The sequence below is a fragment of the Falco biarmicus genome, chromosome 15, assembly GCF_023638135.1.
Source record: "Falco biarmicus isolate bFalBia1 chromosome 15, bFalBia1.pri, whole genome shotgun sequence".
NCBI classification, from domain to species: Eukaryota; Metazoa; Chordata; class Aves; order Falconiformes; family Falconidae; genus Falco; species Falco biarmicus.
Window position 1 is genome coordinate 3,629,199 of NC_079302.1, and position 277,280 is coordinate 3,906,478.

The 277,280-nt window shown below is 55.7% G+C and overlaps 6 protein-coding genes and 4 long non-coding RNA genes across 17 annotated transcripts; 6 read left to right on the plus strand and 4 right to left on the minus strand.

Annotated features, from left to right (window-relative positions):
- Window positions 1–33,726: 33,726 nt before the first annotated feature.
- On the plus strand, window positions 33,727–136,561 carry GSE1 (Gse1 coiled-coil protein). Of its 2 annotated transcripts, none has more exons than XM_056360671.1 (17): window positions 33,727–35,661; window positions 70,355–70,520; window positions 119,926–120,144; window positions 123,803–124,002; window positions 125,482–125,660; window positions 125,806–126,003; window positions 126,239–126,430; window positions 126,565–126,887; window positions 127,361–127,685; window positions 129,089–129,669; window positions 130,305–130,417; window positions 130,853–131,123; window positions 131,264–131,386; window positions 131,522–131,893; window positions 132,327–132,605; window positions 133,043–133,146; window positions 133,893–136,561. In XM_056360671.1, exons 1-17 carry the CDS (start codon window positions 33,742–33,744, stop codon window positions 134,025–134,027), a joined length of 5,700 nt encoding a protein of 1,899 aa, XP_056216646.1. In that variant the 5' UTR covers window positions 33,727–33,741; the 3' UTR covers window positions 134,028–136,561. The 2 variants fall into 2 exon arrangements, with proteins under 2 accessions (XP_056216646.1, XP_056216647.1); XM_056360672.1 differs by having other exon boundaries at window positions 131,279–131,386.
- A 470-nt stretch (window positions 136,562–137,031) lies between these two features.
- Window positions 137,032–141,842, minus strand: GINS2 (GINS complex subunit 2). The gene is made up of 5 exons (XM_056360673.1): window positions 141,667–141,842; window positions 140,447–140,561; window positions 139,452–139,551; window positions 138,259–138,385; window positions 137,032–137,874 (listed from the first exon to the last, which is right to left on the minus strand). Exons 1-5 carry the CDS (start codon window positions 141,754–141,756, stop codon window positions 137,749–137,751), a joined length of 558 nt encoding a protein of 185 aa, XP_056216648.1. The 5' UTR covers window positions 141,757–141,842; the 3' UTR covers window positions 137,032–137,748.
- Window positions 141,843–143,226: 1,384 nt separating this feature from the next.
- Window positions 143,227–162,825, minus strand: EMC8 (ER membrane protein complex subunit 8). The gene is made up of 8 exons (XM_056360791.1): window positions 162,532–162,825; window positions 157,866–157,942; window positions 156,384–156,453; window positions 155,797–155,891; window positions 154,698–155,510; window positions 150,329–151,931; window positions 145,539–145,627; window positions 143,227–144,037 (listed from the first exon to the last, which is right to left on the minus strand). The coding sequence occupies exons 1-5, from the start codon at window positions 162,739–162,741 to the stop codon at window positions 155,351–155,353; spliced, it is 612 nt and encodes a 203-aa protein (XP_056216766.1). The 5' UTR covers window positions 162,742–162,825; the 3' UTR covers window positions 143,227–144,037; window positions 145,539–145,627; window positions 150,329–151,931; window positions 154,698–155,350.
- Window positions 162,826–162,868: 43 nt separating this feature from the next.
- On the plus strand, window positions 162,869–166,913 carry LOC130159304 (cytochrome c oxidase subunit 4 isoform 1, mitochondrial). 3 transcript variants are annotated; one of them, XM_056360794.1, is made up of 5 exons: window positions 162,869–163,002; window positions 163,851–163,930; window positions 164,494–164,661; window positions 165,766–165,897; window positions 166,647–166,913. In XM_056360794.1, exons 2-5 carry the CDS (start codon window positions 163,852–163,854, stop codon window positions 166,781–166,783), a joined length of 516 nt encoding a protein of 171 aa, XP_056216769.1. In that variant the 5' UTR covers window positions 162,869–163,002; window position 163,851; the 3' UTR covers window positions 166,784–166,913. The 3 variants fall into 3 exon arrangements, with proteins under 3 accessions (XP_056216769.1, XP_056216770.1, XP_056216768.1); XM_056360795.1 differs by lacking the exon at window positions 162,869–163,002 and adding an exon at window positions 163,327–163,350; XM_056360793.1 differs by lacking the exon at window positions 162,869–163,002 and adding an exon at window positions 163,434–163,457.
- Window positions 166,914–171,715: 4,802 nt separating this feature from the next.
- LOC130159233 (dual specificity protein phosphatase 22-A-like) lies at window positions 171,716–186,123 on the plus strand. The gene is made up of 5 exons (XM_056360627.1): window positions 171,716–171,880; window positions 174,354–174,403; window positions 177,501–177,575; window positions 178,029–178,200; window positions 182,791–186,123. The coding sequence occupies exons 1-5, from the start codon at window positions 171,716–171,718 to the stop codon at window positions 182,995–182,997; spliced, it is 669 nt and encodes a 222-aa protein (XP_056216602.1). The 3' UTR covers window positions 182,998–186,123.
- On the minus strand, window positions 173,578–178,205 carry LOC130159236 (uncharacterized). Its single transcript, XR_008825674.1, has 3 exons — window positions 178,072–178,205; window positions 175,538–175,751; window positions 173,578–174,274 (listed from the first exon to the last, which is right to left on the minus strand). It is a non-coding gene; the product is annotated as an uncharacterized LOC130159236 (long non-coding RNA).
- Window positions 186,124–188,829: 2,706 nt separating the features above from the next.
- Window positions 188,830–196,070, plus strand: IRF8 (interferon regulatory factor 8). Its single transcript, XM_056360626.1, has 8 exons — window positions 188,830–189,008; window positions 190,158–190,341; window positions 191,382–191,470; window positions 191,959–192,070; window positions 192,423–192,470; window positions 192,999–193,385; window positions 193,710–193,825; window positions 194,885–196,070. The coding sequence occupies exons 1-8, from the start codon at window positions 188,835–188,837 to the stop codon at window positions 195,059–195,061; spliced, it is 1,287 nt and encodes a 428-aa protein (XP_056216601.1). The 5' UTR covers window positions 188,830–188,834; the 3' UTR covers window positions 195,062–196,070.
- A 9,162-nt stretch (window positions 196,071–205,232) lies between these two features.
- LOC130159234 (uncharacterized) lies at window positions 205,233–225,529 on the plus strand. 5 transcript variants are annotated; one of them, XR_008825670.1, is made up of 4 exons: window positions 205,233–212,177; window positions 212,546–212,645; window positions 218,931–221,726; window positions 222,666–225,529. It is a non-coding gene; the product is annotated as an uncharacterized LOC130159234 (long non-coding RNA). The 5 variants fall into 5 exon arrangements; XR_008825669.1 differs by having other exon boundaries at window positions 218,931–219,793; window positions 221,626–225,529; XR_008825672.1 differs by having other exon boundaries at window positions 205,234–212,177; window positions 218,931–219,075; window positions 219,674–223,740.
- On the minus strand, window positions 219,388–235,558 carry LOC130159237 (uncharacterized). Its single transcript, XR_008825675.1, has 3 exons — window positions 234,670–235,558; window positions 232,878–233,063; window positions 219,388–228,118 (listed from the first exon to the last, which is right to left on the minus strand). It is a non-coding gene; the product is annotated as an uncharacterized LOC130159237 (long non-coding RNA).
- A 9,998-nt stretch (window positions 235,559–245,556) lies between these two features.
- On the plus strand, window positions 245,557–258,885 carry LOC130159235 (uncharacterized). Its single transcript, XR_008825673.1, has 3 exons — window positions 245,557–245,675; window positions 249,460–249,652; window positions 251,025–258,885. It is a non-coding gene; the product is annotated as an uncharacterized LOC130159235 (long non-coding RNA).
- Window positions 258,886–277,280: the final 18,395 nt, after the last annotated feature.

Here is a 277,280-nt window from a genome sequence, read left to right on the forward strand (position 1 = left end):
CCCCACCCAAAAATAAAATCAAAAAGCCCCAACAAAACAGGAGAACAGCCCCCACCCCCCCCACCAGCCTGTAGGAAGTGTTTTCCTGGCTGTGGGACCAACCAGCGGGGCAGGAGGGTGGATTCTCTGTGCAGCCTTTTCCTTCCCCATTTTTCCCTGAGGAGATGTGGGCTGCCAAAACTCGGGTTGAGAGCCCCCGCGTTGCTGCGCTGTCCTTGGGTGCCCCTTTCCCCATCCTGCAGAAACCCCCCAGCTACTGCATCTCATTCCCATGGGATGCGAAGGGCATCAAGCTGGAGAAATCAGGCATAAGTGACCAGGTGCGTGTGCAGCATCTCGGTGAGGTGACAGCTCCAGCGGTGCAAGGGACCGGCAGCATCCCAATCCCCGTGCCTGCAGCAGGCTGGAGCAGTGGGGGTGAGATACTAGGAGTTGGGACTACGTTTCGGGACTGCCCTGGCTCTGCACACATGATGCAGCAGCGGTGGCAAGGGACCACCAGCACCCAAACCCATCAGGAGCTGGGGCAGCTCCTGGCGCAGAGCTCTCCTCACAGCCGGAGCGGGAGGATGCAGTTCGCAGCTTGTCATGGAGGGGATTTGGCAGAGGCTGCTCCCCTCTGTTTATTGATGTAAAAGCTAGGTTTACTCTCTTGGAATGACTTTTTTCCCCCCAGCTAATGGCTCCTGTCAGTTTTCCTGCGGCACTACTCAGGTTGCTCTCCAGCCTGGGGAGCAGGATAAGGTCCAGCTGTGTTTTACCTTCTATCAAGCCCTCAAGGTGCTGCCAAGGATAGATTCTCGCTGGGCGAGCAGGAAGGTGATCACAGTTGGTCAGGGATGGGCCAAAGGCACTGGGGAAAGCCTGCAAAATGAACAGCTGATTTAATTGCAGCCTGCAGCTTTACTGCCTGAGTATGAGTGGCATGTGACTTCAAAGTGGCCCTGGCTGGCTCCCTGGAAAACCTTGCACCCCTGCCAGGTTTTAATCCCACCTTTGCATAACCAGGAGCAGCACAAATGTGGTTCAGGGGCAGCCGCACCGTGGGGCAATGAGGATTTGGGCAGGGTACGATGTTGCAGGGTGCAATGCTACAGCCAGCTCCAGTCCCACAAAGCCACCACCTGCGGCAGAAGGGTCCCCAAGGAGGGATCCCTTAGGATTTTGCATGAGGTTTCTTTCTTTTCCCACAGGAGCCAAGCTTGCTGGCTGGCTGTTGTCATGCCGAGCGTGAGCATCTCCGGGTCCCTTCCTGATGGAGGAGCAGCATTTGCCCATCAATTCCCCTGCTGCAGGGCAGTGCTGAGTGGCAGGGATGTCTGAGCTGGTCCATCCTTGAATTAATAGGGGTCAGTACTGGTTGGAGGTGAAGGGACAAGGCAGGACGGGGCAGCCAGGGTCGACAGCATTTCCACAGGGGTAGCAGCTCCCTGCAGACTGCCCTGCAGGGCACGAGGTGCTGTACACAGCGAGCGGGATGCGTCGGCATGACCCTCATCTGGCCGAGGTTTCTGCAAGCGCTAGAAGCCAGCTGGGAGATGTGGAGCACTCCCAGCCCCAGTGAGCAGCTGTGCTCCCCGCGCTGGGAACGGAGCTGGGCTGAAGCTGTGCAGAGCACGTGCAACGAGGAGGCCAGGTCTCAGTGCAGTGATGGGAAAGGCTTGCTGGGGCTGGTGTTTTGCTGAGCTGGCTGTGTTCAGAGCTCTGGTTTTGCCTCTGCTGCAGGTGGATACGGTGCATTTATATGGGCAGCTCATCCCTCGGCACCCCAAAAGCGTATCTGCAGCTCCTATAGCTGCTGGCATCGAGAAGCGGACAGGATCCTGGAGGGATGGCAAACCGGAATCCTCCCCGTGAAGGCAGGAGGATGAGAGCTGGGGCTTGGACAAGCCCTTGCTGTGTTTCCCCAGTGACAGGGGCAATGAACCCACAGCCCCTCGATCCGCCTGACACAGGGAGCTGCAGAGGCGCCGGAGGCTTTTGCAGGGTGCATGCCTGCACCCCAGCCTTCACTGCAGGATCAGCCCTGCCTCGGGTCTCCCCATCCTCCTTGCCATGCCTGAACCTGCCGGCTGCGCAGCACCTCTCCAGTGAGCTGCAGCCCCCGGGGAGCCGGCGCTGACACGAGCCAGATTTCGGAGCATGGCGCAGGAGGCTGGCGAGGGCTCGCCTTGGCAAAGCAGCGAGGGGAACAGCTTGCGGCAGCCTCTCTCCCCCTCCGAGCGCCTGCTGGGGTGCGTTCCCTAACCTTTCCTGCCTCCGTTCCACTCCTGTGTTTCTCTCTCTCCCCTCTTTTTTTTTTTTTTCCTTTCCTTTCCTCTAACTGTAAATGCGCCATAAAAATGGATCAAATTGCTTAAATCACTGTCATTAAATCAGTGTGAGTCCCCCCTCCGCCCCTGTGCTCGAAGCCTGGCAGAGAACATTTGTTCCAAAGGCTGAACAGCCGTCTTATTGCTCTGAAAGCATATTTGCTGCTTGATGGAAGGAGGAGAGGGGGAGAAAAACAGCCTGCAAGGGAAGGAGGAGGGGGGCGAAACCACCGGGGGCTGCTTCTCCTTGGACACACAGGGGGAGCGGGGCCGTATCCTGCGGGCTGGGTCCTCCCTGCTCAGCTGGCTGTCACCGGCAGGTGGTGGGGTGGCAGGGCTCAGGGGACCAGGGACACCCCTGCGGGTTGGCTTTGATGCTGGAGTGAGGGGTTTCATGTTCTAGGAGTGGGGTCACAGGGGCTGCAGAGCGCAGTGCCAGCACAGACCCGATGGCCCCAGCCGACTGGGAGCAGCCTGCAATCCTGCAAACCTCCGGTGAATTTTTGTTCAATATTTTCAATTCTGACCAGATTGAAAGCCAGCAGCAAGCTGGGGCATGCTGGCTGGTGGGCTCGCTGCTGCAAAACCCCTCAGCTTTGGAGTGACTGGGGTTGGGGGGGGGAGTTTGCCCCCAGGGCTAGAGATGCCATCGTATAGCTCAGCCTGGTGCATGCATGGGAGAGAAATGTATTCCTGGTAAACAAGGCAGGTCAAGCCAGTGAACCATTCTGAGCCCCTGGGTTGATTAAGCCCTGCCAGTCCTAGCTAAAGAGCGGCTTTAGACCTGCTGGTGTTTGCACATCTGAATAAAAAGCTTTTGCAAACCCTCAGTATGGGCCCCGCTGGAGCTGGCAGCTCGGAAAAGCTGGGGAAAAGCAACTGCTCTGGAAATTCAGCTTATTTTAGGGGCCTGGTTTGGCATGGGAGAGCAAGTCAGCGATGGAGGCAGAGACAAGGCTGACTTCAGGAGCCGCTGCGTGTTCCCACGCCGGCACTGGGCCACACGAGGGAATGCAGAAATGCCTCTACCCAGGTGGTCTGGAAAATCCCTACAGAGAGAAACCCGGGCAGCAAACACCAAGGAGAGCCGGGAGCTGGAGGCGGATCAAAGGCCGGGGCTGGGGAAGGGGCTGCCACAGGTGGCAGGAGCCGCAGGGCGAGCATGTCTCAAAGGCATCATCAAGCACATCTCAAAGGCACCGTTACTCCAAGCCCTCCCGTTTTTACAGAGCTCCAGGCCAGTGTCTTGCAAAGCTGTTGCACTCACTAGCAGCTTTCTAGTCCGGTGCTTTGTCCCCAGGAAGGTCTCAGGGAAGATGCACGTTCCCTCCCCATCCGTTGTCCTCCCCTCCACTGAGCTGGGATGCCACCTCCTGCCCTGGGAACAGCCTCCGGGCTTTGCTCAAGCAATAAGGATGGGTCTGGCATTTGCCTCCAAGACCGAAATATGACCTGGAGGATGCTGCGCTATGGGGGGCTGCCCATGGACCATGGCAGGGCTGGCAGAGCGGTGTGGCTGTGGGTCACGCTCTCCTGATGCTGCACCGATCTTTGCTCAAGAGGCTTCAGGAAAGCAGAAAGATTAGATGCGCTGGCACAGAGCCCCACGCATGGAGCAGAGCCGGTGGGGACAGGCAGCCTTGCTCCTGCCCCTGCCCTGGATGCAGTAGCTAAAAGCCAGCCGAGCCTAAATGCAAAACAGCTCAGAGGGCTGGAGAGCTGCCCAAATTTCTACAGCGCCAGATTAAAAACGCACCAGCTTGCAAAGGCTGCCCAGAGGCTGGGGGGGAGCTCAGTCTTCCCGAGGCACAGCATGCTCCGGCTGCCCACCGAGGCGGCCGGCACGGGGCTCAGCTTGCCCCTCAGTGCTGCTTCTGGGGAGCCAAAGTGGTCCTTCCCATGCCCTTGAAGCGTCTGTACGTGGCAAGCAGGGAGCACCCTGCCATGAGACATGGGCTTGCTTTCAAGGGTCTGCCTTGGAAATGGGAGCGTGGAGAGGGCAACGCAGCCGTTCCCTCCTCGAGGGCTTTGCAGATTAATTATTCCCAGGGTAAGGAGCTGCTTAATGGCTCTTCCCCTCCTCCCCCCTTCCCATGGGAAACTGCAGGGACAGCTTCTTCTTGTCCCTCAGGGGTGATGCATGTCAGTGTTAATCCCTGAGCATCCTGCTGCTTGCTAGGGACACTCAAAGCTGGCCAGATCCTTCACCCTGGTGTAAATCAGGAATAACTCCCTTAAAGGCGGTGGCACACATATGCTCCATGTGGGACCATGTGGGAAAGCAGGGCTATTAGCAATAATCAGGTTTTGTTTAACTGTATTGAACTCTGGGGAGGGGGGCACCCCCACCCTCTTCCTGGCTTTTGGTCTTTGGTTTCCGAATGCCTGCGGGCAGCAGATCTGTCTCACCAGAAGCGCTAATGGAACAAAATAGATATTAATTCTGTGGAAGCGTTTTCAGACAGGGGCTTGTCTCTGTAACCACCATCAAGGTACGGGAGCCTTTTAGTGCAAAGTGGGAGCAGCAATTTTCCTTCTGGCTGCATGTTGGACCACAAGGATGCTGAGGGACATTTTGGGCCTGTGCCCTCTGTCCTGGTCTTATCCATGCTCTTCCCAGACCAGCTTTCCACCACATGGAGCTGTGTCCTGGCCAGGGCTGGGCAGAGCAGCCTCGCTGGGCTTACCTGGGTCTGTTTCAGACAGGTGCTGTAGAGCTTCAGGGGCTCAACGACCTTCACGTCCAGCGTCTGCATCTACAAGGAAAGGGGATGTTGGTCTGCCAGGTAGAAAGCAGAGCAAGCGTGAACAGGAGCAGGCCAACAGCCAGCATGGTTGGACCAGATCCAGACCTGGAGGTCTCCCAGCTGGTGATGCCAACCAGAGCATGTAAAAGCCCCCTTAGCTCCAGGTACCGCGTACCACAAGGTGGCACAGAGGAGAGGATGGCATTTCCCTCCTTTCCACCCCAAAATGATATGAAAAGCGGAGATGGGTCATCATCTCAGGCATTGTCCAACCCTTGGGTTGATTTCTCCCCAGTGGGCCGAAGGACCCAGCCAGGCATCACACGAACAGGCATTTCTGCCCACAGATGGTGAGGGCAGGAGGGAGCACAACCCTCCCCAGCAAGAGCAGTCACTACCGCACTGCTGAGTACTTGCAGCTCGCTTTATTGCAGGTGTGTGTTTATTGCTTCCTGATGGGAAGGCCCACATCTGGGACCTATTTGCTTAGGACCTTGTTAGGGGGTTGTGGTCTCGACTGCTCTTTACCTCGGCCTGCCTGTAACCCTGCACTTTGGCTAGCTCCCCGGCAAAGCCCTTCATGGCATGAGGCTCTCGGTATCGGCGTAGCCTGCAAGCTGCTTCACCGGGAGGTCCGCCTCGTCGCAGAGGTTGACCACCTTCTGCATGTAGGAAGCCAGCAGGGTGCAGAACTGGCCAAGGACCTCTCTGCGCTGGCCACCATCCTCTCCATGAGCTTCACCCAGCTGTCCTTGGTGGGGACACACATGGGGGTAGTGGCTGGAATTGCTGGCAACACTGGGCTGGGCTGGGAATTTGAGCCATGGTGTTCCTCAATGCAGGCAAGGAACCCTCTTTTCCACATCCTCGATGGCTGGGCTGCCATTTTCCTTGACCACTTGCTTCCCAAGTGGCAGTGTCCATCTGCCAGATGGACTGCTGAGGCTGCAAAGCCAAGAGTCCAGCAGATCCACACCTGGCCGAGGCTGGCAGGAGCTGTCCTCGCTCCTCCCGGCTCCCCAGTGCTCCTGCCCTTCCCCAGTGCGTGGTGCTGGTGGGCTGCAGGGTTGATGACTAGCAGGACCTTACATTTCTCAAGTTCTGGAGCTCCAGTGATCTGCTGCTCCCCCCTCCATGCTTTTAGTGACCCTCTGCCAAAAATAAAGCATTTGCAAGCCACGTTGGTGCCCTAAGAAATGTGGGGTCATGCCCATTCACCTGGATGATCTGGGGACCATTGAGAGGAGGGAACTGGGACCAATAAGGAAGAGGTGGGAAAAGCTGAAATGCAAGCAAAGGGTGAGGGAAAGCTGGGGCGGGGGGGGGGCTGAGGGCAGGTCTGGGAGATGCTCTTGTCTCCAGAAATGAAAGGTGTCCTTGCAACAGCAAGAAGATGCTGAGCGGCTTAGGTGCTGGTGGGAGGCACTGCTTGAAGCCATGATCTCTCGGGAACACCACCACATCTAGATCTAGCAGCTTTCCCCACCACAGCTACCTGTCAGGCGGGGGGGGGGGGGGGGGGGGGCGGGATGGAAAGGGCCTCTCTGCCAGGAGGAAGACCTGGGGGAGGAAGGCGGCTGCAGCCCGGCTGTAGCTGCCTGGGAACCTCTTGGGTTGCGGTGCTTTTTCCTGATGAGGCCCCACAAATCCCACAGCGAGATCTTGGCTCCAGTTGCACGGCACAACGTATGGATCCAATACAGTGCAAGCCATGCTTGTCAGAGCAGCCTCCGAGCTCCAGCAGATGCAAAGTTTCTAGGAAATTGTGGTTTCTGCATGTGTCTTTAAATGCCGAATCCAAACAGGGTCTTTCTCCTCCACCTCTCCGCTCTTGCTGGGAGGTAGCAGGACAGCAGGCTGCTTCTCTCTCTGCTTTCCTCCCTTGAAAGGGATGCAGGAGGGGCTGCGTTTCCAAACACATGGCTTTCCTCGGGAGGGTGTGCTGCCACTTATGCCGGTGGAAGAAAAGAAAAAGCTCACGTATTTGGGGAGCGAAGCTGTTGGACAGCCGGCATGACAGCCAGCTCGCAGCAGCAGCATCACGCAGGTAGCTGTGGACGGGCATGATTGCTGTGCTTATTTCCAATTAAAAGCTGATTTGCTACAGACCTCTCCTGACCTTCAGCCTGGCAGACGGCTGTTTTGCAGGGGAAAACAGCCCCGCTCCCCACCTCCCTCCCTTCAAGCTCTTGTTTCCTCCCACCGTGCCAGTGATAACACCCTGTCTTGCTCTGTCATCATGTCTTTATCTTAACCCTGCAGATTTTTTTCCTTCCCTAGTGGGCTGGATGCTTTCTTAATGCTTGTTGACAGGGTTTTGCAAGCAGGACGTAGGACTGGGTGTAGGACACATAGGAACCTGGGTGGTGGCCATCGCTCCTGTCTCAGGGAAGTCTATTTGGGGCATGTCCCTGCAGGGTTGGCCCTGGGGGGTTCCCAGAGCTCAGCACAGCCCCACGCCCAGGGGACCCATGGCAGGAGGTACCGTGCGTACAAAAAAGCCTCAGCTCACCTGAGACCCACGGGTGTGCCCATCCCCAACGCCTACAGCCGCTGCTGCATAACCAGGGTCCTGAGAGATTCCCCTTTCCTGGGGGTCCTGAGGCATCTGCCCTCCCACGGCTCCCAGAGCATCCCTCCTCCCCATGTGCTTTGGAGATTTCAAGGCCATGGCATGGCCAGGAATTGCCAGGCAGGGTCTGGCTCAGTGTCCCTGGTGTTATGCCTGGGGACACGCAGGCAGGGCAGCTTTGGCCAGGCCCTCTGCCAGTGCTGTGACTGCAACGACAGCTTTGAATTCAGCAAGCTGCGGACTTTGCCTTCTGGTCACCGGTCTCCAAGTACTTCCCATTGGTTTGTTTATGGGAGGGAAAAATATTGAGCTTGCAGCAAGGAGAGAGTTACCTGTTGGGATGGAGACCTACTGCCTGGGGAGGGGGTGGAGAGAGATGGGGGGCAAAGGCAGGGGCCCTGTGGCAGCGAAGGTAGGTTGCAATGCCATAGGGATGAAGACTTGACTTATTTCCTGGAGATTCGATTTATTTCCCATATGGGACCCATCCCCTAGCTCAGCTGAGTGTCTCTGCAGGCTCAGCCCGTAGCAGTGGCTGTAAGGAAAAGATGTAAGAAAGAGCCTTACGTGAGAAACCACACCGACCGGGGACCAGAAGGGCTCTTTTCTGGCAGGAGGGATCGAACAGCGCGCACACGAGCTTGCCGAGGCGGTGGCAGTATGGCTGAGCACGGGCACATTCAGCACACATGGGCCAGCAAGGGCCAGCAGGGTCCCCGCCAGCTGGGGTGCCATGCCCCGGCGTGGGTGCAGGGCTCTCCCCGCTCTCCCTGTCCCCGGACCAGCAGAGGGCAACAGTGACCTTTGCAACCGGCTGTCCCCAAAAAATCACCCTCCCTGCATCAGGGGTGCTTGGCCGGTGCAGCCCAGCTGCGGGGGGCAGGGGCATCCCAGGGGGGTCTCATGGCAGCGGGTAGGTGCACTGGTCCTTCCCCATGAAACGTGGGCTTTTCTCATCATCTGCTCCACAAAGTGGTGGGGTTCAGGCTTGACCTGGCATAGTAACCACATCAGTGGGCTCCAAGGTGGGATTCATCATCCCATCAATGGGCTCCAAGGTGGAAATCATCACCGCGTTGATGGGCTGCAAGGTGGGAATCATCACCCCATCAGTGGGCTCCAAGGTGGGCTCCAAAGCAGGGAGAGCTGCTCTGTACCCAAGCCTTGGCCTGAGCAGCGTGGGCTCTATCCCCAGCACTGCCTTGGAGGGTGATGGTGTTACTGGTAGCAGAGCAGCTGAGCTTCCCACACTGTGCATCCTCTGGGTGGACATGATTCCAGGTCAGGACTGCTAACGCACTCATGAAAGAAGGTCAGATACTGCCTGGGAGGTGGGATGTGGACTTGGTGGGTGGTGGAGCAGCCCTTGCAGGGGTGCTGGAGGAGGGCTGAAATGTGGGAGATGGTCACAGTAAGACCCAGCCCAGCTGTATTTTGGAGGCTGGGACAGGATGAACATTGAGGAACGTGAAACCCAGACTGGATGTGACCCAGCAACCCCAATTCTCAGCTGCCAGCCCCTCTGCAATTAGCCTCCTGAACCAGCCAGCAGGCTGAAGTCGCAATTTTCCTAAAGAAATAGCTCAGTACCTTGGCCCGCATGAAGGTCAAACCCAGAGCAGTCGTTAGCCATTGCATCGACCTCCCGTTACCGCCCCTGAGTTGCTGGCAGGGCCAGTCTGGCAGCCGCAGTCCTGCCACCCTGGCCAGCGGAGGGGTGAGCGGGGGGGGCCCTTCGATCTTCCCGCGGACGTGGGAGTCAATCCATTTGCTGAAATGAATGGGAAATGGTTGAAAGGCTAAACCTCAAATTAGGTATTGACTATCTGCCGAGCTGGGCAGCACTACCTGCTGGAAACTGAGACATGCTTCCCATCACTGTGCACACACACGTGTGTGTCTGTGAGCATGCACAGGGCGGCTGGACCCCCTAGCTGTGCCAAGGGGCCGCTGGCATCTCATCTGGTGGCTCAAAGGGATGCTGAAGCAGTTATCAGCTCGGTATCAGGTTTTTCCCTGCCTGCTGGACCCACTTGTGGGGGAACCGGAGCCTTCGGTGAAGCTGCGCGCTTCAAGGTGAGACAGTTGGGCTGAAATCCTCCTGTCACGCTTCGGTTAATATTAAACCATTAAATGTGCTCAGCTCTTAATAGAGGGGCTGGTTGGAGCCTTAACCCTGTGCTTGCCAGCATTTGCTGCTCATCTGCCTCTCCTCCCACAGGGATGGCAGTCCTGGCCCCAGTTTGCATATTCTTGCTGCCAAGGTGTGTTTGTTCTGCAGGCAATTCTCATCTCTTCTCCCCCCAGATATTCTCTTGCCTCCTTCCTCAGTCACAAATTCAAGGCCACCCCGCAAAATATGTTTTTAAAAGTCTATTCATTTGAAATCCAGTGGTACTCTGCAAAAAAATGGTGTTTGAACAAACTCTAAATTGTACTTTAAAGAAAACACAGCTGTTTAATTACAGCCTGAATGCAAAGCAGCCTCCATCATGTGAGTAGTAGGAGCTGGGTGCTGACTGTGTGTTTGGCCTCTGATCCCCTTTAATCTCTGCAGTCAAAGGATTCTGGTTTGATTTCCTTTTATTTCCCCACCCGGCTTGGAATCTGCAACCAATTTGTTGTTGTTGTTTGGGAAATAAACCCCAGGGAAAAGGTCTGGATCCGGCACAGCCGGGCTCGCACTGGCTCTGCCGTGCCGCCTCCTGGTTACCACAGCGTGCAAAAAAAAAAAAAAAAAAAAAAAAAAATCTGTTTTCCCTTTGCCCACCCTGCTCTGCTTTTTTTGGCCCGTCTCTCCCCCGCCCCGAAGGAGCCGATGACTTTCGCATCTGCTGCCGCATCTGTTTTACCCATCGGGTCCGAGCGTGCTGATAACTTCAGCTGGGAATGGGAGCCCACAGGCAAGCCAGGGCTGGGGGAAACGCTTCCTCCGGGAGGAATTAAGTGTGAAGAAACAAGGGGGTATGTGAGCGGCTGGGTGTCCCGCTGGGGGCTCGGACCCCTTCAGAGGTGATAAATCCAACCTGGGGGTTTAGGCAGCGAGGAGAGGATGGGGATGCAGGTTGCACCGAACCAGGCTCCTTCCAGAGCATCAATTTTTTTTTTTTTTTTTTTTTTTTTTTTTTGGATGGGGAGCACTTGTGGGGGCTGCCAGGCTGCTTGGCTCAGGAGGATGCTGTGATGTTATTGCAGACTGTGGCCCCAGGTTCATTCCTGCTACAAATCCATCGCTTCCAGGCTCTGCCTCTGCTGCAGCTCTTGCCTAAGGGGTATCCAATAGCAGTTAGCAAAAAGGCAAATAAACCCCTGGCCCTGGATTAAAGCATGAAGCTCCCAGGCAAATCCTGGGTTTGCATCACTGGTGGAGTGGCTGGGGGTTGTTCCTGAGCTGCAGTGGCAGGGGCTTGTGTCCTGGGGGATTTCTGGCTGTGGACTGGGACCCCCAAGGTGGCAGGATGAGCTCCGCTTGGTTCCAGCAGCCGGTTGCTCACCTCAACAAGATGTGGTCAAAGTGGGAGGACTGAGCATCCCTGTGATGTCTGGGGACACCAGCCATTGGGGGCAGCACATAATGTCCCCTCTAGCTGCTTTGGCCCCCTGGGATGACCCTTTGCTGCTGCATTAAGCCAGGGGTGATTTTGGCCAGGCTCGTCTGAAGCTCCGATGCTTCAAGCAATGTAAACCTTTCCCTGTGCCTTTCCTTGTCCTGCTGAGCTCTACCCTGTGCCTCCAGCTTGGTCGGCTCCAGGCTGGTGTTGCCGGGACCCTGCACCCCTCCATGAGCTCTGAGCTGTGCTCAGCTCCTATCGCTGCCTTTGATTTCCCCTTGGAGGCTGCACCAGCCTTTCATTTTGCTCTCCTTCACCGCGCTGTGCTGGTGTCATAAGCCTTTTCAGGCGAACATTAAAGCCTTTGTCTGGTTGGGAGCAGAGCAGACCATTTAGGAGGAATTAGTGGTTACATTGAAAGGGGAAAATAAGGGCTCCTGGGTTAAATGCACTTTAAATGTCTTAATAATTGCAATTGGCCAACTTGTTCCTCCCCAGAGCCAAAAGCCTGTAATATGGGAAGCTTTTCTCTAATCAAGAGCAGCACTGATACCTTATGTAGGAAGCCACATAGGATAGAGAGTTATTTATGAGAGCTCAGCAGGCAAAGCTGCCTGTCTGTCATCCCTCAGCCACTGGCCATCCCATCCAGGCCCACTGGTCACCGGCACCGCCAGGATGGGGCTCGGGATGGCTGCGTGCCACCCCCATCCCAGGTGATGTGTCCCCATGGGACCCCAATTAAGCTCTCTGCTCTGAGGGAGGGTCGCTCTTCCCTTCCCAGTGGGAGCCCCCCCCAGGGACCTCGGGTTGTCCCCCTGCCCAGGAAGCACCACCCAGCCCCGGCAGCCACCACGCCGCTGGCAGGCAGCCGGTTAGTGCCATCCCGGTGGCTGGCTGAACCCCTGCACAGACACATCCCGGCTCCCTGGCTCCAGCCGCCGCGCAGCCACGTCATCCATCAGCGATGACAGGCTCCTTTTGCAAGGAGCCTTTGTTGGCACCCTGTGCCGAGCCGGGGAGGGGGGGAAAAATGGGCTCACTGGCTTGCGGCAGACCTCCAAGGCGAAAGCATCAGCCCCGGCGAGGAGCAGCCCCCTCCCTGCCAGCAGCCGGGGGAGGGAGGTTAAAAGGTGCAGCTTGGAGGAGGTTAAAAGCAAAGCAGCTTTTAATTTATAATGTGGCCGAAAGAGAAATTGTAGCCAAAAAAGATAAAGATGCTGGAATAGCTGGAATTCTCCAGCCGCAGCGACTCCGAAGGGTAAAGCCGCTGGAATGTGTGTGTTGGGGTGTGTGTGCGGGTGTACTTTGTTGTCCCTGTCCCCCCCATTGGGGTCTGCCACATATCCCTTCTGCAAAAGCAGGGGGCTGCCCAGGGGAGCAGCAAGAAGCAGGAGGGAGGGAGGCAGTGATCCCAAGGGTGCATATGCACCCATGCAACTGCTTCAGCAATGGGGTGCAAGCCTGCCCTTGCCCCCCTGGCTGCTTTCCACGCTGAACTGGGACCCGCCACCATGCTGCCTGGGCGAGGGCAGGCTCAGAGGCACTCGCAGGGGAGGGATGGGGGCCAAAGTGCCTCTGTATTTGGGCTCAGAGCTTGGCCCGGGGTTTCTGTGAAGCCCAGGCAAAATTAAACAACTGTCGGAGGAGGATGGTCTGTGCTGCTCCGGCCCTGGGAAGCAGAGAGCAGGGGCTGCCGCCCACCCTGCACCCTGCCAGGCTCCTGGGGCAGCGGCACAGTGGCTGGCAAAGAAGAGGTGCAAGCCAGAGGGGAGGTCTGTTCCTTAGCAGTGGTGAGGGGCTGTAAGGGTGGGCCTGCCCTTTTGAAAGGTCTTTTGCATCTCAGGTTTCTCCGATCTGGGTAACCTTCAAGCAGGGCTGGCCTTCAGCACCTGGCCGTATCGCTCAGGGCTCAGGCCACCAGCCCGCGACGAGGATGAGCTCGCTCCCCATCTGCTCCCTTCCCTCTCCCCTATCCAGTTGCAATAGCCCATTCACAAATCCATCCCAGGTTGTGGAGAGGGGAGGAGGGAAAGAGCCAACAACCCTCCTCTAGATGGGCAAAACACCCACAAAAGGGGGTGCAAGCATTCCACCCTCTTGCTGCCACACTTGCAGCGGTGGGGCAAAATGCATCCCTGCTCAAGGGATGAAATGCCTCCGGAAGGGAGGCTTGAGACAGAGCTGGTGCCACCTCCCCGTGCCATGCCATGCCATCTGCTCAGTTCTGGGAAGGCCGGCTGGAGCCTTTGCCAGGGTTTGGGGACCGAAAGAGGACAGATGTCCCCAGCACACCATGTGTGCACTGGCATGCCCATGGCGGCACTGCTCTGAGGATGCTTGGTGCGAGCTGTTTGAGTCCCAGCTCAGTGCTGGAGTATCTGTGGGTCTCCCCAGACCTGGCAGCTTCAGCAGATGCGGGTCAGGGGGAGACAGGGGCTGCTGGAGCTGTGCAAAGTGCAGGGCCTGGGTGGGGATTTATCTCCCAGCCCCTGGCAGAACAAGGAGCCCCCGTCCGCCGCTGGCAGTGCAGAGCTGGGGCAGGTGGCTCAGCCAGAGACACCATTTGTTTTTCTGTAGGTGGCTTTGATCTGCTCTCCTGGGGGTGAGCTGGGGAGGACATCCGTGCCCTGGCTGGTGGACCAGGGTTCAGACAGGTCCAAGCCTCCTGCCCCAGCCTTGCTGGCTCTGCCTGCACGGATGGATGCTCTGACCCAGTTATTGGCTCTTTGCTCTTGGCAAACTCCAGCCAGGCATGAAAACTAGAGCTGGGGCTGCCTTGACAGAGACAGGGCAGCTTTTGGGTTTTGTTTTCCATACAGATCTGGAGCGAGGTAAACCCGGTGGCTGGAGGTAGAGCCAGTCCTCCCCAGCCTGTTCTCCTCCTGGTGGGGTACCAAGTCACCCCGGGCATCCCGGGTGGTGCTGACCTGCCCAGAGCTGGTCTGGGTCGCTGCCACTTATTTCAACTTCCTGATTTCTCCTTTTCATGGTTTATTTCCCTTCATCTGGGAGACAGGACAAGAAGCTTCCTTGATTATTCCCTGATGTAATGCCCCCTTCCCCCCCCCCCCCCCGCCCTGCCCTGCTCTGCTCTGTGTTTTTAACAGCAAATCTTGCACCTGTGGATGTTTAGTAGGAATGGTGTTAAAGCAACAGGGTTATTTGTGGCTGCACCTCCAGGCTGCCCAGCATCCCCTCCCCAGCAGGGTTGGAGGCAAAATCCAGGGTCAGCAGCCAAAGTATCCATGCTTTGTGCAATGATGGGCAGCACTCCCCAGGATGGCACAACCCCACTGTCAGGGCAAAGAAGCTCAGGACACTTTCCTTTGTCATACGGGTTTTTGCAGAAAAAAATAGCAAATATTTCCTACTTTATGCTCCGGTGTTTTGCACCCAGCCTGGATACAGGGAGCAGAACTTGGCACGTAAGGCATCCCCTTGCTCCCATGGGTGCTTAAGGAGCAGAGGTGTGGCTCAGAGCTTTTGGGTCCAGGTGGCAGCCCCCAAAAGGCACTTTTCTTCCCCACCCTCTCCAACGGCTCAGAAAGGGACCATGGCAGGCATTTGGCATCATGGTTGGGTCTGAGTGCAACTTTGCACAGCGTGGCAGAGCTCCTAGGGTGGAGGGGACGCTGCTATTGCGCTCAGGGAGGAGGGAGTGAGATTATATCCCTCTCTAGGGAGAAAAATTCTCATTTTCCAGTGACTACAGGGAAATGTGAAAGAGGGGGTCTGTATTTCTTTCCCTCCCTGCTGCACTTGCACAGACACAGCTTCCAGCACCCTCCTGGCTGGTGAGGAGCCTCTACCCCCACTTCCCCTCCAGACCCAAGGCCAGGTCTGCCCAGGCTGCGTTCATCCCAGGCCGGGTTTTAATACAGATTTAATACAGATACATTACCAGGAGCTAAAGGGGCATGTGTGCCATGACTTCCCTGCTCCATTGCTGCACCTTCCTTATTTACTTGGAGTTATTTAGAGGGAAAAAAGAAGTAAAACAAGGGCTGAGCCCTCCCCCATCGCCACTGCCGCATAATTAGTGTTACAGCAAAACCACTAATATCATTGCTGGAACAGGAACTCCTCCAGCTGCTGGCCCGGGAAACAAAAGGGATTCCCCCCCACCCCTGGCTTTATTGTTGTGGGAATACCCAGTGCCCCAGCTCAAAGCCCTGTCAGGCAGACGTCAGCCTGCCTGGGCCCTGGCTCCTGAAATCCTGTCCCTCTTGCTCCCAGGCTTCTCTAGTCTTCCCTTCCTCTCCCAACGATGGAGTTTTGCCCCTGGCTGGCAGGATGAGGATGCGGCTCCTTCCCCCGTACCCATCCCTGACGGCTGCTGGTCCTTGGTAGCCTGAATCAGAGCAGACACCTGAGGAAATCTCTGTGGATAAGCCAGGGCAGCGGTAACAGGAGAGTTGCTTTCCCTGCTAGAGGCTTGTTTTGTTGCTGAGAAAGCTGTGTTATTTTACCCAGGGTGAGTAACACCTGAGAGCTTTCCTGCAGCAAAAACTCCAGCTGCACCAAACCCAGCAGGTCCAGCCCTGGGAGGGTGCCCAGGGCCTGGCATGGGGAGTTATTTCATGATAAAATTAAAGCAACTTAGCTCTGCTCTGTTTTCACCCAGAGATGGCTCGCAGACGCTGCTGAGCTTTTCCCAGCTTTTTAAGCTCAAGTCTAAGCTTTGAAATGGCAGCGCTGTCCCTGCACTGGGACACCGGGTAAAAATAATGCTGGGGAGATGAAAGAGGATTTGCCATTTTTAGTTTAACTGCTGGAAGTTCTTCTTTTTGGCGTGTTGTCAGGGCATTGCAAAAGGGGGGGGGGGGGGGGCAGTTCCCTTTATTCCCCCCCAGTGCGGGCTGTTGGCTTCGGCACAGTGTAGGCATTGTGCATGTGGAGCTGCCTTAGCAAAAGAGAGTGTTTTTTCCAGATGGGAAACGTGTTGTTTTGCAGCCTATGTTAAATAATTTCTAATCTATAATCTGTTAACAAATAAGAGCTCTGTGGTATAGGGTAAGGTGATGCCCCGGGTGTTGTGTCAGGAGCTGCCTGGGTGCTGCTCTGCTGAGCATTGCTTGTGCATTGCAGCGTGCCCGCAGGCTGCAAAAACCTGCTCCGAGGCTCCTCTCTTCTTATCGATGGAGCAAACCTGCTGTTTTTCCAGTGGTTACGTATCAGGATGGCAGCAGGGAAAATTTACCTTCAGATCTGACTGGATTACGGTTCTACAGCCTGAGATTTCCTCTTATGTCCATGCTTTTTATCACAATAAACGTACCCACAGTTGCTCTTGCTGTCCATACAACTGCCTAATAGATATTTATTTGCTGAAAAAGGAATTGGTCCATGACTTTTATCACATGGAGCTGCTACCTTTGCTGCTGTAGAGCAGTGAGGAGTTCCTCAGGTTAGCACTGAGCTCTGTTTGGGGGACAAAAGGGAAGTAATTTTCTCTCTGCGGGCTGGCTCCCCATGCTTAATATTTCCTCTGCAGCTCTTCTGGTCCCTCTTCATTGCATCTCCCAAGTGTTTCTCCTCCTTCCCCTCCTTGCTCTTGCATTTCTGCACTCGGCTTCACTGCTGGAAGAGCAGCCGGCAACGTTGGGTGGCAAGGCTGCCTGCTCTGCCTGCTCCAGCCCCTCCTCCTCCTCCTCCTCCTCCTCCATCGCCTTCGCTTCCTTTCTGGTCGTGCTTCTCCCTGCTGGTGTGCAGCGAGCCGAGCAGTTTGCATTGATCCGTCTGCCGCCACACTTAGATCTCCTTCCCGAGGGGTTTCGGCTTGTTTCGAGCCCGGCAGCATGCAGGAATTGCTTGCTCCATCTTTCATGTGCCTTCCTCGGTGCCGAAACTCATCTGCTGCTGGCTCGCCCAAGGCCCTTCCCCAAAAGCCCCCGAACGTGCTCAGTGCTGGCTCCACGGCCCCCTCCAGCATGGTCCTGCGTGCTTGGCTGGATCAGGCCTCAATTCCTTCCCTCCAGAGCTATTTGCAGCCCTCCCGATGTTGCTGACCTCTGCGGAGGCTGCGGCAGCATCTGGCAGCACTCTGCATCCTTTCCCCCCACACCCGCCTTGCAGCCTCCCGTGCCCCCCGCCATGCACCGGCTGCGGCGTCTCCCTCCATGCACACATCCTGCTCAGCCCCTGGCAAGCACCAGTGCCAGGAGCCGTTAGTGGGAATATCTTGGCTTGGCTAACCTCCCTAATTCAAAGGTTCACATCCAACACGCCCGTGTTGGCGCCCAGCGCTACGTCTGGGCTGCTGCGTGGGTGGTGGGGAGCAGGTTCAGATAGTTTCCCTTTATGGGGGGGAGAAAAAAGGCTTTCCTGGGGATTTTTAAGCCGTAAAGCTGCTATTTCTTTGCCACAGACTCTCCAGCGTTGATGCAGCCTGGGACATCCTGCTCTGTAGAGCAGCAGTGACGGGGGAGCGGGGAGCCCAGGGCATCCCCCTTCCTGCAGCCACCCAAGCACCCGCTCCCAGCTGGTGGTGGTGGCCTGAGGTCCCTAAGTTGTGGAAGGGGAGCCTGGGCCATGTTTATCCAGGGGTTTCCAAAATGTAGAGAGTTTGCCTGTGCATCCCACCCTCTCTCCCCAGGTGTGCAGCTGCCACCTCCTCCCTCTCCGGGAGTCCTGGCCCTGGAGGGATGCTTGTGGTCCCAGCAGAGAGGGCTGGCTTCAGGTCTGGGGTCCCCTCCGCCCCCGCTGGGGTGAGGGTCTGGACTGATATTTATAGGAACTGGCTATCTCAGCACTGGTTTGAAAAACCCCAGGTAGCACCAGGCTAGATCCCTGTTCTCCAGGACTTTCCCTCCTGCATTTGTCAGTGTCAGCAGGAGTAATTTCGTAAATATGCTGGGAGCAGGGGTGGGGACTTCACCCAGACTTTACGTCAATGTAAACAGCCCTAATTGGTGCTGGAGCCTCATAATTCCAGGATTTCCCCCCCTCCTTACCCGCGTGCATCGAGGAAATTTGCAGTGCCAAGGCGAAGCGTGTTTTCATTCATAAATCCTGGGGGGTGGGGGTGGGGGAGCAGGGGCTTGCTGGCGTTTCTTGCCTGGGGGTGCTTTTTTATATCCCCTCACCCTCCCAAATCTGACTTATCACTTTCTTAGAGCTGTGGCGGAAACGCATACATGTTTAATGGTGTGAGTGCTGGGAAGAGAATATAGCCATTTACTGCTCAAAGGCCGCGCCGGGGGCTGCCTTGCGGCCCCTGGGAGCCTTCCTGCCTTCTCAGTTAGTCATTCGATGGCATAGGAGCTGGCTGTATGACTATAAACATATGGCCTTTGTTGGGAGGCAGAGTGGCCTGCCTGCGCCCAGGCTGGGTGCTGCGGGGCTGGGATTGCTGGGGGTTGGTCCCCGAGAGGGCAGAGAGCCCTGGCTGCTGGCTGGCATGCATTGCCCAGGGGCTGTTTGTATTTGCAGCTGGGAGCTTAATGCATCCTGTGCTGGGAACCAGCTGGGGTAGGGGAGAGGTTGGTGGCTGCTCTGCAAGGGGGTCACAGAGCTGGGAGCATCCAGCTCCCGCCTCTGCCCAAATCTCTGCCCTGGCGCGACGGTGAGGCCACCTGGGTTATCTGCACCCGTGCAGGGGCTTGGAAAGGCAGGTCAAGGCTCTGCACGGGTGTTTGTCTTGCAGGGCACTGGCCGGCCACGGCTGGTGCTGCATGGGAAGGTGCTGGGCTTGCCAGCAAGGGCAGAGCTGAGGGCAATGCTGCTGTCCCCTGCCAAGCATCTTGCAGCATCTTCGAGCTCCCAAGCACCAGACCGGCCAAGCTGGGCAGGTCCTGGCATAAGCTCAAGCAGACATTGACTGCCCACTCCTCCTCTGCATCTGGTGGGGCACAGGGATGTGATCTGCCTATAATTCCGGGGGCATCCAGCTTTCTCCATGTATATGGGGTTGTTTTTTACTTCCAAAGGGCTTGGAGGATCAACTGTTTGGCTGGGCAGTTTCCCCACTTGCATTTCTGTGCCTCTGCTGTGCAGGATTTGCAACCTGGCCGAGCCAGCCATGGCTGGATGGGGAGCTGAAGCACAGAAAGGGACTGGGGGCTGCCAAGGAAGAGGTTCCAGGATTCCCAGGGTTCCCAGGAGCCAGCTGCCAATCGCCCACTTGCATTAAAGGCTCTTTCCTTCCTATGAAATTAGGCTCATAAAAGAAACAAAAACAAAACCCAAAACAAAACCAAACTTGGCAGCAGGCAGGGCAGAGTTCTGCTCGGTAGCAATTGCACCCGGCGGCTGCAGCGTCCCCCTGCCCCACAGTGAGGGTCAGCAGCCTCGGGATGCGGCTTTGGTGCAATGCTGCCTGGCTGCTCCGCCATGGGTGAGCATGGGTTTTGGGGGTCCTCTGAAGGGCAGCATAGCCCCTGCTGCTTCTTTCGAGGCTGGGAGACTGACTCGGTGGTCACAGTGCAGCGTGTGGGAGGGATTGCCATCCCTTTTCTGTGCTGCTGTTTCACTTCTGGTGCCCAGAAATAGACTTAAAACCTTCCCCCCACACAAAGAGCTGAAGTGAAATCCAGAGGAAATAAGCCATGGTGGCCACATCTGTGGTCCAGCACTAGGGGCTGCTGCCAAGATCCTCCACGCCCCAAGCCTGCTCCCATCACAGCTGCCCTGCCAGCACAGAGCGAGCAACGGGGATGCAAGGAGGGATGCTGGCACAGGGGATTACACCCCAACAGGGATTTTGCTCTGGATGCACACTCAGCTTTCAGCATCTCTTAAGATGGCAGAGATGGGCTTTGCTGCTCATCCCTCCTTCATCCTGGGAGTGAAGGACCTATCTGCTCATTCAGCAGGTCCGAGTGGCAGCAGATTAGCCCCTCTGGGGTCCCTTTTGGCTTTTGCAGCCTGTACAGCCCTATGCTCATATGCACGGGGGGAGCTCTAGGTCTCTTGTAAGTCACCTTTCCCTCCGGGTGCCAAGAGAAATGCTGGCTCTGCCAAGGAGTCCCTGAATGGGACAAGGTGTTAATGCCACTGCAGAAGCTAAAGGTAACATCTCCCAGACCAGGAGTGGTCCTGGCAGGGCTGCAGGGAGATACCTGGCAGCCTAGCAGGCTGCTGCTTAGGGGGCGGTTGGGTCTAAGGCGTTCTGTTGAGGATGTGTAGGAGGGATGATGACTGCAGTCCTTCTGGGATCCAGTCAGTGGGTGTGATGGGAGCTGACTGCTGATTTAGGCAGGAGATTCCCCCGGTCCCCTGGAGCCAGACCTGTCCTTAGCTCTGCCCCCAGTGTGATGTGGCCCAGCTGAGTGCTTGCTGAGGTTATAGCTGTGCCTTGTACAAGGTGCTTGCATGCACTGTTAGCAATGGAGATGCTGTTGCATTTGCACAGCTGGCAGTCAGGCCCAAAATGCTGTCCCCAGCCTAGGGCATGGGCACCTTTGTCCTGGTGCATTGCTTCTAGGCAAGACCTACTTGAACAGCAAATATCTTTTCCATGGTGAGATTTGTTGTTTGCTCCCCAAGGCAGTGGCTGCCCTGGAGCCAGGGGTCTGTGCATCCCACAGACCCATCACTGGTGTGAAGCGGTCCCGCTTGCCTGCCACATCCCAGTCTCTGGGGACTGTGACGGACTGCGAAGCCATGCAACCAAGGTGGGGGACCCCAGCTGCCCTGGGTGGCTGCATATGGGTCAGACCCCTCCATTGGCACCACTTGTCTGGGGCCAGCGCCAGGAGGATGCGGGCACAGCTGAGACATTTCTGACCTGCTTTCAATATCTGGGATGCTGCTGTGGGTGTTGGATTTGGCTGGGGCAGGAGGGCTCAGTGGGAGCCAGGGCTGCAAGCAGGGGGCTGCTGGGGATGCTCCCACCCACACTCCAGGCTTGCCAGGGTAAATCCAGCATTAAACCAGAGCTTGGCTCCATCCTCCCTGACTAGCTCTGGTGTGAAAAGCAACCTGTTTATTTAAAGCATGGTTTAGTACCTCTCGGCTCTGCCGCTGGAGGGGAGAGCCCTGGGAAGGGCAACGGGCAAGATCTGGGCATCCTTGAGTGGGACCAGCGGCTCCTGCCTGGCTTGGCCGGCGCCGGGTGCGGGGACGTGCCGGGACTCGTGTCGCCCTGCCCTCCAGCACACATGCCTATTTACGCCTTCGTCCCTCTTGCCGACTTTGACGTATTGCAGATGTTTTCTTTTCAGGCTGGTCAGTGGAAGAGGAATGGCTTCGTATACATCGGAAGCGCTGTAAATCACTGCGATGGGTTTCTCAGAAGGGCTTCCAGCCAGGGCCATAAACATATTGCCTTCGGCCAATATGACATCCATGGAGCTCCCCGGCCGTCCACCCGGCCGGCGTGCAGCTCAGCGGCTCTCTCGCATCCAGCTAGCACTCAACAGCTGATAACTTTTTTTTTTTTTTTTTTTTTTTTACCCCTTCTTTTCTTCCAAGAGTTGAACTGTTCTTCGAACGAAAAAGCTCGAAAGGGCCTGCAGCCAACAGCTTAAAACCCAAGATGTAGGTTTTGTGAGCTGGGTGGTTTAGCGGTTACAAAACATGTGTGCTGTGTTCAGGTTGCTCTGGGACCCCCATCGCGGGCCAAGTCCTCCCGAGCAGGAGCACAGTCCCTCCCCAGCGAACAAAGGGTCTGGTAACTCTGGGAAAAGCAATTTATTTCTGCTGGCCACAACAACTCCCACTTCCTTGGGGAAAAAGGTAAAAAAAAATATATTTTATTTTTTTTAGTACAATTACATTTTTTTAAACCATAGTCATCCCCCTTTATTCTTCACAGTGTTTTCTCACCGGCAGGGTTAGGAAATCATGTTTCACATCACTTGGGCTGCTGACCCTTGCGAGAGATGTTGGATTTCAGACAAAAAAGCTGGAAGGGGTCTTCTGAGCTCACCTCAGCCCAGGGCGGGAGGAGTTGTTTCATAAAGAGGCATTGTAAGCAGCTCGGTCTAAAAGAAATGGCATGGCAAAAAATCCTGGGCGATGGATGCCCTGGTTGCATTGTGGAATATGAAGTCTTCTGCCGGGGAGAAGGTGCTTCCCTGGGAGCACTGCTGGTCTGTGTTTCGGGGCCACTGGGTCCTTCGGGACCTTCAGGGAAGGGTCACCCCTCCAAAAAGTCTGCGACGGATGTGGTCTGATGTGGGAAAGAGCAAACTCAGGGAGATTCAGGGAGAGAAGGTTCTGGGGAGTCTGTAGTGGTCTTTCAGTACTTAAATGGGGCTCATAGGAAAGACGGGGGCAGACTTTTTAGTGGGGCTATAGGACAAGGGAGAATGGTTTTAAACCAAAAGAGGGTAGATTTAGATTAGAGATGAGGAAGAAATTCTTCCCCGTGAGGGCAGCGAGGCGCTGGCCCAGGCTGCCCGGAGCAGCTGTGGGTGCCCCATCCCTGGCAGTGTCCCAGGCCAGGCTGGACGGGGCTGGGGGCAACCTGGGCTATGGCAGGTGTCCCTGCCCCTGGCAGGGGGTGGAACTGGGGGGGCTTTAAGGTCCATTCCAGCCCAAACTATCCTACGATTCTGTGATTTTAATTTAAACTTGTCAGTGTTTAATCGCTGCAAACAGTGTTTTCATCCACAGGGCGCTGCAGCCTCAGCAGGATGGCTGGCAGCACAGGGGATGTGATGGGGCTGGGACCATCGTGGGGGAGCAAGAGGGTTTTGCAGCCCCCTTTTCTGAGCATCTGTGAGCCCCGCTGGTGTTTGCAGCAGAGTCTGGCTGAGATTTTATCCAGGCTCCCCAGTGGGTCTTTCCATATGTGTGGCTGCTTGGCATCGGCCCCTGTGCTCAGCAGAGCCACCTGCCTTGGGGATGCTTGGCGAGAGCTGTAGCTTGACCCCTACACGGGGTGTTTGCTGCCTTTTAGAGGCAGGACACTGGCTTTGATGCTCTGCCCTCCTCGCCTGCAGTTTCTCTGTGTGCATTGACCCTGTGGGGTCTGGGGACCGCTTCGTGCCCGGGGACTCTGGCTGGTGGGCGCTTCATGCAGCATCCTCACCGCTGCTGCTGGCAGCCCAGACCACCGCTGGTGCAGGTGAGCTGCTGGTGGCAAAGCAAGCTGGGAGCTGCTCGCCGCTCCTGTTCTCCCTCCCTCTCTCCCTGTGGAGTGTTTGGACAAATAAAGTTCGGAAAAAATCCGAGCTGGAGCTGCTGACTCCTTGTGCAAGCGGTTTAAAATAGGCCACGTTGTTCCAGGCCGGCGGCAGCCAGCTGGCCCCGCGGCCTCCCCGCTGGAAAACAACCGGGAACAGTAACACGGGAGCCCCGCGTCGAGCCTGTCACCATGGCACAGGCAGCGCTGGGACGTGACCCGCGGCCACCCTGCCTCCCTGCGTGGCCTCCCGCCCGAACGCCGGGGCATCGCAGGGCTGGCAGGAGCAGAAGGGCTGCTTCTGGTGGTTTGGACAACGTGGGGACACTAATGAGACATTTCCCTTTGCTCTGCAGGTGGGATGTCACCAGGAGGGGTAACAGAGGCACCAGCACTGGGGACCTGGGGGATGCAGAGGAGCATCTCCAGCAGTAGCATCTCCCCCCGTTGTGCCACTGGCTGTGCCTGTGTGTCTGCCTCCAGTGGGGTCCTGGGCAATCAACCTGCTGCTCCTATTGAATTTTTGTATTTTTAATACAAAGCGGTGCTGCTGGCTGGAGGCCCAATGGGAAGGGGGCCCCAGGTGGGCTGGACAGCAAGGTGCCATGGGGTAGGACCATGTCCCCCTGGGGCCAGCCAGTGCCATCAGCCCACGGTGCCTTTTCCGTGCTCTGCAGTCCTTTGGGGACAGGAAGGGCTGCATTGTAAGATGGCCTTCCAGGATTTCCTCCAGCAGCCCTTGGAGCAGGATGCGGCCGTGCACTGGCTTCCAGGGGAACCTGCATGGATGCTGGGGTGGCCTGGGGACCCTCCACTGCTCCTTTCCAAGCCAGGGCAAGCCCCGGTGCTTGTGGTCCTGGTATTCCCAAGGGGACTCTGCAAAGCATAGGTCAGTTCCTATGGCACGAGGGAGGGCTGAGAGCTGGCAAAAAGGTGGGAACCCCAGCAGCCGTGGCCTGATCCAGCACAGCCAACAGGCTCATTTACCACCTGGCCCATAAATGTTGTGTAAAGGAGACAACAGGGTCCCTGGTGCAGGTGGTTTAGCTCATGTCTGCTCCTAAAGATGATCCTCAAGCATCCTTGGCAGTCTTATGGACCTGTGTGGCAGCAAGAGCTCGGCTGGACACAGATCAGGAGGACTGCAGTCCCTCCGGGGTAAATCCTGTCCCACAGGCACTGCGATGCAGCTTGTGAGGCTGTGAGCAGTACACCAGGGCTCCCGGGAGGCTGGGGACATCACTCCATCCCAGGCCAGCGTGCAGACACTGGGAGCACCCCATCGCTGTCCCTGGCTTGTTTCCTAGTCCCTGGCCACCACTGCTGGTACCTGCTTTGCTTCCCCTTCTTGCTGCGCTTGGATCATTTCCGTTCTTCCTTCCAGTGTGGGCTGGGAAAGTGGGAGAGCGAAAGCACCCATTCACGGGGATGCAGCAGCCAGAGCTGCCTGCGCTGGCAGCACCACTTAGCCCAGGGTCAGGGCATCAGCTGAAGCCTGAGGGGTGCAGCATCCTTCCCCTGCACTGATGCCAGCCGTGCACGGCATCCTCACTGCTGCTCGTCCTCTGCGCCCGCTCCCTCCGTACCGGCAGAACCAAGAGCAATTCCTTGTTGCGAGGATTAATGGTTGCATGCAACTCTCCTTGAAGAGCTCAGCACCTTGGCTGGGGGGAGGAGAAGGATTTGGCAGCCAGGAGCAGGGGGATTAGCAGAGATTTGTTGGATCTCAAGGAGAGAGGTGCCAAGTTTTATCTGCCAGAGTAGAAGTCCTGCTGCAGGGGACCCTGAAGGATGCTGCGTGTCCGTGTCAGCTTGCTGCAGCGCCTGGGGCCTGCCGAGGGGCACCAGGGCTTTCTGCATGGGGGAGCCCATGTGCCCGTGCCAGTGCCATAGGGAAATGCCACGGAGGTAGCTTTTGGCTTGCATCATTTTAAATAGATACCACAGGCTCCTCACCGGCACGGCTGGGGCCGTGGGGGCATCCACGTGCCTGCAGTCCCTGAGGATGCAGCTCTGTGGGGCAGTGAGATGGAGCAAATGCGACGGTCCATGGGCTGTGCAGGAGGTTAAAACCAGCTTGGGTTTAAGCTGAACCCCTGTGGTGCTGGTGCTAAAATGCCCTTGGGAGTGCAGCCCCTTTGCCGGAGGGGAGTGGGGAAGGGGGTGAGCTCATACCCCCAGCACTGTGCAGGGCGGCAGGGCGAGCCTGCAACATCTTGTGTAACAAGGAGCAAGCATCAAAGGGAAATGCTTGAGCGAAGCAATAACCCATGCTAACAACAAAAAAAAAAGCCCCTCTCCCCTTTCATTTCCCTCCCTCCCCTCTTGACCTTGAAGAATGCTGGAAGGTGTCATGTCATCAGCATTTCCCAGCCGCTGGGAGCTGGGGGGGGGGGATTTTTTTCTTCCTTCAGGGCACCCTGCCAAGAATAACAGCCGACTCCAGCAGGTCGGCACAGGAAGGGAACGGCTGGAACCTGATTTGCAGTCAGACGCTCGGAGAGCCGGAATGCGTTTTATTGAAGAGGTCTCCAAGGAGGCATAAACCTTTCCCAAAAAAAAAAAAAAAAAAAAAAAAAAAGAAAAAAGAAAAAAAAAAGCGCCTTTCCGATGAAGCTGTATTTTTTAATATGTATTTTAAAAAGCCCTTAAGATAAACTTCCTTTTAGTTTATGTTGCTGGTGTTGATTTATGGCAGGGGCAGGAGTGGGGAGGAATGGGGAGAGACTGAGGATGGGGACCTCATCCCTGGTGCACCCTGATTTGAGGCCAGGTGTGTGCGGAGCCCCTGTGGATGAAGGCACATTTGCCCGGTGGGATCAACTTCATCGCTGCTGCCTCCAGCGGAGTGAGCACATCTCTTGAGATGGATGCATTTAGCAGAAGTCAGAGGGAGACACGCAGGAGAAATTCCTCCTGGGAAGGGGATGTTGCTTGCCCGGCAAACAACCCAGGCACAGGTCAAGAGGTTCAGTGTCCCCATCACAACCAGTGCTCCTGAGTCCAGCCCTGCTGCCGGCTAAACACCTCATGGCTGGAGGCGTGGGAAGGTCCCCAGGGCAGGGACCGCTGGGCACTGAGAGCATCCACACGGCTGGAGGGGGTGAATCCTTGCTGGAAGCCCACATTTGGTTGGGAAAGTGATTAGCAGGAGACAGGGACACACTTTAACCAGACAGACTGGACAGGAGGAGGTGCCTGGCCCACATGGATGCTGCAGGAGGATGGAGGGCTTCACAGCTGCAGAGGTACGTGCCAAGCTGGGGAGGGGGCTCTGAGGGCTGGTGATGCCTCTTCACAGCCATGGGGGGAGAAGGGCTTGGTACAGGGAAGGGATAAACTGGTGGCTATGGGAATTTAGGAGGTCTGCGCTCATGTTCCTGCCGATTAGCCCCTCTGCCTCAGTTTCCCCAGGCGTGACGGCTGCGTCCTGTGTCTGAAGGGATGTGTCCACCATGGCTGATGGGATCCAGTGCCATACAGGGAAGGTGAGCCCACAGCGGCAGGGATGAGTGCCTGCTTCGCCTGCACAGCCGGCACCTTTCCCAAGCATCGGTGCTTGCCACAGCAGGGCCCAGACCCTGCATGGGCTGTGTTTGCTGCTGCATGGCCACGGGCTTCTGCCCTGTTATTGCCAACAAAAATCTTTCCAATACAGAAGCTTCTCTTTTCACCCTTTGGCTTCAGGAAGGACTATTGATTCCTGATCCACTCCAGCCTGTGTTTACCAACCTGCCTTCCAAAAAGAAAGAAAACAAACCCTGTCCATTGCTTGGCCACCCGAAGGCACAGGAGAACCTCCCAAACAAGCACTTCCACCAATTCTTAGAGTGAAGACACTGGCGGCGGCCCTTGATCTCCAGTCCCGGTGGTGAACCTGCTGAGCTCCCAGCCCTTGGTCTGCTAATCTCCTCCCACAGCTCACTAAATCCTGCAAGATGTTCCCAATAATGAGCAGAGGCTGGGCTTGGTTTGTTTGCAGAGCTTCATCCTTGGGGACATCTGGTACCCTTGGCTTGCCTGAGCTTCAGATAAGCAGCAGTTGGCGTCGGGAGAGCAGGGACCGCGGGTGTTCACGCCCCTATGAGACATCACGAGGTGCCAGCAGGGTTGGGGTGACGATGGGGCTGGGGTGATGGCCACCAGGGCTGGGGTCCCAAGGTGCCGCTGACTGGGTGCTGTGCTGATAGCTCGGTTCCTCCTGGCTGATCCACATCCCGCTACCAGGAGGCACCGGGGAGGAGCGGGGTCCTTGCTGCCGGCTCGGCCGCAGGATGCGGTGAAGAGGTACAGCTCTCCAGCTCCTTTTTAATTCCTTTCCCAGCTGCGTTGCCTCATCGCCATGACCAGGCTGTAACCGGAGCGGGTCAGCATTTTGCTGATGGAATGTTTTTCCATCGGGAAATACCAATTTCTGTGGGAACATCTCAATTTTGACCAAACTTCTTTTTTGGGGGAGGGAGAGTATGTAAAAACCAGGCCTTACAAGGAGGCTTGCCTTACTCCTAACATTGCTTTTGAGACAAGCACGGCAGAGTGGGTTGTGGAGTGTGCAGGGTGCGTGCTGATGTGGGGGTAAGATCAGGGCTAAGGAAGGTCCAAGGTGCTCTTCAAAAATAGTAAGCTAGAATATTTTTTAAAAACTTGGAGTAAACTGGTGTATTAACCTCAGAAAGAATTTCAATCTGGATTTTTCAGAAAGATTCAGCCTTTGTTTATCTATCCTTAAGCTCCTTTTGCCTTTTCCCATGCTATGCTACTTGGGCATCCCAGGCACCACCACATCCACTTGGGTTTGACATCCTGGGTACCAGATATCAGTGGGTGGGAGAAGCAGTGCCGAAGGGGATTTTTGGCTGGGCAGAAGCTGTAACCATCTGCTTCCCAGGAGGATGAGGGGGCCTAGCTCCCTTGGGCTCTTTTGGAGCTCCACCAGGTGGCTACCAGCCGCGGATCTGGCCCTGGCTCCCCTTGGCTGCCCGGTGGGGCAGATGGCATCTTCCACTGGTGAATAACGGGCTGGGAATAGAAAGCTGAAACCAGAGACCGAGTCTTCCCGTTGCATCTTCAGCGTCATGTGAGAAGCTCCTTCCCTCCCATCCCACTCAGCAGCAGCCAGGGCTTGCCTAGAAATAGCTCCTGGCACTCATGGGGCAGGACCTCGACCTGCCCCGCCGCGTGCCGGGAACCGATGCCATGCACAGCCCCGCCACGGCTCCCTGCCTCAGGGCTCGAAGGCCGAGCAGGAGCACAGCGGGCTTGGAAAATACTTGGAGCTTGGAAAACACTTTATGCTGCTCACAACAGGGGGATGCCAAGTTGCTGGGACTGGTTTGTGCCCTGGGCTGCTGGACCCTGGGGAGGACACAGGGTGCAGAGTCCCTGCATAGCACAAGCCCCTGAGGGCACTGCAGGGGCCCGATTGCTGCTCCTGAATTTTTACTGCTGTGCAAACTGTTACTGTTTGCACTGACAAACCTTTTCTTCCTTTTTTCCCCCCTCTCCCTCTCCTCTCCACCCTTTTTTAATAGCAGCCTCTAACAGCCACACTCATTCTTCTTTGTTGACACGGCCCTTTGGCATCAGCACTTGGCATTTGCAGAGCAGCTTGTTCTGGAAAGGAAAAAAAAAAAACCTCTTTAAAAAAAAAAAAAAAAAGGCAACGCGGCCCTTGTGCCTTGCAGGGGACGTGGCTCCCTCCTGCCTCGCAGGGCACGGTGCCACAGGGTGAATCAGCGCCTGGCCCCGGCGGGGGTGAGCCAGGAGGTGCGGTGTGAGGTTAACACCACTGGATGCACCCACAGGGACTGAGAGCAGGGGCTGAGGGTGCTGGGTCTTCACTTTGCTTCCACCCACATTCGTGCACTCACACAGGCATGTTCACGCTCATGTGCACCTCCAGGCTGGCCCTGGGGCTGCTGGATGGACCCAGCCACCGGCAACAGCCGCACCAGGTGCCGAACACATCCCCGCGATGGCTTTGTCCTCTGGCTGTCACAGGAGCAGCGATTTCTTTGCCGCAGCATCTCTGTGAGCGGTTGGCAGAGCAGGGTGGCTTGGGCTCAGCTGCAGCGTGTCTCCGCAGGGCTGTGGTGGCAGCCGGTGGCCCCCTCCTCTCCCCAGAGTCACCTTTCTCCATCCTGCCTCATGGGGACCATCCCAGCAGCATCCCTCCTTCCCAGGCATGGACCATCCTGCATCCTCCTGCACTGCAGACCCTGCGCTCTGGTCCATGGCTGCAGTTTCAGCACAGAGTGGCTGCCTGCTATCCCCTCCCCTCGCCCCACAGCTCCCTGTCACCTGCGTGCAGCTTTTCTTGGGTCATCTCTTTTTTTATTTCGGGTTCCAAGCCACGCAGGGGCAGATGTTCCTGCTCACACCAGCCGTGATCTTGGCTGAGAGCATCCTTGACTCACCTGCATGGCCACACGAAGGACAGGGGGAAACAGTTTACAAGCAGGAGAAAACATGGCTGGGCTTTTCCAGCAAAAGGAATAAAGAAAAAAAAAATCAATTAAGAAAGTCCAAAGGTTCAAAGAAAGGTGAAAGCAGCAAATAAAGGACATATCCTGACTATTTCCATGAACCAGCCCTATCTTCTCTGTCTGAAAAATCAGCACCAACCAAGTAGAGATCAGCCTTTTTAAAAAAAAAAAACAAAACAACAACTTGCAGAGAAAAATACAGCTGTGGAGAGCAGAGTTCAAGGTCACTAAACCCCAGGCCAGTGCCCCAGCATCCTGCAGTGGCCACACTGCCAGCTTTGCCCTAGGCAGGTGACACCATGGTGCTCAGGCTGGCCGCTCTGTGCCTCAGTTTCCCCAGGTGGCATAGCTGGGGTCACCTCCCGCGCCTGCCTGTGATGGCATTTAGATGTTCCCTTTGGGTTTTGAACATGGATGGTGGCGGGGCTGGGCTGCCTGGCATGGTGCCCTTTCCCGCCTGGGTTTGCTCTCCGGCAGGATGCCGGGACCCCACGGGCAGAGGTGGGAGCCTGGTCAGGCGCCGTGGCGAGGCAGCGGCTGTTCCACCTCCCCGGCCACGCACGGCTGGGAATTGCCTCCTTGGAGAAATATTCCCTTTTCAAACACCAGACCCTGTGGAGGATTATCCGGAGGGGGTGGCTGGGGAAACAGTCATGCTGTCTCGAAGGCACTGTGTTGTTTGAAATGCTCTTTAAGGCACTTGATGACTCACAGCAACAGCTGGAAGGAATAAGCAGTTGGTAATTTCCATATTAACCTCCCGGTCCTGGGGACAGGGGGGATCTGCAGCACGTGCCCGCTCCTCAGGGTGCAGCGGCACCTCATCGGCGTGCTGCCAAGTGGGTGCTGCTGGGCACCGTCCTGCCACGCCTGAGGGACCACAGGGATGACGGCGATGGGGACAGGACTAGGACAGACAGGGAAGGGGATGGTGGTGGTCCGGGGACAGCCCCGGCACCAGGCAGCCTGCTCGTGTATCCATCCCAAGCCCCAGCCCTATGCAAGCCGTGGGAGCACCGTGCCACGAGGCTGCTCAGGGCTGTTTGTACAGCACCTTGCACAACCAGCACCGAGTCCTGATGAGTCCTGACGCAATACGGTCACGCAGTGGCTGTCTGGCCCCTGCCTTGTAAGGGACATCTGTCCCTGGGGCTTGCCTTTGTGCAAGGGGACGATTCTGCATTGCAAGCCAGCCAGGAGGTCTGAGTGGGGTGCAGTGAGGCCGTTTGCCTCTTGACCCTGGTCTGCAGCAGTCCAGCTTGAGAGAGGAGTCATCCTGCACCGCATCCTGCTCCGTCTGCATTGCATCCCCCTATCCCCACGGCGCCGGGCTCGGAGGAGCGGACCTGGCTGTCACCATCCCCAGCCCTTGGGTTGCTTTAAAACGCTGGCTCTGGCAGGAGGGCTGCACGCCGGCGGGAGCCGAGGTGGAAAATCCTGTGCTAGGCTCGCCTCGATCCCCGCGCCCCAGGGGAGGCGTTTGCCGCCAGGGCATATGTTTTCAGTTCTTGCCGAGGCCGACTTGAGAAATTTTCTCTCCCTCCCAGCTTCTCTGTTGCAAACAGCAACCGCAGGGCCGGGGCGGCACAGGATGATAAATGAGCTGCTCTGTCCGTGCGCAGCCAAGGCCCGGGAAGCCGCTCCGAGGCAGGCTGCGTCCCAGCAGGGCGCGGGGGGAGCCGGGGGCTCACTGCGCCTCCAGAGAGGCGGGAGAGAGGCAAGGAGGGTTGGTGTTTTGGGCCAGGGTGGGGAAGGGGGGGTCTGGCCCTGCTAAGCTCTGGTCCTTGAATGCAGTGCGTTGTTTTCTCGCCCATCTGTGGAGCAGGCGGGAGAGCATCTGTCGGCCGCACTCGAAGGGTGGGCTGAGCCGGTGGCTGCGTCTCCCCAGGGAGCTCCGGCTGGGCAATCGGGAGCAGCCCGAGACTGCTCCCCCGGGAAAAACCCAGAGGCAGCAGCAGCAGCAAAGGATGCACAGACAGGGCGAAGCATTCCCTGACCCGGTGCTGCTGCCTGGGGTCAGGGACCCCATCTCACCTGGATGGCCTCTTCCCAGCCGGAAAAAGGGGTGCCACTGAGAGACCGCGTGCACCTTTTAAGGAACATCTGATTCATGTCCACCCCATGTCCATGATGTGCACAGCTCTCCCAGTACCCTCAGTGCATCGAGCAGCCGCCACATCAGGCCTGTAAATAAATAAAATACAACAAGGCCCTGCTGTCTTCTGGAAACCCTGCAAAAAACCCCGTGGAGCCAGTTCTCCCAAGGTATCGTGTTCCCCGCTTTGTGTGTTGCCTCCCACCCCCCTGCTTCTTTATTGCCGGAGCCATCTGCATGGAAACTGGATCCGGGTCCCCGAAGAGCCCTCCTGCCCCTGCCCGCGCTCCAGCTGATGTCACACAATCTGTTTGATCTCACAGCCAGTTGCTGGGGAGCGCCGGACGCCGTCACCCTGCGGTCCGGGTGGGAGATGACACGAAGGGTTGGTCAACCCAAGGGGGACGCAGCCGGGGGGTGCCCCCAGGGCGAGGACTGTGCTCACACCAGAGGTGATGAGGAGTGGGGACCGTGTGGCTTCTCCGCATCAGCTGGGTGCCCTGACACATGGCCCAGGCACTCAGCCCGCGGTCCCGCCTGTCCCTTGTCCTATTGCAATTCCCGACCTTGCCTCTCTGGGCTCGATCCTGCACAGCACCCTCCTTCAGCAGGGCAGGCTGAGGGCTTTGCAAGGACAGGACCAGGGATGTTGCAGTGACTTGCCATGAACTCAAACTCAACAGTACTGCCGGGTGCAGGCTTCCTCCTAAAAACGACTGCTTGAAAAATATCCTTACAGCCTCTAATATATATATATATCTATATTATTTTTTTTATTGGGAGATCTGTGCCGAGCTGGCGGGTATGCTGACTAGATGCTTGGGTGGTTAATAAGTCAGGTTTAATTGTGGCTGGACTTCAGTACAGTTTGCACTTCCGCGGTGCCTATTGTCCAAGGACAGCAAAGTGCTTTACAAGCATTAAATCTTATCGCAGGCTGCAAGGCAGGTAAGGATATACCGGGATTATTGCATGCGTCGCTGAAACGCGGCCAACTCCGGCTGGGAACACATCAGCTATTTACCAGTGAGTGGCAAAGCGATGCAGCATTTTAGGACCGAGCGGGAAATAGAATCTGGTATTGAACTGGAACAGCAGCAGGACTTTTGAAATGTGAAATAAATTACCGGGGCTGCTCTGTGGTCGGGACAGGGAGCTAATGGCTGGTGGGCAGCGCTGGGAAGGACAGGGATGTGGCGGCAAAGCGCAGTGGGAGCCGTCCTGCGGCGGGACCGGCCGGCGGTGCTGCCTTGGGAAGGGGGAGCTGCCCCAAAGGCCGTGCTTGGGGAGGGGGGCGGCGGGGGGATGGATGGGGAGGGAACAACGCGTGCGGGCCGCCCCGCATGGGGGGGTGGGGGGGCATGCGCGAAGCCCCGCGGGGGGGCGATTATAGACCCCCTCGGTGAGGTGGGTTTGTAAATACACACCACACACCCCCGCCCCCCCCGTGGGGTCCCTCTGCACCCCCCGCTGCGGCTGCCGCAGCCCCGAGCCGCCCCGGGCGGGGTGGGGGGTGGGGGGTGGCAGCGGCTCGTTCCTCCCCCCGGCTCCCCCCGGCGGGCAGGTCGCGGCGGGGGGGCCGGGGAGGAGCCGGGCCGGGGGCGCCGGGGCCGGGAGGCGGCGGGCAGCCGCCCTTCCTCCGCGCCGCCGGCGGGACCCAAACTTTCGCACCGAACTTTTATTCCGGTTTTGTTGTTGTTGTTGTTTGGGGGGATTTTTTGGTGGTTTCGGAGTATTATTTTTTGGGTCTTTTTTTTTTTTTTCTTCTTTTCTTTTTTCCCTTTCTCGTTGCCGTCTCCCGCGGCGGGGAGGAGGCGGGCGGCGGCGGGCGGGGGGGGAGCGCTCGGCAAACCCGCCCCCCGAGCCTGCGTGTCCGGCGGAGCCGGGGGATGAGCCGGGGGCGGCGATGAGCGCGGCGGGGCCGGGGGCGGCGGCGGCGCCGCTCTCCCGCAAGCAGCGGCTGATGGCCGCGCTGGCGGCCGGCGAAGCGGCGGTGGCGGGCGGCCCCGGGGCTCCGCAACCCCCGGCGCCTCCGCTCTGCTGCTTCATCTGCGGCGGCGGCATCAGCCGCGGCAAAGAGCTAAAGCTTCAAGTGCGGCCCCCCCGCGACCACCGACCCTTCTTCCCCTTCCTCCAGCACCAGGAGCCGGCGCCCGGCGCCCGCGCCGTCTCGGCGGAGGGCTGCGCCTTGGTCTGCGCCGTCTGTCGCTGTTTCCTGGGCGAGCAGTGGGACTCCTTCGAGCGCAGCCGCACGCCGGTGGAGAAGCGCATGTACTGGCTCAAGCGGCCCCATCAGTGCGAGGCGGCGGCGGCGGCGGCGGGGGGAGCCGGGCTGCGGCGGGGGGCCACGGGCTGGGACCCCGCCGCGCCGCCGCGCCGCCCCGCCGGCCAGGAGGAGGAGGAGGAAGAGGAGGAGGAGGAGGAGGAAGGGCCGGCGGCCGGCTCCGAGCTCTCCGAGCTCTCCGACGCCGAGCCCCTCTCGGAGCCCGAGGGGGCGGGCGACGCGGCGCGGCCCACCCCGGCGGCGGCGGCGGCGGGCAAGCGGGGGCCGCCCCGCTGCTCCTCGGAGGAGAGCGAGATCAACATCACCAGCGAGGAGGAGGAGGAGGAGGAGGAGGGCAGCGAGCGGCCCGCTTGGGCATCGGGCACCGCCTGCTACATCTGCGGCAGCCCCTTGTCGCCCACCACCCAGCACTGCGTCCACGTGCAGAAGCAGGAGAAGACCTCGCCGGCACCCTTCTTCCCCTTCCTCTGGCTGCACAGCCCCCCGCCCGGCGCCCAGCCCCTCTCGCCCACGGGCAGCACCCTGGTGTGTCCCTGCTGCTTCGCCTCCCTCATGCAGCAGTGGCAAAGCTTCGAGCTGGCCAACGTGCCCGTGCTGCAGCGGCTCTACGTGGTGCCCCTCAACGCCGGCGCCATGCCCGCCAAGGGGCGGCGAGGGCTGAAGGAGGACGGGGTGGGCGCCCCACCGGTGCCCGAGGCTTGCTACCTCTGCGGGGAGGAGTGCGGCAAGGAGGCGAGGCCGGTGGCAGCCAAGATCACCAACGGCAATGCGAAGAGCACCATGCATTTCCCCTTCCTCAGCCTCCTGCCTTGCCCGCCCAGCGCCAAGGGGTTGAACAAGCACTGGGAAGTGAGCAGCTGCCGCAAGTGCTTCGGGGTCTTGCAGGACCTGTGGGCCATGTACAGGGCCTGCCACAACGAGGAGCTCATCACCTCGGTGCAGAGCTTCCTGGGCAGGTACCACCAGGTCTTCTCCACCAGCGATCCCGGCAGCTTGGCCAGCCACCCTGCCGTCGTCAAGCCCGGTCCCACCTCCGTCTGCTACATCTGCGGGGCCGAGCTGGGAGCTGGCAGAGAGTTCCAGCTCAATGTCAACCCACCAGGGCGATTTGGGGAGAAGGAGCCCTTTTTCCCCTTCCTGACGGTCTACCCACCCGCCCCGCGGGCCAGACCGGCTGACTCGACCGGGCTGGTGGCCACCTGCATCCTCTGCTACCATGACCTGCTGGGGCAGTGGCTGCAGCACGAGGGCAGGAACTCCCACCACCCCAGCAGCGCCTGGTCCCGGCAATACAAAGTGGAGACCTTCGTCTGCTTCTTCTGCCGGCAAGAGAAGAAGCGATGCCTTGGATTAAAAGCGGTTCAAGTGGCCAGGCTCCCCGTCTTCCTCTACACCCTCCGCGTGGCCAACAGCTTGCTGGTGGATGATGGGAAGCAGTTGACCATCGGCGCTTGTGCCGAGTGCGGTGCCGTGGTCCTGGCTGGCAAGAGCGTGACCCCGCCAGAGCTGTTGGCAGTGGCACCCTCGGCGCTCCTCCCCAAGGTAAGGCGGTTGGCCCGGACCCCATCCCTCTCCTCCCAGCGTTTCCCAGCTCTGGCATTGAGGAGGAGGTGGAGCGGTGACATAGATGGATGCTCTCCGTTCGGGTCTGGTCCCTGGGGGCGAACGCTGATGGATGGGGTGCCTTTAGCAATGAACTTTTGGAGCTGTCAAGCTGCGAAGGAACAGATAAAAATCCTTCCAAGAGGTGGGGAGAGCCAAGACCTGTCCTGTTGCAGAAGCGTGTGTCTGTGTTACTGGCGCCTGCTTGCTCGCAGCCCTGCACGAGGGAGGTGGGGGCCAGCACGGAGGAAATCCTGATCCCGTACCTCTCGCTGTCAAGGGTGATCAGCGGGGCCAGAGGGGAGGGAGGGCTGCCTGGCCTGCCCTCCACGGCAGCATCCTCGGGAAGCTCGAAGGAGCGCATGGCCTTCCGCTGCCCTAGGAAACTTCCCAAGTTATCTCCGGTTGTATAAGCCGTCTTAATCAAAGGGTTTCCCCTTGGAGAAACACCGGCTCTTCCTGCAGCTGGGGGAGCTAATGTGCGGGCTCGGGGCTGGGTGCTCCCCACCTGTGCTGCTCTGGTTATCCAGCAGCGAGGGACCCCCAGGCAGCATCCCTCCAAGCCACCGTGACGGAGCCCTGCGGCTCTGAAGGGTGTCATGGGTGTCATCGCCGGGTGCTGCCAGATTTCGCGGGTTGCTCTTTTCTGTACCTCCCGCTGGGGTTACGCAGGGTGCTTTGGGGGCATCACCTAGAAAGCAGCATGGCAGGGCAAAGGTTTACTAGTCGCAAGCTTGCCTTTCTCACAGGATGGGGAAATAACTGCTTTTACCCTTGAATTTCCAGCTTGCAGGAGTGTGCTGGAGAGCCGCTGCTCTGTATCTGCAGACCAGGCCCCAGGCTGGGCTCCGTAAAATGCCAGCATCCTAAATCCCCGCGTTCATTTTCAAAGTCTTTGGGCTCCGTTCGTAGCCAGAACCCTGCAGCTCTCCGAAGCACTGGCATTTTCTTTAGAAATGTAAACCAGCCCTTCCAAGACAGCGCTCCTTTTCTCTCCGGTTGCTCTCCCTTGGCTGGTTACAAATAAAATTTTCCGTTCAGCTGTGCTGGCTCCCAAGCTGGGGTGACGCTGCTTGGAGAGCAACCGGGCTGCACACACCGGAGGTCGGTGTGCGGTGCGGAGACTGCCAGGATGGCACGGGAGGTTGGGTTGGCGCCGGCGATGGGAATACTCCAGAAGCCATTGCTTTTGAGTAGTTTCCTCCAGGCTCCATCTGAGCTGGACTGCCCCAACATCATTGCAGGTCATCCGTGGATGCTTTGTGATGATTTATTTTCAGGCTTGCCCACATGGGAGTCTGCTTCCAGCCAACACGACTCACTGTGTGCTGAGGGGTCTCAGGTGGTGGAGACTTTCCGGGTGTTGGAGTTGGTGTGGGGCTGCATGAGTTGCGCTGCCCACGTGGGCACAGCCACGCTGCCCATCTGTCCATCCCCTGCTCTGGTGGCATTTGCAAGGTGCTGGAGCCCTGGCTGGCTGGTGGCCCTGGAGGGCTCAGGAGTCAGGCGAGCATCCCACGGTGCTGACCCAGGGGAGGGTGCTGGGATGATGCTCCAGCAGAGCCCGTGCTGGTGCAGCTGATGAGGGGGGTGGCATCCACATGTCCCCCGCTGATGTTTCACGCTGCTACCTTGTTAGTGTCCCCAGGCCATGTCATGGGGACATTATGGATAGCAATTCTGTCCCAGCTCGCATTCTGGTGTTGTGTGCTCGGGAGTGCATCCCATGGGGTCCCTTAGTGACCCCCCTGGAACCCAGCATTTCTCAGGCACACCAGTTCTTGTCCCCGCTGGCCCCAGCCCCAAACTCCCACTTGGGTTCCTGCCTGCAGCCCTGTCTCTGACCCAAGCAGCTATGAAAAGCTTTTGTGTGGGGCTATGAAAGGCAGCGGAGGCGGAGGAGGAAGAGGAGGAGAACGCAGGCAGGCAGAGTGGCAGGGGGCAAGGCAGAGCTGCCTAGAGAGAGCATGGCTGGTCCGGGCACCGTTCTGCTTTGCTGGGCTCTGCCATGTCCTGGTGGTGACTCTGCCTGGCCAGAAGGTCCTCTCGCCTTTTCCCTCCCTGTCTCCACATGCTTTCCATCGGGCTGAGACCTCACAGATGTCAAGGTTATTTAAAACATGGCTTAATACTTGGGTAGGGTTCTTGGCTAATTTAACTGTACCCTTGTTCAGGCACGCTTGCTGCTGAAAGTAACCCTGGGCGAGCCTTTCACTCCTGTGTGACACCCAGGTCCCAACTCAAATGAAAGCAGACAGGAGGGAGTGAGCCTGAGGGGTTAAAACCATCTCCCCGTTCCTCCTTGCAGCTCTGCAACTTCATTTTTTTGAACGCAGGTGCTTTTTCACACACTCAGGATTGACACCCGGCTGCACTTAGAGCTGGTGGTTTACTACTGTCCTGGCTGCAGGTGGTTGATTCAGACGGCTCAAAGTTTGAGGCAATGAGTAAATGTACCAAATGTCACCAGATTCCACCCCCTCCAGCATCCCTCTCTCTTAGCAGGACAGCAAGATCAGGGTTCAGGTCATCTCTATTACAGCTTGGAGGTGCTAATGAGGGAACCCTACACCTGAGGCTCATCAAGAGGGTGGAGGCTTTGGTATTTTGGGTGGGGTGGTGCCCCTGCTGCTGGTTTGGTGTTGGGGAATGGTGGGGTGGGTGCTGCTCTGTAGAGGTGTGGTGCTGCTGGTGGTTCTACCTGCTGCAGGAGGGTCTCCCAAAGGTAAGGTCTGCCTGGCAGAGGGGCTGCTGCAGAAACCTTGTTGTTGGCTTGTGTGGGGTGGGTTGGGTTCTCCCACCAAGGAAAATGGTAATGCTGAGTTTTGGTAATAGACATCCCTGGTATGGGTGTCCTTTGGCTTGTTGCTTTTGGTCCCCTCCAAGGCATGCGGATGTGTGCTCTGAGAATGCATCTTCTTTCCAGCTGTGTCCCTTGCAAGGGGAACCTGCACAGATCTATGTACCCATTGGTGCAGGGCTCCTGGGTTTGGGGTGGCTGCTGCCACCAGGTATGATGTCTCATCTTTCTAATCCAGAGAAACCACCTGTGCATCCCACTGTCGAGCCCTGCTGCTGGCTGGGAGAAGCTGGCTCCCTGGGGCTCTGTGGGACAAGCAGCCGCTGCGAGCAGAGCAGGTGTTGAGGCTGATTGCTTTGAATAACCCATAAAACACCCAGCTTTGGCTGGTGTCCAGAGGCGATGCTGACCTGTGTCCCCGGCCGGCTGTGCCTGCTGAAGAGGCCACTGAAGCCACCCCTCGAGCCCTCCTGCCCTCTCTAAAGGGGTGAAGCCCTGTGTCACCAGTGCTCCCGGGTCAAGGGCTGTTTGTGCTCGACCTGGCTGTTGTTTTCTGTGCTTGCTCTGAACTTTTCCCTCTGCCAGCACTGGAAAAGCTTCCCCTGCCTTTCTGACTCTTCCCATCCTCGCCTGCCACTGCTCTTGCTGCAGTTACGTACCTGTAAAAGTGAGCTCTGTTGGTTTTCTTTCCTCACATGCAACTTTCTGCAAGTACATTCAGGTTTCTGGAAAGCTCATGAATCCCACCATAACTCAAGCAAAGCTGTTCAAGTTTGTTTTGGGTGCAAAATCTGCAGCTGGTGCCGTCCTGCTCCTTGGGAGCACCCAGAGCTCGCTGCCATCTCTCCAGCTCTGTCCTCAGGCTGCTTTCTGAGCATCATCTGGCATTTTCCATGTCTTGTTCCTGCTTTGCAGGGGACACCTGAGTCTTGTTGCATGGGGCTGTGCCCGAGTTCACTGCGTTTATTGCTTGGCAGCAGTGGTGTTAGCTCAGCTGGGGATTTGGCCCCTTTTTTCAGGTTACAAGCTTCAAAGGTCATGCTGTGTTTCCAAAACGCTATGTCGAGCTTACAGCTGTTGGTGGGCATTTTCTTTTTGGCTTTTGAAAAAGGGTTTGGGCAAACATCAAAGGGTTCTTGTCTTCTCAACTGAACCTTGTCCCACTGATGCTGAGCAGCAGCTGAAACTCCTGGATGCCATGAAAACAAACCCGGGGGTGGAGGGGTGACACCTGACTGCCCTCTCAACGAATTCCTGGTGAGGGTATGGATATTCGGGTGTATTGCAGCATGAGAAACAAGGAACCTGTGCAGGAAGGGTCCCAGGTCGTAGCCAGGCAGGCAGGACCTCTGGTTTCTTTGCATCTTTTATTAATTTTGAAGCAAACCAAAAGTGGTCTGGTGACTGGGGGTGTTTTGAGTGGTTGCACTTTGTCTGCCAAGCTGATGGCTCTTCAATGAGTCCCCAGCCTGGGCTTCATGTGTGGGCTCCAGAGGGGTGGCATGGGCTGCATCGGGCTTCTGCTCGTCCCTTAAATGTAAGGGAGGAGCAGAGCTGGTCTCACCACAATTTTTTGGCTTCTAGCTCGGCTTGGCTTTGGTGGTTTTATCTGTGCCAATTCTTGCCATCACTAATTCTAGCAGATACAGAGCAAAATCAGGCCAAGGTATTTTAAGCCAAAGTTACTGGGATAAACCTGTTTTGTTTGCAGCATATGTCTATGTAAAGATGTTTTTAGCAAGGGTCACGTTGCCTTTCAGCAAAGCAGCTTCCTCCGCAGTGCTTGCTGCGGCTAACACCGACTGGGTCTGGCATTTTCGGATGAGATCTCAATCCGGGCACGGAGGTGGCAATATAATCATGATATGACTTCATGTCTCGGGGCACGGCCTCCTGCGGGATCGTGTTCCCAGATGGCAAACAAAGAAACAACACGAGGAAAATGTGCCGCTTGCTTTTTCCTGCCGATGAGGTCAGGGAGGGTTTGGTATGTACCCAGCCAGGCTAGAAACCCATACCCCTCTGTCCCTCCATCCCTCTTCATCCTCGCTCACTGCTTAGATTGTTTCAGGGTCACCCCATGGGCCGGTAGCTCATCCCCCCAGTGTCTCCAGCTGGGGGTCAGCGTCCTTCAACCGTGATGGGGGGGATGACAGCAAAGGGGGCTTTTGCTTTGGTCAGGCTGACCTTGCTGTACCAGCTGTCCAAAATACCAGGGCTCCTGCGCTGCTGCCAGTCGCCGCGTCCTCCAGACCTTGTGCTGACTCCACAGCTCACCAGCTGGCTGCTATATATTTATTTTTTACCCACCCACCCCCTCCCCGCCCCTTGTCTTCTCTCTGCCTTTCCCAAAAGCAGCAGCAGAGGACTGGCAGCTCAAGCACTGCTGCTCTTCTGCAAGCACCTGCCAAAAATGCTGGCCTGAAATGTGTGCTGCCCAGGAAACCCTGCCTGCACCCCCCAAAATATCCCCCGCAGCCTCCCGGGGAGAGGGGCCGGCTCCGCTCTGGTCCCCTGCAGTGAAAATGCTTTCGCAACCGCTGGAGCATCTTGGAGCAGCCTCCCTGTCTGCGCTTTGTGCGAAGCCATGGCCAAGTCCTGAGATGGGGTAGAGGGACGGCTGGCTCTGGCTGTTGTGGACAGACAGATGTTTTGTCCAGATACTTGGCCTTTCCTGGCTGCCTGGGAAGCATGGTCACGGAGGCCAGCCCGGGATGCTCTTCAGCCGCTTCCCAGTGAGGGGGAACATCCCTGCTGTAGCAGCATGGGCGCCTGCGTTGGCAACTACGTGGGTAACGGCATGAGCTGGCTTTTCACCGTCTTGTGCCCCGCAAACACGCCAGCTAGGTCCTGTGCCAACACCTCCGCTGTCATCGTCCTCAGTGGCTGAGCTGGGGCCAAGGAGATGTCTCCATCTCCTGAGCAGGTTTTGGGGACCTCCTGGGCACAGGGCACAGCTGTTTTGCCAGGAGCCTGTTTGCACCTTGCTGGCTGCAATGGGTGCCTGCTGTGCCCTGGATCTGTTCCCATGCTGGTTTTGGGTTGTGGGGGGAGCTGTTTGCTCCCTGCCAGCACCTTTGGCACAGGGTACTCCCCAGCTTCTCAGGAAGCTCCTGCTGGTCCTGTGCTACTGGGCAGCATCTGGTCAGATGTTGCCCATCCTCCCTGCATCAAAAAGTCTGTGCCGCCTGCTGGCGTCCTGAGCTTGAAGGGGTGGCATGGAAATGTCCCTCCGGTGTGCTGGGGACGTTGCCCTCCTTAGGCACTGCCAGGCTGGGGGCTTGCAGGGGCACATGTGTGAGGGTGATGGGGCAGGAGCATCCCAGTGCTTGGGGAGCAGGGTGGGAGCTTGAGAAGGAGCCACTGGAGCTCAGCCGGTGGTGGCAGGCTCCCAGCCGTGCTGGGCTTTCCTCTGCCGTGAGCAGCTGGTGATGGGAGACCTTCCAGCAGCACAATCCTCCCAGGCCCCGGCCAAGGGTTCTGACAGCTCCAGGTCCCCCCGCCGCCAAGGCAGGCAGCAGCAGCACCTCGAGCGTGCCTTGGCTCCTTGCAGAGCCAGTGCTGTGTGTTGGCAGGTGCCAGCCCTGCTTTTGGGGATGCGGTGCTGCTCCTTACTTGCACCCTTGCTTGCAAAACGCATTGCCCCTGGCTGTCAGAGCCCAGTTCCCCTCCCTGTGCCGTGCAGAGGATGCTGCAGCCCCAGTGCCAGCCTGGGCCACCGCGGGCAGGTCGTGGTTTGCTCCCGCTGCCGGGCGAGCAGCTGCTCTGGCGCAGCACTGGCAGCCCCAGCCGCCCCAATGCACATGAGCCTTGCTGCGGCATGGCTGGATAAACAGCCTCGTGCAGCTGGCCTGGCCTCAGAGTGACTTTTTCTCCCCCTGGATCTTCAGTAGCAGGGTGAGGAGGAAGAGAATGGCTCCAGGAGGGACTTCTGGCTGGGCTGGGAGGAGGAGGACGTTACCTGGGTGCACTTTGCAGCCTGGCATGAATATGATGCTGCTTCTCCCTCTTTATTTTCCTTATTTTCCTCCCTGCTTCCCCATTAGTGCAAGTGCTGCCGGGCTTTAGTAGCTCTCGGGAGACTGAAGTCATCTGTTTACCCGTGGAGCTGGCGTGCTCGGAGCAGCAGCTGCCCTGGCTTTCCTTCTCTAACCTGCCGGCCCGCAGCGAGGTGCCTGTGCCGAGCGTGCCGCAACCCGCGCCGGGGCAGGGCGAGCACCGTGGCTGCCTGGCATCGCACACCGGTGGCATGTGCGAAATGGGGCTTGGGGGGGGGGGGCCCTGTGCTGTCGTGTTGCGGGTGTAGGAGCTCCCTCCAGCCAGGGAACTGCTGAGACACTGTGTTTCAGTGCCTGTGTACAAGCATGGGTGCTGGACGGGTCATCCCTGGTTGCAGCAGGGACCCACCGCAGGATTTACCGGGGGCTGTTCAAGCCCTTGCACACAAACTCAGGAAATCGCTGTCTGGCCCAGTGCTGCCTTTTCCCGTCGGCATCCGGCAGGGCCGGCCACAGCATCGCCTGCGCTGGTACCCGGGGAGAGCTTGGTGCTGGCACGGGTGAGCAACAGGGTGCTGGGTCTTGGGGCTGGCTTTGAATGGGGGGGGAAGCGTGGGGAGGATGCTGGCACCCCCCTGGGAGCAGGAGCAGGGCAGGAGGGTTCACAGGGACTGGTTTGCGCCCCGTGCTCTATCCCAGCTCCTCCTGGTGAATTGTTGGCTTCTAGTTTAGAGCTAAACCAAAGCTGAGAGCCAGCTGGGATGCAAGGGTCATCGGGGGAGATGGGTGGTGGTGACCCTGCATCCAGGAGCATCACCCCTTTGCTGGGGGGACAGGCAGCTGCCTGCTGTGGCCAGAGGGCAGGAGCGCAGTGGTGGTTTCCAGCCAGGGAGGAAGATGTTGGGGCTGACTTAGCACAAAGCCCAGGCTGTTCCCAGGGTGCCTGCCCGCCCCCCCCCCCCCGTGACCCCCCATCAAGGCTGTGTCCCGGTATGCTGGCACCTGGTGTGTCCCCAGCACCTGCTGCTTTTGGGGCTGGGGACTTTCATCATAGGAGCATCTCGCCTCTTCGAGCCCCAGCCAGGGCTGGGCACCTGTCCCTGCAGGACCCACTGCACCCTGTGGCACAGCCCGGGCTCTGCTGCAGCCCTGTGCAGGGTGGTTTCCCCTGTTGACCCTCCAAAATAGTTTTGATTGTGTCCCCCCCAGCTTTGCCCCCCTTGGAGCATCAGCTGACAGCTCCCGGGGGGGGCAGCAGCAGCTGCCTCCGTCCCCAAGGAGCTGGATGCAAGGATGCTGCGGTCACTGGCAGGGACCTCAGAGCTGGGAACATTTTGGTGACGGCCAAGGCGTCAACCTCTCTCGCTCGGTGGTTTGCAGCCGCGGCGGGGTGGACAGACCAAGGGAGGGAGGGATGGGTGGACAGACAGACAGCTGTGCAAGGCGTCTCGGGGGCTGTGTGCGGGGTCTGGGGCAAGCAGCAAATTGCCACCATCACCTCCCATCTGCTTGCAGCATGTTTCTGGAAGCGGGCTGACTTCAGTCGGCTGTGAAGCTTTTCATCGGGTGATGATCAAGTGCTAGTGATTTCAGTTATTACCCTGGCCAGGAATAAATATATATATATATATATATATGTATGTCTCCTGCCCTCCCTCCTTGTCTTCACTGCTAAAACAGCTGCGTTTTCTTCTTTCCATCTCTCCCCCCGTTCCTCGGAGCAGGCAGCATGAGTTATCCCAAAGTGAAAACATGGTGAAGACAAGGCCCTTCAGTTTTCCCGGGAGGTAACCATGCCAAGGTCAACCTGGCGTGGGGATGGGGCCCTGGCTGCCGCTGCCGCCCTGGCTCTCGGGTGTGGGTGGGCACCCCAGGGGGCTCGGCATGCCCCGGCCGTCCCCGGTGAGGAGGGCTCCCCGGGGAGCTGGGGGGAAGCTGCCTCTCCTGCCTGCAGACAGAGTCCAGATGCCCTGGCTGCGGCGTCTCTGGAGGGGGAGATGAATTTGCTCCTGCCGTCTTCTGTTTTCAGTCCAGAACATCTGCACAGTAACTGGGAAATCTGGGCTTTCTCCTGCTTCTCGGCCAGGTCCTGTCAGTCCTTTCCTCTTCCAAAAAGGGGTTTGGTGGTGTTTTTTTTTTTTTTTCCGCCTTTCCCTCTGTTGCTTGTGCTGTGTAACCTGCTCCCGGCTGTGTATCCTGTCAGGGCAGTGCCTGGATTTTACTCCAGGGCTGGCTTTTGGGTGACCCCCATCTCTGCCACCCTCTTGAGCAGCCAGCTGGGGATATGGACTCCCCCAGGAGCAGGTTTTCCCACAGGGCTGTTCCAGGATGGGTGACTGGTGGGATGCACTGGGGTCACACAAGCTGCTACATCACTTATTTATTCCAGCTGTTTTTCCCTTGCTGTTCCCCCCACCCAGTCCTGCGTTCAGCCTGATCCTGCATCCCCAGAGCCTGGGCACTGCTTGCAGCGTGCTTGGGACTGTCCAACCCCTTTGCTGCCCGTGGCTCCCTCCCAAGAGCTTGCACTGGGAAACACACAGGGCTGTGGCTGGGTGGGGGCCACCCTGGTCCCAGATCCCTCCCCTGGCCCCAGCTCCCCGTTATTTCCAGCAGCGAGCGGCTTGGCAGGCCTGGCCCTGGGCTGGCCAGGGTGGTTCTTGGCTTGGCAGCATCCCGCGCGGGTGAGGTTTCTTCTGCAGCCCTGCTGCTGGCTGGGGCTCCTGGCAGGGCTGCGCCTGGGTGCTGGGCACCCTGGGCACCTCCTCTTCCTTTCCCAGTGCTGCTTCTACAATGCAGCTACGGGGTCCCTCAGCAATGCATCACCCCCATATCTGCAGCCCTTGAGGAGGAATAAATCCTGCTGTGTCGCGTGTCCTTCCTCCCTATGCATGGACAACCCTTGCTTTCAGCAACCTGACCTTCCTGCACCTGGGCTACTGGTGTCTGGTGAGCCCTAACCCCGCACCATCCTTTATCATACCCCCGTGTCCTTCATACACAATGTTTTCCCCCACCTCTTTGCTTGCCTCTTTGTCCCTTCGCTGTGATCCACCCCCCCCTCACCCTGCTTGCTGCCCTGTTTCTGGCTGTACTGGCCCCGTGCCTGGCACTCTCTGCTCGGAGTGGAAGGAGGGCAAAGCCTGGGTGATGCCAGCGAAGGTTTGACCCTGGTTTGAAGAAAGGACCAACCGATCAGAGGGCATTTTGGGCCACAGATATTTTGGGTGCCGTCTCCCTTGCGGGTCCCTACGTGCAGAGCCTGTGGCTGGATTGCAGCCAGGGCAGGCCAGGGTGAGCTGGGGTCTTGCAGCACCCAAAGAGGCAGTGGAGGTTGGAGATGCCACCCCTCTTTTGGCACTTTGGGGACCCTAGGGCAGGTGCCTGAATATGCAAGTGGTGCTGCCTCCCCTTGGGTTTCCTGCTCCTGGGGAGGGGGCAACCCTCAGGACAGGGTGATTTTGGGTGGGCTCAAGGGCCACCCTGCTGGCCGGAGGAGACGGCTGGGAGCTGGGCACCCCTGGGCACCTGGTGGTGACGTGTGCCCGATGTCCCCGTCCTGGGGACAGCCGCCTGGCTTCACAGCTGCTATTTCTGGCCAGCCCATGGCCTCTGTGCCGCAGTCACCAGTGCCAGGGCAGGCAGTGTCCCGCTGCCGGCAGCTGCTGCCCTTTTCCTTTTCATTCTCTCTTGCACCCGTGGGATTGATGGGGATGGGATGAGGAATCCCCCCTGGCGTGGGCAGCAGTGGAGAAGCTTGAGACCTCTTGGGATCTCCCCCCACAGCCCTGTTTTCCTCCCGTTTAAACCCGGCATACGTCTCTGTTTGGTGGGCGGCTGTAAAAATAGCACTTGGTTTGAGTTAGGAGGGTGGTGGGGAAGGGCTGGGAGGGGGCTGGGGTGCGGGGGGGAGGTCCGGTTTCTCCCTTTCCTGGAGGAATTAGGGAGGCCACATGCTGCCAGGAGTGTTTGGCTGGTAGAGGCAAGCGGAGGCTCCGAGGAGGCGAGCAGGCGTCCGCACAGATGGAAATTTGATCACCCACGGCTCAACAGATTGTTTGATTTATTTTAAAATCAAGCAGATGGCTGCAACAGGAGTTTGTTTAAGTTCAGCTCCGAGCTGGGCCAACGGCCAGGATACTCGGGGGGTAGGCGTGCCAAAAAATGTTCAATGACTTTGGTCATCACCCACCTCTCCTCCTCCTCCTCCCCGCTCCCTCGCTCCAGCGCACACACCCCGGCTCCCCCTCTTATCACATCCTCGCCTTCATCTCTTGGCTCTAGCATCTCGCTTTGTCTCTCCCGGGTGGGTGAGCAGGCTTGCCCTCCACTTTTCCTCCCCGTCGGGAGGGTTTAACTCTTCCCCATCCATCCCCTTGCCCCAGCTCTCTTGTACTGTGGGGGTGCAGGGGGTCCCCCAATAGAAAAAGGGAGCAACTCCTTCCACGAGCTCCTTCCTTGTCTCTTCCTTCTCTGGGTCTGACTTGGGGTGCAGTGCAGTGGGTGGGGGTCCTGGCTGGGTGCCCTGACCCACATGGTCACCCCTCCGTGTTGGGGAGGTGGTGAATGGGTGCTGGTGTTGCCCCACCCTGCCCTGAATCAGCAGTGGCCTGAATGTACACGGGGTCCCAGCAGCGTGTGATGCTGCCAGACGGGGAGGACATCAAGTGCTTGGCCCGAGTCCTCTGTCTTGGGGTGTGAGGGGTGACCTGGGGATGGAGAAGAGACCCTGGTGCAGCTCTTGCTGGCTCTGGGTGTGTTTCTGGCCTCGCTGCCATATGGCCGGCAGGGAAGGGGCTGGAGGAGCTGGTGGGAAGCAGCCTGGTATGTGCTAAACCATCATAAACGGGCCAGGGGAGGCTGCGCTCAGCGCTTTAAACAGCTCTGCGCCACCGGGCTGGCTCTGTGAGGGGGTCCAGCCCCCCCCCCCCCCCAGGGCAGTATGGAGTCCCCAGCACAAGTGGCTGTGTCCCCTTGCCTTGCCAAGGGGCATCTTGGATGCTCTCTGTAGCAGGAGCAAGGACCTCTCTGCAGCTCCTGGGATGAGCAAGTGGGGTGCTCCAGGAGCACCAGGCATCCTACTCCTTGGTGGCCTCGGGATGTCCATTTGATGTTTGATCTGTGCCAGCCCCGTGCCCCTCCCAGCACATCGGCAGGTTTGGCGCAGGGCCGGTGCACCCTCTTGCTGCAGGTTTTCACGCTGGGGAATTGCCTGTCATCCCATTTCTAGAAGCAGGGCAGCTGGGCGGTGGGACCAGGCTTTTACCCAGCACCCAGCCCCTCTCCACGGCCGGGCTGGGGGGCTGCGGGTCCCGCTGGGGGGAGGGCCGGGGCTGGAAGGGGTTAAGGCAGGCGAAGGAAAACAAGAGTGCTGCAGGGCCTGGGTGGCTGACAAGCCAAACAACTGTTTTTGACTCACTGTTGCTGCCTTGCCAAGTGCAATTGCTTCCACATTCCCATCCCCTGGCTGGAGGGGCGCGGGGAGATGTTGGCTTTTCGCGGTCAGGAGGGGAAGGGGGATGCCGGGGGGAGCGGCAGCGGGAAGGGTTGGCTCCACACCGCTTTTTCTTGGCTCTTCTCTCTTTTATTCCCCTCCCTGTCAAGCGGTGGGAAGGGGCAGAGGGTGATGCTGCTGGGGGGGTGATGCTGCTAGGGTTGCTCATGCCAGCTCCTGGTGGAACATCCCTTCTGCTGGCCCTAAAGGTGGAAGAGGGAATGGGGGGGCTGAAATGCACCCCCAAGGTTGGGCTTCCCTGCCTTCTCTTGCTGTTTGACTGGGGGGGGGGGGGGACGGGGGACGACGACGACCCTGAAAGGTGGCTCCTTCCCTGCCAGGGTGTGCTGATGGGTGTTGGGGGGCAGCAGCAGCAGCCCTCTGCCCCTTCTTTAGCTCTTGTACCTCTTCTCCCGCAGCAACCGAGGACGGAGCCCCGCAGCCTTGATATCCCTATTGCAGCCCCCCAGCAGGGATGGGGAGTGACCCCTTTGCAAGAGATGTGGGGTCTCGTGTGGGGCTGGGCCCCCCGCTGTGCCTGGCTGGGAGCAGTGAACTGAGTGTGCTTCGGGGGCAAATCTGTCAGCAGGGTTTTGGAGGGGGGGGGGGTACAGACACACTAATAAAATCCCCAGGCCTCTGAGTGCTGGTGCTGTTTTGTTGCAGACAGCAAGAAATAAGCCCTTGGAGAAGAGGCTTGGTAGTTACAGTGAAGATTTGAGCTACTCGGGGTCGCTGCTTTGTGGAGTTAATTATCATCTGAGTCTGGGTTTTTGGTGGTTGGTGGTGTTTTTTTTTGTTTTTTTGGGGTTTTTTTTGTTCTTTGGGATTATTTCTTGGCAAACGAGGCGTTGTTTTAAAGGACTGAGCTCTGCTCCCTCTGAACTCCTGGCTGCTAAGTGGTATGTAGGAGATCCTGGTCTTAAAAAAAACCCAAAATACACACCCTCAGAAAAGCCTTGCTGCCTTTGCAGTGCAAATACGGGGTCTGAGGCAGCTCAGGAAGATTTTGTGTGTATTCCTGGAGCCATTTCCTTGGGGGATCTGGAGCAGTAACCTCCTGTGGGGGCCCTGGCATTGCACATCCCTCCTGGGCAGCGCTGGGTTGGAGCGTGGTACTTCCCTGGGAGCACCAAGCAGCACCTGGCTGGCCGGGAGCCACTGCGCTGCCGAGGGGCTGGTGGCAGGGGAGGATGCGGAAATCTCCTGGAAGCAGCATCCAGGGGGACACTTGGTCCTTGCAGGGCTGGGGGCTGTTTGGTCCCCCTGACAAAGTCCAGCCTGGGTTGTCGTGCCTGGAGGGAAACCCCCCCAGCCTTTGGGAAGGTGTGAGGGTGTGCTGTGAGCTGGCCCTTGGGTGAGGAGGGGGCTTTGGGGATTATCTGGCAGCAGCTTCCCCTGTTGGGATGCTGCAGGGTTGGGACATCACTCTGGCATTGCATCCCCCTTGCTCTCCAGCTGCCGGGGCTCTGCAGCCGCCTCTCCCCGCTTTGCAGAGGTCATTTCACCCCTCCTGGCTGTGGCAAGGGTCCGTGCGTGCCCTCGGAGCTGGGGCTGTGCTCCAGGGGAGCTGGCCTGGATGCTGTCAGCTGCATGGGATAAACATGGTCCCTGATGGGAGGGAAGGCAAATGCACACCTGGCTCCTGGTCTGGCCCCGGAGCTGCTCCCATGGGATGCAACACTTTGGAGTGATTCCTCTTGCCCCTGCCACTGGTACCTGTTTAATCTCAACCTTGTGCTGAAACCTGGGGGAAAGGATGCAGTGGCAATCTTCGGGTGTTGCAGAGCAGGAGCTGGCAGTGGTGGAGGTTGGGATGAAAACCCTTTTCCCTGTTAATGCTTCAGGGAGGACTCGCACAGCTTTGCCTGAAGTGTCCCCCATCCGCTGGGGATGCGGGAGAGCCGGCTCGTGCTCCAGTTGTCAGCTGTGATGTTACACCACTGGGATAAACACACCATCCATCATCCTTGCACCAGGAGGGCTGTCTGGCCAACCTCTGCCTGTCCCCTCATGTGCATCCGCGCCACCCTGCCGGGGTTCATCCCCCCTGTGCCCATCACCCTGGTGTCGTGTCACCGGAGGCAAATCCTCCAAACTCCCCGGTGGGGACAAGGGGAAGCAAAGGGCCCTCTTGGTGCTTCCCAGCCACAAGTGGCAGGGGATGCCCGTGGTCCCCCTTGTCGGACACCTTGTCGGCTCCTAATCTGGACATGAGAAGGCAATTAGGGGCCGGGATCCCCTTTCCGAGGCAGCAGATGGGGCACGGTGACGCGCCGTGGGGCTGGGGAGCAGCAGCAGCAGCGGGGCGGGCGCGCAGCGGCTCTGCCTCCTAATGTGTTTGCAAATCCTCACCAGCTGAGGGGATTAAAGCCGGCATCTGGCTCGCTTTATAATATTAAAACAAAGGGAGTTGTAGGCGCCATGATCGGGGGCAGGCGAGGGAGGGAGGGAGCGCGTGGGCAAGGGGGGAGGCTGCTGCTCTGCTCGCTGTGCTGGGAAAATCTGCAGGACCACCCCCCCACCCCCCAAGTCCTTCCCAGGAGATTTTCCCCAGGGAATAAAACAGCTCAGTGGGGGTGTCCTTACCCCACCAGCCTGCGCAGCCCATCCTGCAGCACAGTGCAGGAGGTGGCTCCCAATCCAGCTGCCCCGGGATGAAGGGCAATGCTGGGGATGCTAGAGGCGGGTGGGTTGTGGGGGTTTTTTTGGTGGTTTGGTTTTTTTTTTTTTTTGATGTGTGTGTTGTGGGGTATTTTTTTTTGGTTGGTTTTTCTTTTGTTTTGTGGGGAGGGGGGTGTTATATCTGCTTTTTCCACCCCGTTGCGCTGTTCTGGAAGCGGCAAGAATTCAGGAAGCCGGCGTGCGGCGAGTGCCAAGTCAGGCTGTACCGCAGCCAAGCCCCTGCTTGTTTTCTCGTCTTGCTGGAGCCAGTAAGTGACCTTATTAGCTTAGGGGGCAGCTGCCTTATTAACACACATCTGGCGGTGAGGAGGCCGCATAGTCCCTATATTGTCTCCCTGCCTGCTCCTAACCCGGCGGTACAGTACTGGGGGGGCTCGCCCCACAGCTTCTCCCACCCCCCAGTAGCAGGGCTGGTACCCAGACGGCCCTGCTCCCCCCATCCAGCGCATCAACCCAGGAGAGCTTTATACTGGGGAGGTGGCAGGATTAGGCAGATGGTGTTTTGGGTCTGTTGAAGATTATAATTTAAGATTATAATCTGTGCAAGGTTATAATCTGCAGCAGACTGGGTAGGGCCCCCCCTTGGTGTGGGGGCTGGGCTGCTGGCATTCCCATGGATGCTACTCCATCTTCCACAGCCCTTTCTTCTTTCCTGTGGGGTAGGCTCTGCTTTTTGGGGCACAGCATCACCCCTCAGAACAGGGGATTACTCTGAAGGGCTGGACCACCCATGCAGCATCCTCACATCCCTGCCAGCGGCCAGGGTGGGCACTGGGATTTCCCCCCGGTATGTGGCAGGGATCAGCGGTGGAGCATCCCGCAGCAAGGAGAGCCTCCAGCGCACTGGCTTCAGGGCTTTTCCAGCAGATTTGGCCCTTGAAGGGGGCAGGTTCCTGAGGGGTGCGAGCTGGGGGGCTCGCACTCTGCCGGGATGGCAGGCTGGGGGCTTTGCCATGCACCAGATCGCTCTGGTCTCTGCTCAGGGCTGTCCTGGTGAGTGCACATCCCACCCACAGCCACCCATCATCCTCACGTGGGACCTGCCCGCAGGGCCACTGCCAGCCCCACGCCTGTCGCTCGCCCTCACCTGGCACTGTCACGCTTCCTCTCCCTGGCTATAATTAGAGCCAAGCCAGAGGGGGCCCCCACACCGCATCGCCCCGGCACGGCGCATCCCAGAGGGCCACAGGCGAGCCGGGATGGAGGGGAGCCGGGGTGCTGGGTGCCTGCCCACACCTCTGCCGCGCAGGGATGCCCTTTGTCCTTCTTGGCGTGTGGGGGAACTCGGCAGCTCTTGGCTTCTCCCTCCTGTTTTGGAAATTCAAAACATTTACAGGGCGGCCCACTCGCGCCCTGCCTGGCACGGAGCGAGGCACTTGGCTGACTCCTCTGCTTTCCTTGGCTGCTTCTCCCTCATGTTCATGCTCCGGGGGGCCTTTTCTCCACCCCCTCCACCCACCCCCCCTTTTTTTTTTTGGTTAGATTTTATTATTTTCCTATGGTATAAGCTTGAAAAAACACCACCAGCCTGCAGGAAAGGCCATCGAGGGGGACAGAAGGCAGAGGCCAGGGCAAGCGTGGTGGTGCCAGTGCCGGATGGCCCCTCGTGCTGACCTTGCTCTCTGCCGGGAAGGGCGGCTGTGCCGGGCAGCCAGAGCAGGAGCAGCCCTTCGTTGCACCAGCACTAATGAGCTCTGCCTGAGCAGAAGGATTAATTAGCTGCTGGGAGGGGGAGGGCATCTTTCTGCTGTGACTCCGGTGCTGCTGGGTGCAGCGGTGGAGCCTGGCACGGCACAGCGCCTGGTGCTGCAGCACTGGCAGCGCTTTTGCTCGTGGCCGGGGGCTGCCAGGAGGATGCTCTGGAAGGAGCTGTGGTTCTTCCCGGAGCAAACGCTGTGGGCCAGGTGGGGAGAGGAAATCCCTGAATGAGCCAGTGCCATGCTGGGAAGTCGTGAGAGCCGCTGCTCACCTGGGCTCCTACCCTCTTTATTTCCCAGTTTTTTGTTTAAAAAAAAAAGCCTTGTGGATGGGGGTTTTGCTGCATGGTTGTTCTCGTGCCGTTGTCCTGTTGGGAATGGGAGCTGAGGGTGGGACCTGGATGTGGCATGAGCACTTAAATACATCCTGTGGTGTCTAACGTGACCCTAATGGGGATGAGGTGGCAGCTGGTGTGGAGCAGTGCACGGGCAGGGTCCGGCAGCATGCAGGGGCTCAGCGCTGGCCCCAGTTCTGCTGTAGCTGGGCCAAAATCTGAAGGGCTCAGGGATGCTCAGAAGCGCTGTGCTGGGGACTGTCACCCTCCCGTCCCTGGTGGGGGACATCAGACCTGGCCTGGGGGCTTTTGGCATCCCATTGAGCTGGGAGGATTGTGGGGGTGGTGGGTGGTGGGGCTGCTCCGTGTCCCATCCTCCCACCAGCCGAGGATGGAGGATGTGGTACCCATCTCCCTCAGGCACGCAAGACAGCCAGGCAGGGGGAGGGGATGACACACGGGCTGGGGGGGAGCCCGGAGAGACGAGCAGGGACATTGTGTTGAGGCCGGGAAGGTCGTGAGGACGTGGAGCTTGAACCTGAATTAGATGGTAATTGCGACGTGCCTAATTACAGGGAAAGAGCAAATCACTCTGGTGCTTCATAAAGTGTCTGACATGGAATAACGAGGATAATTAGCAATCAGACGGGAAGCTGCTACCTCCCTGCTCACACACCGTCCCCCCAAAGCCCCGTGGAGCCCCGCTCCCCTCCTGCCTCGCGGGTCCCACTCTGCAAAGCATCTGCCCCTGCGTGGGGTGGCTGCATCGCTTTTGCCCCCCCCGCCCCCGCCCTAGCATGGGGCATCTGCCCCTCTCTGGTAAGGGACATCAGCCCTGCAAAGCCACCCGTGCAGGGGCGAGGTGCAGCTGGTGGCCGTGTCCCCCCCCCCCCTGCCAAGGGGGTCCGGTGGCCGTGCCAGGCATCCCTGCACGTGTGCATGTCCAGCCGTGCTGCGCGGTGCCGGCAATGCATTAATGCTGGCTGACGCTAGAGCGCACCAGAAGCATGTCGTGGCATCCTCCCGGGGACACCGGCCGCCTGCCCACGGGCACCCCAGGGTGGCCCCAGGGGCACCCACTGCCACCTCGCCGGGGACCCCGGCTGCCCTCAGTGCCCGCAGGGGATGGCGTTAGTGCACGTGTCAGGGCTGTGATTGACGTTGCCTAATTGCACCTGGGGCTCGACCCCTCGGAGGAGCCAGGAGGGGTGGAGGAATGTGGCACCCCCAAAAAACACCCCTGTCCTCCCGGCCATCATCACCCGCAGGGGACCAGGAGGAGGGCAAGGAATATCTGGCTCCCAATCAGCTGCATCTTTTAATGATGCTGTAGTTGGCTTAGGGAGTGCGTCCCCCTCAGAGAGGCTGTGCTGTGCTGGGGGGCTCACCTCAAACGTTGTGACACCCCCCCACCCACCCCCATCCCAGAGTAGGGGGGATGGAGAAGCATCCCCTGGATAGCACTGCCCCAGGCGGGGGCTGATATCACAGCCTCCAGCCCCCTCCCCAGTGTATCCCCCACCACCCCCCATGTGAAACCTGTCCCCTCCTGCCACCCGGGGAGGACTTGCTGCCCTTGGGCAGGTGACAGGCACCCAAAGGCTGAGCAGTAACCTCCCTCCCAGGCACGGAGGGACCTTCCAGCCCCCAATATGACCCTGGTTTGGGGGTGCGATGTTGCTTTGGTGGTTTCACTCCAGCTACTCCTTTCCCTGGAGGTCCTGTGGCCACCTTGCTCCTGTTCCCCACCACCCCATGATCTGACACCCCCAGGGACCATTCCTCTACCCCCTTCCCAGCACCTCCCGGGAAGCCTGCAGTAGATCCCAGCGTGGTTTTCAGATTGGTCCCACTGCTGGGGTTGCAGAGTGGGCTGGGCATGCCGGTGGCATTGCGGGGATGGGTGCGGGTGGCCCTGGGTGCCGAGGTCATGCTTCCCAGTCTGTCCTATGTGCATGTCTCCTTGCCGTCTCTCCTGGGGCTTTTTTTGGTAGTGGTTTTATTTTTTTTTGTTTCCCCCCTCTTTGAGCAGCTGTTCTCTAATAAGCTGTTAATGATGATACAGTAAGTAGACGCAGAGAGTCCTACGGGAGCTGCCACGATTTGTGTAATTGGCCTCGGAGGAGACAAAAGTATCTAATATTTACATGCCGGTATTAGTCCCCTGGGAGTGCTGTCTGGGCTGGCACAGGGAAGGCAGCTCCCAGCCTCAACCTGTCTGCTCCCAGATGATGGATCATCAGATCTCTAATGTATGGAAATAGCTGCGTGGCGGCTGGGGGGGGGGTGGTGTCCCTGCACCATGCTGCCGGCTGGGCATGCCTCAGGGTCCCCCCCCTAGAAGCCTGAATGTGGCATAGGGAGACCCCTGAGAGCCTGTGGATGGCATGGGACAGGGGAGGACCCAGACAGCCGAGCATCACCATGGCTTGCTTGGCACCCAGATGGTTTGTGGGAGCAGCGGGGCTTGGCTGAGCTGCTTCCCAAGGGAGGATGCTCTGGCGTGGGGAGCCCTGCGCCAGTGCGGGATGGAGACAGGAGCTGGGGCTCCCCAGGGTGGGTTTCCAGGGGCTTTGGCTGGGCTCACAAGGCACAAACAGGCTCCCATGCTGGCTGGCCAGTGCCTGGAGTGAGGGGAGGGAGCTAGAGAGGGGTACTTGCAGTCTGGCCATCAAGCACCTTCTCCCCTGTGCCAGCATGTGGGGTGGGTCCGCCGGGAGCTGTGCCGGAGCTCCCGGATGGGCAGGTTGGAAAGCAGTGCTAGTGTCTTGCTCCCAGATGGCTGGGTGAGCCGTGGGGCTGGGCGGCTGCCGTAACACTGCCTGTAGCGTTCCTGCCTGCAGCCAGTAAGGCCTTTATAGCAGGGGAAACTGAGGCACAGCAGGGCTGGGGAGCAGACTGCCCTCCCAGTAGCCCTGATCCTGCTGGGGTCTTTCCCTGGGCCCCATCCTGCTCATATCATGGACAGGGGTGCTCACTGGGGCTTTGCTGCTTCCCCTGGTACCCAGACCCCCTAAATGTGGTGTGTCCCCAAGACTCTGGGGCTGTCCCCTCTTGCTGGGGATCAGACACTGGCCAGGTTTGCTTCAGTGTCACTGCCACTGACCTGAGCCATGTCAGTGTGCTGAGGCTGTGCTCGCTCTGGTGCACATGTTCCTGCACCCCCAAACCTGCCAGCGGCCCTCCAAGGAAGAGATGCCAGCAGGAGGGGGGTGGCATGGAGACGTCCATCCATGAGTAGTGGGGCCAGACTGGGGCGCAGGGGTGGGTGCATCTTTATTCCCTGCCTGGGGCAGAAGATGAGGGGGTGCCATGGTACCCCAACCCATCTCCTGTTGCACACTGTGGCTCTGGAAGGGGGACCCTGGCACCATGCTGTGCCCCCACAGCCCTGGGGGATCGCACACACGCCCCTTTTCCACCCAGATTCCTGCTTTCCCATTGCCGTGGCAACCTCTGGCATGGCAACTCAGGGCCTTTTGCAAGGGGATGTCTCACATGTGCCCTCCCCATCCCTGGGGTCCCTCCCGGGCGGAAGAGGGAGGTGAAGAGGGCTGGTGCGGGTGGCCAGGGGGGGGTTAGTTTCCAGTGTGCCAAGCTGGGCATTACTGTTTGCCCTGCGTTGCCCTGCCGCCCGCAGAATCAAAGGCGCAGTGTTTTGCAACAGCTTAAAAGGAGAGCAGGCAGGTTTGCTTTGGAGGCTGCTGGCCTCATCCTGCCCGCTGGGGCCGGGCTGGGTGCTGCCAGGACCTGCCAGTTGCAGCTGGGGTTATCTGGGGGCTCCAGCGGGGCTGTGATGGGAAACGGGTGCGAGGTGAAGGCTGCTGAGCCCTGTCAGGCTCGTGGCAGGGGTGGAGGTGCTCAGGCAGAGTCTCGTGGGTACACACCGATGTCGCAGCGATGGGAAGCTGGTGGCTTCTGGCCATCCCTCCCTCCATCCCTTTGCATGTGTCCTCTCTGCTCCCGGTCTGGGATGCTTTGGCCTCTCTGTCCCTGGCCTCCCGCCAGGCTTTTCCCACACTCGCTAATCCCGGGCTCCAGCCCCGGCTGTTGCTGCCACCTCCCAAACCCTGGGAGCAGCTGCTGAAATATCCCGGAGCTGGGGAAGCAGGACCTGGCCCCCGACCTCCCCCAGGAGCTGGTGCTTTGCTGGGGCAGTGGGTTTGGCATGGGGACAACATGCAGCCTGGGTGTCCCCAAGTCCCCTGCCTTGTCTGCAACCCCTTGTCCGGGACAAGGTTGGGTGGACTTCGTGTTTGCAAAGGGTTTAGTGCACCCTGGCTGCATCCTGCCCACTCAGCACCCTCTGCCATCGCAGGTGTGCTGTGTGGTACCCATGGGGAGTAGGGAAGCATCCCTGGGTGCTTGCAGGCTCTTCTGGCTTGGGACTGCGGGTTTATTGACCCCATGCCTCTGCTGTGTGTGTGTTTGGGGGGTTAGGATCCCCCCCGGCTCCTTCCCTCCCTCCTGCCTTAGCTGTTAAATCTGCTAAGCAGGGGAATCACGCAGTCGCCATCTGCGAGCCTGCCAATAATGGGATTAACTCTTTCCCCTGGCCAGGGCTGAGCCTGATGGTGTTTTGGGCACCCCCTTCCCAGGGTACCACCCTTTGGGAACCAGCCCGCCAGGAGATGCTGGGTCGCAGGGCTTGCTGGGGACATCCCCAGTCTGTCCGCATGCAGATCTGAGCCACCAGCGTGGCCTTGCTGCTCCCCTGCCTCAGTTTCCCCCCCCCCCCCCTCAGTTTCCCCCCCTGCCAAGCAGGGTGCTTTCGAGCACTGCAAACAGCTCTGTGCTCCTGGCAGCACAGGAGCCGCTTTGCCTGCGGGGGACACACACACACGCACGGGCAGGGGGGCAATGGCAAGCCGTGCCCCCCACCCCTAGAGGTGGTGGGAGGCAGAGGTCCCTGTCCCCCCACCCCGGGATGCTGGCTGCCCACTGGCGGGGCTGGGGCAGGGGTGGAGCGCTCGGACGGGGGGGCACGGGGGATACTCCCCCCCCCGCCCCAGCCATGCAGCTTCAGGACTGTTCCCGGGGGGGGGGGAGTGCGTGCCCCCGTTAATCCTCTTAGGCGCTGGCGGTCCGGCTGGGCTGCGCCCCGGAGCAGCTGGTGGGGCTGGATCCGGCCGCTGCCCGCCCTCCCCTCCCAACAGGTGCCCCCCCCGGCCCCCCCCCCGGGCTGCCGGAACCGTCGCTTCCCCCTCCCCGTCGGGGCTGGGCGCGGGGCGAAGGGCTCCTCGCAGCAGGCAGCCCCCTCCCCCGGAGGCCGGCCCGGGAGCGCTCATTAATTATCTAATCTTCCCTTTATGTTTAATTTACAGCCCCGCGCGGCTCTGGCCATATGCTGCTTTTGTTGTGTCTGGCTCTTTGTTGTGGCAGGCAGCGGGGGCTGGCGAGACCCCCCCCTCCCCCCCCCCCCCGCCAGCCTTTGATCCCCCCCATCCTCCCCAGCGCCACCCTCCAGCCACCCCCGCGGCACAGCGGCGAGCCCCGGGGAGGGGGTAAGTGCCTTTTTCTCGGTTATTAATTTCTCTGACCCCCCCTCCCCGCCCGGCGGTTCGGGATTTGATGGTGCGTGTGCGCGGCGCTGCCGCCTCCCGCTCGCTGCCGCCGGGTCCCCGCTCCTGCCCGCAGCCCGCAGGTAGGTGCAGGGTAGGCAGCTGCCTGTACCCACCCCAACCCCCCAGCCCGAAGGGGGGGGGGGTGGTGTGGTGTACCCGGGGGAAGGGGGTGTCCTTGCTGGGGGTGGAGGGGGGAGCAGGGTGATGAACCCCCCCGGACTTGTTGCGTGCCCCCCCAAGCTGCCAGGCTGGGGGGCCTGGGGGGCAGCCCCTGCTGTGGAGTGGGTGTGTGGGGGTGTGGCTGGGGGGTGGTGCAGCAGTGGGACCCCCTGTGGCACCCCAGCCTGCCGTGGGTACCAGGGGGGCTCGGCGCAACTTGCCGCAAAGTTTGTACGGTGCTGCCAGGCTGGCTGGCGGTTTTTTTTATATTATTTTTATTTCAGAAGCCAGTAAAATGGTCTCTCTGCACCCCAGCAAGCCTGTAGGCTGCTCTCCTGGGGGGCATCCCAACAGGGGCGCTCCCCCGGGGCTGCAGCACACGCACTCATCCTCGGGGGGGGGGTGCGGGTCTGGCAACCCCAGGGGCACAGCGGTGCTCGGCAGGGGGGTGAAGGGATTTGGGCCACATGGCCACTGCCTCCCTGGCAGTGCCTGGCTCTGTTTGTGGGTGATGGGGGGCAAAGCTGCCCCCCGCCCCGGGTGCTCAGCTGGGTGGGCTGAGGTTGGAGCCGTCTGCCTCGGAGGGATGCCCGCGGATGGGTGGCCCTGGAGCAGGCAGCATCCCCACGGGCTGCCTGCCCTTCGCCTCCTGGCCTCGCCTCCTGCCCCCAGGCTGTGCCGGTCCCACTGCGGGCAGGGCATGCCCAAACATCCGCTGTAGGGCTCCGGGCAGCATGGGCGGGGGTCTGTGCTCTTGCTGGGTGTCTGTCTGCCTGCAGCTGCTGCCCACCCCCCTACCAGCCGGCGGGGAGGAGGGGTGATGCGGTGGGGCCGCAGGCAGGCGGCGGGCACGGTGGGTGCCAAGCCGCGGGCCTGCCTTGGCGGTGGGAGCCGTGTGCCGGGCCAAGCGCTGGGCTGGCAGCAGCGCACAGGCTCTCCCTGCAGTGACACATAAGGTCACCACGACCGCCAGGGAGGTGGCCCTGCCAGGGCATGCTGGCTCCGGCGGTGGCTCCTGCGTGCCGGGAGCCACGAGGCGGTGGCAGGAGCCTGTCCCTGGGGCCAGCGAGCTGCTCGCCAGGTGAACAAACGCCCTTTCATGCTCGGTAGAGGCAGCTGGCTCGGTAACTCGTCCTGCCGCTGGGCACGCTGCCTGCCGTGGGGGTCTTTGGGGATGGATGAGGGACCCCTCATCCTTGGGGGGCTGCCAGGGGAGCCCTATCTCCTGAGGTGGGACGTGGCACCAGGGAACAGTGCCAGCTGCTGGCGCAGCCTCAGCGGGGGCGATGGCACGGGGGCAGTGCCCGCTGACCCACGCATGTGTCCTGGCAGCGAGATGACATCTCTGCTGCGTCCCTTGCATGTGGGGCTGGCTGTGCCCATGCAGCCTGTGGTGCCAACTGGGCTGGCCCTTCTCGGGGTTGTTTTCCACCGGCCGGTTGTGGAGAGCAGAGGAGGGGCTGTGCCGCCGCGGTGGCTCATGGCAGGTGGCTGCTGCCGCTGTCTCGCCGAGGCCTGTCCCCACACAAAGCCCGGCTCCCTCCCTCCCTCCCAGCCCCACGCCGCGGGGCTGCTTGCCAAGTGAGACGCCGGGGCTCTGCGCCGCGGCAGGTTTGCACTGCGTGTTGCAAGAAGCAGCCAAAATGTAGCGCTGGGCTCCCCCCGTGGCTGCCCAGCCTCTGCCTGTGCCCCTGGCATCCCTGCTGGCTCCTGGATGTTGGGGAGACTGAGGCAGCGGGGCAGGAGGTACCTTGCCCGAGGGACCCAGTGCCAGGGCTGGGGAGAGAAGACAGGATTCTTGGCACAGGCTGGCATTGCCGCGCTCTCTGCCTGCGGGTGAGGGTTGCTCTTTGCAGGGTGTTGCAGGCTGGCTCTCCCGCCGGTGCCATGGCGGGGCTCGCTGCTGTGCTTCACCCCTGCTTTTGCAGGGCTGCTCACCACAGGGAGGCCCCCTGGGGACCATGGCTCCATCCCCGCTGGTGACACCCCCAGCTCGGCGCTGGTGAAAGGGGTGATTGTCCTCTCCGGGGGTGGCCGGCGCCCAGCGTGGTGTGTGGCAGGGCTGGCACGGGCAGCGGGTTGGCCTTGGCCCCCTGCCCGCTGCTGTGCCCTTCTCCAGTGGCAGCTGCCTGTGGGCACAGCTTGGCAGCCGTCCTGCCTGCGGGCTTGGCCGGGGCAGGACCTGTGCTCCCCTGGGCCATGGCATCGCTGCTGCACAGGCTGGCAACACCCGGTGCCGGTGCCGTGGCTGTCATGAGTTTGCAGTTCTCAGCCCAGCAGTGGCTTTTTCTCCTGGATCCCAGTGCCAGCTCCGTCCCTAAAGCACAGCCTGGTGGGGGCAGGCTCAGAGGGGATGAGCAGGGAGCCAGTTCTCCCTGCGCTCCTGAAAACTCCCTCTGGAGAAGTGCCAGGTGGCTTCACCCCTGCAGAAGTGATGTCAGCTCTGAAAGCCCCTGGTTTTCCACCCTGGAGCTGTGTGCAGAAGGGGGCTGTTCTGCCCCCCTTTCCTGGCCACACTGCAGCTCTCGGGGGACCAGAGCATCTCTCCCAGGGGTTTTGTGGGCACTCTGCAGCGTGTAGGGTGGTGAGATCCCCGCTCCACACTCTGTTCCCCACACCACTACTGTGCATCCCTCCCCTCCCAGCTCGCTTGTCAGCTAATGGCGCGGCTTATTCCTATGGCTTTTTAAGTGCTTAATGGTGCGCGGGGCTAATGATGCGGCTCCCTCTGTTCGCGCTGCGTGGATAGATGGATGGTGTCAGGGCTTGGCGCTGCCCAAACCTGCAGGGATGGGGACAGGGATGAGAAGGGGCTCAGCGGAGCTGGGGGCTATGGGCGGGTGTCCCCCAGCCCACCTCTCCTCCCTCCTCTGCATGGCTGCTCTGAGCAGTAATGTCACCGTAAACGATATTTATCACGAGGTGATAAAAATCTATTTCCAGCGACCTCTTGGAAATGGCCCTCGTAAAACCAGGCAGCAGACGGAGGCAGGAGGCAGACAGCAGGGAGGGGGAACAGGCAGGGAAATGGCTGTAATCAGCCGTGGAGCAGGGGCCGGCTCTGCTGGCGAGCCAGCCCTGCCATTCCCAACCCCAGTAAATTGATGGCAGCTGCCTGGGCATGGCTGGGCGGATGCTTGGGCATCCCGGGGCTCCAGCATCCTGGGATGCAGCATCTAGGCCATGAAGGGAGGAGCAGAGCCATGTTCGTGTTTAGATGAGTGGGATGGGGGGCTTTTGCGGGCCATAGCTACATCCTGGGGCATTCCCAAAGTGACACCTCAAGAGACCAACTCAGAGGTGCTGAGCCAGAGCTGACCTCAGAGCAGCAGGTTGGGGATGGGGGATGCTGAGCCAGCTGGCTTTCCCCCAGTGCTCACAGGTGTAGGGCTGACCTCCCTGCTGGCAGACACTGCTGGGTCACCCATTGCCCCCTGTATCCCAGGGGGCTGCTCTCAGTTCCATAGCCCCCCCAGCTTGGGGCTTCACGATCCCCCCTCCTCCGGCTCCGTCCCTTTGGTGTGGATTGCTGGGTGCTGATTCAGCCATCTCCCTCCCGGCACTAATTACTCAGCCCGTCGCCAAGTCCTGGCTGTAAATCCTCCAGCAGGAGCAGGCCAGGAGGTGGAATGCCTCCTTGGCTCCTTTCCCTGCTGACCTGAGCAGGGACCTGTAATCTGGTGTAATTCGTCGGGGTGCTGAGTCGGCAGGCGGGTGCCTCATCCTCCCCCACCCACCTTTGGGGTGTGCTGTCCCCTGCCAGCATCCCTCCTCCCTGCTGAGTGGTACCCGGCATCCCTCCTGCCTCTGCGTGACATTCAGCCTAGCTCTGTCCCCACCGTAGCTAGGGACAGTCCGGGTGTCACTGCTGCAGCTTGGGTGATGCTGCTGGCCTGGGCATCCCTAGGGGCTTCGCTGAGCTGTGGGAGCAGCAGGCACCTGGGTCACCTTCGAGGGCTGGAGACGTGGGATTTGCTTCTAAAAATGGGGACAAGGCAGAGACCCCCCATGTTTTCCCCTGGGGGAGGAGGGAAGACAGCTCCTGGCTACAGGATCTAATTGCTGTCCTGATGAGGGGACCTGTAATCACTTAAAGTAATTAACCAGGTGAGGCGATGGTAGGACCTCCCCAAGTGCCTGGGTGTCCCCTGCCTGGGGGGGCTGCCCCAGAGGGGACACAGGGGTTGCTGGGGTGGGGGCTGTGGCATGGGTCCTCATGGGGCTGTGCTGGGGCGGAGGGACAGCGGGGAGGATGGGGGCATCCAATTTGGGTACCGCTCGCGTGTGTGAAGCCCTCCAAATCCCCGCTGATGGGCACGGTGCTGCTAAGGATCTTCATGCCACCGCAGGGACTTTGTGCCCACCTGCCTGGCCTGCCAGGGGCGAGCGGTGACATGGCAGAGTATGTGCCGCAGGTATTATCCTGCATTAAAGTTTCACCTTGCAGATGGTGCGCATTTAATCCGCAGCTTAACGAAGCGCCGGACCTGGTGGTTAGTCCGTCTTTAGATGGCAGGCGGGAGCTGAGAACCGGCGCACTAAGCTGCCTGGCTGGATGAAGAAGGGGGACACGGTGGGGATTGAGGCTTTAATTCCAGCGCGTCACAAGCTGATTGCCCAGCCGGCGTGTGGCCCTCGCCAGGACCCGTGCCGAGGCAGATGAGGGCTTCTGCCATGTGTGTGATTGCCGTGATGTACCCCTCCCCGAGTTGGATAGGGTCCCCCAGCCAGGTCCCCTCACCCGACACGGCGAGCCTGGCAGAGCCTTGCACCGACCTGGCTGCTTCTCCCTGCCTCAGTTTACCCCTGAGCATGCAGCGGGGCTTCGCACATGTGGGAATGCCCCGAAAACATGAGCCTCTGTGGGGCAGGTGGGATTTTCCAGAGTAAAAAGCCCCTTGGGGCAGCTGCCTCTCCCCGTGACAGGTATTTAGGGTGGGAGGGAGGGGACGCAGGTATTTAGGGTGGTGGGGACAGCAGCTGCAGACTGCCTGGCAGCTCCGGAGCTGGAGGTGGGTGAGCTGGGTGCCATGCTGGCTTGCAGGGTCATGGTGTCCCCTGAGATGCGGATGGGGAGCACACGGGATGGAGCAAGGTCTCAGCAGCAGCGTGTCCTGCGGGGTCTCTGCAGGATTTGGGTGGCCCGGGGCCCCATGGTGCTGGGGGGACAGAGGTAATGTTGGCTTGGAGCCAGGGCTGTGGCGTGGTGGCAGAGGGAGATGGGAGCTGCAGGGACAGCTGGGGCCGGGGGGTCACTGGTCTGGCCAGGTTAGTTTGTCTCATTGTAGAATAGCACTGCTTTTTTCAGCTGTTCACTCTGAAGTCTAATGATGACAGTGAGGGCTCGGTGCTGCACAGCCTTGGGGAAACGCTTGCGGATTCGAGAGGGCTGGTTGTTCCTTGCAGAGCCAGCTCTCCTTTCAGCACCAGGAGCGGAGGTGCTGCTGCCAGCCCTGCTGTCTGTGCCTGGCTGGGATGCTCACAAACTCCCCTGCCTCAGTTTCCCTGCCTTGAAAGCAGGGTGGAGGGAATGTTTCCCAGCCTGGCAGGGGCTGGCAGATGTAAGCAAGAGCCGTGTGCTCCCACAGTGGGACAGGGGCTGCTTTGGCACAGAGCAGGGCGCTGGGTCCCATCCCACCCAGCCAACCTAGGGGTGATGGGGTGGCGAGCATGGGGGGCTCTGGGTGCAGGGGCGGGGCGGGACCCAGCACTGCCTGGGCAGTGGGGTAGGGGTGCTGGAAGTCCCCAGGACCTCGTGCATGGCCACCAGCTGCGGCTTATCCCACAGCATGGGGAAACTGAGGCACGGGAGGGGATGTGGCGTGGCCAGGGCTGCCGAAGCAGCGGGCAGCCGCCGGTCCCCATGCCCAGAGCCCCAGAGGAGCTTGAGGAAAGCCGGGAGTGAGCGGCTGCGTGCCCCTCGCCTCCCCCTCCATCACCTCCCCGTTCGCTGGCGAACAAATGTCTGTTCTTGCAAAAAAAAGAAGTGACAGGGGTCGGCGCAGCGCTTTCCACATGACCTGCCCGGGAACAGAGGACGTCTTTGTTAATCCAGCGAGCTGTCAGTTCAGCCTCTTCACAAAAGGCATAAACCACTTATTGCTGCTCTCACCCCTGACCCCGGATCCGCCTGCGCGCCCTCCATTGTGCCGTCTCGAGGAAGCTGGCAAACAATTTCGGCTCTGGCTCCCCTCCCCGCCGGCGGCTGCGCGGGGGCTGCCTCTCGCCTTGCCGGCATGGGGAGCCGCCGCGGGGGCCCCCCCCACCATCACCCCCCCAGCCGCATCTGCGCCCGCCGCCTCGCCTGGCAGCTGCTGCGAGGGGACAGGGGCTGCCACAAAGGGCCGGGGGCCGGTGGCAGGACCACTTCCCTCCCTCCATCCCTCCCTCTCTCCTGGGGCTGCTGGAGCAGCTGGCCGGAGCCCACGGGCTGTGGCAAGGGGGTGCTCGGTGCTGCACCCCGCGGCCCCCTGGCTGAAACCCCTTAATGAGAGGGGACAAAAGCTGCTTAGGGTCCCTGGCTGGGACAGGCTGGGACGGCAGCTTTAGCCAAAGCTGCTTATGGCCCGGCACAAAGCTGGCGAGAACAGCCCTGCCTCTTGGGGCTGGCATGGGATGGGGTGATGCTCGTGCCCCGCCAGCCTCGGGGGGTCTGGGGGTGACACAGGCTGACAGCTGGGGTTTGTGGGGGGTGCTGAGCACGTGATGCTCACCCCGTCCCTCTGCACCCAGCGCCCGGACCCTGAGGCGGGGCTGGTGCGTGCTGGAGCAATTAGATGCAGTCACTTTGGGGCTATATATAACCCAAATTGCTGCCTGCAGCTTGTTAGCTGGCTGTCAGAGCCGCTGAGGCCACGGTGGGTGAGGTGGTGTCACCGGGGGGGGGGGGGGGGGGGGCAGGAGGATGACGTGGGGACCCACTGCTCCCCAGGGCTGGGAGTACCGGGGGGATGCAGCCGTGCTGGAGTGGGTGCAGGATCAGACCCTTGCTGGGGCTGGGCTGCTGGGGGCTGCCATGCTCCACCCCAAAAGCAGCAGCGAGCAGGGAGGTGCTGCACCCGCTTCCGCAGGGCGCTTCCTCCGCCATGCCGGTGGTGGGTGGCTGCAAACCTGCTTTGCCGGTGCGGTGCAGGGTGGGCTGCGGTGACACGGGGGTCAGGGTCAGGCCATTCCCCCTGCCCGGTGTTCCCTGGGCTCATGGCACAGCCTGGCCCCTGGGTCAGGGTGCTTGGGCATGGTGGGTGGGCCACCAGCGCATCCCTCTCTGGTGCTGGTGGTGTTTCCAGCGTTGTCTCGCCATGTGGCGTCCAGCCTGACCACAGTCTCCAGTGCCGCCTGTCCGGCCCCCTCCATCCCCGCTTGCCCCGCTGCCGGTGGCTCGCCAGCATGCCGTGGCTCTGCCGGCACACACCGGCCCCCGCGCCGGGGAGGAGCGCGGCACCTCAGGCTGTCTGGGGGCAGCTGTGAGATGAGTGTGAACATATTGTGTGGGCTCCTGCAGCAGGCGTCACGGTGTCGCTACTGGAGAGCGAGCAGGAACCACAGCCCTGCCGTGACAAACGGCTCCGGCGCAGCTGCAGCCATGCCCACGCGGGTGCCGCCGGCAAGCTGGGCCATGCCACGGCACAGCCGGCTTCACTGGTACGCCGGGACCTGGAGCGGGGATCCGGGCGGGCAGTGATGGCTGCAGGGATGGGCTGACCCCCAGCACACGGTGTCACTGCTGGCTCCCTGCCACCGCAGCGATGCATCCCTGCAGCCGTGTTCATTTTCCAGGGGGTACCACCTGGGTTGGGCACACCCCCAGCTTGGGAAGGGTTAACGGCACCGTGTGTCTCTTTCTGGAGCCTTTTGTTTCTTTCCAATTTTTTCTCCCCCCTCTTCCCCTTTTTAATGAGGGGTTAGCACAGCTGTAATTGCAGGTTCCAACTTCCCGCCAGCAAACACGGCTGAGAAACTTTAAACACGGTGGTGGCAGGGATGTGGGGATCCAGCCACCACCCCTCCTGTGGGCACCCATTGGGGTGCTGAGCCGTGCCACCGGCAGGGACCCTCGCTACACCAGGTCTCCGAGCTCAGCCTGCTTTTGGGGGAAAACCCTCTGGTTTCAGGCCTCTGGGAGGAGGAGGAGAAGGAGGAGGGAAAGCTTCTTGGAAGGAATAGCAGCTGAAACCGGCTGGGCGAACACGCGGCAGGGGCTGTGCCTGCGGTGGTGGTGCTAAAGCCCCATAAAGCCCCAATGTGAGCCGGCGGGCTTGGTGGCCTCACCAACAACGGGAGCCGGGGGGAGCCTGCTCCCTGCAGCCCTAAACACTCCAAACCCACTTTTTATTCTGAGTGCTGCCTTGCAGGCCTGGGGAGGCCTGGGGACAGCGGCAGCAGGGGTTTATCCACTCCTCCAACCTTGAAGCCGGGTGCTGGGTTATGCTGCTCCCCCTGTGCTGGGGCTCCTCCTTCTGTCACTGGCTCCCCACGTCCCCCAGGAGGTGCAGGATGTGGCTCCTCTGAGCTGAGCATCCTCCCCGCCTCAGCCTTTGCTCACTCATGGGAGTTTGCACGGAGGCTGTGCCAAAAACCATTGCTGGTGCAGCTGTGCCGGTGCTTGCCGGGCTCTGTGCCCGCCGTGGTGATGCCAGCCAAGAGGCGAAGTGCGGTGACCGCATCCACCTCCGGTGCCCTGGCTGCTGGGAGTGTGGGGGTTTTCTGGGGTGCTGCCACCCGGGAGGGCGGAGGTTGGAGCTGTGCGGGCACGATGCTGCCGGGGTGGAGGGGACGTTGCTGTGCCCGCGGCGCTCTGTGGGCGGCATCCTCATGGGCGGCATCACCGCTGCGCGCGCGCCACAGCCCGCCCCGGCAGCAGGCGAGGCGCAGGGGAGGTGGAATGGGGAAGCCGCGTTTTCGGGTATCCCGAAGGCACAGGAAGCACGCCGGCGTGGCCACCTGCATGCTAGATCCCTCGCCGGAGAGCCACCACGGCCCTTTGCTTTCCCGCTCCGTCACCACCATCCCAAAGCTGGGGCCGAGGGGAGAGCCAAGTGCTGTGGCAGGTATTTATCCCGGTGACAGAAGCAGAAGGAATGTGCCCTCGGCAGGGAGGGATGGACAGAGGGACACCATTCCCTGCCCTTGCCGCTATCGTGTTCTCTGGCTGCGAAGTTGCTGCCCTGGGCACCGAGTCGAGGGCAGGTGGGTCACCACGGTGCTGCCGTGCTGGTGTTGGGGGCATGGGTGACGTGCCTCTCTGTGCCTGTCCCTCGAGGCCACTGGCTGTGTTTTGACCTGGCTTGAGCTCTCCATGTCCTTTGTGCTGAGGACCCACTGGGGAAGATGGAGGCAGGGGGGGTCGAGGGGAGTGCCGTGCGTGGGGCCATCCATGCAAGCTTTGGTTGGAGCCTTTTCTCCCCTGGTTTTGTCACTTGTGGAGCTGCTCTGCCTGTCCCCTGCCCATCTCCCCTGGCTTGCAGCCCTCGCCTGCATGTCAGGTCAATTCTTCCTGCGTTAGTAACATCCCATAATGATGTCACGTTGATATCGCCTCACTCCACACCTAACCCTCGACCTGGATGCTGCCTGGGGCTGTGCCCTGTGGCCTTGGTCCCCGCCAGGGCCGTGCATGACCGGTGCATGCTGTGAGCTGTTGCAGGCTTGGTCTTGAGTCCTTCTGGCCACATGCAGGCTCCCTGGGTGCAATTCTGCAGCCATCCACCCATGCAATGAATGGGCTGGCCTCAGCTCAGCACTGTTGAGCAGGCACAGCTGGCTGGTCCCCTCTGTCCACCCGTGGGGATATGCATCTCCACGAATCCCGGGGCCAGGCTGAGCATTGCCATGGTGGAACTGCTGGCCCCCCCATTGAATTTCAGCGCTTGGTGGCAGAGCACCCTTCCCCTCCCAGCCTTTGCTTGAGCACCTTGGGGTGCTGCTTAGCAAATTAGCACCCAAATCAAGCCACTCACCTCTAATTGGGGGTGAGTCTTAGAGGACGTGGTGGTTGGGGAGGAAGCCTCCCACACACACACACCCCCCCACCCCCCCCCACCCCCCCCCACCCCCCCCCCCCGAGGGACTGCTGCGATGCTTTATCTGGGTGGACAGATCCCTTCTAATTGAGCAGATATTCTGTGTTCGCAAACAGATGGCTCCTTTGCATCAATTATTCCTTATCTGTGTAACCGGGGATGATTTGCTGACAGATAGTGGCGGGGTGAAGTTAAAGCAAGGAGGCGGCCAGTGCTCCATGGCAGCTCTGGCTGCTGCCTGGGGGGTCCCAGGGGCACAGACCGTGAGGGGGGACAGGTCCTGGCTGCCCCTTGGGTGGGTGGGTGGGACCCCCCATCTCCGGTGCTTTTGCAACACGGCATCCCCTGGCGGGAAAATAGAGAGTGGGGGGCTGATGGGTGGGTTGGGGTCTGGGGCTGCTGCCAGGGCTCCCTCCAGGAGCAGGGGGGTGCCGGCCTTGGCCCAGCAACCGTTGCCGAAATCCACCATCCCCACCACAACCCTGGCCCGTCTCGGCACTCCCTGACTACATCTTGCCCAATGCTGCTGTGATGCATGATGGGAGATGATTAATGCTAATTAGTGATTAGTTGCTCTGGGTATCAAAGTGCGCCCCAGCCCTTTCCTGTGCCCACAGGTAGGGGATTGCTGCTTGCTGCTGCCGGGGGCATTACCCTGAGAGGAGGAGTGGTGGCATGGCATCCCCCCGGAACCCTGGGAGAGATGTCCTTGCCACCTTCAGGGATCCCGTGGCCAAGCTTTCAGGGAGGGGGACCAACCCCTGGGCTTGTCGCCTGCCCACTGTGAAAGTCACCTTCTGTTAATCATTGGGAAAGAGAAGAGCATCCCACCATCGTCGGGGCAGCCAGTGGCGCCCTGCCAGTTGGAGCCAGTATGTGGTGGCACTCGAGGACTCGCGGGATGTGCTGAGCGTTCGCGGTTGTGCGGTACTGCCATATGGATTCCATAAATTAAACCTTTCCAGGAAGCAAACGGTAAATTTATACGTCCGCTCGCATGCGTGGCTCATTGAGTCTAAGGGCTTCCCAGCAAAAAATCTACCTGCCATCCATCTCGCTTCAGCTTTCCAGGTTTATAGGACTAACCCTGAGAAAAACAGAATCAACATAAAATTCTTGCAGCCCTGGCCCAAACATCCCAGTGTCAGCGTCCCCTGTGGATGTCACCTATGGCAGGGTGGGCACAGCATCCCAGGGACCCTCTTGGACCTGGGACCAGGTTGGCTGTGCGTCTGTCCCGGCGCGGCGTGGCGGTGCCGGGGTACATGCAGCGTAGCTGGCTGTTGTTTTATTAAAGATAAACAGAAGTGGTGACAGCCTAAGCTGTGTGCCTGGGTGCGCCTGACGCGGGAGTGTGACAGCTACAACAAACACAGGGCCACAGCAGCGCTGGGGAACGCTGGGGGTCGGGGAGTGGGACTGTCCCCAAACCGAGCAAGAAGCAGCAATGCTGTCCCCATCCCTGCCGCATGTTTCCCTTGCCTGCCTGGCAGGGAAGGCGATGGGGGGGTTGTTGATCTCGAGTAAACACTGCCCGGTTGAGTAATCGGGAGCTGCCTAACCGGCCAGCTGCCGCCAGCGAGCAAGGGGACGCCGCTTTGATTCATGTCCTCGTCCCCCCCCCCCCCCCGCCCCCGTCCAGCCTTTCTTGTCTGGCTGTGCTGGGAGCCATCGGCCGGATCCAGCTGTAGCCCCGCGGCGCGGGCTGGCGTGTGGCTCCCGCGCCGGCCACGTGCACCGGCCGGCTGGAAAACAAAAGCATCTTCTATCTGTGCGCCCCGGCCCCCCCGTGCCCCCCACCTGTGCCGGTGGTGCTCTGGCCCCACTGCGCTCAGGCCGGGGAAGGGAAAGGCGCTGAGTCTCTGTCCTGCTTCTCTTCCAGGCGTCCTCTTCATCCCTCGAGACAGCCACCACCAAGCCAGCGGCTGGCGAGCCCCGGCACCGGGTGGCCAGTGCTGGGGAGATCCCGGGGACGGGCGGTGGCACTGCCCCGGACATCGGCCAGCGGACGGCTTTGGATGCGGAGAGTGCAGACGCTGGAGCCACAAGTAGGTGATGCCGGAGGGATGCCAGGGGATGCAGGGGTGCTGTCCCCAGGGGCTGTCCCCTGCCCTGCCGTGGGGTGCTACTGCAGCTTGGGTCTCAAGGCGAAGGCTTGCGCCCAGCAGTTTGGGGTTAGAGCTCTGAAACCCACAGCCCTTGGTGGAGAGGTGACCCTGGCGGCACCTCAGTCCCTGCCTGTCGTCCCGGGGGCCATGAGTCAGGCCGTGGGCACCGGGGAGAGCCGCGGCACTGGGCTGGCTGTGCTGGGGAGCTGGGGGGGGCCCCCAGGGCTGGGTCGGGCCGCGGCTCCTGGGACTTGGCTGCCCCGTCCGTCAGGAGCAGCAGCATTTTTGGAAGAGGTATCATGCGTGCTTCCCGCCTGCCGCCTCCCTGGACTGGCTTGTTTGCCAGCCCTTCCCGGCGGGCGCGCCGTGCTGTGCTGTGCCGCACTGTGCCACGCCAGGCTGCTTTGATCTGGCAGCAACTGCCGGTGCCGGTTCCTGGTGTTGGGCTGGGGAGAGCCAGGAACCGCAAGGTGCAGCGGGCAGGGAGCCGGGGCGGGCTCTGTGGGGCGAGGGGGCTGCTTGGGCGGGGGGGGATTTGTGACCCCCCCTTGTCCCCAGGGAAGGACATTTCCCGGGGATGTGGTGGCCCGTGTCGGCCATCCATCAGCCCCACAGGGATTTGGCCCCGGTTTGGGACCCCGCAAGGCGCTGTGTCCCCTGGGGGGACCGGGATGCATTTGCAAGCTGCTCACAGCCCAGCCGGGCAGCGTCGCGGAGGCAAGCTGGGAGCCGTGGCCTGGAACGGGCCCGCCGGAGTCAGCTCGGGATTTATTACCCTGCCAGTGGCTGCCGGGCAAAGGTGACAGTGACTAATGGCTTGTTACACGCCTGCCACATCTCATCTGCGCACCGCGGCCGGCTGCTGGCGCTCCCAGCCCTCCTCATCTGCGCCTGCCCTCCCTTCTCCGGGGGTGAACCCCCCGTGCCCCTGCAGGGACCTCGGCCGGAGCGGGTGGCGGTGATGGCTGGCCGGCTTGGCACAGGAATCCATCTCCGTGCCGAGGCTGGAGGCCCACGCTGGCAGCATCCCCCGTGGTGCTTGCTGCCTGCACCGTGGCCAGGCAGAGCCAGGTGGACATCCCCGGCGGTACCACGGTATCTTGGGGCTTCCCAGCCGGTGGCACATCCCAGGGTGTCCCAGTGAGCCTCGTATGACACACAGGGCTTCCTGGCACACAAAACTCCTTTGTGGTTGCAAAACCACGAGCCGTGCTTGCCACCGTTCTGCTGGCACGGTGGCAATCCCATGACGGGGTCACCGGGCTAGGATGCGGAGGAGAGCGTGCGTGTGCGGATGAGTGCTGACGGAGCCACAAATGCATTCACTAGGAAAATTAAAAAATTAACAGGCATTGGCTTGCTCTAGATTAGTAAAGGCAGGAAGATAAAAGCGGCTCTTTATACCTTGTGAGAATTGCTGATAAGGGCATTTGTTCCTCTGTATTCTTTAAAAAGAATGCAATAAAAATTTAAAATAGAACGGGAGAAGGGAGATGGGGGGGGGGGGGAGAAAGTGCTGGTGCTGCTGGTGAGGAGGGCGGTGGGAGGCGGTGGGCAGCACCAGCGTGGCGGGGCAGCACCAGCATGGCAGGCAGTGGGGCCTGTTGGAGGAAGAGGAGGATGGAGGGGAAGCGGAGGCAAGGGTGAGCTGGGAAGGGGCTCGGGTGAGTGGGTGGGTGGGTGCACATGGTGGTGTGGCAGCTCGCTGGGGGCTGGCTGGCTGCCCCTGTGGCATCTCCTCCTGCAGGGATGTGAGTTCATGGCCAGCAGTGCTGGGCCTGGATTCCTGGCCGAAGCCTCCCTTCTGCCCGGGGAAGGTCGGGGTCCTGCCTGTCCGAGCCTGCCGAGCCTGTCCGGCACACGCAGCTGACCGGCATGGCTTGTCATGGCTGTAAATGATCGGCAACTTCCTCCGCTTGCGAGTGGGCAGAGCCCCACCCCACTCGTGTCACTGGTGGCTCTGGTGCGGGCAGGGCCCGTGGGCTGGCACAGGGGTGACCACCATGATCCCCACCCAGAGGGGACGATGCTGTCCCAGTGCCTGTGCCCGGTGCAGGGGTGCGCAGGGGGGGCCGTGGTGGGAGCACCCCATACTTCTGTGGGGGTCCTGGCTCAGGACCACCCTGGGCGCACACCGTGATGGCTCAGGGGTGTCCCAGAGCCTGTGTGGAGGTGCGGGCAGCTTTGGGGTGCGCGTCAAAGGGTGAGTGCCACCCCAGCCTCTTGCCCTCATCGGTGCCTGGCACAGGCATCCCCCCAGCTCTGCGCTGGGGAGGTGTTGCCTGTGAGTAGGAGTCAGGGCTGTGACCCCCCCCTCACCCTAATTCTTGGGGGGGTCTTGCTCCATGAGGGGGGGTTCCCCCATCCCCGGTGCACCGCGACCCCCACGGCGGGGAGGTGTGTGTCCCCCTCCTTCCCCAGCATCCCTTCTAGGGGACCTCCCCTCGGAGCCTCCCTCCCCAGGGGGAAGGTGCCAGCCGGCCGCCCCCCCCCCCCCGCCCCCGTCGGGGCCCTGCCCGGCCCGGCCCCCGGTGAGTCACGCTCCAGCCGTGCGGCTCCCGGGGCGGCGGGCGGGCGCCGAGGGAAGCAGGAAGCGGCGGGGGGAAGGCTCGGCTCGGCTCGGCTCCGCTCCGCTCCGCTCCGCTCGGCTCCGCTCCGCTCCGCTCCCTCCACCGCGCAGCCCATGGAGGAGCGCAGCCCCCGCTGGACGGCGCGGCCGCTGGGTGAGTGCCCCCCCCCGCGCCGCGGGTCCCCCCGCCTCAGCGCCGGGTGGGGGGGCTGACCCCGGCTGGGGGCTGTGGTGGGTGAGCGGCCGCGCTGGAGGGAGGGAGGGAGGGGGGCTGGTGTGCACCCGCCACCCGCAGAGCCCCCCGTCAGCCCCTTGGTCTCTGCTGCTGGGGGGGTGGGGGTGGAGGTGGCGAGGGTGGAGGTCGCCTTGGGCCTGAGGGACCCCGTGGTGGGGGGGGTGGAGGTCGCCTTGGGCCTGGGGGACCCCATGGTGGGGGGGGTGGAGGTCACCCTGGGCCTGGGGGACCCCATGGCGGGGGGGGTGGAGGTCACCCTCGGCCTGGGGGACCCCGTGGGGGTGTGTGTATGGAGGGTCACCCTGGGCCTGGGGGACCTGGGGGGCAGGGTGGTGGTGCGGAGGTCACCCTGGGGTTGAGAGACATGGTGGTGAGGAGGACGGAGGTCACTCTGGGCCTGGGGGACCCCGTGGTGGGGACGATGAAGGTCACCCTGGACTTGGGGGACCCCATTGTATGGGGCACAGAGGTCGCCCTGGGGATGGGGGACTCCATGGTGTGGGGGACTGAGGCCACCCTGGACTTGGGGGACCTCATTGCGTAGGGGACAGAGGTCACCTTGGGGTTGGGGGACCCCATGGCATAGGGAGTGGAGGTCACCCTGGGCTTGAGGGACTCCGTCGTTTGGGGGACAGAGGTCACTTTTGGCTTGGGGGACCCCATCATCAGCGGAATGGAGGTTGCCCTCAGCTTGGGGGACCCTGTCAGGTGGGGGACAGGGGTCACCCTGGGGTCGAGGGACCCCATGTTGTGGAGGACCCCATCGCGTGTGGGTTTGAGGACCCCATGGTGTGAGGGATGGAGGTTGCCCTGGAGCTGGGGTTGCAGCTGGGGGATGTTGGGGTCAGATTAGACGTGCTGGGTGCTGTGGGCTCAGGGTCCAGTGTCGGCTGAGGTGCTTGGTCCCCATGTCCCCAGAGTCCCTTTGGGTCATTCCTGTGGGCCGGCAGGGCCCAGGGGCTCACAGGTCAGTGCCAGGGGCTCAGCCAGCAGCACCGACCTTGGCACGTCTTCTCGCCTTGCTGTCTGTACATCGCCTGAGCCGAGCGCGCGGGGTGCTGCCGCAAGGGCTGTGCCTCAGTTTACCTACACACCGCTCTGCCTGAGCGGGCAGCGCCTGTCATATCTGTGTTTTGTGTCACCTGGCACCGGGGAGGGACCGTGTTGCTGACCATGTTGCTAACCGAGTCCTGCAGCCCGACGCGGGGAGCCTGGGCACCGCCATCGGGGTGATGCCACAGCCACCTGGTCTCGCCCGGCTCATTGTCTACCGCCGTGTTTATTGCTTTGCTCTGTCCTCGTTCTTCCACTCCTGCCTGCGCTGCCTGCCTTGCCCTTCGCCCTGGGGCCTGGCGGTTCCCCGCACCGTTCTCCTGGCCGCGCCACCCTTGCGCTTTACGTTGTGGTGTCCGAGTGACTGCTTTGCACGGCGGAGCTGGTGCCAGTGCCTGATTGCTGTCCCCAAACCCTGGGCAAGCACCCGCCGCCAGCCCTTGGAGCAGCAGGGTGAGTGCCCTGCTCTCCTCCTCCTCCTCCTCCTCCTCCTCCTCCTCCTCCTCCTCCAGCGCTGAGCCACGGCAGGGGGCACGGGGCTGGGGTGGGTGCTGGGGTGCCTTGTGGGTGCCCGTTGGGCCACGAGCGGGAGCCACACGGAGGGAGTTAATGGAGGGAAAAGGCAGCGGGAAGCCAGCGCCTCTTCCTGCGAGCGTGCGCCTGCGCCGGCCGTGGAGCATCGGGGTGAGCCCGTGTGGTTTGTGGGTGTGCCGCCACGCGTGGGCCAGGCAGCGTGCGCCGCTGCGTGTGCGCTTGGCAGCCCGCTTGGGTAACCTGGTGGGGAGGTGCTGGGTGTGACGACGATGGCGAGTGGCACGCAGGGCTGGCCGGCCAAGGCCAGTGGCTACCGGAGGGGTGGGAGTGTGCATGGTGGGGGGTTGTTTGTGCCCACGCGTGTGCATGACCCAAGGGTGTGCTGGTAGCTGCTGGTGCAAGCCGTGTGCGCCGAGCGTGCTCGCCTCCCTGCTTGTGGGGTGCAGGCTGGGGTGTGCGTGCGTGCACGCACACAAGCATGTGTGTGCACGCCCCTGTGTGCCTGCGCTCATGTGTCCACGCACGAGTGTGCACACCCAGGGTTTTATTCGGGGGGGGGGGGGCGTTGGGTACGAGTGTGCGTGCGTGTGTATGTGTTGGCTGCAGGGCAGGGAGCATTACAGCGGAGACAGTGGCTTTGGCGGGGGGCCAGGCTGCCGGGTTGGGGGGGGGGGGGGGGGGGGCGCGGGGGTGTGTGTGCTGCAGGAGGCAGGACCGTTTATCGCTTCCTGACGTGCCAGCACCCGGGATGGGACTGCAGGTGGGGGGGGCAGCTCGAGGTGGGGGCTGTTCTTTTTAATATCCACTCCCCTGTTCCTTCCGCCGGCCCCCCCGGCTTCTCCCCCAGGCGCTGCCTCTCACCCTGGTGTCTGGCACCAGCCCTGGGGAGGTCAGGGTGTGTGGGGGCTGTGTCCGGGGGGGGGTTCTGTCTGTGCCAGCCATGGTGCAAGGCAGTGGTGCTCCTACCCCACACCGGGGGGCATGGTGCCATGGGTCACACCCCTGTTCCCAAGCCCCAGCACTGATGCCAGCCCTGGGTGCAAGGTTTGGTGTCACAGCGTGGGCAGGGAGAAACAGCCTTAGCCTGCCTCTGCCTTCACGTCCTGGTGGGGAGACCCAACCTAGACCCCACCGTGTGCTGGCGTTGCTCTGGTGCATCACCCATCTGTGGGGTGGTGGGTGTCCTGGGGGGGCCACCGGGCAGCACTACCAAGCCCCAGCTCCCATCTGGGAAGGGGCAGCTGGGACAGAGCTTGGCACGCTGCGGCCGCCCGGGCAGGTTGCCAGGGGGATTGCCCTTGAAATAGCCCTTGCTGTGCCTCATGCCTCGGCTGCCCTGGCTAGCTGGGCTGCAAGGCCACCCCGTGTCCCCCCCACCCCGGCACCCCGCTGCCTGCCGGCGGTTGCAAGGCGGCGCGGGAGGAAGCGTGCCCCGGTGCTCCCGCGCCGATAACGGCGGCTGCCTTATCGCAGGGCCTTCTGCAAGGGCGGGCGGCATGGCTCCCTTGGCCCTTATCTGCCTCAGCCGTTGGCCCTGGCTGGGCTCACAGCCCCCCCTTTGACCCCCCCCCCCCGCACGCGGCGTAGCGCCCGCGGGGTCGACCCGTTGGGGGCGGCCGCTTGGCAGCCTGCCCCCTCTATCCTTTTTGAAGTTTAAAATCCATTTAAGTCAAGAGGAGGGAAAGTTATTGCCTCTAAAGCCCCTTGCGTTGAGCAGTAAATCCTCTTTGCTGTGCCGACGCCGCCTCTTAGCACCCGCGGGACCGGGGGTGACTCATGGGGGGGCCAGGCTGCATGTGTGTGTGTCCCCCACCTGGCCCTGGCTCCCTGCAGGAGCATGCTGCAGATGCTTTTATGGCTGGAGAGTGCAGGGAGCACCATGTGCCCCCCTAAAGCGTGGCCAACATGGGGTCAGGGTCCCTTTGAAGCCCCCCAGCCTCACTGAGCCGGCAGGAGCATCACTGCCGCTCGCTTGCCGCTTGCTTGCCACTTGTTTGCCGCTTACTCACCACTTGCTTGCCACTTGCTCGCCACGTGCTCGCCAACTCCTTGCTCACACTGATTTCCTCCAGAAAGGGGGTTCTGGTGGCACTGATGCCCCAGTGTCCCCCAGGGGTTGGCACAGCACAGGAGCCTGCCCCCCCCGTCCCCCCGTCCCCCGCCGCTGTGCAGCCGGTGCAGTTTGAGGCTGATGGAGTGGGAGCTTGATGCGCTGCCGGCACGCTGGCGTTTTTATTTGATTTTCCTTCTCCAGAGCTGGCAATATTTAAATATTAATGCCTGCCTCTAATTGCTGTGTCAGAGGAGTGGGTCAGCATGGGAGCGGGCGCAGGGGCGGCAGCGCCAGCTAATTTTGTTGTCTCGGGGAGTGTTTGCTGAGGAGAAATGTTTGTGCACACACACGTGTGTGTTTTTCCTCCCTTTGGGATTTGCTTGGCCCTGGCTATGACATGCGGGGGGTGGGGGCGGGCAGCGATGCCACCTGGGTGGGGTGGCCTTGGAGCCTGATCCCCCTCATTTTGCAGCGGGGTTTGCAGTGGGGCACCCACCTCCCGAATCTGGGGCCCCCACTCCCCCGCCTGGGGCGAGAGGGTTAATGGCAAGGAGGGGGGGGCAGTTTGTTCTTGGGGCAGCAGCGTCAGATGCTTGCATGCTCGCTTCCTGTAATAAAGCGACCGCCGGCGCGCTTGTCACCTGCTCTCTGTTGTGCTGCCAAGCGGCAGACATGCCGCTTCTTGCTGCGGGCCCTGGCGCGCTCCCCGCCGCCGCCGCACCTCCCGCTCGCCCCGGGCGCTCGCCCCATGCCAGCGCGGCATTAGCAGGTGTTTCGGGGAGGGTGCGACGGTGCCTGTTGCCGCACGCCTCGTGCGGGCGGGGGCCGTTTAACTGTTCCTCACCATGGCCGTGCCCCCTTCGCCGCCTTCCCCGCCTCCCCTGGGGTGCAGCGGTGATGCCAGGGCTTGGCACTTGGGTGCTTGCACCCAGGGCCCCGTGCTGCCCCTGTCGCCTGGGACCTGCCAGCCGGGTGCTGTGTCCTTCCCACAGCACCCGTGCTCCATGGCCCTGCTGCGCCCCACTGTTCGGGGTGTGGAGTCCCCGCTGGTGGTTGGCACAGCCTCATGGCAGAGCCAGGCCAGCTGCAGGCAGGTGTCTCTGTTTGTCCCCGTCCATGCCATGCTGTGCCGCACAGTTGGACCAGGGGGATCCATGCAACATGTGCCACACACAGGCTGGGCAGGCTGCTTGGCACTGCTGCTGCCTGCTGTGCTGTGCCGTGCCGTGCCATGCAGCCCCCTCTGACACACAGGGCACTGCCCACCATGCTGTGCCGTACCATGCAACCCCCTTGGATGCACAGGGCACTGCTGCTCCCCACCGTGCTGTGCCATGCCACCCCTTTGCATGCACAGGGCACTGCCAGCTGTGCTGTGCCATGTAAGTCCCTTGGACACAGCCCTGGTGCCAGCACCTTCCCAGGCTTTCCAGTGCTGTTGGGGGGATTTTCCCCATCGGGGGTTATCTCTGCTTGCCCTGATGCCCTCTGGGTCCCCAGCCAGTTTGCCACCCGCCCCACAGCCATTGCTCCCTGCCCGCTCCCACCAAGGCCCCGGCTATGCAATCTGCTTCCTTCTGCCCAGCACGGCACAGCGTGGCGTCCCCATTAACCCGACAGCGAGGTGCAGCGTTTGCCGGGGTCCTGCTCCCATTAACCCTGGCTGCGGGGATTTTGCACCACTGTAACCTGGCAGGGAGGCTCACTGGAAGGGGCTAACATCGGGTCTGCTCCCGAAGGACAGCTAGTGCCTCTCACCAGCTGCTCGCAGGCTGGAGCACGGGAGATGTGGGGTGCAGGGAGGGCTGGGGACAAATCACACCCGAATATCGCCTGGGGAGGAGGCACGATGGGTTTTGCTCCTTCCCACCCGCATCCTGCCCCGGCTCCCAGCACTGGCTTTGTTTCCGCTGTATAACAAGATGATGGGTTAGGGTCAAGCTGCGGGTTCATAACTTGTTGGAAGACTTTGCCAAACAATAAAGGTGTCTTGCTTTATATCTGCTCGTATTTTATCCGCGTCATGGCCTTTCCCCAGCGCCGGCCGGGATTTACGGCGGGGGATATTTGAACGTGTCGAGGCGAGCTGGGGAAGCCGAGGCCGACCCCCCTCCCCACGCCTTTGCATTCAGTGCCTGTGCGCTGAAATATTTACCTTCCAGCTCCTCTGACAGTTCAAGCCGTCTCGTGAAGCAAAGGTTATTGAACTGCGAATGTTATGACATTACATTTTTGTGTCTGCACTTTCAAGATGCGTGATGCAGCCTGAATGATAAGTGATCTCGGGGTTAAGGGTGGGGTTTTTTTTTCTTTCTCCTCCTTTCCCTCCCTTCTGCTCTGCTCCCGCCTCGGCACAGGCTGTCGGCTCTGCTGGGGCTTGATAACGCTCCCTTTTATTGCCCTGCCTTTGCATTCCTGCAGCTGGACTCCCTGCAGTTGGTGTGGGTGCTGGGGGTGTACGTGTCAGGAGGTGGGAGAGGGACATTCCCAGTGCAGAAGCTGAATGCACTGCGGTGTGCCTCAGTTGCCCTAGCCCTGGCCTCATGCATCATGCCATGGGGCACACCAGGATGGGCCACGGTGGCACACACACCAGCAGCCCCTCTTGTTGGATGATGACGATGCTAACTTGGGTACCACAACCCCTCCAGCATCCCAGCGTGGAGGGAAACGTGCATCCCATATCCCACCAGGGCCATGCTGCGGGACAGGAGGTGATGCATGGTGCTCAGCGGTGCCGATTTTGCAGCCCCCCTTAGTGGGGTTGTGGGGAGCTGGTGGGGCTGCAGGCTGGAGCGATGTTGAGATGCAGCATCTTGTGTGACCAGGTGATCCGGTGGACGAGTGGGGAGGGGGACAAGTGACAGTGGGGTCTGGCCTGTCCCGTACACACTAGAGGGCAGCAACAAACTGGATCAGTGGCTGCATTCGGTCCCCAGGGGCGCTGAGGGGTCTGAGCCCCCAGATTTGCCCCCTTACAGCGGGTTTGGGGCCAGGGAGCCGCTTGTTTTTAAGGGGTGCTTAAACCCGTTTGGTAGCCAAATGCAATTGAGCGGCAGGACGCGGGCCCTCAAACCAGTCTGACCCGTGGTGTCATGTCATCCTGGGAGCAAATTAATTAAGTCATTCCGTAAATTTGGCCGCGTTTGCTGCTGGTGAATCACATCTGCCCCCTCCCCTCCCGCCTTTTTCCCCAGGCTCCCCCTCTGTCTCGGCTCTCTGCTAGAGTCAACATCTCACCCCGCAGCGCCTGGAGATTTCTATCGGCTCGGGGCTGGCCGAGCATCCCGAGCATCCCAGGTCGGGCGGCCGCCAGCACTAACAGAAACCAGCTGTGCGGGCAGGCGGGCAGGGGGGGCCGCCGGGGAAGGGGGGAAAAAAAAAAAGAGGTCAGGGCCCGGGAAATTAAATGTTCATAAATGTAGGCCCGAGCGCTTAAAAAGTAGGGCAGTGCCATTAAATCTCATTAAAGTTTAATACCTATCAGTGCCACTTCAGGCAGCCCTTGGACATTGCTTTAATTTGATGGGTGTTAAGGGAGAATTATCAAATAATTGTGCTGGCTGGGGACTTGCTTTTATCATGTTACATGGAAAGCTCTCCCGGCTTTGTGCCACACATCAAAACAGCAGTGGATAGGTATTGTTCTGGGGAGGGGATGGAGGGGGCTGCAGGGGGGGTCCCCGCCATCCCCATCGCCCTTGGCGGTGGCAGGAGGGATGAGGGACACCGGATCAGGTTGTTACAGGGATTAGCTGCCCCAGTGATTTGGTTTTTCTGCCCAAATTCAACCCATCTGCCCTCAGGGGGGATCTGCTACCCCAGGCTGGCATCCCCAGGGGTGGTGTGGGGACAGCAAGCATCCTGCCATCGTCCCCATAGGTCCTGCTGGTGTCCCCGTGGGTCCTGCTGGTGTCCCCATGGGTCCCGCCGCTGTGCCCGTGTCCCAGTAGGGTCGTGCCACCTTTCCTGCACTCGCTGCCTCGGGATGCCAGTGTGGAGCTGTGAGTGCTGCTAATTAATACTAATTTTTGGAGAGGCTCTGGGGGCCGGAGGAACTTGCTGGTGGGAGGTGCTGAGCGCGCCAGGGATCACCATCTCCTTGTGGAGGCGAGCACATGGGCCCATGCATTTTTTATAGGGTGCACCCAGGGTTATTTTTATTTCTTTCTATTTCCTCCCTCCCCTTGCTGTAAAAGACCCAGTTGATAAAGAATTAGTGCCAGGTCGTTAGTCCTGGTTTTTATGAGATAAACCCGGGCACAAGGTGCTGTCGTGTAAACGCTGGGGCCAGGGAAGCGCAGGGATGGGGAGAGCAGAGCTGCTTCCATGAATTATTCAGCAGCGCCTGATTTCACATTATTCTCACTGATACTTTTACAACCTGTCAGTAAATAAAAAGATTCTACATTATTTATAGAAATGGACCCGAATTGGTTAGGAGAATTTACTGTTGCTATTATTAGGGGCTGCTCAGCACTGCGTTAATGAGAGCCGGGTGATGGCAAATGCTGCGTCCCGTGGGCTCGGTGTCCCCCGCACCTCCCGGGCTGCCACCTTGCTCCCCAAGGGTGGCTGCGTCCCCATGGCTGTCACCGCTGCTGACTCCCTTGGCCAGGGCCTGTTCGTGTGTCCACAGCTGCAGGCTGGATATGGAGGGATGAGGGTCTCCCTGGCTTTGGGCTGCTTGAAGGCGGGACATCTTCCTGGGGATGTCTCTTTCTGGGGATATCTTCCCAGGGACACCTCCCTGCGGATGACACCTTCCCAGGGACATCTCCCTGCTGGGGACATCTCCTTCCTTGGGATGGCATCTTCCCAGGGATGTTTCCTTCCCAGGGATATCTTTCCCAAAGACATCTGCTTCCTGGGGACATCTCCTTCCTGGAGACGTCTTCTTCTTAGGCACATCTCCTTTCTAGGGATGTCTACTTCCTGAGGACGTCTCCTTCCTGGGAACATCTTCCCAGGTGCCAGCCCTGGGACACATCTTTGCCAGAGGGGGGTGTTTCCAGGCATGGTGCAGTTAGCCTTTCTACCCACCTTCACCATAGCGTATGTAGCAGCACACCCGGTATGTGCCCTCCTGGCTCTGCATCCCAGCACGGCGCAGGAGCCAGAGGGTTCTGCTTCCAGCCTGTGCCCCCCCGCCCCCAGCAGCATTTGCCTGTCGCCTGAGCAGGAGTCGTCCCACCCACATGCCCGCCAGCCCCCCGGATCCCATCTGGGCTTCCCGCATCCCTGATGTGACAGCTCCAGGGAGATGGAAAAGCATTGTGAGGGGTTGGAAAGCCCCGGGGAGGCGGGGAGGCTCAGCTGTGGGTAAACCGAGGCATGGCAGCGATGCGCCGTGCGGACAAACGGGTGGAAAAACCAAGAGGAAGCCCAAGAGCATAATGGTTTGTCTGCGGTGTCCTAAGGTGGCTGCTCCCAGCCTGCCGGTGACAGGTTTATTGGCAGGCAGGCCGGGCTGGAAGGATTGTCGGCTATTTACAGTGCTGGGGCCGTGACTTTGCGAGCAGACAGTTAACATAAATTCACATGATGGATCAGTTATCACTTCATTGAACTTGTGGCGGATCCATTGAAGGCTGTGCAGTAACATACTGTTTCCTGGCTCTGCGCAGCGCTGGGATACATTAAATACACTTTATTTATAGCTTACCATTGCTGCACTGTGGGCAGGAGAATGCAGCTTTTGCAACTATCATCTAATTTTATGATGAGCATTAAAGCAAGGCCTATAATTTGCACCTTTTTATTCATTAGACACTGGTGCAGCCATAAGTCAAGAATGCCCAGGGATTTAGATGCAGATCCAGAAGATAAACTATTGACAAGCCAGATGTATTTTTACATTAGTGTGCCTTTACAATAGTTTATGTTGAGAGTGGAATATAAATTGCATTATTAAATACGAACCACTCTTGTAACTGCTGCTCTGCCTGTTTCTGTGCAGGCAGGGCGGGATTCGGAGCCGCAGAGCAAGGAGGCTTTGCCTAATGGCTCCAGGTTGGGTGGGGGATTTTTATTTTGGCTTTATTTTAGCCCTGGCTGTGCTGACGCAGCGGGGCAGGGGTCTGGCCCGGGGTTGGCCTCTGGAGGAGGCGGTGGCCCTGTGGGATGTCCCCATTTTGAGCAAAACCATCCCAGCCATGTGCCCCCACTGGAGACCTCCACTCGGCCGCTGCCACCCAGCCAGCAGCGAGTTAAATCCTTTTGTTTCCGAGGCAATACAGTTTATATTATGAGCATGAATAAAAGATGGTTGTGCTAGGGGTAGCTGTCAGGATCTTCGCTGCCTATAAAGGCTTCTACTGTAGCTTGACAGTAAAAGACTGTGTTTGGGGACTGATGTGGTTTCTCAAAGGAGCTAAATAAATAAGGGACGCTTATTTTTACACCAGTAAAGGCTGCTGGAAATTTAAAGCCCTGTTTATCTCACTGAAATCGTGGTGTTTATTGTTATCTCATGTAGGGGGAATTTGCATGTTCGCTAATAATTAACCAAACCCAGCGCTTCTCCCTTCTGTACGTGCAGCAGCTCCGCCGTTATCTGGGGGGAGGAAACGCTTGCAAATCAAATGCAAATATTGACCATGCCTGGGCCGGGCGTGCTGCGGTGGCGGGTGCTCCCCAGTACCCTGTCCCGTGGCTGTGGCAGGGGCAGGATGGAGGGGCCGAGTGCTTGCATGTGGCACAAGAGAGCTGATGGGAGCCATCCGCATGGCCATCCTGTCCCCATTGCCACCCCATCCTTGTTTCCACCCTGTCCCCACAGCCACCCCATGGCTACCCTGTCCCCATCGCTGCCCCTTTGTGCCCGCCGCTAACAGGCGTCCCGTCCTGGTTGCCAGTCCCCGCGCCACCAGATGCTGCTGCTCCGTGTCACACCATCATGTCGCTAGCGGAGTGTAACGGGGAGAGCAGTCGGTGCCTTTGTTTCTCCTGCTCTCCGCACAGCTGTCACTTCCAGTGATCAGTAGAAAAATCATCACCCCACCGGATCATACATATGGAACGGTGTCTGTGCGGAATATTTATTGTAACATGTGTCGGGGCCGTGCCGGTCACAAGCCCCAGGCTTGGCTTGCACCGTGCCGGCCCCAGAAGGATGCTCTGGTCCCCTGGGCTCTGCCTGCTGGGAAGGTGCGCGTGTCCCCACAGTGCTGTCCCCATCATTGTTGGGGGACTTGGGGCTAATTGTGCTCTTGGTGGCCTCAGGCTGCGCAGCATGCTCTGCCTTGTAGGGGCCCAAGAAAACCCCTTTCCCAGCCTGTCCCCAGCCTTGTTCCCAAAGGATATCCCCAGGCTGGGGGGGTGGCTGAGAGCTCCAGCTCGTGAACCTGCAGGCTCCTTGCCTGGGGAGCAGAAGCCCAGGGGCTTTCCCATGCTGGGGTCACCTATGGGGTGGCCTTTGGGGTCTCCAACGGCAGGAGAAGGCACTCAGGAGCTGTGGCCCATCAGTATCTCCGGGAGCACTCTCCCGTCTCCAGAGCTGTCAGCTCGGCACCTTTCATGTGTGATGGGTAAACAGCGCGGCGCCCGCCGGGGAAGGCTGTTGGATCCCTGCTGGTGCTAAAGCGGCGTCTGGCAGGGACGGGGAACGTGCCGTCGCCTGCGCGAGGCACGGCGGACGTGACGCCCTGCTGGGCCTCCTTGCGGCTTTCCTGATGGAGAGGGGTGACCAAGCCGCCCCGGTGCCGGGCACAGGGCAAAGCCATGCCGGATGGGGTCCCTGCTGTCCCCCGTGGGAGTGGGTGCTGGCACATCATCCCAGGCAAAACCGCTCCCATAACCTCCCATCACCGAAAACCGGTACCCGCCGTTCCCATCCCACCTGTCGGCCGCTGCTGGGGACATGGAGCCCCCCATGCCCCCTTGCCACACGTTTTCCCTTGCTGGGGCGGACAGATGCCACACGGGCAGCACGGGGTCACCGGGTCCCCCCAGCACATGGCTGGGGGAAGGTGTTGCCAGCGCCTTTTGGCACCCGCCGCCACACGAGCGCGCTCCTCTGACAGCTTTATCAAGCCTCCAGACTTCCCAATTCCATTGTTCCTGACATCTGTTTCGGTAAGTGATTAATTGCAATTAGTGAACGGTTTGAAAGCCTGTGGAAGAATATTCAGCAGAAAACTCGTCAAGATTAATGAGTGGTGGCAGTTGTCAGAAGGGCTGCTGCCTCGCCGGGATGCGGCGGCGGCAGGGAGGTGCAGGAGGCTGGGCGAGCAGGGTGCCCCCCTCCCGGTGCCTGTGCCCCCCCCCCCCCCCCGCCGTGTCCCCCCCTCCCGGAGAATAACACAAGCTGATTTTTCATCCAAATGCATGAATTATCTGCTAATGCGCTATTAATAAAGCGCTGTGGAGTTTCACTGAGATTAGGTCCTAAATCATGCAGAATGAATTTTAATCAGTCCGAAAGACACCGGTGCTAGCCACTCCCGGGGACCAAGCTGGATCCAGCTGGGATCTGCTGCCGGAGAGGCAGCGCCTGCACCTTTGCTCCCGTGCTGTGCCGTGCCACGCCGTGCCACGTGTGTGCAGCGGCAGAGCCAGGCTACCTTTGTGCGGTGCTTGCAGGGTGAGGGGTTTGCAGGGCATGGGCCCTGTGGGCTGGGAGTTGGGCGCAGCCGGCTCTCCAAATCCCACCGCCCATGCTGGTGGGGCAGCCATGCAGTGCCAGTGGGCACCCGGGGATGGCAACAGACGTGGTGGCAGCCTGCTCAGCTGGCTGCACGAGGTGGCTGTGGCTGGGATGGACCCAGGATCTTCGGTGCCACTGCCCAGTGCCCAGATTCCCAAAGGAGCCCCATCTTGGGTTGGGGGGTGTCACTCCCGCAGTGAGTTTCCCAGGTCTTTGCAACACACCTTTGTTTTCAACCTGGTTTTGCCCCCAGCTCGGTGCAAGGGTCCATTCTGAGGTGCTGAGACTGGTGGCGGTGCCGAGCCCGAGCCCAGGGGACACACAGACACACCTGCGGCCCCGGGGGGAGGGAGGGTGCGACATCTGCTCCTGCAAACTGTTTGCCATGTTGAGGTCAGGGCAGCTCGACAGCCCCAGGTCCCGCGAGCAGATGGCTCCAGCACGCTCCCCAGCCAGGCTCCGCAGTACCACACCCATGAAATTCCCCATTAACAGGCTGTGACCAGAGGGTATTGGGGGGACAATCATCCATCCCCCCCCGCCTTGCCATGTTCAGCCTGGGAGCATACACAGGCTCCATGCCTGTCCCCAAGGGCAGCAGGGACAGGTCCCCTGCGCTGGGGGTAGGGATGACCCCCCCACTTCACAAAGCCTTGCTAATCTGGGGGGGGGGGGGGGGGGGCTGCAGAGCAGCTGGGGTTCATTGCCTGAGTGCAGGGGGTGCAGCCATGTGCTGGTGGCAGAGGGAGTCCCCGTCCCCGTTCCTGCCTGCCAGCCTGTCCCCGTCCTGTCCCTGTGATTTATTACTCTTTTGGCAGAGGGGGTGGTGGAGGGCAGGGGCTGGCAGGGGTCGGCAGGGGTCAGCAGGGGTCGGGAGGTCCCACCGTCGGCCGCCCTTTGTTGGTGTCCAGCACAATGACCCGGCGCAGGCTGTTTGCTCGGCGTGGTGGGTAATTACCGTGCCGGGGAGGATGGGGAGGTCAGGGCCGATGGAGCTGCTGTGACCCGCCGCCGTCGAGGCCCTGCGTGGCAGCGGCTTGTCCTTCCCCTGTCACCATCTGCTCGGAGGCGGCCGCTGCGAGCGGCGGGGCTGCAGCTCTGGCGGCGGCGCTCAGACGGACGGACAGATGGTGGTGGGTTTGAAGAGGTAGAGTGTGTACTTTGTTCTGGAGAGCTTTGATAAAAAAAAAAAAACCCAACACATATAGAAGGAGAAAAAGACAGGGAGAGGAGAGGGGAGGGGGTGTCCTCCTGCCCCCCACAGCCCCCCCCGCCTGCCACTGTGCCGCACTTTGTAGCGGGGAGCTGGAGATTGTCACTGTGCCAGGGATGGGGCTGCGGGTGCTGGCACCTGCGGCGTGCTGGGGTGGAAATGACGGGGAGCAGGGATGGATCCTGGTGTGTGCCTCTGCGGGGTCACCGCCTGCCCTGAGCGTTCCCTGTGCCACCATCCCCGGGGCATGCCGGGGCCCTGCGGTGCCGTGCCAGGGATACCCTTATCCCCGCCACGTCTCTCCCAGGGTCTGACCTCGGCACGCTGCCTGCCCTCCCTCCGCCTGCCTGCCTGCCTGCCTGCCGGCACTGCACGTACCTGCCTGCAAGTGGTGCCAGCTGGGCCAGGGCTGATGCAAGCGGTGTTCCCGGGCAAGCCCGGCCGCTTCCCAACCGGCTGGGGCAGCCGGACCAGGGGGGAGGCGCGGGCGTGGGGTCCCTGCAGCGGTGCTGCGGACGCCGGGCGCAGGCAGGGTGACGCGGCACTCAGCGTCTCCCTCGGGCGCTCCTGACCCGCCGGACCCGCTCGGGGAGCGGCAGCGTGGGTTGGCGGTTTTGGCTTCGGTGCAAGAGGTGGGGCCGGCCACCCCCACCGCCCCGCAGACGCCTTTTCCAGCGGCGCCTGCCCTCGCCGGTGTCCTGGCATCGCCTCTTGCCACCACTCAGCGGACCTCTTTTCGACGCCCATGCAACGGTGCCTCCCCGCCGCCGGCAGCCAGGGCTGGGTGTGCCGGCATCACGCCGAAGCACCCCGGTTGGCCCCAGGCTTTGCCGGAGCGCACTGGCATCGTGCTGGTAGCGGGGGGGGGGGGTTTGCAAAAGGGTTTGCTGTGAGCAGGTGGGGCATGGAGCCGCAGCGCATGGGCCAACGTCACGGCGCGGGGATGTGACCACCCCGTCTTGGGAGCTCACCAAGGAGGGATTCCCAGGGGAGCCCGAGGTCTCCGGGCCAGTGTGTGGGTTACTCGACAGCAGCATGGGGACCCCTACTCACTGCCCGCGGCCGTTGCAATCCTGGCTTTGCCGTCTCTTAATTAACACCCGCGCCAGGCCTGGCCCCGTGTTACACTTCATTACGCGATTGCGATCAGGGCCACTCCTCCCTCCCGTCCGACTCCGGCTGGATAATTAGGTGTGTTTTCTCCCGCGTGCAGACAGACACTTAATACGGCTTTAATCACCTGCTCCGGCGGCTCCCACCCACTGCCCTGCGCCCGCGCTGCTGCGCTGCTGCTACCCACAAACCGCGTGGCTGGAGTAATTACAGGCTGCACATGCCCTGTGCAAATACCCGATGCGGATCCATGGTGTGAACACCCTGTGCAGATGCCCGGTGCAAACGCCCTGTGCAAACGCCTGGTGAACATGCATTGTGCAAATGCCCGGTGCAAACACCTTCCAGGCTGTGATTCGGCTTGTAAAGGGCGTCGTGGTGCTGGCAGGCGGCGCTGCCCGGCTCTACGGCCGGCGGAGCCGGAGCAGGCGGCCCGGCGGCTCCTCGCAGGTGTAAGCACAGACTCTGCGGCGCTTGAGCTTCTGTGCGGCGGGCGCGTGCCAGCACACTGCTGTGCCTTGCGAAGGTAGCAGCCATCTGCACTGTGATAAAAAGCCCTGAGGATGATAAATAGACAAGTAGCACTTTTATTGGATTGCCGTTTCGAAGCAGCCACTTTGGGTTTGGCACGGTGCTAACGACAGACTCGCCGCACGCTGCGCCCAGCCGCCCCAGCCGGGGGAAAGGGGCTACCCGGCGGCAAAGCGGGCGCCTGGCCGCACACCTCGGCTGCATCCTGGGGCGCTCCCGGCTGCCTCTTGCCCTCCTGTTTTTAGGGGGTGACATCTCTGCATCTGTGTGACCCAGAGCTGAAATGACTCGGGGTGCAGCGGACAGGAGAGCATCGTTGATGGCACCGTGCTGGGGGGCAGGAGGGGTGAGTGGGGCAGGCCAGCTGGCACGGCACGGGGCTGGCACACGCGGTGGTGCCCCAGCTGCCATGCTGGCCTCGCTGTCACCTGCGCGAAGCAGCTTGTTTGTCAATAATGGAGCAGAGAAAATTGCAGCCGAAATGCCTCTCGGCTCTGCTTTGTGTTGCCTTAATGCGTCCACGCCGGAGGTGCCGGCTTCGAGAGGCACAAAGGCTGCCGGGAGGGGAGGAAGGGGCGGGGGGGATTGGCGAGGCTCTGGGGGGGCTTTGCCCTGGGCAGAGCCTCGGTGCTGGGGTGAGGGGGCAGAGTCAGCCTCTGACCACCGTGGCTGGCACCACGTCGCTCCCGAAGCTTGGCCGTGCCTGGTGCTGGGGACGTCAGCCCAGTGAGATGGTTCCCAGAGGGACATGCATTTTGGGGACAGCTTTGGGTTGGATGGCATTGCCTGGTGCCTGCTGCTGTGGGACAGCACAGGTTGGGGACATCAGGGGTGCTGTGGGATGGGGCAAGTTGGGGACACCATTTCAGAGATGCTGTGGGACAGGGCAGGTCAGAGACACCATTGCAAGGAGCAGACCCCTGGCTGGAGGGTGACAAGGGGAGGCTGGGTTGGTGGTGCAGGGACTCAGGGTGCCGGGGGGGTCTGTCCCCACACCCTGCCAGCCCCCCACCTGAGGGGCAGGGGCCGCACGCAGCTGCCTGCCCGGGCGTGCATCCCAGGAATTTGGCAGCGCGGGGGGGCCGGCTGCCTCCCCTGCCCTCTGACCCGCCGGGATGATACAAGCCCTCTTCTGTTTCTTCTCAGCCCGCCGGCAGGGTCAGGACGACGGCTGGCGCTGGCTCCCTCGCCACGATGAAACAGCTCGCCTGTCACGACACAATAGATCCATCAGGCTGCTGGCACGGCTTTCGGGGGGAGCGTGCCACGGGAGGGGGGACACATGGCCCTGGGATCAGGTGGGTGCTGGGGTGCCCCTGCACCCTCAGTGTGGCCCTGCTGCAGCTTCCCAGGGTGCACACAAGCATCACGATTTTTGCAGGGTCTCAGCAGGGGGTTAGCCAGGGCCGCGGGCAGGGACAGGGACAGGGACAGGACGCAGGTGTCCTGGCTGATACCCTGCACCCACGCCTGAGCCATCCCCTGCTCTGCTGCAGGGAGATACGGCTGCGTGTCTTGGCTCCTCGCCGTGCCTGCTGCCCTCACTCTTCCTCACCATCCAAAAATGCATCGGGAGGCACCAGCACGAGGTGCCCCCCAAACCTTCGCAGCCTGGGGACACTCCAGGAAGAATCCCTCACCTCCTTCCTCCCCCTTCCCGCTTTCCTCCTGACTTCAGGGTCTTTTTATCCAGTTCTGCATCACCTTTGCAATAATTCAGGCCCACGCGTGGGAGCTTGATGTCCGGGGTGCTGACAGGTGTGGGCAGGATGCTGTGTCCCCCTGCACCAGCACCACCTGGGATGGGTGCAAATCCCCCCGCCGGACCCCCCAGCCCCGACACGGCGGCTGTTGAGAAATAAAAAGCGTCTCCAATTAGAAGCAGCGGTGCTGCAAACTGGCGGCGAGGCACTTGAACTGTCACTGTGCAGCCTTAATTAGCAGCGGCGGGGCAGGGGTCAGCAGCAACTCAGCAGTCTTGACAAGGCTGCTATCAAGTGCAAGGAGGGAGGAGGAGGGAAGGGAGGGAAAAGCAAAGCTCCCCGGACTCTGGACCAGCCCTGGGCGATGGGGAGGGGGAGGACAAGCACGCTGGGGACACACAGGCAGAGTTAAAAGGGAATAAAATGGTCGCTATCTCCCACCGGCAGCTCATCGCCGCTGCCGTGCATCCCACCGCTGGAGTGTGCGGCCGGTCCCAGGCCCCGCCAGCAGCCTGAGGGCTGGGGTGGGGAGGGGGCCACGGGACCCCCACCATGCCAGAGATGAAGAGCTGGTCGTCTTTGCTGCAGAGCTTCAGTAAGTGATGGGGGCTGCAAGGCCGTGGGGTCCCCACCGGCTGTCCCCTTCCCAGTCGCACCGTGCGAGGGGAAGCGGGTGGGTGGCATGGCTGGGGCGAGGGTCCCGTGCCCCCTGGCCCCGCGTGCCGCCCCGTCCCTTCCCCGGCAGCCCCCTCCTCGCGGTCAGCGCCCGGCCGCAGCCAGGCTTAACCTCTGCCCTTTCCCTCCTGCCCTCCAGCCCTGTTAAAAAGGGTTTAAATGCAAAGTTATTTGATAGCTAATCCTGGCCGAGGGCTGGGGGCAGCCCTGGGCTTTGGCGCTGGGAATCACCCCGAGCCAGGACCCTCCGGCGTCACCGCCGGCACGGACGTGGTTTCACCGGGGTGGAGGTCAGGCAAACGCACCGATTAAAGTCCGGCGGGTGAAAAGAGCTTAAACAAATCCCAAATCCCTCAGATGCCAGATGAGGCCATTCAAAATTTCCTCAGGAGCAGGCATGGGGAGGGGAAGAGACACCGAAAGCCCCCCCGAAGCTGTGCTGCCGTCCCTGCTGGCTGTGGTGGGGCTGCTCAACTGGGAGCACTGGGAAGGCTGGAGCTGCGTGGGTATTGGGAGGGCTTGGGGCTGGGCAGGGTGCTCGGTAGATGTTATGGGGGCCAGGTCAGTGTTCCGGGCCCTGCATGCCTTCCTGCCCTACACCCCTTTGCTGTTGGGCCAGGAGGGGCCAGCATCAGGACAACCCCCCCCCCCCCCCCCCCTTTCACCATCATCTCCCCATTTCAGCCCACATCTCTCCTCCCAACTGCCAGTTTTAGGGTGCCAAGGGGAGACACATGTGTGTCCCCACTGCTGAGCAGTCACCCCCACAAGCTGCTTGTCACCCCCAAGGGCAAAAACATTGCTGGCTCATGGGTACGTGATGGTGGGGGATGCCAGGCTGCAGCATCACCCTCAGGACCAGCCAGGTGGGGACCAAGCTGTCCCCAGGGAGCCAGACCCCGCTTTTACGGTTGCAATAGTGTTAGGGAAACTGAGGCAGGCACAGCCAGGAGGTGCTGGTATGGCAGGACCTGCAGCATGGGGTGGGATGGCCGGGATAGGACCACTGGGTGGGAGGCAGCAGGTGCTGAGGGCAGGAGGAACAGGGGGGCAATTCCTGGTGACAGCTGTGTGACTCGGGGCTGGGGTGCTCAGACAGGCTCTGTCCCCTCAGTCCTTACCAGTTCCCCTTGGTAACAAGTCCCCAAATGACTGGCCAGGCCAGCTGAACCCCAGCCCAGGGACAGCGGGGAGAGGCCGGGGTGAAGGTCACAGATGTTGCGGCTGCAAGGAGCCGCGCAGGCCCCCAGGCCTATTAGCCCCTTAATTGGGGAGGATGGATGAGCTGTGGGAAGGGCTGGGGACCTTCTGCCCTCCCCGGCCAGCAACCATGGGGTGCTCTGCTCTCCCGTGCCAGCCTCTCCCACGTGTGTGCGCACTGTTGTCATGCACGTGCCATTGTGTGCCCTCCGTCATGGTGCACACTGTTTTTATGCGTGCTCCGTCATCTTGCACGCTCCACCTTTGTGCGCGCTCCGTCATTGTGCATGCTTCCTCAGTTGCATGCTCCACCTTCGTGTGTGCTCCATCTTTGCGCGTGCTTTGCCATGCCCGCTCCATTGCTGTGCACAGTCATGCAGCACAGGCTCCAGCATTGTGCGCGCTGTCTTCATGTGTGCTCTGTCGTGTGTGCTCCATCGTCACGCGTGCTCTGGTGTTGTGCATGCTCCTTCGTCGCACCCACCTGTGGCTACTAAGGACGACCCCGAATTAGGCAACCGGTGGCAGGGTGGGCTCCATGCAGGGACCCGTGCCCATCGCTGGAGCATGGGCTCTGTCCCCCGACTACCTCCCCAGCTCTGGCACATCCCTGGCCAGCAAGGGTTAACGCTGGGGCTGGGGGGGGAGGATGCCTGTGCCAGTTCAGAAATGAATGTTGCCTTTAATATACCATCCTTCAATCCTTATCTCTCCTAATTTATTGGACATAACTGGTTGCGCTGATGGATTCGTGGCTTAGACCTTGGCTTCTAAATTTCAGCATTAATAATCTGCCCCTTCATTCTGCTCTCCAGATGTCTTTCATTTATCTGCTTATTCAGTAGGGGTGCAACCTCGCATCCTCGGTGCCAGCGCTAATGTGGCCCGGTGACAATAAATTTGGACTTGTAATAACATGGCCAGATGAATGAATTGACCTCTTGGTGACTGTCACTCCCAGCCTCCCCCCTTGTTAGGTGCCAGTGGGAATGAGCGGGCCCCTAATAACGGATGCCGGTGTCAGCCCCCTCCACCCCACCTCCTTTTTTCTCTCTTTTTCACCTTTTTTTTTTTTTTTTTTTTCCAAAGGGGAAATTTGTAGGAAAGTGTAGACAGGGGGATTGCTTAATCTTTAATCAGCTTTGGAGTGCAGAGCGAGAGCAGCCGTGCCCATCCCCAGGGAGAACTCCGGTCCTAATAACGAGGAGTCCTAATAACGACCCCGTAACCCCACCACGGGCTGGGACCTCTCGGCCAGGCTGGGATGCGGTGCCGATGCTGGGATGAGCCGCGGCGGCGACAGGGCAGGTTGCACACCTGAGAGCGTGCGGAGGAATGTGTTTGCTTAATTAATTGGCGGCGGGAGCGCGCCGGGGGTGTAAATCTAACGTGGGCCTTGGCAGCCTGCAGTGCTGCGCACGCAAGACTAGACTTTAAATAAGGGTGCAATTATTGTTTGAATAATTGACGAACAACGGGCGCGCATCGGCGCTCAGCCTAATGGGCTTTGATCGCTCGCCAGGGCCGCCCGGCGTGCCGGCACCCCGCCGGCAAAGAATGCTCGGGGTCTGGCGAGGGGCGTGGGCGGGTTGGCGGTGGAAATTGGGGTGCTGCGCCCCCCGGGTGGGTTTGGAGGGGTCGGTGGTGGAAATCGGGGTGCTGTTCTCTCCCCAGCCGACCCTGCGGCGCCATGGAGGGGCTTTGACCCTCCACGGCGCCGCGGGGTTGGCTGGGGAAGGGGAGGACCCTGCACGTAGCAATTGATTTAAATCATTTTAGAGAGGACCTATGGAAAATAAAAAGCCTTTAATCACATTTGTATCCATTTCCAGCCTCGGTAAATCAATTTGGATTGAGCTGGGTGCCACGGTTACAGCTGATTAGCGCGCGGCGGATGGGGTCAAATTAATGCTAGCTAGGTTCGCTTAATGGGGTCACCGTTGCTAGCTTCTCGCGAGCATCCCTCCTCGGGGGTGGCGTGGGTGGGCGGATGAATGTTTCGATCCTGCCCATACCGTGGAGGGTTTTTCTGGCGAGGAAGCACCAGGATTTGGGCTTGGTGCTGCTCCATGCCTCAGTTTCCCCTTGCATCAAGTGATAACCGTTGCAGCGGAGCTGATGAGCAGCACGGGGGCGGGGACATTTGGGCTGTCACACCTTCCTCACCCTGATCCCATGGGACCATGCAGGTCCTCACCAGCATCACCCGTGTGCTGGAGCTGCTCACATGTCCTCCCCGCTGCCCTGCAGAGGAGCCATAAACAGGTCCCTGCGCCCCGGTGCTGGTTAATTTGTTTTCAATAGGTTCCAATCAATTAAGCATGGTCCGGGCGAAGGGAAAAGTGCCCTAGTAATTGGTGAAAATAAATCACTCGTCGAGGCCCCGGCAGAGCCGCAGTGGTGACTGGGAGCCTGGGCTATGTCCACGTGGCACCGTGGGGACGGGGACACCAGGGATGGACCCCACTTTGCCCGGCCGCCATTCACATGGGACCAGCGTCCCATCCGCTGGGAATGGCGTGCTTGCGAGCTCCCGGCTCACTTCTTTAGTGTCTCCCTCCCTGCCCCAACCCAGCTCCTTGCATGCCATGCCTGCCTGAACCCTGAGGTGAGGGTGATGCCTCCCTGCCCATCCCCGCGGTGGGGAGCATCCCCCCGCATCCCTTCACCCAGGCACCACCACCTCCCCAGCCCTGCCCCAACCCGGGCTGTAATTACCGCATGCGGCGCTTTGATTGCTCCATTGCAATTAATTAAACCCGGCAGTGACCCAAATTATGATCCCTTGTCTTGTCGAGTGCCGTATTTTTAACCTTAACCGGCTGGGCTGTGTTTAGATTTCCAATCCGGGCAGAAATGTCACCCGGGGAGAGTGACTGGCGTTGAACCCAGCCTTCCCGTGACGAACCCCATAATTAGAAACCCTCGTGTCCCCGAGACGGGTCTTTAAAGCTGTCAGAAGCCAAGATCCAGCCATTTGATACAAGACTATCATTAGCTGCGCCCAACCTATTAGCTGCAGGTAAATAACAGGCTGTACCGGAGCCGGGGAACAGGCGGGTTGGGGAATTGGTTGGTTCTTAATTAGGAGAAGCGGCGCGAGGGATGCTTTCCCCTCTAATTGCCTTCGTTAGAAGCCTGGGTATGTGTCCCTTTGCCTGTATCCCCTTTCCCGGCACGATGACGGCTCCCTGCGCCCCGTCTTCTGACCGCGGTGCCCATCCCACTGGCTGCCATGGCAATGCCGGGACAGCGGGTGGGATGGGCACAGCAGTGGGAAGACGGGGATGTTAAACCATTTACCAGGAATGGATAGGGATTGATGGTCTCTGGTCCAAGTGGAGGATAAATCTGGGCTTGCTGCAGCTTTCCGAGGGCTTGTCTGGGTGACATATTCGGTTGGTTCGAATGTCTGGATGGAAAATCAATCACCAGGGCTGTTTCCGTCCCCCCTTTCGCGCTATGTTTTAATTTGCCAGGCTGTGGGGTTCGTACATTGAGGATCCATCTATATTTGTGTCAGGAGCCGGTGTCTTTGTCTCCCTGGCGCAGCATCGTCCTTCCCAGCCTGGCATGCTCTGCTCTGGGCACGGTGTTGGGGTGCAGATGGGCACTGGGGGTGTCTCCGTCCCTCCTGGGGCTTTTTCTCGGTGTGGAGCTGCCGTCCTTCCCCAGGGGAGGTGGCAGGGGGGGCACGGGATGCCCTGTGTGGGGAAACTGAGGCATAGCGTGGTGCAATGCAGTCTGCTCCGGGCTCTGCTTTCCCCGACAGCTGGGTAGGAATCCCGCCCTGCTGTGCCCCCCGTGCCCACCGGTTGGGGCTGGCCAGCGCCATGGGGGGCCAGGAGAGACCCGGCAGCGCTGCGGCAGTGGTGCCGACCGCCTGGCCCTTGCCGGCCTGCCCCCGCCTGATCCCTCTCCTGCAGACGCTCTCCCTGACACCGGCTGACAAGAGCCATTTCCAAGATGGATTGATTCAATTTAGCACCGATTTTTTGCTGGGGCCGGTGACGTACGGCTCCCCAGCCGGCGCTGGGCGGCACGTGACTCCCCAGCGCCCGCCGTCATTAGAGCAGCTCAGCACCGGCTGCTGCAGCCCGCCACCCCTAATCAGCCCCACGCGTGCCGCCGGCGCGGGAGGGGTCCGCATCCTGCCCTGGCATGGCTCCACGAGGCTGCCCGCTCCCAGCACCCCCAGCAGGATCCGTCCCCGAGGGCATTGGGGCAGTGGTGGTACCCAGGGGTGGTACCTAGGGATACTGGCAGCGGTACCTAGGGATGCTGGTGGCAGTACCCAGGGATGGTGGCAGTGGTACCCAGGGATGCTGGCGGTGGTACCCAGTGGTGCTGGCAGTGCCAGAGCCTCTGGGGAGGCTGCACAGGGGGGAATTTTGTTTTGTTCCCTCGCTTTCTGGGTTTTTCTCTGGGCTTGATGAGTATGTCTGGTTCTCTCTCGCTGTCTGTCTTCTCCTCTCTCCTTCCTTTCGAGGCAAATGGCTGACTGATTGCTTTTCATCTCCCGCTCTGAGGAGCTGTAAGAGCTACTTTATACAAACATCAATTACAGGCACGTAATAAATTAAGGCTCCCTTACACCGAACCCATTAGAGTCCACTCTCATATCAAAGCGCTCCCATCACACGCGGATTGGGGTGGAGTGGGGGGGAGGAGGGAGAGGGAGGAAAATGTCTTATTAGCCGGCAGATTGTTAGCAGAACACTGATTTAATTGTATCCCTGCGCCCAAGCGCGGGAGGAGGACGGGGGGGTGGGGGGGGGGGGGTGGGTGCAGAGGGGGGGCATCCAGGGCCTGCCAAAAAAGAAATGCCCGAGGATTGTTCCCTTCCCCGAGGTGCTGGGGGGCAGCCTCCCTCCCGGTTTTGTCCCAGTGCCAGCGCCGGCTGCCAGCGCTTCTCCTGGTAACGGCCGAGGGGGCTGCATTTTGGAGATGCCCCCCCACCCCGGCTGGCACAGTTCTGAGCAGCAAAACCCAGGGCTGGGTGCCCGCCCTCCTCCTGCCCCCAGCCACCTTTGGGGTGCCCCCTCCAGACCCTTGGCCCAGTGATGCGTGATGCTGGGGGGGTGCCAGGGATGGGGGGAGCATGGCAGCTGTCTGGCATCCCCACCTGCTGGGGTCTTGCAGACAAGTCCTGCAGTGGTATGGTGGGCATCAGGGCTGGGACTCCCCCAGTGCCTCCCTGGGTTCAGACGGTGCATCAGGGCACAGAGGTGGAAAGAGGGGCCTGGGGTGAGATGGGGGGCAGCCGGGGAGGCAGGGAGCAAACTTCCCTGTAGGACAAAGGCGCCTGCATCCGCCAGCAGCTCCCGCTGCCTCTGCCTGCGAATAAATAGCCTCCAGGCTGTCAGTCTGGCACTACCCCCGGGGCTGGAGGCTCTCGGAGAGGAACGGAGCCCGGGAACAGCAGGCATGGCTGGAGCGCTGCCCGACGGGGCTTTGCAGGCGCTGGCACGCCGCGCCGGCGTGCTTCGCCCAGGCAGGGCTGCCTCCCAAACCAGCAGCACCCAGCCGTGGCCCATGGCCTCGCCACGCGTCCCCTGCGACAGGCATGGCCCCTGGCCGGCGGGCAGGGAGCGAGGGTGGGGGCTGCGGTGGTGTCCCTGTGCGGCGAGGGCTGGTGGGTGTGCATGGGTGTGCATGGGTGTGCATGCACTCCTTGTTGCAGGGGTAGTGCATGGATGTGTGCGGATACATGTCAGTCTGCTGAGGCTGGCTGTCCTGCAGAGGTGCTGGTGATGCATGCATGCATCCTGCTCTACAGAGGGTGTGTATTGTGCGCTTGAGTGTATGCGTGTGCACACACACATGCACCCCCCTCTGCAGAGGGTATGTGCACTGCACAGGTGTGCACGTGCACGCATCTGCCTCCACAGAGCGTGTATGTTGTGCACTTGCATGTGTGCACACACACACACATGCATCCCGCCCTGCGGAGGGTGTATGTTGTGCACACGTGTGTACCCACATAGGCATCCTCCTCCGCAGAGACCATGTGCACGCCCTGCTTCCCACTGCAGCAGCTCTGTCCCAGGTGAGCATGTCTGTGCACACCTGCCTCCCCCCACTCCTGCACACCCACGGGTGCGAGGTGGGGGTCCTGTTCACCACCCTTCCTTTCAGGGCAGGTTTTATCTCCCCTGCATGGCTCCCGCAGCCCGCCGTTCCCTTGCTGCCCTCCCGAGCCTGACATTTACATATTAATATTTTCCAAGGGAGGCAATGCGTTGCGGTGCAAGTGTCTGCATTGTGGTTGCACATAATGTAAAGTGAGATAAAGCGCCCGGCTCCGCTATGAATAACTGCAAATGAAAACCCATGTGGCCATAAAAGCCTTCACATTTGCCCTGTCAGCATGTGGTACATCGGCTAAACAACTGATTTAGCTTTTCTTTTTTTTCAAGGTTTATCGCCACTTACAGAGGACATGCTCTTTGTGTACAGCCTGTCGCTTTCTGCTCAGCTTCCTTGTCACTTCCCCTCGGCGTCCTCCCAGCCGGGCCCCGAAACGATGCTCTGCTCCTCTAAACTGCCCTGACAGCCCCTATTAGCTTCTGGCCGAGTACAGCTTGGCGCTGCTGGGGCTATTTATCTCGCCGGTGCAGAGGGCTGTTATCTATCACCCTCGCTCCTTACAGCCCTGCTCTTCGCTTCTGCTGATGGTGGGGATTTGGGATGGGGTCCTGGTGGGGTCGGGGGGGGGGAGAGAGGACCCAGTAGCGCTTACCCTCCTCCCAAAGGGGCCAGATCCCGTCTTCAGGTTTTGCTTTTGGCCATTGGTACCTCATCCCAGTGCTGCCGGGCTCTGACCCCTCTGTGCTGGGGGGATGTGGGCAGAGCCACTCGGGATAACCCTTGTGCCATGGGGAAGGATTTGTTCGCGCTCCCACTCGGCGTGGCCAGTGCCATCCCCATGGCGGTGGCCCCAGGCAGGGGTGATGTCCCTGTGGGACCGCTGGCTCCCAAAGGCGCCGGCTTGGGTGCCAGACCTGAAATACTGGGTGGGGAGCCTGGCGGAGGGGTGACGCTGGGGAGCGGGATGAGCAGCTCTGTGCCGTGCCTGCGGGAAGGGGGGAGGACGGGGGTCCCTGCTCGGTGCCCGCCGAGCCACCTGGCCCTCAGCCAAGGGCCCTGGCACCCAGCCGGCCCCCGGCACTGCCGGTAACCAGAGCTGCCTCCCCTCGCTGTTATTTCAGCAGGCGGGGGCAGATCGGTTTTCGGGGCCAGGCAGATGCCTATCGGTCCCCTCCCGCCACATCGTCCCCATGCCACCGCCACATTGCTGCCACCACGGCCCCGGTAATGGGCTGGACATCACCAGTGACGGTGATTGCCACCGGTGCCCAGGTCTCCTCTCCTGGGCACGCTGCCCTGTGGGGTGCACCCGTCCCCGCTGCCGGCTCGTGCTGGCAAAGGGACTGCAGTGTCACCCAGCGTGGCGGGCTTTGCTCCCAGCCACCCTGTGCTGCCATTGGGCACCGCACTGGCTTGTCCCCTTGAGTCACGCCAGCAGCCGGGGCAGCGTGGCAGGCGCCGGCGAGGTGTTGTCCCACGGGGCTGGCTGGGGCTGGTGCAAGCTCTGTGTCTCCCTACACGCTGCCTGGGGTCCCCGCGTCCCCAGGGGCTGGGGGGCCCCGTCCCCGTGCCGGGGGTTGCGTCAGAGCAGGGGGGATGTTTCACAAGTGCTTTCCTGTCTCAACCTGTCCCTGGCCGGTGCCTGGAGGGGGGCCATCGGGGGCTGTGGGTGGGAAGCGGGGGGCCGGGGGGGTTGTTTACAGCCGGGGAACTTGTTTCCTTCCACCTGCCTCGGGGGAGGCAGTTAGCGATTTGTTAGTCAAACCAGATGAGCCTTCCTGGAGCAGCTTCCTGCCAGGCTCAACATCGCCAGGCCACCCTGCCGGCGGGGTCCCCCCGCATCCCCCATCTCTGCCGTGCCCCCGGCCGCAGCCAGCACATCCTGCATGGGTGGGATGTGGGGAGCCTCGGCGTGGCTTCCCACCACGGCTTCCAGGCATTGCCGGTTGGCACGGGCACCCTGTGAGCCAGCTGGGTGGGAGCACCGGAGCCATGCTTGAAAAACCAGGACCCCATGAGCTGGCTGGGTGGGAGCACAGGAGCCGTGCCTGAAAAAGCAGGGTGATGCTTGCTTCTGGGACCTCTCCCCAGATACCTACAGGGAGGGTGTGCTGGGTACAGCAGAGCTCACGATGGCTTAGCAGGACAGCGGGGCTGGAGGCGTGCACTCCTGGGGTGCTGGGTGATGGCTGTTTGCTTGGCTGATAGTTGGGTGCTGCCAAGCTTGTCCTGCCACGCTGCTGGGTGCCGTGGGAACATGATGCACTGAGCACCATGCATCATGCTTTGAGCACCGTGCATCACACACCATGTGCCAAGCCCCATGCACCGCGCATCCTTCATCATGCGCCAGGCACCATGCACCGAGCACCATGCATCACATGCATCATGCACTGAGCACCATGCGTCCTGCACGCATCCAGCACCGTTGCCTGAGGAGCGGGAGCACCACCCCTGCAGAAACGGGGCCCACGCATGGACAAGGAAGTGCCAGCCTGCGCCCCCTCGCTAATCGAGTGGCGCCGGGTGATAAATAAGGAAGTTAACACCCAACCCGGGCTGCTAATTAGCTTTTAACCTGTACTAGCAGTTAACTACAAAAGGCAGTCATTTGTTCCGGGGAGCTGGTAGCGTAGAAAGAACGAAACATGGCCAATTTTGTTCAGGATGAATTAAGACTTGCAAATGTAAAATGAGTTCATCTATTTAATTAAGTAGCGGCAATATGGATGTTAAATTAAGTTAATGGCAGGCATGCCAAAACAAGGTTATAAAAATCTTGTCCTGGCGGGGTGGGTTCCATATCCGGCCCTTAGATGGTGGGACGAGGGCTCTGCCCTGCCCGCGGGTGGCCCTGGGTGGGCTGGGGGCTGGGGATCCTGGGGACACCCCTCTGGCCCCTGCACGGCTGGAGGGAGAGGGAGAAGGAGATGGGGAGGAAAAAAAAAAAAAAAGGCAGGAGGAGGGGAAAAGCGTGTCTCACCCAGCGCCGCAATCTTATCAGGGCTGAACTTTACTCTCCTGCTAAAGATATAGGATACTTTAGGGACATCGGAAAGAAATAATAACCCTCTGATTTGTAGCTCTCGGGCTCTGGCAGCCGAGGGGGAAGGAAGACTGTCTTCTGCCATTACCATTTTTTGTATGAACTATTCCCCAAAGAAATCAAACCCTTGTACAAGCCCTCCCGCGCAGCAGCCCCTGCTCCAGCGCTGACCCAAGCCGTGCGGATTATCACCGCGCATCGCAGCCGGAGACAGGAACATTCATTAAAATTTGAAACACAAATGGAAAATTGCTACTTGAAGCCTCCTTGCCGGAGAGCCAGCCGCTTGATCAGAGACCTCATTAATGTATCTAATGTGTAAGGAACAATTAGACTTTTCAAAGACATCCTTTTCCCAGCCAGGGAGAAAAAAAACCCAGAAGCAGCTTGAACCCGCCCCCCCTCCAAACCCAAACCTGCCTCAAGGGATAGGGGTGCACAACCCTGGCGGGAGCCTACAAGCCACCGGAGAGTCTTGGATCCATCCCGGCACCCGAAATGCCCGTTTCTCCTTAAGTTAGATGGGGAGGAAAGTGGGCTGATTAAAAAGCTGATTTCTTTTCCCAGCGACCTGCAGGGTTTTGCCATCCTCCCGTAATTAGCCGGTTACACGGCTGTATGTTTTATTTATGAGCCGAGGGCGGAGGGAAGGGGAAGCGGAGGAACGACCGTGCCCTATATATCTGCAAATAAAACACTTCATTTCCCTCCTGGGGAATGTCACCTCGAGAAACCATCGCTTTCCTGCTCACTGCCCCGTCCAAATCGCAGGCTGTAAATGGCTTTGTGGGCCTGGCTGGCGCTCAGATGGGTTTAAAATATGGATTTATGTCTTTATTCTGCATAGTCAAAGGTCAACAAGAGCAGGAAATCATCGCTGAGCCGCTTATTTACGGTGAGAGGCGGCTGCTTGCTCCTCTCCTTGCTCGTGCATCCCCGCCGGCAAATGCTTTCAGGGTGCTGGGTCGCAGGGAGTGCGGTGGAGCCCGGTGCCAGCTGGCAGGGGCCGGCCATGCCTCAGTTTCCCTAGGGTGAGCTGCCTGGGGGGGTGGGCATCCCGCTGGGGACCGCGGCCTGGATGTCCCCAGCACGGCTGCATCCCTTTCCGGGGGGACACCTGTGGGGGAGGCCGAGCATCCCGGTGGCGAGGGTACCGAGCGAGCCGGGCAGTGCCCCGTCGCCGGCCGGCATCGCGGCGGCTGGCTGGGCGGCATGGGCAGGGCTGGCGGCGCGCTTGCCCGGCCGGCCCCGCGAGCTGCGCTCTCATGCTTTGCTAATCCCGCCTGGCACCTGCCCCAGCTCCCGGCGGCTTCGCGTGAGCAAGGAACCAATTAATCCTCCCAGCGCTCGGGGAAGTGGGTCAGGCTCGTCAAGCTCTCCCGCTAACGAGGGGTGAGGCGAGGCGTGGCAGAGCCGGCTGCTGGGTGGCCGGGCGGGTGGCTCACACCGGTGCCCTGCGTCCCGTCTCCCGTGGGGTGGTAAGTGGGTAAACTGAGGCAGGGCGATGCTCGCCACCGGTTTGTGCCTGCAATCACCCGCAGAGCGGGGACAGCCGAGGAGGAGGGTGGCGGGTAATTCGGTTGGGCCGATGTCGCAAAGGGCTGGGCTGGTTTCCCAACGGGGCTGCCCAGCCGCTGAGCCTCGGTTTCCCCATCCCAGCAAAGCAACGGGGGCTCCCGGCTTGGGGTGCTGGGTGCTGGCGGGGTAAGGGCTGTCTTGGCAGGGTGGGGAGCGCAGGCAGCGCAGGCAGGGTGCCCCTTTGAAGTGTAGCCCAACTTCCAGGAGTGAAGCAATTCTCGTTTGCATAATGAACAAAGGGAGCAGGGGGGGCGAAACCCCACAGCCCGAGCTGGCAAGCAGGCCTGCCCTCCCTGCCTGCCCTCCCTGCCTGCCTGCCCGCTCCCCCAGCCGCCTGTAATTACAGGTTTATTGCCTGTACAGCTATTGTGTAATGACATGTTTGCAAATTAATTTTTACAGCTCATGCCATGGGGGGGGGCGGGGGGGGGGGGAGCAGAGGAGGGGTCCCCCAGTGCTTGCGTGAGCTTGTCAGATTCAACCCCTCCAAAAGCATAGGGGGGCTGCGAGCGGGCCAGTGACGGGTGGGGGGCGGTGAGGGAATTTGGGGTGACACAGTGACCCCACAGGCTTTCCAACCCAGGGTGGGCGTTTCCCCTTGCCCCCCTACTATCAAGGTGTTGGGCTTGGGGCAGCCAGAGTCGTGTCGCCCCATAAGTGACAGTTCCTAATGCTGCAGCGAGATGGCTGGGGGGGCTGGGGGGGGTTGGCCGGGGAGGGGGGATGCGGCAGAGGAGCAGCAGCACCCAGCACCCCGTGGCTAGGAGCATGGCAGCACAGGGGAGCTGCCTCGGAGGGAGTGGGACGTGAGCGATGACTCAGGGGACAGGCCAGAAATACTCCCAGCGCCGATCTTGACAGATGTAGGTTAGGAAGGAAGAAAAGACATAATAATAATCCCCCGACCTGGAATTAGAAAAGCAATATTTAACGTGGGGAGCAGGAGGAGAAGGAGGTGGGTGCAGTTTTTCACTGGCTCCGTCTTTGCCAAATGGGTTCCTGGGGAACTCAGCTGCAAGGGTGCGTGTGTGTGTGTGTGTGTGCACACGTAGGTGCATGCAAGTGCATGCGTGTGAGCGTGCATGCACACGTGTGAGCGTGCGTGCATGAGCATGGACACGTGTGCATTTGCAGCCAAGAGGACCTTTTGCAATGGCCCTCCCGTGAGCACCATGTGCAACCTCCCCACCGTGGGGCCAGGTGGGCTTGGGGTAATGCTGGGACCCCCTGGCCCCCCCCCCCCCCCTCCATCCCCACGATGAGGAACAGGCAGGGGCAGCCAGTGGGGGCGGGGGGGGCATGGGAATGGCCCTGTATCTTTAAGCTGTTTGAAGGGCTGGTCATTATCATACAGGATGTGGCTTCTCTTGCAGGGGCGAGATATCACACGTCGCCTTCGTGAACTTTGGTGGTAAAAGCAGCCGGCAGTTTGGGAAGAGAGGGCTGGAGTTTGGGGGGGGTGGAGGGAGGGGGGCAGCGCAGAGGCACGCTGGCATGCAGGCTGCCATGCAAGCGTGCGCCCATGCAAGTGTGCACCCATGCAAGCGCGCCCATGCGTGCCTGGAGCGAGCAACGCTCCCCACCCCCCCCCCCCTTCCCTACCCCGCCTTGGCTGATCGTTTGCTTAAAGCAAATTAAGCCGGGCCCTCGTTACTATGGTGCAGCCAGGATCTCCAGCCTCCCTCGCTCTCCCCGTAATAGCATTTATTAGCCCTATTTGCCTGCAAGCATGTCTTCCCGGATCTGCTAATGCATCAGCGGAGAGGGAATGGGGGAGATCCTATCGTGCGGCTCATTCCAGCCCCCGCCGGGCGAGCGGGGCCGGGCAGGGGGGATTTGGGGGTGCCGAGGCGGGGGGCTCACCCCCAGCCCCCCACCCAGCGGCTGGGGCGGGCAGCCTTCCTGCCCCCGTCTTTTGTGAAGCAGCGGGCAGCTCCCAGCAGGCAGGAAAGTTGGGTTATATTTATTGTTTTATTTCTTAATCTTCCTCCTTAAGCGACTGGGGGAGGGGGTGGGGGGGCTTGATTTTGATTTTCTATTTTTATTTTACACCCCCTTCCATCGGCAGCTGTTTGGAAACAGCATCCTGGAAAAGACCAAAAAAAAAAAAAAAAAAAAAAAATTGTTCTGTCTGTAGGCGAGGAGGAGGAGCGGGTTTGAGGGGGAAGGAGGCTTCTCCTGCCCTCCCGGCCCCGGCTGGCGGGGTGCCCCGGGGCTCGGCGCCCCGAAACCGCCGGGGCTGGAGGTGGGAGCCCGGGGGTAGCGGGGCGGCGGGGCTGGGGCGAGCAGCTGCCCGCCGCTCTCCTGCCCGCGCCCCTTCATTAGGGGAGACAAATCTGCTGTCAAGTAGCCAGATTTCCAATTTACCGATAATGATTCTTGCATGAAAATTGATCGAGGAGCAAGCCTGCCGCCTCCCGCCTGGGCGCAGCCCGGGGGCCTGGGGGGGGCCTGCCGCCCCGCGCAGCCCGGCTGGCAGCCCCCCGGGGGTCGCCCACCCGCCGCCGCCAGCACCCTTCGCCAGCGGGGGGGGGCAGAGGGGGGCGCCCCACCGCACCGGCCAGCTCAGGGGGTGCGTCGCCCCCACGCCGAGGGTCCCACCGCCTCTTCCTCTTCCTCCTCCTCGCTGCTTTTTGTGTGCCCGCGTTCCCCGCTCGGGGCTGAAGCGGCAGGGAAAGCCCCGGGAAGGCGACACGCCATGGCAGCCGGGCTGCTGCCCTGGCCCCGCCGGTGACAGCCGCCACCGCCACCCCTCCGCCGGCGCCCTGCGCTCGCCGCTATTGCAATTTTTATTTTTCCTCCTCCCCCCACGCACTTGATTCCCCCCGCTCCTCCTCCTCCTCCTCCTCCTCCTCCTCCCCGCTCCACCGTATTTTTTCGCCTCTGGTTTATTTTTCCAACCCCCTCCGTGTGGCTTGGTGCTCATTTTTTGGGGGGTTTTGGTGTGTTTTTTTTCCTTTTTCTTCTTGCTTCCTGATACATCCTCTTCACCTTGGGTCTTTTATTTTATTTTTTTTCCTGGCCGCAATGGAACTGTAACATAAATCATGTTTGGGTTGAAACCACCTCTCTATTACTTACCAGGTAAGGCACCGAGCGATGCTGCTGCCGGCCCTCCCCGGTCCCTCTACCCCCCCGCGGGGTCTTCCTGCGGGGTCCCCCCCAACTTGGGGACACCCCTTTTGTCCTGCCCAGCCAGCGGCAGCCGAGGGGGATTTGGGGGTGAAGTTACTTTCTCTCAGCGCCTAACAGGGGTTTTGGGGTCTGGCGAGCTTTAGCGGGGGGAGCAGGCAGCCCCCGGCATGGCACTGCAAGGCTCTGCAGCAGGGTTTTGGGGTGCTTGCGTCCCCCCTCTTCTCCTGCTGCTGCTCCTTCACTGGGGGGTTTCTCCCCTCCCCGAGGAGCCGGGGATGGGGGGGACCGCTCTGGCTGAGGAGGGATGGGGAGAAATGCTGGCATGCTGTGTTTTGGGGTGAGGGTCCTGCTTGCAGCCCTGCTGCTGCCTGGGCGCAGGGACTTGGGGCACCAAAGTTTGCTGAGCCGCCCCAGCCGGCAGCACTGGCCCCCGCGGCAGCCGGCGAGGCAGGGGGACCTCCCCTCGGGGGGGGTCGGGGTGCTGTGGGAGCATCAGTGGTGAGGGGGGCTGGGGGGCGAGCTTGAGCACGCGCTGGCTTGGGGGGCGCGCTCTGGGTGCGTGCTCGGGGTGCGTGTTTGTGGTGCACGCTCGAGGGGCATGCTTGGGATGTGCGCTCAGGATAGGGGCTTGGGGTGTGAACTCGGGGGGTCTCGAGGTGCTCTTGGGGTGCAGGCTCAGGGTGCACCTTTGGGTGCATGCTTGGGGCATACACCCAGCATACTCGGGCCGCAGGCTGGGCATGTGGGCTCGAGGTGCTCTTGCGGTGCACACTTGGGGTGTACCCTGCTGATGCAGCCTTGGGCTGCCGGCTCGGGCTGGGAGCTCGAGGTGCTCTTGGGGTGCAGTCTCGGGGCATGCTCGGGGTGTGCGCTGGGGGTGCACGCTCAGGCTGCGAGCTTGAGGGGCTCGTGGGGTGCAGGCTTGGGGTGCACGCTCAGGCTGTGAGCTCGAGGTGCTCGTGGGGTGCAGGCTTGGGGTGCACGCTCAGGCTGTGAGCTCACAGCACTCTGGGGATGCCTCTCAGGGCGCACACTCAGGCTGCGAGCTTGGGGTGTGCTCCAAGAGGTGGGGGGGTGGCGGCGGGCCCCCCCTCCTGGGGGGCCGTGCTCCGGTGTGGTGGTTTCCCCACGGATGGTTGTTTGTTTCAGGAAATGGCTTTTGCATGTGGCAGTTGTTACAGGAACGAGCAGCTCTGCCCGAGCGCGCCTGCGCCGGAGCGCACGAAGGCGAGCCGGGAAGGGCGGCGGAGGGGCAGCAAGGTTCAACTTGGGGACCCCCCCCACCCTGGGAGGGATTGTGGTGTGACATCACCCCCCACCCCAGGGCCGTGCCACTGCAGGGACACGGGTGACCTGCTTGCCCATAGCACCCTGCTCAATCCTAGCACGCTCCGAGCTTGTGCCCTCGTTGCTGCTGGTTGTGGGGGTCCCGCTCCCTGTCCCCCCGTTGCTACACCATCCCCTTGCCTGCTCCTTGCTGGTTCTCAGCTGCCTGCAGCTGCCGTTGGGCAGTGCCTGCCCAGCCTTGGGGCCGTCCCCCACGGTGGGGACTCCTCCAGAGGCTGCAGGTGCAGGGAGATGGGTTGGGGGTTGATTCCCCGCCCCCCCCCCCCCCCTTAAATTCCTTATTTAGCACGCTCTGGTCGAGTGGGGGTTCCTGCCAGCAGCTCCTGTTGCATGAAACTTCTGGCTTTGTCGTTGTTGCTAATGTGCTAATTCCTGTGCCCTGGAAAACCCTGCTACAGCCGGCTCTTTGCTTTCCAGGCACCTCGGAGGGGAAGTAAAAAAATCGGAGGAGAAAAGCAAGACAGAGAGGAGCATGGAAGTGTCAGGCTGTGAGATTTAAAGCAATTAAGGGAAATTACGCTCGAGGCGCTGGCAAGCAGAGAAATCGCCAGCGGCAGCTGCCAGGGCGTTGGGAGATGCTGGTGGGCCAGGTCTGGTGGGAGCAGATGGAGACGTGAACCTTCCCCCCGCCTTGGGCTCGCAGGGTTTCATGAGCACTGGGCTGGTGGCGGTGACTCAGCGGTGTGAGTCCTGCTGGGGACTGTCACCGCCTCAGGGACTGCCTGGCCATGGCCCCTGTCACACGCTTGCTGGGCTGGCATGGGAGCCGGCTGGCTCCTCGGTGTCCCCTACATCCCTCTGGTCACCCATGCGCCTGTCCCCTGCATCCCTCTGGTTGCTGAGGCTCCTGTCCCTTCATTCTCTGGTCACCGATGCTCCTGTCCCCAGCATCCCTCTTGTCACCGATGCTTCTGTCTCCTGCATCCCTCCGGTCATGGGGCTGGAGATGCGCAGCAGGGCTCAGCTGGCTGCAAGGGGACACTGGGCATGGTGGGGACCCGGCATCAAGCATAGCTGCGAACAGGGGGCCAGGGAGGGGACCCCATTCCCTGCCTGTACATATGGGAGCTGTGCTCAGGCTGGTTTCCCTTGAGATACGTGGGTGCAGTTGTCACCCTATGGCTGGGGACAAGCATCTCCAGGGACAGCGGCATCCTTTGGGGACAGTGGCACCCCTTGGGGACACAGAGCATCCCCAGAGGGCCTGGCTGGCTGCTCCAGCAGGTACGAGGGTGGCACCCAAATGCATGCAGCCTTTTGGGGTCCCCTCCCTCTCCGTATGGATGGCCCCAAATCACTGGTACTCACTGGGTACCAGAGGGACCCTGGGGCTCCCTAGCAGGGCAGGATGGGGCCCCGGGTGCCTTGGTGTGCTGGGGAGGATGGCTGTGGGTGCCGGTGGTGGATGCTGCTGACTCAGGACCTTCCCGAATGGTTCCTATTTTTACGCTGGGGCCGGTAATATTTAGCCCCTGGATCAAAGCAGATGGAAGGAGCTGGGTGATGCTGCGTAAACACCCGCTCGGCGGGTGCCGAGGTGTGAGTCACTGGCTGCTTTCAGCACTGCCGGGGGGGGGATGGCCACCCCCGGGCTGGGTTTAGGGTGCTCGGGGCTGAGCCCCCTCTCTTGGCAGCCTCTGGCTGGGTGCTGGGGTTGGGGTGGCCCTTCCTCATCCTCAGTGGGTTTGTGGTTGCAGGGTGCTCGAGGGTGATGCCGGTGGGGTGCCGAGGGGGGGCCGGGGGATGCCGCGGGGGGGGGCAGGCTGTGTTGGGGTGCTGGGAAGCCCTCCCACCTTCCTCCTTTGCCCACCTCGCCATCCTCCTCCTCCTCCTCCTCCTCTTGCCAGTCCTAAATTCGGTCGCCATGGCAACCATGTCAACCACTTTCCAGCTTCCCTGTGATGGTTTGAGGAGGGGAGGGGAAGAGGGGAGCCGGGGGAAGGGGGGGTGGTGAGCGAGAGCTACACCGGCAGGGGGGGACTGAGGGCATCACTCAGGGTTGCGGGTGACGCTTCGCAGATGGTTTTTCCCTGCTGGGTCCCGTCTGGCGAGTGGGGGCCAGTGCCAGCCTGGTGCATGCCAAGGGGTCAGGGCTGGGGGTCCTGCTCTGAGGAGGGGGCTGGATCACAGCCCCCCCAGCTCCAAGCGGGTAGGTGAGCACCCCCAAAATCTGATGCCTGTCTGCAGCCATCCTGCTTGTGCCAGGGAACCACTGGTACCCAGGACATCAGCAGCCACATGGCTTTGAGGGGGTGAATTATTCCCAGACACCCCCTTTTTCTTCTGCTTTTCTTCCGGCCCCCCCCTCCCCCCCCCCTTTCTCTGTAATCTTTTTATTCCTGGGCTAAACCTGGTTCCCGATGGTTTTAAAGGCAGATTTGCCTGTAGATATATAGGACAGGGTGTAAAGCTGGGTGGCTGCACGGGTGGGTGCGTAATACCAGTGCCAGCATCACCCCATGGCAGGTGGGCACCCGGCTGCCCCCCGGGGCTGGCTGCACCGGTGCGGAGCGGCGGTGCTGCTGGGGGAGAGCAGGCAAGGTGTAATTACCCCAGCGGGAGTTTGGCCTGTGATGAAAGCGGGGTACCGCTGCCTCCTCCCCGCCGTCAGCAGGCATCCCCCCCCCTCACGGCACTGCCGGACCCCCAGTGCCTCGGGGTCCCCGGGGTGCTGCGGCCATCACTCACCTCCACACCCACGTCGGGGTGTTGGGGGGAGCAGGTGCTTCTTTTCTCTACGGGGTGTGTGTGTGTCCCCTTCCCTTTCCTTGGCACCGGCTGGCAGCACCTGCCAGGGACGCTCCTCCTTGGCACGGCACCGTGGCACGTGCGCGGGCACCGCCGGCGGCAGCCGCGCTCGAGGCGCTGCCGGCAGCCGGGGGGAGCGGGGCCAGCCCTGCCCCGAGCCTGGCAGCGGGGTGCCTGTCCTCCCCCCCCTCCACTTTTATTATTAATTTTTAACTTTATTTCCTGAACGCTGCACTTAATTAAACACAGCCGCCTCTTGCCGCGAGCCGACGCGGGGTATTTATTACACCAAACGCCGACGGGAAGGATGCTCCCCTGACACAGCACCCCTCCGATGGTTTATTTCACTGGCATTAAAAAGGGGTGGGTGACACCCCAACCCACCACCCCAGAAGGGGCTTGGGGGGGGGAAGGCGGCTGCGTTTCTGCATCACCAAGCTTGAGCTTTCTCCTTCCCCCCTTCTTTTAATAATAACGCTTTAAAGATGTTTGACATCTGTAACAAACAGCTGGCATCCTGTTATGGAAGAATGTCCTTTTATTTCCGAGCAGGTTGAACTGTCATTAATAGTATAATTAGGTGATTATCGGCGTACAGCAGAAAACTGCTTAATTGCATAGCCAGCTTTGCGAGGATCCCCGGCTCCTTTATTGCTGGATTTGTTTTAGCCGCCTGAATTTTTTCGCGCTGTGTTGTTGTTTTTTTCCACGTTGATTATTATTTTTTAATGCGTGTGGCAGCTGGGGGAGTGTGGCAGCACTGGCGGCGCCGAGGGGGGGGGGCACACACACACCAGCACTGGCACTGGTCCCCGTGTGTGTCCCCCAAGTCCCCAGGGGATTTATTTTTAACCCCGTGCATGCTGACGTTGGTGAAAGGGGGTCTCGGATGTGGGGTTGCTGGGGTTTTGCTGTGTGCAGCACCCACGGGTGGGAGCACCCATGGGTGGGAGCTGACTGGGTGCAAAGTTATTTGAGGGAATAAAGGAGATGTCTTTGTTAGCGGCGCTGTGCCATCAGCTGCCAGCGAGGAGCAGAGCCACGGCACTGCTCGGCACGGGGTAGGAGGGCACCCAGCACGCCGGGGAGCCTTCACCCACCCTTGCCCAGCCCTGCAGGCTCGGACCCTCCTCTTGGAGCATTGTGCCCCTCTCCATCCCCGCACGCGTGGGGCACGCACATGGCTTGCTGCAGCGCTCGGGCGGCTGCGATGGAGTCGGTCCATCCCCATCCCTGTCCCCGGGATGCGGCGTTTTCGGGGCAGAGCAGATTTTTTGGCGCCTGCCAGACAATAGCGCTTTGTATGTCCCCCCTCCCGGTGCCGCCAAACACACTTGTTAGCGCCGCAGCTTTGTGCTGTAAATTTCCATGGAGTAATTATGTCTTAATTTATGATAATCCTGGGCGGGCGGTGGAGGGGGGCAAGCGCCAGTCAAGTTTGGAAGTTGCCTGCCGGGCCCCGGGGTCCCCCGTGGCTCATGCCGACCGTGAACTTCTCCATCGCGGTGCAAAGCCAGTGGATGGGGAGAGTGTCCCCGAGTGGCAACCGGGGCTGTCCCCGGGGGAACGGAGAGCGAGCCCACATGGGATTTGGGTATCGGTCCCAGTTTGCAGAGCAGGAGTGTCCCCAGCATGGTGGCCAGTGATGCTGCCCGTACCAGCACCCATCCAGGAGCTCAGGACCTCACACCTGGGTCATCCCAGGATGATGCTGGGATGCCATGCGTGTCCTGGTGCCAGCTCCCCCAGGCAGGAGGGAATTTCTCCCTACCCGCACGCCCCCAGCACTGCTCCAGCACGGGGCTGGACCCTTCCCCCTTCCCAGTGCTGAATGGCTCATCCTGCCTTTGTCTGGAGGGCTTATTACTGGCAAAATAGAGGCTCTTTTCCCTCGGCATTCCCGGCGGGCAAATTAGACGCTTTGGCAATTTTCAAGGAGGATGACGGGGAGGGGAGGAAGGCTCTCGTTGCCTGGCAGAGGACCCCATCACTAGGCAGGGTGCTGGCACTCTCTGGCAGTGCTGTGGGTTGGGAAGTGGAGGGGGCTCCCCATGTCCCTTCCAAAGCTATTGAGGCACTGCTGGGAGCTGATGTGAGAATCCCTTGGGATTTGGGGAGTGTTTAATGCACACCCTGTGGAGGAAGGCAGGTGTCAGGGATGCATGCCTGGTGCCACGGAGCATCTCCCGAAGAGCTGGGAGGGTGCTGGCACCCATGCATCCCACCACCCATTGCCGACAGGGGCTGTGGCTGCCACAGGCACCCTGTCCCACACCCCAGGGTGGGTTTTGTCCCCAGAGAGGAGTAAAAGCCCGGGGCTGCGCCCGCTGCACCTGCAGCCGGGTTCCCGTTGGGAGGCAGCGTGCACCCACTGACATTTGCCAAGCGTAAAAATTCAATTAATTCCAGCAGGCAGATTAAATATAAGTGAATTTTAATAATTTGCTCGAAAGGCTGAGGATTACTGTAGGCGAAAAGGGAAGATACTATGCGTGCGGGGGCACCGGCACGTGGGATCGCCGGTGCTAATCACCCTAAATCCTGGCGTGGGAAGAGGGGTCTGCTCCCCCTGGCACTGGACCCTCAGACCTGGGTTTTTGATTGATTTTGCCCCATGATGAAGAACGTGCTGGATCTGTCCCACCAGTGCTGGCAGCGTGTTGTGCCCATCCCCAGCAGAGTCTGGCTCCATGGGCATCACTGCTGCTTCAAACCCTCCTTGCTGGTGCCCCTTTCTTGGGGGGGCTTCATGAAAGGGGTGAGACACCCACCAAGGTGGTGGTGAGACCCTGGGCTGTCCCTTGGGGACGCCATGGGACACTGCAAGGGGATCCAGGGCTGCCAGGTGAGGAGCGAGCCAAGGTCTCGCCCAGACCTCCACAGCATCTTATAACTAAAAGGCCGGTGGTGCGGGGCACTGATTGCTAGCAGATGGTGTCAATGTTAGGAAACTGAAAATACACGCAGTAAATTTGCTGTTTGCCAGTGTTAATTTCTTATCCCATGGTAAAACCTTCCCTCTGGTCTGTGCTGGGCTATCCGCAGGGTTATAAACAGTGGTGCTGCCATGCATGTAGGGGGGACCCCCCATCCTGCCCGGACCCCCGGCTTTGCCAGCGGAGCAGTGGGATTGATGGAGATTGCCCGTGACCTTTGCTAGGACACGAGGTATTACCATTAATACTTCTGTATTTCCGGAGTTCGCACCATGCATAAATCTCATATCAAGCCAGGCGGGCAGAGTAATCTGCCAGGCAGCGTTATTAATACTTGTTATTAATACCGGTTATTAATACCCGTTGCCCCTGGAGCCCTTCATTAGCTGCCCACAGATGGGGCGAGGGATGGGGTCTGCGCTGTAGAATCCCCCCTCCACTTTTTTTGGGGTGCAGCTGAGGTGCTGGGAAATCCCCGGTGCCGGCTGAGTCACCGGCTGCTTTCTGCCAGTGGTGAGGGGTCCCCTGGGGCCACCCACCCCCATGATGGGGGGCAGCTTTTGGCTGTGGACCCCCTTGGCTTTGCCGGAGGGGGGCTGCAGCACCTCAAAGGCAGCAGGGTGGCAGGAGGCATCCCCTCGCCTTGCCCTGGCACCTCTGAACTCTGCCCCATAGCCTCTGGCTTGGCTGGGTCCTGGCCCCCCCGCCCCTGCCAGCAGCCCCCCTGCCCTGCCCCTGACTCCCCCTGCCCCACCAGGACCTGCCCCGTGCAAGATCCAGCCTGCGTGAAACTCTAATCTCCAATTTTATTCGCTCGGCTCCAGCCGATTTGCATAATCCACATAATCACCCCGGTTTTAATTGCCTACAACTCTGCAGAAAGATCATGTGGTTAAGTGGTAAATCATAATTAGATAAATAATTGGCTTGGCCGCAGCAAGCTGCTTTGTTATACCTGCCATCTGCTGGGCAAGGGCTTCTCGCGCTGAGAACAATGCGCTGCTGACGGCAAAGCCTGCGCTGCCCGCCGCAGGGCTGTGGCGAGCTGCTGGCGTGGGGATGGGGTCGGAGCTGGGGCCGGGAGACACGGGTGGGAGGGCAACCTGGCATCACCAGGCATCGCCCGCTCCCGGCCCGTGCGGTGCCCGGCAGCGCTGTGCCAGGTTTGGCAGCACCGTGCAGTGCCTGGCTTTGACCCGCACGGTGCCCAGCGGCGCGGTGCAATGCGCAGCGGCGCTCTGCGATGCCCTGCGGCGCTGTGGGATGCCCAACGGCACCGTGCAGTGCCTGGCAGCACCGTGCAGTGCCTAGCCCTGTTCCACACCGTGCCCAGTGCCGCCGTGGAATGCCTGGAAGCACCATATAATGCCTGGCAGCACCGTGCAGTGCCCAGCAGCCCCATGCAGTGCACAGCAGTACCATGCGTGCCTGGCAGCCCCCTGAAATGCCCAGCAGCCCCCTGCAGTGCCCAGCAGCCGCCCACAATGCCCAGCAGCCGCCCACAATGCCCAGCAGCCCCATGCAGTGCCCAGCAGCCCCCTGCAATGCCCAGCAGCCCCCTGCAATGCCCAGCAGCCCCATGCAATGCCTAGCTCTTTCCCACACAGTGTGTAGCAGCCCCATGCAATGCCTGGCTCCTCCACGCAGTGCCTGGCAGCCCCCCACAATGCCCAGCAGCCCCCTGCAATGCCCAGCAGCCGCCCACAATGCCCAGCAGCCCCCTGCAATGCCCAGCTCTCTCCCACACAATGCCTGGCAGCCCCATGCAGTGCCCAGCAGTGTTGTGTGATGCCCAACACCCACCCACGCACCCCATGTAGCCATTCAGCCCCCCAGCAGCAGCTAATGCAAAGAGGAGGAGTGGGGGCTGTACCCCACTTCTGCCAAAGCAGGGGGGTGGCCTTGAGGGACAGCTGGCACCTGGGTCTGGGCATCAGGAGCTGAGAGGAGCTGCCGTGCCAATCTGGGTGCCGCAGAGAGGGGTTTGGGTGCCAGCAGCATCCTTTGGGCACAGGCACTTTATTTTCGAAGCCCCCAGCTTGCTCTGCCAGGGCAGAAATGGGGAATAAAGTTGCTTTGAAGCAAATGTTTTACTAGCTCAATTTCCTACGGGTTTAAAAAGCACCCAAGGCTGCTTGGGCTGGGCACAGGGAGGCAAGGGAGAAAAATAATCCCACATCACGCCGGCCCCAGCCCCTCCCTGGCGCTGCGCCCTCCAAACGAGCTCTTATTAGTTTTGCTTGTTGTCGTTTGCCAGATCAGTGGTCCATGGAGGAGTGATCGATGGAGATGCAGCCGGCTAATAGCGCCATGCGCTTGGACTCTCGGTGCCGTGCCAGGCTCCCCAGGGAGCCCCGAATCCCATCCCTGGCCAGCAAGGTGGCCTTCACTCCAGGGGACCTACCTGGACCCCTCCAAGGGTGCTGAGGAGCCAGCTAAGGTGGGATGCTCCTGGGCTGGGTCATGGGCTCTGCCCCAAAGACCCTAAAAATAGGCAGGGGCTACGCCTGCATCTCTCCATCCCTGGGAACACCTGGGGACACCAAGCCCAGCCACCTCCCTTCGTTTCGGCTGTGTGCCAGGCAGTGGGGAGTGAGGGCAGGAGTGCGGGCTCCGATCGATCAATTAATTAATTAATGGGGCATGTTGTAGGTGCGGCAGCAGAGCTGTTTTAATGAGGGGTGGAAAATGTGTGGCAGCTTGGTAGGAGATGAGGTGGTCCCCGCTGCCTGTCCCCTGCCTGTTGGCTCTCGGGGCGACGGGGCACATGGTGGGGGGACGATGGGCACGTGCTGGCCCTGGCTGCCTGCCCTCCTTCCTGCCCACACAGGCAGCCGGCCGGGGCCCTGCCTGCTGCATTCAGGCATCGGGGAGGGGGGGTCTTAACAATGCGAGGCCATTAGCATTGAAAATCCATGCAAAGCAGCTGTTCCCGCTTGGAGCGTGCAGCTGGATGCGACTCTGGAGCGGGAACTGAGGTGCTGAGAGAGGGGGGGAAAGGCAGTGGGACCTTGCACAGTGGAGCATCACCCCAAATTCCTTGGGGACCCGTCCAGAGGGAGTGTGGAGGAGCTTTGCACGGGGCTTGGCCAAGCGGGCTCCATCCGAGCCGAGGTCCTGCGCGGTGGGTGCAGATCCGTCCCGGGGAGGATGGAGGATGCTCAGCTCTCCCTGCTCCCTCGGCCTCCCGCTGCGCTGGGGTTTTTTTCCGCTCCATTTGCCGGGGGCTGGAGCTGCTGCCTGATCGTATTTGGTAATAAATTATTAGTTCCAGCGCTTGGGAGCCCGGGAGCTCAAAATAGCTGCTTTTAAAGCGGGCGGCTGGTGCAGGTTGAGTTCAATGGCAATCTGCTCTGAAGGGCACTTCATGCTCATTAGGGGCCTTTCAAGGTGCTGGGGGGCGGCGGGGGGAGCAGAAACCAAGGTGCTAAACCTGCCTGCGCCGCATTTCCCGGCAGCTGCCTGCAGTGGGGATGGGGAGGCAGGGTACCCTGTGCCCCCTGCCCACGGGAGAAGGATCCCCGGGGTCTCAGGGTGCTGGGAGCCCAGTCCTGCCTGCCCGCGGCGGCAGCCGGCGTGGTTTATTTGTCTCCAGCCCCACCAGGCAGCCAGACTGGTTCTGCTCTCGCTGCCGGAGGAGGCTCCCGCTGCCAAAAAACCCGCCAGCGTCATCAGGAGCAGATGGAGAGATGATGGCACGCTCCCAGCTCCCTGCTCCCAGCCCTGCACCAGGGCTGCGGGGGGCCGGGGGCAGGGACACCCCCGCCCCCAGGAGCCAGGGGCTTGGGGTCCTGCACCATCAGGGATGCCAAACCCTGGCTGGTGCCGTGCGTGGCACTGCGGGAAGGGGTGCCAGGACACGGTGGTGGCACAGGGAAGGGTGAGGGGGACGCGGCGATGGCCCCTGCCATCCCCTTCTCCTCCTGCTGCCGGGCAGGGACCTGCCTGCTCCCACGGGCAGGCAGCCAGCAGGCACTGGGAATGCCAGACACTCCCTGCACTGCCGTGCCCGGGCACATGCCGTGGGAGGGACAGGGACGTCGCCTGGTCCCCGGTCCCCAGCCTCCTCCGTGGCTTCAGCAGCGGAAGCAGGCGTCCTGCAGCCCCCGCACCCCCAGCCTGCCGTGGCCTGGCAGGGGGGCGTACAGGCAGCAGCTGCCTGCCTGGGGGGGGCGAAGGCAGCGAGTGGTGCCCGAGGGCAGGTACGTTGGGGGTGCCAGCCCCTCTCCCTGTGGGGCGGGGGGCAGCCTGTCCCGTTTCAGGGTTTGGCTCCCTGCCTCGGTGAGGCAACCGCTGTCATGACCCCGGGCTGCTGCCAGGCTCCGAACTTGACCTGTTTTTCCGCACGGATCTGCCTGCTGGGAAAAGCAGCCGGGGAGGGGCAGGAGGAGGGCGAGAGCTGGGGGGAGGCCCCACCTCGCTGTGAGGCGGCATGGTGTCCCCAGCCACCGTGGGGATGGTGGCACCCACAGAAGTGAGCAGCACCCGTGCCGCACTGGTGATGGGATGCTGGAGGGATGGAGCGCAGTCCTGCATCCCCATCCCCACACGGATGCTCGTGCCCGACCGACTCCCCCGCCCCAGCGTGCCTCAGTTTCCCCAGCTGGCAGTTGTCCCGCAGAGCAGCCCAGGGACGCCCGGACAGACGGACGCCACCTGCGTCGGGGCAAGGCGGGTGAGCGGTGCTGCTCGGGCCCCAGCCGGGGCGGAGGCGCCGATTTTATCACCGGCCAGGAGTGGCAAAACTGGTTTGGAGCCCGGCTGGGGCAGCGGCGCAGCTTGCGTTAGCCCAGGGTGGGGGGGAACCCAGCTCCCCACATGCTTCACGGCAAGCTGCTGGCTCGGAGCTGCCCCACGCTTGCCCGGCAAATCCCAGCGGGATCATGAGTTTGTTGGGAGGCGTTTGGGGCCACGGGGATCAGCTGAGCATCACACGGGTGATGCTCTGCCGCCAGCCCCCGTGCCCCGGCGAGCGTGCGTGAGCGTGCTAATCCCCAGCGGCTGGTTAGCGAGGCACGTCCAACCTTGCACTGGGGCTGGGGGTCATGCTGGGGTTAGTAGCTGGGGAAAACGGGGCGGGGGGGCACAGGGCGGTGCCTGGGGGGCTGCAGGCCTGTGCTTGGGGGGTGCTGGGCTGTGCCAGGGGGGTGCCGGGGGGGTGCCAAGGGGATGTGGGGCAGTGCCTGGGGGGTGCGGGGCAATGCCAAGGGGATGGCAGGCAGTGTCCAGGGGATGCGGGGCTCTGCCAAGGGGATGCAAACTTGTGCCCAGGGGATGTGGGATTGTACCCAGGGGATGTGGGGCAGTGCCCGCAGGGTGCAGGGCTGCACCCAGGGGATAGCAGGGAGTGCCTGGGTAATGCAGGGCTGTGCCTGGAGGATGCAGCTTGGTGCCCAGGGGATGCCAGGCTGGGCCTGGGGTGCTGCAGCCCACTGGGATGGTGCATGGCGCTGCAGGCAGAACCCAGTTCCCTGCTCTCTGGGGAGGCACCCAGGTACTCATCCAGGGGACCAAGGGCCGGTGCAAAGCCTGGGGGTGCCTGGGCCAGGCCGGCAGGTTGGCTTCCCAGCTGTTCTGGTAATGAATTTACATGAGGCGAGCGTGTCGACAAGGCGGCAGTCAATGGCTGAGAGCACCGGAGTTAATAAATGCTTGTATAATGAGGGCAGAGGGGAGCGCACGCCGCCGCGCTGGCCGCCTCTCCTGGGGCCGGGGGGCAAAGATTAATCAACGCTGAGTGGCACTCACGGCCCCCCCGCCCTGGCGCCTGCCACTCTGCCCGGCCACCCTCTGCCATGGGATGCTCTGGGGTCTCCGGCATTGCCAGTGCCTTAAGCTGCCTCCGGCCCCACTGGGAGCTGGAGGGCTGCCCCTCAGCCCCCCCCCGCCCACCTGCCCACCTGGGAGCAGGGCTAATTTTAGGCAGGTGTTAATGAAGCTGCTCGTATGGAAGTCTATTTTAAGGGCCCTGACATCAGCAGTTGCTATTTTGGGAGGTGGAGAGCCCTGGAGTGGCTGCTGGAGGGGACGCAGGGAGGGCTGCACCCTCCCACTCAGTAGCACCCAAACCCCCACCTTCAGGGGCCACTGTGCCCTGTAGCACCCCTGGGCTTTGGGGTGCAACGATGTGGACTCAGGGGTGCCGTGGTGAGGATTTGAAGGTGAAACGGTGGGGAGCTGGGGGTGCTGTGTAGGGATTTGGGGGTGCTGTGGTGGGGATTTGGGGCTGCGGTGGTGAGGATTTGGAGATGTGATGGTGGGGACTGGGGGATGAAGTGGGGGGAACTAGGGGTGCGATATGGAGGATTTGAAGGTGCCACAGCAGGGACTGAAGGTGCAATGGTAGGGATTTGGGGGTGCAATGCTGGCAGCCCAGGGATGCAATATTGGGGATCTGAGGGTGCAGTGGTGGGGATTTGGGGGTGTGGTGGTGGTAATTACGTGTACAGCGGTGTTGCTTTGGGTTTTAGCAGCACCACTGGAGTCAGGGAGCTGCCCCCCTCTCCACCACCTCCATCAGGATGGTGAAGTCCCCATGTCCCCTTGAAACACCTTCTCCATTCCCACGGGGCTCTGCTGAGCCCCCCATGCCCTTCCCTGGGAGCAGCCCAGCCCGGGGGGGATTGGTGGGGCTGCGGGACACAGGCAGCAGCTGCTGGCCCCCGCGTCACCTTGTCTCCCATGGGTGAGCAACCTTGGCGTGCTCACTTTGCGAGAGAAGCTGCTGCCCCGTAAGCATGCAGGGCTTGCACCTGCCTGCTCGCTCCCCCCATTGCATGAACCTGGGCTGCGTTTTGGGGTGGGGTGGTGAACCAGAGGGAAGGCCTTGCTTGTCCTGTGGGTTGTTCCTGCTCCTGGGGGGGTGGGTGGATCTGGGGACCCGCTCTCCCCATTCCCATCCCTGTACCCCTGTCTGACGTGGGCTGCTCTTGTTTGCAGGCATGAGCCATGAGCCGAAGTCGCCGTCCCTAGGAATGCTCTCCACCGCCACCCGCACCACTGCCACCGTCAGCCCCCTCACCCCCTCGCCACTGAACGGCTCCATCGTCCCCAATGGCAGCCCGGCAGCCAGCAGCACTTTGTCCGTCCAGGCAGCACCTTCCTCCAGCTTCGCCGCCGCTCTCCGCAAGCTCGCCAAGCAAGCCGAGGAACCCAGAGGTAGGGGACGATGATGGGGACAGGGACCGGGGGTGGGGGGAATGCCGAGTATCAGTGCCTTTCCCTGCTGCTGCCACCCGGGAGTTGGCTGTCGGCATTTTCTCGCCATTTCCCAAGCTAATGTCTTTCTCCGGCGTCTTGTCTCGAGGGGGCAGTTTAGAAATTCAATTCAGCCGGAGTAATCCAAATGCCATATCACTCGCCATACCCTGGGAGAAAGCCTGGGAGAGTGCGGCGCGGGGGGACCTGTTCCTCCCTGCCCCCCCCAACCCACTCCTTCCCACCACGCTTCACTGAAATACTGTCTTTTCCGGAGGCTCCTCAATTCTGTTCCTTCCCCAGCCGAGTTGCCTGGCTAAACAGCAAATTTGGGTGCCCCCAGGAGGTCCCTGTCACCCTACAGTGGCGTGGCTGCTGCATCCTTCATCGCACCCCCTGTCTCTGCTCGGGTGTGGGGTGCAACTCATGATGGGGGGGTATGAGCTGCTGCTGCTGCAGCGCCAGGGCACCCTGAGGTCCCCGCTGCCATGAGGAGCGTGTCCTGAGGGAATCGCCAGGGCTGTCCCACATGTGCAGGGTAAGCAACCTGTCCCCAAGCTATGAAGCATTTCACCAGGAGGCTGCTGGCATCATTAATTTGCAATGAAATAGTATTTATCCCTGGTACTTCTGTTGGTGGGTGCTCCCCGCTGGGTCATTGCCCACTGCCTGGGCACTTTGGTTCCTGGGGAGGACACCTGACCCTTTGCAACATGTTTTTTGGAAGGCTCCTTTTGGAAGATCCCTTCTGCAAGACTCCTTTTGGAACATTGTTTTTTCAAGGCTCTGTTTTGGAAGACCCGTTTTGCAAGTGCCATCTGCAGGACCCTCCTTGCAGCCCCTCACCAGCCACGAAAGACCCTGGCAGGGCCGTGACCCGAAGCCTCTGGCATCAGCTGCTCCCGTGGAAGCACGTGGGGACACCGGGTCCCCGTGATGCTGAGGGAACCAGGTCTTGATGATGCTTCAGCCTCGCTGGGAGCTCCTGGTTCTCCCCCGCTGTCTCCTCCAAAGCCCATCCGCTTCCTTCGGGGCGGTTGGTTGGGTTTGGGGGATTATTTTGCCTTTTCTTCCCCCCCAACGCTCCATGGCTTGTGTCCCCACCATGCTGCTCAGCCCATCCAAAGGGACGTCAGCAGGTTTTGGCATGGATTTCATGGTGCTGGAGAGAAGCAGCCGTGTTCTCTTTGGATTTCCCCTTAATGACTGCATAGTCAGTTTGCAAAAAAAACCTGTCCTCGCCCATCTGTGTGCCCGAAGTGGCTCATCCCGGAGGTTTTTAATAGGCGTGGGTTTGGGTGCCTGTCAGGAAGGGGGTTTCTCTCAACACTGTGGTTGTTAGCCCCAGGGAAATTAATTGCTTTGCCCCCAGGTCCTCACCCTGCTTCCTTTCCCACAATGGGAGGTGCTTTGCCATGGCAGATGCAGCTGATGGGGTGATGCCGACTGGGGTCCACCCAGGATCACCAGCTTTTTTACTGGCTTTGTGGACTGGCAGTTGTACTGGGGCGTCTGTAGGGATGTCCCGCTTTCTCACAGCATCCCCAGCTGCAGGGGCTCATCCCGGCCAACTCCATCCCAGCAAAGCCCCAAGAAGCCCCCGAAGCCATCTCCTGGCTGGGGGCTCCTGCCTCGAGTCCTGCCCTGGGCTGTCTGCAGGGTGGGTTTTATTTCCCCGCCTCCCTTCCTTTCTTTTTGCCCCCCCTCCTCCTTCAGGGTCTCAGCTGTTAATTACATTTGCCTGTCAGCCTGGGCTGCTAATCTGCTATCGCCGAGCGGAAAGCGGGAGGTCAGAAAACAAAGGTGACACCATCACACTGTGCCTCTTGTCATCTCCAATCCAGATTAGTTTCATTGACTAACTCCTGGCTGAATACCACCAGTTAATTATAACGATCACAAACCCTCCCGTTTAAAGCCACACAGCGAGAATTAAGGTTCTGAAGTAAGACTTTAGCTTCATTAATTGCCGGGCTCATTGTGATGGTATTGATTGTTAACGCTATCGCGTGGTGAGTAATGGCTTCCCAGCTCAGAGGGGATTAGGCTGCTAATTGTTGTTGGCCTTGCGCTGACAAGATAGACTTCAGTGGGTGTCAAATCCGTATCGGCGGCCTCCTTTGTCGCGGGCAGCCTTTCTCTTTCCCCCAGTCTTGCTGCTCTTGAAATGAAAGCAATTCGGAGCGACTCGGGAATAATTAATAAGGCAGGGCGGCCGGCAGTGGGCTGCTCCGCTTGGCCTCTCTGCTCCGCTGAGCATCCTTCCCGCTGCCTGGGGATGCCTGGGGATGCTCGCGCTTCCCTGCGGCATTCCTGGCCCCGCCGGCTCCTGGCTCCCTCCCGGTGTTACCCTGGTGCTGGGGGCGAGTGTGGTGAGGAGTACGTGGGACTTCTGGAGGGGGATGGAGATGAGTTGCTTGCAGGGTGAGAAGCTGCCTTGCACTCTCAGGGGAGCCAGCTTGTGTGCTGACAGGGCACGGAGCCAGCCTGCGCGCTCAAGGGAGCCGGCTTGCACACACGAAGGGCGAGGAGACACCTTGTACACTCAGGGGAGCTGGCTTGCATGCTTGCAGGGCAAGGGCTGGCTTGCACACGCAGAGGAGCCAAACTGCGTGTTTGCAGGGCAAGGAACCAGCTTGCACGCTCAGGGGAGCTGGCTTGCACACTCGGGGGAGACAAAGCCCCTCTGGGTGCCAGGCTCAGTACCAGAATGGGGAGCATCGCCACCTCTTGGCTAGCATCCTGCCGTCACCGTGGGCCACTCCTTGGTGACCTGTAGCTGGTCCTTGCCAGCATGTCAGAAGCCTTCTCTTGGCCCAGACTCCGGGCTGTTGGGAGCAGGGTTGTGGGGGGTAGAAGCCCCCCAAACTGCCTGGCTGGGGTTTAGGAGCAGTCAGTGTGCTGCAGAGCAGATGCCGGCGCCGTGTGCCCTAGTTAACGTTGAATTTGTATTTCTGCTCCAGCTCTGCTTTTCTACCCACATCGCACTCTCCGCTTTAATTCCATTTTTATTTTTCCCTTGGATACATCGCCAGCATCCCCAGAGTGGGTATAATTTAAAATACAGATGTATTATGCAAATAAAGCCAAAGCCTTGCCCAGGGGTTACAGGGAGACTCCTTTGTCCCAGTGTCTCCCGAGTGCCCCAGCTCATGCACGGCGACTTTGGCAGCTGGATTAAGGAGCCTGTGGGCTCGGCTTTGAGAAGTGGCCACCTGGGGCTGGCATCGCATCGGTGTCACTCACGCCAAGGCTGGCAGCGGGCAGGGCTCACCTGTGAAGGGCTTTACGGGAGGGGGGGGTGGGCAGCAGGCAGTCCCTCTTAGATGGGAGCAAGAGGGTGCCTGTCATACCATGTGGGGCAAAGCCTTTTAGCACTGGAGGGAACCTCCTTTGGGACAGGGCTCCCTGGGACCTCCCGGGATGGGAGGATGGGGGTCCAGCCTCGGGGGCTGGAGGGATGCAGATGGCCCTGCCTGCATCCCCGTGCCCCATCGCTGGTCCCTGCAGCGGGGTGTCCCACTGGGGATGGCATGGGATGGCTTCAGCTTGTTCAGAGGGTGGTTTCAGCTGGGTAACAGCTGCCTTTTTCCCCACTTATTTTAATTTTTAATTTCAGGGTCCTCGATAAGCAGTGAGTCATCCCCGGTCTCCTCGCCAGCCACCAACCACAGCTCCCCTGCCAGCACGCCCAAGCGTGGCCCCATGGGCCCCATCATCGTGCCCCCAGGGGGGCACAGCGTGCCCAGCACACCACCCGTTGTCACCATTGCCCCCACGAAGACGGTCAACGGGGTCTGGAGGAGCGAGGGCAGACAGGTATGGCTGTGTCTGTGGGGTGCCCGGCCCCCCCCCTAGGATGGGGGGTGTGGGGTGCCACGTGTGGCACTGATTGTGCCAACCGTGGTCCGAGGTTGCACTGCTCCCGAGGGAGTGGGAGCTGCCCCCTGTTTTGTCCCCTCTCCCCGCCATGTCCCTGGGTTGCTATCGTTGTCCCTGGGCTGCCATCCAGAGGGGAGCCAACGAAGAAGGGGAGGGGGAGCGGCTAATTAAGAAGCATCGTTAGTGGTTCTCTCCTGCACACGCTACAAGCAGATTCCCGGGGGGATTATGCCACTTGGAAAGACTAATTAAACCACAAAGCGGAGAGGCGATGGGAGGGGATGAGAAACACCGAGGGCGGGAGAGAAAAATAAATTGAACCATGATCCCCGAGTGCTCGGAGGGGTGCGTGGGGTGTCCGGGTGCTCCCCACCCCCACATCACCTCCTCCCCGGTGACCCCCGCAGCATGGGGGTTAACCGAGCGTGGGTTATTGTCTGGCAGAGCCGTGCTCGCAGCGTGACGCCCCGAGATGGGGAGGTAATTAGAGCAGAGGCTGGCACGCACAATAAGCCTTAATGCAGGCGGCAGAGGTGGCGGGGGGGATGCCCTTTGTGCCGGCCGTGGTGACCTTGGGACCATCCCCAATGGCTGGGGACCTGTGACCTACCCTGGAGGTTCTGGGGACTGGGAGGGGATGGGGAGGGGATGCAGGGTTGTGGGGAAGGGCTGCCACCATCCTCCTCCTATAGCTGCTAAATGGAGAAGATGCAATGAAAAATAATCATTTTTAAACCCAACCTTGCCTTGCCGGAGGTCCCCCCACTAACTGCTGGACCTCGTGTCACCGTGAGAGGTCCCCCCCTTGCCAGGGGATCCCTCCCCAGCCGGCGTGGGTGCCAGGAGGGAGCGATCTTCATCCCGGCACCGGGGATGAGGAGCTGATGGAAGGACAGCTGAGGCCCTGTGGTGGGGTGGGGGTGCTGATGCTGGCCTGGCTGCGGGGCGGGGGGGGATGCTGGGCTGCCCCCTGGTTTATGGCCGTTATCAAAGGCCTGCTGGATTTCCCCTGGCCACGTCTGTATCCTCCCCAGATGATTAATAGCTCTGGAGAACAAAGCGGCCCGTAAATCTCCAGGCAGGTAATGTGTGTCCTGCTGTCAGCACTGCCCTGGCTTCAGCACCCCCTCTCCAGCTGGTGCCCCCTCCGCTGGTGCCCCCCCGCACCCCCCACCCCACCCCCCCGGCCCCTCACACCCCTCCAGCCCTCATTGGACAGCTGGAATATGGGAGGATGCTCCAGCAGATGCATCCTCCCCTGGGTACTGGTGCCAGTCAGGGACCCTGTGGGCACACTGGGGACCCACTGGGTCACTCACTAGGACACTTGGGGTGGGGATGTAGCAGGGACCCCCCCCACATCCCTGCCCCCCTGCCTGACGCCCAGCTTGGCATTTCTGCCTCTTTGCCTTCCAGCAAGAAGCAGGGTCGCGAGGCAGCAGCAGCGGTGGCCGCGAGCGCCTCATCTCAGAGCCCCCCCTTGCACAGGAGAAAGCAGGGGGGCCTGCCGTCCCTTCCCACCTCCTGGGGACACCCTACTCCTTTGGGCTGCCCCCCAGCTCCGTGGTCCAGGACTCCCGCTTCCCACCTCTCAAGTGAGTCTGTCAGCAATGGATGGTGGGGGGGTTGCAGGATGCAGGTGTCCCCTGCGGAGTCTGGTCCCACCAGGCATCTCTGTGGGGGAGTGACATCTCCCCAGGGGGACAGGGTGGGATGGTGACCATCTCCCTGCTCCCCCAGCCTGCAGCGGCCGGTCCACCACGTGGTGCCTCCCAGCGCTGTCACTGAGGATTACCTGCGCAGCTTCCGTCCCTACCACACCGCCGAGGACCTCCGCATGTCCTCCCTGCCACCCCTCGGCCTGGATCCGGCTGCCGCCGCCGCTTACTACCACCCCAGCTACCTGACGCATCACCCCTTCCCGCACCCTGCCTTCAGGTGGGCATCGGCCAGTGGCCTGGGTGTCCTCGGGGAATGCTGGAGGATGAGCCCGGGGGCTGGGGAGGTGGGAGCCTGCTGTGGTGCTGCACTGAGGGATTTTTGGGCTCTCCAAACCCCTTTCCCAGTAGAAGGCAGCCCCCATCCAGCCTGGGGTCACTCCCAGTGGGGAGGAATTGAGGGTTTCTTTCTCCCTCCGAGTGGTGCATCCTGCTGAGCATCCCTGTCTTCCCAGGATGGACGAGTCATACTGCCTGTCGGCGCTGCGGTCCCCCTTCTACCCGCTGCCGGCACCGGGCTCGCTGCCGCCCCTGCACCCCTCGGCCATGCACCTGCACCTCTCGGGGGTGCGGTACCCCCCCGAGCTCTCGCACTCCTCCCTCTCTGCCCTGCAGTCCGAGCGCATCTCCAGCCTCGCCGCTGAGAGGTACAGCGGGGATGATGGCCGGGGTGGGCAGCGGACAGGACTTTCCAGGGGATGCTAACAAACATCTGGGGGTTGTTTGGGGGTTGGTGGTTTGGTTTTTTTTTTGTTTTTTTTTTGGGGGGTTTTCTTTGCAGGCTGCAAATGGATGAGGAGCTGCGGCAGAGGGAGCGGGAGCGCGAGCGGGAGCGGGAGAAGGAGCGGGAGCGAGAAGCCGACCGGGAGCGGGAGAAGGAGCGTGAACGGGAGCGGGAACGCGAGAAGGAGCTGGAGCGAGAGCGGGAGAAGGAGCGGGAACGGGAGCTGGAGCGGCAGCGGGAGCGTGCCCGGGAGAAGGAGCTGAGCATGGTGAAAGCCATGGAAGGGCCCTTCCTCCCCGTGGCCGAGCTGCACGGGCTGCGGGGGCACCCAGCCGAGGAGCGGGGCAAGCCGGCAGAGCCGCTGGTGCCCAGCAGACCAGGTAACGTCCCCAGGCGTGACAGGTGGGGGGCTACCACCCTCAGCACAGCTAGCCGTGGTCCCCTTTCCCCTCCAGATGGCAAAGCCGAGGGGGTTGGTGGCCCCGGGAGGTGGCCTGGGATGGAGCTGGGCTCGCCTGGCTGCCAGCTCGCTTTGCCAAAAGCCCAGCTGCCGTGGCTGTCGGAGAGGCGGCGCGGTGCCTGTGCCATCTGACTGGGTCCGGGGCGGCACTGTGCCCAGTGCCACGGCATGCCTGGCAGCTGGGCTGGCGGTGAGCGGGCAGCCCCCCCGTGCCACGTGGGCAGGGGACCTCCAGGCTCAGGCTGGTGGCTGCCCCACGGCTCTGGGTGCCTCCCGCCCACAGCGATGCTTGAGGGGGGGCACACACCCCAGAACACCCCGATAGCGAACAGCTGGCTGTGAGTGGCCCCCCCCTTTCTGTGCCCTGACTCCGGCACCCCCTTTCCAACCCAGAGAAACTCAAGGACTCGGTGCTTCCGACGCCAAAGCCCATCCAGCACCCACTGCACCAGCCACCAGCCTCCCACCACCCCGTGCCCAGCCTCATCCCCAACCACAACGTGTTCCCGCTGCCGGGGAGCAGCGCAGCCACGGCGCTGCTCATCCACCGCACCAACGAGGAGGAGAAGTGGCTGGCCCGGCAGCGCCGGCTGCGCCAGGAGAAGGAAGATCGGCAATCTCAAGTCTCGGAGTTCCGGCAACAAGTGCTGGAGCAGCACCTGGACATGGGGCGTGCCCCGAGCCAGCCCGAGCCCGAGCATCGGCCCGAGCACCCCAGGTAGGGATGTTGCCTGCCCCACTCCAGGGATGGAGCTTCCCCCTGAAACCAAGTTGTGTTTTCCCATGTTGCAGCCATCCCTGCTGTAATATCTATAGGGTTTTCCACTGTCTCCCTGTGGCTGTGCCTGCCCCATTAGCCGGCTCTGGCCCCCGCACTAGGTAGCCAGCATGCTGTAGCTGTGCCCCTCGCTCGTTGCACATCCCCGTGAGCAGAAGCCGCTGTGCTTGGCCGGCACCAGCAGGTCCCCATCACGCGGTGCCAGCCAGGCCGGCTGCGTTGGCAATGCCAGGCGTTGCCGGTGCCCGACATCTGCGCATCGGCAGGCGACGAGCCCAGGAGGTGGCTGGGGGCCAGCGGCGAGCAGCCAGGTGCTGCCCAGGCACCCGGCACTGCTAATTGCAGCTCCCCCCTGTGCAGCGGACCCAGGCGGTGGGATGCCCTGTGTTGGGGGGGAAGCATCTGCCCCAAACCCAGGCACTTTTTGTGGGGAGCAGGGGAGCGTGCCTGCACCCCCTGATTGACAGGGCCTTGCTCGTCCCCGTTGCTGAGTGCTTAAGCAGTGCAGGCTCATCCAGCCAGCTCTGCTGCTGGCTCCCTTTGTTATTTTTGGGTATCCAGGGGATTAGCACAGCTCATCAAGGATAATAAGCAGCGGATTGTGGGGTGGCACAAAGGCGAGTGTCTGCCGCAGTCTCCCTTCCCCATCCGTTCGTTCCTCCCACCCCAAACCAGAGAGGAGAGAGCAAGGTCACCCGGAACACCTGCAGCTGGGGGATACCCATCCTCATCCTCACCCCCACCCCGGGGCTGCCCACATGCAGTGGGGAGAGGGACCGATCCCCAGCAAGGCAGGCGGTGCTTCCCACCGGTGGGGACGCGGTGCCGGGGTGGTGATGGCAACACAGGGCTGAACTTGCTGCTCTGTGCACAGAGGTCTGGGGCACCGGAGCGGAAAAGCGTTAAATGCACAGCTTGGGCGCATGAAATATTTATCCCACTAACGGGCTGGCGCTGTCCCCGGCTGTTGGAGGAGGATTGCACCGGGGCACTGCCCTTGCTGCTGGGGGAGCAGGGTTGTGCCAGGGCTGGTGGTTCTCTTGTCCCCATGACGGGCAGCTGGGGGGGGGGTGGGGGTTGAGCCTGGAGTCCCCTGCCTGGTGCCACAGGGATGCAGCCACATCCCTGCTCAGCCTACCCGGGAGCAGGCTTAACTCTGTCCGCTGTCCTTCAGGGCAGTGGCACAGGAGGGGATGGCTGTGGCAGCCCCACATACGCAAACCCCGCCAGGTGGCCCTAACCCCTGCATTTCTCCCTCAAAAGCAGCTCAGTGCCAGGGTGCAGCCGGCTCTCTGGCATCAGTGCTGGCCCCTCACCTCTCCGGTCCTCTCCTTTCCCCTCAGGTCAGGATCGAACCGCCACGAGCCGAGTGTCCGGGAACCGGGTCAGCACTTCGGCGGCCCCCCACCACTCATCTCCCCCAAGCCCCAGCACCACCCTGTCGCCACATCCCTCTGGAACCCTGTCTCGCTGATGGAGAGCACCCCCGAGCCCCCCCGGCGCCTCCCTGAGCCCCACGCCCTCCATGGCCACCCAGCCCCCTTCGAGCCCAGCCGTCAGGGCATCCCACTGGTGAAGGTGGAGAGGGTATTCTGCCCTGAGAAGCTGGAGGAGGGACCGAGGAAGAGGGATGCTCTGGAGAAATACCCACCAGGACGGGAGCCCGGTGCCCCAGAGCATGGGGGCTTCACCCACACCCCCTTCCTAACTGAGCTGGAGAAGTCCACGCAGAGCATCCTGAGCCAGCAAAGACCCCCAGCCGCCCCCTTCACCGAGGCCACCAAGCCCAGCTCCCCATACCGACCCCCCCCACCCCGTGCGCAGGACCCCATGTACATCTACGACGAGTTCGTGCAGCAGCACCGCAGGCTGGTCAGCAAACTCGACCTGGAGGAGCGCCGGCGGCGGGAGGCCCGTGAGAAAGGTGAGGTGCTGGGTTTGCACCGTGCTGGGGACCCCCCCTGCCCCGGCACTGGGACCTGGTGGTGGGTGGGGGCAGCCGGTGAGTCTCCTGGGGATGCCGGCAGCCTGCAATGCAAATGCTCCCGCAAGCTGAGCGGCTCGGTAAATCCTCTGCTTTAGACATGCCCAATTAATAAATGATGAACTGAGGCTAATAAGCGGCCTTTAAATATTAATGGGACTCTGCGAGCATGGATAAGAACAGCAGTGAGGAGACGGAGCGCTTTGGGGGGGGGGGGGGGGGGGGCGGGGCAGGCATTGCCATACCCCCTCCAGCAGGGCTGGGGGCTCAGCCGCAGCCTCCCCAGAGCCATGCCCCATTAACCCGCCTGCCGAGCCCCTGCCACCTGGCCCAGAGCAATGCTGAGCGGGGACCCGGGGGTGGGCGATGCCCTCCAGGGTCCCACAGCTGGTGGAGGGGGGCCGGGCTCTGTTGGGTTACACCCCCTGCCCTGCTGGGACCCACACTGGACCCCCACTGCTCCTCCCGCAGTATCCTGCCTCGTTGCACTGGCACCCTGCTGCATCTGTCCCCAGCGGGGTCCCAGCAGGTCCCCATGGTCTCCCCAGTCTCACACCAGCTCTCCCCATCCCCAGGTTACTACTACGACCTGGACGACTCCTGCGACGACAGCGATGAGGAGGAGGTGCGGGCCCATCTGCGCTGCGTGGCCGAGCAGCCCCCGCTGAAGCTGGACACATCCTCTGAGGTACTGCTGTCCCTTGCTGTCCCCTGTCCCCTCTGTCCCCCAGGGGAACAGCCCCTCCTCAGGCACCAGGTCCCTGCGCTGCGGTGCAACCACAATCCCCAGCTGGCTGCAGAGGCACCAGGGGTTTAGGGATGGGGGTGGGAATGGAGATGGGGACAGGAATGGGGTTTGGGATGGGGGTAAGGGTGGCGATTGGGAGGAGGATGGGGACAGGGATGGAGATGGGGATTGGGCTGAGGATGGGGGTGGAGATCAGGATGAAGATGAGGATGGGGATGGAGATACAGGGATAGGGATGGAGACCAGGATGGGGATGGGGATGAGGATGGAGATGTGGAGAAGGGGGATGGGGTGGGGTTTGGGATGAGGATGGAGATGGGGATGGAAACTAGGTCCAGGGGTCACCCTGCTCTGCTCTCCCCCTCGGTGCCCCAGAAGCTGGAGTTCCTGCAGCTCTTCGGCCTCACCACGCAGCAGCAGAAGGAGGAATTGCTGAGCCAGAAACGGCGCAAACGCCGGCGGATGCTGCGGGAGAGGAGCCCCTCGCCACCAACGGTGCAGAGCAAGCGCCGCACGCCCTCCCCACGCCTCCCACTCTCCACCCGGTACAGCCCTGACGAGATGAACAACAGTCCCAACTTCGAGGAGAAGAAGCGCTTCCTCACCATCTTCAACCTCACACACATCAGTGCTGAGAAGAGGAAAGGTAACAGCCATGCCCCGCGCACGCTTTGGCCCGGCCCTGGCTTAGGGGGTCCCCACTGCCTGGTTTGGGGGGTGCCACGGAGGGGTGCTGTCTGGGGCCGTGAGCTTGCTCTGCTGAGCAGAGGCTACACTAAACCTCAGCTTCCCATGCTGCAGACAAGGAGAAGCTGGTGGAGATGCTCCAGGCCATGAAGCAGAAGACCACGCCGGCCGCCGTGGTGGTGAAGAGCTCCCCGCGGGACAGCCCCAGTGGCCACACCACTGGTAAGCATGCCTCATCCTTCCCTGGCTCTCGGCTGGCCGGGAGCATCCCCTGCCCGGCGGGATGGGGGGCTCAGCTTTGCCTTGCGGGGGGCACGCAGCCCCGACTGCAGCTGACTGCTCCTCCTGTGCCCAAAGAGCCGCCGGTGCCGCCACTCCTGCTGGATCCAGATAAACCCGTGGGCATCGCTGTCTCCGTGCCAGAGGTGCAGAAGACGGTGGAACCCGGCAGGTTAGACCAGCTGAGACCCCAGGAGCTGCCGAGGGCTAAAGAATTGGCCACCATGCCGGCAGAGAAGCCCCGGCTGAGCGATGGGCACCCTGGGAAGAAGGCACTGAGCATCCTCAGCTACGTCAGGGGTCCCCTCCCCAAGGACATCCCAGTGCCACTGTCTCACAGCATGAATGGCAAGAGCAAGCCCTGGGAGCCCTTCATTGCCGAGGAATTCGCCCACCAGTTCCACGAGTCGGTGCTGCAGTCCACCCAGAAGGCGTTGCAGAAGCACAAAGGTAACGGCAGGGATGCGGGAAGCAGGCTGGGTACCACTGGGCTAGCATCCCTGTGGGATAGGAGACCCCTTTGTCCCCCAGCTGGGGTCTGGCACCGCTGAGGGTGCAAAATTCACTGGCAACCTTGTTGCTGGAGCATCCCAGCTTATCGGTAAAGCTAAAAGTAAGGTGCTGGGATAATACAGCTCTGTTCCCCCCAGCTCATTTCAGTGAGTGAGGAAAATAAAGTTACTCCAGTGGGCAGGGGATGAAGAAAACCCACAGAAGATGCTGCAGCCCCCCAAAAAGGGCCCAGAGGTGGGAGGAGATTAATACCTTGAGGGGAGCATCTTTCTTGATGCAGTCTCGGGGAGGGTAGCATTAGGGTGGGGTATGCAGGGAGCAGGCGGGGGGCACGGGGAGTGGGCAGGGGGCTGATGCTTGGTGCCTGCAGGGGGGACGACGGCGTTGACGGCAGAGCAGAACCACAAGCTTGATGCCTCCATCCACTACAACATCCCTGAGCTGCAGGCGACCAGCCGCCTGGCCGCCCCCCCGCACAACGGCACAGCTGAGGGGCCACTGCCCCACCGGGCGCTGCCCCCACTGCCCCACGACTCGGCCTCTGAGGAAGAGGAAGAGGAGGAGGAGGAGGAAGAAGAGGAAGAGTACCCCAGGCCCAAGTGGCAAGGGATTGAGGCAATTTTTGAAGCTTACCAGGAACATATAGAAGGTAGGGGGTGGTGTGGTGGTGGGTGTGTAGGGCAGGGGCAGGGAGGGTAAACCCCCACTTCGTGCCTCAGTTTCCCCGGGTGAAACCACTCCGTTCCCTAGCCAGGCATCTCCAGCTCCTGCTGGGACAGGCTGGGGAAGCACCGGTGGCTCCCCAGAACTGCAGGAGCAGCACAAAAGCAACAGGCACTGGTGAAAATGGATATATAAGTGAAAAATTCATGTATTCACAGCTGCCCAAAGCCCTCCCAGCGGGAGGAACCTCGCAGGTTCCTCGCGGGCAGCGCAGGGGATATGCAGGGATGCTGGAGGTGATGGCTGCTGGCTGGGCAGAGCCTTGTGCCGGGCTGGCATCCTCCGCAGTGACATGCCGGTGCTCGGGGCACGGTCCTGCGCCGGAGGAGCCGGTGCTCAGCCCCTCTCCTCTGGGCCTTACAGAACAAAACCTGGAGCGCCAAGTGCTGCAGACCCAGTGCCGGCGGCTGGAGGCCCAGCACTACAGCCTGAGCCTGACGGCAGAGCAGCTTTCGCACAGCATGGCGGTGAGTACCGGGCACCCTGTCCGCCTCTAGCGCACCTGTCCCTTGCAGTGCCCCGGCCCTCTGCAATACCTGTGCTGTGTCCCATCCTCCTGCAGTACCGGTCCCTTGCAGTGTCCCCTCCCCCTCCCTTGCAGTGCCCCGTTCTCCTGCAATATCCAGCCCTTACAGTGTCCCATCTTCCTGCAGTACCAGTCCCTTGCAGCGCCCCGTTCTCCTGCACTGTCCATCCCTTGCAGTGTCCCCTCCCCCTCCCTTGCAGCACCCTGTTCTCCTGCACTGTCCATCCCTTGCAGTGTCCCCTCCCCCTCCCTTGCAGCACCCTGTTCTCCTGCACTGTCCATCCCTTGCAGTGTCCCCTCCCCCTCCCTTGCAGTGCCCCGTTCTCCTGCAATATCCAGCCCTTAGAGTGTCCCATCTTCCTGCAGTACCAGTCCCTTGCAGCGCCCCGTTCTCCTGCACTGTCCATCCCTTGCAGTGTCCCCTCCCCCTCCCTTGCAGCGCCCCGTTCTCCTGCACTGTCCATCCCTTGCAGTGTCCCATCCTCCTGCAGTACCAGTCCCTTGCAGTGTCCCCTCCCTGTCCCTTCCAGTGCCCCCCACCCTATGCCACCGCACAGGCACCCCACATCCCCCGTGGGCCACCCAGGCGAGCCCAGCACCCCAGGAGGGATCCCACCCCTGCACCCCTGGCCTGGTGGCTGCCCCGCTGCCTGCCCTGACTGTCTTCTCCCCCTCGGCTGCCTGCAGGAATTAAGGACCCAGAAGCAGAAGATGGTCTCGGAGCGCGAGCGCCTGCAAGCCGAGCTGGATCACCTGCGGAAGTGCCTTGCCTTGCCTGCAATGCAGTGGTCTAGGGGTTATTTCAAGGGGTATCCCAGGTGACGCTCCTTGGGCTAGGCCGAACATATAGTCTAGAAATAATAATCTATTTTATTACCTTGAATATTTAATATTTTTCACTGGGAGGTTTGAAGCTAAAAAAATAAAATTTAAAAAAAAAAAAAAAAACAACAAACAACAACAAAAACGGAGAATGTGCCATGCATGAAGCAAAGGAGCACGGGAGCCGGGAGGGGAGCCCACCTGACCGGCGAGCAGCCCCCATCCCATCCCCTCCCACCCCCCACTGGCTGCTGGCCCTCTGCAAGCAACCGCCAGCCCGGCTCAGGCTCTCCTCCCGGGGGCAGGGTGCTGCGGCCCCCCTCCACCCACCCACACTTTATAATGCTCATTTTTTGTTGGGTTTATTTTTTTTATTATTTTTTGGGGGGGGGGTTGGTTTTTTTTTTTTGTTTTGTTTTTTTTTGGTTTTTTTAATTACAATTAAAGACTCCACCAACACTAAAGCCGGAGGAGCCCTGTGGGGCTGGGTGCAGGATGGCTGGCCAGCAGCGGCCGAGCCCCCCTGCCATGGCACTGGGAGCCTTCCCTCCACCCCCCGGGGCTTTCCACTGGAAATGCACTTCGCTATAAAACAATAAAGTCAATAAACTGGTTGAAGGTACCTTTTTGTTCCTGTTTGGGGGTAAGGGGCAGAGACGCGCTGGTGGTGGGCCCCAGCGGGGGTACCTTGTCAGAGCCATTCACCCTGGTTTTGCAATTTAAAAGTAAAAAAAAAAAAAGGTGCTTCAGCCTTGTATTGTGTATATATATTAAAAAAAGGAAAAGTTTTGTATGTTTTTATTACTTTAATTATTGTTATAAAAAGCTTGCCTTTTTTTTAATATGTTTCTGCTTTTTTTTTTGCTTTTTTTTTTCCCCTTCCCCCCCCCCCCCCCCCCCTTCTGCCTCCCTCTTATTTTCTTTTTTTTGGCAAAAGGATTAAGTTGCTTTTAGTGTTTGTACTGCTGCTGGTCAGGACAGAAAAGATATTGTTTTAGAAGAATTTTAAAACAGGGAAAATAAATCCCCTTTTCCAGTGGGGCAGGTGCTGTCCTACCACCAGCCCCTTGGGAACCTGGAGCTGAGCCCTTCCACCACCCTCCTCCTCCTGGGGTTTGGGTTTGGTTTGGTTTTTTTTTTTACCCTTTTTGGTTTTTTTGTTTCTGGATCTTTTTCTGGCCCATCTGGGCAGCTGTGGGTGTCACAGTGCCGGGTGGTTTCTCAGCCTTGTGTGGGCTCCCATCTGCCAAATTAAAAATACAACGCAATTGCGCCGAGAGGGCTGGAGGGTTTGGGGATGGGTGGCGCTGGGGGGTCCTTGTCATGTCCCCCCCAAAACACCAAGACAATCAGAGTGGTGCTAAGGCAGTTGGGGCAGGGGTAGCCGGGCTTTGCCCGTGGGGTTGGGGTTGGTGGCACCACAGGGCCAAGCCAGGTCAAGCTCTCCCTGCCCATCCCGGTGCCCGCCGGCGGGCAGGGGCTGCCTGAGGCTTGCTGCCGGCAGTGCCGCAGTGAAGCACGATGGCAGCGCCGGGCCAGGGTGGCAGGTTCAGGCTTGGTGCCACAAGGTGCCATTTTTAGCCACTTTGTAATCATTGTGTGCCCCAACTCCCCAGGGAGGTTTTGTATTTTTTTGTTATTATTATTTTTACAATTATTTATTATTTTTTTTTAATTCACCACAAGACAAGCTCACGTCTATGGGAAAAGGTGACCTCTGCTTTCTGCTTTAAATTCCCTTGTTGCACTCTCAAAGAAAGCATTAACCGCCCCCCCCCCGCCAGCTCCCCAGTCTCCCATTGGCTTCACCAAAAAAAAAGCTGTGCAAGATTAAAAAGCAAAATGCCCTTGTGACAGAAATTAGTTTAATCTTTTTTAAATCCCCAATTGCATCGCCAGCCTCTGGCCTAGCCGCTGCCAACTCCAGGCTTCACAATGAATTTTAACACGGCAAAATATGCTTGCTGCTCGTCTCGCTTTTTCCCTTCCCGTGTGCTGGGGTTGGGGGCGGGGGGGGGAAGAAGCCAGGGCTAGAAAATCAGCGGCAATTTATCCCTTGCCGCCACCGTGCCGTGATGAGGCTGCGGGTAGGAGCCTGGCTGGGATGTAGCCTTGCTTCGTAGCAGCTCCTGTGCTGAGACTTTCCCCCCTCACCAGCCCATAATCATGTTTTTTGGACCAATTTCTCAGCATTATTCCCCCCGAGGCCATGGCAAGCAGTTGTGTCTGTACGTACCCCATGCAGAATTGCTGGAGCAGCTGCGCCAGAGCCTGGGAGGGCTGCGAGGAGGGGAAGGAAGGCAGAGCCTGCTGGGGGCAGTTTAGATGCTGTGAAAGAAAACAAAACAAAACAAAAAACCCAAAAAGGAGAAAAAAAAAAAACAAAACCCAAACCCTAAACATGTTCTAAGTGTACTTGTTTGAATTAATTGTAATGTAATATATTATTTGTTGAATGTAGTAATTAGGTATTTATGAATATATTGCTGTAATTTCTGAAAACATCCAAAAAAAATAAACTCTTCCACAATGACGGCAAAGGATTCTTTCTCCCCCACTGGCGATGGGAAGTCAGCCCTGCTCCAAGCATCCCCCAGCCTCACCGCGAGCAGCTCCTGCCACTGCCACCTTGTCAGAGCCCTTTGGTCGCAGCCCTGGCCGCTGCAGGCAGTGCTGAGGGAAGCAGCGAGGCAGGCAGGGCACAGATGGCAGGCAGGAGCTGCACGGAGGCTGGCCCAGATGCTCGGGGAAGGGCACCGCTCGCGGCTTGCCGCCGTTGGGTTTGAGCCGGCATTTCCCCCTCGCCCGTAATAATTACGTCTGCCATCAACGCAGCCCGACGCCGGCGAGGATCCTGCCCTTGCCTGTCGGTCTGCCGCAGGAGAACGGGGCTGGAGCCAAAGGAGGAGAGCTGCGGCTTTTTCCAAGCATTGTTTAACCCACGTATGCTTGATGCACAGCGTGCGACAGAACAGGGTGACTAATTTGATGCCATTCACTCAGCTGCAATTTTAAAAAAACTACTTTATTTTTTATACACACAGTTTCAGATTTAAATATTTAAAAAAAAAAAAAAAAAGTCAGACATATGATATTACAAGACAGCCTGGCTTTGGAGAGGGAAAATAATTTCCTTTTGTCCTTCTCCAAAGAGCAGATGGATCTGCTTCCCAGCTGATCTCCCCAGCAGAGTAGCAGACACCTCTCATTGCCAGCACATCTTCCCCCTTTTCAAGGCTCTGAGAAAATTCATGGCGAAGCACCGCCTAGAAATTTATTGCTTTCAAGCCAGTGTGTGGCCTGTGCTGCCCTCAGAAGTTCCCTCTATGAAGTACACCCACACTCTCCAGGGTGGAGAGATTTGCCTGACATCATTAGACAGCAGCCTAGTGCTGGCAAGCCACCACCTGCAGCAAGCAGATCTCCGAATCCAAGAGAGAGGCCCACCTCTGCAAAGAGGGAGCACATAGGAGCTGCCGTACAGGGATGCTCCTGGGCCACTGGCAGCTCTGGAGCGGTTCCCAGCTGCCTGCTCCCTCCCCTGCCTGCACACACACCGAAAGGGAACCACAGCCCGTGTGCCGAGGAGGGGCTGCAGGCTTGGGTGGCTTCAGGAGATCTGCGCAGGGAGGTGGAAGCTGGCCAGATGGAGGTGAGGAGGGAGCCTGCTCCTTTCCACTGCCCTCTCCTCAGAGGTTTGGGGGCCGGCCTGGCTAGTACCTCAGAAATCCTGGGACTGAGCACTCTCACCAGGCTGAAGGTTAGTCCGGAGCTTGTACATGTGATCTAAGGCTTGAGTAAGGAAAGTCCCGGTTGTGTTGATCTCCATCAAGGTTAAGTTATCTAGCTAAAAGAGAAAATAACAGAATGTGGGGAAACAGCCCTGTTGCAGTGGAGGACAAGGAACTCTGAAAGCAGCTCTGCAGCCCGCACTTTTCCTTCGGTGACACCCCAAGGGACTGGCCCAGCTGCCACCCCCAGTCAAGAGAAGCACACGAGCAACAAGAGCGCTATTTCCATAAGGCACGGGGAGCTGCAACCAGCCCATAAAGCAAGGTTTCAGCATATGGCTTTAGATCCCAACTGACATACCCACAACCCAGGAAAAACATGCCCCAACCAGCATTTTCACGAGCAGCTCTCATCAGTCACAAGCCCACACAATCGCACGGCATCTGGAATCCTCCCAGCACGGAGCTGGCAAACCTCGCCCCGCGCGTCCCCGCCGCACCTTGGCGTGAGCTTCCTGCTGCCTGACGAAGCTGTCCGCAGACAGCCGCAGCTTGGCCACCCGGGTGTCCCAGGTATCCTTCACCAGTGTTCGAATCTCATCGGCTTTGGGGATGTTGTCTGAGGCACTGGAGGAGGAGAGGATCAGAACAGGCTGTGAGGGACTCGTACGTTATGTCACCGGTGTAAGTAATGTTGGCAGTTCTTCAGCCCTCCGAGGCATAAGCAGAACAGTTTGCTATAGAGAAAAAAACCTGCAACTCAACATTAAAATCCAGCCTGGTACTTCTGCTGCTGGGATTTCTGGGATAGTTTATTTACCCAGGAATGCTCAGCTCTGATGCAGCATCTGGTTCTCACTAGAATCCTTCTGCTCTTTAATTGCCCAGCTGGTACGAGGTACACGGAGGGCCAATAACCCGGCCAAACTCACAGGCAGCCAGGGAATTGAAAGGACTCGGCTGCGATTAGAGCCCCGGCTCTGTGCTCTCGTGGCTCTATCAGAGTATTAAGTTGAAAGGACTGTACGAGCTGTGCCACATCCTCCCATTAAGGCAATTCAGCGCTGCCATAAGGACCTCGAGAGATCAGATCAATTCACATGGACAGAGCTGTCAGGGTTATTCTAGCGTGAGGGAAGGAGCCGCACGCCAAGAGCGTCATCTCCAGAGGAAAAGCCAGTGCTTAAATGACCACCCCGCCGTAATAGAGGGCTTAAAGTCAGAAGAGCCTGCGCTAGGAAAAATACCAGCCAGCACATTTTACAAGTGAAATGCCTCAGCAGGCAGGAGTTCAGAGTCGGAATATCCCCGGTCTCCTGCTTCTCAGGCCGAGGAAAGAGGAGCTTTCCTCCTGAAGGAGAGCCAAGGAAGAAGCCTGGAGGGTTCAGGCTGCTGAACAGATTGCAGGCATGGAACGTGTTGCCGATCCTCAAGGCCTCTACGCTTAGCTGCCGCTCAATAAAGCGGCACAGCCCCAATTATCAGGCCACAGAACAAGCAATCCCCAAGTTACTGAAATGCAAAGTTACCATGAGAAAACTGCTGCAATGAGATCTTGGCACGCTGTGAAATAAACCTCCATTAACTCTCACTTTCCCACCGCCCTCTGGGTTTGCTGCCAACGAAAGCTTGAAAAATTGTCTATGCCAGTATGTACTCGGGCGGAAACTGTTACAATACATTTCCTACTTACTAGTTTAACAGCAGCTTTGTGAGTTCCATATAATAAGGACTGGGCATCGGAGTGAAGGTGTCCTCTTTACGTTCCTGGTCCCGGATTTCCTCCAGTTTTTCTAAAATACAACCAGGAATGGTCAGACATTGCCAGACTTTGAATGCCCTAGGCACATTTTTAGCCCCCAGGAAAACCCACGTGCTGTTTCTGTAGGACCGACTCTGTGTTCAAGCTGGAACCAACATGCAGACAGTAAAAGGCTTCTGTAACAAAGCACACAAGGATGCTAACAGGGACATTGAAGCCACACAGCACACCATGCTGGGAGGCTGGATCCACACCAGTTTGACCCCCAAACTCATCACCTGTTGGGAGATGTTCCATTCACCAACAAAGCACTTGCTCTAATCAGTGTTTGTGCCCTTGAATGAATAAAGCAGGACTGCTTGGTGCACCTTCCCTCTTACTGCAGCTCCACCGTTTACCTTCTCTTTCCCAGCTTCCCTCGAGATGACAAAAGGGAGGGTGCCACGATTCTCACTTTTTAGAGAGTGAGACGACTTCCCATTTCCAATGCCCTCGAGGAAAATTATTTCATGGAGTGAATGAACTGGTGATTAACATACATATATGCTCTCCAAGGTTTCCCTCCTCACAGAGTGTCATCCAAGGTCCCCAGAGCTCTTTCTGAGCAAGTCTTGCGAGAGATGCAAGTGCTGCTCAGAAAACCAGTGACTACTGCTGGAGATGAGCGTCAGGGCTGGGGATTCAATCTAACCCTTGTTCTTCCTCCTCATCAGAGGAACAGAAGTTAAATACCTGACTTAACTGGAAAGATTACATCTCCTGTAAATATAAAGCACTCCAGTGGTGGAACATTAGATCCTTCTCTCAGAGTTACCTTGTGTTTGTCGAATTAAGCTTCCTGCTAATGCTGAAAACCAGAGATTTTTTGTTAACTTCATGTTTCTGCTGCACCAACTGAAGCCCAGGGCTGAAGCCACCATCCTTACCAACATCCATCCATTCTGGAGGAATGAGCCGACACTTCTGCCTCTGCTTCAGATTAATGGCCAACCAGACAGGCACTTCCACCGGCAAGCCAGGATTGAAAGGACCCAGATCTCCCTGGAAGATGAATTGAAGATGAAAGTAAGGCAGCAGTGAGGGCTTGGACACTGCAGAATTTGTCTGCTAATTTGGCCTTGGCCATCTCTAGAGAGCATAGGTTTCCAGAGGATTCTGAAAGCCCGAGTCAAATAGCTTCTGAATTTGCTCCTCTCGCTTCCCATAATTCTTGCTCTCAGACTTTTCCTCCTCTCCCTTGAGAAGTAATAACTAACGTTTCCAGTGCATTTTCTATTTCAAAGCATTTCACAGAAGTTATAGTCAGAAATTACATCTGTCTTGGAAATGCAACCCCCTGGGCTCAGACTGAGGTGTTTTCAGAGGCGGGTGGCAGTGGAGCACAGCATGCACCACCAGCACATTTCATGTGGACACCAACACCAACACCAGATCCTGACCCCCCTCGGCTGGTGGCTCAGCACTCAGGGCAGCCGGTCACCCCTGCCAGCCCCCAGCCAAGGCCCAGGTGCCAGGGGCTGCGCCACCCACTGCAAAAGCACCGGAGATGTGGGGGACAGCACTGCCCCCTCCCAAACCACCGGGGGGCTGCCCTGCCTCCTGTCCCAACCTGCTTCCCCCCTCCGCCCCATCGCTGCCCCTGTCCCCCTTTAATCCCTCCATCCCCATCACACCTGACCCCCAATCCCTCCAGCTCCTTCCCCATGCCCCACATCCCCTATTACCTGCCCCCAATCCCCACAGCCCCTGTCCCCTGATGACCCCAGCTCCGGTCCCTCAATCCCAATCCCCTCGGCCCAATCCCCCACACCTAATCCCTCCTGCCCCCAAGACCTGTCCATAAACCCCCACAGACCCTGATCTCAATCTCCCTGAGCTCTATCCCCCAAGTCCCCGTCCCCAGCCCCCGCCCCGGCCCTGCCCTCCAGGCCCTGTCCCCCAAGTCCCTACCCCCAGTCCCAGCCGGGCCCTGTCCCCAAGCCCCCCCACGCCCTGTCCCCAGGCCACCAGGTCTGTCCCCAAGCCCCCCCACGCCCTGTCCCCAGGCCCCTGTCCCCAGGCCCTGAGGTCTGCCCCCATGCTCCCCCTAAGCCTCTGTCCCCGGGATCCTCCCCCAGGCCTGTCCCCACCCCCCGGCCCCGCCGACCCCGATGAGATGGATCCGGTCGAGGCTGAAGTTGGGCACGATCGTCACCAGCTCCTTCTCGGCCAGGAACTCCACCTCGGCCGGCTCCATGGCGGCCGCGACAGGGGAGCCTGGGTCGGCCCCGAACCGGCCCCAAACGAGCCCGGCGCCGCCGTGCGCCCGCCCTCGCGATTGGCTGGGCCGCGAAGAGGACCCGCCCACAGCGGCCCGCCTCCCGCCGTTTTGGCGGTCTCCGCGTGGGGCGGGGCCTGGAGCAGCTCGGAGTACGCTGATTGGTTTTTCGCGAACGACGCTGGTCGGCCATTGGTCATCATTGCGCACCCCTTTCTGATTGGCTGTTCTACTCGCGCTGCGCTCCGTCTCCGGCCCCGCGGCCGGGCCCTGCTGGGGGAGGTCTGGGTCAGCCGCAGAGGGACCAATCCCAGTGCGCCCCGGGGGGCTCTCGGCCAATCAGCGCTCCGCACTTGTTGCCGGGGCGCCGCGGGGGCAAAAGCGCCCCCTCCCATCCCTTCACCCTCTGCGCATGTGCGCCGCACCCGCCGCTGGCGCCCCCTGGCGGCCGGGAGCGGCAGCGCCCCGCGGGGACTCGCGTGGGGCTCCCTCCACCGTGGGTGCGTGTCCCCGGGGCCCGGGGTGCCCCCCCCGCCCTGCCTGAGCATCCTCACGCCTGCGCACATGTCCCTGGGCAGCCAGCCAAGTTCAGGGGCCTGCCATCACCCACCGTCCTTTCCCTCCACTCATCAGCCCACCCACTCATCCACTCGTCCATCCCTCACCCATGCCCTTACCCACCCACCAATGCCTCCATCCCTCCACTCACCGATCTAGTCACCCACCCACCCATCTAGGCCTCCACTCATTCTCCATCCGCTCATCCATGCTTTAGAGCAGCAATCAGCCCTCCTCTTACTGTTTGTCCATGTGCCACATCCTCCCTCCCTCCCTCCATCATTTAATTTCATACCTACCTCCCTCCATCCATCCCCCCATCCATCCCTCCTTCCCTTCATCTCTCTCTCCCTCCCTCTTTCCCTCCATCCCTTCCTCTCTCTATCCCTCCCTCAGTCCCTCCATCCCTCCCTCTATCCCTTCATCCCTCCCTCCCTCTCTCCCTCCATCACTTCATTCTTCCCTCCCTCTCTCCACCTGCTCACATCCAGCCCAGCCAAGCGGCTGAAGCCACCAGCACCAGCTGCCCCGGGTGATTCAGGGGGGCTGCAGCCTGCCTTGCAGGTCACCATGGAAACAGACCCCCCCCCAGGTGATGCCAGCTCTCCCCAGCACCCCCACCCCCACCCCCCCCCCCGCCAGCCACCTTGGGCTCAGCCCCAGGGCACCCATGGGAGTTACCCCCATCCTTGGGGTGAGGATTGTCCTAGGGCTGTCCCTGGACCTGAGTAGGGGGGCCAAGCCTCGGGGACCCTCTGACCACCTCCCATGGGGTCTGCAGGAGGAGGGTACCCTGTCCCCCCATCCGTTAGCCACACAGCCCCCGTGGTGCCGCCAGCACGTGCCGCAGCTCTGCCGGGCGCTCTATAAATGGTTCCACCACACTGCGACTCCACTTGCGTGTCTTTTGCCATCTGCTGCTGTCATTAAAAAATTAAATTTCCATCTGCTTTCACACTCCCGCCTCTCCCGCCGGCTCCTGGTGCCGCCGTTCCCCGGGAAGCATCGCCTCCGGCTCCCTCCCCGGGATGCGGCCGATCCGGCGGGGCCATGAGGCCGGCTTGCTGGCGACGGCGACACCAAGTTCATTTTTCTGGTGCTGTTTGCAACTGGTTCCTTCTATCTGGGTGGCCAGGTGGGGCTGGCGGGCTGCACCCCGCTTTTGGCCACCCGTCAGCACGAGGGCAGCTTCAGCGTGGTGGTGATGGGGGGGACTGAGGGGGACACCCACCCACCACTCTGTTGGCACAGCCCGAGGGAGGCGGCGGGTGCCAAATCAAAGGGTGCAGAGCCCCAGGGGGGTTTATTCACTGGGGAGGAGCCGCTGGGTGCTGCCCCCTCCCCAGTCATTTGAGCAAAAAAGAGAAAAAGCAGTCACTGGTGTCCAAACCCACCCGTATGGTGGGTGCCCAGCCAGCCCTGTGTTGCTGGATCTGCCCAATTCGCATCCTGGCAGCTGTGGCTCCATCCCAGCGAAGCAGGGACAAATCCTGCCCGGCTGGCATCCCCCACAGCCCGGTGGGTGCTCAGCACTGGCTGCAGGGCGGTGGTCCCCCCGCCTGCCGGGCCTCGCGGGACAGCATGGTCCCCGTGGGCGTGGGTGGTGTGACAATGATGGAGGGCACATGCAGATGCTTCTCGCCCGGGGATGCCGCTGGGCTCCTGTCACTGCCGTTCCCGCTGCTCACGCATGTCTTCAAGCCTGCAGAAAGAGGGGGCACCAAGGGGAGAGGGGGTGGAGGAGAAGATCAGGTGTGGGGCTGCAGCATCGCCTACCTCCCTGCCCTCCTCCATGTCCGGCTCAACCCCTTACAAGCCGCTAGAGAATCTACAGACAGACAGACACACACACACAGACACAGACACACACACCCAGCAGCCAGGTGCAGCCTCGCACCTCCTCTCCACCCTGGATTTTGGGGTGTCCAATAGAGGTGGATACCGCAGCCCCCCACCCCCCAACCGCCTGCCCGTCCCCCCGGGGAGCAGATCGCTTTAATCTGCTTTTTTAATCAGAAGAAAAGCCCCGCGTGGCGCAGGCGGCAGCCAGGGAGGTTTCAGCTCTTCCCAAGCAGGAAAATGCCCGGAGGGGACAGACACTGATATTTTTAATCTCTTTTTAATTAAGGATAAAGCCCTGCCTTATGTAAGGGAGCTGGAAAAGGGGGGGGCACCTTTTATTCTATTGGAGACTCCAAGCTCGTCAGAGGGGTCTGGAGGCAGGGGGGTGGGGGATTCTGGGGCTCTGTTCTGGATTTGGGGATTTGGGGCAGGACAGGGACACCCTGGCTGCCTCAGTTTCCCCTCTTCAGTCACACCATGTTGGGCTGGGGGGTTCTGTGGGACCCCCAGATCCCCCAGACCCCACACCACCAGCCCCACCCACAGCATCACTGACACAGGGAGGGGGCACAGATCTCTTTTTTGATGACGCATCCAAAGCCATTCCCAGCCAGCACCTCACTTAGGGTTTGGGCTTGGGAAAAGCCAGGGAGGAGGCAGCTCTGCATCTCAGAGAGGGATGCTCATTAGCTGCCATCCTTAATGATCCCAAGGATGATTAATACGAGCTGCTCAGGGGTCAGCGCTGGGACGCAGAGCTAATGGGAGATGCGATATCCAGCCTTTGCCCTGCTCACCCAGCGCAGCGAGGCCAGGAGCATTAAAAGCTCCCGCTTTCCTCTCTCTGCAGACATCACTGCCGCCATCCCCAGCCTAACCCCATTAAGAAAATTAAAGTTGGGGGGAAAGCAGCAGGGTAGAAAGTGCCTGGGTTGGAATATCCCTGGGGAGAGTGGAGCAATGAAGGATGTTTGGGCCAGCCCAGAGGCCAGGAGCTGGGGTACCCCACCCCAAGCATCCCATCCATATCCTGAGCATCACATCCATGCTGTCTCTTTTCCACCTCTGAGGAAACCCCACCTGATTCCTTAAGGGATGCTATCAGCCCAAGGATTCTCCAGAGCAAAGGATGCAGGATAGGACCCTTATGTTTTTATGGGGCCGGGGTAGGGGACGGAGAAATGAGCTTTGGGGTGATGCATGAGCAATAGGTCACCTGTAGGACTTGTTTAAAAGCCACCAGGATACCAAACCACATCAGTCCTGCCCATGGCAGAAACACCTAAAGCTCCTCCATGTACAACCACTCCCCAGATGCCTCCATGAAACAGGAGAGACCCCCGACACCCACCCAAACCTACCTTTCAGGCAGGATAACTTGAGCCCCATATTTTCATCCTCTTAGCAGGACCCAGCTCTCCAGCCTCACCGCTGGTCCTCGCTGCTGGCACTACAAAAGAGAGGCAAGGGTTGAGGGAAGCGACGCTGGGAGGAAGGAGAGCGAACTTGATCGCTGGCTAAAAGCACACACCTATGCACGCATGTATATATATATGTCTCTCTATGGGCGTCTGGGCATAACAGGAAGCAGAGCTGCTCGGTAGCAAAAACCGCCAGTGATGTCATGTCTTTTTAGTGACTCAATCTCAGCCGCCAAGTTTTGGGAGGAACTTTTTCGGAGGGCAGAGAAGGAACCTGGTCAGCTGCAGGGTCCCATCCTGCCTTCTCTGCTGCTTCGGTCAGTGCTGCAAATACTTGCAGGAGATAAGGTCATGAGCAGGATGAATCAGGCTGTTATTTTTGAAGGCAACCGGTGCTTGCAGAGAAATCCCCAAGCCCACACGCAGGAAATCGAGGGATGCTCGGCTGCAGCATTGCACCCGGGGCTGCATCCCTCGGGGCTCAGCCGGAGCAGCTGGTGGCAGTTGGGGATGCGCTGCTGGGAAACAAGCCGTCCTACTCCGTTTGGGCATCACTGATGCCCCGAGAGCTTTTGGGTGGATGACTCCCATTGTGGGACACCACTTTTTTTATGATGCTCAAAATTATCCTGGGCAAAAACCCCTTTACTGGGAAATCTGCACCCCTCCTGTCCACAGCTGCTGGGAAAAGCTTATTGGGATGGAGGGCAGCGACTCATTTTGGCTCTTCCATGCTCCAGGGCCTGCAGAGAGCCAAGTCCTCCGCTCCCTCTGCCTGACCTCCACCACGGCTTTACTTCGTCTTTCCAAGCAGCTCTGAGGTGGGCCGGCAGCAGCCAGCAAGGGGAAGTGGGGACTTGCACTACTGGTTTTAATTCTGCTTTTTTTTATCAGCTCCCCACATGCATCCTGAGCCATGACACCCCCACGGCTGGAGAGCCGTTCCAGGGCTGGGAGCAGAGCCCCCCCCCCCCCCTCCCCGGGACTCCCCCTTTGCAGCTATTGTGGCAGCCACCCAAATATTAAGAAACCTGTTCTGAGGCAAATTCTCTCTGGGTTTTGCCACCTGCTGTGGCTCACACCACCAGCCACCCCAGGCACTCGGGGCTGGAGGAGGGTTGTGCTGGGGACACTCAGCCCCGTGGCACAGGACGGGGTCTCCTCTGGGACCAGACCCCTGTGGCCAAGCCCTCGCAGGGCACAGCAGACCCCTCCCCACCGCTGCTGGTTCTTAGCCCTGTGGCCAGACACCAGCACTGCTTGCTGGCAGTGCTGGGGGAGATGCCTGGGTAGAGAAATCCCCTGGCTGCTGGTGTTTCAGCAGGATTCCTTTTGGCTGCTGCTGAGGCTTCAATTGCCCCCCTGCCAGCACCAGGCCAAGAAGTATTTGCATTCCTGAGGAGTTCATGCTCCAAAACCCCCCAGACACTCATGGCAAGCGTCACTAGAGCAGCATCTGTGCTGCGGCGGAGGGGGGATGCTCAGCCGGCGTGCGGGGCTGGGGGTGCACTGGGGAGGGAGAGTGGGGCCAAAGCTGGCCGCGGTGCTCCGAGGGGGTGACACTTACCCAGTCCCGGGAGCCGGAGGCACGATGCCGGCCGTTGCATCCCACCTCCCCACCACGCCTGGCTGCTCTTGGATGCAGGAGGGGAGTGGGGCCGTGAGGCTGGGTGGGGGGCTCCCACTCAGGACCAGCCGTGCCCTGGGAGGGTGGGAGGAGGTTGCAGCGAGACGGCTTGGAATTTTGCAAGGTTCATTTCTAACCTGGTTAATCAGGTTAGCTGAGTCCCGGCTCCTCCCCTCCAGCCCCCCCCTCCAGCCCCATCCAAGCCCAGCAAAGCCCTTGGGTGATGAGGAAGTGCTGCTTTACTCTCACCCTGCTGCACAACCCAGCCCGGTGCTGAGAGAGAGGAGCAGCAGTGCCCCTCGCCTGCAGCCGAAGCCCTGGACCACCAAGCATCCCTACAAGCAATTGGAGGGGCTACCAAATGCGTAGAAAGGCAAGTATCAGTTTGCTGTGACGCCCCTACACCCAGCTCTGACAGAACCCATCGGCATCCCTGAGGCTGTAATGTCTAGAGAGCGTGATGCTTCCAGCCTCTGGGAGCATCTTCATCATCTCCAGCTTCCAGGAAGGGTCTTTCCTCCTTCCCGTCTGACCTGCCAGCCCAAAAAGCAGCCCAGCAGTGGGAACAGCACCAGGCAGAGCGTTTCCCACCGTCCCCAGGGTGAGAGCTCCTGGTTGGGTACCACCCTGCTGTGAGGATTCCCCGGGCAAAGGCTCTACCTCTGGAGCAGCCGCCTTTGCCTGCGTTAAAAGCAGCCAGAGGCTTTTTCATGTTCACCTCCTCCACAATTAAGAGGCGAGGCCCTGAGACGGCTCCTTTTCAGACAGAGCTGAAAAGCAGTGGTTCACATCCAGGGCACCAGCGTGCAGGGAATGCCAGTTGCACATTAAACACCCCACGGCTGCCGGCAGGAACGAAGGGAAAGCTTTGAACTTCACCCGGAGATCGGAGCGAACGGATCCCAGGAGCTTGGGAGGTCTCTGACAAGATCAGAGCCCCACGCACGAGACCAAACTCTGCTGGGACGGGCATAAAGAGGAGCAGGGAGGGGAAAAGGGTGGTTTTGCTCCAGTTTCTGCTGGCCTGGTCCTGCCACATTTAGCGAAAAATCACAAATGTGGAACGGGCTGATTTCCTTCCTGATCTGACGACTCCAATTCATCAAATCACTGGGTTATTGCAAAGCTTCAAGCTCGAGGGTTGGGCAGACAGCACGAGGGGCAGGCTCCAGCCCCAGCTGCAGCCCCAGCCCTGGGCAGAGGCAAGGGCAGAGATGTTTGCCACCCATGGCTCCAGCTTTGCACCAGAAAAACAAAGTAACTGGTTCGTGTGGGTTTTTTGCCCGTTCAGCTGCAAAGTCCCAAGAGGACTAGGGACAAAGTTCAACCCAGAGCCTAGTCTCTTCAGATCCTATCCCAGCTTCAGCGCACGCAGCACCCCATGGGGCCAGGAACCCCACACCAGCAGCCCTGACGCTGCAGCACAAATCCAGTCTGAGCAGCAGAAATTCCCCCCTCCACATTACCTATTTTGATAGCTCCCTCCAGAACTACCTGTTTGCTGCTGCTGGGGGAGAACAAACGGCCCCAAACCCAGGAGGGATGGAATTAGCCTGGCCCGGAGCAGCAGTTATTGCAAAACCTGCGTGTGACCGAAAGTGATGGCTTGCTGCAGCAGGGGAGGTAAACATAAACATCAGCCTGCTAAAATAACTGTGGTTAGCTCTGCGGGCTGCAGCACTGCTCCAGCTGGTGCGGTGACACCGGATAGGCACAAACACAGCATCGCATACCCCTTCCCGCCCTCCCCATGGGCTGGGAAGCAAAGACACTCTTGGGCAGGCTCATAGGGTGGGGGTTGGCCACCTCAAGGTGGCTGGGTACGGCCCTGAGCCCCTCCGGCACGGAGCCCCGCTCGCTACCAGGTGACCAGCATTAGGCAGATCCCAGTCCCAAGTGCAGAAGCAGCCCAATGGGCCAGACACCCCCTCTCCAGGGGCACTGTGAGACCCCCACGCAGCTTCACCTCTGATCTGCATCCCTCCCAGCAGCTCCCAATGCCCATCACAGGGCTGGGGCTGTGAATCGCCAAGCATCACATCAGGACAACTGGCCAAACGCCAAGAGCCAGCTGGCCAGGGGGAGGAAGAGGATGGGCTCACAAAGCTTCCTCGGTGGGTCAGTATGGAGCCACCTCCACTCTTTGGGGACAGGCTTGTCCCCAGTCCAAGCACCCACGCTGGGCGGTCCTCTGATGTGGTTGGTGACCGGTTTCCAGTTCTGGCTGTGGCCCTTAGGCAGTGGGGCTGCTCCTGCCCCCAGGCTCAGTGCTCCCCAACCCACCGGCCCCATCCTGCCCTGGTGCAGAGGAGGGTGGGTGGGACTGCAGCACCGAGGAGGGGGTGAGGATGGGGGGCAGCCTCCTAACTGCCCTGGAAGGAGGAGGGCAGGGTGAGCTCATGGCTTCCCAGACACCAGAGGAACTGCAGGGAGAGGGATGTGTTTTGCAAACTGACCACAAGAAAAGCTTTTGCTGGAGGGCCGGGCAGACCAGAGCCCAGGGAGCTCACCGCGGGGCTGCTCCTGCTGACACCACCTGGGTTTGTTTCAGAAAGGAGGGAGGGGAAGCAGCTTTCTGGGTCACGGAGTCCCAGGGTTTGCTAACGCAGGCGACACATCACCCTGGCTCCGTGCTGCTGGAGCAACGAGGCCACCTGCTCCCCTCTTCTGTCCCAGGTCTCTTCTGGCCCGAGCAGGGGAAAGGGCTGGTCCCAGCCTGGCTCTAGAAGGGGGCTGCAGGGCCAGTGCATGGGACTTGCTGAAGCTGGAGGTGGCAACAAGGCAGTAGGTGCTGCGAGGGGAAAAGGAAGTCCCTGCCAGAGCCCTGCAGCCACCTAGGGCCGGCGAGCGATACCCAGAGGGGATGCCAGGTGTGGGGAGGGAAGAGGATGTCACGAGGAAGCAGCTGAAGATGCAGGCTCTGGGGAAACTGGAGCAGCTCCAGCATTCCCCAGGCACAGGCTCTTGGCAGGACCAGCAGACCGAACAACCAGCAGGAACCGTGCAGGCAGAAAACACCCCGAAGAACACCCAGCACACCCAACAGCGAGCCCGGAGCCGCTGTGGCAGGGGGTAGAGAGCAAAGCAGAAAGCGAGCACATACCTGAAGCACAAAACCAGAGCGTGCTGGGCTCTCCTGCCAGACCTGCATCCAGAGCAAACCACCTCCCTGCCGGGCATGGATTCAGCGGGCGGCTGGGAGGCCGTGGCTGGGAATTGGCTTAGGGACCTGGCCGCGGCTGCCGCACTTCTCAGCTTGCTGAGCTCCAGGTTAATCTCGGCTCAGCTTTCCCTTTTATCCCCTGGTACAGCCTTGATACATTTTTTCAATTAGGTCCATCTTTTAAGCTCCAGAGCGCATTTCTAGGAAGGGCTGCATTGTTTCTCTTGGCCTTCACGGGCTGATGCTGCGCAGACCGGGACATGCCTGGCACCGATCCTGCCCGCATCCAGCTAAAGTGCTGCCACGCTGCAGCCGGTGCGGCGCTGCCTGGAAGCACTCAAGGAGTTGCCCGTTACCCCCAGCCCACCTACCGGCTATCTTTTAAGAGCAGCGTTCCCTGCCTCCCTCATCGCAGCTCCAGCCAGATTGCAAAGCACCAAGCTCAGCGCACAGCCACGCAGGAGCGGGGACCGCTGTCACCTTTCATGTGGCCCCGTTACTGGAAACCCCCACCAGTGACCTGCCTCCGTCCTCTCCGAACCTGCGTCTGCCGCCTTTCACAGGGCGACGGCTGAAAACCAAAGGAAAATACGCAGCTAGGGTGCACTTTTGGATGAGAAGGCTGGGTGAAAATGTGGTCTAAAAGCGACAGTAAAAAAAATAAAAATAAAAATAAATCGATAAAGTCCTCAGCGGATACTTCGGCACAGTGAAATCGCTGCCTGCTGCGGGAGGGCTAGCTGCAGGGCGATGGGTAAAGCAGAAGAGGGGTTCGCAGCGCAGGAGTATGATGCATTGAGATGTTTAATTTGAGTTGGGAGTAACAGAGCCTGGGCAGGATGGGAAAGGAGCAGCTTGCCCAGCCTGGTCCGCCCGATCCAGACCAGCTCGCTACAGCTCCTACCCTCAACGGTGGGCGACTGAGCCCCATTCCAGGAGCTGAATTAAAACACAAACTAGAAGCAGAGCTCACAAATGCACACTGAGCACTTTTCCCCTTGAGGCCATTTTCCAAGCTGCAGTCAACCGCAAGTCCACCCCGCTAACAGCCTCCTCCATTAGCACTCACGTGCTCTGTCCCTCCGACCCTCGCCCCAGCATCTTGAGACGTTTTACAAATAGCAGCAGCGTGACGCGATTAGGCCTCCAGCCAGGGAGCAGAGAGACTGGAGTTTGCTTCCTGCATCCGTCACTGTCACCTCTCCTCGGCGTGCATCTCTGCCACTTAGATAAGAAATTCTTGGGGGCAGGCAGCCAGCCACCTCTCACGGTCCATCTCCGCAGCGCCATGCCGAGCACGGCTGGGCTCCGCACATCTGTCTGCCCCTGGCTCCAGCTGGGCTGGGTGAAGAGGTTGCAGATCCTCCGTCCTGCCAGCTGAACTGCTCATCTGCTTCCTGCACCCACGTCAGATTTAATGAGCTGAAACAGGTTACGTGGTAGGTCTTTGCTCATTTTCACGCTGACAGAGGCCAGGGAACATCCCATGAGCAGCTCAGCTGGCAGATGGGAGGGGAACTCCAGCAGCAGACTGCTTCACTTGCTGAAAGGAAAAACAACATCCCAGAGCTCTCATATACACACGCAGCAATGAGCTCAGAGGGAAAACAGCATCAGTGCACTCCTGGGAAACAGGTACCTCACTTGTGAGCCCCCCCCCCCCCTCCCCGAGAACAGCTGACTGGGCACCCCTTGGCTCCTGCCAGGATCTGCTCTTCCTGCTCATGATGCTGCCCAAGCCACAAGGAGCAGAGACCACTTCCACCATGCACCCCGCCCCAGCCAGCTGCCGGTTCTCCAAGCAATTTTAGGGTGGTCTCACTTCTTGGTGAAAATAACACCTACAGGCCCCCCAAACTCTGCACCCTTCCCAGTTCCTCAAACTGGATCTGCACATGGAGTTCCTGACTGCAGCTGGAAGTGTCCTGGGCCATCAGCTAGCGGCACACCTGGGGACACGGCTCCTGGCAGCTGGGTTTCAGGTCACTCTGATCTTTTATTTCAAGCCAAATGGGCACTTCAAGCAACACATGTTCAAGGCTCTTCGTTCTCCCCCTTGCAACCAAAGCATCTGAAGCAAGCATCCAGCAGAGTAGCGTACGTCCTGCCACACAGGTACCCGAGCACTTTGTACTGGTATTTTCAGATACCTGCGGGCTCTGTGTATCACCGTTTCCAAATATTAGGGTTGAGAGCAGAGGGGAAAAGAAAAAAAGAATCCCACATGGGAATAAATGATTTTGTACTTCCAAGTGCTTGAGGCACTGTCCTGGGAATTGAATGTATGGGCAGAGAAATGCCAAATATGCAAATCTTGGTGAGCAAGGAAAAAATAATAATTAATCAATGCTACATATCATTAATTGCTAACAAAATTAAAAGGATCAAAAAGGAAAGGGGGGGGGGGGGGGGGGAAGAAGAGGACACCTGTTCCTAGTGCTGTCTTCCCCACTATAGTGAGGGCTCCAGCAACAGACACACAGATGTCTTCTCCAAGATTTCTCCCCCCATGAAGTTTTAAAAGGAGTTAACTGGAATTCTTCTGATGAATCCAATGGATCGGTTGGCCAGGAAACCAGCATTTGCTCCTGCAGGTAGGTTGGGTACATCAGCAGGAGAGGGGAACACAGCCTTTGCTGAGCCCGGCAGCTTCCTCACTCTTTCACAAGAGCCACCACGGCTGCAGGCTGCCTGGCTTTATGAAATTGCTGCCTTTTGTCCAGCCTTCAATGCAAATAGGACAGGTGAGATAAGACCTGAGCACCGCAGTGCTAGTCCTTTTTGCTTAAAGCCAGCCTGAGCTTCTACCAGTGGCAAAACACTCGAAGGACCTCATTTACAAGCAAACAGAAGATAAAAAGGGAAAGACAAAGCATCAAAAGCTGCTCCCCTTCCAGAAATATGTCTCAACAGTTAGTCACAGGGAGCGTTTCTATCAGGTTACAGACTGGTAATATACATTTTGCTTTGTCTTACGCGGGTGAGGTGGGGGAGTACTGCAAGATTACACTGTATTAGCATATATATGATCAAAGCTTGATTAATGACATCTAGTTACAAAGAATAAGAAATACATTTCCTGTGGCTCAGGAGACATACCAGCTTACACAGCAGCATTGGCTGACAATCTCACATACTAAGGCAACACATCTTGCTAAGATAACATCTGCCTCTAGAACAATAGGTGAGATTTCACGAGGTGTTTGTACCAAGCAAGACAACAGCCTTCTTCCTGCAGTGTGGGATTTGCAGGGTCTACTCTGAACACACATTGCCAGAGCACTGCCGTTTCCAGGATATCTTCTCATACAGCCATGGATGTGTAATAAAACAGCCACTGGAATGTGTTTATCTTGCTGTTTGTGAGCTAGACACATGTTTTCATTCAACAAGTGAAAACATTTTCCTTTCCCGGAAGCCTACCTGACTCATGCTTAGGAAAAGCTACCAAGTGCCAATCTCTTCTGTAATGCCTGTCACACCTTACTACTGCATAGCAGGGAGACAAACTCAACTGTCCAAACCTTCATCTCCTCCTCAGACAGGGAGCTGAACCTCAGACCTCACCTCGTGGCTTTGTGGAATCTGAACTGCAGGGAACTCCACAGCAGGACCCAAACAGAGGCATCCTGATTCTACTCACTGCTTCATAAAGGGATTTCAGCCTTACTCCATCTCTTGGCAAGACCAAGAGTAAAACTTGTGCTTATAGAAATAGAAGCAGAGGTAGGCCAAGACGATTTGACAATCTCATCCTGTGTTTTAAAATTAGAAAACTGAGCAAAAAGCAGGAACTTGGAGAGAGGCAGATTGTTTGGTGGACAAGTGAATCTTCCTTGTAAAAACATTTCTGGGTAGGAAGAAAAGGAAATCTAGAAAAACTGTTGCAGGTTGAGGCTATGTTTAACTACAGTTTGACAAACAACCTGGAGGAGTAAGGCAACAAGACTTCCAAAGAACTGTACTACTCTGATATCAAGCTTCATTGTCCAGTAAACTTAAGTTAAGAATAACTTAAATTTTAATTAGAAAGCTAGAAAGGAGCTGAACTAGACTATATCTAGGCTCCTTCACTCAACATACTCAGATCGCTTGCCTTCAACTTGGAGAGATGCATTTCAGACCTACTTAAATGGACACCGTATGAACCAGCTGAAAATGAGATCGGTTTATAAAACCCCAAAAGGCTGCATAAAATTAATAAGGTATTTCCCTCTTCTTTTGTAGACCCAAACTGCTCTAGAACTGACATTCAGACTCATCACTATACTTCCAGTTCTTTTTACAAATCATTAGTATTTGTTTTTACCTTGGGTTTAACATATTCCAGCAATAACTGTGGCTGTATGCCTATGGAGAGCAGGAATCACCGTAGCGTTTGGGAATACTGCTTTAACACATTCTCTATAGCTGTGTCATGCCAAACCACTGCAAAACAGGTGACACGTGAGTACGGTACATTGTCCTCAGCAGTTTGCATTTTACTGTGCCAACAGATATACATTTCCAGGCCATAAGAAACTGTTAACCTTACATTTTATGTATTTGACCTTAAAATTTCTCATCTGAGGACACGACTGAGGTTTTTTTTAAAGTTATTTCCAGAAATCATTAAAAAGTAACCTCTCTAAAGATTAGAAAAGCTTAGTCAAAACTTTGTGATACCAGCAGTAGGGACAAGCAGAAGTAGTTCTGGTTTCGAAGGAAGAGCAACATTCACTACAACTGGGAGGGCGTCCATGTGGACAGCTGTAACTGACAGTTTGCAGTTCTTCCAATGAATCTCACAAAAAAGATTCAATGGCTTATGGACACATCACTCTGCAATGTGACATGCCACTCCTTTTTAATCAGTCAGATTTCCACACAAGGTACTGAATATTCTGTTTACATTCAAAAATAGCACTTTTCTCTCTTCAGTACATAGTGGGAATGCCCATAAATTAGTCAGTAGAAACCTCTCTAACACAGGTGGAGGACAGCTTTGTTGATCTCTGGGTTTGTCCAGTCATTCCGGATATCATCCAGGTGATTATCAAAATCTACAAGCGACTCGTATGACTTGCTGTCCAAGAGAGATGCAGCGATTCTCTGGGCTTCGGTCCAATCTTCACAAAAATCACTAGGACATAAAATAACCAGGAATAAATAGTAATCACAAAGAAAATATTCACCACCTCCTCCTCTCTGGAAATTAAGCCACACTCTGCAGTGTGGTCATACCACTGCCTGGCTGCAGAAGCCAGCTCTTCTCTCCCACTACAGCAAAAAACAGCTTTAAAAACACTGTCAGCTACACCCACTGCCCGTACAGTGTCACTCAGCTACAATCGAAGTTTTGCCCTTAACCCCGCAACCTGTTTTTCCTTACTACTCCAACACAAGTAAACTCTGTGAAGTTTACTCACATGTGTGGGTCCTTGCACCTCCACTTGTTCTCGTGAAGCTCATACACATGAATGGCAGGCTCTACACACTCCATCGTAAACTTGGTGTTATCAACCTGTGCAACAGAAAAACAGCAGCTTAGTCTCCTCAAGATCCAAAGTAAAGAGATGAAATAAAAAACAAAGTCAGTTTTTACCGACAGGGCACCTTACACTAACTTGTCCACTATTCTACCTTCAAGTGAGCCAAACTTTTCACATTTGAATTGCCAACACCTTTTGTCACTGCAGTAAGGAGGCAAAGCACCATTTGAGTCATAAAAGACAAGAGTTTAAGTCACAGAGGGGGTCTAAAGTCTCGAATAAGCTCAGGCCTCCACTTCCTTTGAGATGACAGAGAGCTAACTGCAGTCTCTCTGCAGACTTACTAAGAACTTCACTGGCTACACGTCATTGCATCTCTTCCCCTGAGCATTTGGAAGGAAAGAGCAAATTAGTTACTTCACTATTATAGGATCCAGAGAATAGCAGTTAAATGGCTAGTCCAACACCACGGTCATAACATTAACAGTTCAGAAAGAGAGGTGGGGGAAAATGAAGTAATTTACCATGATGAGCGCTGTATCGTTAAAGCCCTCTGCAATTCTGGAGGCCACCTTTTCCGCAACCTGGTTTGGACTGCAGCAGAAGGTAAAAGTAACTGTGTTATGCGAACCATGACATTTCAGCTGAAACCAGCAGGAAATATGTTTAAAGAGATGTGAGAATTACACTGCATGCTTACAAACAGGAAAAAGACATCAAGCTGATGCTACATTTGATTGAAGTCAGAAGGCCAAGAAAACCCCAGCTCCTCTCTTCAGCACACGATCTGGATCTCAGCTACGCTTAGGCAATGGGTTTTTGAACAGCAAAACGCTCACTGCAGATTTTATGTGGAATCAACCTTCTCCTACCTTCTTCCACCAGACCAAAGACCACAGCCACCTTTGCCCTGGCAGGCATTTAAAAAAGAAACTGAGTCTCCATTTGAACCCGCTCACTGCCCAGCTTCTCTACCAAAACCAGATAATCTTTTAGAGGAAAACCTTTACCGTGCTTCAAAGATTACAATCTCTATGTGGTGCCAGCTATATTCAGAAATGAAATTGGGAGTTTAAAAAAAAAAAAAAAAAAAAAAAAAAGACTGTGATATTCTTTCAAACCTCAAATAGAACAGACAAACTGTATCTTCTCCTTAAAAATGTCTCCAGCAGACTTATTTCCCTTAAAAGGAAAGGGCAAATAATGCCCTTATCCCTGCTAGATACCTTAGCAGTCACAGGTTTTACTTAAAAAACATACTTGAGACCAAAGGATATAGATTAACAAGGTAACTGGAACACAGCATAATACTTTAAACAAGCTGTTCATACTTGGTTTAGATGCAAGTAGGATGTACCCTCATTAGTCCTGATACTGGATTTGTCTAATAGATCCAGGGGAAAATATTTGATACACATATCTAAAATTGCCTTGTGGCTCCACAGGAAGGTCCCCTTATTGCTTATTGAGTAATCTGAGTTAGCTAGCAGGGGAAAAGAAAATGACTAATCTTGGGAAAATTAAGTGAAAAGAGATATTGCTGCTTGACTGACATCGTCTTCCATTTCAAGAGCATCCCTTTACCACGTAAGAAAACGCTTCGGTAAAACTCAGGAGACAATTAAGTAGTTTAGTAAGAATTAGGTCACTTCTGAAAGACTTTCCGAAAGATACTCAGAGTCATTTGAGTTTACAAGATATATGCTGCACAAGCAAAGCTGCCTGTGAATTTTTGGCCATTTCCCTGACAACTGTAATTAAACTGGCTGGCAGTCATTCAAAGACTGGCCTTTTATAGTATCCACTAAAGAAGAGTGATTCTGGAAAGACTGGGGTTTCTGCACCTGAACAAAGGCCACATCCACCAGCACCACAAAGACAATGTGAAACCAGATGACAGTTGTCAAAGTTAATCAACACGCATGATTTATGTCGATGATTTTTGTTGGCAGAGTACAAAGTACAACATAAAAGAGCAAACAGAAGGAAATATTGCACCAACACACCTGGCATCTTTCACGCGTTCATTTGCTTGGTAATATCCAGCTATCACGTAGCTATTCTCTTTGCACCAAGAGTCAATCTGAAAAAGCAATTGGAACAATTAAGCCCAGGGAAAAAAAGAAGAAACCCCACAGAACTAAGGAAATCTCATGCCTGCCCTGCAAGTAAAACTGCAATCGAAACATTACAAATTTTTGCCAAGTGCTTCTTTAAATATATATTTATATATATTTATGCCCGCACTCATACACAGCGTTTGGCTAATTTAACTAGAACAGAGAAACCAAATTGAACATTCAGAGAACGGTGGAAAACATTAACCAAATAGAGCAAAAGAGCAAGAAGTTACCTTAGACAAAACCTGGCCTAAACTCAAATGACAGGACTGGGAGAGAGCTTCAGCAGCACTGCCTGGGAGAGGAGCCTAGGCCTTACCTATTGCTGTTTGGCTGCTTTCTGTTAGTGTTCATCTGACAGACTTCAGAAAGTGTTCACCATGTGGATGTGTGACTGTACTGTCATTTCAAAAAAAGCTTGTTGATTTTACTTCTAATGTAACATTGCCAGGTTAAAATGTAAGCATTTTTAACCTTAATTAGAAAATAAAGCTTGAGGTAAAAGGTAAACGTGAGGCAGCAAAAGGCTGTCTCATTTACCGTTTTTTTCAACCCACTCTGTCACAAAAGGATTTTGCAATAAAATTGTTTTTCTTTGAGGGTTCCTCCTTATTTAATATGCTTAAAAGTATGGATTTCTTTGCATATAATCTACACAATGTTTGATTTACACAAGTATAAAACTTTATGTAGCTTTGTTGTTTTTTTGGATATTTTTTTAGTGCAGTTTCAGCATGTGCACACTGCTGTTCTTTCAGCTTTACGCTGGATCTGAATTCCTCCTGCTGAGTCTGTCTTGCTTTGAAAATACATATATATATATATGATGTTTCCCCTTATAATTGAGGATATCAAGTCAGCATAATACAGAGCCCTGTAAGACAGAAATGGAGAAAGCAGCTAGAATTTTCCTTTGCAGTCCCTAGAGAGCATGTATCAAAAAAACCTCAACAGCTATATTAAAATGGAGTCCAAAAATATATTTGATGCTGACCTGTCGCATCCTCTAAATCAAATCAATCTCTGTTTTTTAGCTGTAATTAAAGTATTAGACTGCATAAACGAACAATCAAGCCATGTGAATAATCCCTCTTCTACAAGGGATGACATGGATTTACGTGATATATATATATAACAAAAATAAAAAAAAAAAGCTGGGTAGCCCTGCTATAGCTGAGGGTCAACTGCTGTTTCAATTACAAACCCATTTTGAGGGCTTAGGACTATGGTTTTAATTTTTAGTGGCTTGAAAGCTTAGCATTAAAGCCAGAAGCCCAGATACTAAAAGTAATAATAATGAAAAAAAAGCCCACCAATTTAAAAATTAAAAACCTTAGATCTAAATCAATTTTTGTTGCGTATCGAAAAAGGTCCTAAAAAAAAGAGTATGATTTTTAAGTTCTCAGTTCCCTAAGTAGTAATTAAAAACTGCTTCCATTAAAAAAAATAAAAAGGGTGGGGGGGAAATCTTTTTGGAATTAAAGCTGTATCCACCTGCAATTTCCAAACACTCTCTAGCTGTGGCACTATCACTACAGGTAGCCTTAGCATCAATTAGCCCCTGGTATTTTTAGTCATGCCCAGCCCTGACAAGGGCAAGCCAACAGGGGACAAATTGTATTTTGCTTCCACACAGCGTGTGTCATCCCTGAAAAATCAGAAGTGGCCTGCCCTCTGATGCACTGGAGCCACCAAAGGTGGGCGGCAAGGGGGTTTGGAAGAGTCCTGGGAGGGGCAAGGCTGTCCCCTACTGCCTCTGACCACGGTCCCAGGTGGTGGGGAGCCAGCCATGCGAACAAGGGGGAAGTGCTGCTTGGTTTGGCTTTTTTTTTTTTTTTTTTTTTTAGAAGATGTGGTTGCAAAACCACATCAATTACCTGAGAAATTCAAAGGCACAAAAGAACCCTATGTGAAACTTAATTCACTTTTTCTTTAATGACTCTGTTTTGGAAATGGATTTCAAACTGACAAGCCAAAGTGCAAATTAAATGCACACACTTCTGCTCTGTCCTACAGAGCTACAAACCCTCAAGCACTGTTGCATGTTTAATAAAATCTAATTTTGTTGTTTTCTTGTACCTAGGCTGATGCTAAAGCACTGCTCACAATTTTTAGAAGTTAGCACATGAACAAGCCTGTTTGAAAGTATCCCCTCTATTTTCAAATTAAATCTGGAGCCTATTGCCCCCATTTGACTGGGATATCTGGGATAACTCAGGTCAGAGAACAAGAGGTGAAACTTGTGGGGGTGGTTCTAGAAAACCCTCACACGTACAACCAGGCCACTGCTTGACCAAGAATCAGCAGGAATTGAACTCGAAGTGAAACAGATCCCATCAAAACCTGCCAAAGCTTTGAAATCCTTTAGAAACAGAGGCGCTTCGCTACAAACACTGAGTTCCAACTGTGCTAATTCCACTGATTTATTCAGTAATCACACGTTATGTTGCATGGAATAGGCAAGAGCGCCCTCCTGTTAAACCATAAACCAATAAAATCCAATTTTCATAGCTGCAGTGCCACTATTTATTGACACCTTTGCCTTTGTTTAAACAATGAACAGGAGCAAAAGGCCTCGGGCTCTTGTCAAGTGCTGTGTTTTAAAGCTGCCAAGTATCACAGGAATCACCAAATGTGACCGCAAACCACAATATGTCTTAGCAGGTCCTAATTAATGTGGGAAATGCCAGGGGTTTCTGATCTTTAACTTAACTTTTTGTATCAAAAACCAAGAGCAAAGACGTAAGACTGCCATTTCTTTGGTTCCATAATGATTTGCTTACTGTAGATGTGGCAAGACTATTTCAGATGTTGCAAGAAACAGGATTAACTTCCTAATAATCTGATCCCGTAGCAAGATCTACACTACAAAACTACACTGAAGGCCTGAAGTTCAGGAAAATTCACTGTCAACAACCCTGTAGAAAGACATCTAACCCTGATTTGAAGTCAAACCCTACGTATACTTTCAATATACTATTATACATATTATTCTCCACTCCACTATCAACTTCCGGGTACTCATTCCCAGAGGAAAACCAAATTACCATCATTCAAAAAGGTACAGTCAAGCCTTGTCTACATTAAAGCAATTATAAACAGTATTATTAAATTTTCCCAAGCAGTTACATGAGAAAAATCCTAAGCAGAAACAGATTACACTAGCAGCATACATTTCTGTGTTACTCCTGGTGTTGTTACAGCAGCGTAAATATACTTAAGACTGACAAATTTTGTGTGCTCCGCAGCAGTATGGCAAACTTAAATGGCCAGGACTCAGGCTCAGCTGCCATTCCTATGCCTCTGGCTGTATTTCATCATATCCAGGCTTCAGAAAGATCCCAACATTCCCATCACATTATCTCAACTGGAGAAAACCGGAATTTATTTACAAATCAATATTTTTTGATAAAGTGATCTATTAAACTGAGAGGAACATTTAGGCCAAGTAGTCTAGAAGAATCAGAAATTAGTTATTTTTACGGATACCAATAAGAGATGGATTTTCATCTACTAATGACGACAAATCTTAAAATGGATAGTAAAGTCCAGAGCTCACATAACACCTGGATCCCACTTTAGTGGTGGCTACACCTACAGTGAAGGTGCCAAAGTACTACTTTGCCTCTAGATTTGCAGCAGCCCACCCCAACTCCCTGTAACAATAAAATCCAAGCACGTTTCACTCTGTCCACCTAATGATTTTGACAAAGGGACTCTCACCAAATGCCAGGTGGGACGGAGCCGTGGCCCAAAGAATTATGGCTCCCAGTCCTCATGACCAGGGGGACTGAGATTGGAAAGCACTGGCCCTACAGTCCAGAGATCATCCTCATCCTGCCTATGTGACAACAGGGGGAAATGGATTATCCCACAATGACTTACTGCAAGGCTCTTCCACAGTGGTGGGCGAGGTATGGCGAGGTATAAGGTATCGTAACAAGGAGTGCCTGGCTGCCCCTGGTTATCCCATGGTTACCTAACCAACAGCAAGCGTGCAAGATCCCAACTGAGATTTCAAACCCAAGCCAGCCCTGCAGTATGAATACACTCCATTTTTCCTTCCTATGTAGGCTAACGGCTTCCATAAATGGGGATAGTACATGAAATACACACTTAATGCACACCTATACACTCTTGGAGACAAGCATGCCCTTTTCCAATTAGCTAATATTGCTTTGAAGTATCTTAAAGGTAGGCTGGGAAAAGCTCTTTCTGCTGTAGAATAAGGACATTCCTTCTGGGAGTGATCTGGGGATAATGATACCAATATAAATAGCAGTTTCGCTGCACTGGAAAAGAAATTAGACAAAACTACAAGGCTCTGTAGCAGAAAGTTGTACAGTGGACAAGTCTCGGGTTTTTGTCCACTCTGGACACACTCCACTCACCCCACAGACCTGCCTGCCGCTAGCACAGGCTGGCAGCGCTACCCCAGCGTCCCCAGCTCCCTCTGCACCAGCCCCTCCTCGCCCCAGCCGCAACCCCCAAGCTCAGCCAGGACCCGGAGCCGACCCCCACCAGCCCACCGCTCCCAGGCCGAGAGCCTTACCAGGGTGAGAGCCACCTCCAGCATGGGCGCCAGGGCCAGGGTGCCGTGGAAAAGCGGGATGCAGTCGACGAAGAGTGAGGGGGGCCCGGCCTGGTCACGGCGCGGGGCACCCGACGGCCGCTCGGCCACCAGCAGCCCGTTCACGGCGCAGTGCGGGTACTTAGCACCGTGCAGCACCATTTTGCAGTAAGCTTGAGTGGTCAATTTCATCCTGCCACGGCAGACAGCCCCACGGCCACCGCGCCCCGGCCCCGCCGCCTCCCCTCAGGCCGCCAATTGCCGCCAAGCGCCGCCAAGCGCCGCCGGCGCGGTCGTAAAAGTCGAGGGAAACGGTCCGCCCGCATCCCGTCAGCCTGTTGGGCGGGGGCCGCTCCTTTGCGGCTTCTCTCTCGCCCGCGCCTCCCGGCGTGCACCGCGCTTCCGCTCGGCAGCTCCTTCCGGTCGCAGCCCGGCGTAGAGGACGGTCGCCAGGTCGTAGGGCCGCGGCGGGCAGCGGGGCTGGGAGGGGGGTACGGGGGCTGCCCTCTCCCCGCCGCTTACAGGGCGAGCCCTCCCCGTCCCCTCCACCCGCCCCGGGGGGCGGCGGGCGGCCAGGGCAGCCCGGGCCGGGGGGGGTGATGAGGGGGGAGAGCTGCGGCCTTCCCCTCCCCTTGAAGGGGCCTCAGCGCTGTGCCGTGTCGCAGCGGCGTCATATCGGCGGTGTTACGTCGTGTCGGACGGGTGGGAGGCGTCACCGCCGTGGGTGACACCGTGGGGGAAGCGCCTCCCTGCGCCAAGGTCAGGCGTGGGCCGTGGGCTCCGCGCTCACCTCGCGTGGAGGTTCGTGGCCGGGATTAGGGGACCATGAGAAACCCGGATCCTGGAGCGGGGGCGCTGCTTCCGGCGAGCCTTGCATGGGCACCCGAGTCTGTGGGAGAAACCGTTAGGTGTCTGCCCTGCCCTCGGAGATGGCAGTGTTGTTTGCTGCTGAGATGTTTCCTTATTGGATGTGAGACGTGTTTGGACTCGGCTTGCTTGGGGCTCCCGGCTTGCACCTGACTTGGACTGACTTGAACAAGGGAATGCCTTTGAGCTCAAACGTAGGAGGCTGTGGGAGAAAGCAGGGAGAGAAAGGCTGATCCAGGTCACTGTAATGGGGGAATGTCCTAGAAAAGCCCAGAGCGGTTTGGTGTGATGTGCTGCCCTTCGAAGAAGGGACCGGAAACCTCTAGACTGGTTTTTCTTTTTTACTGATTAGTGGAAAATAGTATTATTTCACCTTTGTGTGTTTGATGTCTTCACCTGACACTGACTTACCTGCTGCTGTTTTGTGCCGACAGGATGTTGGCTGCCAGGGCATTCAGCCTCATTGGGAAGAGAGCCATTTCCACCTCCATCTGCGTGAGAGCGCATGGACATGGTAGGTGGCAACTGCTTTGGTGTTTTAGTAAGGGTGATAAAAATACCCACTTTAACAGAAGAACACAAAAAGCTGCTGCTGGGGCTTGGGTAAGGAAAGAAATGGGATAGATGGGGGCTGGTGAGGCTGGTGCTTTGCCTGGTGACAGGAGATCTGAGCAGGGCTGTGCCAGCAGATGGCATTGCAGAGATGCAGGCTGGGCTGACTGCTGCTGGGGAGGTAGCAGGAGCCGAGGGCCAGGCAGAAACTAGAGTGGAAAAACAGGGCTTTTCAATATTTGGTAGGGGAGGTGATCAGTGTGACAGCTGGAAACGGAGATGACTGAGACATTAATGAAGTAGTTTTGGATATTACCTTTTATGGCAATCCCCTTTCTGCTTTATTATGCTTTTAAAATAGCACCCATTTTAAATGCTTCATCTGCAAGCCTTTTCCCTCCTGTATTCCTTAACTGTCATTGCTGTTTTGACTGAGCTGTTTTATTTTTTGTATTGTAACCAGTGAGACATGTTTGCGCAGGACTCAGAAGCTTGACTGGGTGTCTCTTCTGTTCCCATGTGCAGCTGGTGTTGTCAAAGCAGAGGATTTCAGTCTCCCAGCCTATGTCGACCGTCGTGACGTTCCCCTCCCTGAAGTGGCCTTTGTAAGGGATCTCTCCGCTCAGCAGAAGGCGCTGAAAGAGAAGGAAAAGGCATCTTGGACTGCTCTGTCCGTCGATGAGAAAGTTGAATGTAGGTACCCAGGGCTTTAAGTAACCTTACAGCTAGCAACAACGTGTTCTGATCTGTTGCATGTTCATTATTGACACCTTTTACTAGAGAGACCACCACAGACAGTGCCTGCTAGGGCAGCTGTTAAACCCTGCTCTTTCCAATGGCTCTGCAAGCAGAGCCATGAGCCATGAAGGAGCTTTGTTAATTACGATGGAGCTTCCTGTGCAGAGATCAGTGGTTTGTGTTACTGGGATCCTTGGTGGGGTTTCAAAAAGTTTGAAGTGCCTGCTGTGGTGTCTGTTATGTACCTGAAGTCAAGTTTGGTAATTTTTCCCTCTTCCAGAAATCAGATAATTATATTTATTTCTTGATTCCCTTCTGCTTTCAACAAGCCAGAAAATAATCTTTATTACAACAATATGCAGTTGTTAGTCTAGCTGAGTAAAATGAACCTTGTGTATTTGAATGTTAATGACTGCTGACCTTATCATTACCAAATTTCAGCTAATTAAAGTGCCAAGCAGGCGTTCTGACTTGCAAATAAAACTGCATCATCTTTTCTAGCTGCCGTTATGGTATGTAAGTGAGAACCTGATATGTGAGCAGTGCTGTGTCCACCTGTGTCAAAGTGAGAAGGTTTAAAAATCTTCTGGGGACTGCTCAAACGTTCATAAGCACGAAATTCAAAAGCTTGTGGACCTTAGTGGCAAAGCTGAGAGAAACCCTTTGAGATGCAGGTGTTCCTGTTGAAATTACTTGTGGTAGGAAGCTTTGTGGTCAATAACTGTACTGGGAATTGGAGGGAGGGAAGTAGAGCTCAGTTTTCACCTTCTGTCAGGCCTCTAAGGCAACTCTTGCACAACTTCACAATAATCTATGAAATGGAGACTAACGCTGACCTGGTGGGGGGTGAAATACATGTGGGGATGGTGAAACACAGCTCATTTACTTTGGCACAAGTGCCTTGGTCTTGGCATGGGAGAGGCCACCTAATTCAGAAGCTCTTCTAACACCCTTTCCCCTTTGATCAGCTTTAGGCTTCGGTCATGTCCCTCTGGAGAGAGGTGTGTTGCCTGCAAGTCGCAGGAAAAGTCAAAGAAATTATTTGATGCTTTTTTGCAGTGTATCGTATCAAATTTAACGAGAGCTACGCAGAAATGAACAGAGGAACAAACGAGTGGAAGACCGTCCTCGGTGGAGTACTGTTCTTTCTTGGTGTAACTGGGCTCATCCTCCTTTGGCAGAAACATTTTAGTAAGTAAACGCCGTACAATGCTAACTCTCAAATGGAGAGCAAGATAATTGATACCTGATTGGAAAGGAGAGAATTCTCTGTAAACTGCTCTGTGGGGTCAGTGGTGTATCAAACAGCCATTCCAGTGGCCTTCTGGCAGTTGCTGTTTGTTAGTCTCTGAAAACTCAGTTCTGGAGTTGTAACTTAACGGCAGTCAGCAGGTATATAATGTAAATATTCAGGAAGCTGAGTCATAGAGAGGTGAAGGTGGTGGAGAGAGCTTTGGTGGGAGGAGAGGAAAAGGAGGGGGAAGAGTGGTGATACTACTGATCCCAGAGCCTCCCATTTCTGTGAAACCTGCTGTCGTAAAAGCTTGGTAGTAAACAGTTGGGTTTCTGCCATGTTTGGCTTCCTTCCCAGCTAACGATCCTACCTCGAGGGAGCCCTCCAGCTGCTGTAAGGCAGAGCGTGCAGCTAAATGAGCTGCTCTCCGTCGGGAGGCTTCGTCTACTTGTGGCAAAAGCAGGCAAAGGCTGTTGTTTTGGTATGAGCCTTTGCCGATAAACGAAAGGGCTAGCGGGAACCTGGTGTGAGCTGAACGCTTCAGAAATTGGGTGTAGGGAGCGTAGGCTGGAGCAGATGATGGCATGCACATGATCGGCGCTGGTGGCTTTGGGAGGAAAAGCTTTTCATTGGTGAAACTTGCGCCTCAGTTCCCAAGTTGCTTGTTTTGTATCACGATGTAATTCCGCCTGCTTTTGAATTGCAGTGTATGGCCCTATTCCGCACACCTTTTCTGATGAGTGGCTGTCAGCGCAGACGAAGAGAATGTTGGACATGCGGGTCAATCCTGTGGAGGGCATCAGTTCCCAGTGGGATTTTGAGAAGAATGAATGGAAGAAATGAAGCAACTCAGTGGAACCTGCCCTGCTTGAATATGAAATGATTCCATCACCTGTGTGTGACCTCGTTGCTTATGTACTGGAACAACCTCTCCACCTACATAGATGCTAATAAATGTCTGGTTAACTTGAAAGTTTCCTTTTGTTGGTCTTGGAATGCATTTGTTGTGATGGTAAACTGTATTGCAGGTTGAGGAGCAGGGCTTTCCTTAGATAGTCTTGTCCTGGTTGGTCCATAAGCCATTGGAGGGAGTGTTTCTGGGGCACAGCCAGGAGTCCCACGGTGTAGAGGTCTGAGCTACATGTAACATAAGCAGATCCCAGCTCCTGCAGAGGCTCAGTGGCCTGTAACCACTCCAAAAATAGCATGTCGTGCTCCAAAAGGCAGCGGTGCGAGTCAAACTGAGCAGGTTGTGTGGTGGAAATCCACGCTGCTCGGTCTGTCTGCCCTCATAAAGAGAACATGTTCTCAACCGTGTGGGTGAGCTGCAGACCTCGCTCCAGCATCCTGTGCAGACTGGAGCGAGGAACAGAGAATTACTAGATCTAGTTCAGCCCACAATAGGTTTAGCTGAAACCCCAAAGCTCGTTTCATGCCTTGCCTCTTGGGTGAGGTGATGGTGTCCAGAGGAGATTACTGCAGCTGAGAGAGGGAAAGAAATGCTACATTTAGTGGGAGCATCTCAGAGCTTTTATTAAATGCAGTGGTCTGAGCAAGTTCTGGTTCATGGCTTCATGTTTTCAGGGCTTGAGCTGAGAAAGCTGGTGCCTTTGCTTTGCTTTGCCTGCAGCTGCTGAATTTCTCCCTTCGGCTAATCTGGTATGTGTCCCCTAGGCTTTCTGTAGGCAAACTTCTGTCCGAGGTTTAAAAATGCCCCTCTGAAGATGAAAGCAAGCTTCAACTTCCATTTGCTCTTTTTCCTGGTTACAGGACTGTCGTGGTTTTAAATCCATGCAAGTGTTTAGCAGTGATGGAAAGACTGGAGGCGGGGGGTGGGGTGGGTGCAGGGGTGCATCTTGGCCACTTGTGGCCTGCTGTGCTGGGGCTGGCCAGCCTTTGCCTTCCAGCCAGAGAAATTGGGGGAAGGTTTTTAAGGTGGGAGTTAAGCGATGTCTTGCTCTTCTGGCATCTGAAAGGTCCCTTGGGTAAAGTATTTGTCTCTGAGGTGCTGAGAGGGATCACAGAACAGTTCGGGTTGGAAGGGACCCTAAAGCCCCCCCAGTTCCACCCCCCCGCCAGGGGCAGGGACACCTGCCATAGCCCAGGTTGCCCCCAGCCCCGTCCAGCCTGGCCTGGGACACTGCCAGGGATGGGGCACCCACAGCTGCTCCGGGCAGCCTGGGCCAGCGCCTCGCTGCCCTCACGGGGAAGAATTTCTTCCTCATCTCTAATCTAAATCTACCCTCTTCCAGCTCAAAGCCACCCCCCTTGTCCTGTCACCACAGGCCCTTGTACAAAGCCCCTCCCCAGGTTTCCTGGCGGCCCCTGTAGGTGCTGGAAGCTGCTCTAAGGTCTCCCCGGAGCCTCCTCTTCCCCGGGCTGAACCAGCCCAGCTCTCCCAGCCCGTCTCCAGGGGAGCGGTGCTCCAGCCCTCGGATCATCTTCGTGGCCTCCCCTGGGCTCGCTCCAACAGCTCCATGTCCTTCTGATGTTGGGGGCCCCAGAGCTCGATGCAGCACTGTGTGTGTGGGGGGGTGTCAGCAGAGCAGAGGGGGACAATCCCCTCCCTCGACCCGCTGGCCCTGCTGCTTGGGATGCAGCCCAGGGCACAGCTGGTTTTCTAGGCTGCAAACACCCATTGCCAGGTCGTGTTGAGCTTCTCACCCCCCACCACCCCCCAGCCTTTCTCCTCAGGGCTGCTCTCAGTCCAAGGATGAGCAGAAGCCATTCTCAATCTCAAGGACGTTACAAGGCTGACAGAATTGCAGGCTGGTGATGGCTGCATGGTCTTCCCTGTGCTCAGAGTTTGCTTTTCTCTGCCCTTCGCATAGGTCGTGCCTCTGGCAGGCTGATGGTGCTGATCTGGGAGGGGGCTGGCGAGCCGCTAGGTGTATCTGCTCTGAAAAATGGTGTTTTGAAGTACGTGTTGGAGCTGCAGGACTGCTTTACAGCTCCTCTTATTTCCCTTCCTGGATGGGGGAAGAGATGGGCTTATCCTCAGTGCTCCTTTAGCTGCACAACACTCGTGCCACGCTCTGGTTTTTGAGGTAAAGTGCCTTATTCTGAATTCTGCTCTCATTCCCGTGACTGGGAGGAATTAGCATAAGCGGGAGAGAAATCCTGCTGAGTGCAGGGCTTGTACCAGCCTGTAGCATCCCAGAATGAAGCCCAGTGAATGTCGCTGGGATGAAGGAGTTATTCCTCCCAGGGAAGTGCTCCCTTTCACCCTCCCCAAAAGGCTGGGAAAGCCCCAGGGAGCCCAGGAGAGAAACCTGAGCCTTGCCACAGCCCTGGATCCTTATTTCATCCTCCCCTGCCCAGCACCAGCCACTCTCCTCTATCCCCTTCACCTGTCAGCACAGCAGCAGAGACCTGCTGGAGCAACCTGCAGCCGGTAAGTGAGCTGAGTTTGCCAGGGCTCTGCACGCTCCCCTCTTGGCATGTGTCCCCCTTCCTCCGGCTCTTGGCAGAGGGATGCACTGTTGGGAGGGGGGAAGATCTCACCATCCTGTCTGGGATTTTCGGGTGTTTTTTTGCAGATAGCCTTGGATACCAAGAAGCCACTGGAATCCTGATCCTGGGGAGAGAAAAACCATGGGGAGTGGAATGAGCAAGGTACTGGGGGGCCAGGGGACGCTGGCCAGCACGTCCCCCTTGGGCAGGACCTTTCTGCTGCAGCCCAGGGGATTGCTTGCTCCCAGGCCACCACAATGCCCCACATATTTGTATCTTCTCTTTCTCATTCCCCTTTGAAACTTCAAGCACTCAATAAAGGGAATCAAGAAAGCGAAGAGTGACCACCGGGTTTATATCTGAGGTGATGAGCCAAGTGCCTGCGGGTGTTAGAAAAGTGACAGCTGGCTTTAGATGCTCCCCCCTTGGGTGGTAAAGCTGTGGCAGCAGCAACCTCAGGGCTGCTGGGGGTCCCTGCAGGGAGGTGGCTGTGCCTGGAAGCCATGTGCTGCCAAGGGGGAAGTGGGGTTTTACTGCTGCTTCTTGCTCAGCTGAACTCCGGGGCTGGCAGGAGGGATTGATTTCTGTTGGTACCCTTAAATAACTGCTTGGTATGTGAGTTATCCAGTTTAAAATTAGACTCTGGGACAACAACAGAGAGACCAGATCAGGGCAAACTCTCTCTGCGTGGCTCTGTTGTGATTTAACACTGGGGTTTCATCCCCGCCAGACGCAGCCTGACCTGCAAAGAAGCTTTTACAGCCTTCCTGGTGCCTCCAAACCCCCGTGGGGGCCTGGGCTGCCTTTGCCAGGGGCTGGGCTGATGCAGACACATCTGTGGTGCAGGATCCAGCTTTGACTTGATGAGACACAGGGCACAGACATTTGCTGAATCCAGGTGTTTGCACCTCACTGCTGTGAGCTGGGGTTCAGCCAAATGGTAGAAGTGGGCTGGGTGAGACGCAGGGCTGTTGAAAACCCTTCCTACAGCCTCTCAAACCAGGTATCTTCTGCCAGATGGGTGCAAACACGTCCAGCTGGTAATCAGCTTTTCCTTTCTGTGCCCCTGGAAACCGCTCCAGTGGGCTCTTATGCCTCATAAATACACTGAGCTGTCCCTTTTCTCCTTCATAACCCCGCAGCAGCAAGCTGGAGACCAAATTTGCATACTTGATGGCACTTACTGCAACACCATGGCCAGAAAAGTACTATAAATAGCCTGTGCCTTTGCCTGTCTATCCCCAGCTGGCAGAGGCAACCTTTGAAACTATTTGCAAGAGGTGGTTGCTATAGAATAGCAAAACAAAACGGAGCTGCAGTGGGGCTGGCTTGCCTCCAGGAGATGGAGAGGTGGCAGGGGGTGTGTGGGGTGGGTGTCCATCTTGCTGGAGCCCTGTCTTGAAGGAGGCGGCTGTGGTGGGCTGAACTTTTTGGGGAATCCAGCCCCCAGCACTGCCTTTCCGATAGCAACAGGACCACATGCAAGCCCCCTTCCATTTATGTGCTAAGTTTTCCTGAGCTCTGCACTCCTGGAGGTGCTTGGGCTGGTTGTTTGAGTGGGCTCAGCCTTTGCTGTTCGTTAATGAAGATAGTTCACTGATTAAGAGCTTGGCATATCATTGCCTGGGGAGTTTGGTGCCAGACGCCCTGGTCCTGCTGGTACCGTGCATGCAGCTTGGTGCTCTGGCCATGTCAGATGCACACGGTGCCCGGCACTGTCTGAAATCTCTCTCCTTTTTGTCACCCCTCAGATTGTCAAAGGCCTCTATCTTGGGAACATCCACGGTGAGTGCCTTTCCCTGCTCCACCTCTGTGTTGCTGTGGGATCCCTGGGCAGCCGGCAGAGCTGGAGGAGTCCTTCTCCTTGGGGGCTCTCTGTGCCTGCTCCCAGCTGCGGACCTCAGCATCTTCCACAGATCCAAAGCCCCCCAAAAGCCACATCCCAGATGCAAGTGACCCTGCGCAGGATCACCAGCCATGCCGGATGGGAACCCCTGGCATGACTGAGAACCTCTCCTGTGTTTGCTGAGACAATATTTACAGTGGGCCAACGCCTGGCTTTCTGGCTGGGACCTCTGGCCCCATGGGGAGCGAAGCTTGGTTCATCTCCCAACAACAAGGACACGCCAGCCTTTTCCAAGCTGGCACTATCATTTCTGACCATGGGGATGGCTTTAGGAGCCTGGTGAATACCCAGTGCACCCGAGGGGGATTTTGCTTTGAGGCAGGTGCATCGCCATGCCCGGTCTCCTACCCTGTGTCATGCATGGGGAGAGGCAGTGGGAAGGGCTGGCATGGGGGTCAAGGCGCCGGCGGGGGGGGATGGATGTGGGTTGCTGGTGGGTGCTTGGTCCAGCAGCTCTCCCAGGAGGGCAGGTGACTGATGTGCCGCTCCTGCTTCCAGACTCTGAGGACCGTGAAAGCCTCCTGAGGAACGGGGTGACGCACATCCTCTCTGTCCACAGCAGTGCCAGGCCAGTGCTGGAGGTGAGTGGCGCGGTGGGGGGCCTGGGGGACCACCCGGGGGGAGCAGGGGCTGCGGAGGTGCAGACGGGACACACGCAGTCTTCCCCTGGCATGGGGCAGAGAGGGGGGAAGCGATGCTGGGGTCGCACTGATCTGCTGGGTGCAATGCTGCGTTGCGCCCAAAGGGGCTGAGCGCTGGCTTGCGGGGAGGGGGGGAGCGGCGTGCTTCGGGGGGCACGGGCACCCACTGGGTGCTTTCCGGGGGGCAGCGCTGCAGCCGCAGCGCGGGGGGTGCCCGATGCTGCCGCGGGGAGAACCGCGAGAGGGCGGCGGCGGCCCGCGGATGGCAGCACTGGGGCTGCATCCAGCCCCGACCGGCACCGGGGGCACAGGGGGTCCGCAGCACCCCTCCCGCTCCCGGACGGGGGGCCCGGGACACCCTGGCTTTGCCCACCCGGTGCCCCCAGACCCCGGAGCGCTGCGGACCCCTCCCCTGTGGATGGGGAAACTGAGGCAGGAGGGAGCTGCCCAACGGGTTGATGTCAGAGGTACCAGCCAAGGCTTTCGTGCACTAATCCTGCCTGCACCGGGAGCAGGGCCAGAGCCTGCAGCAGGAGGAGCAGCTCCATGCAGGGTCCGTGTGCGGGGACGCTCGGGTCATGCTGCCCATCTCATGGCCACGTGCAACTTGTCATCCCCGTGTCAGACCTGCTGCCAGCTCTCCCATCCTGGGATGCTGCAGAAGGTGAAGGGGCCTGCTGGGACCCCTCATCCTCTGGGGCCACAGTGGGGAAGGAGCCCCAGCGACCCACCAGCTCAAGCCTTTTCCCCGCTAAGGGGTTGGGTAATGTGGAGGGGGGAGAGAGAGAAGGAAGGAGGCCGCATAAAATTGGTGCGGAGAAACGGCTGGTGGCTGGCAAAGGGGCAGCAGCTGGGGCTGGCGGGGCTCGGGGCACGGCCAGACGGGTAGCAAACCACACGGTGAGCTTACAACACGGAGCAAGCCACGGAGCTGGCGAAAAAGGGAACCGGAAAGGCATGGTGGGTTGAGCAATGTGTCAATCACGGCTCTGGGTCAGGAACCGCAAACCCCAGCACAGTTCCCATGCATGGCCCAGCTCCCTGAGGTGGGATGGGGGCATCCAGTCCCGTGGGGAGGGGGAAGCCACTGGGAGCCTGGCTGTTAATGCGGGACTGACATGCGACTCGGCATTTGGGGAGGACGGGGGTCACTTCAGCTGCTCCACTGGTTGGCACGGTGGCTTTGCCAGCACGGTGGCTCTCCTTGCTGCGGGGAGGTTGGGTTGGCACCAGGCATGGTGTGGTGCAGCCAGGTTTTAGGAAGCCGCAGCCCATCACAGCTCATCCCACTGCCAGTGTTTGCTTGCTGGTCCCTGTGCCCCCGCCTGGTGCGTGGTCCCCTTCTACCCACCGAGCTCCCACCTGCACCCTCCATCCCCTGCGTGCCGGGGAGCTGTGGTTTGGCTGGTCATGTGGATGAGGAACCCGCTGGCTCCGTTTCCACCCGTGCACCCTGGCCTCTCTGGCAGCTTTTCTGGGCGGGGGGCAGCTGCCTGGGACATCATGGAGAGCCAGCAAGTGGCACATTGCTGCAACACCTTGTCCCCATCCTGCAAGAGGCTGTGGGTGGCAGGGGCGAGTGTGGGAGACAGGGCTGGGGAGGATGGATGGGATGAAGAGGTGATGCACGGGAAAGCCTGCCCGTGCTCATCCTTGCAACACAGGTCTTTCCAGTGCAGAAATATCCCTGTGCCCATCTTGCTCTGTCCCTTCTCTCCTTAAATAGTCAGCTTTTTCCAGCCTCCCGATTTGCCCCAGGCTGGAGGGAAGCAAGGTTGGCCTGTGAGGCTGGGTTGCCCAGGGAGGACCTTTGGGCACCGATGCCACAGGGAGCTGATGGAGATGGAGCAATCCCTGGTGCTTCAATGTTTCAGCTCTGGCTGGCAGGATTTCCACCCATTTTTCTAAGAAAGAAAAAAAACCCAAAAAACTCAGATGAAAAGGATCTAATTTTAACTCAGAACAGGGAGGATCGAGGAAGCGGCGTTTTAAAGGAATCTGACCCACGCCAACATGTGGCAGGATGATTTATTGTGTATTAAAAGGACTGGGAGGAAATAAGTCATTAATGAGAGTGACTTCATCAGTGCATGTTCATACATGTCTTCCTGATGGGGCTCGCTGGCTGGGGCCCTGGGAAAGGGGTGGCTCAGTTTTGGGGGGGCTTCTGAGCATCATAGCTGTTTCTCACAGTCTGGCCTCTCCTCCGGGCTGAAATGAGGGCAATAGCCCAGGATGGGATGGATGCAATGCAGCATGGTTCTCCCTACCCACAGGGAATGGGGTGATGGTACCCGAAAGTGGATTGTGCCTTTCCCCTCACCTACGGGTCAGCTGGGCAGAGGGAAAAGAGAAAAACGGATTTTGTGTTTTTCGGAGGTATCTTGTTACTGCAACCATCTTTATATTGCAGGACATGACCTATCTCTGTATCTCGGCCTCAGATTCATCCAGTCAAAACCTGTAAGTTGTTTGCCATCCCTTTGCCTTCCAGCATCGCGTGTTGGTAGTTATCGGTCAATAAAAGCTCAGATTCTGCAGCATGAAAGGTCCATTTGTGCTGCAAAAACTTCGTGTCATTGCTGAGCTTGGCAGAAGCTGATGTTCATTCTCTGACTGCAAATAGCATTTGTAGAGCTTAAAATCTGTTTCTGTGTGTGTTTGCAGTCAGTAAATTTAATTTTCCATCAAATTTCAGAATTATTTTGTTCAGCAGGGTTGAAAACTGGAGCATTAGGAAGACAGTGATTTGCGTTGGTCTTTCAGATATTTTCCTTGGAAAGCGAAATAATGTATTTATTTAAATCAGTATTTTTTTCTCCCATACAAAGCATGGATACTCATAAGTCTTAATGATGCTCTCAGGATGGAGCTGGTGAGAGGTGCTGCAAGGGAGTCCCAGGCTTTCATGGCACTTGGTGTTAGGGGGTGCTGGGTGCAGGTGTTACTGGCACCGGGGGGTGACATCACCCTGCTACTGCTTTGGGTGATGGACACCCATAAACCATCCATTGCAACCAGAAAGTGGGCGACTGCAAGGGATTTTTCTCCAGTCAGATCTTAAAAAGGATCAAAGCTTAATGCAAAGTGACTGGACTGAGCCCCATTGGTGAAGGCGCTGGTTTTCCAGCATCCTTGGGAGCAGCCATGCCCAGCGGTGTGATTCTGCTTGCTCATGCTCCGACTGAGCGGAAAGAGAAGCTTTACAAGAAAACCTTGCTTCAGCAAGAACTGGGTTTATTGGCTGTTATTTTTTCTCTTCTCATTTCTTTGCATTTGTGGCATGCCAACCAAAAGGAAAAAAAAAAAGGAAAAAAAAAAAAGACGACTGGCTGTCAGAAGGAAGACTTATTCAAGGAACTACTTTCTGCTTGTCAATTTATGCCTTGAATTTCACAATCCTGGTGGATTTAGTGTCCTGCAAAGGAGGTGCTTGTGACTCAGGAACTCAGTGGCTATCAGCATTACCAGGCTCCATGTCCCAGCCCCCTGCTTCGAGGCTGGAAATGCGTGGGGAGAGCTTTCCTCTGACTGGCTGCCTGGGGTAAAAACGTCCGTGGAGTGGGTGAGGATGGATGGGGTGGCTGAAATACTCACCTCTGTCCCTCTGGGATGGGTTGGGAGAGTGATGCTGCACAGACAGGGAGGGCTGGAGGCTGGCACCAAGTGTGTCAAGGGAGCTGGAGGCAACAGCATCAGGTCCCTGCAAGCAAGGTGATGTATCCCTGCCGGTCCTAGCCAAGGGGCTGAAGTAGAGGACTGGGATCTGGGGAGCTTGGACCTGTGCAGGCTCTGGGGGATGCTGCCTGCTCTGTAAAGATAAGTAGGTTGAGGTGAAATGCCCGGAGACAAGCCGTAGGTAGGGGAAGCCCACCCCCCCGCCCCCAGCAATGCTCTGTTTGCTACAGTGGTCAGAGGAGGCATATGTGCAGCCCACGAGGAGTGATGGACTGACATCTCCTTTCAGGGCTGAGAAGCTCAATATTTTTAGTATGACCACAGCTTCAGAGACTCCCCCATCCCTCCTCCTCTTCTTGGGCAGCAGAACTCCCTGCTATTTTTGAATAAGCCCTCGGCTGGTTTCTTAGAAGGCTTCTGAGCCCAGCCTTGCGGGGCAGGGTGAAGAGCATCCCCTGTGATGGGCTAGCAGGGAGGGAAGAGGTTTTGGGGGGGTTCTGCCTTACCCCTGCAGGGAAGCCAGCTCTGAGCCCCACTGGGAGTGAGGAACGGGGGGAATAACTCTGTGGTAGCTCATGCCTTGGCTTCTGAGAAATCAGGAAGGCTGTGTGGGCGCTTGCCCACCCCGTCACGTGGAGGCAGAGGAAGTCCAGCACTGACACCAGAGGCACCGATGGCTCCAGCACCGAAGGGACCCTCTTCTCCACCCAAAAAATCTGGGGCTGTGTGCTGGACAGTCAGGGCAGGGAGTCCACCAGCAGCCCAAGTTACCCAGAATCAGGTTTTCTGCCTCAAAACTGTCCCAGGGCTCAGTGTGGCTGCAGGGGGGAGCAGGGGTGTGCAGCGTTTATTGCAAACGTGTGTGGACACGCCAAATACCTGGCCTGGCATGGGCTCTTGGAGATGCCTGCTGTCTTCAGGAGGGATCAGCAGCAGCTCCCAGCATCCCATGCCGTGATAAGCAAGAGGGATGTGTCTCACCGGAGCCTGCATAACCCTCCCACAAACACCCACCTCTCTTCCACCAGTACATATGGAGTAATTTATCCTGTTTTCTACATCTCCATGCCTTCAAAAAGATGGGTGCTGCTCACATTGCTGAGCATCCAGGTCAGAAGCAGAGAAGCACCGTAGCGTGTTGCAGCTGAGCAGCCAGAAAGTCCTGGCTCCCTGACCTGCCCCATTTTGCTGCAGAACTCGCAGGTTTGGGTTAATGTGCTCCCTCCACCTTGCTGGCAGTTGCTGGTTATGCTTTCAGGAATGCAGGCAGCTATCAGGGGACAAGCCTGTGCTGTTGCTGGCATCTCTATCTCTGGGGCATCGCCACCTCTCTTTGCCCTCCCTTGGTGGGAAGGGCCCGCAGGAGCTGCTTGGGGTTAAGAAGGGAAGGAATTTGCACCGTTTTGGGACCTGCAGGCAAAACAGTCACCTTCTTCCTGACTTCTTCCCCACTGGCATCTTTCCCTTGGAGGGAACCGGGTGTTTTTAGCATTGTTTGGGAATTAGAGGTGAGCCAATGGCTCAGGACAGCCTCTGATGTGGGTCCATGCACGTCCTTTGAGTGTGAGGTGACACCTTTCCCTGGAGGCTGCCTCCCTGGGGTCCTCCTTGAGCTGGTTTGGCTGATGGTTTCACCCTGTTCCTGATTCCTTGGGAAGCAAAAAATCCCCTGGAAAGCCTCCCAGGTCATTTCCTTCCTGACAGATCGGTCCCTCTGCCTTTGCCTGGCAGAGGAAGGATCTCTGCTCCCACCCCATGCTGGTGGTCCCAGGGTGGTGGGAAGTCCTTGTGGGGGGACACGACTACTGCTGCCAGGGTGGCCTGGAGCCTTGCAGGGGTGGGCATCCCTTCCATCCTCACCTCCCTGCCTCTCTCCTTGCAGGCTGCAGCATTTTAAGGAGTGCATCAAGTTCATCCATGAATGCCGGCTCAGTGGGGGAGGCTGCCTCGTCCACTGGTGAGAGCTGCCATAACTGCCTCCGCCCCTGGTTTGCACTGGTGCTCTGGGAGGTGGGGATGGGCTTCCCAAAGAGTGGCCTCGATGTCAAACGTCACTTGTGGTGGGAAGGAAGATAAGGAGACAAGCAGGAGGGTGACAGGGGAGGGTCTCCACTGCCAAAACCTATGGGGATGGGTGGTCCATGCATTGGAAACCTGAGCATCCCAAGAGGTGGGACAGGCTACAGGAGGGAACAGGGGTAAGCCACCTGCCCAGAGCCACTAGCAGTGGCTCCCTGTCCATGTGGCTCCTTACCTGCTCCAACACATGGCTGGGGAACCCTGCTAGCACCCCAGCAAGAGGGGGTGCCCATGGGAAGATGCATCCCATGGGTGTCCCTTGCTGTGGGGCTGCACCAGCCTCCATGGAGAGGATACCTCTCCCTGACGCTGCTCCCTCGTGCTATGCCAGCCTGGCTGGGGTCTCCCGCAGCACCACCATCCTGGTGGCTTACCTCATGACAGTGACTGAGCTCGGCTGGGAGGGCTGCCTGGCTGCCACCAAGGCTGTACGGTCCTACGTCAGCCCCAACTTTGGCTTCCAGCAGCAGCTGCAGGAGTATGAGGTGACCTTGCTGCAGGAGGTATGTCCCTTGCAGACGTCCCCTTATATATGTGTTTGCAAGCAGGCACGGCTCTTTTGCATGCAGCTATCTGCAGGGGCCAGCTGCTTGCTCGAGTTGGCCTTTGTGCATGCTATTTATTACCTGGGGATTTTAGGTTTTGCATACAAAAAAATGAAAATTGAAAAAAAAAAAAAAAAAGAAGTGCCTAGACATTATGCTAGTGCACTTAAAAAAGCTCTTTAAAATCCCAGTGCTTCTCTTGAGAGTTCAGTTAGAACACAGGGGGAGGGATGGGTGACCAGCAAGTCTCCTGGGAGTCCCAGGAAGGTGGCTGTGATGGTTCCTGGGAATGCAGCGCAGTGGGAGCTGGAGGTAGAAAGAGGGAGAGGAGAGGGAGGAAGGCTCTTGCAACCGGCTTCAGGATGTCTGGGTATGCTTGGATCTGGCAGGGCTTCCTCTGACAGCAAGTCCTCTGCTTTAAGAGGCAGATGAGAAACAGGAGCAAGTGTTGAAGGAGTAATTCTCCTCTTTCCTCCCCAAAATGATATGAAGTAGCAGGTTTTAGGAGGGCAGAAGCCCTGGCTGGGTGGGTTCTGTCCCGTGCAAGGCAGGGATGATGTTGGAGCTGAGCTGAGCTGGGTGCTGGCAGCTGGGAGTGACAATGGCATGTTTAATCAGGAGAACATTAGCTGCAGAGATCAGAGCTGCACTTTTGACCCGGAAAGCCTTCGAAAGCAAAGGGAAAAGCCTTTAAAAGCACAGCTCCCGCCCAGTTCCCTGGCTGCCCTCCAGCCTCTCACACAGGACCCTGCTCCTCCTGCTCCACAACAAAGGACTGTGGTCCAAAACTGCCCCAGCAGGGCACACGGGCCACAGGTGGACCTCTGCAAGGAAAGAGTAACCCAAAGCTTGACGTGTACAAGGCATCTCACAGCCCATGTCACCCCTAAACTTCATCCCATCCCTGGAGGCGAAGACCCCCATCCGCTGCAGCCATGAGCATCATGCAGCGGCCCCACAGCATACAGCAGTGGAGACCCCGTGGTCCCTCTGGTCACACAGTGGTTCAAGGGGATTTCTCCCCTCCCAGGAGAGAGACAGGGACAGCATGTGACATTGGTCCAAATGTCAGCCTCTTCCCTGCCACTGAGTTCCCTTCCCTGGGTGCTGGTGGGAGTGAGCAGGCGCTGTCACGTGAGGGGTGAGGGATGCAGCCCTGCCCTATTATCACTGACTTGCAAAAACACCCGCAGAGGAGCGCAGAAAATGGTTCAGGGGATTACAAAACACCCATGGTGCTGGAGATTCCCTGCGGGGCTTCCCCTGGCCCAGCCAGCTCTCCCCAGTCCTTCCCACGCTCTGGGTGCATCTCAGCACAGACCATGGTGTGGGGTTTGCTGTGCCTCCCCGCTCCATCCAAGCTATTCCTCCTGCTTCCCCATATCCAGGCTGGGCTCAGCAGATGCTAGTCTTCCCTCACTTTCCTTTAGATGCAGCTTTTTCATCACCTCGAAGTCTTGCTGGCAGCTTTGCAAGCATTTCCCCGAAAATACCAAAGGCAGAGCCAAGGGCAGAGGTGTTTGCATGTTTTTCTGAGCTGCGGGATTTAGCAAGAGCTGTGCTTTACTTGAAACACCCTGCATTCCCTGCAATCGCAGCATCAGGGAGGGAAGCTGCGGATGGCCCTCGTGGGCGGACTGCTGCTAGCACAGCGCTGGGGATGAAGGCTGGGTGCTGGAGCAGGGAGCACTCTGTCATTACTCACCCGCAGCTGCATTTGAAGACGGGGAAGAGCCGGGATGGATGCTCCAACCCAGATGTCAACACGCTGCTCCCAGCTCACCCCTGCACCCTCTACCTTTGCAAGAAGGAGAGGCAGCATGGGCAGCACAGGCAGGTCAGGCAGGCAGATGGCGGGGGGTCCCATGGGGCAGTGGGTGCTGTAGGCATTCACCTGCATGGCCGGGAGCCCATGGGACCTGATGCCGCATGGGTCCTGTGCCTTGCATGCAGCAGTTAGCTTGCTTACCTTGGCTGCGGGAGGTCACACCGTTTGTGGCTTTGGGGTGGTTTTCTATGTGTGTAGGTACAATGCAGGAGCAAGGGTATCATGACCGGAGCTTCAGCTCTTGCTGAGGGCAGAAAAGAGGTTAAATTTCCCCATTAACCCAGCTGTCATCCCAGCAGGCAGCAATCTGGAAATGCAGTGCTTGGGAACAGACATGGATAAGGGCTGGGCAGGCTGCTCAGGAGGAAAAGCCTCTTTTCTTGTTGGTTAAAACCTGCGAGGAGCAGGTCAGTCCTTCTGGGGACTTCCTGGGGACCTCCTGCCTAGGGCTTCGGGCAAGCATCCCTCAGTGCCTCAATTTCCTCGATCCAGAGCAGGGACCTTAGACAGGACCCTGGGAGGTAGAAATGGGGAAGATGCTCTCTGGGACGGGCCAGCCTGCCACTTGCTGCAGGAAGGACGCCTGGAGTGTGCAGCTGTGGTTTTGAGCTGGTAAATGGTGCTTATCGGGGCTAGATGGATAAAGAAGGAAGGAAGGGAACAAAAGCAGCAGCAGGATGATGGGTAAGGTTAGAAAAGGAAGTAAGTGAGCACAGACAAGACAGCGTAGATGTGAGAGAGGACACAGATGGGCATTTGGGTGATGGAGCCACCCCCACCTCCCCAGGGTCCCCCATGATGCTGACACGCTGCGGCCAGGCTCCCTTTCCCCCATCTGATGCTGTCCCAGGTGGGATGGATGCTCGTGGCCCCAGGAGAGAGGAGGAGGGCAGTGGGTTAGTGGTCAGTGCTGGAGGAAATGAGCTGTAACCACTTCTTGCTCTGGCTTTAAAAGGAAACGCCTGGCAGCAGCAGCAGGGTGCTTCCCCCAGCCTCCTGACGGCTCCTTCTCTCCTTCACTGGCTGGTGGGAGCCAGCTCAGAGGTTGGGTGGTGGGTGCTGAGCCTCCGTGCCCAGACTGCTGTCCCCATGGAGCTTCATCCCTCTGGATTGTTTGCATGGGAGGGATGCTCCCCCCGTGAGCAGCTGGCACGGATGCTTAACCCAGATCCTGTCCCAAATCCTTTAGGATTCACTTCCCAGGGGTTGTTTTCTAGCAGGGAGACCAGGTGTGGCTCTTGGAGTCCATCCTGAAAAAGTGGTCTTCATGCCTGCAGGCCACAAGTGTGTAGCAGCCCTGGTGAGTCCCACTGTCTGAGAGGGCGGAATTGGGAAATCCAGACATTCCCAGTGGAAATCCCCTCTCTTCCAGCTGACCTTCCGTGGCTGCAGATGTCAGGGATGCTACCAGGGCTAGTCTCAGGCTTTTCTCCTCTTGTGGCTCATGGTCCCTGCACTGACCCTGGCAGGACAGGGCTGAGCTGGCCATCCAGCATCCCGCATCCTGCACCTTTGCCATGAACTTGGTGACTCCTGGCCGCAGGGTGCTGCTGCAGCACCCCTGCAGAAGCACTGCAGGAGCATCTTGTCCTGGGGTGCTGAGGCTGGGCAGCTCGTGGGGGCTGCTGCCCTCTCTCTCTGGTTCTCTGGGTGCCCTCCGTGCCTGTCCCAGGGCTACTCTGTGCCAGGGCTCTGAAGCTCGGTCACTCTCTGGACTCTTTGCCCCCACAGATTTCACATTCCCAATTCCATGCCTTCCATCCTTTTTGTAAGGTGTTTGGTATTGCTGGGCATGCTCCTACCTCTCATCCCAGTAAGTCCTGCTTGCCGGAGCAGCTGGTTCCCAGCTACTTAGGAAGACGGCAAAGCCCTGCCTGCTCCCCGCCAGCAGCTGGCAGCTGGCACAGGAGGTCCTGGCAGAGCTGCCCATCCCTGCCCACGCTCTCAGGCACCGCAGGCTGAGCCTGTCTGGCTGTTTCTCATCCCAGCAGTAGCGGGAAGCATTTCTATGGACCGTATCTTGCTTCCAAGCCACCTCCAGACCACAGCCTGCTGCCAGCTGGCCCCCGGCCACTGCCACACTCCTGCTGCCAGAGCAGCCTTTGCAGCTGGCTGTAGCAATGGAGGGGGGAGACAAGAGGCACCCCCTAACTGCCCAGCAGCGAGCAAAACGCTCTGCAAACAAACCTGCCTCAGCATGCAAGAGCTGACTTGGCCGTGCAGCTTGTGGCAGCAAGTCCAGCCAGTCCCTGCAGTGCCACGGTGGGGGGCAAGCGTGGGGAAGCTTTTCTTCCAGGAATTTGGGCATACAAGGAACAGCAGCAGCTTCTTGGCAATGAAAAGTAAATAAAGCTGCCCGTGCTGGCTGCAGCTGGCGTGAGAAGCTGAGGATGCTGCCAGCTCTCTGGGTCCGTCTGTGCCAGGCTGGGGATGCAGGGAGCACGTGGCCAGGGGGCAACCAGCGCATCTCTGGTACGATGCGGTTGTGTTGCGTGGCATGTGAGTTCCTGCAAAACTGGGACCTTTCTGCTTGCTGGGCTGGGCTTGCTTGTGGCTGGGGATCCCCCAGCCTCGTCTGAGGCTGCGGCTGGGAGGCGGCGGGTATTGCCCCTGCTCGGCTCATTGCTTTCCACCAGAGCTGTTGCAAGCCCCCGCTTTCAAGCTGGGGGTGTCTCAGCCCCCACTGACCCTGACAACCTCTTTTGGCTTTGTCCTGGCAGTACCGTGCCTGGATCCACCACGACTATGGCAGGAACCCGTTCAAGGACCAGGAAGAGCTGCAGCACTTGTTGGCTGGGCAGGAGCAGGGGCAGAAGGAGCAGCAGCTGGGGAGCAGGGATCGCTCCTGGCTCCAGTCTCCAGCTCCCACCTACCTGCTCCCCTACCATGCAGGTGGCACTGGCAGAAGCAGACGGATGAACAGATAAGCAGCTGGCTGCTCGCAGGCAGACATTGGCCCTGGGGCTTGGAAAACTCAGTCTTCCCTTTGCCAAGTGCCTGCGGGGGTTCATGTCTAGGGCAGAAAGCAGCCAGCATCGGCCTCGGCCGTAGGCTTGAGTGTTGGAGTGGAGGAGATCAGGACTTGCAGACCCTTCCCTTGACTGCTGGCTCCGTGTATGCCTCTGGGCAAGGCAGTTAATTGATGCCAGACTCTTGTTCTGTCCTGTTCCCTCATTCCCCAGTGGATGGGACCCACTTTTCTATCACTCAGAGCAGCAGCAAGCCCTGTCCCTCTCCCACAGCACAGTACCCAGGCGCTCCTCCCACAGGGCATGGGGATGCCAGTGCAGACCTTGGAAAGCCGGGGCGGGATGAGATGGGGAGAGGCCACATTGTCTTCTGCTTTGCAGTGAAGCCCGGGGCTGATGCAGCCTGCCCCGAGGAGGGAAGGATGGGTTCCAGGGCATGGATGTCATGATGCTCGGTTCCTCTCTGGATGCTTTGCACCCGCAGGTTTCACATTCCTGATTCCATGCCTTCCATCCTTTTTGTAAGGTGTTTGGTATTGCTGGGCATGCTCCTACCACTCATCCCAGTAAGTCCTGCTTGCTGGAGCCCCAGCTGTCACCCTGCAGGATGGGGAGAGGGGCTGCAGATGCCCCTTGCCGTGCTTGGACTTTCCTGGTCCTGTCTGTCCTCGGCAGATATCTGTCTGGCATTTTTCTTAATGCACCCCCACCAGGGAGGGGGGAAATCCAGCGGTGCCGGAGGCTGCCTGTCCCCACCACCTCCATCCCCGGAGCTGTTTTGGGTTTCCCCTGCTGCCCAGTCTGAATGTCCCTGATTGCAAAAGAAGCCAATTGCTTGATTGGACTTGGTTGACCCACAGACCAATTTAATGCTGTCCCTCTCCAACAGCCTTTTTAATATCGAAAGACCATGACTGTGCTGCTTTTTTCATCCCAAATTGACATATGTGTTGCCAAAGCATGGGCTTACTTTGCCAGGACTCCCCACATCTGCCCTGCAAGGAGGTCCCCAACACATTGTCACAGCCCTGCTACATTTAAACCTTCACCTCTTCCACGCCAGCTTGGCCTTTTAGTATAAATACCTTGCTTGGCTTCTCAAAAATATCTGTTCTGCAACCTGTTCTAAGAAAAAAAAAAAAAAGAAGGCATTTAAAATGTTTCTAGGAATTCTCTTAATGGAAATTTCTGGGTGCTCCAAGTGTGACAGCGCTGAGGGTGACTCACCCAGCTCCTAATAAAGGGGCAGTGATTAAAACCATGAGGATGGCTGGTCCTGATTTGCTGTGTTCCTGGTGGGAACGGAGGGATGGACTGACATGACCACTTCGCTGCTGTGTCTGTTTCCTATTTTCTTGATGAGAACTACCAGCAAAATTAAGTTTTAAAGACTCGATGTTTAGCCATAATGGATAGGATTCTGGGAAAAAAATTAGGGGGGCTTTTCCCTGTCTTTTTAGGTGAGAAAAGGGTCCCTTTGGCTGTTATTCTACTTGGAGGCATGCCGCGGTTTGTGCCTGCAGCACACTCTGCGTGAGAAAGCACCCTGAGCAATTAATGGTATTGAGGACCACAAATGCTGTTGATGGAGATGACTGGAGGGAAGTAGAGCAGACTGGGTCGATATTGAAATTAATGCCTCTGTTATCATTTTAGGAAGCAGAAAAATGGAACTTGCGCACAGGAAAAAAGAGAAGAAAGTTGGCTTCTGGTGTTAATAGGAAGTCATCAGAGATATGTGATAAGCAGAGATTAGATTGACAGTAGGTGTGATAACCTCCGCGGAGCGCTGCCATACCGTCCCATGCGCCAGCCTGGATGGCCATGCCCCTTCCCATCCTACGGCTGGCCATCCTGGAATTCTAATGTTCCCCAAGGAACTGCAGCACCAGAGCAGTTGTTACCCCTGGAAAAATCCCCCTGATTTTGGGAGTCACAAGGGATGGTCCTCATAGGCTGCAGCACCACTCACACCTGGCATCACAGCAGCAATTGTTGCCCTAATATCATCTCCTAAGCCCAATTTCCTCTGAATTTATAGGGTGTCCCAGGTGAATATATATATTTTTCTGCTCTGGGATACATCAGTGGGACCTGTAGTGGCTTTAGGACTTCTGGGCACTGGAAGGCAAGCCCTGCAGCGGGTAAAACCGGGCTGATTTCCACTTCTTTCCGCACGGTGAAGAGCACTGCATGCTTCGCTGCTCAGCTCTCCTGCACTGCATCAGCCCTCCCCAAAAGCCCGGTGTGCCTCCAGCGTGGGGAAGCTCGCTCTGCCCAAGTGTGAGTGAGCTTCCCAGGGTGTTGCTTGCACACAGAGAAATAGTTTACAAGAAATTCCCATCCCTGCTGCCTGCCCCAGGGAGTGTTTTGCATTCTCCCTTGCCAGCCGCTGGCAGGGCTGCAGGGTATCTCTCTCCCAGCCCACCGTGGCCGGCACCATGAGTGGCCGCAAATACCATTTTACGGGGATTATTATTTTATCCTCCTCCCACTGGGATGCCCCTCACCCCAGGGAATTGAGATTTTGCCTTTCCAGGCTGCCCATGAAGTCGCAGAGTCAAAACAAAGCCGGAGGTGAGGTACTAACCCCACTGGCAGCAAGGTCACAATTAATCTCCAGCTCATTGAGCTATAGAGGGGATGGAGAGGCATGATTATATGAAGCCCCTTTAAAATATCCTGAATTTGCCAGAACTTTAAAAAAAGAAACAAATTTTTAAGGGGGGGGGGGGGGGTGTCTCTATCCAGTGTGGGGAGGCAGGACTGGTGTCACAGGGGATGGAAATGCGAACTCCCCCTGCAAGGCTTAACTTGTTTCTTGGCAAAAAACCAGAAATAACCTTCCTGACCATATCTGATTGCAAAAGATGTTTCTGGCTCTCCCCAGATCTCACAGCGGGGGATCTGGTTAGGATCAGTTGGGTGTTTAAAAGCAAGGGTTATTACAGCAGTTATTAGAAATTACAGTAGAGGTTGTGTACCTTAGATCATTATTTTTATTATACCATCTGTGCGGGTCTATACATTTCCCATTTCTCTGTATTACCCACATGGGAGTAATTATGGTTTTCTTCCAAGAAATGTGTGTGTAATCTGGTAATCCCAAAAAAATCCTCTGAAATTGGGCTGCTGATGGTCCTTCACACTTTGCTATGGCCAGCGGCCCTGGCTGGTTATGTCTGGGCTGGGTTGCACTGGCTGGGCACGGCCAGGGCACTGGTCCCAGCTGGGGGGCGGTGGGCTCTGCTGGGGGCAGCAGGCAAGGGACTGATCTGGGACCTGTGGCTGGTCTGGGAGGGAACTGGGAGCTGCATGGGGATGGACTGGTCTAGGACTGGGGAAACTGGTCTGGGACTGGGGATGGGCTGGTCTGGGGGGATGTGGGATGAACTGATCTGGGATGTGAGATGAACCTATCTGGGACGGGGGAGATTGGTCTGGGACAGGCGATGGACTGATCTGGGACCGGGGAGGGACCGATCTCCAACTGGGGATGAACTGATCAGGGAATGGAAAGACTGGTGTTGGACTGGGGAGACTGGTCTGGGACTGGGCATGGATCGATATGGGACTGGGGAGACTCATCTGGGGATGGCCCGATCATGGGGAGGCTGAGCTCAGCCCGGGGATGGCCCGAGAGGGCACCTGGGGCTGCAGACGGACGGGACAGAGGGACACGAGAGCCGGGACACGGGAACAGAGGGACATGGGGCATCACCCGGTGCGCTGGAACAGGGCAGACACGCCCCACGCCCCGCCCCACGCCCCACGCCCCGCCCCCCGTCCCGCCCCACGCCCCGCCCCACGCTCCGCCCCACGCTCCGCTTACTCCGCACCAGCTGATTTCCCGGAAAGGCTCGAGCTTCAGAGAAAGCGCTGCTGGGCGCGCGCGCCCCACTGGGCGACTCTCCATTGGGCAGCCAGAGATTAAGACGGCTCCCCATTGGGCGCGACGGGTATGGGGGAGGAGGACAGTAGAGGACCCGCCCCCGGGCCCTCTATAAAGGGCGGAGCGCGGAGGGCGGCGCGAGTGGCGGCGCGGAGGGCAGGTAGGGGATGTGCTGTCTCTGGCGGTGCGTGACCTGGGGGACGTGGGAGCGGGACGAGCTCACCCCGGGACCCACGGCCCCGTGCGTTGCGGGGGCGAGAGGGCTGAGCCCGCTTCATGCTGAGCGGGGCTGGCGTCGCGGGGGCTGCTGCGCGCCTTGCCGCGGGCCGTAGCCCGGGGTGGGCTCGGCTCGGCTCGGTGGCGGCTCGGAGCTGGGGTGGGGAGGGTACGGCACGGCCTGTATGGTGATGGGGCGGTGCTGCCTCGGCCGGCCCGGGGCTCTGCCCTCTTGTCCTTCCTGGTGCAGGGTCAGGGCGTAGCTGGCTGTGTGGCGAGGGCTCCTTGGCCCTGTGCTGCATCGTGCTGTCAGCTGGAGGGGCTGCTTAGCCCTGCCTGGAGGTGGGACGGAGCCCTGGCCTCTGGCAGCGGTGGGGAGGGGACAAGCCTTCTAGAAAATGGGCTGGGTTAGGAGGGAGGCCCATTTCAGCGAGCCTCTCTGAGGTTCTTCATCTTGGTGTGACTGGTGCAAGCCAGCAGAGGCTGGGTGTGCCCTGTCCCTCCGGGGGTGGGCTGTGGCATCCTGCTCTGGAGGGGCAACTGGGATGTGCAGCTGTGCCCTTGGCATCGCTTTGGCTGGCGGTGGTGGCTACCGCCGTCCGAAGGCCGGAGGCTGTGCTGCGGGTGGCCGGGGAGTCAGTGTGCCCTACTGCACAGCAACAGAGAAGGGACAGAAGTTGGTGGCACTGAGCTGGTGTGAGCCTGTGACAGCAAGGACTGCCAGGTCTCTGGCTGTGTTGGGAGCATCCTTGTTTTCTTCCCCAGGCATGGCCTAAAGCCAGAGGTCTGGGGACAGTAAATAAAAAAGCAGAATGAGGGAGAGGCAGTCCTGTAAAATTTGGAGGAGAGCCATGAGCCCAAAAGGCCCGGAGGGCTGATCCTGGGGCTGCTGCTCACTTCTGCCAGGCCACCAACTCCTGAAGTCCCTGGGAGTGGAGCTGCCGGGGGATGCTGCAAGGGTTGAGCCTGGCATCTGGCCTCCAGGAGGCCGAAGCTCTCTCATGGGTCCTCCATGAAATCACCTTGTAGTTCTGGCTAAACATGACCTGCTGTCCCCAGGAAGGGTGGCTAGACTTTACCTTGCTCTGTCCTGACATCTGTTCAGGAGGGCTGGTTGTGCGGCCCTATCCTGCGGGGATGCTGGGTGCTGCCCTGAACTGACACCTGCTCCCTGGGCTAGGCAGTGCCTGGTGAGAGGGGCTGCTGTCTCCTCCGGGGCTGAGCCTTGGGCCAAAACCAGCTGGGGCATCTGGCTCCCACGGATCCTAATGGGTGTCTGGTCAGGGATGACCTGTCTGGTGTCACTTGCTCAGGTGACAGCACAACCAGGAGCTTTATTTCCTGTCTCTCTGCTTCCGATGTGACTTATCCTGCAGCAAAAAAGGGAGTAAGCAGCACACCAAGTCAGCCTGTTTCTATGAGCAGAGCTTTGATAGAGCTGGGGGAAGAACTTGCAGTAGTTCAGATGAAATTGCCTGATTTTTTTTCATTCTAAAAGAAGCAGGGGGTTATTTTAACATACAGATGTTGGCACATTTGCAGAGCTGCCAAAACTTGTCTCTGCAGGTGGTGCCACTGCTGGCTGTGTGCGTGGCAAACCAGGGCACAGCACAATCCATTGTACCCCAGTTGTGCTGGGATGGTGCTGGGGGAGCTAATGGGACTTGGACCTCTTGCTCCATCCAGGATGTGTGACCGCAACGGCGGGCGGCGGCTCCGGCAGTGGCTGATTGAGCAGATTGACAGTGAGCTGTACCCTGGGCTCATCTGGGAGAATGAGGAGAAAACAATGTTCCGCATCCCATGGAAACATGCTGGGAAGCAGGATTACAACCAGGAGGTGGATGCTTCTATTTTCAAGGTAGGGACAGATACTAATGTCTTTTCTTGATGGTTCCTGGGCTCTGTGATGCTGTGTTTTACCATGCTGACAGTCCTGCTGGCGGGAGATGTCTGTGCTGTCTGTGGGCTTTGCATCTCCAACTCTGCACACTGAAGCATCTCCTGCAAATCGGCCTCTCGGGCTCTTCTGAGGGTATTTTTTCCTTTATGCCAAATGTTGGTACCGGTTTTAGGTTAGTTTTCAGCGTATTTGAATCCTGGTCTGACATGAGAAGGAGCTGGATGTGTTCCTTTTGAGCTGCTCTCAACTTCTTATCAGACTGTTCTTGATAAGAGGCTGGATTTAGCAAAGAACCAAAAAGACTTTGCAGGAGGGAAGGAAGTTTTGGATTTCACTGAAGGGGGTGGGGGGATTTCCAGTTTTGGGGAAAAAGTGGAAAATTCCATCCTGAACCAGAAAGGTCAGGCTCTTCCCCAGGAATTCCCTTCCCTCTGCCCCCACTTCCAAATATTTGTCCTGGTGAGTGAGTTTGCTTTCAGGGCAGTGACAACTGGTTAGCAGCTGGCTCAGGAGCACTGATATGTGAGGATGGCACTAAATTCAGCCATCTGAAAATATATGAATATCTATAAAATAGTGTCTCCATTCAGTGGTAAAATGTATTCTCCCACCAAAAGCACAAATGAGGTTCTGATCTTAAAAAGAAACCAGCTTTCCTTTATTAGTCAGGAGCTGAAAAATAGGTTTATTTTCATTTTTTTGAGTCGTTGCCAGGTCATTGGTAACACCGTTGCTTCAGTAGTGATTCCTCCCATCACCAGCAGCTCTTAACCTGTTGGTGCAGGAGTGAAGCCATGTATTATAATCTTGACTTCTGCTTTTTAAAACCTAGGTGCTGCAGCCCTTCCTGCACCTGGGTGCATCGCCGGGGCAGGTGCTGCTGCTACACCCAAATCCCTGTCCCTGTGTGCGGTGGCTGTGCATGTGTCTGCAGTCTAGGAGCAAAACAGCACATACACAGGGGATGGTTGACAGGGTGCAGAGGGCAGAGAGGTGGGGGGAGCAAGATGCCAAATGTTCTCTGCAGCCCCAGCTCCTTTGCCCCTGGGGCTGAGAGGGTTTGCAGAGCTCATGTGGAGGTGATTTTTTTTTTAAATTTTGTTCTAGGCCTGGGCTGTTTTCAAAGGCAAGTTCAAAGAGGGTGACAAAGCGGAGCCGGCCACGTGGAAGACACGGCTGCGCTGTGCTTTGAACAAGAGTCCTGATTTTGAGGAGGTGACAGACAGGTCCCAGCTGGACATCTCTGAGCCCTACAAGGTCTACAGGATTGTGCCAGAGGAGGAACAGAAATGTAAGTGCCCTGATAGCAGGCTGACCCCTGGTGTGGGTCAGTCCCTTGGGTAACCATAGACTTGCGCTGCTGACCTACATCTGAGCGGAGCTTCCTGGCCAGTCTTGTGCTGTGAGGCTTTGCTTGTCCAGCTTTGCAAATGATGTCCCCAGTGTCCCTGTGCTGGCAGGGAGGGGAGGAGGAAGGACAGGCTTTTTTTCTGCCCTCTTAACAGTTGCTTAGTAAATAGGGGATAACTCTGGCATTGTGTAAGCATCCATCCTGTAAGGATGTTGTAGGGGCATATCCAAAATTCTTCCCCCCCTTGTGGGTGTGTGTGTTTGCTTGAGCCCCAGCCCCTTGTCTTCCTAATGCCTGCCCTGGGTGTGTGGCAGGGAGCTGCAATAAATCCCTTCTTTCTTGCCAGTAGTGATTAGAGTGGCAGCAATTTCACAGAGAGCAGTTGCTGCTGTGATGTCCGGTGTGGTGCAGGTTGTGCTAAGTATATCTCTATTTGTGGTTAGGAGTATGTGTGCTTTTTCCTTTTTAAAAAAGTAAAAAACTTGTGAAAAAAATAATCTTACTGTCAGGAAATCTGCCTTTAGCATCTTGGTCTCCTCCAGCCACATTCACACGGAGGGGCTTGCTGCTATGCAAATGGCACTGCAGGTTCCCACCGACAGCATGACTGTGCTTGGGGTGGCTGGTGGAAAAAAGAGAAGCAGCAGCAGCCCTGGTCTCTGGGGTGCTCAGAAAAAACCCCAACTCTATCCTCTGCTCTAGCTCTGTCTCTGCTACCAGCCAGATATTTGATCAGCCTTGTTGCTGGTCACCATGCACTGGGCCAATGGGTTGTAAACTGGTTTTGGTCCCAAAAAGCAGCTCTGGGTGGAGCTGGAGGGGGCTGTGAGCCTCCCGGAGGTGCTGTTATGTGGCTCTGCTGTGCTGGGGTTCTCAGTTTCATAACTGTCATGGGGTGAAGGCTTTCCTAAACCCAGTGGTGAGGTGAGCTGTGGCTGGGGTGTGTGTGTTCCTCACTGCATCCCAACCTCTCTTTCCAGGCAAAGCCGGCGTTGCCAATGGGAACAGCCTGAATGAAGTCACGGAGATGGACTGCAGTTCCTCTGCCATAGATGACCTCATTAAAGAGGTAAGCCCTCACTGTGGCTGCAGGTCACCTTGGCCGGAGGTGGACTGATGGCATCAAGTTGCCTGATAAAGTTTTGCCTTCCTAAAATTCAATCTGCAAAGCTCTGGGGATCAGCCTGGTGAGCAGTGCTGAGTTTTGCCGCTCATTTATGTGAGCCAGTGCTGGGAGGTGGCTGGGATGAATGGCTAATGCACTCAATTTGCATCTGGGTGGGTGAGACTTTTGCTGGGAGACAGAAGCTGTTTCACAGCCCTGTTCCCGTTCTCGGCTATGTTCCATCGGGCTGCTTCTGCTTAGTTATTTGGTATTATTTGAGTGTATGGCCTGGGGAATGCCAAATTTGATCTTTCTAACAATAGAAAAAAACCCACCTGTCATCCTGCTGGCAATCTGTTTGGACCCTCTGAGTGCTGCAGGTGTCTTGGTGCAGGACAGCGGCTGCCCAAGGCATCAAACCTGTTCTGATCTCAGTGTCTGGTCTCGCACAGCCTCCCTGTGTAGATGAATACCTGGGCATCATCAAGAGAAGCCCCTCGCCCCCCCAGGAGACTTGCAGAAACCCCCCAATACCTGACTGGTGGGTGCAGCAGCCCAGCCCAGGTAAGTAGCTGACTGTGGTGTTTGATGGGACTAAGACTTCTGTCTGAGGCAGAAAAACTTCTTGTGCCATGATGATGGTTGGACTTGATCTTAAAGGTCTTTTCCAACCTAAATGATTCTATGATGCATAATGGAAAACAGTTGTGTTCTGTCTTCCTAATTAAGGGTGCTTAAAGTATTAATTATGAACACTGAGCTTGGTACTAGGCACCCAACAGTGTACCTTGCACAAGATTAGATCCCAGCCTGATGTGCCTGGGACAGAGAACCAGGGGGTAGTGAAGTGGGGGGTGGGGATTGGGATTTGGGAGCTGGGCACATAGGCTCAGCTCTGCTTTCTTTCCACTCACAGCATTGCCCCTGATGAACGGATACTCCAGCTATGAGCAGCATCGTTCGGGTAAGGCAGCTTCCCTGCTTGGCTGTGGGCTGGGGCCATCAAATGCCTCTCTGGGGTGTGACCTTGTGTGTGCAGTGGCAGAAGGTGGCTGTGATGCTGCTCCCTGCCTTGGTAGGAGGCTTTGTTCTGCATTTGGGTGGTGCTGCATCCCCCTGAGTATCCACAGGGTTTGCATGCTGAGCAGGGATGCATCCTGCCTGGAGTCCTGTGGCCATGGCCCTGGCATGGGGGGCTGCCCTGGGATGCTGGAGTCAGCTGTGCCTTTGGTGTAGGGAGATCTGCTCCACCTCTGTGGAGCAAAGGTGGGAGGAAGGGGTTCAGTATTGGGAGCTCTCGCTTGCTGATCAGCGCTGCTACCAGGCTGGCTGAGTGCTGGAGGAGATGTCCTCTAGCAAGCAGGGCTCCTTCGTCAAGTGAAACTTGCTCCCAGGAAATTTTGCTGCTCTCATGGGGTTTGGGCACTGCAGTGAAGAGCAGGCAGGATTTGTCCCCTCCTGATGGGTGATGTATATGCCCATCATCTCCCAGGTTACTCCCAGATGGTGATCAGCTTCTACTACGGCGGGAGGCTGGTGGGCCACATCACCACCTCGTGCACCGAGGGCTGCCGCATCTCGCTCAGCCAGCCCTCCAGCCACGGAGAGAAGCTCTACGCCCCAGATGCCTTGGAGCATGTACGGTTCCCCTCAGCTGATGCCATTCAGAATGACCGCCAGAAGCAGATCACCAAGAAGCTCTTTGGGCACCTGGAGAGGGGTGTCCTGCTGCACAGCAGCAAGGAGGGCATCTTCATCAAGAGGCTGTGCCAGGGCAGGGTCTTCTGGAGTGGGAACACCATGATCTACAAGGACAGGCCCAACAAACTGGACCGGGATGAGGTGGTGAAGATATTTGACACAGACTTATTCTTCAAAGGTTTGTAGAAGCATTCCTGTCTTTCTCCTCATCCACTTGGTGAGACTGAAAGGGTAGAGCCCTCTTTGGAGTCATCACTGCCCGTCCCTGCTGGGTTACTCAAGTGCTCTGGATGAGTAGCTGATCCTACCAGATGTAGGAAGGAGTAACCTGATGTTATGTGTCACTTAGCAAATGCCTCCCAGTTGGAGGCTCTGCACAGCAAAGCTGGCTTCTCCTGAGCCCAGAGCTTTCTTCCATGGCAGGGTGCTTCATCCCAAAGCTGTGTAGCAAAGGCTGGCAGCTGGTGGCATGCACCTTCCAACTGTTCCCCTCTCCTTGTAGAGCTGCAGCAGTACTACAACAACCAGGGCCGCTTCCCAGACAGCAGAGTCATACTGTGCTTCGGAGAGGAGTTCCCGGATGCAGTGCCGCTGCGGTGTAAGCTCATCCTTGTCCAGGTACGGAGGGCTGCCCTTTGGAGCTCTGCTGCTGAATTTCCCACCTTCTCTGGACCATATTGCCTTCCCTGCCCCCCCCCCAACCTTTACAAGTAGACCTCTAGCTTCAAGCCCCAGAGCTGCAGGTCATTTGGGGGCCTGACCTGGTGGGGTGGCAGGTGTGGCATGAGTACTGGCTTATCTGCAGCCTCCAAGGGGTGCTTGGGCTATCGCTTGTCAGACTCCTTGATCTGGGTGGATCGTGCTTGTGAACAAAGCTCCCAAATGGCAAAAGTTTTTCTAAATTGGTGGGAAATCTGTTCTCTTCCCGTTCTGCCTCTTGGCACTGGGACCTCTGCCCTCCCCTGGGAGAAATGGGGGAATAAATCCCTGAGATAGTTAAGGGACAGCCTCAAGCTGAACAGCCAACAAATGTGGTGAAAAACCGTGGTGGACAGCAGTGGGGTTGGGGAAACCTTCAGGACTGTGAAGGAGGGCATGGGATGAGAGGGGCAGTCCCCATGGCTCTGGCCAGAAACTTTTCCCCGGAGAAGCCAAAGGAATTCTGGAGTCTCAGAGCCTTGGGGGAGTGCATAAGGTGTTCCTGGAGCCTGCACCTCGTGGACCTCCGTGGGCCAGCAAGGCAGCAGGGGCATGGCATGGAGAGCACAGGGAGTGTGTTGCAGAGACCCACCAAGTCTGTGAGGTCCTGGAGGGGATTTTACAAGTTCTGTGCCTCCCTGCACAACTCTGACCTGGTCACCTCTTCTTGCCTTGGCGATCACTCTGCGTGTGCTGGGATGTCCCCCAGCCTGACCTCACCTCCCTGTAGCTCTGCTGGGAGAAGGAGAAAAGAAGCAGTCACAAGAGCTCCTAGAGTTGCTTGTGGCAAGGTGGCATGTGGATTTGGACCTGTTGGGCTGGCTGGACCTGGCCACCTGGGTCTGGACCCAGCTGCTCTGCTATGTCTCCCACCCCATGCCCTGATGCCTGGGCTGGTGGGTGTGGATGGCAGCAGTGGGAGATTCCCAAGGAGATTCCTGTTCATTCAGTGTCTTCATGACTTCTCTTTTCATGTAGGTGGAGCAGCTGTGTGTCAGGCAGGTGGTGGAGGAGGCTGGCAAGACCTGCAGCAGCAGCCCCATGCTCCCCATAGCTGATGAGACACAGCATGACCAGGTGTACAGGATCTTCCAGGAGATCTGTGCAACGCATCAGCGGCCGCTCTTCAGAGAAAACCAACAGATTGCTGTCTGAGCCTCCCTCTGTGCAGACATAGTGTGGTGGTTTGGGTTGATCTAGACCCAGTTTGGTCCCGTTAGTGCCTAAATGCCCCTTTTGGAAAGATGGGTTTTGTTCTTTGCTGTTTGTGGTCCAGAGTATGTGTAAATACAGCAGTAAAAATTGTGAATAGAAAGTAGGTTGGATGCTCAGCATCCACAGTGCAAACACTTCACTGATAAAAATGACATTTTGTACCAAGCAGGGTGGTCCCAGTACTGTTGTCTGTTGCTAATGGCAGGGGGAGGAGGGAGCATCTGAGCTGTGTGGGAAGGTCAGGGCTGGCTTTGCTTTGTGTTGTCTGTGTTAATGGCCAGTCAAGCAGAATCAAAAATAAATAGCTGTAATGACCTGCCTCAGCAGCCTGCAACTTGGACCTTGCTGAGAATAGCAATTTGGTAGGAGGTGACTCTTGGAAAAGCCTTAAAATGTTCAAATGTAGGAAATTCTTTCCAAAAATTGACTTTCCTGCCAGAGTCCTGCTGCTGGAAGATAAAGTTCTCCTTGGAAGGCATACTCTCTCAAATTCCTCTTTATTTTTGCTAGGAGGTTTATGTGTTTATCTGTAATAAAGTATTTTGAGATTTGGAAACCAATGCAGAGATGATATGTATAAATATTGACTATAAGGATGTAGGAATCTTAATTTTTCCTAACCAGAGACAGAGTTTATATAAATATATCTTTAAAATTAAAGATTGTAGCACAGTGAATAGTTTGGCTTCACCCTTCTAAACGCATGTGTTGATCTTGCCCAAGCGTGACCAGGCAGTGGCATCCATGTGTAAATCCTCATTAATATGCTTTGTGTGTGCACGCAGCACTGGGGTGCTGCTTGGGCATGGGGTTTATGCCTTGCAGCTGATGCAAACCAGGACCACAAATCTCTGTGTGCTACTAAGCTGCCTATTTATTTTATGCCTGAGGTTTATTAATTTTTTTGGTAATTTTTTATCTTCCTGCAATTAAAATGCTATATTTTGTATTTCTCTTGCAATGTGGGTTTTGGTTGCAGTGAGCTGGGGAGAGCCAGGCATCTCTGAATTGCTCCTGCCCTGATCTTCCTTGTGGTGGGTGGTTCTGTGTTAAGCCTCTGCTGTCACCTCTCTCCTGCTCTGTTAACTGCCTGGCTTCATCTCTGAGGCAGGGCAGGAGTGAGCCAAAATGCTGTAATGCAATGGAGGGAGGAAAAGGGCATCACTTGTAGAGCCTTCATTCCAGGGAGCCCTGCTCATCTGCCACAGCGCTGACCTGGTGCCTTTAGCTCTCTGACCTGGGCTGTGATGCTCCAAGGTCATGGGATGGGGGGCAGTTATTTAAGGCCCTGCTCAAAGGCATACTCTTGTCCTTCTCCCATTATTGCCTGGTGGAGCATTTCCCCACTGGCTTTGCTATCCAGCTTTCTCGTGGGGGTGGGTGGTGTTGGGGAGAACCAGGACGAAAAAAGGAGCATCTGTCTTGGTCAAATGAGGTCAATATTGCAGCAGGGGAGGCTGAGCATCTGCGCCCTCACCTGCCTTCACTTTGAGTTTGTGTTTGGGACAGCACCTCAGAGGCTGTGGAAGTGTGTGAGGGCCGTGATTGATTTGTTCACCTTGCCCCCTGTGAAGGGTGAACATTAACTCCCATCTTCTTCCCTGCAGCAGGCTGTGCTCTGGCTCAGCCTTGCCAAGGGGTGCAGGCAGGGAGGCACCAGTCTTCATGGGGTGTCTGTGGTACCCAAAGTACCAGAGGATGTAGGTACTTATGAAGGGGATGCCTGGAGATCCAGGCAGCTGAAGGCTGAGTCTCCCTAGGAGGTGGATGCAAAGCTGTCCTCCCTGCAGGGGTATCCAAGCAGATCAACTTTTTTTTTTTTTTTTGTGGCTCTGCCTTTTTCTGGTAATGATGAGACCTTCCCAAGCATGAGTGCAGTCAGGGCACAGTTAAGATGTGAGGCCCTGAGCTGGGGTGAGTTGACGGCAGCTCCCTTCTGCCAGGAGGTTGTTCTGTCTGCAGGATTACTAGCTGTTTTGGTGTGAGCAACTCTGCCTTTCCAAGGAAGCTTCCCTAAAGAAATTAAGTGTCCAGCTCTTGTGGGACTTGGAGCTGCCCCCCGCGTCCCTCCAGGGTAAGCAGTTACAGCCTTTGTCCCAAAGAGCAGTAGGTGCACAGCAAACATGCAACTTCCAGCACCCAAAAGGTGCTCAGAGGTGGGAGACCCAGCTGAAACTTTGTGGTTATATGTTGGGATTAAGGGAGGCCCTGCATTCCGAGCTGTTTAAGCTGTGAGCGTCCACTCTATGGCTGTGCTCTGTGCCCCAACCGTGTTGGCGGGATGCTTGTCCTGCCTGCGCCCTTCTGCATGTCCTTTGCAGGCATCAAAGCACGTGGCTGTGGTTTGAGCAGAGGTGGCTGTAGACTGAGGTTTTTGAGGTTGCATCAGGATCCTAAGTGCAATGAAGTCCCCAACTCCTGTAAGCTCTTCACGGATGCTTGGTCACATGGAGGTAGGGATGGCGCCTTGTGGGTGCATCACCAGCGTTCACCCCCAGCCTTTGCCTGCTTCTGCTGAGGACCATCATGGTGTCCCCCATAGGGTTTAATCCTGTTCCAGTCATTGGTGCTCCCTTGGAGCATGAGGAAGACTCACTCCCTGTGGGTGAGGTGCCTGGTGGGGGGGAGGTGGGTGTAAGGCACCCACTGCGGTCTGTGCTGGAATAACACGTGCCCACTTGTGAAACATAAGATGGGCTGTAGGCTGGGACACCGTAAACACCACTTGCGGTTTCCCCAGATGTGCTGGTGCAAGTCCTTCCTCAGAAACCATCATCTTGTGCTCGCCTGGAGCCACCTGTTACGTATTCAGGGCTCTTTCAATTTCCACCTCAAGACCGCGGAAGAGCGGTGGGGAGCAGTGGTACCTTTTGTTGGACCCAGCTGCACTGTACACTTCTAGTGCTACCATTGTGTCTTGGAGCCCAGAGCTTGGTTTGGGACTGTACTATGCCTTGCTCCGCAAGTCCAGCAGCATGGCTCCCATCCCAAACAGCTTCTAAGCCATGTCCAAGAAGAGACAATTGGTGGGTGGGCGTGGAGGGACTGGGAAGGAAACTGGGTGGCAGCATCATGTAGCAGAGGTGGGATGCAAGAAGGATAACGTGCTGGGGTGCATGACTGCGGGCAGGGGTCCCCTGCTTTTGCTCCGGGCTCAGGTAGGACTTGCAGTAGTGTTGGGCTTGCGCTCGATGCCTGGCCCAAGCCAATTTCCCCATCGCAAAATCCAACACGAGGGAAGCCTCTGAGGCTGATGCTCGCTCACGAAGGGCTAGATGCTCTGGCAGACCAGAGCAGGTTTTGAGGTAACTGTGCCAGATTGCACAAAGGGATGCTCTGGCCAAGACTCATGGTGGCCTTTGTAAAAGTCGGGAGGAATTTCTGCACAGCTTGTACTTCTCTTGCAAGCCTCTTGGCCAGGCAGGCATGGCACTGCTGCCCCCATCATCCTGGCTGGGGAGCTGGTGCCGGTGGTGTCCCAGAGCATCCTGGCGCAGAGGCAGTGCCTGTATCCCGGGACACCCATCCCTGCACCTTGCCTGACCCCGGCAGCTCTGGTGAGCTCCTTGGTGCAGCTGTGCCGAGTCTTAGTGGTTTGGGGCAACCAGGGACTCAAATACTTTCATTGGTTTCTGTTCACTTGGGTTCTTCTCTATCGCCTCACTGAAGTGAAACCTCAGTGCCTGGTGTTGGCTCTTCTTCATCAATGGCTTCTCTGTTGGCAAGTCCGAACAGTGACTTGTGTCTTCAGCTGAGGGTCCCACCCCCAAATCCTGGGGGCACGGTACCCACTGCATACAGCGTCTGTGGCACAAGCTGCATCCTCTCCACTGAACGATCCTCGCTAGTGTAGCAGGATTGTGGGTAGCATGGATGAGGAGCCCAAAGGCTGTCCTCCCCAAAATGCTTGCTGCTTGTCCAAATGTGGTTTCCTACACTTTGAGCATGTGTTTGAGTTGGAGCAGCGACACCATCAAACTCCTGCCTGACGTGGAGATACTGCCTTGCTTCCTGGGAAGGCCAACCCAGGTCCAGGTCCTGCTGCTCCCTCTGGAGAGGGCTGCAATCCCTGTGGACACAGGAAGGTACTTTCTGGGAGATGCCCATGCTAAACTGCCTTCAGGAGCAGAAGGGCAGAGCAAAAGTTTCACAAGGGAAGGAGAGAGGAGCTTGATTTCCACAGGGAAAACTGACTGTTACTTGCAGGAGATACACAGTTCTCCTCAAGCATGTTTGGGAAGGGGAAATGTGCTCATCCAGTCCTCCTATCAGCCAGCAGAGAAGGGTGGACCAGGGCAGGCAATGTTGGGTAATTTTCTATCAACCCCTTCTCTAAGGTCTTCCAACACAAAGACCTCTACTTCATGGTGTACACTTTGATTTCTGGGTGCTGCAGAGGACTTGATATAGACTGCAGCCTGCACCTGGTGTTCTGCTCACTGACTTGGGGTGTTATTTGGGTTCAAAGCCAACCTTACTTCTGAGATTTGTCATGGCTGGAAGGCAGCTGTGCTGCTGGGAAGCATTTGCTTTGGGAGAAAATGACCCTGGTTATATCCTGTGGCGTTATCAGTCTTGTTCATAATGTGTTTCAGTAGTTTCCCATGACATGCCCTTCAACAAATGCAAAAAGGAGCACTGCATGAGGCTTCAGGAGCAGAATTCAGTGTCTATGTGGACAACCATCCCTTCTACATGCTTAAAATACAGTGTGAGGAGTTACCTGGTGACAAATCTCCTGCATGGAGAACAGGCTTGCTGGACTGGGGAGAAGGTGAGGTCTGCTCCAGCTAAAACTCCTGAGATTTAGCCCATCTCAACCTGGAGGAAGAGCATAAGCTCTGCAGGCATCTCCATCCAGCTCTGGAGGCCAAGTGCTCTGCGCAGAGACAACCACAATTCAATTGCAGGTCTCAGCTCACAGTTGAACTGCTCAGGAATACAACATAAACCAGCTACAGCTGCTTCCTCCAACCTGCTGCTGCTTGGCCTGGGCCCCCGCTGGCCCCTATAGGCGTTAGAAAACAAACAGTCACTTTTTATTTCTAGACACCAGGATTTCCAACTGGTTTGATTGCTCAATGCCCCATTTCAGCACAGCAGCCTGTCCACGACGAGCATCTCTGGGCTCTTCCCGCGAGCGTGTTGTAATATGGGAAGCACCCTCCTTTGCATGGTCACCAGCAGCTGGACATCTCCTCCCTGCCCTCAGAAAGGCCACTCATACCTCCCTCTCCAAGGGGTTTGTACCTCCTTGGATGGTCTTATCACCAAGGACACCTCAGTGATGCCTTGTGAAGGAAGACAGGCAGGACACCCCAACATCAAACAACAAACCACTACCTTTTGTGTTTCTGTTGTCTTTGGAGAACCTCAAAGGACTTGCACTGCTGTGGGACTGCTCAGTGCCCTAACTGGCATTATGTGGCACTTCATGTTGCTTTGGATGGTCACCCAGCGTGGCTGGTGGGACTTGACTCATGTCAAACCACAGCTCTCATGAAGTCAGACCTGTGCAGGTGATGGGAGGGGAGAGATGGTCTGAAGGCACCTCATCAGCTCCAGGCATCTCAGCTCCGTCAGGGCTGGCCAAGGAGATGGGAGAAGAGGCAGTGGGAAGAGCTGAGGGTGTGCAGACTGAAGTTGCAGGATCTGAGCCTGGAGAGGCAGTCAGCCTGCCGATTTCCTCCGGCTAGACTTGGCTGCAGAAAGGTCTCACGCAGAGGAAAAGAGATCCCAAACTCGAGCAAGCATGACAGCCACTTATTCTTCTGAATGCATTTTTGACAGATGACCTCTTCCTCCTGCAAGCCTTTGTCGTAACACCCAGATACAAGGTCAGGAAAACAGGCTCCACCCAAGTCACAGCTGCAAAAATACACAGGGACGAGAAGAAATGCAGTGATACTTATTTTCTCAGACATTTGGGTTTATTATGAGCCGAAATCTGTGAAGCTGAGGTCCAGGCTGAAATCCCCTCCCTTCCCCCGGAGTTTGCATGTGCCTAGATGTTGTGTCCTGCTCTGAGCCTATTTTCAGTGCATGCGATTTGCTTGAAATAACGCAAACACCCTGATGCACTGAAGTGGCTGGAACCACGAGATGCAGTCAGATTGCTTTTTGTGCAGGTCACAACCCACCCAGACACCAGGTAACCTGGGCCTCTGCTGTTCTTCGGAAGAGTAAGGTGGAAGAACTTTGATGCCACCATAAAATGCTCATGAAAATGAGAAGAAGCAAAAGGGCATCTCAGGCTGTTGCACAAAGAGGTGTTTGTAATGTGGCAATTGAAAAAATACTCCAAGCTGGAGAAACATTCCTTTTACTTCTTCCCCGCCCCCCCCCCCCCCCCCCCCCCCTTCCAAATGTGTGACAGGATCTGGGTGTTCAGGAGAGTTGCTCCAGCTCTCCCTGCGAGTATAATTCACATGGCTTATGTAAAGCTTCCTTACTTGTGCTGGATATTTAACAGAACCACAATGATAACATCATTTTGAATTTTGGAGCAAGCAGGCTGCAGATTTCAATAATATCAGTCCCCAGCGTGCTGCGGTTCCTGGTTCTTCTTCTGATGAGATTCAAAGGGAGTTTTGCCCCAATTCATCTCCTGTATCTCCACTGCGGTAAGCCAAGAAAAGAAGTTCTGGAGATGGTGCATGGGTGTGGGAGCTGCTGCCGTGAATCCTGCACTGCTTTCCCAGATCCACTGTGTTCTGCTGCAAGAGTGGGTGTTGCTGAGCCAAACCGTGAGCTCAGCTGCCTTAAATAAAATGCCGTAGCCTGTATCTTGTAAGTCGAGGCTGAAGGAGAGCAGATGGCAGTGACCGTCTCCATCGCACTGGAGAGCAAAGCGTGTGGATGGGACCTTTCCTGTTTGCACTCACCTGCAAGCTGAGCGCTGTGACAGGCAGCTGTGCCCTGCAGACACCTGCAGGGCTGCTGTGTTTGGACAGGGAGAGGTGTGCCGAGCACACCTGGAGGGTTGGGTCAGCCATGTCCCATAAACAGCAGTCACCAGGAAGCCTCCAGCTGATCTGAACGTGGTGCTTGGAGCTGGCTGTGATCAAGGATTGCATCTACCTCTTAGCTTGGTGCTGAGCTTCAGCTCAGAAACTGGAGTTGTAATTGAGTAACAACCTGTTTGCCCACCGAGGCCATAAAGGAAACACACATTTCCTTCACATCATATGCCTTGGTGCACCAGCGCTAGGTCCTCATCCACGCCACACTGCAGAGGTCATGTCCAGAGGCCACCAAACATCACCTTGGTCTCTCCATGCCAGCACCTCCACTGGTTAATCCAAGGATGCCTTCCTCCAACCCTGGTCTCCTCCCACATCCAGCAGCCCCATTCCCTGCCTAGCCTTGTAGCTTAGGAAAACACCATGCAAATCCACCCTGGAACCCGAAACTTCTTGAGGCTCCCAGCAAGGTTCCTATCAAAATCAGCGTTTCCCCATTTTTTGCACAGTGATGGCAGAGCAGCTCCCCATCAGCTGGGTGCTGCAGCCCCCAGGGGGAGGCGGGGGGGGAGGGGGGGGGGGGAGCTGAGGTATGTGGAAGCAGCACGGTGGTTCGAAACAAGTGATTCCCTTGTCTGGATCTTTCTGTTCTGTATTTCTCTTGAGAAGTAACCACTTCTCCCCAGAGATAAATCTGGCTCATGGACACATCCGCAGGGCACAAAAGGCAAAAGGCATCTGCAGGTTGGTCTTTCCAGTGAACACAGCTAGAAAATAGCAAGAGGGATCAACCTGGGGAATATTTTTACACCTCTGCCCCAGAAAAGCTACTCTGGTTTTATTTTGGAGGAGTTTCTGGACACCTTTTTTGTAAAAATCCCAAATATTTAGTATTTGCCAGTTTGCTTTGCTGCTTCTACCCAAGTTCTTGGTCTGGGATTTTCTCTGTTTGCTCCTATTCAGGAGCTCACCACCCCTGCAACCTCCTGTCCTTCCCTGGGGTGCCACTGAGGTCTGGAGGAGACCTGCTCCACGAAGAGATGGGCAAAGCCTTGCAGCTCTGTCTCCTAGGGCAGCGTGCTTTCAGGTGGAGAAGGGAAGGGACCGCTTGATTGTACTTAAGGCAACGCAGAAGAAAGCAGTGGGAAATGTTTCCTTGTGGTGTCACCATCATTGAGGGCAAGGAGAGCCTGGAGGAAGAAGTCTCGTGGTTGGGAAGATGGGGAAGGTGGGCTGTGGTGTTCACCACCAAGCAGGAGATTGAAAAAGTGGAGGAAAGTGAGAGATGAGGATGGATGGAGGGAAAGGTTCATTACTGATGCAGTGAAGAATCAGTTCACCAGTGAACCTGGTGGAAGAATGTCAACAGGGAAGGGTGAAAATCTGCCATACCAAGGCTTGTCAAATGTCCATCCCAAGCCCAGGTCCTACACCCAACATCAGGCAATAGATTGCTGGGAGAGGAAGGAACAAGCCTGGCAGATGAATCTTGCTTTGATGAACCTGAAAATCAGTGGCTGAGGGACAGCCTGGACAGCAGGATGAGCCTGCAACGTGGTGGGTTGTAGCTCCCACCATGGGCGCCTTTAATGCCCTCAACCTGCTCATGGCTGTGGTGGCCATCCCCTATGAAGGGATGGCCAAGAGGAGGACTGTTCAGAAAGGGGAAGGGAGAGGAGAGGGGGGTTATCCCCGTCGGGCAGGATACAGCACCCCATCACTCGTGGAAAAGGGGGAATCTCTTGGGTTCCTCCTGATGAGCCTACGAGCATCTCCATCGCACGGCACTGCCTCAGTTCCTCTTTCCTGGCCACAAGCAAACGACGGTGCTGAGTCTCCTTTCATGGGGCTGAGACTAGGCAGGAGGGCAGCGTCAGGCCAAGCATGGTGGGGAAAGCGAACCTGTTGTGCCCAGCCTGTATGGCTCTGCCCTTGGGGTGGATGTGGGAAACTCTCGGTCTTTACAAGAGACTGGAAATTCTGGTATAATTATAGCCCCGCCGTGGGTTGTGAGAAACCAAGGGGCTTTACAGGTTGCTGCGCCAGGCAGTCAAAGTCACGGTATGCAACTCCCCCAGGAGAAACACGGAGCCCCAGCTGAGCCATGGCGTGGAGCAGGGCAGGATCAGTGCAAGCCCTCTGGGACTGCTATTAGCCACCCCCTGGAAACCCCTTCCTCTGGCTCTGCAGCCCTTCTGCCTGGGAGCTGTGTGTGTTCTCTGATGAAATGTAGAGTACCGATGGCTCCGGGGAAATCGGTTTTCAAGGAGGGCAATGGTTTGGGGTGTTACAAAAAGCACTGGAACGTGTGCTCCGGGGTGGCTGTGAATGGAGGAGACCATCTTCTTAATTTTTCCTCTATCAGCCTTTCTGGGTGAAGCTTCTTCTTACCCCAAGGATGAGCCACAGAGCTGAGAGATGTCATTGCAGGAGGGTTTTGAGCAGCAGGCAGGCAAGCAGGTGTCTGTCCGGGCTGGTTTGCTAGCACCCGTCTTAGCTTGGAGCTTTTATTGCTGTGAGTCTAAAACTGCCTTCCAATGCAGAGGTCTAAGGCGGCAGGTTTGCAGCCCTTGGTGTGAAAGCAGGAGCGTGAAAGCAAAACCTTGCCTCAGTTTTGCCACATTCAGAAATTCTTTTGTATTTCTAGTAAAGTGACAACATCAGTTAGAGCTGCTGGAGGAAAAGGGGGTGCTGTACTTGTCGCTGCATGGGCTGCTGTGTCTTTTCTGGTCCTCCCTCCCAGCTCTGGCTCTCGAGTAGTTTAAACACGTAAGCACGATGTGGGAAAACTGAGGATTTCACCCTAACTTTTATGAAACTAATATAGTTCATAGCAGCCTCTTTGTAAAGTAAGAAATGACAGAAATGCTAGAAATGATGACTGAAGCCTATGGAGCATTTTTTTGCACAACAGCTTCAACCCCTAGTGCAAGGCCAACAAAGACCTTGCCTGTGCGTGAAGGTTTATTTGCTGAAGGCTGAATTATCTGGGGCTGCTCACATCTGTTACTGCCTTGCACCACGATGATTTCACTCATCTCTGAACAACCAGGAGTTATTCAGCGGGGCCTGATGCGTCACAACCCGGTCCGTGAGATATCACATGCCTCACCATCCCCAGATGACGATCAGTGCAGGTAAGGTTGGATATGAGCCCAGAGAATTTTAATAATTCACTTTCACTTTGTGTGGCCATCACTGATGAACGCTGAGGGCTTACCAGAGTGGTGACCTGATGTTCAGGGCAGGACCAGATCTTAAAATAGGAAGACGGGAATGAATCGTAATGTTTGTTTTCCCTTTTATTGCCATATTGTAAATGTTCACATCCAGCCTGAGCCATCAGCTAGGTGTGACATGGTAATCCTGGCTTTCCGGGAATCGTGCCCTTGGTGACCCACAGACCCATCGCTCTACCCATGACCCCAGTCTGAGCTGACTTTAGCACACCTCTGTTTTGTCTTGAGATGAGAAATATTTTTGAGTCCATCATACCCCTCCTATTCCTTATGTTTCTGCAATTTTAGCCATTTTATTGGTTTTTTGGCCAGAAGAGGAGGCTGGCAGAGTCAGAGCTATTTTCAGCTGGCCCTGCTGCCTTGCACACTCAATCAGTTTTTCTCCAGGTGGATTTGGGACAGACCCAATTCTCCCCAAAACCAGCATCTTTCCATCACCCACTTCAGCTTCTGAGGCTGTAGGTGCCACTATTTCAGCTGGCTCTGAAATAGTCCAGCTGCCTTCAAAAGATGAGTGCTTAAGCTTTGAAAATCCACAAACCTGAAAAAAAAAAAAATCCCCAGCCCCTTCCCCCTGATGCTAAGAGCTACTCTCAGTTTTATATGCAGGCAAAACCTGGAGTTTCACTGAAACAAGCTGTGAGAAAACCTCCCTGTCCTGCAACCCTTGCCCTTTTTGCAGCTATTTATTGTGTGCTTTTGTTACAGCCTCCTCCTGTATTTAGACCTGAAGAAGGATCCTGGCTTAAGACCAAACTTTGAAAAGCAAATAGATAAAAATTAAACAAATGAGCTCCGGTGCACAAAAACCCACATGCACAGAAAAGCAAAATTCACAAAATAAATATTTATTTTGCTTGTCTGAAGCTCCCTAAAGAGGCAGGGAGGACTTTTCCTGCTGGGATGAGCCACATTCCTGGGATGAGAGCCATTTGACGACAAAATGGGCCTTGGGTCTGAATGTGGACTTTGGCCTCTGCCAGGAATTAATTAATCTGCATCGTGCTGCTCTTACCGAGATTGCAGCTCTTTGGTTTCCCACTTCAGGATGCTGAGCCTGGGGGTGTCCCTGCTTCAAAAATTTCCTCCCAGAAATTCTGGCACAAAAAGTGACTCGGTGAGACCTGGTGACTGATGTGACGGGGTTGGCGCGGGGCTGGGTGACGGGGCTCATTTACATCTCGTCGAGAGAGAAGCTGGGTGTGAGCTGCTTTCCTGTCAGTGCTCTGCTCGACCCAAACCCACCCCCCCCCGTTTGCTTTGTCTTTCTCAGGGATGGCAGCGAGACCTCGGAGGTCAAAAAGCCCTGCGAGCTTGTCAAACCTCTTTTCCTCATGTGTGGATTCACTGGTGTCTAGTCTTGGGGTTGAGCATGTGCTTTGGCCTCTCCTTTGTCACTGCTATTGTTACATTTGCTATTTCAAAGAGGTTTGCAGGAATTTTTGAGGCTGCTGAAATCAGGTAGAGCTGAGGCGCAGAGGCAGAGGCACAGATGCCATCACCTGCATCCCATGCCTTAGCAAACAGAGCTGCAAACCCCCAGGGCTCGCTGTGCAGACATCTCTCCTCCTCCTTTCCCCAGGCTGTCACCCAGCCTGATGCCGTTGCTATGCTCCATGCTGATGCTATGCTTGCAACTCGTACCTGCCCTGCTGTTATTTCTGGCCCCTGAGCTCCCGTGGGCTTCGAGGGGCTCCCGGTGAGGAAGCACCTGCAAGCTCTTTGCTCAGAAAGCCAAGAGCATCCTGTGGCCTCGGTGTGTGCTGGGCTCCCGCATGTGCTGCCCCCTCCCCGAGGCTGTATGGACCCCAAAGGGACCCTCGTCTTGCTTGTTCAGCCCTGCATGCTGCCTGGAGATCTCCATTCTCCTGGGAGGCTGCCTGGCTTTGGGGCACTTCCAGCAGCAGCTCACCCTCTCCCCGGTGGTAACCTCAAAAGAATTTAGCAGCGATCAAGTATTCAATGACTATTTCCAATGGTAAGGGCACCCCCGGCACCCCCAGGGGCTCTGGGGACCTCACCATGACCAGCTGGCTAAATTGTCCCTGCTCAGTTGGGTTGGTGCAACACGTCAGCTGGGCCAAGCTGCACCTGTGGCAGTGTCCCACTGCCAGTCCCTCTGCTCCCAGGGAACTTAGAGAAGCTCGGAGAAGAGAGGTCAGCCTGGGCTTTGGAATTGCAATGCATCGGCTTGCTGCAGAACTCCTTAGCAGGTGGCTCCGGGGGTCCCCAGTTTGGAGGGAGCGCTGAAGCTCGCCCTGTGCCATTGCATACAGCAGGGACACCTGCAAAATAATTGCACAGCACCCCAAGCAGGCTGGGGTCTCCACCCCAAGACTGGTCACGCAGAGCTGCCCGGGCAGAGCCCTGGTGTTTGCCCTGTCTCTGCCAGCCATTATGGCATGGACATCACTCCATGCTGTATCACACAGCCTCCCACCTGCCCTGACCTCACCCCGCACACCGGAGCTGGGTTTCATACCGCGCCGCACCGCCTGCTCTTCCCCTTGCCCCCTTCTGTACACTTCCTAGCCCCACAAGAGCGTGTGCTTGTCTTCAAAGTGCAAGGCTCACGATTTATAAATAAAAGAAATAAATAAGGTCTTTTTATGTTCAAAATTAGCCCCAGGCAGACAATGTGTACGCGCAGTGAAAGACTCGGTTTCCTGTCTGTTTGTCGAGGCTCCTAACAAGCTTCCTCTGTATAACAAACCCGGCCGGAGGGCGGAAAGGGTAAGGACCGAACTGAAACGTGTGCAGTGGGATTGCACAACATCCCTGGCCACTGGCGGTCTCTGGGGTTCGTAATCCGGGGGGATCTGGGGGCCTGGGGGTGCAACATCCCTCCTGCACCCACCTACCCCAGGGTAGTGTAAGATCCCCAGCAAGCCCTCGGCTGCAAACATCGGCATGGGACCACACCGGGGAGGCGCATGCTCTGTCCTGAAATAGTTCTTCGGATCCACAAATGAGTCATTTGATGTCTTGACCAAAAATATCTTTCTTCTTGATGCACGGGTCTTCAAGGAAGAGCCGGACGCCGTCTGCGCTGGGTGCTGTTCAGCAGTGCTACCCTGGGAGCTGCAGCCAGCGCCAGTGGAACCATAGCCCGGAGGATGTTTGGGAGGATAATCCCTGCCAGGAGTGTGGGAAGAGCAAAGCCAGCGCTGAGAATGATGATGCAGCGTTGTTCTTGCGGTATTTCTGGCCCAGCCAGAAGTGGGAAGTATCAGAAATCTCATGAGACACAGCTTGGCCTTGTGAGATTTCCAGCTATTTTGCAAACCCCCTGAGGCATGGATTCATCTCTGACCTGGTTTTCTCCCTCCTTTATAATGTTTATCTCTGTAAAATGCCCTTTTGCCCTAAGGGGTTACCCGGCTCTGCCTCACTACCCCGCTGCAGGTACAAGGATGAGGCAGGAGCACAAGGGTTAATGCACCATCCCACCCTGCAGCCTCCTGTACCAAAAAATAGTGAGGGGGAAAAAATGGATGAGAAGTCTAATGGTGTTAATAACAGCAGTCAAAAGGAAATACATCTCTCGTCCACTGGCGTACTCAGTATGGCAGAAAAATCCCTTCTCCCCAGCCCTGCAGCTTGTCTGGCACAGTATTTATGGAATAAGCAAAGTGTGGAATGCAAGGGGAGCTCCTTCATTAATGACTAACTCTATTAAACATGTCCCTCTGCACATGGATGGGTCCTGCTGTCCCCAAGCTTGTCTCCCGCACCTGTGCCCAGCAAGCTGGGGCTGCAGGTACATGGGACACGGCCACCTGCAGCATCCCAGGGTCAGGCTGAGGGAACCCACACTCCCAGCAGGCAGCATCACAGCTGGAATGCCAGCTCCCTTCCATCAAAGCACTTTTATCTCCTTCAGGCCCAAAGAGTTTGGGAAAACTGCCTTTTTGAGTTTTGTTGGGGACGGGCAGAGTTTGAAACTTGCAGAATTGAAGAGAAATCAAATCAAAGTTGCCTTTACTTTTCATGCTGAATTTCAAAAGGACAAAGGTACACGAACACTTTGATCATTCTTAGCATGCATCTGATGAGAGCGTACGTCCTGGAGCTGATACCCAGTTTCCCTTTTTAATATCTCCTCTGCCTCCCATCTCACTCATGCAAACAGGGGTGCTATGCACGCAGGCGGACGGAGGAGGCTGCAAACACTCGATTTCCTCTCCAGCTATATTTTTGCCACTAGTGAGCAATCCAGCCCTTGGTGGGAGAGAGGCAATGACAAAAATGCAGCCCTAATCCCCACAGTGTTAAGCAACCAGCTTAACATGGTTAACCAGGTGAAGCAACCAGCTTAACCAGGTTAAGCATGCACCAAGGACCTCATGGGCATCGCTGGGTCAATGATGGTGAAGGTAATGCCAGGCTGCAACCCACATCACCCAGCTGGGGCTAAAGTCCCGAGCAGCTCCATGTCCCCCTGGAGGTTTGGGTGATGATGGGGAAGCGGCGTCGCGAGGTCAGGTGGCTACTGCTCAGGTCCACACCTGGAGGCATCACTGCTGGCCTTGGCCACCACCCCTGGCGAAGTGCTTCAGGTCCCTGCCAGCATCAGAGGAGGGTGAAGGCTGCCTTGCACCCACCCCACGGGCTCCCAGCCCCCACTGGCCCCCAGGGACTCTGGTAAGGCCTTCAGGGAAATCAGAGACTCCTCTGGAGATGTTTTTTTTTATTTTCCATGTACTGGTGGGTATTTCCAAGGCAAGGTAGTGTGATACAGGCAGGCAGATATTAGTCACCGCTGCAGACTTTAAAAAGTGAAAACATGAAGTTGAAAGCTACCAAACCTACTTCCCAAATCCTACCTGAAAAGTAGTAAAACTCACTTAAAAAGGCACAAAAAAAGTAAAAGTTCCAGCTTTGCTTCCTTGGGTCTGTTTTTTGTTGTTGGCGGTGGTGTTTTTGGAGAAACATCATGCTTTATTCTGAGAAAGAGGAAGCGCTGGGGCCATTGGCTCTGCGGGGCTGTGCATCTCCCATGGGTGCCCCTTGGGAGAGCAAAGATAGGGGGTGAGCCCCAGCACCCCTGGTGGCATTGGGCAATGCAACAGTGATGCTGAGGTTTCTGTGGCAGGGCCAGGACGTGCAGGAGGAGACACATGGGTGATACAGGAGAGGAGAAGCCTCCCCTTATCCTCACCCTCCGCCCTGTTAGGGCTTTGCACGGATGGGTTTGGGCACAGGGCTGATCCCCACTTCTGCACAGCCACATCCCGCCGGTGAGCTTGGTCTCAGCTGCACCCAAAAAGACACACCGGCCATAGCGGCTCTTTTCTTTATTTAACCCTCCCCGACCCCAGGATGGAGGAGCCACTTCCACATTTTCTGCCGGCCATGGCCAAAAAGCACTGGAGCCGTTTCTGCTCTCCCTGCCCAGCCGGTCTCACTTGCAGATGCTCAAACCACACGCACCTTTGCCCAGCCCGGCCCAACACAGATGGACACGGCTAAAAATACCTACAAACACCGCCTGGCCCCAGGCGTCTTGCGAGGGTCTCACAGCCAGAGCAGCTGGGACCGAGAGGACAGGCTAAAAATAGGGGTGCGGTGTGCGTTTCAGAAGATCCCGAAACATAAGGTGAAACTCGGTCCGGGTTAGCGGAAGAGCTGAGTGTGTCGAAGGGCTTATTTCTGCTCAGAAGGGCTCAGCAGGAGAAACGTGGGAGCCTGGTAGATCTTGTGCATGGACTTAGTGGGCTATCACCATCACCTCCGTGCATCACCCGTGCTTGCTGTCTGGAGTCACCACCCATGCAAGGGGCTGCCTTCTTGGGGACCAGAGGTGCTAAACCTTTGTCGTACACACAAATTTTCTTTGGGGGATGAAAAACTGGAGGTTTGGCTCCCTTGCTTCGTCCAGCTGGTGTAGGCTTGCATGCAGCCCAGAATCCCCCTGTAGCTGCACGCATGCCTGACAGAGTCTGTGCAAATCAGCTGAGCCCCATCCTGCCCCAGAGGATGCTCAAGCCCTTCACCCTTTTATAAGGACGGCAGCTGGAGCAGGGGCAAATCTTTCTCTGATGTTTCCAGCCATGGGCCACGAGTGGCATTCCTGAAGGTGTGTGGTCCTGTCCAGGTCCCCTCAACCCACCACCGAGCTCAGGGGAGACCATCGCAGCCCTGTCCCCACCAGCCTTGCACAAACCGCTGGTCCTTCTCCTTCCTTGCACTGGGTGAAATCAGAGCTGTTATTTCAAAGAGCAGCTTGTGATTTATCACTGTAATCTCAACCACAAGTTGAGCTGGAGTAGTTAGGGGAGCCACGAGGAATGAGAGAGAAGGGTTAGCTATTAATTTCTGCATCCTCTATGCTCTTGAGGTTTTTATTTCTTCTGTGCAAGAGCAAGGAAATATGGGTTTCTGCTGAGTAAAGAGGAGAAAATGAAAAGGAAAAAAAATTGCCCAGGATTTGTGCTGAAGTAGCTCATGTTGGGCCGTTTCTTTGCATAATATTAAAAAAACACCCAGCTTTCTGAACTTTGAAAGCTGAGGTCATTGCAGAAACCGGAGGCACCAGTCCTTTCTCAGCAAGGGTAACAACCTGGGAAGGGGAGCGGGGTTGTGCTGGTGGGTCCATGGGCAGAGCTGGGTGCGGTTTCTTCTCTCTTTCTGCCTTTCCCCCTTGTCCATAAGTCACTTTTACAGCTCTCAGCAGTCAGGCTGGAAAGCGCAGCTTTGCGCCGATGTTAATGAGTCTTTAAATCAAAGGGGCAGCGCAAGGGTTGTGTTGGCCAAATGAAGCCTTGCATCTCTTTGCAGAAAGGGCCAGGCTGGGGATGCACAGCTCGGGGTGTCAGAGGTACAGAAAACTCCCAAACACTGACTGGCTGTGAGGTAACAGCTTTTTCATCTTTATTTGTTTTGTTCTTATTTTGATCTTTATTTATATATTATTCTACAGTTTATTTAAGGTCGTAAATTCTATTTTCCCCTGCTTTGCTTTGCTGTGAGGGGACCTGGAAGCATATTTTTTAACTAAATATCAGTGAGATACACATGTAGTTTCAGACTCTGGAGATTTTTAACTAAATATCAGTGAGATACACATGTAATTTCAGACTCTGGAGATCTAATAAAGACCCCAAATTTACAAAATTTCCCAACACTGGAGCCTGGTAGAGCCCTTTGCATGCAGTGGTCTGAGCTCCTGATATGCTCAGAAGAAACTCATCAGTTTTTTACTTCTTTTCCTTGTCTTACAGAAGAAAAGGCTGTTTTCCAGGCTTGCTGCAGACTGCGGAGGAGTCAGACAGCATTTTAACTCGGTCTGAGGAAATGACAAAGCATTAACTCCCCTGGAAGGTACTGGAATAGTTTTCATTAAATACAATCTTTGCGAGAATCCCACAGTTATTTTCCAAAGAAAAAAAAAAAAAAAAAAAGTTGTTCTTTCTTGGCCTTTCTGGTTTGCTAATCTACTTTGACATTTATTAGCAATTATTTATTTCCTTCCCTGTTGGCTGTTTATGGTGCAATTTTTCAACAAAATAGGCATTACTCAATAATAACCTCTGCAAAAAGGCAATTAGGAAATGTGAAGTATGTCGCAGGGATGGCTTACAGAGATTGTGGGCCTTTTCCCATGTACAAAATCTCATTTTCTGGCCCAGAGGACGCTCAAAGATGCTGCTCTGGGCAGCAGACCCTGGAGCATCACAGCCTTTACCACATCTTTTCTGCAAAGGACCCAGGGGCTTGTCCTTGCTGCTTACAGCCTGTGCAAGGAGCAGCAAGCTGAGAACCTTGTGTTTAGGAAGACCTGCTTTTACTGTCTCCTGGGTAATAATTTTCTTGCTTCCCTTTGGGTTTGGGTGATGAGGAAGATCTGTAAGAAAACAGGATTCTTGTTCCTTAATGAAAATGCTCCGCACTAAAATACTCCCATGAGTTCCCATAAAATCCACAAGGTAGTGCGAAACCAAAAAAAACCCCCAATAATAATAATAATAAAAAAATTAAAAACAGCTCAACCTTTCAGTGCAGCATCTCAGGAGCATTTCCCCATTCCCTGCCTCTGCAGGGAGAGCCTTGTGCTGGCTGCCTGCTCTGCAAAATCCCCCCAGAGCCACAGCTTTCCCAAGAAAGGGCTTCACCATGGCTTCTTGCACGCGAGATGCCACAGCGGGGGAAAGAAAGAGCTTTCCATTGAAATAATGGAGCTTGTACAGAAGTAAAGCCCTTTTCTAGCTACGCTTGCATGCAACACCTTGTACTGATCTGCTGCATCCTTCCTAGTGGACCCTGATGGGGAGCTGGGGCATGACGTGGGGTGCTGGCATGGGGTTTGGGCACAACGTTGGCCCCTCTCTCATCTCACCCAGCTGGGGATTAATTGCAAAATCCATCCCAGAAATCACCGGGGCTGGGTGATGGCAGGAAACACGCTAGAGAAGGGTGAGAGAACAGCGGGTGCTGCTCAAAGGCGGGGGACAGCCCAGTCCTGGTTCTGCTTGGCTGGAGCTATCACCTAAAATAATCAGCCTCACCGCAGTATTTTTGTTGGTTAGGGAAACTTATTTTTCATTTTCCGACCGGTTTCCCGGCCAGGACAAAGGCGAGGGCTGCTCACGGCAGTGGTGCTGGTTCAGCGGGCAGGCGGTGGGGTAATTTGGCACCACGTGCCGCTGAGCTGCGGTTCCAGGTTTGCTTTGCTGTGTCTTTTCGCCTCACCCATGGCACTGGGGAGGGCTGCATGTGGGCACAGCAGAGGGGAGATGCAGCCAGAGGAGCACGGGGAGCTGTGCTGCTCCCTGACGTGGGATGCAGGGCTGGGATAGAATGCAAATCCCATGGATGGTGTGGGGTCCCTGCCAGGGTGTCTGTTTGTCTGCACAGAGCAGCTCTCCGCACTGGTCCCAGCAAAGCCAGCCTGGGGCTGAAGCTGGACGCTCTTGTGTCATCCCTGCCCGTGGCTCTGGCAGACCCATAAAGATCAGAGATGGAACATCGCCCTGTGCGCTTGGCGATGGTCATTTGGCACCATCACAATCTGTCTGCTGGTCTTGCCGTGGGACCCGCACCGTGGGGCCATACATCCAGCTATAGCACAGTATCAATTCTATAACAACCCCCCTCTAGGTTATGATAAGCTTGTTAAATCACCCGTGCTCTAATAAGCAATATACATAAACCTTCTGTAGACACCAAACACTCCTTGAGACAAGATTAAGCTCACCAATAACAAAGCCAGTGAAGTTTCATCTATTTATATGAACCATTAAGGCATATGGACAATCCAGCATGGATTTCTTTATGTTTGCCATGAACTGTGCATTCCCTAGTGCTGTGCACTTACCCAGCCAAACCGCTCCCTCTGCTTATATTCAATATTTCCTCTGTACTTCAAGGGGCTGAAAACATTTCTCTTTGTGGATTTTTTGAAATTCCACCCCCAAAACAACTCTCTGGATCATTTAAAGTGTGATTGTTTGTACCAAGAATCCTATAGGGAGTCTGGGAATTATTTTACTGCTACAAACTTTTCTCATGTATTATCAAAATTCAAATACACTAATCCCAATGTTACTAAAATACAGGGCTAGATAAGAGTGGCTTGTTCAGTGTATGGATTTCTTTTTAGCTGCTTATTCTTAGTAGCTGGCATTGAAGAAGATGCTTTTCTGTTTGCAATAAATCTAACAGCATGTCTCGCAAAAAGAAAAAGATGACTTTTAAGCAAACAAAGGCAATCTCTGAAATTAGGAGTTTCAAATCCTTCTGGAAAATGTGTATGAGGATCACAGGGGAAAATATCTCGCTAGAAATAACAACCACAGCCTGGAAAGTGAACAGTGGAAATATCCTTACGTATGAACAGGAAGAATCCACAGCCACTGAAAATCATTACAGTCAGCGTTAATTAGGGCTGATTGACTAAAAACAGAGTCTGACATGAACTTGGCTTTGCTCGCAGGGCTGCTCAGAGTCACTGTGAAAACCACATGCTAAGTTGTTAAAGAAAAAAAAAGAAAAAGAGCAGGTGGGATTTTCCGTGGCCCTGAGTGATGGAGGAGCCCAGTATTGGGCATCAGCCCCAGTTAATGGAGATGGTGCCACCTGCTCCCCAGCACCAGCCCTGTTTTGCAGCCTGGGAGAGCGATGATGGATGCTCTCCAGGATGGGAGCAAGTGAGACCTCATGTCCCTGCCAGGGTTGTGCACCTCAGGAAATGTGAAGGCAGGAACATGGATGGAGAAGCTGTGCTCCCTGTGAGCCTGTGTCCTCAAAAGGTGGAAAACAGGGAATTTAGAAGCCCTTCTGCTTCATCCTGCTGCAGGCAGAGCTGCCGTGGCCACATCCAACCTCACCGGCGGTGCACGGTGATAGCCAGGAGCCCTGCCTCAGGGTGCTCCTCTCTCCAGAGAAAGTTTTAGGGCTCTGAAAAACCACTTCCCCAAAATCATCACTGCTCTTTCACCGTTGGAAGGGCTGAAGGGCCTGCAAAAACTAGACAGGCATACCAAGTGTCACTGGAGGGGGAACGTAGAGAAAGTGGAGCCAAAGCCTGGTGAAGGAGGGCTCTCACCAGCCGGGGATGCAGCTCTGCTCTTTCTGCAAAGGCTCAGTGCAACCCCCGCTCTGCAAGGAGTCCCGTAGGACCCATCTCCCTGACCCTTGCTCTGAACCTGGAAACCTATGATTTCATGATTTTCCGTGAGGTTTTTTGCTGTCATAAATTCATACAGCTTTAACAACCTTGCTGTTGACATAAGTGCCTGATCCTGGCTGGGGCTCACAGTGCCTGCTGCCTTCTGCAGCCACAGAAGCAGAGCTGGGGCATGCACTGGGCAAGAGCATTTTCATCACCAGCTCTTTTGGCTCAGTTTGGGAGATGGAGAAAACAAGCTCCCCCACCTCTTGCTGCAGATTTTTCTGCACGGTTCAGGGCTGGTTTGGCTCTGTCCCCACTCTCTCCGTGCTCCCTGCACACCTTGATCCCCTTCCCCATGTGTTCCAGCCATAAATGTGACGGTCAGAGTCTCGCTATTGTTCACCATCCTGTTTCTTATACAACTGTGCAAGCTGTTTGCTCGTTTGACTCACTGGCTGCTCCCTCCACAGAGGGTTTGCAGCAGAGACTGTGCTGTGAATCAATACAGTTAATTCAGGAACGAGTCACTGGCACAAATAATTTAAAATACTCTCTGGAGTGGGCTGGTTTGCACCTATGTTTGTAGGACACAGACTCGGGTCAACTCTCTGGGGAAGCTGAGGGCTTCCATTGCGTCGCCAAGTGGATGCTTCCCTCTTTGGGTTTTTTCCCTTTGAAAAAATAGATTTTTGTACTAAAATCCACCCCTTGCTCCTGGGAGCTGGCAGGACAGGTGAGGGGAACAGGACCCACCACTGCCCACAGGTACTGGCAGCCTTGGAGAAAGCACCTGAGTGCGCATTGGAGCTCAGCAGCTCCGAAAAGAACAGAGCATCGTGGGGAGCTGCTGCCGCAGGCCCATCCCAACGAGCTGCCTAATTGACTGTTTAACAGCCTGCTTCACAGCGATGCCTCCAACTGTCCTGGCACTGGGTTTTAAAGCTCTCCAGTGCCAGCCTGGCTCTGGGTGTGTTCCTGGGAGCAAGGAGGAGGGGACGCGGGTGCCATCCCTGTCTGCCCCCAACTTGGTGTCCGCTGCAGCAGCTGCGTGGCCAAGAGTGGATGAATTTGGCTGGGTGGTTGTGTCCAGGCACACGATAAAGCAGGGCTGCAGCTTGCTTTCCTGGCCGAGCCCTCGAGCAAACCCAGTCTCACGTATAATTGATGGTTTATTCCATCCAAACAACAGGGAGTTTGAACTCAGCCAGGACGCAGTGCGTAAAAGCTGAAGGAAACCCAGCAGCTGGGTGGGAAAGCTTCACCTTTATACATGACCCTGCCCTTCATGCCAAACATGTTCCAGGGATGCCCCCTTGAAAGGAGATCTCTTTTCTCTGCCTGCACACAGCTGTTTGGGGTCCTGGAGCCAGTGTCGCTCCCTGGCATGGCTGCCAAGGTAGCCGGCAGAGGAACAGAGAGCACTCCATATTTAGAAAGTTAAAGGGGGACCGAGTTCCCTAAAGGGATGGACCGAGAGTGAGAAGGATGGCAACTAGGCAAAAGCACCCAGCTGCTGGAGCTAGAGGGACCTCTGTCCCCGCCATCCCCGCCATCCCCCAGCATCAGGGCGGGGGGGCACCCTGAGCTCCCGGCGCCCAGCTCTGCTGCGTCCAGGTCACACCAAGCCACATGATCTGCAGGGTCAGAGCAGCAACAACAGGAACAATCTGTGGGAGAGGAACTTAGGATGAGCCCAACTTCTCTAAAAGTATAAAAAGACCCCGGGGGCCGCAAAAGGCTTCAGCTTGCACGTCCTCTCCTCCCACCGCTGCTGCTTCGCAGCCCTGACGGTTGGAAGCGGCATTGTCCTGGTGTTGTGCAATACCATTGCTTTGCACTTGGCATCGGCTCGCCTGCCCTCCCAGGAAAGGAAACACAACCCCACTGATGCGTGAAGGTCCTTCACAAGAGAGCAAACGGCTCTGCTCAGCCTCTGTCCTGCTTGGGGGTGATGCTTCACCCGGGTGATGCTCCCATGAAAGAAGTGAGCAAGCCTGTCGAAAAAACTCACCCCAAATTCCATTAAAGAGCATCAGGGGAGGGAACTATAAGCAGTATCTCTGCTTCTTATCAAAGGATGCTCGTGCAGGTCAAAACAGGAGCAGGGCCAATTAATTCCAAGTCACACAGAATTTCAGCATCTTGCTGGATGTTCCCTCACTAAGCACAGCTACACCAAGGTGCATGACACTTTTTGGGCTTCCCATTGATTTCTTTTTTCCCTCTGCATGTTTTGGCATTTCCACTTGTTGACCCAAGCCAGCTGTGGAGAGAATGTGTCCCTGGTGCACCACAGCTTTCGCAGCAGTTCTCTGCATGTGCCCTGAAGTGAGGAGTTTAGACAAGGACATTTTAAAGCTTGTTTTTTGGCTTGAGGAAACACTAGCTCTGTCTGAAACCTTCCAAATGGCAGAAAAAGACCCACTGAAAATGCAGGTGAAGCTTGTCAGGTGGCCCCGCTCTGGACCAGCTGATAGAAAGGCACATCTTGCACACAAGCCTATCTCCAAGCCAGACCTGGTGGCACCCTCCAGGAGGTGGGTCAGATGCTGTGACTACCACCAGGCACCTCTATAGATGCTTGTGGGGTTTTTTCATGAGCTAAGAAAAAAATATTATCCTATACAGAAAACCTTGCTTCAGCCATACCCTTTGGCCACCGTGCCTGCAAGGCTGTGATAGAAACCATGCTTGGTGTGACATTTTCTCCTAGCCTAGAGGAAAACATTGCTGATTGGAGAGAGGGGAGGAACAGAGGGGAAAATCTGATCTTGAATTCTAGGTACTTCTGGCTGCCAGAAAATTGATCTTTATTATTAAGGCAAACTGTGAGATCAGTGAGGAAGAAAACTCAAAAAATGATGAGATTTAAAACTGTGGGCCATGGCCACTTGCAAGGCAGCTGTGGCTTATGTGTTTCACCATTTTTTCTAGCGAGTCACTTAAATGAATCAGGACCTGAGATTCCAGGAATTCTGTTTTTCTTTAACTTATAGGAAAGGAGGAAGAAACAGATGGAGACGCTGCTTCTGAGCTAAAAATACTGTTTAGAGAAGGACATCTGCAGTGCGGCTTTGAATGCCAAGGTCCTCAGTGTTTGGGCTGTTCTACTTCAGATGTCACCTCCTGACGTTGGGAGAGGTAGGAAGACTGGAAATGAAAGTGAAAGATTGTAGCCATTCCCTTTTCCCTGGAAATACTTCATTCAGCTTCATGGGTTGCAACGAAATGGAAAGGAAATCTCATTTTCAACTTGTGATGCAGGGCAGGGGACACCCCCGAGCTGGCCCTCCCAGTCTGGGATCCCCATGCGGTGGATCTGGACTGGCACCAGCTGCTGGAGGCCTTATGGGGATGTGGGAGTTGCCAAGAAGTCTGATGAGCCATTCATAAAACTTCTGGGAGAGTATTTGTGAAAGCCAAGCATTCCGCCCCCACCCAGCATCGAATAAGTGACCTTTGTCTTGTCTTTTATTTTCACTTTCGAGCTCTTGCCTTCCAGAGGTCAAGCAGTTTATAAAACTTGGCAGCATTAAAGAGGCAGGATTAATCCTCCCAGTTATTTTATCTTGCTGGCCACCATGTTATCTTGCTTTTGCCAGGGTTAGTAATTACGCAAAAAAAAATAAAAATGTTCCAAAATGCCGCAAGTCAGACCCCAGAGAACCCAGGAAATTTGTGTTAAAAAGCACAATCTTTGCAAAAATACCCTTTTTCATCTTTGCCTCTCCATTTGGAGAGTCTTTGCAGTTCTTGTTTTTCAAAAAAAGGAACAATTCTGATGTAACGACAGGAGTCCAGGAGCTGGAGATTTATGGGGGAAAAAAATAACAAGTATTGTACAGCTCATCGTAAAGCGGTAAGAAACCACCTGTGCTTCCCTCAGGCCTTGTTAAATCAGCTCTGCAAGAAGGCACTGTCGCTTTGCTTCTTGAATATGGTTTGTTTTATAAGATTATATCCATCTGGGGCAAAGGAGTGGGCGAGCTGGGCCATAAACCTCCATCAACTATAACACGTCCCTGTTATTTAACCCCTAATTATTTAACCCCTATAGTAGGATGCGGTATCTCTTATCAGGGGTGAGTGGGAACACCACCTCCCCTGTGCACTGATAGCAGCAACACCCCCTCGTCCGGAGTTAAACATTAATGAGCTGTCACAATGCTGGATTACCAGGAATCTGTTGAGCTAAGGTCATCCTTAGGGATGAATGATGAAGTTTATTTTAAATATCTGTGGGATATGGTGGGTCAGGGCTTGGAGGGAAGACTCACGCGAGTGTCAGCAGTCCCTACCACGGCTGAGGTCTCTCTTGGCTAATGTCAAGGCTTCATCAGACTTCTTGCTTTGGTCTTGTGGTCCAGCGGCTGCTTCCTTCCAGATGTTTAAAGGAAAAAAGCCAGAGAGGCAGGGGGAAGGCTTGGTTTCTGAAAGCCCTTTCAGCGCTGCCTTTATTGCTGCTAATGGTGTGGCACATGGTATTCTTGTTGTTCACGTGAACCTCTTCAGATGGTGGCTCCATCTGAAAGGGTGTGTGGCAGTGAGCTCCCCCGTCTAATTACCTCTGCCAAGCAAAAGTGCTGCCCTTTGGGGGTGGGGGTTAATTTCCCATCTATTCCTTTCACCTAATGGCTCCTTGTGCTTAGAGTACAAGCCATGAAAACAACTCTTAATCTACCTCCTGCCTCCCACCAATTATTGAATACCTGGATTTTATTCCTTCTCATTTGTCTTTCTAACTACCCTAATTTTTCCAGTTTCTCTCATCAGCGTTTTCCCAAGCTCTTTATTGTTTTCTGATTGCTGTAATTCTGCAATATCTTTTGGCACTAAAGCACGGCTCCCCAGAGGAAGAGGCTCATGAATTTATACAGCGACATTATGCAGGCTTTTCAGATGAGTCTTGGGGCTGATTTGGATGCCCAGAAAGGCTCCTTCTGTTCCTGCCTCTCCTGTCGCTTCATCCCTTTAATGAGCGGATGCGCAGAAATTAGAAAGTAGAAATTGCTCAAGCGGTTTGCTATAAAGAGTCATGAAAGTCTGGGTCAAGAATTTTGGAGACTAAATGCTTGGTCTCCTCCATCCTTCCTCACTCTCTACACCTCTGACTCGGCAGGGCACTTCTCTCTTCATTTGTCAAGACAAGAGTTTCAGCCTGGGAGGAAATTTTCCCCGTGGTACTAATTTTTTCTTCTTCTTGCAACTGAAGCACATTTGAGAATTTGTTCCTGAAACTTCCCATGTTCTAATTTTACATGACGGGGCTGTCAGAAGCAGCGCACGAGAGAAACAAGATCTCCTCCACAGCTTTGGGGTGACTGTGCCGCCTTAGGAGGGATGAAACTCAGAGGCTTTTCCCCTGCTCATTAATGCCAAATTTCCTACCTTGGCTCCAGGGATTTTATGTGACAAAGACTCAGCCTGAGCCCAACACGACATTCGACATCGGTTAAATCCTCTTTAAGTGATACTACCTCTTTTTTCTCACCTGGCAGAGGAATCTGCCTTCTGAGCAAACACTTGAATGAAATACGTTGGGGTGCTGAGAATAAACACGTTCCCTGGGAACTTATTTATCTTACAGGGCTGCCCCAGATTAAGGATCAGGTGAGACAGGAGCCAAACATTGCTCTAGGGCTGCTTCAGGCAACCTTTTCTTTCCTCTTCCAGTAATTGTTTCTTTTCCAGTCCGAGAGTGGAATTTAAAAAAAGAGTCGCAAATTACAACAAGAGATTCCGCTTGCGAAATATTCTGCAGTTTTTGAAAGGCAAGAGCACGCAGCTGCACGGTAAGTGCTGGTGGGTGGATTGAGATGCACACACTCATGTCAGGATCTGGTGACTTGCACTGATCAGAGATCAGTGTTTAGGTCCCTGATTCTTCACGACTGTTCCTGCTAGCTCATCCCACTTGAAAAGACCTGATATTTGCAAATCCTGTCGCTGGTGAGAACAGCTAGTGCTTCCTAAAGGTCCTCCAGGCAGAACGCTCAAGGACAGAGTGGGCAAGTGGTTTCCTTTATGGCTTGTTAGTTATCTGCCTTATCTGCCTCCTCACGAGTGCAGGATAAGATGAGCAAAGACTAATGTGTAATTACTTGGCTGGGAACCAGGAGGGGCTCAGAGAAAACATCTGAAAATCCAAATATCTTCAGTTCTGGGAAGGTTTGTGTTGGCACCTGGTGGTGGGGTTTGAACTCTGTTGAATGTCAGCTAGAACCTGCAGCGTGAATTTGCAAATGAACCTCACAGCAAGGTTCAGTCATGAATTGATGGATGTGGGCTTGGGGTGTTGCAGTCCCAAGGGCTTTGAGGCTGAGGTCTGTAAATGTCGTCTACTACCCACGAACAGAAATCAGTGTCTATCTGCTCCCACGATTATTGGTGGGAGGAGGAAGACCTCCTGGACTGAGGTCTCTCTGTTAGCATTTTTCTCTCATGCTAGTTCAACAAGAGCAACATGGCTCCAACTCAAGGCCAAGCCTTGGCAGTCTTCCCAGAACCACAACCAGGATCAGTCATGGTGCCCAATACTGTTTTCCTGGCCCCTAATTAGTTGGTTTACATTAGCACAGATGTTCGGGGTGTCTGACGGCACATCCGCCGTTGCTCTTCATGTCTCATCACTCAGAAGCCTGCTGGGGCTCCATTTTTTGGAGCCCACAAGTGTCATCCCCTTCTGCCTGATGAGTTTTTTCCTCTTTTCTGGCCCCGTGGTGTGTTGACAGAAGCAGGTCATGGGACAACCTCTCACGTGGAATGAACCGACTGCATCTTGGTGCAGTCCATTCTCACCTTTTTTTCCCTCAGAGCGGCCAGATTACGACCATAAAAGGGAAAAGCGGAATATTGGGCGCAGAGCCCTGCGCCCATTGGCTGAGCACCCGTTCGCAACGGTTTCGGGGGAAATAACCAGGTCGGAGTAATTTTTGGGCCAAGAATAAAAACAATGCAACAAAGCCATGTGGTTCACCATTGAAACCAAGGCAGGACTTTCGGTGTCGGTGCCTCCTGTTGTTCTTGGTTCCACCTGCGTGAAACTGCAGCAGGGCCCTCACTTCCACATGGGCACAGTGTCTCAGCCGCACGCAGGTCCTGCTTCCCGTAAAACAGCTCTGCAGCCATGACCAGCTGATGTCACCTAGGGTAACATCTGGTGTTGAACTGGAAGGATCTGGTGGCCAGGTTGGCCGGGAACCAGAACTGCAACCACCTTCTGTCAACCCATAAACCATCTCTGCAGCCATGACCAGCTGATGCCACCTAGGGTAACGTCTCCTGGAGGTGAACTGAAAGGATCTGGTGGCCAGGCTGGCCAGGAACCAGAGCTGCACACACCTCCTGTCAACCTGGTGGCCTTCTGAGTTGGGAAAGCCCAAGCACCAGCTTCCTGTGGTTGGATACCTATATCCATGCCTGAAAACCAGCAGAACAAAGTACCTTCATGCCTGAACATGTCTTCCACCCAACCCTTGTGAGACCATTTGCATAGTTAAAAACAGGACTTTAACCTCCTGAGACACTCGCCTAAAATGTGCCACCAGCTCTGAGTTACAAGATTTAATAAATACAATAAAAAAAGTCTGAGAGGGTTTCCTGGAAACTTTGGCAGCCTTGCCTTGGGAGCAGAGCAGATGTTGGCAGCAAGCAAAGTTCTTGTAAGCTGTAAAGTAATTTTCCTATTTAATGGTTAGCTTGAGAAATCTGATGGCTGGATTAGGGTATTTGTGCTCAGGCACATGGAGAGCTGAAGTATCAGCTTCACCCCTTCTGGGAAGGCCACGCCTGTGTAAATTCTTCACTTGTTGCCTTCATCCAATAAGAACAAGATGGTTTTACGGTTAATGCTGTTCTTGGAGTTGGAATTGGGCTCCTGTCACTGAGCCGATTTCTGCCTTGCCTTGTGTGCTGAGGGTGGCAGCTGGGCCATCTGCAACAGGGAGCGTCTCTTCTGGAAGGCAAACCCAACTGCCTGCAGAATGAGCCAGCAGCCTGGCCACCATGCTGGAGGATGTTTGCATTAATCACCTCCCAGAAGAAGTGTCTGGCAGCCTTTGGTTCCTTCCTTAAACTGAAACAGGGTGTTGGTCCCCCCTCGCTGGCTGCTCCAGGCAGCATCAAGTTGATAATCTGCTCATTTGGCGAGTCTGTCCAAGTCCAGGGATGATGAGCCTTGCAGGTGGCTGCGCAGATGCCGCAGCTGGCTCTTTTCATCCCTTGCTTCAACTTTCCTCCCCATTCCTCCTTGCATGCTCCCTTCCCTCCCAGTCTCCTCCCTTTCCTCCAGGCAACTTGTTTTGGATAAGCACTGATGATGCTGTAGATGCTCCTGCACCATCACCCCACCTCTCCCTCTTCATCAGGCCCCTTCCTCTGCTCTTGCCCCAGTCCCAGGTACCTTTTGCTGTTCCGCAGTAGCAGTGCCTGGGTTCTCCTCGCTCCACCACTTGCTGCAATTTCTCTGCCTGTTACCACTGCAGCTATTTCTTCAGTGGTGACCGCAGTGGTGAGCCCCAGGACCTATCGCAGCATCACAAGTCATGGTGTTGGCCCCACAAAACCAGAGGGGAAGCACAGTGCCTTACTCATTGGCATCGGAGTGATGCTACCCCATCGCCTCCTTCCCAGCGGGCAGTGGTTTGGGGAGAAGGGGAAGAGGTGGCTGTGTTCATATCAGGGCAGAGTGCCTGCTCCGTGGGGCTGGTCTCCTCCATGGCCATCCACCCAACATCTTGGGGCTCTGCGAAACCAGCCTGGGCTGCAAGAGCCACAGTCCAGATAAAGCATCTTTTGCAAGTCCGGGATGAAGGTGGTGTTTGAAGGTTTGTTATCAGCGTGGTTCAGGGTAACGCTGGTGGTAAAGCAGCTTTGAAAATTGCAGCGGGGACTTGGGTAGAACCAGACCAACCAGAAGTTGCTGCTTGCTCCATTTTAGTACATAGACTTGAATCATCAGGTCCTTGGGTCTAAACTACGCTGTTCTGCAGTATACGTGAAAAAACTTGCTGGAAGTACCGCTTAAGCACTATGTGTATTTCAGATATACCCTTCTCCTTGGAGAATAATACCGCCCCAGAGCAGAGTTGTGCTGATGTCCCCATTGTGCAGACAGCAAACAGAGGCCAGGGGACACGGCAGGATTTACCCCAGGCTGCAAAGGAAGCCTGTGGCAGAAGCACAGTGAGTCTGCCTCCAGCTCCCAGCCTAAGCAGGCTCTAGTCTCCCAGACCACAGGTTTCCTTTCCAGCCCCTCAGCCCTAACCCCAAACCAGCCTGCAGAGAGCAAGAGGGAATTGCACAAACCCCTTGGCTGCACTTCAGAGAATGTCCCTGAGTACCACCTGGGTACCCCTGGGATAGTGGCAAGCCCAAGTCCCAGGCGCAGCCCAGATCCTGTGCAAGGGACACCTGGCCCTGCTCCAAGCAGCCAGGGAGAGTGAGCTAGAAGCTCTTAAGGATAATACAGATCCTTCAAAAGGCAGTATCCCTTATCAAAGGGCCACTTTTCCCCAGCAGGATGGGGACACTGCCACCATGCTGGGCGACACGTTGCACAGCGCCTGCAGACGGGCAATAAAGCCAAGCAAGATGCAGCAGGGCTAACTACAACAGGCAAATGAGCACTGAAAAAAATAATAATAATAAAAAAAAAAGCTTTAAATACATGACAGCTTGGTTGAGTCCCTGTTCCTGTATTTGCTTAGCTGAGGGCTATCTTTATAAGACCTCGCTACCAGATGTTCCTGCATTTGCATGTGGGGTGAAGGGAAGGGATGCTCAGCGGGTCCCAGGGGTGCTGGCTCGGTGCTGGAGCCAGATGGCGATTGCCACCCAGTGGCTGTGCGCGCCACGCTGCCTTTCTGCCTTGCAAAGTCCCTAAAAATAAAGCATCACTTCTGCAAGCGCAGATCTTTTTGGCAGCTGAAGCTGTTGCTTTTCTCTTCATTAGCGATGGTGAAGCCTGCAGCACAGTCGGTTTGTGCTCAGAGTGCTCCTCTTTCACGGCCAGAGTGGTTTGGCTGTGTATGGGAGATATAAAAGAGCTTTTTTTTTTTTTAGTGCAAGCCATTGCTGCTGCTGAGCAGCTGAGCCTGGCACCGAGGGAAACTGCAGCTCTGGCAGAGCTGAGAAAACCTTTCTGACACACTTTGGCCCCTACCCTGACTGAGGCACCACCCCAGCCTGGCAGACCCCATCCACAAACCCCTCACCATCAGCATAGCAGAGACTTGGGAGAAATGTGTCTCCAGGGCCCTTTTTTCCCCTGCCCCAAGCTTGGCCATCAGCTCAGGTCATGACAAACAGTAAATCTGGAGGCAATTTCTACATCTCTGGTTGCTACAAGTTTCCATCACAGAGAACATGGTGAGAGACACCCCAGCCATCAGAGGCAGCAGGGATCTGGACTTCGATACCATTCTAGCTAATCCCTCCCAGGCTGGAGCTCATTTTCAGCTCTAATTTTCTGCCTAGGATATAAACAGCAACCTCCCCACACACCCCCCATGCCCAGCAATCAAAGTCCTCTGCTTAAACTCTCCTAGTAATCTTTTCCAGGTATATCTCATATTTTTGCATGAATATTACCTATAGAAGATACAGTCAATAAAGAGAAAAAACTCCCATTGCTTGCAGCAGAGCTAGCTCCATCCCCAGCACAAGCTTTCTTACCCTTATTTGCATTGCTTACATTGCAAACAAGCCTCACCTTTATATAGACACCTCCCCAACAGGCTTAGTTGATAACAGTCCCTTTAAATTCAGCAGAGTGCACCCCACTGTGGCTAGTGTGGAGCAGGGGGAAAGGAAGTGCTTTTATTATAATACTTTTTTTTAAAAAAAAAAGAGATTTTTTTTTTTTCCCTGATATTTCAGTGGTTAGAGCAGCAGGTCATGTACCTTGTAGGCTATGTAACCTGTCTGCTTGGGTTGTATGTGTTTGCTGAAGGGAGGTGAAGGGGCTGAGCTACTTGGTTGTTCCTTTTTTGCTTATAGCTGCTGCTGGAGCTGTTAGGCCAGCATATTTCTTGCATTTCATCTTAGATGTACATTGCATCCCTTAGAAATGCTTTGAGTAGGTTGCTGCTAAGCTATAGCTGTCTGAGCCTGGGGAGAGCTGTATCAGAGTGGATGGCCGCTAGCAGATTTTTGTAACAGCTTGCTATTAAGCATAAATTACCTGCTTCCAAAGCTGCAGGGAGATAACTATTTCTTTAGGGTTCAGTAACCTTTCTGGTGAGTTTAGGTGATGGCTGGCAGGGATGCTGCAAGTGCTGAGGGGCATCAGTTGCTCTTTGCCTTTGCAGCTGGAGAGGTGGCATTGCTGCTCCCCTTGCCTTGCTGGTTCCTCCCCATTGTGGGGGGGCATGGGTGTCCCCTCTCCTTTGCTCTGTTCCCTTCCTTGGGGGGTTTCTGCTTAGAAAAGCCCATAAGGCTGATCTACAAGGAGAGATGTGCCTGTGTTTGCTGATAAATAATGCTGTGGTGTGTTTGTGTCCTGCCAGCTGATGGAACTGGGTGTTGCAAGGGGCTCCCTTCCCTGTTCCATCACACAGGTAATGAGAACAGCTGCGTGAGGGCTGCTTGGTGACTACCTCAAGGTGCTGGTGTTCCTCAGTGACCTCCTCCTTTATCAAAGCAAACTTTGGAAAATGAGCAGGACTATTTATTTCTTAGGGGGAATTTGGGAGGATCTAGGTGCTCTGTGTGGGTTTGCACTGGGTGGCCAGAGCTGTGAGACTCGGGTCTGTTCTATGCCCCCAGAACAAACCCTGATGGCAGTAGCAATTCTGTGGGGGGCTCTGAGCAAGCCCTTAGTTAAGAAGAAATTATTTTCTCAATTGTGCTCCCAAGGCACAGGGCTTAACCTAAAAGCTCTTCTCAGCTGCCTGCTTGCAGAAGTCACCTGGTGCTTTTGCAAGGGAAAAATCCCAGTGCTGGTTGTTCCAACACTAATTGCAAAATAATCCCAGTGCTAGTTGTTCCAGCACTAATTGCAGACTTGCTCTGAAGCTGCTTGGGCACCTGAAGGCACCACTGCAGAATCATTCCATGCACAAAGCCTTGTCTCCTGCAGCAGAGAGTTGGTGGGAACTGCTCGGCCACTGCTAAACCTTGTCTGGGTGCAAAACTTCTTCCCTGTTGCTCCTTCATGTCAGCATTTAGTTTACACTTGGTTCATCTGAAAAAAGAAAAGTAGCAGCCTTTAAACCATTTCCTCTTTCTGCAAGACCCACTGCTGAGCCAAGAGACAAACACAGCTCGTGGGGTTTGACAAAACTCTGACCATACGTCCTTTGAGTTAGGTTCAGTGGGGGTGAAATCAACCTTTTTGTTATATAATAGCTTGGGGTTGCTATAAATACTGCTGTGCTGGCAGCCGGAGCATCGGTGGGGGAGGTAAGAGCCCGTGGGTGCTTGGCTTTGCTGGCTGAGCCCTGGGATCTCCTGGGAGGTTGGTGCTGTCAGGAACTTTCCTGCAACCATCCCTCGTGGGCTTGGTCATCCCAGGGACGTGACTGCCCTTTGCTGGGTCCAGAAGGAGCCTGGGGTAACTGGTGTGTGCTGCAGGGTAGGTAGGGCAAATCCCAGCTGCTGTGTACGTTGTTTGGAGAGATGAAGGTGAGGTTGTAGCAGAGGGAGGCTTAAAACCAGCTGATAGATGTCTGCTGGTGTGCCTGGCTAAACTGGGACCAAAGCAGGCAAAGACTGGTCTGTGCATACACACGTAGCCATAGATAAGCCTCTGTGGAGCCCTTCATTTGAAGAAGGCTTAGATCTCACTGGGGCACAACCATGGGATGCAACCCGTGTTTGATATGGAAGATCATTCCTTCACAAAGCTTCTGTGCCAAAGCAAACACGCAGCAAAGCTTAAAGCAGAGAGTGATTTGTGGCCAAAGCTGGGTGAAAAGAGGCAGAAGAGTGGAGGGGGAAGGTTATGAAGGTATCAGACTAAGTTTGGGTAGGTATCTCAGGACATAGCTTCCAAAAAAGGCTGCCAAAAATTTTTTGGGCATGGTGCAGGCTGAAAATGGGGTGGACCAGGCACCTCAGATGATCTTTTCTGACTCCCATAAGCAGGATGGCAGCCTTGCATGGTGTATGCAAGAGGGTAAGGATGTGGCATCCCAGCCCCATCACTAGATTTTCCTCATTGCAGGGACATCATCCCCCTCAAAATCAACTTCTAGGATCAGTGCATGCTTGATGCCAACCCCTGTGATTGGTCCTTTCCCCAGGAGCCATTCAAGCCTGGGAAGCAATCCCTGCTGCTCGGCTGGGAGCTGTGTGCAAGGTGCAAGCTCAGCGCAAGCTATGTGTAAGCTTGCTAGGTTAGATATTGCTGCTGGTGTAGCACAGGCCTCGCAACATGGGCATCCTCAGCCCAATGGGGAAGACTGGGATATGAGAAGCAGAGGAGAAGGGGCTGGGGAGGGAGAGCCCTGAAGGCTGATCAGGCTCTCCAAGGAGGGGTCTGGGGCAGGGTCGGAGCTGGGGAGGTCCTCTCTGCCCACAGCAGGGAGGTAGCCTTGTGAGGCTAAAGCTAGCTGCCCAAAACCCCTGAGGGTCACAAGGGAAAGCTGCAGGCAGAGGAAGGGGCAATGGGTTCACATCAGAAGTCCTGGCCTGTCCTTTCTCCCTGTGGACATGGCTCACACAGACCCTGGTGCTCCAGAGGCAGGGATGCCAGCCAGTTCAAGGAGCTGATCCTGCCAAAAATAACCTTTCCAAAAAGCACAATTACTATTTTTCTGGCTGAATCAACTCCCCAGGGTGGCTCAGAGTAGACACAGGGTGGGAACATGCTGCAGAAGGGCTCAGTCTCAGCCCAAATTCAGCTGCAATGCCTTACAACTGCCAAGAAACTGCATCTGAAGAAGCTGGCTTTCCTCGTTTGCTGAGTTTTGCTCCAAAAACCTCTTCTAGGTCCATACCTTAGCGCTGGGTAGAGACCAGTCTTCTTTAGGTGGGAAGGCAAGAGGCTACACGCAGGCACAGAGCAACCCTTGCTTTGGGTGACCTGCTAGAGTTTCTCCCGGAACAAATCTCCTGCCTTTAGACCCCAAATTAAACTGGACCTTCATTCAGAGAGATAAATCCCTTCACAGTTGGGAGACTCTGAATTTGAATCCCCCTCTGAATTTTTCCAAGCGTTTATATTAAGCAGCATTTGCAATGGATGCTTAAGCGTGGTGATTTAGGCGACTATCATATTAGAATGCCTTGGGAGCCAGAAAACACAGTTTCTATGGGAGTTTCTTGTTGAGATTAAATAATTTTTTCCTATTTATCATTGCTGATTAGCAACACAGTATTTAGGATGCTAAATATCCACCAAGTGATACCTTTTGGCAACCATCAAGTTTGCAGGAAGGAGCAGCAAGGCAGAGGAGCTCTACTGTGCCATTTGCCCGGAGTTAAGCTTTGGGCAATCTCCTGTCCCGTTAGATAAATAGCTATCGTGAAATAAGGTCAGCTCCTAACGACCTCTCCCAGGGCTGTGCTAATTCAGCTGTTTTTGCATTCTTTGGGGAGAGCATGAACATGTTTTAGCACCTCAGTGTTTTTAGCAAAACGCAGCCACTGAGCACATCGGGAGCTGTTTGAAGGTGCTGGGCATTGCAAATGGGCCACCCAAATTAGCAGCCCATATGAGAGCTGTGCTGGGAGGGATTTTGCACAGATCTCAGCTGGAGGAGACACTGTCCTGGCAGCTGAGCAGCAAAAATGTCACCCTGACTGCTAACAAGAAAGCAGAAACTCAGCTTTTTCCCCTAAATCAGCCGAGAGAAGGCATTCTGGGGTTTCAAAATCTAACCTTTTCTCAAACTTCCTTAAAAATGTAACTTATTCCTTCAGTGGGCTCTCTTTCCCTAAGGCAAGAGGGGAAGTGGAACCATTTACCCATAGTGATTTTTAAAGTGTCTGGTTTTATTCCAGAGTATTTTACAAAGCTTCAGAAGAACCACAGTATTTAGATGCAAAGCTGAATGTTTAAGAAGGCGCTTTTGCATCAGGTCTTTTTAACTTTTTATGCTCTATCCCTCTGGCTGGTCTATCTGTCTGTTATAGAGTCATTAAATGGCTATATAAGATGTTGCCCAGCCTAGCAGGTATTTTTTTAGATACCTTAATAGAGCGATTATACTGTCTTTTTAAAATTGTTCCTGAAAACCTATCAAGAATGGTGGTATTTATGTTTAATTTCTAGATATAACTACACTTTCTGTATTTTGTTTATGCATGCCTTGACATAAAATTGGCACATCTATATAGTAGGTATGAATAATACTCTTCATAAATATAAGAAGCTTTTTAAACATTGTCCCAGCTAAATCCCATCCCAAATCAAACTGATTTAGAGAAGGAATAAGGCAAAAGCCTGAATCTATGCTTTTCTGCCCACGCTGCTCTCTTTAAATGGCCTGTCACACGCTTCTCAGCTGCTCCCCGTTATCTTTTCCTGCAGAAAGCCCTGATGCAGCGGGCAGATGCATTTATCAGTGCTGTCCCCCCGTTCCTGCCTGCCCTGGATGGCTATCAGCAAAGGGGCTTGCCGTTTTACCGCCCGGTTGTAACGGGTGCATGGCTTTGTAACGATTTTAGGAGAGCCGCTGTTCTCTGCGCGGGCACCAGCCGCCTCGGAGCGATGCGCAGCGCGGCGCGTCCCTGTGACCCGCGCAGGACCGCGGCTCGGTGGCTTCCCTGAGCAGCGAGGAATGGAAGGGAACAGCCGTGTTCAGCTGAACCCGGGGTTCCCCGCTGCGACCCGCCCTGGGAGCTCCGGGGCCGGCTTCTGCGGGAGGCTGCCTCCCCCTAGCGAGTGCGGGGCGGCGCGGCTGGGAGGTGCGAGGGGTCCTGAGCGGCACCGGGGGTGCTGGGCGGCACCGGGGGCGCTGCGCGTGTTGTGGGTGCTGGGCTGCACCCGCAGTGCTGCGTGCATCTTGGGTGCTGTGCATGCTATAGGTGCTGAGCTGCACCCAAGGGTGCTGCATGCGTCTTGGGTGCTGTGTGTGTTGTAGGTGCTGTGCCTGTTACAGGTGCTGCGTGTCTTGGGTGCTGTCGTGTTACAAGTGCTGTGTGCATCTTGGGTGCTGTGTGTATTACAGGTGCTGCATGTGTCTTGGGTGCTGTGTGTGTTACAGGTGCTGGGCTGCACTCATCGTGGGGCTGTGCCTGTTATGTGTGATGCATGCATCTTGGGTGCTGTGCATGTTACAGGTGCTGGGCTGCACCCACTGCGGGTGCTACATGCATCTTGGGTGCTGTGTGTGTTGAGGGTGCTGCACTACATTTCTTGGGTGCTGTGCTGCATGCATCAAGGGTGCTGTGCATGTCTCGGGTGCTCTGCTGCATGCATTCAAGGTGCTGCGCTACACACATCAAGGGTGCCGTGTGTACGTTGGGTGCTGTGGGCGTGTTGGGTGCTGTGCTGCACACATCCCGGGTGCTGTGCATGTGTCTCGGGTGCATGGCTCGGATATTGCACTGGCCTTGAGAGCTGTGCATGTCACGGGTGCTGGATTCAGCAGAGCCCCTGGGCTGAGCCTGCGGCAGGTTCCTGCTGGCTGCTGCGGGGGAGCAGAGGCGATGCCCCAGGCAGGAGGGTGCTGCGGGACAGGCAATTCCTGACCTGGCACAGGATCTGCGGGTGCACAGATGAGTGGGCAGCTAGCTGTGAACCAGCAGCCTGAATTTATACTGAATTGGCGCTTTGGGTCAAGTGGCTGCTGTGTTTTTAATCTAATCCTAGAGCCCCCAGGCAGGATTTGTTGTGCTGCTGGATTTTTCATTTGCCAGCAAGGGTATGATTTCATCAAAGGAGCTGTATAATTTCACCGCATCCTCAAGGGCTTGCCTGCAGCTTAGCTCCTCCAGGCTGCCCTTAGCAACCAGTGCAGGCAAAACGGAGCTACACCACCAAAGGTTCTTCCTACCTGCTAAGAGCATCTCCCCAGGGTGCCAGGCAGGGCATGGGCAGCGCATGAGCACATCGAACCCCTGGTCCTCGCCCTCTGCCCTGTTACAGCAGAGCCTCTGCTCCTGGCACAGCCGCAGCTGTTGGCTCCAAAGCGTTGGATGGATCCTCAACCGGCAGCAGGCGGCAGCTCATGCTGGGGGACCTGCAGGAGAAATGCTGTGAGCTGTGGGGCTGGAGGCAAACAGGGCAGCGAGCTACAAGCATCCTCAGCCCGTCTGGGCTGACCTGCAGGCTCTTGACCCTGCTGTGCGGGTGGGTGGAGGGGGGAATATTTATTGCCCCAGCAGCAAAGATCATGGTTCATGTTTTTTTCTAGCCAGAGGAGTTAAGGCTGCTGCAGAGCTCTTGGGGAGGCATGTTGCTCGCAGAGCCGGAGGGAGAGGGGGAAAACAAGATCAGCAATTCCGTGGCTCATCCTTGCAAATAGGTTAATTCCCTTCCCACACAACCAGTGACCCCGGGGAGCCAGCGTGCTGCAAATCACGCCAGCGGCGGGGGCTCAGTCAGGAGCTGCAGCAGGGTCAATGCGAGCTGCAAATCTTCCAGCTGGGGAACATATGCAAGCATGGCAAGCAAGAACAGCGAGAGGGGTTATTTCCAAGCCTTTCTGCCTCGGCAGCTGATGGGGTTTCAAAAGAGAGATGTTGTTTTCAATGCCTGAAGTGAAAGGTGGGAGGTTGATGTTGGGGATGAGCGTGGCAGCGGCTGGCAGCTGCAAAGGGTCTCCAAGTGATAGAAGAGCAAAGGTCACCCATGGGTGAGAAATCTGGGGAATGGCAGCAGACCGCAGTGTCTGTTTTGGTCACACTTAGAGAATGAGCAGGATTTATTGCATAGAAGGCAAAAACCAAGTGAGCTGAATGTGCTAGAAAAATGGGGTCTGGAAAGAAGCACATGCCAAGCAGTAATGTTGCAGGGTATATGTGTGTCATTTGGCCAGTTAGGGAATAAATCAATCTTGTGGGCCAAGACCAGAATGCAGCTTTGCTGTTTTCAGGATTCTGAATCACGAGATGCTTTCCCCCTCCCTCCAGACGTGGGCCTGTTTCTGTTTTGCTTCTGCCATGTGTTGATAAAGGCTGAACACCGATGCTTTTGGGGCTACCAGTTAAGCAGAAGAGCTCACGGGCACTGGGGCCAAATTGATTTTCCTTGAGGAGACCTGCTTGGACGTCACCAGCGCAGGCACTTCTGGCTCTGCTGGGGCACAGGAGCCAGCCTGTCTTGATTTCTGGGTGTACCCTCCAAAAAGATGTGTTAGTAATAACCACATCCGCATCCCAGGGACAGGTTTCCCCTGCCAGCCCACCTCTCCCTCCTCATCTGCTCCCCAGGCCACCTCCCAGCCCTGAGACGGGATCAACCAGGGCTTTAATTTCAAAGCCTGCTCTCTCCCCCCTCCGCCTCTTTTTCTTCTTGTTTTACTTCGCCCTCCTGCTAAATTTCCTCCTGCCTTGAAGATACATATCTCCCCCCACTACTCTTGGGCTTTTATATAGCACCTATTAGCCTGCTACCTACGTGTCGATGAGGGGGAGCACAGATGTGCTGCAGCTTCCAGCCTTCCTCCGACCACCCCCCCTAAATCCCCCAGGACTCAAGAGGTCTGGAAAGCCAACAGCTACAGCTCCCCCAGGTGCCATATAACAGCAAGGGGGCTGTTTCCACCAAAGGGTCCCTGACACACAGCCCAGCTCATACATCAGCTGGGGGACTTTGATTCAGATAGCGATCTGCACAGGGCTTACCTTCAATTAAGGGTGAGGGATGGGTTTTATGACTCTGGTTTTCCCCAGACGATTGCTCGTCGGCATCAGAGGGAAAGGCATCGGCTGTTATCAGGACCCGCAGCAGCGGTGTGGGGGGAATGGGGTCTTCTCCCAGGGAGGGGGGAATGAGGGGTGCAGGGGAACTGGGGCAGGTTTCTCTTTCTTCTCCTCTCCAAGAAAATGACTGGTGGTAATTGAGCCTGACCCACTTTAGACCAAGAGTGGAGATTCCCTGTGACCCATTTTGTTTAAAATTATAGAGATAGTTGGGGAAATAGGAGTGGTAGAAAATGTGTACAGGCTGTGTTTGAGCACACAGTGCTCCTCCTATCCTCCCTCCCCTGTCCTCCCGGACAGACTCCAGCAGCCATGTGCCTGTGCTTTTGTCTGCAGGGCAAAATTGGGGTAGGGGATAAATAGGAAGAAATTGGCCATTTTCTGAGGAAAGTCAGTGTTATGACATGCAGCAGTGCAAATAATCTGCAGTACTATTCAGTACACCGGATATTAACGGCACCACCTAAAGAATTTGTGGGACTGGAGACAGGGAGCCTCTGTGCTGATTTTGGGGTGTGCAGCCAAAAACGCACCCCAGCACAGAGCCTGTTTGCATCTGTTCCCCTGCTGCACACCCAGATCCCTCTGGGTGCATTAGAGATGGGCTTGGTTGCATTTTGGGTTGCTTACTTTCTTCCCGCTGGCAATAAATCTTCAGCCAAACCTGTGATCAGCTTTATAGGGGGGTGTCACCCCAACTTTCTGGGATCAGAGATACACTGGTGCAGCTCAGGGAGCAGCTCCAGGTACAGGGCTGAGCAGCTGCTCGTCCCTGCGAGCAGCACCGAGCCCTCCTCCGGCGAGTGGTAGCCAGCCGTGTTCCCAAACAGTATCTGCTGTTATTGCATTAATTACAGTAATCTAATGGGAAATGTAAACAGGAAAGCTCCGGGGGGAGATAAGGGGCAAGGGGACGAGAGGCAGGGGCCGACAAGCTCCCTCTGCCGCGAGGAATGGAGTTCAGAGGAAAGTTCATTTTTCAGCGAGCGGCTGGCTGCCGCTCAAAGGTGTTAATTGGGGTGGCCAGATAGCAACTGGGACACTGTCCCCAGCCGTTTCCCCTTTCGGTGACAATCGCATTCCTGGGGCTTGAAGTTCAGCCTGCGGGGCATGGCGGGGTCGGGGCACTGTGTTGCTGTGCGAGAGATTATTGCTTTTTTTAATCATCCAGGTTTTAATCGTACCCAAGCTGAGCAGCATTGCTCTGCTGCCAGGCAGCTGAGGAAAGGTGGAGGTGGATGGAAATGGCTCTTCCTTGGGACTTTCTCAGCACAAGGCATCACAGATGGATGCACTGGATGGGCAGGAGCAGCGAACTCGCTGTTGGGGCTCTAAACCCTTCACCCTGCTTCATCCAGAGCAGAAATCAGCCTGCAGCGCTGCAATTTCCCTTGCTGCATCGATGTGCTGGCAGTGCCTGGGTGAAGCAGGCTTTTCCCGTGTCCTGGCCCAGGGCTGCCAGCCCTTCAGCCCCTGCCCCACTCCTGTCCACCCCACCAACGCCTACGGGCGTCTTCTGGTTCTGCCTCTTGTGTTTGGATCCAGGGAAAGAGGATACAGGCTTGGGCAGGGAAGGAAACAGGACAGCAGTGAAGAAACTCCTTCTCCTTTTACTCCACCTTCCCCTTTTATTTTATTCCTCTTTAATTCTCATTTTCGTGTCCACAGAGTGGTTTCTTTGGCACTTCCCCCCTTCAAAGCTCCAGCCTCTTCTCCCTGGCTGTGCTTAAAAATGCTGTGCCCGAGGGAGAGGTGTTCTGTGGGGGTCTTATTTTTATTTTTGGAACAACCATATCCACAATCGTCGATCATCTGAAAAAGCCCTTTCTTAGCAGTTATTTTCCCAGTTATTTTCTCTGATCCTGCCTGGAAAGCAAACACTGTGAGCAGTGAAACTGGAGCTGGAAGACCCCAGGAGCCGCTTCTCCATGGGGAAAGTGTGAAGGCAGGCACCCAGCTCACGGTCGGGAGCTCCTGATGCTGCAGCATCCCCTATGCATTGCTGGGGATGTTTTGCCCCTATAGGCATGTGTGTGTATGAGGGTACGGTCCCCAGGCCCTGCATCTCCCCGGGTAACTCATCTCTCAGCACAGACCTAGCTTGGCCTTTTCAAGACTGGGAGGAGGCAGATGCCAGTTTCCACCCCTGAGACCTTTCTGTTCTCCTGAATTTTTTCCTCCTGGCCAAATCAGAAGAAAACCTAGGTTTTTTGATCTGAGCTCATTTCTCAGCAATGAGATTTTTTTTCTTCCCTGGCTGCTTTCAGTCTTTGGGGGGGGGCAGTGAGGGGATGGAGGGGGGGAAGGAGGCAGATGAAATTACGGTTTATGTCACCTCCTTTGGCATTAAAGTGGCAAGTGGGGAACGACGTTTGAGCTGCCAAAACCATTTATTTTTATTAAATCCAGTTTCCACAATAAGAAACACTCTCCATCACGTTCCTCACTCCTGCTGCCGGATGCTCCCAGCTCATTGCTTGCAGCTCCCAGGAGGATCTGGCCCTTAAGGAGCAGGAATCCAGGACAAAAGTCTTTCCAAAATACCTGTGGCTGGAAGATGATGACCAGAAGCACATCAAAACCTTGTGCAGATCCAGAGAAAGCTTTCGCTTACCTTTGCGTTCAGCTTGCACAAAATCCATGTTCAGTGGATTTGCATCGTGAGCTTGTGATGGGAGCAAGAAGCTGCTGGGGATGGAAACCTGGGATGTCACGTCGGTCCCCGTGCGCTCACCCCAAGGCTCCTGCTTGGGTCTGCGTGAGTGGGTCTGTCTGCCCTGTGGCTCTGCTTCCCTGTTCTTGCTCCAGGAATGACGACCTAAAAAAGAAACAAGGCAAATTGCAGTGTCGCTCAGGGCTTCAGCCAGAAAACAGAGCCAGCCTGAGAGGGCTGTTGGCACGCACCGGGCGTGCTGTGATCCCAATTAGCTGAACGAAGAGAAACCCAGTGAGCAGATGACCCCCCCCCCCCCCCTCCCCAGAAGATAGTACCAGCCTCGTCTGGTCCATATTTTCTGTGATGAGCTCAAGGGGAGACATTCTCAACACAGGCTGATGGGTGGGAGGAGGAAGATGTGGGACAGTGCTGGTGGTGGTGGTGTTCTGCTTACTGCAGAGTTGTCATTGCTAAGCTGCTGCCTCAACCCCAAAACTGGTGTGTGGGGACACAAAAGATGCTGCAAAAGCAAGAGAAGGTGCAGTACCACCACCCCATTTCCTCAACTCATTCGACTTGGGTGAAAATCCTCTCTCCTTGCAAACCTGGCATATTTTTTGTGCAGCCACTCCAGCAGAAGCATCCAGGAGGTGGGCTGCAATACATACAGGTGCGTAGGTGGAGCTGGAAGCCCTCCACGGGTGAAGCGGCCCCACTACCTGTGTGTGGGGGAGTGACTTGAGCGAGGTGTCATTTTGCAGAGGTTGCATGCCAAGCCAGCTCTGGAGAGCCTGCCAAGATAAATGGCCACGCTTCCTACAAAGAAAAAAATTTCTTCTGAGTGGCCAAGCAGAAGGTAGACTTGCTTCAGGGCAGGTTTCACTTTCACAGGAGTGTTTTGAGTGTTTTGGGGAGGAGAAAGAGAAAATGACAGAGTGGGCTTTGTGAGATGCTGCAGTGCTGCAGACACCCACTCCAAAAATGTGCGGGCTGGGAACGGCATCCTGGATCTGCTCCAAAATGCAGCTTTGCTATTGAAAGGAAATCCATGTACATGCACACATACAGGCATATACATTACATGTGCCCGTGTGTATAACAAAGAGGTGTGGTTATATTCCATTTCTCCATAATTTGGCAAAACAGGCCAGAATGGAGAACGAGACTCCAAGAATGCCTGTTTGCAAATGAGCTTTTATTTTGCCTTAGGGAGCAGAGGTTTGCTGGGGCACCGCGAAGATGTGTGAGCCGAGGCTGAAGGGCTGTGGGCTTGTGCAGTGCCATGCACGGGGTCCCAGCTGGCTGCAGCAACCTCCTGCCTCCTTCCCAGGCTTCACCTGGTGGGGCAGCCCCCCATGTCATGTTCCATGTGGTGGTGGTGGTCCCACCGGTTCAGCATCACCACCCCATCCCACCCCGATAATCGGTATCATCAAAGCAAACAAATGAAAGTGGAGTTGGTGGCATAGGTGTAATCAGACCAGCTCAGAGAGTTCTGCTCCAGGGTGAAGAGCAGAATTGATGATTAAAATTAGTGGGACCGTAACCAAAACATGCATAGTCCTGGCTCTGGCTTTCCTACCAGCCCAGAAGACAGATTATTTATTTGAATAGGAGCTCTTGCAACTGGAGATTTCTTGTAACTGATATTTAGGATTTTTTGAGGGAGAAGAGTTAAATATGGAGAAGAAATGGTTGGAAATGGGCTGTGCATGCTCTGCGTGAAATGAGTCATACTCAGAGGCAAAAGCCCCTTCCCTGGGGTCTGCCAATGCCCCTGGCATCTCTGGGAGGACCTTGTTACATCCTCCCTGGGTTTGAAAACCAAGTGTCACGATTGGAGTGGATTGTAATTTAGTGACTTTGTCAGAGGAAATTATTTTGCTCAAACCAAAACAAATTTAGATTTTTATTTGCAGACATTTTTCTTTGCAGGCAGGTTTTGTTTCTCTTTCTGAGTGTGTCCTTGTGTTTTCATTTGGAAAGGAAGAAAAAAACCCTCTGGTACTCTTGGCAAACAATTTTCCCCTTGCTGCTCCCACCATGAGCCTGAGCAGAGTGCAGAAATCCTGCACATCTCTTGTCAAAGTCTAAATTAAATTAAATCTATGGATTTGAAAGATGTTGGGAGTGGTAGGAATCTCCTCCTCTCCCTGCCTTTTGTGGAAGTCCGCAGTGTCGCTCCTGCCAAGCCTGTTGCTTTGACTTCATCTGGATTTACATCTATGTCATTGAGAGCGTAACGTGGCTCTGAACCTCTTTGAACTCTGTTGTCTAGAGGACAAGGAAAGCGTGTAAACCCAGCTATTAAAAAGCCTCTCTTCTAGTGCTGGTCAATTTAAAATACATCTGGAACAATAAAAGGAGGGACTGTGCCAACACTGTGCTTGCTGAGCCGTCACCCCATCATCCTGCTGGCTGCAGAGCTCGCCACTGCCCCTGCCCTGTTTTCCTTGCTTTCAAGTTGTCTTCTTTATAACCAGAGAAAAGTGACGCGTCTGCCAGTCTGCTCTGAAATGCAAGTATCCCAGAAGGTGAATTTGTGAATGGTTGGTTGGTCATTATGTGCCTCGGGGCCATCATTTTATTATTTTTTTTTCCACGCCAGTTGAGGGAGGAAGTTTGCAGGATGTTATCAGCATCCTGTTGCTGTGACCTGCTGAGCAATAGCATGTAAATATGTCTCCCCTTCACCACACCCCAGTGTCAACCTTTTGGCTCCTGTCTGCTGGCCATGTTCTGCAAGATTAATGTGTTTTTCAACCGTGGACGGGACCATATAGCTGAAAGGGATGCATTTTTATTTTTTCTTGGGTGTCTTTTACCAATTTCCTGGTATGCAGTGCTATAAAGCATTTCTGGCAGCATTTCTGGAGTGTGTTAACGAGACCATTTCTGGCATGGCGCAGGCATCTTGCCATGGGACAGCCAGCAAACATGGTCAAGGTGTCTCATGTCTGTGATTTGGGAGAAAGGGATTTTGGCTTTCTGGTTAGATAGTCACTGGTTGCAGAGCACCACCAAAAAAAACCAACAACGCCCACAAAAATAGCCCAAACCCAACCAAAAGCCGAACCAACAAAACAATAGAATAAACCCAGGAATTATTCTCTTTGTCTTGAGTGAGGACAAATGTTTGCTTTTTAGCAGTTTGAGGGGTTTCCTCCAGAGCAGGCAGTACTGCACAGCTTGGATGGACCATGTACCATGTTCTCACGATATTGGCCATTATCCACCTAATTCCATGTTCCCTGTCACTACAGCTACAGGCAGAGCAGCTTTCCATTGGAAATAGCTTTACTGCAATCAAATCCTTTGCAGGAAATACCTTCATTTCACTTAAAAATGTTAAGAGAATATGAGAGACCCGTTTGAGCCTTCCCATTTCATATTGATGTTCATGTAATTCTATAATCACATGGTACCTCTAATATTAGCATAATATTTCAATTGCCCTGGAACAAAACATTCCAATGGTTCCAAATATATATATTTAGGCATTCTTGTTCCAAGGGGAAAAAGAGAAGAAAGTGAAGTGCCAACTCTTCAGACTGCCTCAGGGTGAAAACTAAACTCAGAAACTCCTCTCAGAAGATGTTTTTTTGCTCTTTCTGCGTTTCATAGCCCAGCCCATCTGTCCACATTGCTGGCTTTGGAGCATCATCATAGAAAGGTTGAACACACAAGCTTGGCTCTTTTCCACGAGCATCCCTTGGGGATGTGCAGCACCCAGGTTCGGACAGCCTGGGCTTGGCAAGAGGAGAGAAATTCATTGCCCTGGTGCAACTAGTGTCTAGGCTTGACTCAGCCCTCCCACCCTGCCTCACCGCTGCCAGATCTGGTACCCAATTTGAGTGGGGTTTAATGGAAGGATGGAGATTTTGGAGACCTGAGGTGCTTGTGCATTTTTGAATGGGTGAGTGGGTAGAGAAGAGGATCATCTTCACCTCCTGCACAGGGAGCCAGGCTGAGCCCAACCCCCGCGAGATGCCAGAGACCCTGCAGGCAAAGGAGAAGCACGAACAGCCCAGTGTGGAAAAGGCTTTGCCCAGAATAGGGATCATGTTAGCCACCAGAGAAGCCAACCACGAGACTGAAAGTCATGGGTAGCCAGGTTTTGTTGGCTTCCCAGCTCACTGAGCTACTTTTGTGTTTGCCGTGTGGTTTCTGAACTGCTGGGTTACACCATCTCAAGTGGGGTGAGAAAACTGAAGGCTTAGGACAGTATTGGGGCAGGTGTCATGTGATTTTCCTATTCTCTGTTTTGCTGGAGACAATATTGGTCTATGTAGAGGAATTGTAAAGGAATGAAGGCAGGTTAATTAACATTGATAATATACAGCTGTGGGCTGGCTTCAGGGGCGGTGGGTTGGCTGACGTGGATGATGTGCAGCTGTGGCTGGTTCCTGCTAAGCAGTTAAATAGCTCTGAGGGGGATGGAAGGGGAGCTCTGGATGAAAAGAGACCTAGAAGAAGCAGAGGGAGGAGGGAGAGCACCCAGGGTGTAGGAGAGGCCATGGGAGAAGCAGGGAGCCTGGGTGAGGAGAGGCTGGCTGGGAGAGGAGCCTGGAGAAGGAAGGATCTGGATGCAGCAGAAGCTGGCTGGCCTGGCCTGAAGAGGATGAAGAAACAGCACAGACAGTAGATGAACCTTTGAAACCTTGTGGGGGGGTTGGTGGCTGTGCCAGGGCAAGGTGTGGGAACTACTCACTGAAGTTAACCTGGTGTGGGATGGTAAAAGCCTTGTAGCAGCCGGCTAGCTTTGGTAGTGCTGTGACAGGTCTATATAGTCTTGTCCATCCAGGTTCTGCCCTGATTTAGGATTTTACTTGCTGGACCCTGCTGGCCCATAAAAGCCAGGTGGCTCTGGCAGAGAGGCAGCACTTCTAGCAACTGGGTAGATGCCACCACTGAAAATTTATCTTCTCAGTAGTGCCTTGTCTCATGATGCTCCTGTGGCTTCTTCCTGCGGCTTTTCCATGTCCATGGGTCTTGAAGCAGCCACCCTGCCCAGGCTTCCCAGAGAGATCCCTGTGTCCTTTCCCCAATCTCAAGCTTCTGGCTCTGCTCCTCTCTCCCAGCAGCTGTCTGCTCATTGAGAAATTACTCCCCAAGGCTGCTTGGGAATACAAACGAGCATGCAACAGAAACAATAAATTACACCAACTGTCACGGGTCCTGCCAGGAGATGCAATAGCTGAGGCTGGTTCAAACAGCATTAATTCAAAATGCTGATAGAGAAGCTGCTGGAGTTATTGTTATCACGGTGCCTTGACAGGGCTGTCACCTCCATGCCAGCTGTCGGTGACATGGTGCATTTAAGGATACTTCCTTAGGAGGGGTTTGTTGTTGTCCCTCCTTACCTGCAAATTTGCTTTGCAAATGCAAAACTGCTGGGGATGTGGGTTTGGCTTGTGGAGCTGCCCTGAAAATCAGGTCCTGCTATCCTGACTCCAAGCTGATGGGATCCTCGTGGGACCAGCCAAGACCTCCAAGGAGCGATGGTCATCAAGTATGGTGTATCAGCCAGGCTCCTCTGTGCTGGCTTGGGTTTCAGGCTTTTCACCCTCTGTATGTGCTCAGTGTGAGCTCTGACAGAGCTGAGGTCTGAGGGGTGGGTGCATCAAGGGCTGGAGGCTCTGACGTGGTTGTGGCCAAGGAGGAAAAACTGGAGCCGCTCTCGGCTCCTGGAGAAGCCACCATCAGCTTTTGTCATCCCAAGGATGCTCAGTGATGCACCAGCTGGATGCCCCAGGGTTGTGATGTTGTTTGTCCAGGGCCCTTCCTACTCACAACAGACCAAGCCGATGTTTGTTTTAGGGACAAAAAAGCAGCCTCCAGAAAGAATGATTCCGATTTAAGGTCCTGTGCAAGCTGCTCGTTTCTTAGGGCTCTTCAGGGAACTTTCTTTCAACCCTGTTTCTATCCAGTGGCCTATTTTTCATCTGGTTGATGGTAAAGACACCCTGGCTGGTCCTCGTTGCCAGTGAGAGGGTCGGTCATGGCTACGCAGCCTTTCGTAGGACCTGTCAAGTAACGTCAGCCGTGCCTTTGCGCCCTGCACCTGGGGGACAGTAAATCTGTAGGCAAACATTAGGCCTTCCTGAAAAGCTTGACATTGCAGGGAGAAAATAAAAAGCTGGAGGGTTTTATTATCTTTCGCCTTATTGTCTTTTTTTATTACCTTTTGGAGTCACCCTGGAGAGCAATCTCCATCCCACATCATGGCCCTGCCAGACTTCCTCTGTTGTTGCTGTGACCTAAGAAATACAGGCCAATGCCTTCCTCTGCTCAGAGCATTAATGAACCCAGCCCCTCATTAGAGCCTTTTTTCTGTGTGGTCTGGAGCTTCAGTGGGTCTTCCAGGGCTTGCCCCCCGCCTGCCCCCCCCCCCCCCAGATCATCATCCCTTCTCCTTGAAAATAGGGATGAGAAGCTGCACTTCCATTTGGGGGATGGAGAGGTTGTAGGTTCCTCGTTTGCATGGCTGGTGCTGTGGTGGGAAGTTTCTGAAAGCCCCCAATAATTCAGGGCTGGCTCCGAGGGCGGTCTGCACTGAGGAGAGGCTCGGCATCTGGCAGGAGCCTGGAGAGATGCTTCTTGCAGGGAAACTATGTGCTTTGCTAATTCATGAAGCACTTATCTTCTGCTCCTGCTTTTAAGGAAGACAGAGTTGGAGCGGAGGAGGTACAGGGCAGACCAGATGGCCAGTTGCAACAGGCGTATATCCTTTAACGAGAAGGTATAAATGAAACACCATTGCTGAGGTCAGCATGAGATTATAGGGACTCCTTTTTTGCCCTTATCTCTCTGAAATATGCAGCCTGGCCTCTGCTTTCCTGTGAAATCAGGAGTCGACTAACAAACTGTATGTTGAAATGCTGAGGTGAATGCGCTGATGCTGATGTTCTCTCGCAGCAAGGTGCCCAGCTGCATCCTTAGCTGCAGACTGGCTTCACCCCTTTAACACCAAGCCCTGGAGGTACTCGGTGCCTTATTCCAACATCGCTGTAGTCCGTGGAGTTTTCCAGCAAGAAGTCATGCTCCATCCTGTGGTTAGGGAACTGCTGGACATCAGGTGTGACGGTGATAGCTGCTAGGGTACATTCATGATGTAATTTCTCGGTGTTGATCAAGGTTTGATTTGGATGTACTGTTTGGATTTTTCCCCTAGCAGGCAAAGAAACCTTTTAAGGAGGAAAAGTCATGGCAATTTCCTTCCAATTTTTGCTTGCACCTGGCCACCCATTCTTACTACCCCTTCCAAGAAAGCAGGGGATTTTTCAGTCTAAAAGGAAGGGTGGGCAACCTGCAGTCAGCAGGTCGTGGCCCGGTGAAGGTTTGCAACCTGGAGGGGATGTGTACCCAGCCAGCCCACATTTCAGTGACGGGGCTCTGTGCGGGTGGCCGGCTTCGCCAACCCTGCCTGCAGGGTCTGGCCTTCCTCTCCCGACAGTGACTAAGGTCCAGCTTCTCTTCCTATGTGTCTTCTCCCTTTGGCAACAACTCTAATATAATTCATTAATAATGTGATTACGCACCTGCTTCTGTGGGTGGAGTTGGTCAAAAATGAGCTTTGTTTTGCCAGGACACTTTTGTGAGAAATATTTTCTGGCCAAAACATGATTGACTGTTTTTTTTGCCTCTATTTGCTTCAAAGCATGAGGCATTGACTTAGCTTCCTCAAAACCTTGAAAAATTCTGCTTAAAATGGGAATACTCTCCTAAAACATTCAGTCAACCTGCTGCTTATCCATCCCTGTGGATAGTGGGTTTGATGGGCTGCTTTCATGCAGGTTGCAGCCACCGAGGAACTATTTTCCAGCCTTCTGCTGGAAAACAGCAGCCCTCTCATACCGGAGGCACCAATGCTGCATTTGCAGCACGCTCAGACCTTTGTGCTCATCAGTTCCTGGCTCATCACACTGATCCGTGCTGCAGCTGGGCTGTTCTGCGCTGCTCTTACGTCCAACGACATTCCCATCGTACTTCCAAGGTCACCATTTTGGCTGACTTACTCAGGACCAAACTGGGGATTTCCAGAAGCAAAAGCTGCAACATGAATATTTCTTTTTTGCCTTTTTTTTTTTTTTTTATGGGTATTTTTTTTCTCCCCCTGTGTGTGTGAACCCTTTGAAACCCAGCTGGCCTGATTCTACACTGCCTGGCAGCGTTCAGCTGAGATATTCCAGCTTCCTTCTGATCCTTCTGGGAAAGGTTAGAGGAGGTCCAGGTTCCTCACGGACGCGTATGGTGTCTTCTTGTACCTCGGGTAAGGGAAATGGAGGAGACTGAATAGGTGTGCAGTTAAATGGGGCTTAAAAAAAAAAGTCTGACAACATATTTTCTGATATTTTCAGATGACCCTTGACCTTGGGGATGCAAGGGAAATGGCAAGTGAAATATCTACAGGAGTATCTCTGTGCTGTGAGCAGAGCTGGGTCTGAGCTCAGCAGGGCAGGACCCCGGCATAAATAGGAAGGATTCCTGTTAACCCTGGTCTATGCCGACTGTGGCTGTTCCTCTTGCAAGTGTCTGAGGCAGGGTCTCATGAGCGTATCGTGCTGTCAGCAGTGGTTATGGTCATACCCCAATTTCATTTGCCTTTGCACATTTCCCACAAACGGTAGAGAAGCTCTTTGAGTTTGGGGGGAAAAAAAAAATAATAAATCCAGATTTTTTTTCTCCAAGCTTGAACCTGGGCGTTGCAATACCTGCCTTGCAATTTCCAAAGTGCAAATCACTCTCTGCCTGCACGGAGCCTTTTCTATCACCCAGATGCCCCCTGAAGAGTCTTGAAGCGGAGTCGCACTTTGGAAACTCCCCAGGAGGGGGATTATTCCCTGGGCTATTGCCTGGACTGACCGATGCCCCTTCATTTCTGGAGGGAGCTGACAGAGCATTAAAAGGGGACAGGAAAAAAACATTCAGTGTGGCATTTGCTGGTTGCGTGCAGCCGCAGGCAGGAACTGCTTCCTCTGTTTGCAGGCTTTTAGGGAAAGGAGAGCTCAACGGAGTTGCTAAATTAGAAATAAGTTAAAAAATATTGCTGTGAACAACAGAATGTTTAGCCTTTTTTTTTTTTTTTTTTTTTTTCTGAAACAAAAACACAAAACCTTGGAGTGATTTACATGGGAAAGGGGAGCCGGAAACAATTTTAGAGGCTGTTTTCCAAAATTGATGAATAACAGAAGATACAATGGTTAAAGCAAATGGCCCAAATTTCCTGCTCTTTTAAGCAGCTGAATAGATACTAAAAACAAGGGTACCCTGTTTTTCTCCTTACATAGCTGGCAGAGAGGTGTGTTGTTTTTTTTTATCTTTCTGGGTTATTTTGGTTTTGGAGGGTCAGTGCTGTAGAGGAGGCAGAAGCAAGGTGGGTGCCAGTGGTCCCTGCTGCCCCGGCTACTCCATCAGGCAGGATGCACGGGAATTCCAGAGGTGGGGAAGAGCGGCACAGGCCAGAAGAGTTGTTTGAATCATTTCTGGTGAATAATGCTGCAGGCATGAGTCATGACGAGGGATCTGAAACTTCCTTTTGGAATTTTTTTTTTATTATTATTTATGCTGGTAACCATTTGATTTCTCCTCTGTCTGAGGCTTGCTTTGCCTCCAGTGCTAAGTGCGTTTCCCTTCTAACCCTTGCCCCTCACCAGCCCCAGTGTATGAGGACACAGGTTTGGCTCCAACTAAACACAAGTTGGGAACTTTTATTTCTCCTTGGAAAAGTCTTTGATGCGCCCAGAAAACATTCTTGTTTTGCTTTGAGAAAAAAAATCTTGGATGAGATCCCTGCAAAGCTGTGGTCTTTCTCAGCTTAGGCAAGGTCCAGCAGCTACAGCGCTTGTCTGAGGCACCATGAAGGATGTCCATCTCTAATCTCTTATCAGTGATGCAACAACTCAGGGAAGCCTCCAAACAAGTCTCTGCTCTGTCCTCTTGCAGCCATTCTGCTCCACCTGCACAAAATCATGAAGCAGTGAAGTGATTTTGGATGGTGAAATGGACAAACTACGACTTTTTTTGTTGTTGTTGTTGTTTGGTTGGTTTGTTTGTTTGTTTTGGTAGCTTTGCAAGCAAGCTGTTTGTGTTTAGCTGGGGTGTGAAAGACTGAGGTTCAAGGGCATGGTGAAAAGTAGGAGCTACCTGGTAAGCTCCTGCTTTGCTGGGTAGGAGGAGTTGTCTCCAGCCTGTCAAAACTGGTGCATGGACATCACTGGAAAATCTCCCCTGGGTTTTGGACCTGGCTAAGAGGTTTCCACCAACTCTTGTAATGAATTATTTCCTCTGGGTGCATAGTTTCTGCTTTCAAAGCCATTTTATGCAGGAAACCTGAGGGGCACCTTGGATACATCCATCCTCTGTTAGGTGCACCTTCTCATGAGCATGTCCGCTGGCCTCCTGCACTGCCCAGTGCAACAGGGCTTCTCCAGGTTACTTCTGGCTTTGAACATGCTGGAGATAATGAATCGCTTTCCTTGTTCCCTTCTCCCATCTCTCCAACATCTCCTCCTCCCCGAAATCTGGGAACTTCACCAGGCAGTTGCACCCACTTAATCAAATAAAAGTAACTGCAGACGGCAAGTTAAGTTGCTAATTGCACTCAGAAAGTTATCTTGCTTTTCACTGCGGGGATGAACGATCACCTCTCCCCAAACACCTCCTCTTCCTCAGGCTTATGAATTGGACAGAACATCTATTAAATGCGTAATGCAAAACCACAATTACAAAATCCCTTTCTTGGGTAGTTTCCCATGTTAACCAAAGCCTGATAAATCATGTCATGTATTTATGGACTCCGTGAACGACTTGTCATTCAAAGCGCCACTTGTAGCTTTCAAGCCCACATGAATTACAGCGTATGTGATACACACCTCTTCCTTAGCAACACATTCAGATGTCAGGATGCTGAGAAGCACTTTCCTCTCAAAGGCTCATTCAGGCCTCGGAGGAAAAATGATTCAAACCACTTTCATATTTTTAACCAATTCTTTCCCAGTGGTGGGGGCAGGCTTAGATGTCCTGCTGAGACATCATCCCTGTAGGTCTGCTAGTCTGTATCTCGACATGAAATGATGAAAGGTCTTGGACTGAGCCCCTGCAAAGACCAGAAGAAGTTACTTGATTGTATAAAGTCAATGAGAACTTCTGGGAACCATGTGGTCTCATCTATGCTTGCATTCCCTAGCCCAAAGAGGGATCAAGCCTCAGTCATCTCATGGGTTTTCCACAGGACATCCATGTGACCATTAGCAGCAGAGCTGATGCTGAGATGAAGGTCATGCAAGGCGTGAACAAGAGATCAGTGGCTGGGGAGAAGGAGGAGGAGTCCTGAGGTGGAAATGAATCCTCCCCAGGAAATGCATCCTGGATGAGTGTGGAGAAGAGCAGTGAAGGTGCAGAGAAGGTCTGTGGAGAGGCAGTCACTGCATTTTTGTGGTCTCTTTACGACAGATTGGGTCTTGATGCTTGCAGCCAAGCTCCACGAGATCTTGCAATTCGCATTATTACACACCAGCACTACTCATTGCTGCAAGTGGGCTTGGGTCCTGGCCATGAAGATGCTTTTGGCCTTTGGAGAGGCTGACATGACTCGCATTGACAGCCAGTTCTTGAAGAGGTCTTTTGCTCTGAAACAAAACTGTCTGTCCCAAGAAAACATGGCCTGCATTTTACCCCGAGCTGCTCAGAGCTCAAGATTCACTCTGCTTAGCAGAAACTTGGTGTCTGGGATGGACGCAAGGGTGCAATGGCAGAAGCCCACCATGAAGCGTAGGCTGGGCTTTGGTAGCATGACTGCAGGTACCTGATTCACCATGAGCTATTTTCGGATGTGAACTCAAGCCTGAAGGATGCAAAGAGCCACTTCAGATCTGGGTTTATGAGGAACAGTGATGTCTGGGAGGCGGGTGAGGGTGAGTGCCTTGCATTGTACAAGCCCCTGGGGAGGATGTCTATGTCATGAGGCTCATGCTGCACTCAGCAGTGGTACACACTGTTCTGAACCATGGGGTACTAATAACTAATTATATATGTCCACTTAATGTCATTTGCAGAGCTGAGCGTGGGCGTGGAGTTGCACACCCAGACAGCCCTTTGTTCCACAGGCCACCGAGCAGATGGAGACCAGTTTTGGCCCCAAGGTCAGGATGCCCAGGAGTTTCATGCGTACCCAAGGACAAAGGCTGGCAAGCGATGAAAGGACTCCGGCACTCGTTTACTGCTCTGGCGTCCACACACGTTACGTTGGTAAGGATGGAGGCTGCTGTCATCAGATGAGATCAGATGAGATGGACACATCACTTGATGCAGTGGGGTTACTCTTCCAGTGCCGGGTGGAATGCCGGTCTTTGGAGAGAAGGGCATTACCTGGGGAGAGGTACAGCCCAGTGGGTTCTGAATGTTCATGGGACCTTGCATGAAGCTGTGCATGATGCACAACGTCTCGGTTGCCTACAGTGAGTTCCTACCAAGGGTGGCTGGTAATCAGACAACCAGGGTCAGCGTGGGAGCCTGCTGGAAGGGGGAGGGAAAGTGAGGAGCCAAAGGCAGCTTGCTGAGGAAGCCCCACCGTAAGCATTTTCCTGCCCTGGGATGACCAACGTACATCCTGAGAAAAGGGTACTTGCATTGTGCAGCCTGCTGCTCTGCCCATCCTGCCAGGAACAATGAGGCGGCTCTTAAAAAAAAAAAAAAGAAAAAGAAGGCATTTTCAGGGTTGTGGGAGAGAAAGCAGGGGGCATTGGGGAGGATGGGCGAGCAAGGAGAGAGATGACGCAGAAGGAACAGCGATGTGCTTTGGCTGCGTAAGCAGCTGGAGATGCAGCCCATGCTCTGAACATCCCAGCTTTGTCAACAGGCTTGGTCCAGGCAGCTGCTGAAGGGAAAGTGGGGAGGCATGAAATCAGGGCCGTGAGTTGAAACTGCCTCCCAACCACCTCCCAGGGGTTGTTTGAAGCTTTTGCCCCAGGCCTGTAGGATGCTGCTTTGATGCTGGTGGCATCTTCTCATTGTTCCTTCCTGGGGTCCCAGAGCCCATGATGGGGGGGGGCGGGGCAGGTAAAGAGGTGGGTGCCAGGAAGGTGATGCCAACCCCAGTGTGGAATACAGAGGTGGCATCTGTGTCAAGCATCTCTTCCTAGCTGAAGCTTCCCTCTTGCCTGTCTTTCTGCTCTGAAAAGTGTCTTTTCTTCCCATCACCACATCTGGATTCGAATGCTTTTGAGCTGTTTTTCTGACAGCAGCTGGATTTTCCATCAGAGAAAGCTTTTTGAAGCAGGAAGCACCTCTGTGGTCTTTTGGGAGCCCAGGAGAGTCCTGTGAGGTTCACAGGCCACGCAGGTGAGCTCTGAGGCTGCTCATGGACTCTGTGGGTTTACAAGGGATTGCTTCCACCAGAGTGGTTTGGATTGCAGGCTTTCCAGCAGCCAGCTCTGCATTTACTCCAGTTACAAAAACTACATCTGACTTTGCAGACTACAGAGGTACCATCCAGGGGAAGGTGGACCCAAATGCAAAAGATTTTGATTTTTCCCCCAAAACAAGGGGGGACGGCCTCTTACCCTCCAAATTATCCTCAATATTTACAAATCAATCTTATGACCCATTTTTTCTGTCCCAGTCCAGCTGCGCCATAGGAAAGATGCCCGTGTAAGGATGGAGTCAGAGATGCTGGCAGGGAAGAAGCTGCATCCCCTTTGCCAAAGAACACCCTGCCCTCCGCATCCCATCGGCTGTGGCCTCGGCAGAGGGAGCTCGTCCTCAGCTCTTTGGTGATCCTTAAATCCCATCAGGGCTGACAGGGAGAATTTGAAAGGATATCGTCAAATTTTGCTGTCGTTGCCATTTAGTCTTTATAGCTGGTGCCGGCATTCCCAGTTTCCGGCAATTCCCCAGCAGCCTGAAGACTTAATGTCTTCCTTGGCTGACTGTGGTAGGGATTGATTAATCTGGGTTGGGGCTTTCCACGAGGGTCTGGCTGTGGCATTTCTGCCTTGGCAACAGAAATGATCATTTGTGCTCTGTGTGCTACTTTCAGCCCGCTGGCTGGAAATCCTCTGCGTACCTGCAAGCTGTTGGAAAGAGTTTTAATTTGGGGCTGGCTTTTTCTTTTAAAAATTAGAGGTGCTGCAGGCAGCGAAAAGCATTAAAGATTAATTTTCACAAGCACACATGAAATTCGAAGCAGCTGGTGTCTGAAGTGCCTCTCCATGCAAGACATTTCTGCTGTATTTTCCATGAACTCTGCGGCATGAAGCAGTGTGTGTAATACTTCCCGATCAGTGACGATGAAATGCTGGGCTCTGTCTTGCTCCGGGCTAGCAGCAGCATCTGTGGGCATGGCTGAGGATGTGGGAGACCGGGGTGATGGGCAGCCATGCCCCTGGTTTGCAATGCAGTGCTAAAGCAGCAAGGCAGCATTTTCCGTAGTGGAACTTTCAGCACTTTACAGAAGGTTAAATGTCAGCTCTGCCTTTTACATTTGGGGAAACCAGGTCACGGAGCAGGAGGGGGATGTTGCCCCAAGGTCATCTGGCATCCAAGGGACACCGTTCAGGGCCGGGTCAGTGCTCTGGCCATTAGCTGCTTCTGATACAGAAAGGGCATCCTCTGTGGCACTGCGGATGCCTCGGGGGCTATTTGGGCAGAGACAGTTCTTTCCTGGTTGTCTCAGAGACTTCTGCTGTGGCTAAGAGCTCCTGGGAGCTGCTGGTGGGTACTGGTGGCCCCCTGGGGACAGTGTGGAGGGGAGGGTACAGCAGCCTGTGCTGCTCATGCCATGCTGCTTGGCTAGCAGAGACAAATCATCCTACAGATTTGGCAGGGCTGTCAGCAAGGCAAGCCCTGCTCAAAGGATACTGCTACAGAGGTTATTTGAACTACCTGGGGATTTTTAAATTTTATTTTTGCCTTTTTTTTGTTTTTTTTTTCCTAAGCCCTAAACTATGTGGAACTCAGACTAAACAGAAAATACAGCTAAGAAAACATCTTGGTATAATGCTGGGAGTCAGACTGTTGCAGCATGCTTCTGAAATCCAATTGTGGTTGTAAGGTGATCCCAGAAACCGAAGGATTAAAACTGTAAGGCAGCTCACAAATACCAGACCATTAAGGAAGGCATCTTGGTTACGGAGGCCCAAATGATTTTCAGGGTCCATTTGGGGACAAGGTGGCACCAGGCGTTTAGCACCTCAGTACGCAGTGATGTGTGAGCGGTGAGCGATGTGCACTGGATCCAGCCCAGCATATTGGAAGCATAGGTACCAGGTGCTGAACTGGGAATTTCTCTCCTGTAAGACATTGTGGGCTGTCCCCCCTCAAAATGAAGACAATCTTTTCCACTCTAATGCTCTAATTGTGTGTGTATGTGTAAAATTATAGATTATTACAGAATATATATATTTCTACACAGATCTATCAATAATATTATATATCTATATCTGGATATCTAATATAATCTCTAAATATTCTATATCTATCTTAAATTACAGCAACCACTCTGATAACTTACTGGTTTGCCTCCTTTAGGCTGTATCTGTTGTTCTGCTTTACCTTGCTAGCTAAATCTCATTCCTTTCTTCCCCTGGTAACCTTCAGTGAGCATCCCTTTACATGTTCAATATGTTTAACTGATAGTTCCCTCTTGGTGCTAATAATCCACTAGGCAAATTATCAGATTAAGAGGGGGAAACAGTGACACACCCTGCGCTGTGTCCCGCAGAGGACTTCCACTTCTGTCTAGAAAGAAGCTGATGGAGGCACATCTGCCAGTGCAGCACCTTTGACTTGAATGACTTCTCCATGCTAAATGCAAATGCGATTAATCAATTCTTTATCATCATTCATAAAAGACAAGTGTCACTGTTAAGTCTGGGGTTTGCGTACTTCTGCTTCTGGTACTTCTGCCTTTGGAGTTTTCTCCATTTCTGGGTTGTTGTGGGGATTCCAGCTGAAATCAGATGTGCAGAAGTAAGCAAATATAAAATGTTAATTAAATCCTTTTCACTGCCTAGGATTGAGCATATCCTGACGTGTATGGAAGACCGGACACGATAAAGATGGGGTCATAAGCATAGGGCAAGGAATGTGATCTTCTTGAGGATATCCACCAGCCAATATGCCCCATTGCTGGATTTACTTTACACCTCCAAATTCAGCTGCTAATTCCACCCCACAACTCCAGGACAGATGATCTTATTAAGCATTGGTTTACATTATAATATTTTTGCCCTGCAACACTGTTAGTATTGAGTGCTAGAATTCCCTGGTTTTGTAGAGCTGGGTCTTAGGACAAAAGTCCTGATTACATTGACGATAACGGCAGAACTCCCCCAGGCTCCCCAGGACACCTCCCCACAGTGTCATCTTTCTCCAAAGGGATGAGCACTCAGCGTAAAATGACCTGGAGCTGGAAGTCCTTGACATCTTCAAAAAAGAAGTTCAGGGTGTCCTGAACAAGAAACCCAATAAACTAGCACCTAAAAGTAGAGGATGCTTTTCACCCTTCAGATATTTTATATCTCTGGTTCCAGCTTGACAGACACAAGCCTGGGAAATCATGGAATCCTGCCTCTGCCTGGCTGAAAGGCGAATTCTATTTATATTTTGTAACAGGAAAATGAATCAGAGAGATGCTGACTGTTTGGCTTCTTAAACTGGTCTTCAGTTCCACAGGTCATGAAACATTATGGGATTACAGGGCAAGAAATTGTTTGATGGAGCTAAACGTATCGCACTAGCTTAGCCTGGGGATTCAGCCTGGACAGCTGATCCGTTTGTCCCCTGTCATTTTGGGTGAGGAAAGGTGGCTTTTTGCTTTGCAAAGCCTCTGTCATTCCTTTTGGTCCCTCCACCATGATGAGCAGCTGCAAACTCAGCTTCTTCATGTGGATCTCCCAAACTTGCAGAAGATGATGCTGCAGAGTCAAACTGCGAATGTGGTTTGAGTTACTATTTGACAGGGGAGGACTGCTCTCAACCTGCCTAGCACAGGCAAAAAGTTTGTGTAAGTTTTGACTCTGCTGGGAGACAGGCCCTGGTTCGCAAGATGTTTTCCAGACCCGGTTAAACTGCTTTCCAAAGGCACGGTGCGTTTCTGCAAGACAACAGCCTTCGCTGTAATAGGCTGGACCAAATTGCTGATGATTTGAAATCAGTTTGCTACGGATGGTTTTAAAGCTGGCGTTCAGTTCATTTCCAGGCAGCTGCACATTGTTGTAATTTGCTAACGGTGTCACAAATGCTACTTTTTCCTTGCCTTGTCACAGCTCCTCTGAATTACTCCTTTAATTTCTGCGCAAGTCTTCTCTCTTGCAGCCTCTGCCACCTCAAAGAGCAGCAAGAGCACCTCCCCTTTGCAATTTTCCTTTCCCTCTTAACCTTGACCTGTAATATGCTGAAAGTTGTTACTGAAAACTACCTTGATCAGGAATGACATTATAAAAACTCGCTCAGCCAGATGCAGCAAAAAATCCAGCCACGATAAAGATTCCCAGAGCCAACAATTTTGAGTTACGGACCTACCCTGTCTTGGAACATGGAGTCAACTGCTTCAAGGTAGTAGCTATTAAGTTTTGTTTGCTTTCTTTCAGAGTGACTGGGCTTTGTGAAAAGGAGGCTTGGCTGAGCATTGCTGTGCCTAAAAATACTGAGCAGAGAGATGCTTTCTGAGCTGGGCTGTGAAAGCAGCGCTGCAGGGCTAGACTCTGCCAAAGGCGCGTTTGCAGGGACGACTGCTGAGGTTTGGGGACTTAAATTCTGCTTTGCAGCCATGCACCTGAGAGGAGAAGCCTAGCCCAGAGCCCTCAGGACCTTCAGAGTTGGGGGTTTGTGGTCTGAACTCAGTTCACACCTAAATCCATCGCTGATGTGAAGCCAGATCCTAACAGCATGGCTTTGTGGAGCGAGACTGCAAAGGGAAGCTGGACGCACGGCTGAGCATCAGCTCCTGCTATGCAAAGGTTGTGCACGATCTGGACACCACAATTCGGGAAAGGTCTTTAAAAGTGGGTTGGTTTTTTTTTGTGGGGGTGTTTTGTTTTGTTTTGTTGTTGTTGTTTCCCTTAAAATCTTTATTGTCTCTGGGAATGCTCTGCTTAAGACTTTTCCAGACTGGGCGGCAAACTCACAGACCCCATTAGCGGGAGATCCTTGACCCAGAAGGTTACGATGAACATCTGATGATTTGAATCATCAAACCCAGCCAAAGAGCATTTGTGTATATTGAATTTTATAAGAGTTAACTTTTGGAAGGACTGGAGCCTGGACATGGAAACAGCTTTAATGGGTTCTGCTTGAGGCTTTTATTTACTGCAAACTCGGGCGGAGAAAACAAGGTCCAGTTCCTGCTGCAGCCAATGGAAACCATCTATTTATTGCAGTGGATAGAGACTCTAACCCTTCGCTCGTGTTCAACCTGAACTCCTCCAGCCTGCATGCGTTGGCAGTGAATGAACTGCTCTCAGTTTCTGGTCTTCGAGCTCTGGAATTCTTTTCGATCCTGGAGATAAGAAAAAAGTCTTCTAAACAGATGCGTCATGCCTGCTTAATTTTCCATTAAAAACAGAGAAGATATTTAACTCTCTCCTATCGGGGTGTGTGTGTGAAAAAGCCATGCTTTCTTGGCGCCAAAATCCATCTATTAGTGGAGATACTGTGAAGACCTTGGAGTATCCATCCCTGTAAACATCATTAGTTGTGGAAAAGCCATTCATTAGTAACAGGCAATATGTTCTTCTATCCTTTCCTCTGAAGAATAGGCAGTGCTATCTAAATAAGCTGTTTCCTGAGAAGTTACTCAAAGTTACTGCTGTAGCTGTAGGCCAACTCTCCTCCCCCAGGAGCCAGACAGAAACAAAGCTCTCAGAGAGAAAAGAGCTGCCCTTTAGTCCAGCAGACTGTGCCATGCCTCTGAAGTTCTTCCTTTCTCCTCAGCCTCCTGGTTAATGTGCTCCCTGCTTGCTTTCTCAACTCCTGTCATCTGCAAAACCAGCCATTTCCATGCCTACATGCGAGCTGAAGGCACCGGTGCCCTGACACTCCTCTGTGCTCTTTTTTTTTTTGTCCAAAAGCAGCTGCAAAAATCCTCCCTGACATCCCATCCGAGCCTCTTCAGATTCCCCTCGCTGGCTTCCCATGACCTTCTGCAATAATTCTGCATTCCTTGTCCTCCTCCTTCAGCATCCTCCGGAGTATCCCTGGCTTCCCCAGCCAAGAAACCACGACCAGGCATCTTCTCACAGGCTTTGTCCTGGACCACCCTGGCAGCAAGGACCTGGCACTGAGGGGCAAAATGGGGAACAGTCTCTCCAAATGCCTGTGTGACAGCAGTGCTGTGGAAAAATCCTTGCTGTTCACTTCTTGGCGAGGAAGGACATGTTTGTGGAACACTGTCTGCAGTGGGCTGGTGGATACCTGCTCTGATGGTGCTGGAGGGCGCACTTGGAGGAAGGCGTCTATGTTTCTTTCAGTTGTGCCCTCTGCTATGTGTTACCAGCACTTAATTACACCTTATACATTAGAAACGCTCCCTTGCCCTCAACAGTCCACTTCCAGAGGTGTTTTGGACAACACGTCAAAGCAGGAAAGACTCTCAGAGGAGAGGGCAGATGTAAGGATGCTGATGGGTCTTTCTGTGCTGTCTTTCAGGCCAGACTTGTAGCCAGGATATTAATTTCTTAAAGTTGTTAATTACCTCTATTAAAAAAAAAAAAAAAAAAAAAAAAAGCCTGCTGGCCTCTGGGTGATCATATTCCAATGGGAGTGAGTTGTAACTTTCCCTAAACGCCACCTATGATCCCACCTGGCTATCACAGAATCTCCTTCCTTCCCCTCCATTTGCTGTCAGAGCTCCAGCAGCTTTCTACCGAGAGCTTTGGGCTGTCAGAGTGGCATTCGCCGCTTTTGCTAGTTAAATATTTCCAATGTGGTCAGGTTTTCTAGAAATGCAGAAAAATTGTAGAAAAATGTAGAGTGCTTATTGGATTCTCACCGGATAGGAGGTGATAGGGAATAATTAGGCTTGGGTGCAACGCATATTTTCTAGCACCTATTCAGCATTTGCTATAAGGTATCAAATGGATCCGAGATACAAGTCCAAGCAGAAAAGGAGTAAAATGTATTAGGCACAGCCCTGGACCACCAGGCAAAGAGGATTTAGTGTGTATAATAAACTGCCTGTGTATCATTTATCATGGCTCCACAGTGATTGCCTGGGGGTGGTGATGGACACTGTAAGTTGCAAAAATATAATGACGTGTCGTGTAACAGACCACAGGTGTCCGTGTGGGGAGCCGGGAGGAAATCAACCTGACAGGCTTAAGAAAGTGGCTTGTGCTGGCATCCGCAGGGACCCCCGGGTGCCCAGGCGCGTCCCCCGCCTGCTGCATCACTCTCCCAGTTTCCTGGCGGGAGGGCTCTGCTGAAAGGCTTCTTTCTCCCTTCCCCGTCCAGATGATCCCACCTCGTCAGGCAGCCTCTGTTTTCCTTTGGCAAGGGGAACAGCTGGGGCAGATCTCTCCTGCTCCAGGGGGAGTGGGCTGCGGCCGAGACCCCCTGCCCTCCTCTGCACCTTGCTCCTGGGTGGGAGAAAGCAAAAAAGCTTGCAAGAAGCTTTGCATTTCCCCCAAAAGCTCCATCACCTTGGGGGTCACGCACATCCCCAAGGGGGCAGCCCCTTCCAGGGGACTCAAGGGATGAGCATTTCAGCAGAGCCCCCATTCCATGGCTCCTCAGTCCATCCATAAGCATCTCGGTTATTGGAGAGCCCCCGACCTCCCCTGACAGGTTTCTCCATTGTCTGCCTGACCTCACCATTATAAAGCATTTCCTACTATTTAGCCCGATGTTTTTCTTTCTTAATTTTAGGCCATTAGTGCTTGTTCTTCCCAAAATTTACTACTGAAAATTACTCTGCCTCCTCCCTTCCTCTCACTTGACGGATGGCTACAGAGTGACCCTCCAGGATTTATATCTCCAGTGGTGAGGCAGGACTCTTCTCCTATCTTAATCCCTCAAGGCCATAGAAAAATAAAGTCATCGTCTTTAAATCTGAATCTGTTACAACCTCTGTTGCAAAGCAGCGACGTTCTCTACCTTGCTGAAGTTCAGCTGTATTTGCTTTCACAGCTCCATCCCAGAAAGTCCAGGAATGACTTTCAAAGATGCTTCGTTTTTCACCAGGGATTTTAGAAACTTGTTACAGTGCCTCATGGTACACTAGCTAGAGTTATATTTACCTTCTTTATTTTATTTTTCATTTTTTTGCTATGCATGTAATCCAAAGGCCATTCACTTCCCAGTCAGAGGGGAAAAGTTTCTCTTTCCCCTCTTTAATTTAGACCTATATGAATAATTCCCTTTGAGGTTTGCTGCTTGAACAAAAAAAAAGTGAAAGAAAGCAAGCAAATAGTTTGGTGATCAAACACCTATTGTGTTGGGTTTGTTAGCTTTTTGGATTATTAAGAATTTTAACTCTCTTTGACTGTTAAATTATAGGAAGACTCTCAAATAATAATGATTAAAAAAATCATTTAATGTGAGAGGTAATGGAGTAAATGTTCTTCTCTTCCGCTGGAATGAAAAATAAAACTGATGTGAATGAACACTTCCTAGACCCAAATTTCAAAATGTTGTTTGGTGGATGAAATACCCTGACAAATAGTTTCTTCTGGTGCACACGGGAGTTTCCACTTGAAGGGGTGGCACTTGGTAGCTCCTTCTATTTGTCATATGTGACCGAGGAAGACTGTGGTCCAGCAATGAAGAGGTTGTGGGAGGGAGGAACCCTCCTAGAAGCATCATTGCCACCATCACTCTTGCCAGCCAAGACTGATCTTGCTCTGCCTCATAGGACATGCCGAGATCTCATCTCGCCAGCTCAAATGGAAGATGCTGAAGTCATTGGTAAGTGTTGTGGCTGGGGTCATGTGAGAAAACATCATCCTGGGTCCTGCTTAGGCACCAAGGTGGGAGAATTTACCTCCTGTGTTCCTCCCAGGCTTGCAGGTCTGGGATAGGGAAGGTGCAACTCCGCTCTGGCCGCGGGAGCAGTGTTAATATTGGCAGATGGGCTTAAGCGCGGGGAAAATGAACTTGAACGTGAGTTTGGGTGTTATCTTTGGAGGCCTGCCCTCAGCACTCCTCCTGCGTGGTGCGGAGCTGGCAGGGCTGCCGGACATGAAGGCACGAGTGGTGGTTTCCCCACACGAGCTCCCTCCTGCCTGGACCGTTTATTTCGGAGTCGTTTCAGCCGTTCATCTCCGAGAGGCGTTTCCTCCCCTCCTTCCCTTGCAAGCAGCATGAGGGGAGTGAAGAGAGGCAGCGGCTTCAGAGATGGGCTTCAAAAAGAGCCAGGGGCCTGCCTGGGAGGCTGGAAATCAGGACGCTGGTCGCCAAACGTAGAGTTGCTACCAATTTGCAACATTTTCCCTTAAACGTAGGCGCTGAAGATTTAATGGAAAGAGAGGTCAGGCGTTGACCTGACCACTGAGCAGGGTGACAGAGATGGCTCCTTCATGTCCTCTCAAGGGGTTTGTTAGTTTAAAGTTTAGTTCCAACGTCAGATGATGCATTTTCCAGGGAAGCTAATGGATTCGCTTGCACCGCGACGAAGTGGTTGGTGGGGGTGGGAGGGTGACTCTTTCATGAGAGACAAATTACTTCCTCTCGACAAGCAGCTCTGTTTTAACTTGGAAAATGATGGATGAGTCCCAAGTAAAGGCTTGCACAGGCAAACTAACGTGCAAACTTTGCGTTGTCAGAGATCCAAAAAGACAACAAAAATCCCAACCACCACCGACAAGCCGATTCCCCGCGATGGTGGGCAGCCGTGCGAACAGGTTTTTAGAGGCAGACGTTGGGTCAAACAGACCACGTCACCATGCGAGGGGACATGGACCGACTCCAAAGGGAGACACTTGAGCTTCAGAGGCCTTTACAGAAGCGGGGTTATGGGTTTGCCTCCAAAAGATCCCCGCTGAAGTTAAACCAAAGCCTTCCTGTGGCATGGGGAACCACAGCCTTATCCTTCCGCCCCTGCCGCTGTCCCTCCCAGGCTATTGTTTTGATTTTCCTTGGCATCCTCCAGAGTAGCAGCAAAACTTGGCCACCATGTTTCGATAAATATTTCCCTCACATTTTTCTTCTGTGCTTACCTTTTACAAAAGAAAAAAGGCTTATTATTATTATTAATATTTTAATTTTTATTTAATATGTATATATAAATGCTTGGCAAGCGCTGGGCACAGCGGCTGCATCCAAGTTCTTGTTGTTAGCTCAGGGTACTTGTGTATCTCGTTGTTGCATCTGGGACCCCAAATTCAGGCTCTGGACTCCCCTGCGCTGGGTGTGGTACAACCACAGATGGGAAAGATGGAGCGAAGAGCTGCAGTTAAAGCCCACAGGTCCCCCGTGGGAGGATGCAAAGGGGAAAGGTGCCTGAAGCCTTCTCTTTTCCCTGTCAATGTAAGATGCTAACTGGGAATGACCTTGAGAGCTGCTGGCATGCGACCTTGGGGGAAAGCATCCCAAGGAGGGGAAGATGTAGAGATGATAGCATCCCAAGGAGGGGAAGATGTATAGATGATGGGTTGGAGGAAAGGCAGGTTGTTGCCACCAGAACTGGTGACTCTCATCCTGCCGAGGCTGGAGAAACAGCACTGAAGCAAGGGGATTGCTCAGTCCTGGACAGTTTTGTTGCTTGTATAAAGCTTTAGCCAGAAAGAGCATCTATGGTGAAAGGCAAATTCTTAACCTGGGACCTTATGCAATGCCACAGAGAGTGGTGAGAGCTGGAGGAGGCTGTGCCCAAAGGGAACAAGCACTCTCTCCCGCTGTGGGCACTGAGCATCCTGCCAAAGGCAATGGCTGCACGTGGCTCCCTCAGTCCCTTCCTCGTCTTCCCCTCCACAGCCCCAGATAAAGCCCGGGATGTTTATAGACCTTAATACAATAGTTCCCACAACGGCCAGGCAGTACACGAAGACGTAAGCAGCCTGGCTGGCTCTTCTTAGGTATTGGAAAGCTTCCATAGCTCAGGTCCCGTTGTCAGCGGCAGAGCTCCTTATCATTCCTCTGCCAAGGATCCAGGGATCCGACCTATTTTTACTGATGGTTTTATTTATACCTGCAGTGGGGTGTGTGTGTGTGGTTAAATAAGTACATCGCCTTCTGTGACTGAGTTGAGGCTCACTTTGTTGTTTAATGCTGGAAAGCTGCTCGTCTGCCTGCTTGGAGTGTAGCTATGCCTGCTTGTTTCCAGAACTAATTGCTGATTTATTGATTGAAAGCAGGATGGCTGAGATTGCAAGTTATTTTCTTCCACAACTGTGAAGTGTCATCCTTGCAAGGGAAAGGCAAATGGCAGTGCTGAAGCTGTAGGTTTGATTTATGGATATTAAATGTTTTATAGCAATTTTTTATCACTTTCATTCCTCTCTGTTCCTCCGTCAGATGTTGGCTGAGTTGGAATAAGAGGTGGGGAGGAATGGTCAGACAGCAGACTTCAAACCATCATAGCTCTTGGAGAAAGACAGCTCTTTGCAGGGTTGGGCAAAGCCCATTTTTGGAAAGCTTTGCCTGGGTTCCCTTTTCAAAGGGTGTCAGCAGCTTATCTCCCTCCTGCCAATCTGCTCCCAGGCGTGCATCCCAGCTCGGAGCGGGGAAGCTCTGCGCACAGATGTCTCCTGTTGGGCCTTATCTGCAGGCCAGGTATGGCAGAGGCAGCCGTATCCCCACGGCTGCCCTCCCGGCGACCTGCGAGGACCACCCTGTGACCAGGATCCGGCAACACCGACCTCACCCAGCCCAGCTCCGCTGGCTCCTGCCAGCAGCAGGCGGCCCCCCGCTCCCCAAAAAATGCTGAGCATCCCTCTGCTGAGCACCCTCCTCCCCACAGCCACCTGCGTGCTTAGCCAGACTTCTCCCAAACACATTTCTCTTTAAAAGCCCAGATTAGTCTAAAATTCTGTTTGAGATAAAACCTGGCCCTTTATCAGCAAGCGCATCCAGCCCCCACACACTCCCGGCGCTTCGCAGGCTCCGGCCGCTGCCAGCCACTGCAGCAGCATTGCTGCTTTCCCATCAGCGCACCGAATCCATCATCGCTGGTGTTCTGTGGAACCGAGCGATAAATCCCACTGTGGCGAGGGCTAGGTGAGACCCGAATTCTTCTCCACTGCGCACTCGCCAGGGAATGCATATCCGCTGGCATGCATGCCTCCTCTTCCAGGCAGTGTTTCTCCTTCTCGAGGGATTCCTGCTCTTTCTGACCATCATTTAATTCCCCCTCCCCTTTTTTGCTTCACATACCGATGTGCCTATTATGCTTCTGTCCCCTCTCCTGCTAAGCTGGGCAAGACCCACTGCAGTTTAGTAACCCAGCTGAATCTCAAACAGATGAAGGTTTTACAGAGCAGAAATCAGACCACTGGAGCTAGAGTTTTCTTTAGCAATACTTAAAAGGAGGTGTTATTTCAAGAAGCTTTGGCTAACAGGGGAAACCAGCACAGAAAACCCTCCTGGCATAGGAGGCAGCGATGGCTCTGGCTTGGAAAAGCCAAATTCTCTTTGAGCTGGTAGAAAAAAAACCACATTTAAAACGGAGGCTGTTTTCTTAAATCCCAACCTGTCAAAATCCAGTGTATGCCAGCACCGGGACTGGGTCAAATAGGATATATATATGTTGTGGTTCAGGAAAGGGGTTTGTGGCATAGGAATACTTTGGAGACAACCCTGTGCTGTTTTAAAAGCCTCAGGTGACACAAGAGCATCGGAGGAAGAGGAGTCGACCCCCTCTGGGGACAACCTTTACACGTACCGCGGTGAGCGCAGCTGATTTGTGGGTCTCCCTGAACCGAATGCTTTGAAGGCCAAAAAAAGCAACAAAAATCTTGCACAGGGTTTAGATACAATCTATTGCACGGGTGCTCATTTCTAGCTGCTAAGGTGACCTGTTGATTCCGCATCTTTATCAATAAACACCAGCAGGAGATATTAAACCCAGCTGAATTATGTCAGGGGGGTTATCAGAGGACAGACAGTAGTTCCTTCAGCCAGAACAGCGAAGGTCTTGGGGTTAAAAGCCAAGGGTCAGCACCGCCACTGCCTCATGTGGCATGGATTAAATCAAAAATTATCTTTGAGTGGCATTACTGCAAACTAGCCAAGAACATCCATCTAAAAGCTCAGATGCCTGGAGCATAAATCACCTCGCTTGGAGGTGGGGTTGGGCTTTAGGGGCTGACTTGCCTCCTCCAGCACCGTTCCTCAGTTACGGGTGTTGTAAATCCACTGTAGAAAATTCAAGTGAGATTCACTGAGTTAGGGGAAAACGTGATTATTTTTGCTGGATCAGGTTTTTCAGGGGCGTCGCTGGCTGCAGCTAGAAGCAAGGCTTTAAAACCCCAGAAACCTCCTGCTCAGCTCCATAAAAAGCCACTTCAGCCTCTGCCTTCCCCAGCTGTATTGCTGATTGCTCTCAGATTCACAGCTCTTCCCTTTCAATCAATACACTAATCATGGAAGAGACAATCCTGCATTTTATTCAACCTATTTCTCTGGGCTTGATATTTTTTTTTTTTTAATTACAGACAGAAGCAAATTCCTCAAGCCACTTCTGACTCTCTAAACTTCCCCTTGCTCACAATTCCTGTTTTAACTGGTGAAATTACAGCTGGGAATGGATTTTATTTAACTTCTGGCTAAGTTACTAGCACTGAAGGATCCAGCTCAATCAAAATTCATCAGATTTCATCTAATTTTGTTCTGTGCCTCCAAGAAGCAAGCTGAGTTTAAATCTGTTTTCAACTGACTGCAATGAGCAGGAATCTCACAGTACAAGCCTCTGTGTGTCCTGTGGGATGCAGGAAAACTTTTTACTGGTGTTTCCAAAAACCTCCAGCTGGTGGCAGCAGCATTTTTTATTCCAACAAAAGTAAAACAGAAAACTAAAAGAAAAAAACCAAACCACACCAACAAACCAAAACCAACCTAGAAATGATATCTACAACCAACGTTCTGGAAATCTCAGGTGTGTTGCCCAAAATTGATTTTAAAAATATTTATTACTTCCTTAAAATGGGGGAAAAAGAAATCCCTGCTGCATTTAAACCAACAGCAGAGAGGGCTGATGACAGAGTGCCCTGGGATGGATGTGTCAGTGGAGAGGAGGTGTGCTGAAAGGGCACTTGAAAGCTTCCTTGGAGCTATCAGGTGCCATTAGGGATGTAATGACCCCCAAGGGACCCTGATTTCCACAGCAGCTCACATCTTCCCTGCGCTCCCTCCCTTGTAATACTCTTAATGCTCTTCTGCAGGTAGAACAAGACCTGTTTTTTCTAGAATAACTAAGAGACATGCAAGCCCATGCTGACGGGCTGCTGAGGTGTTAGCTCCGCAGGGAGCCTTTGCCAGCAAGGATGCCCAGACGCGTGCTCCAGCATCCCAGCATAAGCCTTGCTCTGCCAAGAGCTTGGAGGCTATTGAGGGTGGCCTCTGGGCACATGCTATGCTTCCCATGTGGATATCCTTAAAGATTTTGGAGTTTTCTCTTTGTTTTCTTTTTATGCTGGGTTGACAGTGACACCAATTTGCTAACTCCTGCTGCCAAAAGAAATCCTTGCTGCCTTTCGCACTTTTGCAGCGTGCAGCGTAGCAATTTTTAGACTGAAAATCCTCTCTGGAGAAGACAAAGCCTTTATTTTCATGAATTTTGCAAATGGTCCTGAACAAATAGTAGTGAGTTATGTAATTGAAACGCTATCGCTCTGGGAACCATGCAACCGCCTTGCGATCCTCGCCAAACGGCACAGCTCGATGCGCTCGCGGGGAGTGATTCATGTGCTGGTAGCAGGGAGCAGCCTCCTCCCAGGCTATCAGCTGCGGTTGATGGAGGCATGTGCCCCGTGAACCCATTCGGAGGCAGCAGACCTCCAAAAAGGCCAAAGGCAGGGAGTAAAATGATGTGCAAAAACCCGGAGTGGGAGCAGCGCCGTGCCCAGCGAGACCTGGCGAAGATGGAGGGAATGGGGAAAGGGGGTTTCACGGGAGAGTTGGTCCCAGCCCAAAGCAGAAGGTTGGCTATCCCTTCTGAAATCACCTCTGTTTATGAAAGCGCCTTTGGATGTACTTGATATCTGTGTAAATAGCTCGTCTCTGTTCTTGGCCACAGCCTGGTGGGGGACTTTTCATGTTTCCAAAGGCATGGCACCCTTCGCCAAACTGCTGCTGCTCCTCACTGCCTGAGGAGGAGGCCCAGGGTGGCTGAGATGGGGACGGCTGATAAGATCCTCCACCACAGCCCAGAGGCGTGGCAGCATCCAGAAGTGGTGGAAGTGATGAGGGGTAACAAAACCAGGCAGGTATTTAACTCGGGTGGGGAAAACCCGCAAATGTCAGACTGGCGCTGAAAGGTTTGGAGCTGTTGTCCTCCTTCAGATAAATCAGTGCATCACCTCCACGTTGTTTTTTGAAATTGTGTAGGCAAGCTCTGAAAGAAGGGAGCAGCTCAGGCAGACTATCCAAACTGTCTTTTTCCCCTTCCCTTGCCTTATTTCAGGTGTTTCTCGAAAGCTTGTGCCTTCCTCTAAACCTTCCTATTCTCCACGGCAGCATCCCCTCTGCAGCACATCTTGGCCACTGCAGTCATCTGTCAGAAGCTTTTGTGTCCATGGGTTTAGGAAGGAGAACTACACTTCTGCATCACACATTTTCCACTGCAAGTGATAACACTGACTCAAAAGTAAAAAGAAAATAAAAGAAAAAAAAAAAAAAAGGTAAATTCTGATACTCTGATGTCATACAAATCTGACTCCTCTTAAGGCTTCAAAATTCTCCAGAAGGACCATTCCTGAACGGAAAGCAACCATGTCTGGTTCATCAAGCCTTTGGTGATCATGGTTTGTCAGTGCCAGGCTGGTGGGGAGCTCCAGTCTCAGGCAGGAGGTAACAGCTTGGTCCCTGGGAACTTGCTTCGTCCATGCTCTGTCTTCAGTTCCGGAGAGCATCTCTGAAAGACATCTGCTCCACGACTTGAGTTAAGGGAATTGCTTTGTATGCTTGGCATGCTTTCCTATTATTCTTGCTTTTCCAGTCTGGAGGGAACTGGAGGCCAGGCAGCATAGGAAGCCATGGCAGACTCCTGTGACAGCTTGAAGTTTTGTCCACCATTGGCCCCTCCGTTTGAAGACACGTATTGATAACCTGGAGAGCATGAAGACAAGTTATGAAGATGATGGAGCCAAGTTCTGCTTGGAAAGAGCAGAACCTGCAAAGAACAGTGGCCACTGTTTCAGAATGAGCTTTAGAAACAAATTCTTCATCAGGAGGGTGATGCAGCGCTGGAACAGGTCCCTGAGAGGTCAAAAGAGCCCTGTCCTCAGAGATGGACATGACTTCATGCAGGTGATCATTTGGCTTTGGACTAGAGACTCCCAGAGCCTCCTTCCAAGCAACATCTCCGAGTCTTTGATTCGATTGTCTCTCTCCCTTTTTTCCTCTGTCTCACCTGTTAACATCTCAACTTCTTGGGCAGAATATCTCCATTTGCATAAAATACGGCACTACCACAGCTGAGTCTTGTTCTCAGCCTCCAGTTACACTTACACCACTAAATAATGCTGTGGTTTGTCTTCCTACACAGCCAGGATGTCTGGAAAGGACTTATTTTTGGTGGTTTTACTCTAATCTTTGCATCCCTGTGGGGATACCTCTGTTGAAAATAAACGTTGCTTTACCATTGGTACTTTTTTGCTCCTGGAGGAGACTGGAGAGAATTTTGGAGTTCTCTTAACATGCAGTCACAATCACGGCTTCTGTGATTGAGTCATTTCTCTCTAAATAAGTAAATTGACTCTAATACCCTTATTTGCTATCAACCTTATAAAACATAATAAAAGCCAGATGTCTCTTCCTTAACCTGATGTACTATAGAGGTTTGATGGATTATTTTTTCCAGACTTTATGAAAGTGATTTTGCACTTTTTTTGTTTCCTCTGGTGAATTCATTGCAGAATCTGATGAGAAGAAATTTGGAAGTGTATTGAAATGGAAAAAAAACTGGTATCATATGAATACAGGTCTCAGCTAGAGGAGAACCAACTTTCTTTTCTCCACCTCTCTTTCTGAGCTGGAAGTGGTGGCTTTGAAGCAGGGAGGGTCTCTCTGGACCCAAAGAGATGGTTTATGATTGAGTGATTTTTCAAAAGGGTGCAAAAGGATTCTCCAAAGCTGCTAGATAAGAGTCCTTGTCCCCAAGAACTTCCTAAAGAGCCTGTGTCTTCCAGCTCCCCGATTGCACTGGAGAAGTCATCTGGGACTGGAGCCACAGAAGGATTTGGTGCCTAACGCTCGATGATTGATTTCAGCAATAGTTCAGGGCTTAAATAGCTTTGTGGTTTGAAGGCTGGGGTGCTTGGCAAGACTGGAGACAAAATTATGAAAAAATAGCAGCTCTGTCATTTTCTGTAATTTCGTTTTCGTTTGGATGAGTTCAGCCGAATCGCAAGACGGGCTTTCTGTGAAGAAGGAGGGCCGAAGACCACACGAGGCTTTGTCTTTAGTCCCTTGGTGCTCAAACGCTGCCGCTGATCTCCGTTCAGCTCCCTGCAAAAGAAGCACGTGATCCCTCTGCCACACTAAGCTATTAAAAGCCTGAAACATATACCTGGCTACCTCGCTGCTCCACCATAATTAGGCAGGCAGAAAGCATGCAACAACTGTAATTACGCTTAAAAACACTGCTTGGTGTTGAGTTACCTGCACCAAGCCCGCTGCTGGCAAAAGAGGAGGGACAGCCAGCCACAGGGGATAGCAAAGCCACCTCCTTGAGGTCTGCAGAAATGGGTCAGCAGTTGCAACGCATGGATCTGGTTCCTCACCAGCAGCCCCGGGCCAGGAGGAGCCGTGGTGGCAGAGGGGTCCCCCAAGGTCATTGTCATATCTGTAGGGCTGGTGCTGGCATGAGGATGTGAGTGGTGGGTGCGATGGGGCGGTGGGCTCACGTCTGCAGAGGCAGCTTAGCAGCGCGGTGGCGGGTACGGGCGAGGGTGGAGAGGAGCTGGAACATTTCCTATTTATTTTATTGGCCTTCTTTCAAAACAACTGAGAAATGAAAGGACCCTGTTCTGCAACTGCACTCCTCCGAGCGATGGGACTTGTCCATCGAGTAATTTTGACTTCCAATTAAACTAAATACTGTTTTTACGGAAATAGCTTTTTCCCCAGCTGGGGTGATAACACAGTCGTGATGTTTGGGTGAGGTTTCTGGTGAAGCAATTTGGGGTTTCATGTCATTTACTGAGAGCCAGGCTAGTTCCTCATCCAAAATCATAATAAACAGGCAACACATACCGCATAGCTGTTCTCCTGAGCCCAAGCAACCTTCATTCAGACCCTCTTCTTCAATACCTCATCCATATACTGCTTCTACTTTGGGGTCAGCCATCCTGACTGTATCTCCTGCATAATGCTCGGATTCATACGTTCATGGGCATATTGCAAAATGCCAGCCCGGGCAGACCAAAGCCACCAAGGTTCACAAGTTGGAGCTGTCATTTCTTTCTCTGATTATATACTGTGGGTGTCCCCAGAACACGGAAAATTGTTTTTTCTTGTGGCACCAACATCGCATTTTTGCAGTGTTGAGGCTGGCCGGAGGCCAGGCTGGGTCAGATTGGTGCTGAAACTCCTATTGTCCAGCAAGAATGTTTTCTTCTTAATTTTAGTCTGATAAACCCAGGTAGGGACCAGCAAGCCGACCTGGCAGTGACTTGAGTATCCGTTTCCAGCTTTGCTCAGTTGATGCTCTAAGACAATACGAGTTTCATAACCGCATCGACATAAATCCCCTCCCTCCTGCATCCTTGCGCTCTGAAAGCACAAACAAGGCTGCTGGTAGAGTTTTGTACTCCTGATTTGTACAAATCATGTAAAGCTTATGAGTGTGTCAGATGGCATTATGGTAAGCCCCTTTGCCTATCTGATTTTTCTGCATGCTGCTGATTTCCCCGTGTCCCTAATTCCAGACACGAAATGCCGATCCAGCAAGCAAACCTCCTGCCTTTTAAATTAGAAAAAGGAACAGAAAACCTCTGCATTAAAATTATAGGTATCTCTGTGGTATTACAGAAGCATTAAGGGCTTAATCCAGTGAAGAAAGGTAGAGTCCAAAAGCCTGCTGTGCAAAATTGTGCAAGATGTCAAAGCAATTTGTCCTGAAACCCCGGCACGGGTCCTGCTGGAGGATGCACAGTCCTTCCTCTAAAGGAGAATTAGTGGGAATCAGTTGTTTTAAGCTATGACCCCTTCGCTCGGCACATGCTACTGTCTTACTTGAACCATGTGAAGCTCTGTCCATGCCCGTGGCTTTTAAACACAACATTTATTATCCTTCGCCCCCCAGATTAGGGGGATCCCTCCGATGGACAGCCCAGAGCACGGCACACACATGGCATCTGGTTTTCATGTTCAATCTCATCTCTTTTACTTCGCCGTGAGGGAAGGCTCAAGTGACAACAGAACAATGCTCGCCCTGCAGACTGACTAATTAGGCTGCATCTGGAGCTAATTAAATGTGGAGTCGCCCACAAGGAGAGTACTCCCCTTATCATACCAGCAGCAGGGGTGAGACAGAAGAAAAATCGCTGATGATATGCCTCATTTTTTCTTGCAAGCAATTTAAACGAGGCAGCGGAGATCAGAGCGGATGGGCATTTTTCCCTTAGCAGAAATGGGAGCAGGATTGGTCCCAGGATGATGAAGCAGGGGTGGTATTTTTGGAGGGGGGAAAGGTGGGAGCTGGAGATAGTTCAAACATAAGAACAATTAAAGGAGATTGTGTTTGAACTGTTGCTTCTGTGCATAATGTATGGCCTTGAAGATACCTCTTCAGCATTTGTATCATTTAATATTCTAGTTTCTGATACTCAGTGGCACATGTAATTAAAGTAAACTGACCTCTACCAGACGAAATATGTCCTGATTTCTTTTCTTTTCTTTTTAATATAAAAAGGAATTTTTATTGTTAAATGTTCTAATCTTAGTTTTGTTTGGCCAAAGCTGAGAGAAATATATTTTCCATTGCTTCATCAGTCACTATTTAGTATGAGGCTGCACATTTTTTAAAAGCTGTACAGTTTTATTCTGTGACCTCGGGAAGCGAATGAATTCTTTCGAAGGTCCAGAAAGTCCAGGGTACGGGGAGGCATATGGGTTTAAACATAAAGTAGCAGGGTTTATTTTTTATGCTTATATTTTTCATCATAACACTTGAAATGGTAATAAAGGGAGAGAAATCCTTCAAACTCTAGTGGTAAATTTGTCATGACTTGGTTCAGAATAGTAAATTATTTTTAGATCAATTTTAGCTCCTGTTTTCTGGCCTGGAAACATTTCATTTCTAGGATGGACAGTGGTTTAATAGCAGATTCTCATCACATAGAGATTTTCTGACTGATTTTTTTTTTTCTTTTTGTTGTCTTTTTGTCTAGGAGCCATCATCCAGAGGCCATGCAGACTAGGAAGTACCCAAGAGCATCCGGCCCCACACATGGATCCATCCAGCGCTGGGATTCCCACAGCCCTGCTGCACCTTGGGGTCATTTGCTCTTGCCCAAGCTGCACCGTTTCAATCAATTTTGGTGAGAAGCATCTGGGTTTCTGCCAGAGCTCACTCAGGATCTAGACCTACCAATGGTTCTTTGCGCCTCTTCCAAATTCTCCTCTCCATGCTGGCAGCATCCACGTCTGAACATTGCACCTATCACGCTGATGGAAAAGTCCCATAAGCCAGAGAAATCCCTCCAGATGGGTGATTTATGAATTTTGTTTAACATATTATACATCAAACTTGTTTAATCTTTCAGGGTTTTGTCCCACCACAGGGTCATAAACAAAGAGCTCCAGAAGCCCTCTGCTTCCAGCCCACCGAGACCAAGTCTGGCCACCAAAGCTGCTGCTGGGCTCTTGGCTTGATCTCCACATGCTTCCTTCCCCTTGTCCTTCCCTCCTTCATTGTGCTCCAGGCATTTCTTTCCCTTCCCTGCATTGAGTGTTACCCCCAGCACAGCCCACCCACCCACCCAGACACTCACATCAAGCCAGGGAATTTGGCAGGAGCAGGAGGCCACGGGCAACCAGCAGAGGCAGGAGGCTCATTGCCTTGGAAGTGAAGAAAACATCTTCAGTCTATCAAAAAGCTTCCTAAAGGAATTTATTAGGTCTGTGCTGTTGGCATCTGCAAGGGGTAGGTGCAGGGGGGAAGGAAAGCTCTTTTATGACCGTAATGCCAGGCTGGGGTTGAGGGGTTAGGCTCAGCTGAGCACCCAGATGCTCCTGTTCAAGGAGAGCAGATGCTTGGTGGAGCCCCTGCCGCTCACTGCCTTTCACTGCTCAGCTCAGGAATAAAACCAGGAGGCTCATTTCCCATGAGATTTTAAACAGTTTGATGTCCAGCTCCAGCCTGCGGTGGGGAAGGGAAAAATATTCACATGAATGCTTTGTATCCATGCAAAATGATCTGATCTTTCCTGAATTTCAAGGTTTTGGGATGTGCCTTTTCTTTAAAAGCAGAGGATGGAAAAGGGGCAAGGAGCTGGGACATGCCGAGCAGTTTTTCCAGTCCTTGGCCCTCGTCTTGAAATGAAGAAGTGACATGTAGGAGCGAAGTGACGACTGGATTTGTGGTCTGTGTGGTTTAACAAGCAGCTTACGCAGGTCACTATTGCATGAGTGGGGAGCACAGGCTACAGTTCAGTCTCCGTGACTTTCTTTGCTATCCTAGACCCTGCCAGCCTCAAAATCTAAGGATTCTGGCATAATTTCTCATCCTAAACTATCGAGTTTCATGAATGCAACTCAAGGATCTGACAGTTCAATTTTTAGGCAAATGGTGTGTGTGTGGGAGTGAAAGGTCATCTTAGGCTTATCTCTAAATAAACCCAGGAAACTCAAAATCAGTTCTCTTTTTTATCCCGTGCAGGCTGGGAAATGGGCAAACCAGCGTGGACAGCTTTTTTTTTTAATACACAAATGTTCCCCACTGAAGCATGAACTCAAATATTAGCTTTCCACCTAGCAAGACTAGACAGGAGCAGGGAAAAGGCACGTCTGTTTCTTATCCTTGATGCAGGGAAACTATTTAAATCTGCTATTTTTTTTTTTTTATTTTTTCAGTTCTGCATAGGAGTGTTTACTTTATTGGAAGGGGGGTGTGTGTGTGGATTCAGGGGGCTAATGAATGCAGGCTTTAGTGAAACCCACCTCATTGTAATTTTCACAAACTCCATCAAAACATCCCTTTCTCTCTCTGCCTTTTCAAAAAGAGCCTTTTTTATCCCTCCCTCCCCCATGTTTCTGCATGTTGTGATTTCACTGAGGCTTCCAATGGTCTTCAACAGTTCATTTATGCTGGGAGCCTTCTATAAACTGTACAGCCATGGTCTCCTCGCCCGGCCACCCACCGAACCAGCCTGTCTAAACAGCATCTGTCTACATCCCAGACACATCGAGTGAGTTAAAAATGGACCAAGTCCAGCTTCTTTCTTTTTTTTCCCCCCTTTCTGCCCTCCTGCGAAGCCAAGGTGGGAGTCGAGCAGAGGGCAGTGGGTGTGCTGTCCCGGACCCAGCGGCTGGGGTGCTCCCCTTGCACCCCTGATGCCGCCTTCCTGCGCAGATTTGTTTGGTGAGCTGTGCAAGACCTCCATCCCTCAACGCCGGCGTTAGTCCTACCAAATCTCTCCATCGCTAGCAGATGCATTATTAGTGACAGGAGCCTATTTAAACTTAATCCCAAATGCATTACCTAGTGAGTTTTACTTGGCTTTTGGACTTAAGGTATTGGAGGTTATTACCTCTGGTATGCAAGCATTGCTCTGAAGAATCTCCCTGGCGAACGGCTCCATTTGGTGAGAGGGCAGGGATGGACGGGGTTTTCCTTGCTCATGCAATTTGGACACATTTTTGAAAGATTAAGTCAGATCAGCCGCTTGAAAGTCTTGATTACCCCTCGAGTGTGACAGCACAAAACCCATTCCCCCTCCAAATGGAGCCTTGCTTCACTTGAAGGGCTGGGGGAGAGCCTGAAAAATTTAAGAGAGGGGTTAATTTTGCTTGACGGCTTGGAGAGGTTTGTGCTTGCCAAAACACTGCTTTTCCTCCTCTTTACCCTGCAACATTGTCAGAAAATACTCATCCCCAGCGAAGGAAACTGCCTGCTGTGGTCACCGGGCATTTGCATGATGTTTATTCACATCCGTGTCAGCACAGCAGATGCGGCAGAAAGCAGATTGCCAAGGGCTTGTTTAGGCTTCAGCCCTGGAAAGGTGTCATCTCTTTTAATGAGGGAAGCTGTTGTTACAGGTAGATGGTATTTTAGAGACAAAAGGTCACGTTTCTTGGCTGTCAAGGGCTGGGCTCAAAAGTAGTAATTGAACACAAGGTTCAGATTTGTTGGAGTCATCAGTGAGACTGCCCCTGGGCTCAACAGAGCAGGGGTGTTCCACTGTATTTGCTGAATATAGCCTAGAAGAGTTTTGATTTTCTTTAACATAAAATTTTTAAGAGGAAGTGTAAGCTTGTGGGATGGTGCATGCCACAGGTTTGCCCTTTGGCATCCATCAAATGCCCGCCCCCTCTGAAATAAAGCAAACCTGCGGGTTTTACATTTCTGTGTTATCTGACTGAAGAAAGCAAACCAATAAGAAAGTAAAGATTAAATGGGAGGGAATGCCTCAGAGTGAAAATACTATTCTTTAAATAAAGCAGGAAAACAGTATATAAATTAAGGTAATTCTAAGGGAAAAAAAAAAAGAGAGAGATTGAAAAAAAGGGAAGAAACACTTAAGTGCTAATCAGATGAAAGGGGTGGGTGGATAAACTCATCATTCTAGAAGGTGGGATCTCTGGGATAGACCACTGAAGGATGTGTCCACAGCAGGACCCTGGTTTAACAACTTTCCCCCACCCCATGAGCAACATCCCTGCATGACTGGCAGCATGGGACACCAGTGACAATTCCTCCAAAGCCTTCAGACACGCTGCAAACAGCGGCCAGCACTCCCAGCATCGTGCCGGGCTGCTGCTGCCCAGTGGCTTTGCTGGTGATGGCTGGATCATCTGTGAGACCTCCTGAGACCCGCACGAGCTGCTTTACTGATCAGCTCTGCATCTTTCACGTTAATGGCATCCATAATGTGCTGCACTTCGAATTTAACCTCAATAAGTTCTGCTCAGATGAGACAGTTCAGCAGGCTCCAATGGGCTGCTTATCCCTATGCAAAATTGCAATACTGCTTGCTGACTTCCCTGAATAGCACAGAGATGATTTATTGCCAATTTCAGGTGCCTAAAGAGATGTGTGTTTTGCTGTCAAACCTATCACTTGTTTCAGCATTGAGGTGAATTGATTATAAAGTGATGCACGTCTTTAAAAATGAAAGGACGGGATGTGCTCCCCCATGCTGCTAATGGCACTTCATTGTTCTTGTGCCTCCTTTAAGCCCAATTCAGATTAGATTCACTATCATTCATGATTATGTAAAAGAAGTGATAAAACGTGGCTTTTAAAAAAATCATGTTTGTACAAGAATTTGCTGACATATTGTGGAGTGATAACATGATAGTGAAAATAGCCAGATCCTGCCTGGCCTGGCGTCTGGAATCAGTAAAAGGAGGCAGTCAGGCATATTGTAAGCTAACTTCTGTTCCCTTTCCAGCACAAAATCGGCACCTTTTATTATTTTTTTGTAAACCGACCGATACGATTTTCATTGAAAACTTGCCATATTTCCCAGATCTTGGCTCCAGACTGGACTGCATTGTAATCATTTCACACCAAAGTCGAAGTGGGAGTTGCTGAATGTATAAAAGGAGAAAACATCAGCGCTTCAGCAGAAACGGTCAGCCAGGCTTGCCAACGCAAACCGGAGCACCAACAGCTGATGTTGGAGGAATGCAGTTGGCGTGTGGAGGCGGAGAGCAGGGTGGCCCTAAGACATTAGAAAAGCGGCTGGTTTCAGATCAGGTTTTGCTCTGTGTTAGGTCCTACCATTTGCTACTAATAGTGGTGTGAGGTGCTGCCTCGCTGCCTCCTGAGTTGTCTCATCTTCTGCTGCAGGCTCAGCCCGGCTCCCCGGGCAGATGGGGTGTGCACCCTTCACTTCTGAACCCGGCAGTCCCTTCTGGCCAAGTCTGATAAACACCCAGGAGCCCCAGAGATAACCACGGTCCTACAAACTGGGGGAAAATAGGTGCCTGGTGAGAAAAATAACCCAAATGGGAAAGCTGCAGAGCCTTTGCTGGCCATGGTCCATCTCACCAGCTTGAAGCATCACCACGTTCCCAAGACCATGGTTCCTCTGCAAGAAAAATCTCCTCCTTGAAGTTACTTTATCATCCGCTGTACATCACACACAAAGAAGGAATGCCCTTAAAGACCTGGACTTTTCTGCTGTACTTCCCGGGCTCTTAGTCACAATCAGTTGTTGCACGAATATTTGTGTTGGGAGTCTTGGTGCACTAAGGAAAAAGGTGATGAAGGTGAAGAGAAACAGAGGCATGGTTTTAGTAACAGCAGCGAGGAAAGGAAGTGAATGCACAAAATGCACTGCAGGTCTATTTTTTACTTGCCGATAGTCTCCACTGTGTTTGGACTGTGTGTCCTTATCTATCTGTAACCACAAAAATACTCGCTAGCTCCTCTGCCCCTGCCGCCAATGCTGTGATTTGTGCAGTGTTGGATATCTTCAGTAATAAAGTTTTGGTCCCATCTCTTGAGTGGATGGGAGAAGCTTGGGTAGGCTTTCCCTAAGAGAGGGATTTTCTTTTGCTTAATTCCACCCCATTACTTTTCATTTAATCCCTCTGTATTGCTCTCAGCAATTAGCTTCCCTCCACAGGACACTGCTCCTCTATTGACAGAATGGCCAGCTCTGCGTTTGCTTTGTAGTATCTTATTTGAGAACACAAACACAGAGATATTTGACAATTATGGTAAGAGGAGAAGAGAGGGAACAGCTACCAAGGAGCGCGCGTGTGTGTGTTTTCTATAAAATACTATTTCTGTAGTTTTATAGCTGATGAGGCAGAATGTTTCTAAAATGGGATTCTTTTGTATAAGGTGAAAATGCCATGAAATGACTGGGATCCTCTTGCATCTGGAGGAATGTCCATGTTGCAATAGGTCTCTGTAAATATTTATACCTGATGACTTAGCAGCTGGCTATTAAGTGCCCTGATTGTTCCTGTAACGCTGCTAGCAAATGGAGATCTGGAATTTAAAGGATGCAGCACAAATTGTTCCGTTGGTCTTAACTTTTGGTCAGAGAATCTACTCGGTGCTGGTGATATCACTGGTGAAGCATCCCTCTCGCCCCTTCTCTCCATCCAGGCAGACTGAGCAGCGCTCTCCCTCATGTCAAAAGGAGAGCCAAAGTGGGATAACACCTTCCCCCTCCCACAAAAAAAGACCTAATTTGGGACTTTGAAGAAAATATGTGGCTAGTGGTGGCTTAAGGGACCTGGCTGGGGCCACCTCCTCCTGGCAGGGTTTTGGTGGTACCTTGCATGAGGTGTTGCAGCTCCCTCTGCTCCTCCTCTGGCACTGGCCACTGCACCCAAGTGACCTCCCAGCCAGGCTGGTGACTCACTTTTGCCAGGGATCTGCTCATGACAAAGCTTTTCCTGCTGGGCTGGGGCAGGGATGTTAACCCCTTGCAGGCTGGGCACTGCAGGCGGTGCTGGGAGGGTTCTTACAGCACAGGGGTGTCAAAGCCCTTTGCGGAGCCGGTGAGGACATGCCAGCTCCAGCAGGGATTGGGATTGGGACTACTGGGAAAGGAAATATTCACTGGGGAAACAGGTTGCTTCTCATGGATTTGGGAGC

What these genes read in the sequence shown, in the direction of transcription:
- GSE1 (XM_056360671.1), top strand. Translation starts at nt 33,742, where the DNA reads ATGAGCGCGGCGGGGCCGGGGGCGGCGGCGGCGCCGCTCTCCCGCAAG. An exon ending in TGCAGACGCTGGAGCCACAA is followed by an intron (nt 70,521 to 119,925) that starts GTAGGTGATGCC and finishes TCTTGTTTGCAG; the next exon opens with GCATGAGCCATGAGCCGAAG. An exon ending in AGCTTTCGCACAGCATGGCG is followed by an intron (nt 133,147 to 133,892) that starts GTGAGTACCGGG and finishes GGCTGCCTGCAG; the next exon opens with GAATTAAGGACCCAGAAGCA.
- GINS2 (XM_056360673.1), bottom strand. Translation starts at nt 141,756, where the DNA reads ATGGAGCCGGCCGAGGTGGAGTTCCTGGCCGAGAAGGAGCTGGTGACG. An exon ending in ACAAAGCTGCTGTTAAACTA is followed by an intron (nt 138,386 to 139,451) that starts GTAAGTAGGAAA and finishes CTCCTCCTCCAG; the next exon opens with TGCCTCAGACAACATCCCCA. An exon ending in AGCAGGAAGCTCACGCCAAG is followed by an intron (nt 137,875 to 138,258) that starts GTGCGGCGGGGA and finishes TTTCTCTTTTAG; the next exon opens with CTAGATAACTTAACCTTGAT.
- EMC8 (XM_056360791.1), bottom strand. Translation starts at nt 162,741, where the DNA reads ATGAAATTGACCACTCAAGCTTACTGCAAAATGGTGCTGCACGGTGCT. An exon ending in TGGAGGTGGCTCTCACCCTG is followed by an intron (nt 157,943 to 162,531) that starts GTAAGGCTCTCG and finishes TTGCTTTTTCAG; the next exon opens with ATTGACTCTTGGTGCAAAGA. An exon ending in GAACGCGTGAAAGATGCCAG is followed by an intron (nt 156,454 to 157,865) that starts GTGTGTTGGTGC and finishes CTTCTGCTGCAG; the next exon opens with TCCAAACCAGGTTGCGGAAA.
- LOC130159304 (XM_056360794.1), top strand. Translation starts at nt 163,852, where the DNA reads ATGTTGGCTGCCAGGGCATTCAGCCTCATTGGGAAGAGAGCCATTTCC. An exon ending in CGTCGATGAGAAAGTTGAAT is followed by an intron (nt 164,662 to 165,765) that starts GTAGGTACCCAG and finishes GCTTTTTTGCAG; the next exon opens with TGTATCGTATCAAATTTAAC. An exon ending in CCTTTGGCAGAAACATTTTA is followed by an intron (nt 165,898 to 166,646) that starts GTAAGTAAACGC and finishes TTTGAATTGCAG; the next exon opens with TGTATGGCCCTATTCCGCAC.
- LOC130159233 (XM_056360627.1), top strand. Translation starts at nt 171,716, where the DNA reads ATGGATGTGGGTTGCTGGTGGGTGCTTGGTCCAGCAGCTCTCCCAGGA. An exon ending in GTGCCAGGCCAGTGCTGGAG is followed by an intron (nt 171,881 to 174,353) that starts GTGAGTGGCGCG and finishes TTTATATTGCAG; the next exon opens with GACATGACCTATCTCTGTAT. An exon ending in AGGTGACCTTGCTGCAGGAG is followed by an intron (nt 178,201 to 182,790) that starts GTATGTCCCTTG and finishes TTGTCCTGGCAG; the next exon opens with TACCGTGCCTGGATCCACCA.
- IRF8 (XM_056360626.1), top strand. Translation starts at nt 188,835, where the DNA reads ATGTGTGACCGCAACGGCGGGCGGCGGCTCCGGCAGTGGCTGATTGAG. An exon ending in TAGATGACCTCATTAAAGAG is followed by an intron (nt 191,471 to 191,958) that starts GTAAGCCCTCAC and finishes GGTCTCGCACAG; the next exon opens with CCTCCCTGTGTAGATGAATA. An exon ending in CACAGACTTATTCTTCAAAG is followed by an intron (nt 193,386 to 193,709) that starts GTTTGTAGAAGC and finishes CTCTCCTTGTAG; the next exon opens with AGCTGCAGCAGTACTACAAC.